This window comes from Pogona vitticeps, chromosome 2 (assembly GCF_051106095.1).
Source record: "Pogona vitticeps strain Pit_001003342236 chromosome 2, PviZW2.1, whole genome shotgun sequence".
In the NCBI taxonomy this organism is placed as follows: Eukaryota; Metazoa; Chordata; class Lepidosauria; order Squamata; family Agamidae; genus Pogona; species Pogona vitticeps.
Genome location: NC_135784.1, coordinates 78916952 through 79149596, shown reverse-complemented (window position 1 = coordinate 79149596; position 232645 = coordinate 78916952). Strand labels below are relative to the sequence as shown.

The 232645-nt window shown below is 43.5% G+C and overlaps 4 protein-coding genes and 1 long non-coding RNA gene across 6 annotated transcripts; 2 read left to right on the top strand and 3 right to left on the bottom strand.

Annotated features, from left to right (window-relative positions):
* Positions 1–1180: 1180 nt before the first annotated feature.
* Positions 1181–159351, top strand: GRM2 (glutamate metabotropic receptor 2). The gene is made up of 6 exons (XM_020803853.3): positions 1181–1858; positions 99599–100320; positions 131294–132131; positions 134087–135153; positions 151467–151641; positions 152808–159351. The coding sequence occupies exons 2-6, from the start codon at positions 99850–99852 to the stop codon at positions 152879–152881; spliced, it is 2625 nt and encodes an 874-aa protein (XP_020659512.1). The 5' UTR covers positions 1181–1858; positions 99599–99849; the 3' UTR covers positions 152882–159351.
* LOC144586737 (uncharacterized) lies at positions 14160–15815 on the bottom strand. The gene is made up of 2 exons (XR_013541749.1): positions 15676–15815; positions 14160–14193 (listed from the first exon to the last, which is right to left on the bottom strand). It is a non-coding gene; the product is annotated as an uncharacterized LOC144586737 (long non-coding RNA).
* LOC110084473 (IQ domain-containing protein F6) lies at positions 104697–112889 on the bottom strand. The gene is made up of 3 exons (XM_020803856.3): positions 112764–112889; positions 108918–109016; positions 104697–106147 (listed from the first exon to the last, which is right to left on the bottom strand). The coding sequence occupies exons 1-3, from the start codon at positions 112788–112790 to the stop codon at positions 105788–105790; spliced, it is 486 nt and encodes a 161-aa protein (XP_020659515.3). The 5' UTR covers positions 112791–112889; the 3' UTR covers positions 104697–105787.
* Positions 159352–159841: 490 nt separating the features above from the next.
* RRP9 (ribosomal RNA processing 9, U3 small nucleolar RNA binding protein) lies at positions 159842–177744 on the bottom strand. 2 transcript variants are annotated; one of them, XM_020803854.3, is made up of 15 exons: positions 177555–177744; positions 176733–176815; positions 176236–176342; positions 175377–175444; positions 173252–173293; positions 171810–171936; positions 169966–170090; positions 169625–169717; positions 168732–168832; positions 167097–167231; positions 165035–165097; positions 164797–164954; positions 163542–163621; positions 162655–162728; positions 159842–162024 (listed from the first exon to the last, which is right to left on the bottom strand). In XM_020803854.3, exons 1-15 carry the CDS (start codon positions 177639–177641, stop codon positions 161919–161921), a joined length of 1449 nt encoding a protein of 482 aa, XP_020659513.3. In that variant the 5' UTR covers positions 177642–177744; the 3' UTR covers positions 159842–161918. The 2 variants fall into 2 exon arrangements, with proteins under 2 accessions (XP_020659513.3, XP_020659514.3); XM_020803855.3 differs by having other exon boundaries at positions 164809–164954; positions 177555–177743.
* A 938-nt stretch (positions 177745–178682) lies between these two features.
* On the top strand, positions 178683–207227 carry PARP3 (poly(ADP-ribose) polymerase family member 3). Its single transcript, XM_020803883.3, has 11 exons — positions 178683–178820; positions 185225–185494; positions 187938–188063; positions 196829–197020; positions 197272–197407; positions 199855–200081; positions 201178–201330; positions 201543–201629; positions 203007–203184; positions 206453–206599; positions 206708–207227. Exons 2-11 carry the CDS (start codon positions 185306–185308, stop codon positions 206875–206877), a joined length of 1605 nt encoding a protein of 534 aa, XP_020659542.3. The 5' UTR covers positions 178683–178820; positions 185225–185305; the 3' UTR covers positions 206878–207227.
* The last annotated feature ends 25418 nt before the right edge of the window (positions 207228–232645 follow it).

Here is a 232645-nt window from a genome sequence, read left to right as displayed (position 1 = left end):
TTTAACTAGTAGATGAATAAGAATCTCTCTTCGAATCCTTTCCTCCAGGAGTCACTTCCATTAAGAAATGTGGGTGGGAGAAGGGATATTGCAGGAACCTGGGGTACACAAGAGACCTATGTTACCCTTCCGAAAGTGGATAATAAAAATATTTTTGTGCAGGCTCTGTAGTAAAGATACTCAATTAAAAAAACACTTATTTGGACAGTGAAAGATGGTCTGCTGACTGAATTGTTTCCCCATAGCACATAATTAGTGGTTGATTAAAGAGACTGTTAACATAAGGGAAAGGAGAAAACATGTCAGTCCTGAACACAAACTATCCTTAGATTGGAAGCAACTCATGAGAATAATTTGCTTTCCACACCATCAAGCTGATCTGCCCACTTACTGAATTAAGTTCACTCAAAACCACAGGCTTATTCACCAGTGGGATGTCATTAAACCATGGAAAATGACTCCCCCCGCCCAAATAATTAAATTGGTATTTTTCATTTTTGGTTAGGGATTGCTGTAAGGTCCAGTTACAAAATGCCTATCCTGCTTTACATCTTTTCTAAAATAAAGCTGTGTTTCTTGGGAAGACCTCCTTACCTGAGTTGTGTACTGGTGAATCCAATACAGTATAGACCATGTCTGAGGCCCAAAGAGAAGAGAATATGGATAGGGAAGAGCACAAACACAGGCTGTAATGAAATTAAGAGACAAAGAAAGCCCTTATACACCTAATCATCCTAGCCGCCTAGAGGGGTCATGGCACCAGACAGGCAGGGTATAAATTAAATAAATAAATAAAATAAATAAAATATTTGTTGAGAAATTCATGGTTGTTGTTGTTGTTGTTGCTGTTGTTTTGGAAGGGTTGCCACTGGAACCCTTCATATTGTAGGGTTGTGGTGACTTGCTTACAAAGATTGCCACAGAGTTTTGGGTTGAACATTGTTCCAAGTTATTTCCTCACCTTTGTATCTCCCATATGATCGTTATCTACTTTCTGTCCCCATAGCTGCTTAAAGCTACAAATTAAGATCATTTAACAAAGTCAGTTACAAATCTACTTCTGCAACACTAAATGGAAAAATCCACTTGTTTGAGGCATGTGTGGAGGCATCCCAAACCTACAAAAGGATGCTGCAGGCAGGTTCTTTTATTGAGATCCACATTCTAAATCTAAGTGCAGAAAGAGTTCTTTCCTTCCAAGGGTCAGGATTGGAAATGAAGAGGGCTCCTTGGCTGTAACCTTTTCCTGTGACATTGATTCGGTATCTCCGTGGTGGTAAGGAAGTATGTTACGAACGCTTTCAGGCGTCGATGCCTGCCTGCATAGTTCTGTCCTGAAGGGTCCTCACCCCACCACCTTGTCCCAGGAGGTTGTCTTCAGCACCATACCGTTTGGACAGCTCCCACTCCGGGGGGGGGAAGCTTTGCACTCCTCCAGCTCCCCGCGCGGGGAGTTTGATTTCAGCACCCTCGACCCGGACAGCTCCCCGCCGCGATATAAAAGCTTGGCAGAGCCGCTTGATACCCAACGTCTTTGGAGGAGTTTCCAGCGCGCATCAAATATGTGAGCATCGCGGTGAGCGAGCGACCCGCTTGTGCGCTAAGCAAATCAAGAGCTTTCAACACCAAGAGCTGTGGGCAGCTACTTATGCAAGAGAAGAGGATTCGGAGGCGCAGCACCTTCTGTACTTGACAGAGGCAGCATCTTTACAGCAAAGCAGTACGGTGTCCAGTCAGTCCTTCAGGAAAAAAGAAAAGTCCGAGGACCTTTGGTTAGCTCATTGGGGAAACCTCGAAAGAATCCAGCTTTGGAGAGACACGCGTCCCTGCCGCCTAACAGGTGTCTCTGCTTGGCAAGGTAAGCTTTGTTATTCAAATATGTTGACAAGGTGTGGAACGAGAAGCTTTACCTTATCTCCTATATTGTTACATTTTTCTCTCTCCTTAGGCATTCTATACCGCCTTTTGGCAGGGGGAGAGCGGAGGGGGGGTTGCTCTGAATGTTCTCTACAGTGTTAGCGGATTCTCTTATTTCATAGAAGCAGACGGCTGTTTTCGTTCCCCCGCCGCTTCTCCGTTCCTTCCCCCTCTCTGGCATTTAAATGTGGTGGGATGAATTAGCCCAACACATTGCTTTTTAATCCTATAGATATCCCTGGCATCTAATCCTATTCTTCCCAACAGATTTAGAAGCTAACAGAAGATTTCATTTGGAGCTAGGTTTCTGCCTTTCTGCCCAGGCACCCAATACCATTTCTGGTAATTAATTTTCCTTTAAAGTTTAATTTGGAAGACATATCAAGCCATTTCAGAGCTCATTGTAGGAGCTTGATGCAGGAAACTGGAAACAACTGTTTTGAGATCTCACAGGCAGCAAAAACATGAAGTTTTGTGACTGGTATTCCTTTTAAAAAAATTTAGAATTGGCTGCAGAGCTGTGGTGAGCCTGTTTGATGAGAGCTCCTGGAGTGTTGGACATTCACTGTGCCTTAGGGGGCATGATTGGGGGGAGTGTGTGGATTTGAAATCCCCTACCAGTATTCGATTTTCCACAGGTACATACTATAATGAAATAATGAGACAAAAGAAATACATGGGATGGGACAGACCTAGAGCCAGAAATTTATATCTTCTTCCCAGTGCCTCAAGCCTATTATTTCTCATTAGAATGTACAGGTCCATTTACTTCTTTATTGGTTTAATACCTTTAACATTTATTGCTGCCTTTATTGTTACAGAAATGCAAGAACAAAAAGTTAAACCCAAGCTTATTAGTTTTTGTTTCCATTGTGTTTTTCCATGTTTCTAGTCCATTAAAAAAGTCACAGAAAAATTATATATATAAAGAACCAGGACAGAAAAAGTTTCATTCTTTCCTTCCCCCTCCTTCTTTGAACATTGATTCCCAGCAGGAATATGCTTTATGATCTAAAGCCAGAGGCAGGCTAAGAAGTCAGTGCTAGAACATTGAACAAACTCATGGGGGAGAGGAGGCAAGGTAGACTGTGCCTCAGTTCAAAAGAACTAGCTAGGTGAAGTCCACATTGTAACACATGTGAAACAAAGACCAGGATTTATAGTTCACCATACCAAAAGCACAAATGACTTTGCAAAAAGTTGATTTGGTTTCACAAAGGAGAAAAGGCATAACTTGCTCTGTTGCTCCAAGTTTCCTGAAATACACTTATGCAAAAGAGTGGGGTGGGTTAGATTGGCATGTCTGTTTTCCCACTGGCGTCTTTGAAATGTTCTATTTGACCAGCCAGCTACTCTGGAAGACAGTCTGAATTAATCTATGTGAATTTAAAATCACCCTGAACTGCCATCAATCAGGCAACCACTGACAGATGATCGCCCTCTCAGAAAGCTGTCCCTGAACATCTCTTTTGGGTGATGCACTGAAGTGACTGATGGTGTCAATTAAGCAAGGAGGCTTAGGAGCCTGGTGCTTGCCCTCAGAATCTCCTTGCATATTTTAGGATGCAAAGGCTCTGATATTTTGTTGTTGAATGAGAACAAAGGCAGGCAGCCAGAGGTTAAAGCTCTGTGACAGCTTGCATGTTGCTGTTGCTTGGACATGGAAAACACACGAATGCCTGTTTCCTTTACAACAGATGCACCACTGATGCCTTTCTCGGCACTTGTAGATCTTAGAAAGCAGTTGCCAAATGCTTTGGCAGAGCTCTTTAGCCACAAACGAGCACAGGCAATGCTCATGAGGGAATGGCACTGCCCAATGAGGCATTTACTTATTGCATTTATCTGGTCTAAGAATACTTCTTAGGTATGCATTTACATGAAAGCTGCTGTAGCGACGGGATATACTTGATCTCATAGGACTGGAATTAAAACTCACTTATTGGGTAGGACTGAGCAAGACACTGATTCTGTGTCTAACCTCCCTCAGCAAGATTGTTGTGAAGATAGAATGGGGATGGAGCAATGCATGCTGCTGTAAACATCAGGGAAAGACAAATAATCAGTCAAACAAACATCTCTTTACTCCAGCTGGTGAGGATGCATGGTAATCTTTTTAAAAATCTGACTATAGATGGCCTATGCCGATTAACACAGAGTGAGGTACACTTTTGACATAAGAAGAGGTGATAAATTGAATAAACTGAGGCTGACCCTCTGTGAATGGAAAGGCTTTTCAATGGCCATGCTGGCTGAGGAACTGAGAGAGCTGTGGTCCTTCAGAAAGAATGGTTTGGCCAACAGTGACAGCAAGAAGCCAGACACAGGTGGATCCGGAGACTGGTTGGCATGGATCTTTGTGGAACTGGGTTGGTCCCTAGAACGCTCATTTTTTCTGCTTCCATGAGGGGATCTTAGAAACCTGGAAACATGTGCCCTAGTGCTGTTGTGTGCTCATCGCATGACGATTTGGTTCTTCAAAACAAACAATGAAAACAACACCCAAATGTATGTTAGCCTTTGCGAAGGAATGGTAGGATGATAATGGGATGAAACATTCAAGCCATTATATAAATCCATTAAACATCTACATATTCAATTTTCAATGGATGTTCTGGCCACATCAACCCACCAAAACAAAGATATGATAAAAAAAGAGAGAGAAATGTGTTGCATAGAAAATGACTAAATATGTATGAAAGAAATCACTAGGGATGCATATAACTGTGAACTGCCTGAGTAAAGATTAAAAGAAATATAAGCTCTTCCCCCTTCCATCTTTCTAGTATTGAAGGAGTCCCAGTTAACTTAACATGCAGTGAGGGAAATAAAAGTAATTATGTTTCTTATGCCTTAAAATCTTTCTTTCGAATACAGTGTCATAAGAAGTAATCTACGCATTGTTGGAAGATGAACAAGAGAGGAGGGGAGAAGCTCTCATGCCCTGCTTAGAGGCTTCCCAGAAATATTTGGCTAGACACATTCGGAGATAGGATACCAGAACAGTCGAGCTTTTCCCCCCAGCCTGGCATGACTTCCTCATTGCCACGACTGCAAGTGGGATTTAAAATAACAACAAGGCTAGTTCATAAACAAGATCAGTATTGACAAAGACTATTAATTAAGGCTAAAGCAGAAGATATTTCTAAACATAGAACTGCTGGAGGCGCAGAATGATTGATAGAGAAAAGGTAGTGCTTTCGTCCTTTTAGATATTTTATTTCAATCATGCAAAACTAGCCATCATTAAAAATAGGATGTTAGGCAAATATTCATTTGGTCTCATTCAGTTTTGATTTCCTTTTAGGGGAGGTGGTAGTAAAACTGCCTGAATGACCCTTCCTTAATTCTCAGTGGGACCACAAAGTGGAATGTGTGTTTGCAACATAAATGAATGAAGACTTTATGGCAGTTGTTCTGGCAAGGACAGCTATTAAAATATGAAATTATACAAATGTTTGAGCAGAAGGAGGCAGGGTGATTTTTAAAAAAAGTATCTAAAGAAACAACGGGAGCACCCTTTATACAATGAAGCACTTTCCATCTACCGAGATGGCACATGGTTAGATATCTTCCAATACCTACACTGCGCCAGGAAATTCACTTTTAAGGGGAAAAAAAGAATATAATTAAAAGCTTGACGCCTCCCATAACTCAGCAGGGTCCTGGAGCATCATCTCACCACTGCCCAACTATGTCCGTTCTTCCTAAGATTAAGTTTTCAAGCTCTTTTCTGGACTAAAGACAGTAGGGTAAATGATCAGTCTCTTGATCAAGGTTTACTAGTGCTGGTATAGTGAAAGGGGTTACATCCTCTGCTTCAGCCATTGTGAAATGGCTTCCGATTATCATAGTGATCTCTTGCCTCCCTCTGTGTCCCTTTCCCCAGGATGCCCTGATGATGCTCTGCTGCAGGAGCACTACTCATGGAAATGAACATGAAGCTAGCTCCAACATACCAACACAGGAAGCTGCTTTATACTGAGAAAAAATTATTGGTCCATACAGCCCAGTACAGTATTGTCATTTCTGACTGGTGACAGGTCTTCAAGGTTTTGGCAGGATTCACTGCCTGAAGTCCTACCAAGAGATTCCTAGTATGATCGGCTGATCTTCTCTCCAAGTACAACCCAGATACAGCCCTGCTTAGTTTCTTACAAGATTAGATGATGAGTATTCAGTCTGTGAAAAGCAACAAATTTGTTTTTGTAAGCTAAGAGGATGTAGTCATAGAGAAAAGGATTGATTGCGATCGGAGAACTAACGGATCTTGTCTCTGGGGGCCAGACTACATGCTACAGGTCAGTCAACCTAATAAAACCCTAATAGCTGGTTCTTTTTCTTCTTCTTAGCAAAGAAGAGCCAGCTAGTGGATGAGATGCTTAAACAACTGGGGGGGGGTGTCACTTTTTCCGACCATACTGGCCACACTGCCTGGAAAATTATTTATAGGCCAAACAATCACCTTTCTTAAGATCTGTTCCCTTCTTTTGTCCTTCCCCCACAACTTCAGCTAGTTTTTCTCCTAAGCTGTCCCAGTTACTAGGTGACCATGTGAACTTCATCCAAGTCCACCTAAAACCCTCAGAGGTGGGGAATGTAGCAGTTGGGAGGGAATTGCAGAAAAGGGTATCTGGGGATGTAGTGGATGTACTAAACACCCACTCCTCTTTTCCATGGCACACCAGTTCACCTCCCCAACTGCTTTGTCAACAAGGAAGAGGACTATCAGTGTTTTATTACATTTAAACATGAAACATGTTGTTTTGACCTCTGTGTTTCTTGGCTCTTGAATGGCTATCCATATACAGACCTGGACTCAGTTTTTAATCAGTGTCCAAAATACTGTGCTCTTTCTTTAAAACCTGATCATTTACTTCCTTCATGAGACTGGCATTTTTGTTGTTATTCTCCTGCATCAGAAATCAGTGATATTCTGATCATATGCTGGCTGGCTACTTGGGTGGCTGAGTTGCTGCAGGTCAGAAGGCCAGCAGCTGTTGTCTCAGGAGGAAGGCAGAGATATATAGCTTTAAACATTTGGAGAAGGGCCAGAGTTCAATATTAGAAAGTGAGTTTTCCATATTCTGTACTTGTTTCCCCATTTAAGGCTGTCAGGTGACAGGCCATGAAATGATTTTAGACTACATTAACAGAAGCATAGTCTCTAAATCCTGTGAGGTATTGTTCCCTCTCTATTTGGCACTGGTTAGTTCTCATATAGAGTACTGTGTCCAGTTCTGAACACTGCAGTTTGGGAAACTGGCAAACTGGAACAAGTTTAGAGGAGAGCAACAAGGATAATCAGTGTACAGTGGTGCCTCGCTTAACGACAATAATCCATTCCAGGAAAATCGCCGTTAAGCAAAAACATCGTAAAGCAAAAATAAAATAAAATAAAATAAACCATTGAAACGCATTGAAACCCATTCAGTGCATTCCAATGGGGTAAAAACTCACCGTCCAGCAAAGATCCTCCATACAGCGGCCATTTTCACTGCCTGTATAGCGAGGAATTCGTTCCTAAACACAGCGGGGAGCCATTTAATTACCCGGTGGGCATTTTGAAACTGCCAATCAGCTGTTAGAAAAACATCATTTTGTGAAGAATTGGTTCCCGAAGCAGGGAACCGATCAATGCAAAGCGAAATTCCCCCATTTAGACCATCGTTTTGCGATCACAATTGTGATCGAAGAAAGATCGTCATTAAGCGGATTTGTCGTAATGTGGGGCAATCGTAAAGCAAGGCACCACTGTACTGGAAACCAAGCCCTATCAAGAAAGACTGATAGGACTTGGTTTCTCAACCTTGAGAAGACTGAGGGGAGACATGATAGCACTTTTCCAATACTTGAAAGGTAGCCATATAAAGGACAGGCAGGATCTGTTCTGAGTCATTTCAGAATGCAGGACACTTAATAAAGGGCTCAGGTTACAGCACACCAGATTTCAGCTGAATAATAGGAAAAGCTTCCTGTAAGAGTAGTATGACAATGGATCCAATTAACTCAGAAGGCAGAGAGCACTCCAGTGCTGGAGGCATTCAAGAGGAAATTGGACCAGCCTCTGTTGGATCTGCTTTGATTTGGATTCCCGCACTGAGCAAGGGATTGGACTCGATGGCCTTATAGGCCCCTTCCGACTCCATTATTTTATGACTCTATTTTATGACATCTCATTCAGCTAATGCCAATCAGACTATATAATCCTGGGGTGGATATATACAGAAGAACTACTGTATATAATTTCAGTGCTGGCAGTGAAGAATTTGAAATTGTTGCAGATTTTGTATACCTCAGCCCAGTCATCAAATCAGATGGAGGCTGCAGCCAAGAAATCAGAAGACTGAGACTTGGGAGGGAAGCTATGAAAGAACTAGAGGCAATCACCAAATGTAAGAATGTGTAACTACAGATCAAGGCCAGGATAATCTATACTATTGTATTTCCAATTACTGTTAACAAATGTGAAAGTTGGAGAATGAAGACAGCTAACAGAAAAAAATATTGATTCATTTGAAATCTGGCGCTGGAGGAGAACCTTGTAGATACACTGGATTGACAGAAAGACAAACAAACAGGTCCTAGATCAAATCACTATCTCTAGAGGCAAACATTATGAAACTGACATTCTTGTACTTCAAGCACATTTTGAGAATACAAGACATGCTGGGAAAGACAATAATGCTAGGAAAAATTGAACGTAGCAGGAAAAAAGACCAAATGTGAGATAGATTGACTCTATAAAAGGAACTACAGCTTCAACAAAGATGAGCCAATTGTTTAATGCATGGTTAAGCAACTTTCTTTGCCCACAGCTCATGTATGCATTTCCTCAGAGATCACCAGGGATTCCTTGTATTTTATGGGGAGATTCAGACTTGGTGCTGATTGTATGTGTTTGTGTACAGTATATGTCACCAATTTTGCCCATAAACAAATGTATGCAAATATTGCTAATATGTTAGTATTCAAGGGATATGGATATGTGTAATATGATGTAAGCCATCTGTCAGGTATAAAAAGATAAAGATGGGGGCTGCCTCCTCAGTTGGCACCAGGTGCTATGGCTGAGTCCTGAATGCCTTCAGTGCATACTTTTAAAAACTCAAAAACAAAACCCAGCATGAAGCTTAGGAGCACGAGAAGAGTCCTGCTGGATCAGACCCAAGGGCTGTCTCACCTAGCATTCTGTTACCACAGAGTGAACACTGGCCTTTCAGATATGGCTGCTAAGCCCACAGGCAGGACTTGTGAAAAACAACAGCACCCCCCCCCCCCTTCATGGGCCCCAGCAGTGTTTCTTAGCAACTAGTATGCAGAGAGAGCCTGCGCAAAAGGAGAGGAAATGTATAACTCCGAACTTCAGGTATCTCCCAGCTCCCGCCAGCTTAGCGGTTCGAAAGCATGCAAATGCAAGTAGATAAAAAGGGACCACTTTGATGGACAATCATGCCTCTAAGAAATGAATACTTCATAACACTCTTTGACAAAAAATTGAAGCTGTCCACAAAAGTGCATGAGGCCAGATTGGATGGCGGCCCTTCCAGGAAAATAGAAAACGACCGAGTGGGGCATGATGAGTCTCTGTATGAAAATGGGCTGCAGACTGCTCACATGTAATGGCATCTGGTTGAGGCCTCAAATGCTTTCTAGCTCCATAGAGGTTGTGGAGCACCCTATAGAGTTGTGCCTGCTGGTTAGTCGCTTGATGTTAAATGCTTTCTTGGAGGCCTGAATGGAATTACAATACCTGCCCGACAACTTTGTTATCATTGCCCAACTAACATTCAAGGGAGCTTTTTCTTCAGATATGCTCTAGCCCCCTCACTTGTTTCATGGCTCACAACTCCACTGTAATCCAGGGAGAGGAGTGAGCCCTGAAATGCCATCAAGTACCCTTCAGCAACCTGGGTTTCAACACCCACGCCAATCAGATCCAATAGCCTCCATGGGCGGGCCATTCTACTAGGTCCCATCTCCCTAAGAGGGAGGGGGTTGTCTTTGCCAGGCCAAGTCTCAGCAGGTAGTGATCTGACCATGACACGGCAAGCAAAGTTAACCTGCTCACCCTCAGATCTTCTTTGTCTTGGCTGGCCAGAATACTAGTGTATGACTAGCTACATGTGTACAACCACTCACCTGTTGAGGCAGCCCCATGGATGTCATGAAACTATGAAGTCCATGAACTCCGAGGCGAGATTGATGACCAACGCCTCCACATGTATGTTGAAGTCACTCAGGAGCAAAAGTAACAACAAAGCAGTGGAGACAAAGTCCATCTGCCTCGGCAGGGCCAGCTCTGGGTCACCAGGAGAACATTACACCAGCGCTAGACCCAATCTGTCCCATTGGTCCACAGACAGGTGGAGGTTCTCTAACCCAGGGCAAGCCAAGCTGACAATCCTACTAACCTTGATAGAACTTTTAAATACAATGGCAACACCATCCTCAGCCTTCTGATCTGCCTTGATGGTGTAGGGAATGACCTGGAGGGCAAATCTGGAAGAGAGCTACCTCTCCCCCAGTGCCCACTCATCTGTTATACATGCCAGATCAGCCCTGTCATCCACAATCAGATTGGCAATCATTTGGGATTTATTCAAGACCAAACTAGCATTCAGCAACAAGAAGCTCAGAGTGGGAGGTGGTGAACTGGGCAGGTTACCTTGCATCTGACCATCGGGGGAAATGTTAGAGTCCAGAATCAATACAGGACATTGAACATGGGCTCGCCTCTAATGGCCAACATTAGTGGAGGAAACTGATGCCCTTGATCCATTCCAGTAGGGCTTCAGGCTGCAGCATGGTATGGAAACAGCATTGGTCGCCCCTGCAGGATGACCTCCTTAGGGAGGCTGATGGGGGCAATATGTCCTTGTTGGTCCTCCTCGATATCTCAACAGCCTTTGATACTGTCAATCATGGTATCTTCCTGGGGCGGGTCCCTGAGTTGGGAATCTGTGGCCTCACTTTGGCGTGGCTCTGTTCCTTCTTGGAGGAATGTCCCCAGAGATGCAGCTTGGTGAGATGACTTCTACCCCATGGATCCTCAATTGTGGGGTTCCGCAGGGTCAATCATCTTGTCAATGCTATTTAATATCTATATGAGGCTGCTGGGTGTGGTCATCCAGAGTTGTGGAGCTCGGTACCATCAGTACACTGATGACACCCAGCTCTACCTCTCCTTTTTTCCTACTGCAGTGGATGCTGTTCTGACCCTTGAACGCTGCTCGGGGACCGTTCTGGGGTGGATGAGGGCAAATGGACTGAGGTTGAATCCAGACAAGATGCAAATCTTGCACGTCGGCAGCCCTGGCATCAGTGGGTTGGGAAACTCCCTCTCCTTTGGAGTGAGGTTCGCAGCTTGGGCATCTGCCTGGACCCGGATCTCACCATGAAAACCCAGGTGGCATCTGTGGTCCAGGCAGCCCATTTCCATCTTTGGAGGATTGCCCAGCTGTGTCCCTACCTAGACGTGGCGGCACTCACGACACTGATTCATGCCCTCGTAATCTCAAGAATAGACTATTGCTGTGCTCTCTACGTGGGGCTACCCTTAAGGCTGACGCGGAGACTTCAGCTGGTACAGAATTTGGTGGCCAGATTAATAACTGGGGGGAAGAAATTACAGCACATCTCCCCCACTCTGGCTGCCCTTCATTGGCTACTGGTTTGTTTCTGCATCGACTTCAAGGTTATGATGATAACATTCAAAGCCTTAAACTGTTTAGGACCTCAGTACCTGTCAGAATGCCTGCTCCCAGCCAGATCTGTCCATAATACCTGTTCTTCACAGGCAGGGTGGTTGAGGACCCCAAAGGAGGTCCAGAGGGAAAGAACAAGAAACTGGGCCTTCTCAGCGGTTGCCCCCCCACTTGTGGAACAACCTGCCCATTGAGATCCGCATGGCACCCTCGCTGGATGGGTTCAAACGAGCATTGAAGACTTGGCTCTTCTGCCAGGCTTAACTGGAGTATTAAGATCTTGGCCTCCCTTTCATCATCCTTTTTGCCATCCTCTCCATCACCCTTTTTAACTACCATTACCATCTGTTTTAATTTACCCTATTTGGTTATGTATTAATTTATTTTTTAATTGTGTTTTTATATTGTTGCTGATATTGTTAGTCACCCAGAGTGGCCTGGTTGCCAGATGGAGTGGGAAATAAATAAATAAATAAATAAATAAATAAATAAATAAATAAATAAATAAATAAATAAATAAATAAATAAAATAAATAAATAAATAAATAAATAAATAAATAAATAAATAAATAAATAAATAAATAAATAAATAAATAAATACCCCAGCCCCAGCCCCCTATCTCACCCTGTCCTTCACCACCAGAATTATAGTGTGCCCCAGGACAGTAACCTCTCCTGACAACCACTACCAGGTCTTGTCCTTTCCTCCCCCCACCCCCTATAGGAGAAAAAAACCTCTCTTAGTTTCACAACTAAAGAAAACGTCCCTTGAGATGAAACATAAATTAAATTAAACAATACAACTGAAAACTCCTTTAAAAAGTCTAGCTAGAAATCAATAACTAATAAGTGTGAGATACAGCAACAACAAATACAACAAGAAAGGAAGTTTAAATAAACAAACATACAATAAATAAAACCAAAACATTAACATTGGGACGCTGATGCCAAGAAGCAGCAGGCACGCTCAAGGTGGAATTGTGAACTGAAAGACGAACAGCTTTGAGCAGCAGGAAAATGGCACCACCACCAGTGTTCCCAAAAAGGGTGAATGGTGTTCCCAGTCCCATTGGAGACAGCCAGGTATTACACCTTTCCCCTTCCTCAATGGAACACACACACACACACACACACACACACACACACACACACACACACACACACACACACACACCTAGAATTAAGCCATGAATGAGCGTACCTAATTTTATTCCAGAACTTCAGTTCACTACACACCCAAATACACTTACAAACAGAAGGCAAATATTAACTACAGATCAATAATTTTAAAAAGGCTTTTTGCATGGCTGAAATATTTATATTTGAATTTATTTATTTATTAGATTTTTATCCCGCCCTTCTAGACTATGTCTACTCAGGATGGCTCACAATAAAATTATTCATAAAACAATTAAAACCATGAATTGACAGCACATGGGATCTATTTATACTCAGTGAAGAATTCCAGTTTGAGCCATTGATCTTGCAACTGGAGGGTGGTGACTGCACCTGAGAACTGCATCTTTTGGTTCCTCATCCCTGCCATTGAGTTGAAAAGTGTGACACACAACTCAGAAAAGTGTGACATACTTCCTGAACCAAATGAAGGATCTCACACAGTAACTCTTTCCCCCACCAGTATTGTCCCAATTTTGGTAAAGGGGGTTGAGGTAAAACATAATTACCACAGCACAGAAATAAGAAAAAGTGGCAGATAATCACTAGCGATTAAACCAGACTTAACTAGGTGGTGCACTGACAGTATTTGCCACCTGGTGAACAGTTTCTAAGTCACAACCTAAATGTTGAAAGAATGTCAAAGGGTGGTTACGTAGAATCTTGGCCTGCACGGTTTTGTATTCCAGTTGAACCTCACAGTCTTGAAATCAGTTCCACCTGGAATGTGTACGGTGACCCTTTTTCTTGGTTGGATGCCTTGTGGCCACTTCATAACCTGAGAGAGTCGCCAGGTCAGCCAGAAGGTTTCGTTCCCCCCCCCCCCCCAGAATGTGTACAGACTGAGAACTGCAACAGGTGTGGCATATGGGTAGAAAAAATGTCAGGTAGGAGGAAAGGAGATCTCTCCATTCAGGCTTTGGCAGGGTGCAGCTTCTCATTTTAATCAAACGTCCTGTGGTTGTCTAATAACCGGGCAAGGTATCTTTCTCGTAGTTAAATTTAGCACATTTGAACAGTATGTTTCCGCTGTTGGTTTGAAGTTGCCATAGCTTGATAAGAATCTGCTTGTTACAGAGTATAGATTTTGACAACCTGCATCTATTTTGTCACTTCATGGTTCTTGTCATGACCAATGTGTTTCAAAGAAATCTATTTATGATCTAATGATACAAGAACAGTATTTATTCTGTTTTATTAAGACTTATAGACAACCCAATCAACTTTGCTTCTGTATTACATTGATGGGGTAATTTTTTTGGTATATACTATAAGTACATTGCTGGATTTTTATTTGTTGCTAGGACCATCTTCCAGCACGTGTTATGTTGCTGTTCCTTTTTTAAATGGTTTTTCATCTTTTCTTTTCTGTTATCCAACCAGTAGGCCATGACTGTCAAAGAAATCAAGAGAATCAGATTAGTATATACATAATACTTTTCACTCCATGCAGTAAATGTCAGAATATTTAAAAGGCAAACAACAGCTTATACCTAAGGGTAGGATATCTAGAGAGCAAATCCAGCAGCATTTCTTTAAAACTGGGCTCCGGAAATGGCTGAGGGCAAATTACCAGGTCTTGTCTTTATTATATCTGTCATGCAGTATTTCTCTTTGGCGAGAACAGAATTGTCAGATGGGATTGAGATGATCTTGTAAGGCAAGGTAGATTATACCTCCTGCTCCTGTCCTCACTAACTTTAAACGGTGTATACAAAAAGTCAGGATGCACTTGTTTCATGTCAGTCACTAGTAATAATTCAATGGCCCTTAGACCTCCTCTAGAAGTTAGTTGACTACATCTCCAAAGAGTCCTCTTCATTAGCTCTGCTGGCTCAGGCTGTGGAAGCTGCAGTCCAACTGCATTTGGAGGACCATATTTTGCTCATGGTAGTCTTTGAAATCTGCCTACAGGAAGTTACAAATTGCTTTGCTGGATCAAATCCTGGCAAATCTGGATGATCATGCTGATCACGCTGTTCCAATAGTGGCCAGCCAGATACGTCTGGCAGGCCACACGCAGTGTACAATGGTGATTGCATCTAATTTGTTTATCTCCTTCATCTGACTTATGCCTAATAAACAAAAGCTAGCAACTACTCATGGAAAAGCACTAGGGAAAGGTAAACTGTAGCCACAGGGCTGTACGGGCAATCAGTGACTTGCTGGAAGAAGGAGAGAGGAAGGGAGGGAGGTGCTAGAAGGAGAATGAATCTACACTACATAGATATATAACAATTTTGATATTGCTTTAATTGCCATGGCTGCGTCTTAAACAACACTGAGATCTGTAGTTTGTTGAGAGACTTGGAATTCTGTGCTACAGCTGAGAGGAAAGTCCAGAGCTCTCATGCAAACCACAAATTCTAGGAAATCCATTGGATGTTGGTGCTCATGACAGTTAGTGGTACTGACATGTGGTATATCCTCAGAGAAGAAAAAGAGGTGGCTCTGCCTACTTTGGGCTTCTGGACTCAACCACCACTGGCTTTAGCCCCACTTCCCACTGGCATGTGGTCTTCAACAGATTATCCCTGAGAGGGGAAGGCGGATAATCTTTACCTTCCCTTTCAATTTGCTTTGTCAGCCATCAAAGACAACAAGAAGAAAGAGATTTCCACACTTCACAACTTACTTGATTTAAGAGGAACAGACTAAGCAAAATGGAACCCATAGCAACTAGTCAACAGAGAAGGAGAGTTGACCCTTATTCAGCATTTTCCGTGACTGGAGGAGACAGAAGTCCAGTTACTTGGCCTTTCTGTCTCTGTTAACATCCATGGTTTGCAGTAGTGTCTTCCAATCATTGTTCAGAATAGTTACATTTTGGAATTCCAGCTTCCAAGTTTCCCTAGTCAGCATAGCTACTACTTACCTGAAAAGGCTGTCTTGCAGGCTTTGGTTCCAATTTTGTTATTTACAAGTTGAAGTCCTTCTGAGATCTTGCGGAAACCTGATTGTTGGAAAGTCAGCCAACAGGGGTACAGAAGCAATGTCAAGCGGTCAACTTGTGGAGTAAATCCTTTGAAACTCAGAAAGACCACCAGAGATCATTTCCCTCTTTGTAAAGGAATTACATCCCCATTTCTTTTTAAGAAAATAAGAGAAGCTGAGGTTAATAAAGAAATAAATATGGGATAGGAATGGTGATAGAAGTCCTAGTTCTAGCTAACTAAGTTGGAGGTGTCAGGAGCCATGGATGCCCCTTTTATCTCTAAAATGAAAAGACAAAGAGTTTTCTTCTTGGAGGGAGAAGAGATTGGTGTGAGATGGAAGGAAGTGACGCCAACAATTCTAAGAATGGGTTAGTAACCAAGTTTGTATATTTAGCAGAGCAACAAGGAGGGTTGTTCACATTAATTCATCTACCATGGTTCCCAATCTTGAGTCCCCAGATGTTCTTGGACTAAATTGTTTTTAAGTTGTTTATGCACAATATATTGTGAGCCGCCCTGAGTAGACTCCAGTCTAGAAGGGCGGGATGAAAATCCAATAATAAGCAAACAACAAATAAACTCGCAGAAGCAAAGCAAAAAAAGCAAAGCATGCTGCCCCATAGTGCTTCAAACACTCTATGGGCAGTTTACAAGTTGATTATGCAGGCTACACATTGCCCCCCCCCCCCCCGTGAGCTGGATACTCATTTTACTGACTTTGGAAGGACAGAAGGCTGAGTGAACCTTGAGCCGGCTACCTGGGATTGAACCCGGGGTCATGAGCAGAGTTTTGGCTGCAGTGCAGCAGTTCAACCACTGCACCAGAAGGCACCTCACCACTAGCTGTGCTGGCCAAGATTCCTGGAAGCTGTAGTCCAAGAACATCTGGGGAGCCAAGGTTGGGAACCATTGTTCTAATAGATAAACAAATCACACAACAATACATGCAAATGTTTTTGAAACAGTTTTAACATGATTAATAATAGGGAATAAAAGTCTTGGAAGATGATTCTTCACACAGTAAATGGCAGCTTTTATCCATAAATGGCACTTTCTATCCATATCCTGACAGGGACGAGGTGGCGCTGTGGGTTAAATCACAGAAGCCTCTGTGCTGCAAGGTCAGAAGACCTGCAGTCGTAAGATGGAATCCATGCGACAGAGTGAGCCCCCATCGCTTGTCCCAGCTCCCGCCAACCTAGCAGTTCAAAAGCATGCAAAATGCAAAAATGCAAGTAGATAAATAGGTACCACCTCGGTGGGAAGGTAAACGGCGTTCCATGTCTAGTCATGCTGGCCACATGACCACAGAGGATTGTCTGCAGACAAACAATAGCTCTATGGGTTGGAAACGGAGATAAGCACCGCCGCCAGACATGACTGGACAAAATTGTCAAGGGGAACCTTTACCTTCACCATTCATATCCTGGGACACACACCTATGCTCTGTCCTCAGTGCTATGCAAAGTTATTTGCATGCATTCGATTGATTACAAGACAGATGGTTAATGAGCTAAGACAAATCTCGACAACACTGCTAATAATATAAAAATCCCTTCATATATTTAATTATTGCCTTTATTGTAATATCTACAGTTTGCCAATGTACCAATTTATCCCTAGGAAATTAGGCACATATGTGTAAGAATATTCAGCAATAAAAAGCAACAACTTCTCTACTTATTTCCTAACCTACCACATGTATGGGAACAGTACCAATACTGCTATGCTGCGTGTGTAAAATTCTGATCCAGTTGGCATTGGGCAACAGCAGAATTCTAGTTTTTCAAGTAACAAAAAACTCACCTATAATGCTTGTGGGTCAGTTCCACTACTTCTAGGTACAATCACTGGCTCTTTCTACTATCTGTTTTCATCCTGAATACTCCCTACTATAGTTAGGTGGTGATCACACAAGCCATGTAGATAAATAAATTTAAAAATATACAAACTGATCACAACACTCTGAATAAATAACTAAAAATATACAAACAAAAGCAGCACGTCATATAAAAAGCAAACAGTTGAGCATGCAAATCACATGGAATAACATTCAAGCATCTGAATGGCCAAAAGCCTTTTGGAACAGGAACCATTATGGGATTGGGAGAGAAGGTCACCAGAGAGATAGCCCTAGGACTCTCTCCAGGGTGTCCAAAGCCTTGGGATAGGGCCAGAACATGATACCATCTAGATGATCATCAGGTATTTGCAGGACATGCAAGAGACCCTTTTCCACTGATGGCTGAGGGTGGGCAAGCTCATTTGGCAGAAAGCCATCTCAAGTCCTTTTGGGCCTTTGAGGAAAAGACCAGGTCTTATTAGTTGCACCTAGAAACAAACTAGAGGCTAGCCAAAGTAATGTAAGAAAGGAATGGCTTGTTCTCAACAAATGGACAGAGAGAGAAAGAAAATCTTTAACACTGTCCTATACAGAAAAGTTTGTATAGTAATAGGCATCTGCAGAGATCAGAAATTGCTGGTGTTGTCATTACGTCAGACTGCACAGGGAAGCCATTGAAATCCACAAGCATCAACAAAACTTCAACCGGAAGGAGGAAAGTATGAAGCTCAACAAAACCTGGCTCCCAGCTCTCAAAAACACAGAGTGCAAAAGGTCAACGAACTCCACCCAGCCACAAGGTCAGGGGATTACTACACACAAAAGACCAGCTAATGACACCCATCAACCACAGGGACAGATAATCTCCCCTCCTTATCAAAACAATACACCCACAACAAAACACACTAATCAACCATCTCCTGATTAGGACAATAGCCTATCTCACAAACTAGCTTTCTCACAGCCATAAATACTCCACTCTCAGCCTACCCAGAGCACAGTTTGCTGTCCTCTGAAGATGCCGGCCACAGAGACTGGCGAAGCGTTAGGAAGAACCACCTTCAGAACACGGCCAAGAAGCCCGAAAAACCCACAACAACCATTAGATCCATGGTTGTAGTAGTAGCCTTCACGAATACATTGAAACACCTTGCCTCTGGAAGAAACACAATTTAGTGGTCCCTGTAGTCATTGGGGCTTTGGAAACAATATGAAGAAATTTCACACAGTACTATAAGCAGTTGCAGATCTCAGAAATCACACCATTAGAGCTACAAAAAAAACAACAACGGCACTATTAGCATACATACTGTGACGATATTTAACAGATACTTAAGCTTTTGGTTAAAGCTTGTATCTATTATATAATACCAGCCAATGTTTTTATAATTTTGACTGTGCCTGGAGTTTTTTACTACTACTACTACTACTACTACTACTACTACTACTACTACTACTACTACTACTACTACTACTACTACTACTACTACTACTACTACTACTAATACTAATACTAATACTAATACTAATACTAATAATAATAATAATAATAATAATAATAATAATAATAATAATAATAATAATAATAATAATAATAATAATAATAATAATAATAATAATTTTGACTGTGCCTGGTGTTTTTGAACAACAACAACAACAACAACAACAACAACAACAACAACAACAACAACAACAACAACAACAACATATGTCTTCAAGACTATTCCAATGTATGGCGACCCTGGCCAGTATTTGTTGGGTACAAAGTACACAGAAGGGGTTTATAATTCCCTTTTTCTGGTGGCACCCTGGGAATATATAGCTTGTTAAGGCTATACAGACTGGCCTTTCTCCCGGGAGGCACAGTATGAAATCGAATTCCTAGCCAGCCAGCTTAGTCATTGAGTACTCAGCCAATGGTCAATGGTCACACTGACTGTAGGGTTCTGGAAGCTCAAGTCCAAAATCCTAACATTTCCCATCTTTAGGTGACTGTCAGTGAAACTCCTCAGTGCGGGGAAAAATGCAGTTCCACATGCTTTTACTGACTTAATGCTTTCAACAATCTCATGGCTTTGAGGAGCTGCACTATAATTTTCACATTAATATGAATGGTAAACAGGCTCTTGGGCAAGCCAACTGGCTGGATTAAACAGCTAATGAGACAGAACTTGTCATGCTTCCCAGAGTCTGTTTCATGAAACAGAAATGCTGCCCATACTACAGAGCCCTTGATGTCCACCTTCTTGGCCATCATACAAGACATCACAAACAATCCATTACCTACATTACAGTTCCATGCAGATTAAGTATGGACAAATTAAGTGTGCAAGTTAAGTGACAAGTTTAATCTTACAAACCTCTAATGAAATCCTAAGGCCTAAAAAAAGGATATTTCCATAATTTGGCTCAGTACATGATTTCCTACCCCTTCACGTAGGCGAAGGGGCATGAGTAATTAAGAGAAGCTATGAGCTATGCCGTGCAGGGACACCCAAGATGGACAGGTCATAGTGGAGAGTTTTGACTAAACTACTTAACTTGGAACAGGAACTGACAGACCATTCCAGTTTCTCTGCCAAGAAAACTCCATGAACAGAAACAAAAGGCTAAAAGATATGACGCTGGAAGATGGGCCGCTCAGGTCGGAAGGCGTCCAACATGCTACTGAGGAAGAGCGTAGGACAAGTACAAATAGCTCCAGAGCTAATGAAGTGGTCTGGCGAAAGCCGAAAGGACGCTCAGCTGCGGACGCACCTGTAAGTGAAAAGAAAGTCCGATGCTGCAAAGAAAAATACTGTATAGGAACCTGGAATGTAAGATCTATGAACCTTGGGAAGCTGGATGTGGTCAAACAGGAGATGGCAAGAATAAACATTGACATCCTGGGCGTCAGTAAACTCAAATGGATGGGAATGGGCAAATTCAATTCAGACTATTACCATATCTACTATTGTGGACAAGAATCCTGTAGAAGAAATGGAGTAGCCCTCATAGTCAACAAAAGAGTGGGAAAAGCTCTACTGGGATACAATCTCAAAAATGATAGAATGATGTCAAAACGAATCCAAGGCAGACCTTTCAACATCACAGTAATCCACATTTATGCACCAACCACTGATGCTGAAGATGCTGAAATTGACTAATTCTATGAAGACTTCCAACACCTTCTACAACTGACACCAAAGAAAGATGTTCTTCTCATTCTAGAGGATTGGAATGCTAAAGTAGGGAGTCAAGAGTTAAAAGGAACGACAGGTAAGTTTTGCCTTGGAGTTCAAAACGAAGCAGGGCAAAGGCTAATAGAGTTTTGTGAAGAGAACAAGCTGGTCATCACAAACACTCTTTTCCAACAACACAAGAGGCGACTCTACACACGGACATCACCAGATGGGGAATACCGAAATCAGATTTATTATGTTCTGTGCAGCCAAAGATGGAGAAGCTCTATACAGTCAGCAAAAACAAGACCTGGAGCTGATTGTGGCTCTGATCATCAGCTTCTCATAGCAAAAATCGAGCGTAAACTGAAGAAAGTAGGAAAAAAACACTGGGCTAGTCAGGTATAATCTAAACCAAATCCCTTATGAATACACAGTGGAAGTAAAGAACAGATTTAAGGAACTCGATTTGGTGGACAGAGTGCCTGAAGAACTATGGATGGAGGCTTGTAACATTGTACAGAAGGCAGCAACAAAAACCATCCCAAAGAAAAGGAAATGCAAGAAAGCAAAGTGGCTGTCCAACGAGGCCTTACAAATAGCAGAGAAGAGAAGGGAAACAAATGCAGAGGAGATAGGGAAAGTTACAGAAAATTGAATGCAGACTTCCAAAAAATAGCAAGGAGAGACAGGAGGGCCTTCTTAAATGAACAGTGCAAAGAAATAGAGGAAAATAACAGAAAAGGGAAAACCAGATATCTGTTCAAGAAAATTGGAGATATTAAAGGAACATTTTGTGCAGAGATGGATATGATAAAGGACAAAATTGGTAGGGACCTCACAGAAGCAGAAGATATCAAGAAGAGGTGGCAAGAATACACAGAGGAATTATACCAGAAAGATCTGGATGTCCCGGACAACCCAGTTAGTGTGGTTGCTAACGTTGAGCCAAACATCCTGGAGAGTGAAGTCAAGTGGGCCTTAGAAAGCATGGCTAACACAAGACCAGTAGAAGTGATGGCATTCCAGTTGAACTATTTAAAATCTTAAAAGATGACACTGTTAAGGTGCTGCACTCAATATGACAGCAAGATTGGAAAACTCAACAGTGGCCAGATGATTGGAAAAGATCAGTCTACATCCCAATCCCAAAGAAAGGCAGTGCCAAAGAATGCTCCAACTACCGTACAATTGCACTCATTCCACACGCTTAGCAAGGTTATGCTCAAAATCCTACAAGGTAGGCTTCAGCAGTATGTGGACTGGGAACTCCCAGAAGTACAAGCTGGATTTCAAAGGGGCAGAGGAACTGGAGACCAAATTGCTAACATGCACTGGTTTATGGAGAAAGCCAGAGAGTTCCAGAAAAATATCTACTTCTGCTTCATCGACTACGCAAAAGCCTTTGACTGTGTGGACCACAGCAAACTATGGCAAATTCTTAAAGAAATGGGAGTGCCTGATCACCTTATCCATCTCCTGAGAAATCTGTATATGGGACAGAAAGCAACAGTTAGAACTGGATATGGAACATCTGATTGGTTCAAAATTGGGAAAGGAGTATGACAGGGCTGTATATTGTCTCCCTGCTTATTTAACTTATATGCAGAATACATCAAACAAAAGGCAGGACTGGATGAATCCCAAAGCGAATTAAGATTCCTGGAAGAAATATCAATAACCTCAAATATGCAGACGATAACACTCTGATGGCAGAAAGTGAGGAGGAATTAAAGAACCTCTTAATGAGGGTGAAAGAGGAGAGAGCAAAAAATGGTCTGACGCTGAACATCAAAAAAACTAAGATCACGGCCACTGGTCCTATCACCTCCTGGCAAATAGAAGGGGAAGAGATGGAGGCAGTGACAGATTTTACCTTCCTGGGCTCCATGATCACTGCAGATGGTGACAGAAGCCACAAAATTAAAAGACGCCTGCTTCTTGGAAGCGATGAGAAACCTCAACAGCATCTTAAAAAGCAGAGACATCACCTTGCCAACAAAGGTCCGCTATGGTTTTTCCAGTAGCGATGTATGGAAGTGAGAGCTGGACCATAAAGAAGGCTGACTGCCGAAGAATTGATGCTTTGAATTGTGGTGCTGGAGGAGACTCTTGAGAGTCCCCTGGACTGCAAGGAGAACAAACCTATCCGTTCTGAAGGAAATCAACCCTGAGTGCTCACTGGAAGGACAGATCCTGAAGCTGAGGCTCCAATACTTTGGCCATCTTTTGAGAAGAGAAGACTCCCTGGAAAAGACCCTGATGTTGGGAAAGTGTGAAGGCAAAAGGAGAAGGGGACGACAGAGGACGAGATGGTTGGACAGTGTCATTGAAGCTACCAACATGAATTTGACCCAACTCCAGGAGGCAGTGGAAGTCAGGAGGGCCTGGCATGCTGTGGTTGGGGTCACGAAGAGCTGGACACGACTTAACGACTAAACAACAAGAAATGATTTCCCAAAGTATCTTTGCGCTGTAAGATTTGCAGTGGTTCCCATAACAGGAATCTTTCTGTTGACTAACAATAAGAGCAAGTCATTGACTCCCATCTCTGACTGACCAGTTTTCTTTGCTGTCTTAAAGGGCTTGGAATGTCCTTCCAGATGTTATCTTACCTACACAATGAACTTCCTTAATCAGAAGCAGTGTTACATAAGAACATAAGAAGAGCCCTGCAGGATCAGGCCAAAGGCCCATCTAGTCCAGCTTCCTGTATCTCACAGTGGCTCCACTAGATGCCTCTGGGAGCACATGAGACAATTAGGGACCTGTCTCCTGATATCCCTCCCCTGCATCTTATTGTTACGTTACATTATGTGCTGCCAAGTTGGAACTGTCTTATAGCAACCTTCATAGAGTTTTCAAGCCAAGAGAGATATTTTAGGAGTGGTTTTACCAGTTCCAAGACCAAAATACTCACTAAAAATATGAGAGAAGAAGAACGCCAGGAGTTAATAGAGAAGACGAGCTTTCAAGAGGAAAAGAAAATTCGATATCTAGGGATACAAATTACAAAGAAGACAAGCACACTGTTGAAAGATAACTACATGAAATGGATGAAGGAGATACAGAACAACTTGGAGAAATGGGATAAATTACAACTATCGATGCTGGGAAGAATTGCGACGATCAAAATGAACATTTTGCCAAAAATTTTATTTTTATTCCAATCGATTCCTATCATACTAAAACAGTCCTTCTTTAAAGAACTCAACAAGATAATTATGAAATTCATATGGCAAGGCAAAAAACCAAGAATTAAAATTAAGGCAATGCAGGATGCTAAACAGAGGGGTGGCTTTGGTCTCCCGGACTGGGTTCTGTATTATAGAGCTTGTATCCTAGATTGGATAAGAGAATGGATAACCCTAGAAAACACTAGACTACTTAACTTGGAAGGCCACGATTTGCAATTAGGATGGCATGCTTATCTATGGTATAAAAAGGATAAAGAACAAAAGAACTTCAACTCACATATGATAAGAAGAGTCTTATTGGGAATGTGGAGAAAGATTATACAACAAATTTATTACAAAATACCTGCATGGGTGTCACCGATAGAGGCCTTTACAAAACCTGGACTTATGACAAAAGCAAATTTTTTAAGATATCAAGATTTATTTAAAAAGGATGGTGAATTAAGGTCTAAGGAAGAACTAGAGTCACAGAATGTATATATAGATTGGTGGCCTAGAGCACAGTTAGAATCTAGATACGCAAAAGACCAAACAGAGGATTTCTATTCAGAGCAAACAACTTTTGATAAGCTGCTGTTGGGTACCAAAGAACAAATTGTTAGGAAAATGTATAACTATATGTTAGAATTTAAAATGCAGGATGAAATGGTTAAGGAATGTATGATAAAGTGGGCACAAAACATAGGGCATAATATTGATATTGATCAATGGCTGAAAATATGGCAAAGTAACATAAAATTTACAAAATTGGTTAACCTTAAAGAGAATATATATAAAATGTTTTATAGGTGGCACATGACCCCAGAAAAACTGTCAAAGATGTATACAGATGTATCAAATAAATGTTGGAAATGTGAAACACAAGTGGGAAGTTATTATCATATGTGGTGGTCATGTGGAATAGCGAAAAAATACTGGAAAAGAGTACATGCTATGTTACAACAAATAATGCTCTGTAATGTGCCATTAACTCCAGAATTGTTTCTATTGAGTGTGATACCTGATGACATAGATAAGTCAAAGCAACATATAGTTATGTACATTGTTATGGCAGCTAGAATTCCATATGCAAAAAATTGGAAAAGTCCGACGATACCGAAACAAGAAGACCTTATTGAAAAAATACGGGAAATAGCAGAAATGGACATTTTGTCAGAAATCATGAAGGACTACCCCCTACAAAAGGCAACAGAAAGATGGGACCTATTCAACAAATGGACCAAATTAACAGGCAACGTGTAAATAGCATATATTGAAATGAGAACTTGAGCTAAAAGGCAGAAAAGAGAAAACAGAACAATTTAAAACTATGATATGGCAATAAGTTCAGAATGGTTGTTAGCATGTTATGGTCTCTCCTCTTCCCCTTAAATTCCTAAGTCCCCTTTTCCTTTTTGTCACCCCTTATGTTAAAAAATAATTTTTTTTTTAAAAAAAGGAGTGGTTTTACCAGTTCCACATCTCCAGTGACTTTCCCTGGCTAGTTGTGTAGGCATCCTTCAGTCTCGAGAGACTATGGTAACATGCTTTGAAGAGAGGTCTTGAAACAGCATTTAGTGTGGCTGAGAAGGCCAATTCAAGAGTGACCATCCCTTCCACACTGAAGACAAATACAGTCTCTTCCCTGTCCAGCTCCCTGATTTTGCTGGTTTCCGGACTGCCTCTTTGCCTCAGTCTGCTGAACAAGTGCCTCTTCAAAATGGGAGAGGCCATGATGCACCGCCTGCCTCCAGGCTGAACGCACAGATGTTAAAGTTTCCCATCTGTTGAGGTCCATTTCCAAGGCCTTCAGATCCCGCTTGCAGATATCCTTGTATCACAGCTGTGGTCTCCCTCTGGGGTGATTTCCCTGCACTAATTCTCTATACAGGAGATCTTTTAGAATCCGACCATCAGCCATTCTCATGACATACCCAAGTCAATGTAGATATCACTGTTTTAGTAATGTATACATGCTAGAAATTTCAACTTGTTTTAGGACTACTCTATTTGGAACTTTGTCCTGCCAGGTGATACAAAAAATGCATCAGAGACAACACATATGGAATGTGTTCAACTTCCTCTTCTGCCATGCACAGAGTCCAGGACTCACTGCAGTACAGGAGTGTACTCAGCACATAGGCGCTATAGACACGGATCTTGGTATATGCCATCAGCTTCTGATTAAGCCATACCCTCTTTGTGAATCTAGAGAACATGGTAGCTGCTTTGCCAATGTGTTTATCCAGCTTGACATCTAGAGAGAGAGTGTCAGAGATCGTTGAGCCAAGGGACACAAAGTCATGAACAACCTCCAATTCTTGTATAGAGATGGTAATAGAGGGAGTTCATTCCCTGGCCCATGACTTGTGTTTTCTTCAGGCTGATCGTTAGTCCAAAATCTCGGCCGGCCTTACTAAAACAATTCGTAAGTTGTTGGAGGTCTTCAACAGAATTGACAACAACAGCTGCATCATTGGCAAAGAGGAAGTCCGGCATGCATTTCAGGTGGACTTTGGTCTTTGCTTTCAGTCTAGAGAGATTAAAGAGCTTTCCATCTGATCTAGTCCAGAGATAGACACCTTCTGTTGCAGTTCCAAAAGTGTGCTTCAGCATGACAGCAAAAAAGATCCTAAACAGGGTCGGCGCAAGGACACAGTCCTGTTTCACTCCACTTCAGATGTCAAAGGGATCTGATGTTGAGCCATCAAAAACTACAGTGCCCTCCATTTCCTCATGAAAGGACCTGATGATGTTAAGAAGTCGAGGTGGACATCCAATCTTGGGAAATATTTTAAAAAAGCCATCCCTGCTAACCAAATCAAAGGCCTTTGTAAGATCTATGAAGGCCACAAAGAGTGGCTGCTGTTGTTCCCTACATTTCTCTTGCAACTGTCTATGGGAAAATATCATATCAGTGGTGGATCTGTGAGCTCAAAATCCACACTGTGATTCTGGATAGACTCTGTCTGCAAGCACCTGGAGTCTCTTCAGCACAACATGGGCAAGCAGCTTTCCTACGATGCTGAGAAGAGAGATGCCATGGTAGTTATTGCAGTTGCACCTGTCACCTTCGACCTTGTACAATGTGACAGTGTTTGCATCCTTCATGTCCTTTGGTACTTCACCTTCCCTCCAGCAAAGACAAAAGATTTCATACAGCTCAGTGGTGATAGTCTCTTTACAGCACTTCAGCAGGGATATTATCCTTCCCAGGTGCCTTGCCAGACGCGAGGGAATACAACACCGCTTTTATTTTTGCTAAAGTTGGTTTGCTATCCATCTCTTCCAACGCAGGCAGACATTTGATGTTATTTAATGCCTCTTTGGTTACTATATTCTCTCTGGAATATAGCTCAGAGTATGCTGCATCCAGCGTTCCATCTGCTGTGGTCAGTCCTGGATGATCGCGCCTGTAGCAGTCTTCAAAGGAGCAGATTTCTTCTGTATTGGACCTAAAGCCTGCTCGTAGCGCAGTGGTTAAACTGCTATACTGCAGCCAAAACTGTGCTCATGACCTGGGGTTCAATCCCAGGTAGCCGGCTCATGGTTGACTCAGCTTTCTATCCTTCTGAGGTTGGTAAAATGAGTACCCAGCTTGCTGGGGGGGGGGGCAATGTGTAGCCTGCATAATTAACTTGTAAACCGCCCAGAGAGTGCTTGAATCACTATGCTTTGCTTTGCTTTTTGATATCATCATACATTCCCTTGATGTTACCTGTGTCTGTTGCTCTCTGTATCTGAGAGCAGAGCTGAAGCCAATAATCGTTAGAACATGTCCTGGCAGCCTGTTAGACTTTGCTATGAGCAACTCGAAGAACCTGCAATTTGTACTCACTAGGACAGGCTTTGTATGCGCTGGAGCTCTCCTCTTTTCCTCAATGGCTGGTATAAACTCTTCCGAATGGGCTTCAAACCAGTCTGCTGTCTTTTTGGTTTTCTTTCCAAATGTGGACAAGGTGGTGTTATAAACAGCGTTCTTGAAATGTTCCCATTGTTCAGGTGCATTTGCATCAGCCAGGCCTGGAAGAGTTTCCTCAAGCGCTTGGGCAAATTCCTCCACTTTTCTTTGATTGCGAGTCTTGCTGATGTCAATACGTGGTCTTCCATCCTTTTTCATGTGACACAATCTCTTTATTCACAGTTTTACTCTACTACACACCAGGGAGTGATCAGTATCGCAATCAGCACTCTGGTAACTGCGTGTGATTGTAATTCTAGGAATGTTAGACTATCTAGTGAGGATCAAATCAAGCCGATGCCAATGCTTCAATCTTGGATGTCTCCAAGAGACTCTGTGTTGAAGCTTCATATTAAAGAACATGTTGCTGACAGAAAGACCATAATGACAGCAAGCGTTGGCCATTTTCGTTCATCTTTCCAATGCCAAAACAGCCAAGACAAGTGGGCCAAGAATTGTGATCAGCACTAACTCTAGCATTAAAGTCTCGGAAAATGAACAGCTACTCTCTCCAAGATTTTTTTGATAGTACAGTGGACCCCTCGACTTACGGAATTAATCCATATTGGAATGGTGGCTGCAGGTCGAAAAGTCTGTAGGTCGAGGCTCCATTGGCCTACAATGCATTGAAAACTGATTAATCCGTAACCGGCTGTTTTTGTTCCATTTTGGTTTTTTTTCTGGTCTGTAGGTCGACTCTCCGGCTGCAAGTCAAACCTAAATTTTGCGGCCAGAGAAGTCTGCAACTCAAAAAGTCTGGAAGTGGAGCCGTCTGTAAATCGAGGGTCCACTGTAGCTGCCAGATTGTCATAAAATTTGTCTTTGACTTCTGCTACAGACGACAGTGTTGGTGCATATGCAGTAATAAGGGTGACCGGTCGTGCTGATGAGTGGAGCTGAAGAGACTTTCACTCCCCGCGGCAGGTGGAACAATGGATCTCAGCAGAGTATTTCTAGCCACAAAACCAATACCATATTCCCTGGTCTCATTCAATGGTTATCCCTACCAGAAGAATGAGATTTTTTTTTCTTTGACAGATCCTGAGTCTGGCAATCTCATTTCTTCCCTGGAGATTCAGACCCAGGTCTCCTGAAACGTAGCCTGTCTCTCTATGTACTACACCATACTGAGTACTGGTAGTGTTATTAGTAGTTATTTGATTTGTAGCCCTCTCCTCCCGACAGCCCAACAAAGAGTTGCTATTTATCTAGAATGCTATCTATTCAGTATGGACAGCCCAATATACTTTGCTGCCTGAGATGGAGCAGAATGTGGTACCTAGGTCAAGGCACTATTAAAGTCAACTACGTTATTTTTGCACCCGACGCTGAAAATTCTATGAGCACCTATTCCTACCTGTTGGCCCTGGCAGTATGCATGCAGTAATACAAATTAAATAAATAATAGTGTACTGCTCTTCTATGGCGTGCAAAATCCATTGCCTTAGGTGATTGTCTCATTCTGCCTAATGATTCTGATATTTGTTTATCTCACATCATGTTCCCCTCCCCCTGGAAATAAAAGAATATTGTTGATGTGCTGGATTAGTTTTCCCTGCAATATCTCAAAATCAGAGATAGCTCCCTCAGTGTCTGCAAAATGCCACCTCTGTCAGCAAGTGTTTAAATCTCGCTTCTACTGCTGTAACCAATGTGAGGTGTAGGGCAGAACCCACTGCTGTGAGCCTAATCAGGGCTAGAAGAAGCCAGGATTCCCTGCAATGAAGGTGGAAATAACCTCCTCGCTCCATTTATTATGTCTGTCGGTTCCCCTGAGTCCTCCCCATCCCCGTCTGAACGTATATGATTTTGAGCCACTTTGCCCTCTCCATTTCGCTCCAGGATATGTGTGTGAGTACATTCAATCTAGTCTCCTGTTCTTCCAGCATCGTGGTTCAGCCACATTTATGAGCTCTAAAAGACTAACAATTCTGCATGGATTGCCAAGGCATGCCCGACGTCATGCTATTAGCAAGGGAAAGGTCAGAAGGTGATTAGCAAATATTTCACTCAAGGAAGCTCTCTCCTATTTATACCTCCTTCCGTCTGCTATTGAATGACAGCTTTTGGATAGTTTATTGGAGTCACTATAGGAAAAACAGCAGGAGAGAGGAGAGCTAGGAAACGGTGGTGTGACTAGAATATGTGCTGGAGGCTGTTGAATGAAACAGATCCCTTTAGCAAACAACAATGGTTAAAAGATACCAGTAATTTCTTCTTTAAAAATTCAGCGCGTTTGAATTAAGGAGGGGAAGGGATTAATATTGGCTCACATTCCTAAGTGAACCAGTCTAATTTACAGTTTCTGGATTAACGTGCAAAGGAATATAAGAATCTCACCACATCAGTTTTCTTTCTTCAGAACCTACCTGCATTTTCTTCTCATCCTTATTGTGTATTGAATCGTGAGACTCTATGTTTTTTTCATCCCACATAGAAATTCAGGTGCATTTTAAACTTTTTCCCAATGCACTCATTTTTTAACACATTTTGCTTAATGTATATGCTTCCCTCTCACAGAAGGGTGCATATTTCCTCCAAAGGCACACATTTTTAGTCATTTGTATTTTCCGAAACAACTTTTGAGATTCACAAATATGCAAATCTTTTAGGCCTTGAAACTTTTTCTCCAAATGAATCTTGAGCAAGGGGGAAAGCCTGCTTTCATCAATACAGTCCTATCCAATGAAGTTGTTTTCCATCCCTAAATATGCTGACCAAATCAGAGATCCTTGAAATTATGCACTTTTAGTCTAGCAATGCAATTCTTGGCTCACAAATTGCATACAAGAAAGAAAAAGAAAGAAAAGAAGAAGTACAGAAAATGTCATGCAAAAATGGGACTATTATGAAACCACAAAATAGTGGAATCCACAGTCTGTTGTAAAAATCAAAGGGAACAGATTTATGACTGAATATGTGCATTGTGAATATTTGAGAATACTCACCATACGGACAGAGGGAATCCAGCCCTGCCCTCCTCTGTCTCGAGTCTCCTCACCCTGCATTTGTGAAGAACAACAAAGCTCAACAGGAAAGCCTCTGCTCTCCAGTTCAGACTTATCACCCTCCAAGCATCCAGTGTGATAAAAGTAACAAGAGAAAGGGAGGAGGGATAGAATGCTCTCCTTTCCCTATGCCGAGTATTCCTGAACATTAGTGACTCAAGGAGGTTTGAAATGGGTTGGAAATAGATTGATTTGTCCCTTCCTATAGTGAATTCTGTTCATGGGGTTTTCTTGGCAAAGATACTGGAGTGGCTTGCCAGTTCCTGCTCCAGATGGATCACGTTTATTCAGAACTCGCCACTATGACCTGTCTGTCTTGGTTGTCCCTGCACATAGCCCGTAGCTTCTCTGAGTTACTCAAGCCCCTTCGCCATGGCAAGGCAGAAATCCACTCAACCCTGAGTGCTCACTGGAAGGACAGACCCTGAAGCTGAGGCTCCAGTACTTTGGCCATCACATGAGAAGAGAAGATTCCCTGGAAAACACCCTGATGTTGGGAAAGTGTGAGGGCAAGGAGAGAAGGGGATGACAGAGGACGAGATGGTTGGACAGTGTCACCAAAGCTACCAAAATGAATTTGACCCAACTCCAGAAAGTAGTGGAAGACAGGAGGGCCTGGCGTGCTCTGGTCCATGGGGTCACGAAGAGGCGGACACCGTAATGACTAAACAACAACAACAAAATAGTGAATTGTTTGTAGGATTTTCTGCTGTAAAGAAGGCTTCATCCCAGGGCTGTAATCCAACAAGACTCTCAGGGATCCTGACCCCCTCAGGTGTTCCAAACATTTTTGCTCATTATCTGTCTCACATATAATTTTATAAAAGGACGTAAAGGCCAAACTAGGTGCGAAGCTAACATTATGAATGTAATAAACGTGCCCTGTTGTATATAGTAGGGCATATTTATTACATTCACAAAGTTAACTTTGAACCTAGTTTGGCCTCTCTCTCTCTCTCTCTCTCTCTCTCTCTCTCCTTAATAATTCAAGCACTAATCTGGGCAGTTTATAGGTTAAAACTTAAAACCCTCATGACTTCACATAAAAAACATACAGTCAAAAACAACAGAGTGATACAAAATAGTAATTAGATCATAAATACAAATGAGTCTATAGAATCTAGAATTAATTTTCCAAAAGGTAAGGGTATCCAGGAGATTCAGTTGTTAAAAGCAGTTTTAAAAAATCTGTCTTTACTAGTTTCCTGAACATCAGGAGGGAAGGAGCCTGGCATGCCTTTGTTGAATCACTTGTTCCAAAAACTGGGCTCCACCACTGAAAAGGCCTCATTCCTTGTTGTTGCCTTTTTGTCCCCCGTCAGTGTGATCACTTTTAATAACATGAATTGAGAGGAGTAAGTGGAACAAGGAGTAAGTGGAACAAGTCTCTTTGCAGAGACTCCGACTAATCCTGTTTCATCTGGAGGTAACTTAGAGGAGTTTCTGTGAACTGGGGACTAGAGACTGCTGCAGTAGGTCTGGACTGTATGCCTGGAAACTGTGGTTGCTGAGGGTGTCTGCGAGGAGCGTTGGAACGCTGCGCCATGTTTAACACCCGGAGAGTAACCCTTTCTTCAGCTTCCCTCTCCTCAATCTGTTTTTGGTGCCTCAATGACGAAGTTATCACAGCTGGCTCTCAAGGTTGGACAATGGCAGGCTTCCTTCCAGCTTCGGCAGTAGTGACTCTGATTCTGTCTATGAGTTTCTTTGTGAACGCTGTATCCACCATTAAGATCTGGGAGCCTTGCTCTTGCTCTAAGACTCGTATACCAGCGCCACCATTAATACCATCAGGACGATTAACATCAAAAAGGACAAGATTACATAGTAAAGGAGGACAGTTCAGAAATATATGTTGGGGGACAATCACTGTGGGATTTTTATAATTGTTTTTTCCCTTTTCCTTTTCCTTTTATTGTTAATATGTAATCTTTTAATTTAATTGGTATTAAGTTTATATTACAATTGGGCTATGTATTTTTATTATATGATTATTAAGTAATTTATATAATTTGATTGCATCATTTTCTCTTAATTTTGATATTTTGATTTTGTATTTATTTGTCAATTGTGTTTTTTTTCTCTTTTACTTTTTCTCCTTTTCCTCTTTTTCTTTGTTCCTTTCCCCTTCTCTCTCCCTGATATGGATTGGAAGGCCTGCCCCCCCAGCGAGGGGCCTTTTAAGATCTCTGTGACTACGGGTAATGGGAGGTATAGCGTTGGCGCAGTCCCTACTCGTGTTAGAAGAACAAGGAACAGATGTTTGAAGGCTGTTCATTGTTCTGAGACTGACCAACCCCCAATATCGAGGTAACCAGTTCAGCCAGCCTTCCACTCTATCCCTGCTGCTGTTGAATGCCAGGTCTGTGTCCAATAAATCCCAGGTAATTTGTGACCTTATCCTGGAGGAGGACGCAGACCTGGCATGCATAACCGAGACGTGGATTGGCGAGGAGGGGGATCCTCCCCTGGCTCTCATCTGTCCGCCTGGTTATGCCATCCAGCACCAGGGTGGACTGGAGGGGCGAGGGGGGGAGTAGCCATTGTGTATAAACCCAGCTTACAGGTTACCAGACGCTCCTCGGTGGTAAGGCCGGGTCTAGAGGCACTCCACGTGTCGATTGGGGCCAGGGATGGAATTGGGATTTTGCTGTGTTATCGCGCTCCTTGTAACCCAGCGATTTCCCTTTCGGAGCTGGCCGACTTTGTCTCCGCGGCACTGTTGGGATCCCCAAGGCTTCTGGTCTTGGGTGATTTCAACGTGCATGCAGGGGCAGAGGTTACCGGGCCAGCTCTTGAGTACCTGGAAACCATGGCTTCCTTGAACATGTCCCAACATGTCAACGGCCCCACCCACGTGGGTGGCCATACGTTGGACCTGGTCTTTTCCACCAACTGGAGCGAGTGTGGTCTGGTGGTGACCGACCTTGTGTCGCTCCCCTTGTCATGGTCAGATCACCATCTGCTAAAATGTAAGGTTTCCGTGGCTCTCCCCCCTTGCAGGGAGCAGGGACCTACCTTCATGGTCCACCCTCGAAGGCTACTGGATCCAGTTGGATTCCAGGATGCCATGAGAGGGGTCACGGTTGACCTGGCTAGCGGTCCTGTTGACGCTCTGGTTGACAGCTGGACCATGGCTGCCACCAGGGCCGTAGACAAGATCGCGCCTAAACGCCCTCTCCGTCGCAGAATGCACCCGGCGCCTTGGTTTAACCAGGAGCTCCGAGCTCTGAAGCAACATAGGAGAAGGCTAGAGCATAAGTGGAGGAAGGACCCGACGGATTATAATTGGATAGCTGTCAGGGTCGCAACTAACCTTTACCTGTCTAAGGTAAAGGCTGCTTGTCGAACTTACTTCGCTAACCGGATAAGCGAAGCGTCCAATCAGCAGGCGGAGTTATTCCGTATAGTGCGCGACCTATCCAGAACTGGTCTTGGTGATAGGCCTCTCCCTAGTTTCTCACCTGACCAGTTTGCAGCTTTTTTAAAATCTAAAGTGGAGGCCATCCGCCGCGACCTCTCTCCTTTTTTGAACACAGTGAGTCGAGCAGAGATATCCAGCGCTCCGTCTTGCCTGGTGATTTTTGACACCTTTCAGCCTGTCACGCTTGATTCGGTGGCCGAGGTGCTTGACCGCTGTTGAGCCACCACCTCCTCCCTTGACCCTTGCCCGGCCTGGCTAATCAAAGCAGCCAGGCCGATAACAACTGAATGGGCCACTGTAATAATAAATGGGTCTTTCCTTGAGGGCAGGTTTCCTTCTGCCCTCAAGGAAACACTCATTAGGCCCATAAGAAAGAAACCTAGTTTGGTGGCGGACGAAATTGGCAATTATACGCCCGTCGCCAACATTTCTTTCATGAGCAAAGTGGTGGAGAGGGTGGTGGCTGACCAGCTTCAAGCTCACTTGGAAGAAACGGATGCCCTGGATCCATTTCAGTCGGGCTTCAGGCCGCGCCACGGAACAGAGACGGCATTGGTCGCCCTGTACGATGACCTACTGAGGGATGCTGACAGGGGAAAAATTTCTCTGTTAGTCCTTCTCGACATCTCAGCGGCCTTCGATACCGTCGACCACGGTATCCTCCTGGGGAGGCTCTCCGAGCTGGGAATTGGTGGCCTGGTGCTTGCCTGGCTCCGTTCCTTCTTGGAGGACCATCCCCAGAGAGTACAGCTTGGGGAGAGTGTCTCGGCCCCGTGGAGCCTCAATTGTGGGGTTCCACAGGGGTCGATTATCTCCCCAATGCTGTTTAACATCTATATGAGGCCTCTGGGTGGGGTCATCAGGGGATGTGGAGCGTTGTGTCATCAGTATGCGGATGACACCCAGCTCTACATCTCCTTTACTGCAACTGCAGATGATGCCGTCCTGTCCCTCCAGCGCTGCCTGGGGACCGTACTGGAGTGGATGCAGGAGAACGGGCTGAGGCTGAACCCGGACAAGACGGAGGTCTTGAGGGTCGGTGCCCCCACTGTTGGCGGCTTGGGCAACTCCCTCTCGTTTGGGGGAGTGACTCTTGCCACAAAGAGTGGGGTTCACAGTCTGGGGATCCACCTGGACCCGGCGCTCTCCATGGAGACTCAGGTGGCGTCCGTGGTCCGCACCGCCTTTTTTCATCTCTGGCGGATAGCCCGGCTGCGACCCTATCTCGATGTGGGGGCGCTCACCACCCTTGTCCATGCACTCGTAATCTCAAGATTAGACCACTGTAACGCGCTCTACGTGGGGCTACCTTTGAGGCTGACGTGGAAACTCCAAGTGGTGCAGAATGCGGCCAGACTCCTAAGTGGAGCTCGAAGATACCATCACATTTCTCCTATTCTGGCCGCGCTGGATTGGCTGCCCATTCGGTTCTGCGTTGACTTCAAAGTTTTGACGCTTACGTTTAAAGCCCTAGACGGTTTAGGGCCTCGATACTTGACGGAACGCTTACTCCCACCCAGTTCTACCCGTGTCACCCGAGCGAGTCAGGAGGTGAGGCTGAGGAGCCTGACGCCGAGGGAGGCCTGGAAGGAAAAAACAAGAAACCGGGTCTTCTCGGCGGTGGCTCCTCGCCTCTGGAACAACTTACCTCCTGACATTCGCGCAACTCCCTCGCTGGGTATTTTCAAGAAACAACTGAAAACATGGATGTTCAGGCAGGCCTTTCCCCTTTCCACCTAATACCTAATTATTATTTTTCTGTTATAATATATCCTGTTTCTCGCCATCTTTGGTAAAAAATTTTATTCTATCTTTTAATTTATGTAAATTATTATTTGTGATGAGGTTTGTTATATGTTTATTTTTTAACTGTATGTTGTAAGCCGCCTAGAGTGGTCACAATTGACTAGATAGGCGGGGTATAAATGAAATAAACAAACAAACAAACAAACAAACAAACAAACAAACAAACAAACAAACAAACAAACAAACAAACAAACAAGTGGCTGATTTCTGAGAGAAGGGCATCCCAGAACTAGTGTGCTAAAGTCTGCAGCCCTCTCACAATGTTTCTAATTTCTAACATGCCCCTTTCAGTGGTAGCACAGAAAGGAGCACCTCCAAAATCTTAATAACTAGGCAGGTTATATGAGGACAAGGGCTGCCCCCAATATCTAGGTGCCAAGAAGTTTGGCGCTTTGAAAGTCCTCATTGACACCTTGAACTCAGACCAAAGCATCTTAGCAGCAATCATAGTTCTTTTAAAACCAGTGCCAAGTGGCTTCTCTACGGTGGCCTTCCATTAGATGAAGCCTCTGTGTTGGGCACATTAAAAGGACATTTTATGGGTGTTACATGTTTCATTCTGACTTATGGCAACCCTAGCAAGTGATGTGAGATAATTAAGAAGTCTTTTAACAGTGACCTCAAGTGAGTTTCCATGGCTAAGTAAGATTTCAAACTTAAGTCACCTGGGCCCTTGTCTGATACACTTTGCTGGCTCTCACAAGACACTTTATAATAACCTCAATTAGAAGTTACTACTGTGGCCACATTGCCCTTGTCCAGGAATATTCATAGTTGGTGGACCAACCAACGCTGGCCTTATACACTCCTTATACACTTTAAGCCACTGGATCTACCTAGACAGAGATAGATACAAGTGTATTAATAGGTGACATTTCTGCTCCTTAGTGAGGAACACAGTCTTATCTAGAAGAGGTTACTTAAATTTTCACTTAGTAAATGGGAGCTGCTGAATGACAAAGGCCCTCTCTTCTTGAGACTTGGCTTCAGTTCGTAGGCCCTCGTCCAGCGCACTGCATCATCAGTGCTCTAGGACTATCAAATGAGTAGTATCTCTGCTCAGTTTGTCTCCTGAAACAGTCATTCAACTAAGGAAAGTTTTATCTCAAAATTGAGACTGAAATAAACAGTGGTGCAGTGGTTAAATTGCTGTACTGCAGCTAAAACTGTGCTCATGACCCAGGGTTCAATCCCAGGTAGCCGGCTCAAGGTTGACTCAGCCTTCCATCCTTCTGAGGTCGGTAAAATGATTACCCAGCTTGCGGGGGGGGGCAATGTGTAGCCTGCAGAATTAATTTGTAAACCACCCAGAGAGTGCTTGAAGCACTATGGGGCGGTATATAAACAGCACGCTTTTTGCTTTGCTTTATATTGAGGTAGCAGCTTCCAAAAGTACAAGGGCTAAGAATACCTCCCCATGGACTGATGGTGGTGGGGCTCTTCCACCCCATTATCCTTGTTCAATAAATGAATAAATGAATAAATGAATAAGATGATGATGATGATGATGATGATGATGATGATGATGATGTGCTGTCAAATCAATTCTGACCCATTTCAGGGTTTTCAGGTAGAGAGTACTCAGAAGTGGTTGACCATTTCCTTGTTCTTTGGCATATGTGTGTGCGCCTTGGGACAGTGCAGCTTGCCCAAGACCACACAGCCTGACTCTACTCACAGGAGGCCCAGTGGGGAATCCAAACCTCTGGCCCCACAGCCAGATACCTAAACCACTGAGCTATCCAGCCAGTAGATGGTGCAAAGGGACATCTAAAATTAAAAGTAGGGGTCCTGTGGTCTGCACTTTGTGTGTGGTGTAGAAAATCAGCTTCCTCCAGGAGCTATCCGGCCACCCCATTTTCAAGTACCTTGCCCAGAAAACAGATTATGGGGGAGGGATTAGCAGGCAGGTGGACACAAAATGTACAGTTGGGGACAAAATGTACAGCTAGAAACAGGTGTACAGTTGAGAAACAGAGAAAAACTTAGTCAGGTTAGACATACCTTTTATTCAAAATTATCACGAAAGGCAGTGTTGTGCAACTCAATTTATGCAAGGGTTAGGAAGGACTTGGTTTCTAAAATCATCTGCCCAAACCGTATAAAAATCTCCTCTTCTTCACCTCCTTCAGTATTGGAAGTCTGCAGAAGCTCTAAACTGCAATGCAAAAGACATACAAGCAGCCTCTCAGCCTGAAGGTCTGTCTTTGGCTTTTCAAGGAACATCTGTGCAGTTGGAAAAACGGCCTTAAAGAGACCCTGACTGAACAAGGATACTTGCAATGGGCAGGAGAGTAGGTCTTATATAGCACTGGGTTCAGGAAGGTCCAAAGTGAAGGGAAGATGAGTCATGAAAGGAAAGGACATCTCCCCCCCCCACGTGCATCCTGTCAAAGGCAATAGGCACCATCTCCTGATACAGTGGTGCCCCGCATGACGACAACCCCGCAGAATGATGAAATCACATGACAATGACTTTTTGCAATCACTATAGCGATCGCAAAACGATGTTTCCTATGGGGGATTTTCGTTTGACGACGATTAGGTCCTGGCTTCGTGAACCGTTTGCTCGCAAAACGACAATTTTTCCAGCTCCGCAAAATGGCTGCCCTGTTTTTTCCAGACCCATGCTTTGCAGGGCAGCCATTTTAACAGCTGATTGGTGCTCGGAAAATGGGTTCCCCTATGGGCGATCTTCACTGGACAATGAGGTAATTTCCCCATTGGAACGCATTAAATGGGTTTCAGTGCATTCCAATGGGGAATTGTTTTTTGCGTGACGACGATTTTGTTTAACAGCGATTTTCCTGGAACGGATTATCATCTTCATGCGGGGCACCACGGGAAGTTTTTAACCACCCACCTAGACAGTCAATCTCTGCCAAGATGGGCAAAGGTGGAGATTACAAATGATGGGGGAGACTCAAGTACTCGTCTATGTCCGTGGCCTGCAACAAGTGAAACTGATCCCAAGAAGCTTGGCTACATAGCACACTTACTCTCCAGATTCTGCCATGACAACATCATTGAGTCCTAAGAGGACATAAACAAATTTCTGTATGAACTGCCTAGCAGAATTCTATCATAGGAGGTGACCAAGGATCCAGCTTTGTGCCTTAACTCTTGTCAGCTCAATTCCGCTAAGTTCTTCACTTCCCAAGGCATGAACTCAGCAGAACAACAGTTGAACAAAAATAAAAGCAAAAGCCAAATGGCCAACTAGGTAAAGAATTGGGGTTAGAATCTTTATTCCAACTGTTTTGTTTTTATTTCTTCCTGAGAGTTGTGTTTTTATAATAGACAGACAGACACTAATACACAAACACAAAGAGTGGGATAGAAAGGAGTACTGAAAACCTGTTTTCTTTCAGCTGTATTCAAACCAGTTGGTATTTCAGCATTCTGTGTCTCTCCCCCCCCCCCCCATTCTGTTACCTGTTGTATACTCTGCCACTTGGGTTGTTTTGTGCTCTATTTTTTAAAAAGTATTCCATAACAAGTATTCCAATATTAGCATGCTATAGGTGATGTTGACAGCTTAGAACTTTAATCATGGACACTTCTGTGCTTTTACCTCATGTGAGGCGGCAGGCTGAGGTCTAAAGAATCTCATCGGGTGATTCAGAATAATCAGCAAAATGAGAAAGGCAAAGAAATTTACTTAACAGGAGCACTGATGTGTGAGACCAACAGAGCAACGGTGCTTGTTACAGAGGCTTCTGTGACTATCAATGCCATGTTCATTGTAATAACCTGATTCCTTCTTTTGCCAGTTCAGTAACCTTGGCCTATGAACAGCACATGTTTACATAGACAGAATGGATTTGGCCCAGACTAGTATTCTTTAATATCTGGAGTGTAAATCTGAGCGTAGTTGCCCCTCAAAATATTGACTATCCAAATATGAAACAGATGTACTAAAAAAAAAACATACAGTATAGCCCAAAGCAATATGGTTTTAGGCAGTTTTCAGATGTAATATACTGGAGTGAGGGCTTTTATTCTTGTTGTTGTTGTTGTTGTTCTTGTTCTTGTTCTTGTTCTTGTTGTTAATTTGATTTATACTCTGCCTATCTGGGCGACTCATCCACTCTAGGCAGCTTACAATATAAAATCAAACAATAAAACCCAGAAAAGTACATAAGCGTACAATCATTACAATTATAATAAAATGGAGGGATAATAAAATAAGGGAAAATAAGAAAAGAGATCAGGTATTGACTGGAGGGAAGGCCTGGATGTATAACCATGTTTTAAATTGGGTTTTAAAGATTCCCAGCGTAGGGGCCCTGCAAATCTCTGGAGGGAGGTGATTCCACAGGCGAGGAGCCACCGCCGAGAAGGCCTGGTTTCGTGTTTTCTCCTTCCGGGCCTCTCTCAGCATCAGGCTCCTCAGCCTCACCTCCTCACTTGCACGGGTGATCTGGGTAGACCTTGGTGGGAGGAGGCGCTTCGCCAAATATCAAGCTCCTAAACCGTTTAGGGCCTTATAAGTAAGCATTAAAACTTTGAAGTCAAAGTGGAAACGAATGGGCAGCCAATGCAGTGCAGCCAGAGTTGGAGAAACATGTTGGTATTTTCTCACTCCAGTAAGGAGTCTGGCCACCGCATTCTGCACCACCTGAAGTTTCCACATCAGCCTCAAAAGCAGCCCCACATACAGCACGTTACAGTGGTCTAATCTTGAGATTACGAGTGCGTGCACCAAGGTGGTGAGTGCCCCCGTGTCTAAATAGGGCCGCAGCCAGGCAATCCGCCAAAGATGGAAAAAGGCAATACGTACAACCGACGGCACCTGCATTTCCATGGTGAGCGTCGGGTCCAAGTATATGCCCAAGCTGCGGACCCCACTCTTCGCGGCCAGGGTCCCCCCCCCAAATGTGAGAGAGTCACCCAAGCCGCCAGCCACGGGGCCACCCACCCTCAGAACTTCCATCTTGTCCGGGTTCACCTCAGCCCGTTCTCCTGCATCCATTGCAGTACACCCTCCAGGCAGTGCTGAAGGGACAGAACGGCATCTCCTGCGGTTGGTGAAAAGGAGATGTAGAGCTGGGTGTCATCCCTCCGTGGCCTCATATAGATATTAAACAGCACTGGGGAGATAATCAACCCCTGTGGGACCCCACAAGTGAGGCTCCATGGGGTTGAAATGCTCTCCCCAAGCTGAACTCTCTGGGGGCGGTCCTCCAAGAAGGAACGGAGCCAGGCTAGCACCAAGCCACCGATTCCCAACTCAGAGAGCCTCCCCAGGAGGATACCGTGGTAGACGGTGATAGGCCTCCCCCTAACCTTTACCTGTCTAAGGTAAAGGCAGTTCGTCAAACTTACTTTGCTAACCGGATAAGCGAAGCTTCCAACCAGCAGGCGGAGTTAGTCTGTATAGTGCGCGACCTATCCGGAACTGGTTCAGGTTGTTATCGGCCTGGCTGCTTTGATTAGCCAGGCCGGGTGTCACGTTCCCGGGAGTTACAACAGCCGAAGTCCGATAAACCAGTCCAGGGTCAAGGATACCAAGAATGCAAAGCCAATGTCCATAAATCAACTCACAGAATGAAGTCCAGTGTCAAAGTCCAGAGTCCGATACACAGCGTAGTCCAGGGTCAGAGTCCAAAGTCCAATACTGGCGTAGTCCAGGGGCAGAGTCCAGAGTTCAGGAACACGGTACAAGAAGCATGGATGCAAACCAAGGTTTTGACTCTTTGCTTCCACAGAATTTCTGGCTTTACTGGGAGCTGTTTTATAGTAAAACAGCTCCTTGAGGTGCTGGAAAGCTTTCTATCCTGTTAATACTCAGGACTAGATGATTGTAGGTTTCTGTGGACAGCCTTTGAGCGATCCTCTGATCTTCTTGTCCTAAGTCTTTCCCGAAGCCTGGCCCGAAGCTTGTCTGCTGTGGAAGGAGAATCTGGAGGCGGTTCAGGTGTTTCTGATCTCTCAGCATTCTCTTCAGCCTCAGTTAACCCTTCTGGGTCCAGGTCTTCGGATGCACTCATGACACCGGGCAAGGGTCCGAGGAGGAGGTGGTGGCTCGACAGCAGTCAAGCACCTTGGCTACAGAATCAGGCGTGACAGGCTGAAAGGAGTCAAGGGTTACTGGGCAAGACAGAGTGCTGGATATCTCTGCTCGACTCACTGTGTTCAAAAAAGGAGAGAGGTCCTGTCGGATGGCCTCCACTTTAGATTTTAAAAAGGCTGCAAACTGGTCAGGTGAAAAACTAGGTGGAAGCCTATCACCCAGACCAGATGAGAGCCAGGGGAGGACCCCCCTCTCCACCAATCCACGTCTCGGTTATGCATGCCAGGTCTGCATCCTCCTCCAGGATAAGATTGTGAATCACTTGGGTTTTGTTCGATACAGACCTGGCATTCAACAGTACCAGAGTTAGAGTGGAGGGCTGGCTGGGCTGGCTACCTCAATACTGGCGGTTGGTCACAGTCTGAGATCAATGAACAGCCATCAAACATCTGTTCATCGTTCTTCTGTCACGAGTGGGGACTGTGCCAACGCCATATCTCCCTCTACCCATGATCACCGGGATGTTCAGTGGTCCCTCGCTGGGCGGACAGGCCCTCCACTCCATATCAAAAGAAAAGAAAAGGGGGAAGGAGAAAGATAAAATGAAAAGAAGTACCCTAAATTAATCCAATAGATTAAATAACACAATACATACATAAATCAATTAAAGTGCTATCAATTAGACACCCAACTTATAAAATACATTATTTTAAAAAAAGGCTTTTAAAGGGACCCAGAAGTGATTATCCCCCTCATACAGTCCTGATTCATCTTCTTCTGCCACACAACAAAATAAGCCCAAGATTCTCCCCCCACCACCACAATTGGACCCGTCCCACCACGCACTGGCCGCAGATCTTCTTTTCCTCAAGGAGGCTGTCGGAGATGGAATTGAGTTTATGGGGGCGAAAGCCCCAAGCTTAGCAGTCAAAAAGCAGTCAAAAAGCAGAGGCAAAGCAAGCAGTAACATCTGAAGGAGGGGGAGCTGATGAAGAGCTGCTGGAAACATGGCAACGGGCGTACAATCAGAGAATTCCCCCTTCAACATACCAGGGTCCTCTGCTGGAAAGGCGGTTCCCCTGGCCATAGGTATTGATGACTCCCAGTTCCAAACAGCCCCCCAGAAAAGTTCCCAAAAAAGAGTCACCACCACAAGCTGGCACCAGCTTCACTAGTCCTCAACCAGCCTCTCGGCCCCCGACTCCAGGCTCACCACGCCTCCTCCAGCTGGCGTCGACGATCTCTTCAGGGCTTCAACATTGAAGAAGAGCTCCTCCACACCTCTCTGCACCAGGCTCGTCTCCGAGACCCCAGTGCCAGGCCACCAAGACTAAGAGGACCCTTCAGCTCTTCCAACCCTGCAGCACAAAAGGAAGCTCCCACAATGCCAAGCTCTGCCTCACTACAAACAAGTTGGCTGCCTCGGCCCTGATCTTCTGACTCACACCAGCAGCCTCCCACAGCGATATATATATAATTAAAGAAATTAAATTCCTTCAATTATTTTGGTGGAAACAATCCTTCTCTTTTCCGAGCAACTCACTGTACTCCAGTCTGCCTGCCTGTTTTCCAAACGGCAGCAGCAGCGGCGTTGTTGTTGTTCTTCTTACTCCCAGTAATAGTGGAAACAGCAATTGTAATGTTTGTTACTGTTGCAGCACAGATAAAATAAAAACAACTGCAAGAAAGAGGGAGGCAAGAAACCTAAAATAAACAAACCAAAGAAAGCAGAGAGAAAGAGACCAGAAAGAAAAGGAGAAACGCCGACCCAGCAGGAGGAAAAACACAGCCTCCTGCTATTGGGTCGCCATCTTTGAAAGTAGGCGACCCGATAGCAGGTATCTGATTCATTATATAAACAAACAAATGCTAACCATACCTATTAGGACATGGCTTACTGGACTCAATAGACCTTTGTTCAGAGTATAAACACGTCGGACAGTCCATGGTGGTGCTAGTTCTTATTATTCTTTTTGAGAAGCAACCAACTCTATAATAATGTTGGAGAATTCCCACAGCACCCAGTTAAGCTGGACGCTGCTGTACCTGCCGTACTTTTCAGACTGAGGAGAACGAAGTGATTTGCTGAACATCATTTGATGAGTGGGATCTAAATTTGGATTCACTTGGATTCAGTCTGGCCACACATTCTCTTCATGAAAGTCAAGCCTCCCTGGGATGAGGGAAGAATAAACAACCAATTATTTATCCCATTCCTATACAGAAACTTGTTTTCCTAATAATTTCTCAGAGACCTTTTTTTCTAAAACAGCAGAATTCTACTTGTGTATCCCATTTGTGAGTGCCATGTTGTTACATACTCTCGCTTGTTACTTACAGCAACGCTCTGAATTAGTGACCTCTAAAAAGCCCTGTAATGCCCTGCTCAGGTTTTGCAGGTTCAAGGCCATGGCTTCCTTTACTGAGTCAATTCATCTCATATTTGGTGTACTTGTTTCCTGCTGCCTTCAACTTCACCCAGCATTATTGTTTTTTTCTAATGAGTCTGATCTTCTAATGATATCCCCAAATATAATATTCTCAGTTTAGTCATTTGCCTTTCTAGAGAGCCTTCAGGCTTCATTTGATCAAGCACTCATTTGTTGGTTCTTCTGGTGGTTCATGAGCTCTGTAGTAACACTACACTTTGAAGGAATTCCCCTGCCAACCTTCTAATTTCTGTCTTCCAGTCCCATCTGGGAAGGCTGCTTTTCAGGAGTGGACAACCTTTTCTACAGCAGGTATAGGCCAGTTTAAGGTTTTCCTCCATCCATGGTTGTGATTCCCAGTGTCCGCAGCTGCCTGCACCCCCTGTGCAACCATAGTTCTTCTGCCCTCCTTCCACTGCTGCCATAGCCCACCCTCCTCCCCCTGGATAGTCAGAGGTATACAGGAGCAGGCTTCCCATTGGGCAGGGATCTCTGATACCATTCCCAATAGCAATGCTTCTTCTGCCTATCTTAGACCAGTCAAAGTAAATAGGAAGTGAATTGGACACCCATGGTCATCATTTGTGAGTGGGCTTCCAGTTACAGGAATGGGATAAAATATTTTATCCATAATTGAATGAGACCATGCCTGAGAATTGACAGCTGACCATACTGCAGTGTTTGTAAAATGACAGTAGAACAAGGAAGAAAAGTCCTCTCACAAGGTGCCTGCTGAACCAGTGTAGAACCACTCTTCTATCCCATTAGATGTCAAAGAACCATACCACACTGCTTATATGTTGTTAGTGGAAATATGCAGATCTGTGGTTTTGGACAACAACATCCAGAATTCACCAAGCTGCTAGGTTGCCTGGGGAATTCTGGGAGCTGTACACTTCTAGTTGCTTATATAATTGGGGAAGAGAATGAGGATAAAATTTGAATTATATTTGCCTAGTCCTGGCTCTAGCACCACTTGCCACTGGCTCCAGCTCTGTTTACTGTTTTGATTGTCCATGACTGAGATAAATGTCCATTGTTGTTTTGGCACGCGCGCGCGCGAGAGAGAGTATCCCAGTTCTAGAATGAGCCTCACATGCTGTTCTCTGGGCAAAACATTTGGTGTACTACACTCTTGATTTCTAAAGCAGCCACTGCCTCCAGCTTGAATTATTTTGAATGCAACTGAAGCTTTACATCCCAGTAGATGTCAACATTTGTTTCAGTAACTAGAACAGCTGAAGATACAATTAAACCTATCCTCCTTTGTGTGGGAGGGAATTTCCTCTGCACTAGATTCAACTCCAGTTGTCAAACTGTATTGGTAAGTTTTGCAGTATTTGGCATCTCTCCCACCTGGTGAGTTCTTTCAAACAAAACTAGCTCTTACCTGGCATTATCTGGTGGGAATTAAGTGCTTGACCTTGCTAAGCTGTAGTTACGAGAAAGAATCCAACATCTGTTGGACACATTGCTCCTTGTTAAGGTGCTGACGTGTCAGATAAAATTACACTCAGTCAAGTTGATTCTGACTTATGGCAACCCTTTCCAAGATTTTCTAGGCTTAGGGTACTCAGAAGTTATTTTTCTTGCCTTCTTCTTAAAGCAAAGCAAAGCAAAGCGTGCTGCTTATATACCGCGCCATAGTGCTTCAAGCACTCTTTGGGCGGTTTACAAGTTAATTATGCAGGCTACACATTGCCCCCCCCCAGCGAGCTGGGTACTCATTTTACCGACCTCGGAAGGATAGAAGGCTGAGTCAACCTTGAGCTGGCTACCTGGGATTTGAATCCCAGGTCGTGAGCACAGTTTTGGTTGCAGTACAGCGGTTTAACCACTGCGCCACGAGGCTCTTTTGTGATTGTGTAGATTCCCCAAGATAAGACAAGTTGATTCTTCCTCCTGGAAACATGGTGGGGAATCAAACTCCTGTTCCCTGACCATGCTGAAGTATAGGCTTAGTACTAGGCATCCTTCAGTCTTGAGAGACTATCGCAACCTGGTCTGAATAGAGGTCTTGGGAAAGCCTCTAGTGTGGCTGAGGAGGCCAATTCAAAAGTGACAATCCCTTCCACACTGAAGACAAATACAATCTGTCCCCTGTTCAGCTCCCTGATATTGCTGCTTTCGTGACTGCCTCTTTGCCTCGGCCTGCTGGACAAGGGTCTCTTCAAATTGGGAGAGGACATGATGCACCACCTGCCTCCAGGCCGAACGCTCAGATTTCAGGGTTTCCCATCTGTTGAAGTCCATTCCTAAGACCTTCAGATCCTGCTTGCAGATATCCTTGTATCACAGCTGTGGTCTCCCCCTCTGGGGCGATTTCCCTGCACTAATTCTCCATACAGGAGATCTTTTGGAATCCGACCGTCAGCCATTCTCACAACATGCCCAAGCCAACGTAGACATAGCTGTTTCAGTAATGTATACATGCTAAAAATTCCAGCTCGATCTAGGACTACACTATTTGAAAGTATACGATAGCAACTCAGATTTCAACACCCTCAAGCTGCAGCTCCTATAGACTTGTAAACACTACAGCACTTACAAGCCCACAGAAGTTGCAAATGTTGTAGCATCTATAAGTCTACAGGACTTTTAAATGCTACAGCTTAACTGATCTTGCTATATTTCCTAAGATCTCTTCATGCTAAGACAGTTTATCACTGTGGAGTAACTATGAAACTTGAGAGGACTGCTAAGTGCTTTTCTGAGCCTTTGAAGATGTGGTGAGTACATATCAGGCTGGGTTGCTAACAAGACCTGCTCAGTTTTTCTGCCTGAGGCAAAAAACAAAATCTGCCCTTTCCCTCCAATGCATAAATGGAAGCTGAGGGGACAAGCCATTGAAACTTACTTCGGCACTGCTACTGGAATGTATTCCATTAAGGTGAAGTGGCAGCAGGCCACTACAGGGTTGTAGGATAGGCCACCCACCATCCACAACTGTGTCTTCCAAGAGAGAGGAATAACTGGGGAATCCGGAAGTTAGGGAGCAGGGTATCTACAAAGCAACGTGACAGTGGTCTAAGCTAAGATACAACTTCACCACAGACAAACAAAATAGAAGGTGAAGTCAGAGCCAATAGTAGGTTGGCCAGGGCCAAGTAATTCTGATGGTGTCCCCATTTTTACTATTGGCCTATGATATTGGACCCAGTGTGGTGTAGCAGATACAGTAGTGCACTAAGTCTTAGGAGATCTGAGTTCAAATTCCTGCTCAGCCATGGAAACTCACTGGAATGGTGGCAATGGCAAAACCATTCCTAAAATATTTCATGTACATTAGAAACACTGCTAATGTCACCATTGTTTGAATGTGACCTGATGGCACATAACACATGTAGGATACAGTATATCACAGAAGTGAGTACACCCCCTCACATTTCATAAATATTTTAGTATAACCTTTCATGTGACAACACTAAAGAAATGACACTTGGCTACAATGTAAAGCGGTGAGTATACAGCTTGTATAACAGTGTAAATGTGCTGTCCCATCAAAATAACGCAACACACAGCCATTAATGTCTAAACTGCTGGCAACAAAAGTGAGTACACCCCTAAGTGACAATGTCCAAACTGGGCACAAAGTGTCAATATTTTGTGTGGCCACCAGTGTTTTCCAGCACTCCCTTAACCCTCTTGGGCATAGAGTTCACCAGAGCTTCACAGGCTGGAGTCCTCTTCCACTCCTCCATGATGGCATCACAGAGCTGGTGGATGTTAGAGAACTTGAACACCTCCACTTTCCGTTTCAGGATGCTCAACAGGGTTTCAGTCTGGAGACATGCTTGGCCAGTCCATCACCTTTACCCTCAGCTTCTGTGGCTGTGTGTTATTTTGAGGGGACAGCACATTTACACTGTTATACAAGCTGTATACTCACTGCTTTACATTGTAGCCAAGTGTCATTTCTTCAGTGTTGTCACACGAAAAGATATACTAAAATATATATGAAATGTGGGGGGATGTACCCACTTCCATGATATACCGTAGAACAGTCCAGTGGGAAGCCTGAACACCTCTGACCTACCAGAATGAAAAAGTGGACTTTGACCACGGTGAGACTGGAAAAAATTGAAGAAGGGTGGCTGCATATTAGAGGCAGCCATGGATGCTGGAAATCACTATAAGCCAGCCAATTGTTATTTTTGGGAAGGGGATAGGATTGCTTCTGACCATCTTGCTCTTGAAATGTTTATCTCACTCAGTAGTGATAGAGTTGTTAATAAATACTGCTTAATATGACTTAATAGGGTCTATTAGAATGGCTGCTATTGTTTAGACAGAACAAAAAGTTATAGTCCCAAAACTATCTGGGCTGTAGAGCAGAAGCCCCTGTCATGTGTAGGATCTTCCAAAGTATTTGACTGGCTGCTATTGGAAGCATGATACTCTGGTAAATGAATCTTGACTGGATTCAACCTGGTTCTTCTTATGGTCCCACATTATATTGTTGGCAAACAGCAAACAGCTAAACTAAGATTTGCTGCTGAGGAGGGTCTGCACAAGGACAGTGTCTCCAATCCTGGGTCAGATCTGCTATAACTCATTAGTGTGACTGCATTTCTCCTACAAGTCTGTGAGAGGACTGAGACAAAATGAAAGGCCAAACAGATGCTATGCGATCATCAGGGTTGGAGAACCACTGGCAGTTCCCCAAATGTTGATTAATTACAACTCCCATCATCCTTTTCCATTGACTATTGTCTTAGAACAATACCAAACCTAGTTTTACATAATGTTTCTGGTGTCCATGCTGTCTGGTTTGTTGAACCTTGCCTGTTGAATATGGGATACACAGCTAGTAGGCTGAACCATAGGTCCTAAAAGAGAAGGCAAGTGAATCTGAATCCTCTGATAAAGCTCAAGTTCTCCCCTGGACTAGGGAGGGACACAGTATTCGCGAAGGCTTTCACGGCTGGGATCTAATGGTCGTTGTGGGTTTTTCAGCCTCTTTGGCCGTGTTCTGAAGGTTGTTCTTCCTAATGTTTTGTCAGTCTCTGTGGCTGGCATCTGGTGTAATTTGCTTGGGAGTGGAGTATTTATGGATGTGAGATAGGCTTTTGTCCTATTCAGGCGATGGGTGATTTGTGTATCTTGTTGTGGGTGTATTGTTGTGATAAGGAGGAGAGATTATCTGTCACTGTGATTGATGGGTTTCATTAGCTGGTCTTTAGTGTGTAGTGATCCCCAGTCCTTGTGGCTGGGTAGAGGTCGTTGACCTTTTGCAGGAAATACAGGGAGGTCAGGAGGGGACAGCCTAAGAACCACCCCCTATCTTCTCATACAGTTTAGAATGCCTAAATAGGCATTGACCCGACCAAAATTATATAATTTAATTGCACAAAAGAGGGAAACCCACGGAAGACCCTCCATCAACTTTGAGATAATCCCTCCATGCTGAGGCCAGTCTGTCCGGCCCTATCCAGATCTCCCCAAAACTCTGCCCTGCCATCTCATTATGGTGAGGAGTTGACCTCTGGCTATGCCAGCATCGTACAGACTCAGCCAGATTCTATCAAGCTGGCAGTGCTTCAAGTACAGCACTGGAGACAGCCGTGTATTTGCCATCCAAGGACTGGCCTATGTAAGTAGAGAATCTCGTCAGTAGATGGTTGGCCAGCTGGTGTTGAATTGGCCACAACAACAATGAACACAAGTTTCTGGCAGCTGCCCTCTGCACTTGTGGAGAGGCTATATGCCCCAAGAGAAATACAGCTCTTCATTTAATGCAACGTCTGTCTAGGTTTGTTTATGCCAGTCAGAGCCATATTTAAAGTCAGTTCATGAGGACAGGAATCAATGTATACATGCATGTATTTAATACCCTGCCTTCCTCCCAACAGAAGGACCTCAGGCAACTTACAAAGAATTTTGAAATACATATCTTAAAACGATTCATAATACAATAAATTGCAATATTAAAAATCAAATACAGTGGTGCCTCGCACAGCGAGGTTAATCCGTCCTGAATTAACCCTCACTGTGTGAAACATCACTGAGCGGGGCAGAAAAGCCCATTGGAACGCATTAAACACTGTTTAATGCGTTCCAATCGACTGCTGTACTCACTGTTCAGCGATGTTTCTCCGATGGCCGGCAGCCATTTTCGCGTCCTCCCCTCGCTGAACGAGGGCGCGAAAATGGCTGTGATCAGCTGTCCGGCGGGTCCAAAATGGCCGCCGGAACAGCCGAAATGGCTGGCCACAGCGTTTTCGTGCCCTTGGTAAGCGAGGGGAGGGCGCAAAAATGCTGCGCGCAGCTATTTCGGCTGTTCCAGCAGCGTTTTTGCGCCCTCCCCTTGCTTACCAAGGACGCGAAAACGCTGCGGCCGGCCATTTCGGCTGTTCTGGTGGCCATTTTGAAGCCACGGAACAGCTGATCGGCGGGTCGCAAAGCGAAGGTCGGTAAGCGAACCGCTTACCGACCTTCACTCTGCGATTTTCACCCATTGGGGGCATCGCTCTGCGATCGCATTAGCGATCGCAAAAGCGTCACCGTAGAGCAAATTCATCGCTCTACAGGGCGCTCGTTGTGCGAGGCACCACTGTACACTCAAGTCATTAAATGTACTAAATAAAAATGCTTTAAAACAGTTTGAAAACACATCTAAGAGGATTAAAAAGACAACTTCCTCACTAAAACTCCTTCCTTGCAGTAATTTACTTATTAAAAGCTTACTTAAAAAGAAAAATCTTTACCTGCTTGCAGAAGGACAGCCGAGAAGGAGAAACCCTGGTATCCTGTGGTAGGGAGTTCCACAGCCTCAGAGCAACCACTGCTCTAAGGTTGTGGTTTTATGTTTGCACCAAATGTGACTATGAATGTGGTAAGATTGAACAAATGGACACACTTAAAGATGTTAAAACCTGGGGAGGCTTAAATGGGGATACAATATAAAGCCCCTGAGATAGCCTAGACTCGAGTTATTTATAGCTTTACAAGTTAAAATCAACACTTTGCCCAGATATGGACCAATAGCCAATGAAGCTGGTGCAATCAGGAATTTCTGTCTTCCCTGTAACTAGCTTAGGAGTCTTGCTGCAATATCTAGGACTCTCTGAAATTTTCAAGCACTTTTCAAAGGCAGCACCATGGAGAGTTCATTGTAGTGACCCAAATGAAATTTATGTAACTAAGGCACATGCCATCACCTGGAGCTGAGAAATCACTTCATGCTCTGGTATAGAGCTTGCCAAACTTGGGTAACCCAGGCGTTTTTGCACTGCAGCTTCCAGAAACCTTGGCCAGCACAGCTAGTGGTGAAGACTTCTGGGAGTTGCAGTCCGAGAACATCTGGGGACCCAAGGCTGGGAACCACTGCACCAGTACCTTGTCCAAAAATGGAATATTGGACAATGGGCAGTAATTATCCAGTACAGTTGGGTTCAGGGAGTATGATGGGATTTTTTTTTACACAGTTGTGTAATTGCCTCTTTTAAGCAGGCGGGAACACTATCTTGTTCTAGGGAAGCATCTACCACTGCCCTTACTAAAACAGCCTTCCCCCACCCCCAGCTGCTTTGATGAGCCATGAATGGCAAAGGTTCAGCATGTATGTAGTGGCTCTCAGTTTGCCAAGGATCTTGGAGAGAGATCCCACCTGTAATCTTTTAGCTTACTGCACTTAGGTGTGCAGGTGCAGGGAAATATTTCAGTTCCCTCACTGTTGACAAACACTTCTCAGCTTATCAGACCGACAGCATGGATTGCGTGCAGGTGTAGGAAACATTCTTCCTGTTACATTCTTAGATGAAGCTTAGTGACATAATGAGGGCTTTTTTATGTGTTTCCTCGGCAATGGAAAACTTAGAAACTGAGAGCTGAGATTTTACTATATGATGTTTCTGCTGTTAAGAAGAAATGCATGACTCAGAAGAAAAGAAGAAAAATAATACTTGCTCCAATGCTGACTCTAGGTTTTAGGAAGCATTGGGTTCGGTGCCGTCAGTGATGCCCCCTTTTCCTATGAGTGCCCTTCTTCTCCTTGAAACAACAAGGGACATGATTAAAAGCGGTAGGGAGAGAAAACTTCAACAAGCAGATGCAGCCATTGGCAGGTGCCCCAGAGCCCTATCTCTTGAAGAGCAGAAACGAACAGTTTTGTTCTGGGCCTCTGCATCACACACATTTCATGTTTAAGTCAGATACCTGGAAAATGAAATGTTTTTGTGTGAAAAAACAAGTCTTTGCTAGCATCTATATATCTCATACAGTTACAAGTGTCCTGTAGCCAGGACAGGCTCAGTGGCACACCCAGGCTTGCTATGGCGTGAAGCAGCCAACGAATCCCATGCGAAGCATCATTGTGCAAAGGGGAGAATGTGTAGCATTCTATACATATCATAGTGATTGACAGGGATCCCAACATGGCCACCACAGCCACTTCAGTATGTCAAACTGCAGTAGTACGTGTGCTAAGAGTTTGCCTTTTGATTCAGCAAACACTGGAAGATAGAGATCCAGAGAAGTACAGTACTTGGTTATCTACTATGAAATCAGCTCCTCTGAGGAGTCAGCTTCTCTGGAAATGGCCTACAAACATGGAGATCTGTGGATGCTATTAGCATTCCTTAACACAGCCCATGCTCCAGGTCAGATGAGCTGAGAAGGGTTTGTCAACAGCCAGGGAACTGCCTGCTTACAAGTTGTATGGATTTATAACTCATGCTTGGAGCATAAGAAGATATGTAAACTGTGAGCAGTGAGATGAAAGGTTGTGAAACAGGGCAGGTATTTGCCATGGAGAGGGCACAGAAAGAAGCAGCAGAACAAAATGTGCAAGTGTGAATCCTCAGGAAAAAGGCAGATGCTCTGATCCCATCTCAACAGCTCCCTCCCCAAAATCTTTAAATTCAATCAGCATTTGGGGAGTGAGTGTGCATGCTTTATACACATTATAAAATTGGTAGACATAAAGATACACATGAAGTGAAATATCTGCCACACATTCTTCAGTAGCTGCACATACTGATACTGGGTTTGCCCCACCTGGTCTCAAAACAAAGAGAGGCAGGTGGATAAAAAAGCCCAGGGACGTCTGTGATTTATCTTCGTCAAATATTTGCATATTAAAGAACTGCAAAGGGAGGTATTTCAGGGATGCTGAGATGTATCTGTTCCCAAACCCACCTTCAGGCTACCTTGTTTTTGTTGGCAACATTTTACTGAGAATTACTGAGTAAACTTTTTGCCCACTTTTGGCTGGGAGTGCTGGAGAAGAAGAGTGATTTGCTCCAGACTTGCAAAGGACTTCCACCCCTGTTTAAGAAAGTTGCCCAGGACGCCTGTGCAGCAATAGGTTATAGCAAGGATGTCTGATTGGCTTTCAGCGGGTCTCATTTGAACCCATTAAAAAGTTGGAAAGAACTTGTCCTAACCACGCAGTGGCAATCCAGTGGCTAACACAGACACAGAACTGCAAGCCAGACAGGCGTGCCGGTGGTTTCCTGCCAATGTCCATTCAGTTTCTCCGTACAATTGGAGCAGCTTCAGAAGTTAAGGTATTAGGAATATGCCAATGCTAGTAATAATGCCGCAAACACACCTCGTGCCAGCACAAAGACATGCCTTTGCTGAGCGGTCGTTAAGTGCTGCCAATGAAATCCTTCCTTTACGTTCATGCTCGGTTGTCCCTTGGGAGCCTGACGTTTTCTGCTGATGTCCTAGATGTACCTCTGTGACCCTGGATTCTCGAAGGGTGGTTGTGAGGAGGACAAGCTCTGACAGCTTGTACTGAGCTAGAAATACTCTGAGTACAGACCTGCAAGCAGACAGACTGGTTTTCTGCTGCCTGAAGACTAGTGTAGCTAAACCTGGAGAGGGCCATCACCAGAAACTTGGCCTCTGGGTGACAAATTGGCCAGACCAGTTGTGAGCACAGTGACAATGTGAAATAGTTATGATTGCCATCGGTGACGGTCTGCTCATACTGAAGAACTCAGAGGCCCTCAAGGCATCCTGTACGTAACAGGGCTGAGAGTTTATTATGGGCTTCAGTTGAATAGTCAGCTGTGACATCACAGGTGACGAGAAGTGCAGTCTTACCCCACCTCCAGCCAACCATGCCTGTATTCATCTTAGCATTATTTTTGAACTCTGATCTGTTATATTTTCCTTCCTGTCTAGTATTTTATATTTTCCTAGTCAGAACTTTCCTCTCCTATTCCACACAAGTATTTACAGTATGTGGTCTAAAGAAAAGAAACGCCAGTGATGATCTCTTACCAAATATTTTCTTTTCATTTTATTTCTGAAAGATAAAGGGACCCTTTCCCAGGACCAAAACACCCCCCCCCACATGCCCACCTTTCCCCTAAAACAAGAATGCAAACCAAAGAGAGAGAAAGAGAACACAGATGGCTTTTTTTATGCCCAAAGCAAAGCTCCCCCCCTCCCCGCTTGACTAGCAGGGCCGTCCTCCCTTACGTGGTTCTCCTTCTCTCTCAGGCTCCCAATGCCAGATCAAGCCCAGAGGGAGCACAGCAAGAAAGATGAAGTCAAGTTGCTCTCATTACTTTTATGCAAGCCCTAATGAAACGCAGATGTAGGATTCTGTCTGATTATCTCTACCCAAATTATAGCCTCCTCGGGGCAGTTCTGTCTTCAGAAGCTTTGATGCATCGGTATTAGATAATTGGGGCCAATTCCGTCTGGCAGCCTTCCAGAGAGCATTTAACACTAACAACTGCTGGATGTAGTGTGTAGGCTTTGGGTCCCTAGAGGGGAAACAATTAAAACTACTAATTAATGCTGCCTGTCACCTTTCACCCCTCCTCCTTCTCACCTCTTTCTCTTCCAGGTATGGAAAACTTGTGCAGTCCTAACCCTCTTCCTCACATCTATCAGTTCAGCCCCTTCCCTTGCCTGTCATGTCTGGGTTAAGGATTGTGCTCACGCACAGATGCACACGCATACACACACACACATTGCATCAGAGAAATATCATCACCCAAAATATTTGATTAGCAGGGACATCCTTCATGGAACATTTCAGTGCTTTCGGATCTAGCTTTGATTACAAGCTTTATTTTTCCATTGCCTTCAAATGAGAGAAAGAGGGAAAGGGTGTGTAAAGGTTAGAACCACTAATATGAAAAATTATTATAGAAGGTTTGCACACCATGGGAACCATCAGAAGGTTATTGTCATAATACTAAATATGTATACAGTTGTGCTTTCACAGTTTTAAAAATGCTTCATGCACATTGCTTCTGAAATCCCTATACTGTAGTGGTGCTGTAACATAAGCCAGTATTAAGGGTTTCGGTATCTGTTTTCTGAGCCAGGCTTTGGGAGTTTGATTCCTCACTGTGCCTCCTTGACAGGGGCTGAAGATGAACCATAGGGTCTCTTCCAGCTCTGCAGTTCCAAGATTATTATTATTATCACCCCCATATTGCACATATGAGGATCAAAAGGAGTGGTTTGCCTAAGTTTGTGAAGGATTGGTTTGAATCCTAAAAGAAAGGCAAGCACTGTGCCAATTGGGAGTGTATAAAAGACAAAGAATTATTGTTATGTGTTGTCAAACTGGACTGACTGATAGCAGCCCTAAAAGGGCTTTCACCCACTGTGGTGTAGTGAATAGAATGATGGACTAGGACTCTGGAATCCCCCCTCAATCATGGGGGGAGAGGAACTGATAAAGCCACTCACTTATTTATTTATCTCACTTACCTTGAAAGCCCCATTAGGGTCGCTATAAGTTGGTTCTGACTTGACAGCACATAAAACAACAATAGGGCTTTCAAGATAAGTGAGATATTTAAGGAGTGGCTTTACCAGTTCCACTCCATCAGTGAGTTTCCATGGCTGAGCAGGGATTTGAAACCAGGTCTCCTGAGTCCTAACCCATCACTATACCACACTGGTTATCATGGGAGTCAGAGAATACAGAAGACAAATATATGATGGTACAGTCTGAACTGAACTGAGACTGATATTGCCTAAACGAACAGAAGGCACAGCTAAGCCATAGCACAAGTCCAGAGTCTTGAAGAAACACCGGGCCAGGAAAAACTATCATTGCTTGGGCACATCTTAACATCTTTAAAGGCTTTATTGCCTTTAAAAGTTGAGGGACTCCAGTGGCTAATTGAGGTAGGCAGAGTTGTTGTTTAGTTTTTAAGTCATGTCTGACTCTTCTTGACCCCATGGATCAGAGCATGCCAGGTCCTCCTGTCTTCCACTGCCTCCTAGAGTTGGGTCAAATTCATGTTGGTAGCTTCAGTGATACTGTCCAACTATCTCGTCCTCTGTTGTCCCCTTCTCCTCTTGCCTTCACGTTTTCCCAACATCAGGGTCTTTTCCAGGGAGTCTTCTCTTCTCATGAGATGGCCAAAGTATTGTGTTAGTCTTCCTGCATCTGGGTATCCTCCAGTTATGACTCTCCAAATGCTGCTGAACTCAGTTCCTTACTGTATCCTTGCTGCTCTATCCTGTTAACTACAGATTTCAAAGTTTGTCTATGTTTATCTTATGTGAGACCTATCAGAAGAAGGAGCACTACTGATTGATTGATTGATTGATTGACTGAATGATTGATTTTGTATGCCATTCTGCTTCCTGAGGACACCCAGAACAGTGCACACCACAATACCATTACATATAATGAGTACAACAATAAAACACTTCACATAAATGGTTAAAATGTAATAAAAATTAGCAACAACCAAAATTTTTCCAGATGTATACTTTACCATATAATGAATGTTTGCCCTGTAATTGGTGGGATAGCTGTCTGATGACATCCAAAGGCCTGCCAGTACAATTCTGTCCTACAGTCCCTTCTGAATTCCTGCAGGGACGTCATACTTCTCAGGGGCTCAGGAAGAGAATTCCAAAGCATAGGGGCAGCAACAGGAAAGGATCTTTTCCTGATATGGTCAAACAAACATCTTTAACAGCAGATATCTTTGGAACAGCAATTCAAGATGATCTCAATTGCCATGAGGGCTCAAATGGGTAAAGCCAGTCCAGTAGGTAATGTGGGTGCCAAGCCATGTGGGACCTAAAAGTAATAACCAACACATTGACCAAAATCTTGTTACTTTGAATTCTAGTCTGTGTTGAGGAAGATTTTAATTTAACTTCATTAAATGAATGAGATATTAAACATGTGTTGGAGAAGTTGGGGCTCTGAAGGATCTTTGGCATGTATGTGGATCTTCTTTGAAGTCATAGACTGGATGAGCTATTTAATGTAGCAGAAGATAGTTCCTAATGAGACTTTGCTACCTTTCCCACTAGAGAGAATTAGAATTTATCTGATAAAGAGTTGGTGGTGATCCTTGTAGGGGCTACAAGAACCGAAATGGCTAATGTTCTGAAAAATATACAATAACTCTCTTTTCAGAGATATCTGGATGGGATATGGGCAGTAGCAATGATGGAGAAACTGATATAGACTGAAATAAAAGAAGATAATTTCATTAAGACTGTGCAGCCTTTGTTGGTGTTTCCTTTGGATTTAAACAGTGAGAATTAGGATTTGAAAAGTCAGCTGACCCAGAGGTAGTTATGAAACCTTGCCTGCCTCACTTTTGTGACATCACAGAGGCACCTCCCTGTTTTTACATTTTGGCTCTGGAATCTTAGGGAATGGAATGTGGCTGACTAGTAACCCTATTTCTGAGTCTTGTTCTCAACAGCTTTCAACAGGCAATCAGATAAAGCCAATTTCCCACTTTAAGGAAAGAAGCCAATGAGCAATGGGCTTCGGTTGGATTCACTAATCTAGTCAGATAGAAGCTTGTTGCCATTTTAAAGGAAGAAATAGAGAGAGAGATCACTTTCATTCTGCAAATGTCCCAGATATGAAGCACTCATCTGGGAAGATTTTGGCACAGATTTTCCCCACCAAGTCCAATTAGAAAAAGAAAAAGAAAAAAACCCAGCAGAATTGTCCGAAACTGTTGCCCTCATTGACAAGGCATGGAAGGCAGGAGTTTACCAGTGACTTGCTTGGAGGATGGCTAGAGCCAAAAATCAACCCCCCCCCAAAAAAAAACCCTTCCTGCAGAATGATTCCTTATGGTGAAGACTAAATTCTGGCTCATCAAAGTCAGTAGTCCAGGAACGAGGACAAAAAGACAATGAATTAATGGGCATTTTAACTTCTTGTTGCAGTGTGAATGTCTTAATATCTTCCCCGCTTCTACAGGTGGAAGGCTTGTATTTCTCCATTGACCTAATTTTCTCTATGCTTAAAGCTTTAGGACATTTGAGGGAGTTCACAAATGCCACCCAACTCAAATAAGCCCATATGACAATCCTTGTCTTATCATTTCTACATTGAGGGGTGGGGGCCAAAGCTGTAGGAATAGTAGTTTGCCTGTGGCCACTTACAGAGTTCACAGTTGAGGAGTGAATCAGAGTTTGCAATAGGTTGGCTCATAGAACTAGGGCCACTTTGGACCACTGGCACTGGCCTACCGTTGGGCCACATAAAGTGGCTACCTGAGGTAGCTGGTATTTGATGTAATATCGGAGCAACAAGTGGTTAGTTATTCTATTTTTACTACCAAAAACAAAGAAAGGCTACTTATAGGATTTTTAAAAAAAGTTTGTTTTGTGTAACGAAAGGCAAGGAATCATATGGAACTTTCATCTCCCAGATGCCTTATTTCAGACTCCGGGCCTCTCAGCCTTGAAAGAACAAGTCCTGTATAGCTTCACAATCACCTTTTTTTATTTAGAAACTGTTGATATGGCAGCGCTATCTGGCACACTGGAAAAGGACAAAGGAATCTATCTATACAATATACAGCAAGACAGTAAACTAGGCCAAGTGCTCCAAGTTAACAATAGGTGATCATTGTATGATTGTGACAGTGGGAGGAGCACACCAGGGAGCAGTAATTAGGTAGTGTTACATAACAGCACTGATGTTACCTGTCTGTCATGGGTTTGGAGGGAAAGTTCCATCCTATGGGGAGTGGAAGGCGGGACATCAGGAGGAGGGGCTGTACTGTATAAATATGTGATGCCTGTGTGGTGAAGAGTAGATGCTGAGACAGACTGTGAGACACTGGGTTGGGACGAAGCAGCAGCTGGGGAAGAAGAAGCTGTTGTGGGAGTCTGGGTGTCTGACAGGGTACTACTGTGTGTCAGAGTACCAACCTGATAAGTTCAGGTGTCTGTGGGTTAGCCAGAACTGATGGGTTCAGGGTCTGTGCTTTAAGTTAAAGGTTCTAGGTGAACCAAACTGTATGCTTGTGTGTGTGAGAATAAGCCACGTTACTTTATTTTATTCACCTGATTGTTTTATTTACCCTGTTTGTATTTAAAATAAACCTTATTCTTTTGTTGTTTAAAAATCCATCCCTGGTCTGTGTGACTTATTATAGGGAATGGTTGGTGGCAGCTTAGTAACTGTGTGATAGATCCCAGTAGGTCTGGGTTTGTCACATTGATTGGTGTCCAGCGTGTGGGATACGACTGGTCCAGTTGTCCAGCGGTCCAGCAAAGCCTTGGCAAGTGTGCCCAGAGCAAGGGGGGTCTAGTCAGGGACAGTCTGAGGCGCGTAGGTAATCTTCTAGGTGTACCTCACGGGGAGGTGCACTAGTAGAAGAACGTGCCAACTGGGGAGACTTAGATTAAGGTGCTCTGAGGCAGCCTGATTTTGGCGGGAAAACGCTGAGGCAAAACTGCGTAGCAACAGTGAGCTAGCTTGCCAGCTGAGAGGCCCAGCAGAGGGGGGTAGGCTCTGACTCGATACTGTTGCAAATTTAGTGCTGAAGAACAGCAGCAATCTCTGGGGAGAGCTGGTTCTGAGGCAAAAAGGGAAAAAGTGGTCGTTTTATTTTGAGGCTTGACTTTTTAAAGCAGCCTGTTCTGAGGGGGGGGTTATGCCCTTGACTCGAAGCCAAGTAGCAGAAATGAGTGAAGTGAAAGACCCCCAGATTGACCAAGGTTCTGAGGAGGAATTTGGCTCAGTGCAAGGTGACAGCACAGGAGAGCAGGACCCAGAACTCAGAAAAATACTCCTAGCCCAACAGCATGAGCTGAGGGTGAGGGAAATGGAGGAAAGATTAGAGAGAGAAAGAAGGGAGGAAAGGGAAAGGCAATTTGAAATGGAGCAAAGGGAAAGAGAGAAACAAAGGCAATTTGAAATAGAGAGATTGGAAAGAGAAGAAAGATTGGAGAGAGAGAAAATGGCGTTTGAATTAAGAAAACTGGAAATGATGAACCAGAACAATAATAATAATAGGGATTCTGAGGGAGGCCAACTGTCTAAGGCTGACCTGAAGAAATTCCCTGTGTACCACAAGGGAGATTGTCCTGAGGTGTTCTTTTCCTTAGTGGAAAGAGCGTTTGTGGACTTCTCAGTGAGGGAAACTGAGAAGATGACCATCATGCGTTCTTTAATCAGTGGTAGCCTGGCTGAGGTTTATGCCGAGATGCCTGAGGAACGGATGAAAGATTTTGCAGAGTTTAAAAAACTGGTGTTCGCAAGACATGGGATAAATGCAGAGCAGCTGAGACAAAGGTTCAGGTCCCTCACCAAGAAGCCAGAACAGACTTTTACCCAAGTGGGGGCCCAATTGGTGAGGCTGCTTGAGAAATGGCTGTCGCAGGAGGGAACAGAGACCTATGAACAGCTTAAAGACTTGATAGCCCTGGAACAGTTCTATTCAGTCCTGCATGGGGAATTGAAATTCCAGGTGAGGGAAAGGAAACCGAAATCTGTGGCAGCAGCCGCAGAGATCGCGGATTTTATCTCCCAAATAAGAAAGCCCTTGGGTGAGGGGAAATCTGTAGGTAAACCCAAAGAAACCTACAGCAAGTACTCTCAGGGACCAGGGAAAAGCCAGCAAGGGGGAGGGGCCCATGGTGAAGGGAAGCCCTCAGGCATGAAACCAAGCCCTCAGAATTTGGAGGGAAAACCCAAACAAGAGGAGAGAGAATCAAAATACACCAGAAAATGCTATTTCTGTCAGGGAAAGGGTCATCTGATCTCAGAGTGTGAGAAATTGAAGCAGCTAAAAGGAATGGTGCCTCAGAATTCTAGTGGGACCAAGCCAAAAGCTGTGTTCTGTGTCCAGAAAGAGCAAGGCTCAGTGTCACAGAGGGAGCCTGTTGCCATAGCTACTCAGTCTGGAACAGCTACCTCTGCTGATCAGGCTGAGGAAAATGGTCCTCTTATAGAGGTAAAGCGCTGCTTGCTGATAAAAACAGATTCTCAGTTGTTTGAGACAGCAGGGGTGGACGTAGGAATACTTGACCGTCAGTATAGGGGGCTGCGGGACACTTGTTCCCAGGTAACCCTGTGCCATCCAGATATTATTCCTCGGGAGTTTATAATCCCGAATGAGAGCATAAAGGTAGCAGGGATTGAGGGGCAGATAATCTCACTCCCAGTAGCAGAGGTACCTGTCAACTTTCAAGGCTGGAGGGGAGATTGGCGGCTAGCGATTTCATCGACTCTGCCAGCAGCCGTGCTCGTGGGAAATGACCTGGCTGAACATGTGAAACGGGTGCTAGTGATTACACGCTCACAAGCCACCACAGGGACAGTTCAGGGGGGTAATGATGAGCCAGAGACGGAAGCAGAGGGGAGTTCAGAAGCTGTGGTGGAAACCTTAACCACAGACAGCAGATTTGGACAGGAGCAAAAGGCAGACGCCACTCTCCAAAAGTGTTTTGAACAGGTGACTGACGCCCAGCTAACACCTGAAACCCCAGTGAGATTTCTGGAGAAAAAGGGGATTTTATATAGAGAAACCCTGAGGAATATCTCAAAAGGGGGAGATGGGATCAGAAGTCAGCTGGTGGTACCTGAAAAGTATCGCCCCATGATCTTACAAAGGGGTCACTCTGACATGTTTGCTGCACACTTAGGGGTGAAAGGGCCCCTTGATTTGATCAAACAAAATTGGGAGCAGATCACCCAGGATGACCCACAAGACGTTGTGACTTACATAGACACCTTGATGAATGACCTAAAGCGAAATCTAGAGCTGGCAGCAGAAAACCTGCAAGCGCAGAAGATCAAACAGAAAACATGGTATGACCGCAAAGCTAGAGAAAGGCACTTTGACCCAGGGGAGGAGGTGCTTTGGCTTAGGCCCTGCAGAGAGAATAAGCTGCAGCTCAAATGGGCAGGACCATATAGGGTCATTTCCAAGATGTCAGACCTGAACTACCTAATAGAGCAAGAGGAGAACCAAGCAAGGAGGGTGGTTCACGTGAATGCCCTAAAACCCTACTACAGAGGGGAACAGAGGGTTTTATTCGTGATAAAAGCAGCTGAGAGTGAGGAAGCTGAATTACCCTTCTGGGAGGGTAGAGGGGAAGTAAAATACAACCCAGAGGAGGTAAAGATCAGTCCTGCACTCACCCAAGACCAGCAGCAAGAACTAAAAATGCTGCTTAGTAAATATCAACAGGTGTTTTCCAACAAGCCGGGGATAGTGAAGGGAGTGATGCATCGGATCCATACAGGGGATGCACCCCCGCAGGCAGTATCCCCATACCGAGTAACGGGACCCTATAGGGACAAGGTGCGGAAGGAGCTGGACGAAATGCTGAGGGAGAACATAATCGTCCCCTCTTCTAGTCCTTGGTCCTCTCCGATAGTCCTTGTGGACAAGCCTGATGGGAGCATTAGGTTTTGTGTCGATTACAGGAAATTAAACCGTGTAACCACTCCTGATGCCTACCCAATGCCCAGGCTAGACAACCTGATTGAAACCATAGGGGGTTGTCGGTTCATCTCATCATTGGACCTGGTAAAGGGATATTGGCAATTAAGAATTGATCCCAGGGATCAAGAAAAGACTGCCTTTTGCAGCCCTTTTGGTCTCTATGAGTTTCAAGTCCTGAGCTTTGGTCTCAGAAATGCACCAGCCACATTCCAAAGGCTGATGGACCAGACCTTGGCAGGGCTCAGTGACTTTACAGTGGCCTACATTGACGACATAGGGATCTTCAGTAATACCTGGGAAGATCACCTGATACACCTGGAGTTAGTGCTGCAGAGGTTAAGTGCAGCAGGGCTAACAGTAAAGGCCAGCAAGTGTCAGCTGGGTAGCCCAGAAATAAAATACTTGGGTCACATGGTAGGGGGAGGAGTGATAAAACCCCTGGAGGCCAAAATAGAAGCTGTTCGTGATTGGCCTAGGCCCAACACCAAGAAAAAAGTCAAATCATTTCTTGGGTTGGTGGGCTACTACAGAAAGTTCATCCCGAGGTTTAGCGAGATTGCGGCTCCGCTGACCGATCTGACGAGGAAGAAGGCTGATGACAGCATCCCGTGGACCAGCGACTGTGAGGCGGCGTTCCAGAGGTTGAAGGAGGCGTTAATCAACTATCCAGTCCTGCGTGCTCCAGACTTCGACCGGGAGTTCATCATCTACACCGATGCGTCTAACAGCGGGGTAGGAGCAGTTCTGTGCCAGGAGGATGAGAATGGTGACCAGCATCCAGTGTCCTACCTGAGTAGGAAACTTCAAAAAGGTGAGAGACATTTGGCAACCGTGGAGAAGGAGTGTTTGGCCATAGTCTACGCGATCCAGAAGGCCAAGCCTTACATCTGGGGAAGACATTTTATTCTGTGTACTGACCATTCACCATTGCAATGGTTAAAGACAATGAAAACCCACAATAGCAAACTTATGAGGTGGGCTTTAAACTTACAGGACTATGACTTTGAAGTGAAGGTGGTCAGAGGGTCAGTGAACTGTGTTGCTGACGCCTTATCAAGAAGACCTGAAGACTGAAGACGGCGAAAGAACATGGACTATATGTATATAATGAAAACAAAAAGTTAAAATGTACCTGGTTTTAAATTGGTTTGTATTAATAAAGGTAAAATTGATGTAATGCATATGGTAAATGTTTGAAATGCCTATTTGCTATGTTTAACTTGGAGTGTAAGTATATGTAAGTATTATAGGGTATGTATAACTGTTGTTGTATGTTTTATACAGGTTGTTTTTTTGGTGAAAAGCACCTTAGCTTTCCCCCTACAAAACAACTTATAAAGAGGGGAGGTGTTACATAACAGCACTGATGTTACCTGTCTGTCATGGGTTTGGAGGGAAAGTTCCATCCTATGGGGAGTGGAAGGCGGGACATCAGGAGGAGGGGCTGTACTGTATAAATATGTGATGCCTGTGTGGTGAAGAGTAGATGCTGAGACAGACTGTGAGACACTGGGTTGGGACGAAGCAGCAGCTGGGGAAGAAGAAGCTGTTGTGGGAGTCTGGGTGTCTGACAGGGTACTACTGTGTGTCAGAGTACCAACCTGATAAGTTCAGGTGTCTGTGGGTTAGCCAGAACTGATGGGTTCAGGGTCTGTGCTTTAAGTTAAAGGTTCTAGGTGAACCAAACTGTATGCTTGTGTGTGTGAGAATAAGCCACGTTACTTTATTTTATTCACCTGATTGTTTTATTTACCCTGTTTGTATTTAAAATAAACCTTATTCTTTTGTTGTTTAAAAATCCATCCCTGGTCTGTGTGACTTATTATAGGGAATGGTTGGTGGCAGCTTAGTAACTGTGTGATAGATCCCAGTAGGTCTGGGTTTGTCACAGGTAGTTTTCCCAAAGCCAAGAAAGGTCAGCTCTTTATCATACCGGGAGTTTTTACTTCTCCTGTCTCCTGTTCACCTCTTTGTGCATTAGAATGTTTCATTGGTAATAACAGAAACCATAGCCATTTAGTGAGATCCAGAGGGTGCTATCAGCCGGTTCTGTGATCTGGAGGCTAAGACGAGGTCATTCTTATAAGGCAAAGCTGAAAAGTTTACAATCCTTTAGAAAACAACTAAATTCGCGATTGCCTTCATGACTTGTTTGGACAGCCAGCCTTCCATTCTCCAGGGATGCAACAGGAGAGGCTACATGGCTGGGTAGCCCAGCCCTTAGGTGGGATGAGGCAGGAGATCTGGTCACAAGCTGTTGAATGAGCAATGTGTTACTATAGCTATTTTATTAGCAGAGCTAGGAAGAGGTATTTGTGGGGTTTTCTGCCTTGTGTGCCAAAATAACTGGGTTGGGTTGATGTAGCATACACCTGGATAGAAGTGGGCGGGGAGCCTCATTTGATGCCCCAAGAATAATAGACTTGTAGAATCATGAAGTTGGAAGGGGCCCATAAGGCCATTGAGTCCAACTCCCTGCTCCGTGTAAGAATACAAATCAAAGGAGATCTGCCAGGTGGTTGTCTACATTTCGCTTCTCTTATCAGAGGCAATGGACTTGTCCACGAAAGCTCACATTAAAATAAAGCTATTAGTCTTTAAGGTGCAATAACATTTTTGTCTGTTTTGTCCATCCCCCCCCACCCCCGATATGCTAGCACAAACTAACATGCCTACTTCTTCTAAGACACACTCATGAAACTTGCTAAACCATAATCTAAAAGAGAATGTTCTTTGGGATCGCGGGTCTCTAATAGGAAATCATAGTTTTACTAGCCCAACACCTGAATGACTAAAAGCCAACTATGTTCTCTTCTTCATGGATTGCTGCCTTGTCGTGGCGAAGGGGCTTGAGTAACTCAGAGAAACTATGGGCTATGCCGTGCAGGGACACCCAAGACGGACAGGACATAGTGGAGAGTTCCGACTAAACGCAATCCACCTGGAGTAGGAAATGGCAAGCCACTCCAGTATCTTTGCCAAGAACGCCCCATGATCAGAAACAAAAGGCTAAAAGATATGACGCTGGAAGATGGGCCCCTCAGGTCGGAAGGCGTCCAACATGCTACTGAGGAAGAGCGGAGGACAAGTACAAGTAGCTCCAGAGCTAATGAAGTGGTTGGGCCAAAGCCAAAAGGACGCTCAGCTGTGGACGTGCCTGGAAGTGAAAGGAAAATCCAATGCTGCAAAGAAAAATACTGCATAGGAACCTGGAATGTAAGATCTATGAACATTGGGAAGCTGGAGGTGGTCAAACAGGAGATGGCAAGAATAAACATCGACATCCTGGGCATCAGTGAACTAAAATGGACAGGAATGGGCGAATTCAGCTCAGATGATTATCATATCTACTATTGTGGGCAAGAATCCCGTAGAAGGAATGGAGTAGCCCTCATAGTCAACAAAAGAGTGGGAAAAGCTGTAATGGGATACAATCTCAAAAATGATAGAATGATGTCAATACGAATCCAAGGCAGACCATTCAACATCACAATAATCCAAGTTTATGCACCAACCAGCATTGCTGAGGAGACTGAAATTGAACAATTCTATGAAGATTTACAACACCTTCTAGAACTGACACCAAAGAAAGATGTTCTTCTCATTCTAGGGGACTGGAATGCTAAAGTAGGGAGCCAAGAGATAAAAGGAACAACAGGGAAGTTTGGCCTTGGAGTTCAGAACGAAGCAGGACAAAGGCTAATAGAGTTTTGTCAAGAGAATAAGCTGGTCATCACAAACACTCTTTTCCAACAACACAAGAGGCGACTCTATACATGGAAATCACCAGATGGGCAATATCGAAATCAGATTGATTATATTCTCTGCAGCCAAAGATGGAGAAGCTCTATACAGTCAGCAAAAACAAGACCTGGAGCTGACTGCGGTTCTGATCATCAGCTTCTCATAGCAAAATTCAAGCTTAGACTGAAGAGATTAGGAAAAACCACTGGGCCACTCAGGTATAATCTAAACCAAATCCCTTATGAATACACAGTGGAAGTAAAGAACAGATTTAAGGAACTCGATTTGGTGGACAGAGTGCCTGAAGAACTTTGGATAGAGGCTCGTAACATTGTCCAGGAGGCAGCAACGAAAACCATCCCAAAGAAAAGGAAATGCAAGAAAGCAAAGTGGCTGTCCAACGAGGCCTTAGAAATAGCAGAGAGGAGAAGGGAAGCAAAATGCAAGGGAGATAGGGAAAGTTACAGAAACCTGAATTCAGACTTCCAAAGAATAGCAAGGAGAGACAAGAGGGCCTTCTTAAATGAACAATGCAAAGAAATAGAGGAAGATAACAGAAAAGGAAAGACCAGAGATCTGTTCAGGAAAATTGGAGATATTAGAGGAACATTTTGCGCAAAGATGAACATGATAAAAGACAAAAATGGGAGGGACCTAACAGAAGCAGAAGACGTCAAGAAGAGGTGGCAAGAATACACAGAGGAATTATATCAGAAAGATGTGGATATCCCGGACAACCCAGACAATGTAGTTGCTGACCTTGAGCCAGACATCCTGGAGAGCGAAGTCAAGTGGGCCTTAGAAAGCCTGGCTAACAACAAGGCCAGTGGAGGTGATGGCATTCCAGTTGAACTATTTAAAATCTTGAAAGATGATGCTGTTAAGGTGCTACATTCAATATGCCAGCAAGTATGGAAAACTCAACAGTGGCCAGAGGATTGGAAAAGATCAGTCTACATCCCAATCCCAAAGAAAGGCAGTGCCAAAGAATGCTCCAACTACCGTACAATTGCACTCATTTCGCACGCTAGCAAGGTTATGCTGAAAATCCTCCAAGGTAGGCTTCAGCAGTATGTGGACCGAGAACTCCCAGAAGTACAAGCTGGATTCCGAAGAGGCAGAGGAACTCGAGACCAAATTGCTAACTTGCGCTGGATTATGGAGAAAGCCAGAGAGTTCCAGAAAAATATCTACTTCTGCTTCATTGACTATGCGAAAGCCTTTGACTGTGTGGACCACAGCAAACTATGGCAAGTTCTTAAAGAAATGGGAGTGCCTGACCACTTTATCTGTCTCCTGAGAAACCTATATGTGGGACAGGAAGCAACAGTTAGAACGGGTCATGGAACAACTGAGTGGTTCAAAATTGGGAAAGGAGTACGGCAAGGCTGTATATTGTCCCCCAGCTTATTTAACTTATATGCAGAATACATCATGCGGAAGGCTGGACTGGAAGAAACCCAAGCCGGAATTAAGATTGCCGGAAGAAATATCAACAACCTCCGATATGCAGATGATACCACTCTGATGGCAGAAAGTGAGGAGGAATTAAAGAACCTCGTAATGAGAGTGAAAGAGGAGAGTGCAAAAAACGGTCTGAAACTCAACATCAAAAAAACTAAGATCATGGCCACTGGTCCCATCACCTCCTGGGAAATAGAAGGGGAAGATATGGAGGCAGTGTCAAATTTTATCTTCCTGGGCTCCATGATCACTGCAGATGGAGACAGCAGCCCTGAAATTAAAAGGCGCCTTCTTCTTGGGAGGAAAGCGATGACAAATATGGACAGCATCTTGAAAAGCAGAGACATCACCTTGCCAACAAAAGTCCGAATAGTCAAAGCTATGGTTTTTCCTGTCGTGATGTATGGAAGTGAGAGCTGGACCATAAAGAAAGCAGACCGCCGAAGAATTGATGCCTTTGAATTGTGGTGCTGGAGGAGGCTCTTGAGAATCCCCTGGACTGCAAGGAGAACAAACCTATCAGTTCTAAAGGAAATCAACCCTGAGTGCTCACTGGAAGGACAGATCCTGAAGCTGAGGCTCCAGTACTTTGGCCATCTAATGAGAAGAAAAGACTCCCTGGAAAAGACCCTGATGTTGGGAAAGTGTGATGGCAAGAGGAGAAGGGGACGACCGAGGATGAGATGGCTGGACAGTGTCTGCGAAGCAACCAACATGAACCTGACACAACTCCGGGAGGCAGTAGAAGACAGGAGGGCCTGGCGTGCTCTGGTCCATGGGGTCACGAAGAGTCGGACACGACTAAACGACTAAACACACACACAACTATGTTCTGAAGTTACTTAGGGCAACCCCCAGAAAAGCAGTTGCTGGTCCATTTGTGAAATCAAATTACAAGAAGTGCCAAATCAAAACACACTCTAACCTTTTAAAATATTGGATTTTATGCTCCTAGAATACAGCATGCCATTGCTGAGCATGTGGGTATTAAACAAGGATGACTGTTCCAGAGACTCTGTCATGGATTCTACAAGCTCTGGAGTTGGTGTGTGTTTTTGTGTGTTCGTTCAGCTTGTTTGTGTGTTTTATTGCTCAGTGATATTGTTGTACCATGCAGTCTGCTAGATCAGGGTGGACAATGTTAGTGGGCTTAGTGGCCAAATTCATGTCCCCTGGCCAAAAACAGACTTTTTAAAATGCAGTTTTCATTTTGGGATTTTATGTGGCGGGGTAGCTTTTAACTTTGAGGCTTTGAGTCGTGGAGGCCTTCAGGAGCAGAAACAGGCCCTTTTAAAAACCCTACTTTTTTGCATTTTCTACTGAGAAGGCTCTAGGGTTACCTCCCCCCCCCCAAAAAAATAACTGAGAATTATGCAGGGTGAAGAGTTTGCCCACCCCTGAATTAGAATATGAGGCACCTCCTAGTTGTATTATGAGGCTGAATGAAGAGAGATGTACTAAGAAAGGAACAACGAATCTCTCCTAACCTCCTGACATGCAGCCATAAAATATATACCATAACAATTAGCAGTGCTTTCTGACACTTGTGAACAGGCTATCCAGATATTTTTTTAAAGACCCTACACAGCACAAATTGACTTTAAAAACTGAATGTCATCCAAGGGACAACCTTGCCTCCGAATGCAATTCATTAACCCCTTGAACAGATAGATCTAGGGGCCACCTGCTGCCTCAAGCATAGGCCTACTTTATATGTAAATGGTATATTTGATGCTTGCTTGGAACGTAATAAAAAAGATCAATACATTCTGGGCATTGTTGCCCAACCACCCACGACCCCCTTCAGGGCAGTGAATCCTGAATTGTTTACAGTGTATTTTTCTATGCAGAAGAAACCCTACAGTACCTTGGATCTGGTGAACAGGTGGTTAGATTTATTTTGATAATTTATATCAATATACTCTGTTTCGTCTCTTTCACAATGTTTTATATCCACACTGTGTTTTTCATTCTTAATTGGCTTTTATGTTTTGTAGAGTAGAAGAATGAAGCCAAGCTTGGTCTCAGAGTCATCATCACTTTTTATTTATCTATCAGATTTTTAATAATTTGGTTTGTTAGTTTGCTTGTCTTATTTATAGGCCAGATTTCTCATGATAAAGGAACTCAAGGCACCTCACAGTATTAAAAAGCGTAGGATTAAAAACATAGTAAATTACTCATTAAAAAAACAATTGAACTAAAAACTGATGAAAATACCTTGAATGCTTTAACACATTTAAAATATTAACATCTATCTTAAGTAAGAAATGGCATTCAGGGACTCAGTCATATTAAAAGCCTGCCCCACCTGAGGGAGACCATTCCACAGCCTGGGAGCAGCCACGGAGGAGGCCCGCTCTTGTGTCCCCATCAACCATGCCTGTGCTTTCAATGGGGCTGAGAGGAGAGCCTCCTCTGATTACCTTAAGCACCAAGAAGGCCTATATGGGGGAGAGATGGTCATTCAAGTGGCCTGGACCCAACTCATATAGGGCTTTATAGGCAATGACCAGCACTTTGAATCAGGTCCAGAAACAGACTGGCAGTTGTTGTAGCAGGGGCATGATGTATGGTCCTTATGACTGGCCCTAGTCAGTAGTCTGGCTGCTGCATTTTGAGCCAGCTGAAGTTTCCGAACCATCTTTAAGGGCAGCCCCACATAGAGCATGTTACAGTAATCCAAGTGGGATAGAACTAAGGTATGTTTCACTGTAGCCAAGCCAGACATCTCAAGGGACAAGCACAGCTGATGCACCAGTTTTAACAGTGCAAATTCACTCCTGGCCACAGCTGAAACCTAGGCATTCAGACTCAGGGATGAATCCAGAATTATATCCAAATTATGAAGAGTTTTCAGGGGGAGTATAATGCCATCCAGCACAAGTTGTATCCCTCTTCCTTCATCTGTTTTCTAATTGACCAGGAGCACCTCTGTCTTGTCTCAATTAAGTTTCAGTTTGTTTGACCAAATCCAGCCCATTATCGATATCAGGCACTGGTTTAGAACCAAGACAGTAGAAATGGATGGAAAGGAGAAAGAGAGTTTAGTGTCATCAGGATACTGGCAACGCCAAACCCCAAAACTCTGGACAACCTCTCCTAGCAGTTTTATGTAGATGTTAAAATGCACAGGGGACAAAATCCCTGGGGGGATGCCAGAGGCCAATGACCATGGTGTCGAACAGAATTTCTCCAGCACCATTTCTAAATTATCCCTCCAGGAAGGATCGGCGCTGTCAGTGCCTCTGAAACCCATCCTAGAGACATGGTCCAGAAGGATACTATGGTCAATTATATTGAAAGCCACTGAAAAGTCCATCCCAACCAACAAGGACAATTTCCTCCCCCCCCCAATCCAGTTCACAGTATAGGTCACCCACCAAGGCTTGACCAAAGCTATCTCCAAAACCAGATTGAAATGAGTCTAGATAATCCACTTCCTACAGGAATCCTTGGAGCTGAAAAACCACCACATGCATGGTCCAATACCATGTCCAGTAATAGAATATTTGAGACTGGCCAATAATTGTCCAGTAAAGTGGGCTTTTTCAATAATCATCTTATTATTGCCTCCTTTAAACATGCTAGGATGCTACCCTGTTGCAAGGACACATTCCCCACTCCCATTAACCACTTGACCATTTTCCCTCTGGCTGCTTTTATAATACAGTGGTACCTTGACATCCAACCATAATCCGTTCCAGAAGATGGACATAACTCGAAATGGTCGTAAGTTGAAGCACCATTTCCCATAGAAATACATTGAAATGCAATTAATCCGTTCTGGCTGAAGAAAAAAAATCACCCAAAAATCACTGCAAGACTCATTGGAAACACAATTAATCCCTTCTGGCTGAAGTGGGGGGGGGAGAGAGAGAAGAAAAGTAATCAAGTGTTTAAGACCCATCGGAAATGCACAGAGAACAAAGGGACCAGGTTGGAAATGCAAAGAGAACAAATGAAAAAGCAAGGGAAGCATGCAAGACCATCGGAAATGAGGGAAAACACACAAAAAAGCAAACAAACCCCCCAAGACCCATTGGAAATGGGGGAAAACACTAAAAAAAGTAACCAACCCCCCAAGACCCATCAGAAATGGGGGAAATCCCCCCAAACAAACAAACCCCCCAAGACCCATCACAGCACAGAAACATAACCCCCCACCCCAAAACCACACTGCAAAAACACCCAAAACAGTTTTTAAAAAGCAAAAAACAGCACCTTACCTTCGCAGGCAGCCTTCTCTGATTGCACATTTTCTAACTGCTGGGGCAAAAGAGCTACAAAGAAGCACCCTTGTCGCCTACAGTTAGAAATTTGAATTTCCCGCCTTTTCCCCCTGCCTTTTTCTGTTCATAAGTGGAAGCTCTGGTCTCAAGTAGAAGCAAAATTTTGCGGCCAGAGCTGGTCGTAACTCGAAATGGTCGTAAGTAGGGACGTTAATAAGTCGAGGCACCACTGTAGCGTGTGCAGCCTGTACTTTCGTAAGAGCATCTGCAAGGCCTCATCAGTGTGTCACTTAGAAGAAAAGGGCCTGAGTATGCTCCTTTAAACATCCAGGCAAATACAGATGGCATTCATCCAAATGCTATAACCACCATGTTAAGGTGTGCACCCAGGAAGGAGGGAAGCCCTCACCCTGGGATGTAAACACTTGTCACAGCTCTTAATTAGGTAAAAATAGAAATCCTACATTTTTTACTTCCTTCAAAACAAAGGCCCTCTATCTGGCTACAGAAGCCTCTGAGTCTCCAATGTCTGCTTATTAGCAATTATGGAAAAGCCCTGTGGGTCTGCCTATTTCTAGCTAGGAGGCGGAAGAAGCAAGAAGCGACCTCCAATGCAGCAGCAGAAGAAAATGATCCCTAGAATAGCACTTTAATCATAGAGCTAGAAAAGACAAGGGAAGAAACATACCTGGCTATCTGTCTGCCTATTTTCCCTGCCCCTCTAATTCAGATCACTTTCTACAAGCTTGGGTGTTCCATTTCCAAAATAATCAATGCACCAGGTAGTCTGCCTATGCTAGTCCCACTTAAACGAACAGAAACGATGTCAAAGTCTTCGAAATCAGGTTTATGCAGATGAATTTCCCAGCAGATTGTGCCTTGCTTCCTAACAACACAAGAAGGTCATTACCTGCAAGTCTGACTTGAAGTTCAGGGACTACTGTTAAGTGCAACAATGATCCAGTAGGAGAAATGGTCTTAAGTCAGTTCTTCAGGGGTCAGCATATGACTGAGGAAAGCAACTTCAGCCTTCACCAGAGAGTGATGCTTTTGTGCTATATCCTTCAAAAGAACAGGGTAGAATCTTGTTTTAATCCCTTTTCCCTCCATCTGCCTGTCTTTCCTTCTTATGCTAATGAGGAGTAGAAACTCTACAGATGATAATGTGTGTTTGAAAATACCCATAGCATTTATTTTATAGGGAGAAAGAAAAACAGCATGTGTTTGAAAGGAAGTCTTTACTTTGTTTCAAAGGCCCGTTTAAATGAACAACAAAACATTCCCTTTTGTTTGGAAAAGACAGTTAATCTCTATGGAGACTTTACTGCCAGAGAGAGAGAGAGAGAGAGAGAGAGAGAGAGAGAGAGAGAGAGAGAGAGACTGAATGTGTTGAAAAAGCTTTGATTCCTAAGCCCCACACTCATTTGTATAGTATATTGTATGTTAAATCTGGCATCACTTACTTTGCAATGAATTTGTGCTTAAATGTAAAAGAAGGAATCAATACATCATCGGGGGACCCGTGGGACTGGGAAGAAGAGAGAAATGGCAAGAAACAATTTATTGGCTGAGAAAATAAAAACCATTAAAGAAACTCACAAGAGTCTCACTTTTGTTATTCTGAAATAATTATGTTTGAAACAAAGAATTAATTAACTGAGTAGAATGCATAACTTGTCTCATAAAGAGCTCACAGCAATCTACTTGGCATTGCGATTCTATCCAGAAACTGCATTGTTTGAGGTCTGAGCCACACAATGCAACGTGTGGGTATAGAAAATGGTGTTTGAAAACATCTATTATAGGCACATTTGTCAAAGAGCCCAAATCAGTTGTCGTTGTCCTGCTGAATTATACATCTGTTGCAAATCTGGATAGGCTGCTATGCAATGTGTGAAGTGAATGACCTTAAGACCTCCTTTTTAGATAGAGCTATGAACAAATGGCTAATATTAGATTTACAAGACAACAGAAGGCCTACTTAGAGTAAGCTAGCATGCTGTAATGGTTAGAAGGGGGAGTCTGGTCCACAATCTAGGGAAGCCCCTGCTCCAAACCACACCCACTGCCGCAGGGTCATTTTGCTGTGCATCACTAGCCTTCCTGTTGGGAATGAGCAAGCGAGGCACAGGCTGGGCTTATGTTGTTGTTCCCAATCACTGATCAGAGATAATAGCAGGTTTCCCCATGTTTCCAGTGCTGATTTCTTTCAGTTTTGAATGCCACTGGGATATAGGGCAATCTACAGCATTATCTGAGACCAGTGCTAGGTTAGGAGTCCCAAATCTGTGGGATGAAGCTGGGTCTCAGTGGTGGAGTCACTCCCTCAGTTTGATTTTCTTCACTAGAAAATTGTTGTCACAGCATAAAATGTTGGTGGGAGGAAGCATATTCACGGCTCCAAAATCCTTCCTAGAGGTTACATTAAATATAAATGTAATAAATAACTAAATTAACCTCTCTCCATTTGTCGTCTTGTTCCACCGGCACTAACTGAAGCACATTTTCCCCCATCTAAAATGTGACATCTCCTGAAGAGCACTTTTACTTCCAAATATATTCAGAGAAGAGACCTCATCTGTCATAATTTAAATGAAGCAGAGCATCAGCTTTATAACACGAGCATCATACATATTCCTGCTCCAAATTCACTCTGCATTCCTTCCTGGACTTGCAATCCATTCATCTAACTTGTATTGTTCCTGAAAACTGTTCAGCGTTCATCTGGCACAGACACATTCAAAATTAAGTGAGAACAAGGATGGGGAGAATTTGCCTCCGCTGAAGATAAGTGTACAGAAATCCATTTGTTTTCTCTGATGGACCAGCTGGATCAGACGAATATTTTAAGATCTGAACAATTTCATGCGGCTGCTTTTCTTCTCCTTGAGTATTGCCTTCAGCAGGCGGTGGCATCATGCTAGCAAGGGGAATTCTCCTTTGAAAACTTCCTTGTCTTTCAGTTTTTATGCTGGAGTGGGTGAAGTCACGGTTGGCATGTCGCAATAGTTTCCCTGCTTTATAAAAAGAGCCATCAAGAAAACCAAAATAGCATACAGTATTTCTGTGAGAGATCATCTTTAGTAAGGAAGGAACAGCACTCATTTTTACTCTGGGCTGTAATGATATCAGTCAAAATGTGTTGATAGTGCTGTAGGAAAGCTGTAAGACTCTTTGATCATGTCCAATCCTAATTTCCTAGTTTCTTTCTTCTAAAGCCCTGCACAGAGGTCAACAAACTATGTTTTTTGCCAATGCTGGTACAGTTCATGGCCTCCAATGGGTTTTATTTGTATCTTTCGTTGCTCTCAATATTAAAATTACTTACATGCAGCAGGAAAATGCAGCTGAGATAGTTTTTCCCATGGGGTGTGTATGTGATTTGTTTCTGGCTTTATACGAGTAATACCATAGATCTGTAGTGGCATTGCCCTGAATGGATTTTGCTGCTGATGAAATATCAACTCCAGCTCAGAGGAGGAAGCTGGGGGTTATTTCCATTCTGCACTGCTGCATTTCAGCTAAAACTCAGTTTTGATTCTATTACACACCTATTTCACACGGAGAGATTTACACTGGTACAGTTAGCACTGGGATGGCCAGTTAAGGATGTGTATGGAAACCATCCTGAGTCCTGTCCTCATCCTGTTTGTGACAATCTCTCTCTCTCTGTTTGTGTTTCAGCCACATAATTTCTTTGAAGAACGTCCTCAATATGCGCAGCAGACATGTAGGGTGCAGTCCCACAAACTATGACATCATATAACCATCCTGGGATCAGAGATGGAAGGTTAATCCCCCCCCAAATAAAACACACACACACACACACACACACACACACACACACACACACACACACACACACACACACACACACACACACACACACACACACACACAGAGAGAGAGAGAGAGAGAGAGAGAGAGAGAGAGAGAGAGAGAGAGAGAGAGAGAGAGAGAGAAAACACTTCTCATGTTGAACATCCTTGGTTAAAATCCCTGGCTTTTCTAGTTAGAATTATTTCAGATCAGCAGAAGCTGGGGAAACCTCTTTGTCTGAAACCTTAGAGAACTCTGCTGCTAGAAAAAGAGATGTGCTCTTTGCCTAGAAAGACCAATGACGTCACTCAGCTCCGCATGTTCCCCTGCAGGATGTACCTTGCTCAGTGAAGATCGGAGGCTCTGATTTTGTGAAGGTGATGAATCTGCTCCAGTTTTAGCTCTGAACTTTAAAGGAGTTATCTAGGGTACTGTACATGTTTGGGAAACAGACTTCAGTACCTTGGGCAGCTCCCATAAAACAAGCCCTATGCTTTATTTGCTTGGTCCTTTGTCAATTTCTACTGTTTGTGTCTGCAGAGGTGTGCTTGAGATCACACCCTTTGCTCCCGGCTGTCTGGAAAACCGCTAAGCAGAAGACTGGGATAGTGGTTATGGGAGCTGTGATGTAAAAAAATTATAACTAAGTGCTGATGCCTAAGGCATAATATTTGATAGAAACTTCAGTGGCATTTCTAGGTTTAAATGAGCAGGCTGGACAAGATGTTCCTGAATCCTGCAAACATTCTGCTGCACTGCTTTCTCTCCCTCTCTCCTCCCATTGATGGCAGGGATGGTAGAAAGGAGGAAAGGACATGGGCTTCCCCCTTCTTGTTCAGATGGAGTACAAGCAGGTGCCGTGGTCTGACGTTCTGCTCCCCAGCATTCTCCTTTTAAGGAAAAGTAAAAAAGTAAAAGGAAGTGGAGGAGAAATGGAAAGACATTGCAGTGACTGCTGGTGATGAGGTGCTGTTACTCCCAGGGAGGTGAAGACCCCCACCACCAGGACCATGGTTTGGTGCTCCTGGTATTTCTGGAAGGCTTTATATTTTGGAGGTCATTCTTGTGAACTTTCTACACAGTTTCAGTTTTCAGATCTATTCCAATCAAAGTTCACTGAGCCTGGATTTTAGTTCACTTTATATTACTAATTAGAATTATACATTATTCATTGACCACATCAGCCAAGTCTCAGGACAGGATGCTTTGGTGTTAAACTGACCAGGAGAAGAAACAGGGGAAATGAAAATGGTTCCTTTTAGATGTTGCTCTTCTTACTTAAGCTATTTCTATGAGAAGAGCAAGAAGTTAGCTGATTCTGTAACATTATTATGTGTGTTTATGATACATCCTGTTCTCGTAATAATTGTGTTTTGGGAAAACAGCTATGAATGTTATGGGAAGGAACCCAGTGTGATGTAGTGGATAGAGTGATGGACTAAGACTCTAAAGGCCAGGGTTTAAATATTTCACTTACTTATTTCATTTACGGAGTGGTCGCAATGACCAGATAGGCGAGGTATTAAATAAATAAATAAATAAATAAATAAATAAATAAATAAATAAATAAATAAATAAATAAATAAATAAATAAATAAATAAATAACTTAGAAAGCACTATTAGGACTTCTATAAACCAGTTTTGACTTGGCGGCACATTAACAAATAAATGTCACACTGGAAGCAAAAGGACAAAGAAGCATGCAGCATGCCAAAAATGTGAGGGACCATAATGGGAGAAGAAGGATGAGAGAAGAAGGCTATTTCCATTCTATTGAGCTCTTCCTTTTGTTTCTCCTCTCTATGTTATGCACCCAAGATTACAAGCCTGTCAGGCCTTGTCACATGACATCCTTCATGTTTTCAAGGCATGTCCTGAATGGATCAGTTGCCACCCACCTATTGTCAGTTTTGCCTTCCACAACTTTGATTGATCCTGACAATGAGGGCATGAAAAGAGAATATGTGGCTGTTGTAATTAGAAGTCATCCTCAAGCAACCATGGCTGTTTTGCTGCCACAGATGGGTCTGAATTGGGACTGGAATCCATCCAGGTAATCCATTCTATCCCACTTTCTTGAGCACCTTTCCTAAGAAGGAAGTTGGTTGTCATTGGCTGATAGTTGTTGCAGCTGCCAGCTTAGATTCAGTGGAAAGAGGAATGAAAATTGGTAGAAGAAACATCAATAATTTAAGATATGCTGATAATACCATATAACTAGTAGAAAACTGCAGTTCCTTGAAACAACTATTGAAGGAAGTTAAACAAGGAAGTGCAAGAGCAAGATTACAGTTGAACACTAAGAAGACAAGAATCATGACTATAGAAGAATTATACAACTTTAGTACTGATAATGAAGAAATCAAAATTATAGAAGATTTTGGTTCAATCATTAAACTAAATGGGTATTGCAGCCAAGAAATCAGAAGAAAACTGAAAATGGAAACGGCAACCATGAAGGAAAAGAAAAAATATTTTAAGAGTAAAGATATCATTGGAGACCAAGGCCAAGATAACCCATATTAGTATGTACTGATGTAAGAGCTGAATGAGGAAGAAACTGAGAAACCCATTTCACTCTGATATGGAAAGTCTTGTGTTGGAAAGGAGCTTTATAGATACCATGCGAAAGACACATAAATGATATCATGCTTGAACTCCCACAAGAATCAAGATTGAACTCTCACAATAATTAAAATAAGACTTTTTGACTTTGGACACACCATGGGGAGACAAAGCTCATAGGAAAAGACAATAATGCTAAGAAAAATCAAAGGCAGAAGGAAAAGAGGAAGTTGAACATGAGATGGATTGACTCAATAAAAGAAGCCATGGCCTTGAATTTGCAAAAGCTGGATTGTTAATGAAATGATTTTTGGAGGTCACTCATTTACAGAGTTGTCATATGTTGCAAATGACTTGATGACACATAACACAAACAATAAGTGTTGTAACAGTTTTGTGGATTGGATCAGAATGTCTTGAGAATTGGATGTGCAATTGCCCCTTTCAAGACATCTAGAACATTCTCTGAAGGAGGTGATCCTCCTCCACCACTACCACCAGCAGCAGCCAAGATTCAGACAGAAATAATGTGAGGCTTTCCTTTCTGATTCTAGTATTGTAGTTTAGTTCAACTGTTACAGTACCCGTGGTTTCACTTATCTGGTGCCTGAAATACTAAATTTTAAAAAATCCCTGAAATATGCATTTTCAAGGTGTATAATTAGAACTAGCTACAAGAGGGAACCTGAGACAGCTATGTATATAGGGCTTCTATATCCCTGCTTTCCAGCATCCGTGGGGGTGGAGGCTTGGAACCAATCTCCTGCAGATACTGTGGTTCTCCTGTACGTGTTTCAAATACCAAAAATCTTGTATGGGTTACAAATGTATGGTAATTATTTAAGTGTGACCTCATTATGAGCTCTTACATAAAAATCTAAAGAAAACATTGAAAGACTTCCATGAAATAAAGGATTTGGGGGCATGTTTTGTCATCTCTGTACAGTTTTGTATCAAAGTGGATTCTTGCCTACTAAGGGTGCTTCCAGAGTTCCCAGTGTGGCATAGTGGATAGAATGATGGACTAGGACTCTGGAGAACATGGTTTGAATCCCCACTCAGCCATGGAAACTGACTTGGGGGAGTAGAACTGGTGAAACCACTCCCTAAATATCTCACTTATCTTGAGAACCCTGTTAGGGTCTATAAGTTGGTTCCAACTTAACAGTACATAAAAACAACAAGGGTGGTGTGAGGGTTCAAATTTTACCTCCTCTGGTTTCAGCAGAGATACTGGAAAGACTCATGTTGGAAAATCATAACTATGCTTTATTGGAAGATGCAACAGGAAGTCCGTATGCTCGAATTCAACTCCTGCGTTTTCTCTCGTCGCCAACAGGTCTAATGAGGGCATCCAAATGTCTTTCTTAAAGAGATTATAGTTTGAGTCCTTCCAAGGCCCCTTCAAAAATGGGTTACTGCTTTCCATCTCAGCAGCCTCTGTCTCGGGGTTTAATAATGGGGTGGTCTCCTCATCTCGCCCCTCCGACTCGTAGGGGTCTTCCTCTCCTTGAAGAGGGGGCCATGGTCCATCAGGTATCCCCTCCTCTTTTCTTCCTCCAGACACCATAACCGACATTCTTTTCCCTCTCTTTCTACTTCCTCCTTTTCCTCCTTGAGCCGCCTGCGCCACTCCCTGGCTTCCGACTCACCCCAGTAGGAAGGATGCTGTGGCAGCCCTTTTCTCCATCTGTAATCAGCTTCTTCCCTAGGGACCTGCACCTTCTCCCATTTTCCAGTCCACGGGTTCTCAACCCATATCATTTCCCAACACCCCCCCCCCGGATATTATGTCGACCTCCCCTTTTATATCTCCCATTCCTGCCTCTACAACGGACCTCCCTCTTTCTTCTCTATCCACCAACTCACTCCTAGTCTGAATGGCTACTGTCATCTTTGACAGTTCCTGCTCTAATTCAGGGGTATCAACTCCCCAGTGTTTAGTCTCAATGGGTGGTGTAGGCGGGTCTGTCTGTGCCTCTTGTTCCTTTCTGAGGGAGGATGACACTCCAGCGAGAGCTTCCACCCTCTCACCTCACGTTTCACAGGTGCTTCCAGATAGCGACTGAAATCCTGTTGCACAGTTAGGCAAATGGCATAACCTTTGAAAGCAAATTGCCTTAAGTCAAGAAATCTGTGTAGAAACTATCTGTTGCATACTGAGTTGCAACTCAACATGCAACAAATAATGCCTATGGAAATTTCTTAACTAAAGTTATGCAGTTTGTACAACTGTGCAAAAGGATTTCAGCCTATACAGCATTAGCACTAACAACAAAAAATGCATTGCACAACTACTCTGTGAAAAGGGGGAAACATGGAAGAAGTTGAGGGAAGATGCGAGAGGGCTGCAAACGGATGACAATGATCTCTTCGAAAAGGCAATATTATTATTATTATTATTTATTTAATTTATATCCCGCCTATCTAGTCGTGGTGGACTACTCTAGGCGGCCAACAACAGAGATAAAATACAATAACATAAAACAGCATAATTACAACAACAATTAAAAATAGGGAAACAATAAAGGAGAGAAGAAAATCAAAAGTAATCTGGAGAGAAGGCCTGCCGAAACATCCAAGTCTTTAATAGGTTCTTAAAGGTGCCCAGCGATAGTGATTTCAAAAGGAAAATCTCCCTTGGAAGCATACAGAATCCATGCACATCAGTCCATTTGGGAAAGAATTCTTAGCTTTGTAACATGTAAGTCTGGCTGCATAGATGAAGACACAACTTATGTGCTTGATGCCTACCAGGAATGGTCAAAGGTGGCCCTCCAGATGTAGCTGGACTACAATTTCCATGAACTTTCCCCATCCCCCATACAGAAAGTTGCATCTGGAAGGTCACAATTGTCCATTCCCTGATTGATGTGCAAGATGAGGTGTTGTGTGTTCAGATACCTGTGTCTTTATGGGTCACCCCCATGTGAGGGTGATGGCTGTATCACTCTTATTCTCATCCTGCTGCCTGAAGAGGTAGGTACAGGTTGGTGCGCTTCTCACTGCCTGTGAGACAGAATCGTTTTGTCTTTTTGCCACGAATGGCATCAGTAGAAGAAAATTATATCATACTGTAGTTTCTATGGACGGAAAAGAGCAGATACGGATTAAATGGTTTTCAATGCATTCCTATGGGAAATGCAGATTCAACATAAGAACTTTTCAACTTGAGAACCACCTTCCAATACAGATTAAGTTCTTAAGTAGAGACCCCACTGTAATGGTTTAATTTTATAATTAAACCCATATTAAGAGGAAGGCAGCACAGTTTATAGCAATGGAGTGAATGCAGTTTGGCATCAGTTTGTCTTACCCTTTGGCAGGAGGAAGGCTATAGAGCCAGTCAAGAAAGACTGCGGAGCAACCTACGAAAACCTGAAAGTAGGGCCAGTTTTGCTCGTTGCAATTGCTCCTGCCAGTTGCCTAAGCAGAGATGGGGGAAGTTACTGCTTTGGTACCCAGCATATCTGAGCCAGAAAGACAACCATCTGTGATGCTGAGTGTTCTAGGACCTACAGTCCCAAAATGTACTTTGAACTGAGTTTGAATTCTTGGTCCGATGTTAAATTAAGATGAAATTCACGCTTTTTCACTGGGTTGTTTGCATGAGGGGGGGAATTCTGGGTGAACCTGGCCCCTGAATATCTGCTAGATAAGGAATTTGGCCTTGCAATCCACAGTACATTGATCTGATGCTCTTCAGACAGCAGATCTAGGGGAGGTGTCATAAAATCAGCTCCAGCGATGAGCGTTGGGCAGGCCTAACCACGAGCCCCAGCAAGATGGCCTCCACAAAGGCAGTGCACTGTTCATTATTTACTTTGCTGTTGGAATTTTATTGCTAGGGGTGGGGAGAAGAGGTAACAGGGTTTTCTGCTTTGTGTACTAAAATAATTTGGATAGCTCTGGGTCTTGTTTCGACAGTGTGGGCAGGCCCATTTGCTGCTGTGTCTTAAACAGAAAAAGGCTTCCCCTTCCCCTTCCCCCCCCCCCCAAAAAACCCCACCACCTCAGTTTAAGGACTCTTGCTTCAGAGAGATAAATACACAAATCTGGCCAGTGGAGGCAGAAGTAGATGGCTCTTTACATGGAAGATTGGACAGTGTTATTTTTACATGGTGCCATTTCACTTTCTAGTAGCTGGAAACTGCAATTGTTGAAGCACTAAAAAATTCTCATGCTGAGAATTGTTCTGCAATCCTTGTAACATATAAATTGCCATTTTTAATTGCAGGTTATCAGCTGGTGCTTCTAGAAGCTGCTGGCAGCACTTATTTAAAGCTCCCAATGTACACCTGGAGTGCTGCACTTAAACAGGTGCTTTGGTGCTTTTAAGCCTAAGCCTGAGGCAAACATTTTATTTTTGCTTTTTTCTTAAAGCATGCTCATTACATTTGGTACATGGACATACAGCTAATTTTGGCCTTGCTTGGTAGTATTACCCTGTGTCCAGGGAGAAGAAATGAAATTAATTAGTGTCACCCTAGGAACTCCTAAAGACTGACCAGCCTTAGCTAGAATATACTGTATGAAGTAACAAATTGGGGGAGGGGGGCTCCAAATGTATATTGTTGGCTGGATAACTCAGTGAGTTCAGCATCTGGCTCCAGAGGTTTGGAATGTAATGCTCCACTTCCTGGGAGTACAGGCAGCCTATGTAGCCCTGGGCAAGCAACAAAAGTCCCAGTACAACCCCAGAAGAAGAGTCTGGAAACTCTGAAAGGGGTTGCCATCATTCAGAACGGACTTGCCTGAAAATCCTGAAAAGAGTTGTCATCAGAATTGACTTGCCTGCACTTTCTTATTCCAGTTATTGTTAGTAGACATATGCAAACTGTATTTCAACCATTGAGGAATATCTGTACTCCATGTGCCTTGGTTAAGGAGGCAGGTTTTCTGTGCAGATTAGATAACCTAATGTGGCTTTATATTTCCAGATTCCTGTTTGCCTGAATTTATTTATTTGCTCGGTTTTTATACTGTTCATCTGGCTACAAGGCCGCTCTGGGCAGTTTACACTCGCAAATCTTCCTGTACTAGTTACGTCTGAACAGATATGAGACAGTTTACTGTAGTCTCTATGCAACTAAAGTCCCTCCCCCATTGTATTTGGACTATTGCTAATGTCCAGAAATAAGAACAGGTTTTCTTTTTCGACTACAAGTCCCAGAATCGCCAGCAAGAGGCCATCTCTCAGTGGTATGGCATATACTTTGCATACAGACGATTGCAGGTTTAATTTGCAGTACAGTAGTTCGTTCCACTTTGGCTTTGGAAGATTTCTGCCTGAAACCATGGAGAGCTGCTGCCAATCCCTGTTGATGATCTTGAGATACATGGAACAAAGGTTTGACCCAGTTTGGCTGAAATCCTGTTGCGTAGCATAAGAAAATTTATAATGTTCAGTCTGTTCCTAACTGTCAAATAAACGGTCCCCGGCACACTTTTGGGGCGTGTGTGAGCATGCTGGCTTGGAGCCTACATGCACGCCACCGAGAACAGCAGCAGGGACTTTCTGTTTTCCAGTTGGAATTGAGTGAAATATATTATTTTTCTTACACTAAACAACAAGATGCTGGCCTTTAAGTTACCTTCCGAGATTTCCAGAATCCCCCATCTGGCTGATCATGCTATATGGTGAATTCTGGGGAGTTGTATTTCAGAAAAGAATGCTTCAGACTAAAAACAAAACAAAACAAACAAAATAAAGAAAAGCAAAACCACACCAGCTTTCCCGTGCTCTCCTTTTGGTGTTCCTAGTCCTCTCATCGTTACCACTACCAATCCATGAACATCAAGGATCTGCCACCAACTAATTTAAACCAGTAAATATTTTTACATAGCTGAGTTAGGACAAACTATATCATGCTTTAAGAATCATTTCATTAAACAATGCTTATTGCTTGAAGAAGCATCCTGTCTGCTCTTCTCTGTAAATTTTGAACATAAAAGTGATTGTTGAGAAGGGGGGTTGAAAAAGCACCATTAAAACTAATTGCCGTTGAATCTGCTTTTGAACATCTGCATGTTTGGTTGACAAAATGATGAAAGCAAGAATGAAAACATACAGAAATGTTTACAACTCAGGGAGTGCACCCGAAGGTTGAAACTGATCCCTCTTAGTAACAAGAGGGAAATATTTGAAATCCTTCTTGGTATGCAGTGTGACTTATGGGGGTGAACTTGATTGTTCAGTTCCTCTACACAGATGCCAGGAATAATTTGTCATCCCCTGTGAGCTTATGCTATTAATCTTTAATCAAATACAATTATGATAAACACATGGGGACTGCAAGAAAAAATAGTAATAATTTTGTAGGCTAATTGTGGTATAAAGAGATTAAGAGACGTGATCTTGTACACGCCTACACTTAATTCACCACCAAAATTTATTCATTTGAAATGTGGTGCTGGAAGAGAGCTTTATGGGTACCTTGGGCTGCCAGAAAGATGAACAAGTGGGTCTTAGATCAAATTCTGGAGGCAAAAAATATTAAGGCTGAGGCTGTCCTACTTTGAGCATGTCATGAGGATTCTCTGGAAAAGACAATGATGCTGAGAAAGGTGGAAGCCAGCAGGAAAAGAGGAAGGCCAAACATGAGATGGTCTGACTCCTTAAAGGAAACCACAACCTTGAGTTTACAAGAGCTGAGCAGGGCTGTTGAGGACAGGACAATTCTGGAGGTCACTCATTTATAGGGCTAGCATAAGTTGGAAGTGACTTGACTGGCACATCACAACAAATGAAAGAGTACTGGGATTCTAATTATGCAGCATTATTCCAAATTGGCAGGGCAGAGTGAGGCAGTCACCTGGGGGTGACAGATGCCGGGGTCTGGCAGACACCTGCGAAATGCCTTTGTCCTCCACCCAGACTGAAACTTGATAGTCAAGGCAGAATGCTTGGCAGACATCAAAGTTCTGCTTTAGCAATCTGGACAAGCCTGAGCTGCTCAAGGATATAGGAGGAGACTTGGGCCAGTTCAGCTCTTACTCAAGGTGAGGCAAGTGCACCAGAGAGCAGATCTTGGGTGTTACAAAAAAAGGCGACAAATTGTTAGTTAGATATTTTCCATCTCGTAGGACAAAATAAGCTTAACAACTATTGCACCTTGACATGGTGTGTGTGTGTGTGTTTACTTTTCTGCCTTGGACATCAAAATGCTTGAGCTCCTTTTGTCAACAGAGTCTCATTACACCAGTAGAATTCAAGATATACCACCACTGTAAATAATATGCTAGTTGAACTCCTTATATATTCTGCTCAACATATTTCAGTCTAAAATGGGGTAGCGGGGTGGCCCTAACATGGGCGGTAAAGGGAGAGCACAGTTAAGCAGCTGTCTCCTACTTCTTCAGTCCCCAAATATGTATCCATGGATGATGCAACTTTACACCAGTCTTTCCAGCCTGGGTAGATTTGTGGTGGTGGTGGCCATTTTAAATAAAATAGCCAACTCTATCCCTCCATCAATGACTGTTCTGATCACATTCCCATGATGGGAGAGAAAGAGATGGAGTAAGTCTCCCAATCTACAGTACTCCCAGTGTGTAAACCACAGCTGCCAAGTAACTACTTGCATTGATTACTTAAAATTAATTCCTTTTCCCCTGTGACAAACATATAACTACATTTTGTGACCTTTAGAGAATGTCATTCCTTTTGTGCTGCATCAGTAACCTTTTACTAAACCTTTGTCATCAGAGTAACTGTTATAAAGAAAGAGAAGGATTTGAGAAAGTGTGTGTGTGAGAGAGAGAGAGAATGAGTGAGCAGCAAGGATAGCAACAGCTGAAGTGGGCTACATTCACAGATCTAGTGTACAGTATATTACAATGATTTAAATAAGGACACGGGATTCTTAACATATGTTTGTGTGTGTACATGTGCATGTGAATGCATGTGTGTGCACAAACAAACAAAAACACACATCCCAGATTCATCTGCAGTCTTGCATATGGCAGTTTAGGTATCTGGCTTTGGAGCCAGAGGTTGGGCATTGGACTCCCCACGGCGCCTCTTGAGAGTGTAGCCAGCCTGTGTGGCCACAGAAAAGTTGCATAGTTCCGAGCACCCCCAGAAGAAGGAGGGGGGGGTGAACTGCTTCTTAATATTCTCTACTTGGAAAACCCTGAAAAGAGTTGCCATAATGTGTGACCAGCATGTTAATTTCTCATTACTCGTCTCAACAATGCCACTGTGATTTCCAAGGCCCATTACCTATGCAACTGTGACTCTCTTTTTCCATCTCATTTGGCCTCTGCCACAGTGCCATGTCTTCTGTGTATATAAAGCTGTGCCCCAACTATTATGCTTCTGTGTATCTGAGGAAGTGGACTGGAATTCATATCAAACATGCACTGAAATAAATTAGTCTCAGTCTTTAAAGTGCCACAACTCTTTCGTTTTTCAATCCCCCTGCCCAGTGTGTGCCTACTACTTTGTCTCCTTTCTAGTGTTGTGCTCATACATAGTGTGGTCATAAAGAACATTGTTGTTGTTTAGTCATTTAATCTTGTCCAACTCTTCATGACCCCATGGACCAGAGCACGCCAGGCCCTCCTGTCTTCCACTGCTTCCCAGAGTTTGGTCAAATTCATGTTGATAGCTTCAATGACACTGCCCAGCCTTCTCACCCTCTGTCGTCCCCTTCTCCTCTTGCCATCACACTATCCTAACATCAAGATCTTTTCCAGGGAGTCTTCTCTTCTCATGAGATGGCCAAAGTATTGGAGCCTCAGCTTCAGGATCTGTCCTTCCAATGAGCACTCAGGGTTGATTTCCTTCAGAATGGATAGGTTTGTTCTCCTTTCAGTCCAGGGGACTCTCAAGAGTCTCCTCCAGCACCACAATTCAAAAGCATCAATTCTTCGGCGGTCAGCCTTCTTTTCTTTTAAGAGAACATAAGAGGACTCCTATTCCTACCTGAAGAGGTGTGTGGGGACTGGAGGCAGTAGTGAGGGTCTTGTGGGCTCTGCACATGCAGTTGATGCGTCCGGAGCAGCCAGATAGCAATGTGCATATCGCTCATGGTGTGTGCGTGCTGGGGGCACTGCTCTATCACCACAAGCTCATTGGTTGTTTTCTTCTGTGGGCAGCATTTCTGAGTGCTGTATACCTCGGAAAGCCTGGAAAGGGTCCCCTTAAGTTGGAATTGACTTGATGACACATATTATCATTACAGCAGCAGCAGCATATTTTGACATAATGTAAGCAAAGCATTCCTCCATCCATTGTTTCAAAAAAAGCACCTGATGTAGTTACTTTTATCCTTCATAATAACCAGGTATGTGCACACCTGATAAAGGAAGAAATGATCAGAAACACTGAGGGCAAAGTCTCCTTACAGTCCTGTGGTTAATTTCTGGTTCTCTCTTACTTCTCACATCAATTGGAGCACAACCTCAAAGGCTGGAAAAATAAACAAACTAAGGGACCTTGGGTGCTTCCAACCAGAGTGTTCCCATTTAATTTATCTGCCACTTGGAAAGCATTGCACAGCTATTCCTTCTTTTCTTTTCATTGATGGGTTTTCTCTTGTTACAAAAAAAGACAATAGACAAAAATTGAGTTTAATGAGTAGACCTCCCAGGAAAGGCAGTGGAATTGTGAGGAAAAAGTCTCATGTAGGAGAAGCCATTTTAAAAATAATTATTTGATGTGGCAGAATCAGAGTTTGTTTGATTTTTTGCATCGGGACTTGTAGGAAAAAGGCTGAAGTTACCTCCTAGAGTACTTTTACAGCTCCACTTTGTTCCCTTGCTCTTTGTGTTCAGAGTTTGTCACTACAAATCAGAGATAAGCAAACTTCAGGCTTGCACAGTCCACTTTGTGTTGGATCAGAACCTTAAGGTCTACCAAGTGCAGCCAGGTGCAAAACAGATCAGACAGGTAGAAATCGGCTAAGAATTTAGGAGCATGGTAGGTCAAACAGGATAATGTGTTTAGCACTTTTTCTTGTAGATGTACCCCTATGTGGTTTTCCTCACCTCTGCATCTTGCATTTAGTGTGCTTTGTTTTATGATTGGTCATTGGAAGGTAAACACAGACTTAACATGAAAAGCTTAATTTGCCATCTCCAAAGAAAGCTTGGAGTTGTCAGGAAAACAGAAGGAGAAAGGTACGTCTCTTGATGTTTAGTCTGACCCTGCTCAGGTCAGAAATATGTCACCATTGCCTGACCAAGGTCACACTTCCTTTCGTCACCATCGCCAGTGTTCTTTTGGAGCTCTTGTTATTAGACAATTGAGAGTCAGAAAGCCTTGCTAATCCATTGAAAGCTACAATTATATCAATCCATATAACCTGACATACCTTATGGCCACATCTGCTTTCCAGGAATTGGTTGTCTGATGCTGATTACCTGATTTGATGTCCCACTTTGCTTGCTTGGTAAAGATGAACAATAAGGTGGAAAACAGAAGGGGAAATGGAGGGGATTGATGATGATTCAAAGAGTAGGATGTGGTATGAATTTAACAGGTTTTTAAGAAAACAAAACTTGCCCTTTGGCCAAATCAGGCCAAACAGCAAGGCAGGTACATTGGCAGAGGGAGAACGAGAGCCATATGTTCCCAAATGGGTTAGGGTTCAAAGCTCAAACTGCCTCTCTTGAGGAAGAAAAGATTCAATCATCTTGGCACCTTTAACCAACTCACAGGGGGAAAAGCAGAAAAGGCAATATAAACCAAAAGACAGGAGGCAGACCTTTTTTCCTGAACGGATTCTACATTTAATATAATTACTTAATGGTACAGGCTGGCTCTAAAGGCACCAGTGTGTTCCTGTGCTTCTTCTCTTGGTCTGTCTATCTGTCTCCTAGTTACCATGTGTAGCATTCACCCTTATTATGAAGTAGTTATGCATATTCATGTTGCAGGCTAAGGTTGCTAAGAGGTGGAATCTAGAGATATGTAATAGAGAGGCGGAGTCAGAGTCAGTGAGAGTCAGAGTGAGAGAGTGGAGAAGGAGATAGAGTGTGGTATTTTGGGGGATCTGAGGTGTGATTAGAGTGAAAAGTGAATAAGAACTGTAATGACAAACAGAAGGTTGATGTTGAAGATAATAGAAGTTACCTATGATTAATAACATCTGTAATCAATAAACAAGTTTTTATTTAAAAGACAGTGAAGTTTGATGCAAGGACTTTTATAATAAACTGAAATGGACTATGGTTTACAGGTTAACTATTATTGTAAAAGTTTCCTGATTGCGATATTTCTGTAAGGTTGGTAATGTTAAATGTAAAAAAAGAGTGTCACTGATAAGGTAAAGTATATTACTGAATAGTAGTGAAATGTTTAGTGTATAAGGTATAGTACTTGTTATATTAAATTTGATATTGCCTATAGAATTGTGTTATATGGTAAGTAAAGTTTAATGCAATTGTGCCTGCTTGTTTAGGAGGAAAAATGTGTTTCCCCTCCCAAACAAACATATTAAAGGGGGAAATATGTAGCGTTCACCCCTATTATGAAGTAGTCATGCATATTCATGTTGCAGGCTAAGGTTGCTAAGAGGCGGAGCCGAGAGATATGTAATAAAGAGGTGGAGTCAGAATCAGTCAGAGTCAGTGAGAGAAGGAGAGTGAGAATCTGAGTGAGAGAGTGGAGAAGGAGATAGAGTGTATTTTGGGAGATCCGAGTTGTGATTAGAGTGAAAAGTGAATAAGAACTGTAATGACAAACAGAAGTTTGAGATTGAAGATAATAGAAGTTACCTGTGATTAGGAGGAGGAGCTTCGTCTTGGTGAAGCTAGCAGCTCTTGGGAATAGCTCCTGGGAAAAGCTAGAACCACTTCGGTCTGGGACCCTCCCAGAAACGGGGGAGCCAAGGAAGAGTCAGGAGAGACCCTTCTGCAGCAGTTGGTGAGCCACAGAAGTTAGAAGATTGGGCAGCAACTCGATTTTTCTTTCTTCTGGAAATTCACATCAGCACAGACGAAGACGGGCGCCATTTTTGGCAACTAGCCAAAGACAGCTCTGTTCGCCGAGAATAAGAAAACAGAAGCACGGCGAAAGTATACATCAAAGTAAGTGGAAGCCCTTGTTCTATGAAAAACTTCATTAAATAAAGAACAAGTGATTGTGTGCAAATTTATGACCAAATGAGATAAGGAGCGGCATTTCTAGCATACCAGCTTTTACTCAAGCTGAAGGTCGAGTCATTTCTAAAGGAACAGCCAGGCAGAAATAGCTCGTGTCTCCATTAAAGGAGGAAAAATAACTCTTGAAGAATCAGCTGACAGGCTTTGAAAAAATAAATTCTGTTGCAAGCTGTTCACTTTGGACCTTTTTCCTCTTTGGATATATATTTTTAGACTGTGTGGGACTCTGCTTTCCGTGGATAATATATTTGCCGGGATCCTGATTGCTGGACCTCCCTTTTTGGGGGAGGAGAAGGAAGTCTCTGGAAGTAAAAGGGAGAAGAACGGACTGTGAGCTGTGAACTGGGGGCTATGTGGTTTGAACTGAACTGGGATCTTGACAAATGACATTCTAATAAAAGAGTCTTGCCGGGTGAAGGTTAAAACAAACTTGGAGAAGAGAAAAGAAGGGAGAAGAAGAAGCAACCGGTCTGAAAGTTATCAGTGACGTGGAAAAGGACTGGACTACAAAGACACTTGAGAGATTCATGTTTTAGATTCCATCTCTTACTTGAATGTACCTGCTATCTTATTGCTAATATGGTATAGTTGCAAGGTGAAATATTAGAAATATTGGATGTGTATTGGGGTAAAGGGGAGAGGGAATTTTAAGTGAAAATAGTGGAAACAGAAAATGGAACCTCCCCTGAGAAAATTACAGATCGGTGGCTAGACTGGAAAACCTCTTTTCAGATGTCACTGTTGCAAAAATTCATGCAGGTAAATTATTATATTGATCAGATGGAAGACGTGATTGGAGGCTCTAGGGGAGGGAAGGTAGCGGAGGTTAAATTACACCAAAAAGAGATCTCAGAACCGGCTGTATTGATGAAGATATCAGATAATATACAAGGGATGGAGGGCCACCCAGTAAGCGATGTAGCGATAGCAGATAAGAAAATTGAGGTTGGAAAGCAAACTTTGAATGATATTGTTCCCCCTTTTAAAATATGGGAGAAAAAAGAGTCGCAGAAACAAAACAAGCACAGGGAGGAAAGGGGAGGGGAGAGCAGAGTTTATATTATTTTGGGTCTGTTGAGTGTATTCTCAAGAAAAAAGGAGGGTGAAAGAGGGGATATATTTCACAATTGGCCTTGGTGTTCTGATGCTGTGGGAATAACATAGATTTAAGCTGTATTACACGTATAAGTTGAAAGCTAAAGAGGTTAATACATAGACAAAATAGTCAAAAGAAGAAGAAGAAAAAGAAGAAAGATGAACCTTCATTGGAACATGAATAGATTAGATGTTTATATACTTGATATGAAAGATTGAATGATTATGCATTTGATGTTTTCTTATTCTCAAAACCCTTTTTCCATCCCCCCACTGCCCTTTGCCTTTTGTATTCCTTCTCCATTACCCAATAGTTTTGAAATTATTAAAAAAAAGAAGTTACCTGTGATTAATAATAACATCTATAATCAATAAACAAGTTTTATTTAAAAGACAGTGAAATTTGGACCTGTATCTTCATCCTTCCATAATTAATACTGATTTAGTGATCAACTGGTGGCAGCAGGTGAGAAGGAGTATAGTTTGCCCTCGTGTGCTCTGTGTTTGTAGAGTCAGGCAAGGGGCACGAGGGTGAATGCCAGTGAAGGAATTCTGGCTAAAATTGATCTTAAAAAATTTCCCCAATATAAGAAAGGGGACTGTCCTGAATCTTTTCTTATCACTTTTGAGAGCACGTGCTGGGACTTTAATATCCGAGATAGTGAAAGGATGATTGTTTTGAGGTCACAAATCAGTGGAGAATTGCTTGAGATTTATTCTCAGATTCCCCTAGAACAGGCTAGAAATTTTGAAGCCTATAGAAAAATGGTATTTTCCAGATATTGCATAAATGGAGAACATCTCAGGCGAAAATTTCGTACCCTTACTAAAGGACCTGAAGAATCATGTGCTCAGTTGGTGTCTAAGTTACACCAGTATCTGGACAAATGGATGACACATGAAAAAGTTACTTCTCTAGAAGAGATGAAAATTGTGATAGGCTTAGAACAATTTTACTCTATTTTACCTGGGGAATTGCGCTATCTAGTTAGGGACAAAAATCCTAAAGCTCTAATAGAAGCTGGTGAACAGGCAGATCATATTAGAGAGTACAAAGACCCCAGATTCTCTGAGGTAAAAATTAACAATCCAACCTGGGACAACCATAAAAAATCCTTCAACCAGTCTTTTAACAAACAATACCACAGTAAAACAACAGGGAATGAAGGCCAGGGTGGTGCCTCAGCTAAATTAGTACAGCCTAGTCCTCAGAACCAAATGAACTCTGAGAAAAAGTTTACCAAATCTCCTCAGAATGAGAGAAGGAATTATAGGTGTTACAATTGCTACCAGTCTGGACATTTACAGTTCCAATGTACAAGAAATAAACTTAATACTGGGAAGAATGATAATCAAACCAAAAAAGTGTACTGTTTGAAACAAGTTGAATCCTCTGAGGGAAGCAGTAATTACAGTCCTGTTTCCATGGCAATCACAGGTTCCACTGAACTTGAAGAGGATATTCCTGAAGCCCCTATAGTACATTGTTATTATATCCAAAATGGCAATACTCTTCTCAAAAACGCTGTGAAGAGATATTAGTGGGAGGAAAGAAATACATTGCTATAAGTGACACAGTATCTCAAATTTCTTTAGTACATTCTGATTTGATAGCCCAGGATGACGTAATTCCAGGAAGAACTATGGCCTTAAAAGGAATTGGGAAAGAATCTATAGTGCCGAAAGTGGCTGAGGTTCAGAAAAACTATGGGAATTGGTTTGGAAAGTGGCAGGTGGCAGTTTCAGATGAAATACCAGCTGCTTTTCTAATTGGTTGGGACTTAATAGAGCATGTCAAGAGTGCTTTTGTACTTACATGCTCAAAGGGAGGCCAAACATCACCCACTGTAGCAGAACTGGATACAGCAGCAGGGGAAGGCCTGGAGAAAGAGAGAGTCCCCAGATTAATAGTTTTGCTGAAGCTGATTTCATGCTTCTGAAGAATCCTAATAAACATTATTTTGCCCAGGAGCAGAGGGAGGACATTAGCTTGTAGGTTTGCTTTGAAGCAGCCAGAATGCCCGCTGTATTGTCTTCTGAATGCCCTGAGAGATTTTGCATGGATAAAGACCTTTTGTATAGGGAAACTTTAGCCACCCCATACAGAAGAAAAGGAGAACCCCAAAAGCAATTAGTGGTCCCAAGGGAGAAAATCATAAATCAAGCTCACAGTAGTTCGTTTGGGGCACACATGGGGATCACACGAACCAAAAGAAGGGTTGCCCAAAACTTCTTTTGGCCAGGTATGGGTAAATAGATTACTTATTATTGCAAAACTTGTGATGTCTGTCAGTGACGAGGGACAGAGCAGGACAGGACTAAAGCCAAATTATGTCCTTTGCCAGTCATCTCTACCCCATTCCAAAGGCTGGGAATCGATCTGGTGGGCCCTTTGCCTAAAGCCACCAGAAGGGGGAATAAGTACATTCTGACCATTATGGACTTTGTCACCAGATATCCTGAGGCAATTTCTTTACGTAACATGGAAACAGACACGGTAATCAATTACATGAGCCAAATGGGATTTGCTAGCGAAATAGGCAGTGATTTGGGAGCTATTTGTTTGTTTGTTTGTTTGTTTGCATGTTTATTTATTTATTTGTTTTATTTATTTATTTATTTATTTATTTATTTATTTATTTATTTATTTATTTAATAGCTAGCTTCACCTCCAGACTGATAAATCGATTATGGAAGGCCTGTATGATCACTCAAATCAACTCTACACCATATTATCACAACACTAATGGACTAATTGAAAAATTTAGTGGCACATTAGTGAGCATGATTAAGGCCTATGTAGCAGGAAAGAACCTAAAGGCTGCCCAGACTAAGCAGAAGACCTGGTATGACAGGTCTTCTGCTTAAAGGGGAAGTATGTAGCGTTCACCCCTGTTATGAAGTAGTCATGCATATTCATGTTGCAGGCTAAGGTTGCTAAGAGGCGGAGCTGAGAGATATGTAATAAAGAGGTGGAGTCAGAGTCAGTCAGAGTCAGTGAGAGAAAGAGAGTGAGAGTCCGAGTGAGAGAGTGGAGCAGGAGATAGAGTGTGGTATTTTGTGAGATCTGAGGTGTGATTAGAGTGAAAAGTGAATAAACTTTAATGACAAATAGAAGGTTGAGACTGAAGATAATAGAAGTTACCTATGATTAATAATAACATCTGTAATCAATAAACAAGTTTTATTTAAAAGACAGTGAAGTTTGGACCTGTATCTTCATCCTTCCATAATTAATATTGATTTAGTGATCAACTGGTGGCAGCAGGTGAAAAGGAGTAGTGGTTTGCCTTTGTGTGCTCTGTGTTTGGAGAGCCAGGCCAAGGGCACAAGGGCGAACACTACACCATGGTGACAAGGAGTCCTAAAAGTTCCAAATCAGGAATGTCTTTGAGTTAAAATGGAGAGGAGGACAGAAGTTCCACAGATATGGGAAAAGGCACTGCTGTGGTTTTCTTTTCTCTGGATATGCAATATTCCAAAATAAATATGTTACAGTTTATTAGAGTCTTAAAAAAACCACTGTTCTTTAAAATGAGTGATCCAATTTAGAGTAACACACTAAATTGTGTTAGCCTAGAGTAACACACTAAAACCACCCTGGGTATTTTTTTCCCCACCTTCTGGCCATCTTGTTCAATATCATCAACAGTGGATGGTAATAAGTGGTCCATCTCAGAGTTGCCTGCAAATAAGGGTCAACCTTTATTTATTTAAATGTTTTTTTGCCTCCCTCTCAGAAAGATGCAGACCCTTCCAGGGAGCAGTATGGCCTTGTTTGTGGAATACTCATAAAATAAAATAGCCTCCTTTAACAAAAAGAAAAAGAAAAAAAACAATCAGTTCTTATAAGGTCTTATGTGTCACAAAAATTGGCTGTAACATATAGACTGTTAACCTGCAGTCTTATATTCCAGATAATATTATTCAGCTGGCTGCAGATGCAGTAGTATTTATTCCAGAAAACAGGGCCATGTGGGTTTACAACCTTTTGACCCTGAAGACCACATGTGATATTGGCTTGGGACACACAAGCATCTTGTCTGCACACAAACAGTTGCCTATGAAAAGCAGGGTTTTGTAATATTTGTATTAGGACCACTGGGGGACATGGATGGGGCCTCCCTAATGAGTGTGAGGACTGTGACCATATTCCTGTGTCCCCTGAGCAATGGCAGCACCTGGTAGGGGTGTGAGGGGACGTTTTAATGATCTTGTGGCAGAAAAAAAAGCAACCTTGGAAATGGGATTTTTGTGGGAAGGAAGAGGGTTATTTTTTAAAATTATCTCCCTTGTCATCTAGCCAGAGTGGAGTAGAGTCCAGTCAGTTTTGCACGCTTGTGGTGGAAGTACCATGGCCTACATGTGACCCCCAGGTTGCACACCCTTGGTGTAAAGTGTTTGTTTCCTCAGAAGACTTGAAAATGATGATTTTTTTAAAAAAAGAGTTCAACTGCGGGAAGGTTCTGAGAGAAAGCAAGGAATAAAAGACTAGGGTAACTTTGTTATTATACTAGATATACAGTCATGGCCAAAAATATTGGCACCCTTGAAATTCTGTCAGAAAATGCAACCCTTCTCTCAGACAATGGTTGCAGTTGCAAATTGTTTTGGTACTCACATGTTCATTTCTTTGGTTTGTGTTGGAACAATACAAAAAAACAGAGAAGAAAAGTCAAATCTGATACAATCCCACACAGAAACCTAAAAATGCACTGGCCAAAATTATTGGCACCCTGTCTAAATTGTAAGAAATAATTGCTTTTCAAGCATGTGATGCTCCTTTAATTTGTATTTAGACACACCTGTCACAAGTAAGAGGTGTGGGCAACATAGTAATCACACTTGCAACCAGTTAAGATGGAGAGAAATTGACTCAACCTTTGTCTTGTGTTTGATACTGAGCATGGAGAAAAGAATAAAGTGTAAAGAGTTGTCTGTGGATTTGGGAGAAAAAAATTGTGGAAAAACACTGAGAATCTCAAGGCTATAAATCCATCTCCAGAGAGATCCTGTGTCCACTGTGTGCAATATCATCATGAGGTTTACAGCCCATGGCACTGGAGTTAATCTTCTTGGGTGTGGACAGAAGAGCAAAATGACTGAAAAATTACAATGAAGGGTTGTTCGTATGGTGGATACAGAACCCAGATTAACTTCCAAACAAATTCAAGCTGATCTGCAGACACAGGGTACAACAGTGTCAGCTCACACTATCCCTAGCCATCTGAATGAAAAGGAATACTATGGTAGGAGACCCAGGAGGACACCACTGCTGACACAAAGGCATAAAAAAAGCAAGACTGGAGTATGCCAAAACATATGTGACAAAACCACAATCCTTCTGGGAGGACATACTGTGGACAGATGAGACAAAAGCAGAGCTTTTGGGTAAAGGACATCATGGCACTGTTTACAGAAAAAGAAATGAGGCATTTAAAGAAAATAACACAGTCCCTGCAGACAAACTTGGTGGAGGTTCAAAGATGTTTTGGGGTTGTTTTGCTGCTTCTTGCACTGGATGCTTTGACTGTGTGAACAGTATCATGAAATCTGATGATTACCAAAGAATTGTGGGGTGCAACGTAGTGGCCAGTGTCAAAAACCTGCCTCTCCACCAGAGGTCATGGGTCTTCCAGCAGGACAATGACTTGAAACACTCAGAAATGGTTACAAACAAAGCGCTGGAGAGTTCTGAAATGGCCAGCAATGAGTCCAGATTTAAATCCCATAGAACACCTGTGGAGAGATCTCCAAACCCAGTTGGGAGAAGGCATCCTTCAAATCTGAAGGCCCTGGAGCAGTTTGCAAAAGAAGAGTGGTCCAAAATTCCAGTAGAGAGGTGTACGACACTCATTCATGGTTACAGGAAGCAATTGATTTCAGTTACTGTATTTTTTCCAAAGGGGCTGCTACCAAATATGAAGTTAAGGGTGCCGATAATTTTGGCTAGTGCATTTTTGGGTTTCTGTGTGGGATTGTTTCAGATTTGACTTCTCTCTCTCTCTCTCTCTCTCTCTCTCTCTCTCTCTGTGTGTGTGTGTGTGTGTGTGTGTGTGTGTGTGTGTGTGTGCGTGTTGTTCCAACACATACTAAAGAAATGAACATGTGAGTACCAAAACATTTGCAATCGCAACAATTTTCTGAGAGAAGGGTTGCATTTTCTGACAGAATTGCAAGGGTGCCAATATTTTTGGCCACAACTGTACCTAACGGATACCTTTTTTTTGCTTCTAGATGTAGCAGGAAATGAAGCAATCACTTCTTTGTCCATCACTTTCATGACTCTGTCATCCAACCTTTTCTCTCACTGGGGTTAGCAGGACTCCAGATAGCTCAGTGATTTAGGTCTCTGGCTTAGGTGGGAGCAGGTGATTGGACTGGGGAGAGGGAAGAATAGGGATGAGGAGCCAGATGCTTTCAATCCCAACTTCCATAGCTAGGGACTTTAGAGAGCATATTCATTGTGTGATGTGCTCAATGGGATTCTTTGAGGATTTTGCTTCCTTCCATGCAGTGGCACCAGTTTTGGAGGGTTAGATCAAAGTTGTGAAAATAGAGGGATTTTTTTGTGCTTTTCCTTTTTAGAGTTCTATGACGGCGTAAACTATATAACTCTGGTATGCTTGTTATGTTCTATCCCAGGGTTACATTTTTGAGCAAGAGTTATCATTTTAGCATGAATGTCATCTCTACGAAATAGTGGGCACTGATAGGAAATGACATGGAGGGAAAAGATGGTGATTTACAGATGAAATCTTGGAGAATGAAATCGTGAAGAAGGTTTTTAAATGTAGTGCAAGTTCATTTTTAACAAAAAAATAAAATAAAACCCACATCCTTCTTTTCTGGGGGAGTGAGCGCTGTGACTAAGACAGTTGTAAATATCTCCCTTTCTTCTTTGGCTTTGTAGATTTTGAGAAATTGTAAACAAAGATTAAAAAGAAAAAGGACATCTGGCATTTTTCTAAAAGTAGCCAATGTGTGGCAAGCAGGAAAAAAAAAGAGCAAGATATTACAGCCAAGTTGCTAAATGACGAAAAGGGCCAACTTTTCTGAACTGTGTAGGACAGCTTATGGATCTCTGTGTATCCATAGGCTATCCTATGTACTTTAGAAACAATGATCACAACATATTTTCAGCATATACCATTATTTTTTAGATGGCTGAGTAAACATTGTGGAACTACTAATTCAGCAATTCTCCAATAGAAGAGATGGCATTTGTTGTGGTCCCTTTTCTCATCAGAAACCAGAGAATGAAAACAAAAAGAATTTCTCCTCTGGAGTTTTTGTATTATCATAACTAATCACCTCCTCAATCTTTCTCTCTGTCTCTCTCCCCCTGCAGGTGTTCTTTCTTGCTCCAAAGTGGCTGGTAAAAGCACAGTTCCTCCTGCCAATGATTGCTTCCATTGTAGTCATGGGAGGCTGAAGCGTCTTCAAGGAGGGCATTGAATCCACCTTTTGGGTTGGTCTGATCTCTCCCCCAGTAACATCTTCGACTGCTCACGTCTGGTTCTGCAGCTGTCAGCAAATGATAGGCCACCTAAGATCTTTGCTTTGATTAGGGTGGCCTGGTGGTTCAGAGAAGGTACTACAATGGCCTTCTCTGCCACCCTATGGATTCTGCTGGTCTATCCTATGGTATGCCATGCCAGTATTCACCATCCCAGCTACAATGTGGCACCCAAGAAGGAGATCAGCTTGGAAGGTGACTTGGTTATTGGAGGCCTGTTCCCAGTTCATGAGAAAGGTGGACCTGCAGAGGATTGTGGCAAGATCAACGAACATCGTGGTATCCAACGCCTTGAGGCAATGCTGTTTGCCCTAGATGAGATCAACAAGGACCAACGTATTCTGCCGGGCATCAAGCTTGGGGCACATATTCTAGACACCTGTTCCAAGGACACCTATGCCTTAGAACAGTCTTTAGACTTTGTCCGTGCCTCCCTCACTAGAGTGGATGGTTCTGAGCACATCTGCCCTGATGGATCTTATGCCATTCATGATGATGTACCTACAGCTATTACAGGGGTCATTGGGGGCTCCTACAGTGATGTCTCCATCCAGGTACCGTGGGTGAAAAAAGAGAGTTGGTGGGGAAGCAAAGCATGGTGGTTGGAAACAATGAACCTTATATTTGGGGCACCGTAGAAAGGATAATGGGGTTAAAAAAAACACAAGAGTGTGACCAACACTCCTTTTCTGAACAATTACATAACATGTGTGTCATTGTAAATCAACCTGCCTGATGCATACCTACCTCACCTTTTTGGGTCCCTCTCAAGAGCTACCGGTTTGTTTTTGTTTTGTTTTGTTTTTTGAGTGAGGGCAGGATCACTCCATTTGGGTTTGGTGCCAGCATGTGCAATTGTGGGGGCTGAATCAAAACAGACAGCTTAAGCCGCTTGATGATACTGGGAATTTGAAAGCTTCCTCCCATACCTCTGTGGACAGGGAGAGACAGGGAGCAAGGGGTGTGGTATTTTTAAAGCTTTGTAATCCACCATGTGTGATGCATGGGGCCTTATATATATATAAAAGAAAATTGAAAGTTTCCTCTTGTTAGGAGGAGAAGACAAGAAAGGATAAGGAAGAGGAATTTTTGTCCCCCTTCCCCTCCCCCCCTTCAAAGGGAGAAAGGGTAAAATAATTTCACTTGAGATGCACTGTGGCTTCCTGACCAAAAAACACCTGATTTAAATGCAAGAACAGAACCAAAAAATGTACCACACCTCTATGCAACCATAAAGTGACCCTATTTAGCCCACCAGCTTGCTCCAATTTGGCTGTCTAGCTGCACCCTGCATAAGGAAAACAGGGGTGTAGGTACTTGTCCATTGGATAAAGGGCTTGGAAGATTGTTAGGCAGTTTGTGAAGCCTGTGGATATGGGAAAGCTCAAAGAGCAAGCAACGATGTAATGATGGGGGAGAAAGATTAGTTCCTTCCAAAAACCTTTGGAACACTTATCTCATCTCTAGGCTTATATAAATTTAACATGGGAATCTGAGCCCTACAGATTCCAAAGCCATGGCAGAAGGGGAACATGGTCAAAACAAGAGAGTGGAAGTAGCTTGAGTATATTCTTGGGATAGGATGGGTGAGGGTCACATGTGTGACAGCATTAGTTATGTAAACACCTCAGTAACATAAAAAACAGACAGAATATATGTAGAGTGTATTTGGAGTAATACACCAGGTAGTCATTAGGGAAAGTAATACAAGGTTATGGATATATTTGGAACAGAGACATTCAAATCTAAATGTGAGTAAGGCTTTGTGTACGCTGGATCGGTGGGTATTGTTTCCAAATGGCTTGACTTTGTTTTGTTGATGCTACCTGAGGTGAAGTGAAAACTATAATCACCGGCTGACTCACATACCTGTATATGGCACAGAGTTGCCTTTTAAAAGCCCGCGGTGGCCACCACCTGTTTCCAGATTCATCCCTCTCAACAAAAGCTCTGCCTGATTCTAGGCTTGTTAGCACAGGGACCATATCCCAGAACATTCTGATGACAAAGTAATTAGCTGCTGCTTCTGAGAAGCCCTAAGGATGTATTAATGCTATAATTAATGCAAATTAATATATCATTATCATGTACAGAGAGCCCATCGTACAGCGAGAGAAAGAGAAGCTTGACTGTTGCTAACTATCTCCTATGCAAAGTGCAGTTGCCAGGACTTTGCAATTAGATTTCTAGCTCACTTTCTCCGATATAGATGATGACAGAGAGAGGAACTGCTGCTGTCCTCTGTGGGGACTGATGGACTTCCACAATGGACTCCCTTTTTCAGGATAATTGCTGTTTGAGGAGGGGTGGCTTCAGCAGTTCTGATGCAAAATAATTCTTTCCCTTCCTCTTTTAGCCCCCTCTCTCACAGAGGTTTCACATCCCCCAGCTACAGCCTCATGCTTTGTTTGTCTCAGTCTCAGATTTGACCCCAATTCCTGTGGGGCTGGAAGACCACAGGATCCCTCTGAAGACACCTGAGACCATTGCCATCTGTTACTTCATTTCAGGAGTTTCCCTACAGATATGCCAGGACAGATTCCTCCTCCTTGCTCTTTTGCTAGTCTCATGCCACTCAAAGGTAGAGGGTACAGTCAGCCTTGGGGGATTGGAATCTAACAAGCAAGACATAAACACTTGCAGGTTTCCAATTCTGAAGAGACAATAGGTGAAGCCCAGGAATAATTCCTCACATGCTTTTGGGGGTGGTTGTGCACCATCTTTCCATCATATGCGACTGCCCTGTGCACCAAAACAGGCAGAATAATGTTGCACTAGCTGTTGTCATCGTTTTGTTGGTCTCTATAGGTGGGTTGGGTGTTTCAGTTCATGAGCTCTATGAGTTATGAGCAGCACCTTTGTCCTTCAAAGTTATACTCTTCCCACCACTGTTTTTCACGCGTGACTTGATGACTCACTTTCTTCTGCTCAAAAGTGGCTACAGTAGAAGTTGGCCTAAATTTGGATGCCTCCAAATGAAGATTTCCCCCTCCTTAGGGGAGGAAAAATCAAGAAACTACCCTGTTTTATGCATGGATTAGTCCTGCAGTCCAAATATTGTTGTTTTCAATTTGTACTCCTCTTCTGTTTCCCGCCTTTTCTATATTGTTTCCTTAGAAAATCCAATAAGGCAAACTGCTGTATGATATATATTTTTTACTTTGTTGTAATGCTTGTGTTCTACTAGATTCAGTGGTGCTCTCTGGCATCCCTTAAGAATCCTCCACAGGCCAGAATCATATTCCTATGTAAAAGAAACTGCATATGTCTTGGTAGCAAATTCATTAATGAGGTGCTTGCTGAGTTCCTGGGCAAGCGCCCAATACTACAATCACACTCTCAGGAACACATCCAGTAGCTCTTAATGAGGGGCAATTTGCCACCACAACTTACGCAATTTCCTTACATAAGCATAAATTAGTAATAGGATTTTGGCTATTCCCTCTTAGGAAGAACCCTAGCTGATTCTTTTACAAGGAAACACAACTGAGGTCTAGAGTTTGTAACTTTAACCAGCCATCTTAAAAGTAACAACAACAAACTTCTTGTTCTTTTGCTGCCTCTAGAACAGAGAGGCCGCCTCCCATAAATCTTCAATCTTCATTCTGCACAGTACTGTTGCATGTACTTTATCACAACTCAAAAGCAATAGGATCAGCGCCTGAGCATTATTTGAGAGGGCAGTACAACTTCATAATCCACATCACCCATCATGATAAGTCCATCATCCCATAACTATCAGGCATGAGCTATATAGTCCATTCTCATTTCCCCCCTCACAGTAGGGGAGCCTTCAGTATGAGCTGGATTGTCTAGATTTTGGGGCCAAGATCATGGTGGTGTATCATCTTCCCCTCCCCAACCCACTCATATGGAACCCCTGGCTGGAAGCCCTCCCTCTGGAAGCCCTTCAGACTTGGGCATGGTTCAATATTCTCTTTATGAGGACTTCTGTCTCCATCTAATGACTACGTGCAGTATTAGTTTTAGAAGCTCACCCTCTGAAGCCATCCAAAGAAGGAGGCTTTAGGGAAACAGTGGGGGAAGAGTAATGTAAGGTCATAGGAGTGTAAAGGGCAAAGGACTAAAACAATGGGATATAATAAGAAAAGAAAGCAGGATCTAGAAAGGCAGGGAGACAGAAGAAGAAGAAGAAGATGGGAAGAAAGAGAAAGAAGACACAGAGTAGAGAAGAATGGAGCTGATGTTCCCTCCCTGTGTCTGTCTTCTTGGATGGTACTGTGGGGCAGACAAGGTACGAAGGATGCCAAATGCAGAAGGATAAATGCCAAAGTAAAATTCAGCCATCTTAAGAAAGAAGTCATTAGCTAAACTGAGAAACCCAAAGTTGGGTAAATAACAAAAGCAGGGCAAAGATTTATACAAAGTGAGAGGGGATAGACGGCAAGATAATTAGGTAGCTTATTAAAAAGATAAGCAGATAAATTGGCTACAGTGGCGGTTGGTCCATCTCTGTCATGCTCTGCACTGGGGCTGCCGGTAACACAAAGCCATTTATTAATAAATCTGGGCTCTTCTCAGTGGCTGCTGTCCCCTGTGCTTTGAGTCCCTTCCAGGCAGGAGGAAACCAGAGTGTTTTCTGTCTCTGATTCTCTCCCACACGTCCCCTGGGGTTGACACAGAAAAGCTCCAGATTTGGTCCAGCTGAGGCACTGTAGGTTTAAAGCAGGCAGTGGATTAACACCTTCCATGCTTCTCTTTCAGTTTCCCTAAGAGTGGCTGGAAAAAGGCTTTTTTGAAAAGAAAAAAAAGATTGACTCATATCATAGCGGAGATCATTAAACTAGGGGTGAATGATCTTCAGGAGTCTGGGGGCCGTGTGCACCTGTCCTGGCAACTTGGAGTGGTGGATCATCTCTTGTGACCCACCCCCCCTCACCAAAAATTGTTCTTACACAAATGTGAAGAAGGGTAGTGAAAAAGCTTTATTTTATTTTTTTTAAAAGGACAGCTAATTTTTTAAATTTTGGGCAGAGGGGGAGTCAAGGGTGCAAAGAACATGGAAAAAACATACCCCCAAAGTGACTTTCCGAGCAAAACATTATAATTTGTACACTGTCCCCTTGAATTGTATGTCTGAATACCACAGCATTGGCTATACAGTACAGAGATTTTTTTTTCACCCAATGAATGAATGAATGAATGAATGCTGTTACCTTGCCCACCCAGAACCCCATGAGTTTAACGCTGAAGGTATCAAAGTGGTCTACTTGCACCTAAACACAATATCTTTAATACAGTCTCCAGATCAAGGGGTCATAGGGGCTTTTAAGGCTCATTACACACAGGATTGTCAATGCTATGGAAGAGAACCCCAATTGAGAAAACTGTTCTGCATGTGTGTGTGTGTGTTTTCTAATCAACTGTTTATGCATTGTAGTTGCATTTTGGGGAGACATAAGACCTATACACGAATTTTGGAGATCCAGCACCCCTAACCCCAGCATTGTTGAAGAGAGAAGTGTAATTTAAAAAAAAAATTGGGGTGTGCTAGGGCCCAAAGGATCATATGTTGCCCACTGCAAATTCAATTGATGAACTCGCCCCTAAACTACTGCAGCAGCTCTTCCCCTCAAATTGCAATATAAGGTAAGGATGATAGTTTAGGGTCAGAACAGATCAAGAGATCAGTTCCACACTTGGCTCCCACAGCAAGACTTCTGTTACAATCCTAGAGCGGGATCATAACTCAGGTCTTAGTGGCAAACCAAATGTATTCATGTAAAAGATCCCACGCTTGGTCTTTGGCTTCTCCGGTTAAAAGGACCAGGTGATGTAAAAGACCCCCGCCTGGCTGAGACTCCAGAGGGCTGCCATCCATGAAAGTAAATAGTTCAGACGATTGGATGTCACTTTGGTGTTCCTTCAGAGCAAAGGAACGAACAGCAATCTCCCAGTGGAGTTATAAAACATTTATTTCACCCATCAATGCCTGTCCCTGAGAAGTCTTCTCTGCTTCTTCCATGGAGTCTTTCTCTCTCTCCACCCCCACCCCCTTTCTTACCCAACGACAATCTCAATATTCAGGTCTATGCCATCATGTGCCAGGTTGTCAAGAGAACAGACATTGGACTCTCTCCTGAAGCTGTAGCGCCGCCAGTTGTTTTGGATGACCTGGGCTGCCTTCTGGTACTTCTTGTACCGGGTTTTCATAAGCCACATCCTGAACATGGACTGCAAGAGGACGGTCGACTTCTCAGGCCAAATATACATAACCAGCGCCCTGATTCTTCTTTCCTCCTGGGCTTTGTTGAAAGTGTGGCGCCACCACCTCTGGATCACCAAGGCACAAAGGGTAGCTTGGAGCAGGCTGCGTCGGACCAGCACGCCGCGCCACCATTTCTGGATGATGACAGCAGCCTAGAAACAACAACCGTTTTAGAAGACTGCCTTAAAAACAGGCAGGAGAGGGCTTTCTCCTGTGTGGCTCCTAGGCAATAGATCACACCCCCCTCCAGGCTGTGAGCTCTTTCCACTCTAATTGACTTTAAGAAGGGAGTAAAAACACTTTTTTTAAAAGACCAGCATATGGTATCTAAGCCACCCTGCTGTGTTTTTAATCTGTACATGTTGCAGATTTTATGGTTTTTCAATGTATTTGCTTAATTCTAATGGCTTTTATAATAGGGCGGGCTTATATAATTTTCTTTTTACCTGAAAGGGATCTTATCTGTGTTTTTTGTTTTAAGTTTGTAAGCCACCTTAAGTGCTAGCTTTTAGTGGAAAGGTGGGGTATAGATGTAAGTAAGTAAGTAATATAGGAAGATGAACCAGTTGATTACATAAGGAGAGGCCTAGAGAGACATCTTTTTAAATGCTCAGAAGAGGAAAGAGCTTGAAGAGCAAAACTACTCGCACCAGAGCGAGGAGCTGCTTCAGGCGAGAGAGCCTAAGTGCCATGAAAAGGGCAGTGCATCTACTGGTTGGTCGCTATCGTGTTTTTTCGTGAATGCAAAAATAACTCACCTCCCCTTAAATATTATGCAACCTGATGTGGGGATGGGCTTCATAGCAAATAGCACAATTTCATAAACCATCTGTGCCTTTGCTGTTAGTTTGGGACTGAGTAATTCTATCAACACACCAATAGTCAAAATGCAATTAAGCCATAACATATTTGAGGTAGTAATTACAAATCTCTTCTGAATGCTCCAGAGAGTCTAATGCATTTACAGCAGTCAGCTGGAGAGATTGAACGCTCTCCAGGTTAGTAAGTAGTCTTAGCTGATAGTCTTAACTGAGCCTACAGACCCAGCAGCTGCACATCAGGAGGAGACCCGAATACTGAATCCATTGATGGATTGCACTATCTTCAAATTTCAGCAACCAAGATATGTGGAATTAAAGGAACTGTGGAGAAAGATGTAGTGCCACAGACTGTCAAGGAAGTAATTCTGCAACAATGATACAAGAGCAACTGGATCTAGTGTCAAAAATAGAACCATGATTCCTAACCATAGATCAACTCAGAAGGCAGGATGAATTTGTGTTTCAAGAGTGGAGACCAGTGGTTCCACCTTCCTTGCAGGAAATGCAAAACACAGCTGAGCAAAGGGCTGTCTAAAGAGGACCCTCTAAGCCAGGGGTGTTCAACCTTTCACCTTCCCTGGGCCACATTAGAAGATGAAAATTTGGTTTGGGCTGCACATAAATTTGGTTTGGGCTGCATGGGGGGGCCAGCCCTAGCCATTCTCCATAGCCCCACTCCAAGCTGCGATCTCAGACAGCAGAGGCTGTCAGCTTTGACTCTGGTGGCTTTATGGGGCCGGGAGGGGGTCCACCTATTGACAGGGACGGCACAATCCAGTCACACAGCCCTCTCTCCCCTCCCCTGCCACTCCTTCCTTCCTTCCTCTCCCCCCCACACCATTGTGATGTGCCCCAGCCACATTCCAGCCGCTAACGCCGGCAGTGTAATTTTAAACTTTGGAATTTTTTTAAAAATAAAAAATTGCACTGGGCCGCATTATGAGCCAACCTGGGCTGCATGCGGCCCACGGGCCGCAGGTTGGACAAGCCTGCTCTAAGCCAAGAGTGTACACCTGGGGCCCTTCAGAAATTTTTGCACGTGCTGTAATATACTTTTAGTTATGCTGATGGAAGTTGTATACCAAAAACATCTGGAAGGTCATAGTTGCCCACCCTGCTCTAAGTATATTTGGAGGAGAAGGCCCATTCTCCAAGCAGTTATATGTGTAGATTAAACCAAATTAAGCAGAAGAGTTTCCAGAGCAGATGGCAGGTTCTTCAGATAGTTTTGCAATGTTGTGCCCTGGAGTTTCCCCTAGAAATCAAGCCCTGGTACATCCATCATTCCATTCCCGCATCGCAGAAAGGAAACCTCATGTACCACCAACAACAACAACAACAACAAGGAAAAAAGAATGGGAGAGAGGGGGAGGTGAATTTTTTTCAGAACACTTTTTACTAATCAGAAGACATGGGTTTTAACTTTGGAATGAAGAAGCTGGAAGGGACCTTATTGGTCATTGAGTCCAGCCCCTCTCAAGGGGTAAGGGTGATGCTGAGTGATCTGTCACAGTTGGTTGAAGGCCGACCTGGACATGGCTGCAATCTGGAAATCCCAGGAGAGAGCTGGGTCCAGGAATACGCACAGGTTCTGAATTTGATCCTTAAGGGGAAGGGTTACCCTGTCCAACATAGGGAGAGAATCCTCCAGCCTATCAGAAGGGCCCCCCAGAAGAAGGATTTCTGTCTTGTCCAGGTTGCGTTTCAGATTAACAACCTTGGTCCATTCCAGAGCCGAGGCCAGGCAGTCGCTAGTGAATGCTGAGAAAAGCAATTCTGAACAATACGGGGAGATTTCATTTCCCAAGAAAAAAGTACCCACCAAGCATGCCGTATTGAAACAGAGAGAAACACACCCACTTGTTTAATTTTTAAAAAATATTTTTATCCCACCTTTCTCCTTTAAAAAGGACCCAGGGCAGCTTATGTAAGTAAACCCACCCACTTGCTTACATTAATTCATTAGTATGTATAATAATTTGAAACTGTTGCCTGCCAGAGCAATTGAAATGCATGGATATAGTTTAAAAGACAGAAAGAGAGCAGAAAAGAATTTCCCAGATCACTTTAAAATTGGCTATTGAAAAAACTTGGTATATACCTGAATTTGTTTTGCCAGAACTAGGGAACTTCCTGCCTCTGTATCTTCTGACTGCTCTGAGGTCTCATCAGGTTTTGATAAACATGGACAGATCTTAGCCTGTCAAAAAGGAGGGTTGGTAAGTACAGAGAAGGGCCATAGCCAACAGTACAGTCCTATTGGGAACCTCTGCGCATTCAAGCTGCCATCAACCAGTAAAGGTTCAAAAAGGTCCAGAGAGAGAGAGATATGATTGACTGATGAGCAAGAGGTTACTAAAATATCTGACTAGGTTATACAATTTGCACTGAAGAAATGTACAATCCAAGTGTGTTAGAAAACCATCCCTATTTTCTTTCCTTCCTTCCGTCCTTCTCCTAGTTCCAGTTGTGTATTGTCCCTGAGGTATGTGACTATGGCTACTTAGCAACAGGAGAAATGTATATGGCTCTTGATCAGAAATCATCTTTTTATCTTTACTTAATGTTCTGCAGAAATGAGTTCTGCCTTTCAAAATGGACTTCAGCACTTGACTTTTGAGAACTTTTATCTCAATTTAACACAGGTGAATTTACTGACAAAGCCATTTGATCAACATGGTTACTTTACTGTCTTAAAAAAACCATGATAACAGGCAAAAAAGCATCTTAGTGGGCACCAGCAGCTGAGGCTACCACAGTGCGTAGAATGTGAAGGGTTTGGGTGACTAGCATGCGATACACAGTGTGGGAGAGCGGATAGAGCATTGAGCTCAATAGCCACAGAAACCCACTGGGAGGGGGAGGCAATGACAAACAGCTCTATGAACATCTTGCATATCTAAAAACCCTGTTAGGATCACTTTAAGTTGAAAGTCACTCAATGGAAAACATGCACGTAAATACCAATATGTTCTGCTTGGATGGGGGTGGGGGAGACAAAGAAACAACCCACCTTTGAATCAATAACTTGTCCCTGAAATGTTTGTATATTTCTAATACAGCCACACAGTTCCAAAAGATCTAACGTGCAAGTTCATTGCACACATTGAGTGCCTGCCGGCCTCAGCCTTTTGCAGCCCTTTCTTTATTTATTGAAGCCTGTGTCGATGCCTGGTGCCGCCAATGGAAATTCTGAAGCTGCTTGCTCCAAAGTATGTGAAATGCACCTGGTAATGATTTTCATTCCTCCCTAGGTCAAGTAGGATGGATCTGGTGAGGTTACATCAGCAAGAATCACGGCTACCTGATTGATGTATTGTTTACTTACGGTACCTGTAAAGCACAAATGTTATGGCAAAACAGGGAGGCCTGGGAGAGCAGCACAGCTCCCTTTCTAGGTCTGTCAAGGGACTCTGGGAGAGCTTTCTCTCATGGCAGGCACGGGTTCAAGGGAAAAATGTACCAGCAGTTTTAAGGAGGCGATGTTTCATGGTACATTGATGAAATGTCTGTTCTTCTGACTAGAAAATGCTACTTTTCCTTCAGAAAGGAAGGCATGTTGTTTCTTGTATATGCCTAAGTTTCTCACTCTGTGCTTATAGTTCCTCAAAGAAGGGCGCCTAACAGTTTGGGCTCCATTGCTGACTGTTAGGGTTGGGGATGCCTTCACATGTACCCGTTCCTATTACTGTACACCCATCAGCCACAACATTAAAACTACCTGCCTAATATCGTGTAAATCCCTCCTGTGCTCCCAAAACAGCAGTGATGAGCTGAGTCATAGATTCCACAAGGTCTCTGAATATGCCCTGTGGCATTTGGCACCAAGACATTAACAGCAGATCTTTTAAGTCCTGCAAGTCATGAGCTGGGGCTCCGTGGATCAGATCTGGCGTTCCAGCACATCCTGTAGATGCTCAATCAGACCGGGATCTAGGGAATTTGGAGGCCAAGGAAGCACCTCCAACTCTTTGTCATGTTCCTCCAATCATTCCTGAACAATTTTGGCAGCGTGCCAGGGTGCATTATCCTGCTGAAAGAGGCCACTGCCATCAGGGAACATGAAGTGGTATATGTGTTCTGCAACAATCTCTAGGTAGGTGTCAATGTAACAGCCATATGAATGCCATGACCCAAGGTTTCCCAGCAGAACACTGCCCAGAGCATAACACGGCCTCCGCTGGCCTGACATAGTGCATCCTGCTGCCATTTCTTCCCCAAGTAAAAAACATGCACGCACCTGACCATCCACCTGATCTAAAAGAAAATATGATTCATCTGACCAGGCAGCCTGCTTCCATTGCCCCATGGTCCATTTCTGACACTCATGTCCCCATTGTAGTCACTTTTGGTAGTGGGCAGGGGGTCATCATGAGCACTCTGACCGGTCTGTGCCTAAGCAACCCCATTCACAGCGAACGGCAATGCACGGTGTGGTCTGACACCTTTCTATCATTGCTGGTGTTATGTTTTTCAGCAATTTGAGCTACAGTACCTCTTCTGTGTGATCAGACCAGACACAGGCTAGCCTTTGCTCTCTGTATGCATCAATCACCCGTGGGCGCCAACGACCCTGACTCTGGTTCACTGGTTGTCCTTCCTTGCACCACTGTTGGTAGGCATTAACAACTGGGATACTGGGAACACCCCACAAGACTTGCCATTTTGGAGATGCTGTGCTCAGTCATCTAGCCATCACTGTCGGCTCTTGTCAAAGTCACAGATCTTTTCACTTGCCCATATTTCCTGCTTCTAATACATGAAATTCAAGAACTGACTGTTCACTGGCTGCCTATTATATCCCACCCCTTGACAGGTGCCATTGTAAGGTTATAATCAATGGTATTCACTTCATTTGTTAGCGATTTTAATGTTGTGGCTCATCAGCATAAATGGGAAAGCAGGACTCTTGGAAGTCGAGTCACTGGGGTTTCAGAGAATCTTAGGTCTCTCCCAGCAGTTTCAGAAGCAAGGGATGGCACACAGAACACCTGAGGAACTGGGCTGTAAGAGAGAGTAGCTGGGGCCCCACTGGTTTCCAGGGCTGCGCAGAGAGTAGCTGAGAGCTTCAGGGGCATGGGCTGGGCACCCTGGCCCTGCTCTGATCTATGGACTTCTTTCTTAAATGGCTCTGTATTGGGGATGGGGATATGTCTGCTCCCCCTCCACACACACACACACACACACACACACACACACACACACACACACACACACACACACACACACACACACACACACACACACACACACACACACACACACACACACACACACACACACACACACACACACACACACACACCACCTGCCGCTTTTTGGGGACCAAGTTCTTCTCCAAAAAAGGAATTGCAGCTCTTTGGAAGACTCCAGGAATGCAGATTCACCTGTTAAATAGCCTCCCTTGTACTATCTATCTCTCCACAATAACCATTCTTCCAAACAGAAAGTGGATTTTCCTGTCACATCTCTCTCTCTCTCTCTCTCTCTCTCTCTCTCTGTGTGTGTGTGTGTGTGTGTGTGTGTGTGTGTGTGAGAGAGAGAGAGAGAGAGAGAGAGAGAGAGAGAGAGAACACACACACATTTCTGGAGGGTCCTGGAAGGATTATTGTTCTCTGGACCTTCCAACATTGTCCGCCCCTCTACATTCCAGGGCCAAGCTATAGATGATGCTGAATGTGTCATTTGACATTACTGGTATCTAAGGGGAGGACCTGGTTGTTGCGGGGGAGTACCAGAGTGGGGGGTGCTCATCCTTTCCCCCTGCACCATGGTGCTGAGAAGAATACGTAGTCCCCTCCAGCTGCTTTCCGTTGGTGCCAATGATTATGTCAATACAAAAAAAGAGAGATCACTTCTAAACATAGGATTTCCACAATGAGCAGCTATAGCCTAGAACACTCGGTGAGTGCAGACTGTATTCAATGTGCAATTTTTTTTAACTCACGCGGACTTTTTTCCAGAAGTTTAACATTTCTGGTCCAGCAGGAGATCGCCTGCTCCCAGCAGATGCTGCTGCCTGGGAGGAAGAGCCTCCCCTTCCCTTGTAAACTCTGATGTCATAATGGGCAGGCCCGACACCCCTACCCTGACTCTCACTGAGAGAGGATTAGTTCAGGATGAGCCTGCCTGAACGGTGATTGGTTTCCTCTCTAACTGGCTGGGCAAGGAAAGTGTCGTTCCTAACTGTGCATGTACCATGGAAACAGAAGGAGGTTTTCCTTGGGGGCGGGGGTGGGCGATTTCTTAATTGGCATGGAGACAGCAAAAGCAGAGCTTAGAGGGATATTCACCCAAGCAAGCGAATGAATCTTCTGAGAGATAGCATATTAATCACCGTTTTCTTTTGTGTATCTGTCGGTGGCTATAGGCACACATGAGTTCAGACTAATGTTGTTTTTGCTTTCATATTCATGGCCAACTTGTCTTGTGGTTTACATTCTCCTCTTCCTCTTGATTTCAGATGTTGAGATTGATGAAGCCCAAAGAGAGCTCCCTCAACAGACTCCCTCTCTCTCTCTCTCTCTCTCTCTCTCACACACACACACACACACACACACAGAGACATGACAGTTTTTTTAAAAATTTGCAGAATCACAACATGTGTGTGTGTGTGTGTGTGTGTGTGTGTGTGTGTGTGTGTGTGTGTGTGTGTGTGTTTAGACCCCAAACAAGTTCTCTTCGTTAGATACAAGCAACATTATCCTAAATCTGCAACTTTGCATACTCAGGAGTATTGGAGAAAAATGTCAATATTTAAGTCAGAAGGAAATTAAACAGGGAAATTACAAACTGTGTGGATTATGCTGAAGTAAAAATAGTAAATGTAAAAAATGTAAAAATAACCACACCTGCAAAACAGTGTTGAGAATAACACTGGGCACTGCCAGCCTAATAAACACTGAGGTGAGATTTAAGTCAGAGGTGATAGAATTCAACTTTTTGGTCCATTACAATTCAGTATTTTTCACACAATTTATGTGTGTAACTTTGTAACTTCTTCATTCAAGAATGGCCATGTTACTGTAACTTCTTGGGAGAGCAAGGCCCCATGCATATGAAACCAAAGGATGTACAGTACACTAGTTATGCCTTAAGCAACTTGCTAGTCTTCATGAAACAAGGATGGCAAAGACGGCCATGCAGTTTGGGGGTATTCTGAGTACTTAAGAGTGGAAAAAGTAGCTTTCCCCCTTCACTGTTAAGGAAGAACAAAGGGCCTCCTCCTAGAAATTTTAGCTGCCACCAAGTCCTTACAGCCCCTGGCAGAGCCTCACCTGAACATCTACAGCGTTCTCTGACCATCATGCATGCCCCTCCCCCTGCCTTCTTCCGCTTGTCTTTTATAATATCTTACTTGGTGAAAAAAAAATCTGGAAGCTGTTGTGATCACTGAATCGGTCCAAACCAAGTATAATCAATAATAATGTGCTGTCTAGTGATTTCCAGCATATGACAACACCCCTGGGGCTTTCAGAAGTGGAACTAGATAGCAGGGCAGGTCCACCCCATCAGCCATACATCTCCAGATGACCTAAAGAGGCCCTTTCCTGCAAGAGGTATGGTGGGGATGCCAGGTCCCAGCCCTTGGCTCTTAGACTGACTCACCATCTGCTCCACTCCACTGACTTGCTTATAAGATTGTTATCTGCGTGCATGACCTCCTTTTGCTTCCAAACTGATAAGGTAACTCATCTGCCAGAGTTCTTTGTTAGAGAGAATAATGCCAACTCAAAGTACTTACGGAAGTTGCCTCCTCCAGAAGAACCCACCTGCTCTGGGCTTTTTCTCTGGATAAAAGCTGCTAATGAGCGGTTGAGGCTAAAAGATAAATGGTCCTCAGAAGCCTAACTGGCAACCAGCCTTGCTTGTCCCATCATTTTGCATGTAGTTCTACCCCAGCTGTTACAGAGACAATTTCCCTCATTATCATTGCTATTTAAGGAAAAAAACCAATCCATTAGCAAGAGATAAAGGGCTGCATTATTGCACATGTACCGAATAGGCTGGAGGTTTACATGGACAACTGTAAAGCTCCATTTGTTCAGACGTTGTAAATCACAGCCTCGCACTAGCAATTCAGAAATCAAGCCTGGCAAGCAGGAAAGATTTTTCCTGTCCCCCTTCTGTCTACTGCATTTAGTGGTTAAACATGAGGCTTAAGGGCAAATGTCCTTGACTTTGCCTGTAGCCTTTTGGGAGCTATGGAAGGGCAACTCACAGTCCCTGGGTGATTTTCTTGCTACCATAAAATGTAATTTCCTGCTTAAAATTTATTTGTGCATGTTAATTATGCAGCAAGGTTTTGACACATCCAGAGCTGTGAAGTGTGTTTCGACTCTCAAATCCAAAGAGCCTATCAGATGGCGAGCTTTTTCTCTAGCCTGCCTCTTTTGTAGTCTGTGTTTTTAACAACCTCATTAGTGAGGATTTTTCACTTTGAAGATAATGAGCATGACTGCAGAGCATCTGGAACAAGCAAAGAGTTGGAACTGGGCACTGCCCATTTTAGCTGCCGGTAGAATATTTCACTATTCTTCTGGTGTGTCCCCCCCCCCTTTCTGGAAGGGTCCTTGTTGCACAGAAAATCAACCGATTCAGCTTCCTCTCATTAAACCTTGCCTGTAGAATTGTTATCTGTGATAGAGCTCTTATTGTAGGCCCAGTAGGCTTTCTTAGCAGTTTTGGCCTCTGCAGCACACCTTTTCACATGGATTGCAGCAAGTTTACGACCTTTTTTTTTTACTTTTACTTTTATTAGACTTTTACCCCCCCCCCCAGACAAAGTCTACTCAGGGTGGCTTACATACATAATAAAAACACAACAGTATAACAAACATAATAAAAGCCTTCAAAAACTCAAAACTTAACACTTGTTTCTAAAAAACATTGCCAGGATGGAATAGGTAAAGAAACAGAAAATAAAAATCATTTAATTGACTGGAGGGAAGGCCTGCCTAAAGAGCCAGGTTTTTAAATGGCTTTTGAAAACGCCCAGCGAGGGAGCCAGACGGATTTCAGTATTCCATAGCCGAGGGGCCACTGGTGAGAAGGCCCAGTTTCTTGTTCTTTCCTTCCGGGCCTCTCTCAGCGTTAGGCCCCTCAGCTGTCCCTGCTGGCTATGTCGAGTGATTCAGGTAGATCTAGGTGGGAGAAGGCGATCTGCCAAGTATCGAGGTCCCAAACCGTTTAGGGCTTTGTATGTAATCATTAGCACTTTGAAATCAATGCGGAAACAGATGGACAGTGCAGAGCAGCCAGAGTGGGAGATATATGCTGATATTTTGCACCATTTGAAGTTTCCTCATCAATCTCAAAGGCAGCCCAACATAGAGTATGTTACAATGGTCTAATCTCGAGATTATGAGCACATGGACAAGAGTAGTGAGGGACCCCCCATAAAGGTAGGGTCACAGCTGGGCAATCCACCATAGATGAAAATAGGCAGAATGGGCCACAGACGCCACCTGGGTTTCCATGGTAAGTGCCGTGTCCAGATGTATCCCCAAGCTGCGAACCTCGCTCTTTGCGGTGAGGGTCGTCTCCCCAAAAGAAAGGGAGTCACCCAAACTGCTGATGGGAGGACCACCCATCCTCAAGACCTCCGTCTTCTCTGGGTTCAGCCACAACCCATTCATCTGCATCCATTTCAGTACAGTCTCCAGGCAGCGCTGAAGGGACAGATCGGCATCCAGTGAAGTCGGTGAGCAGGAGATGTAGAGCTGCGTGTCATCAGCATACAGATGGCACGATGGCCCACACCCCCTGATGACCTCACCCGGCGGACTTCAGAATGTGAATGAGTCAATCAGCGGATAGTGATCCCATGGATAGGGGGGTCCTGCAGTATACAAATATTAAAAAGACTCAAACGAATGCCACACTAAAATGGTAAACAAAATCAACACCAAAAACAGATTCAAAGCAAAGTGTGGCTTTTGTGTTGTAGAATTTGCTTTTCTTGGCTGATAGAGAACTCAGTGGTTTAGGTATCTGGCTGCAGAGCCAGAGTCTGGGTGTTGAACTCCCCACTGTGCCTGCTTGACAAGGGCTGAACTCGATGATCCATAGGGTCCCTTCCAGCTCTGCTTTCTAAGATTATTATTAATAGTAGCATTTTATTAGTTTCATTATTACTTTGGACAGAATAACGGTGCCAAACAGAACTGCCTTTCTGGCTAAGTGGAAGGTCAGGAGAAGAGGAAAGGCAAGAGAAGAGGTGAATGACTCCAGATCTAAATCTTCTTTGTGTTGCAAATAATTTTCAAGGTGAAAGAGAAGAGAGAGAGAGAGAGAGAGAAATCAAGGTTTCTCTCTGTAGGTGCAGTGTAGATACATGGGCAATCAGTCCCACAATAAAGCAGGAAAAGCCACTGAAAACCTTTATTGAGAAAGTTACATTCCAGATAGAAAAGTGTAAACCCTAAGCCTAACTAGATAAACACGTGCCCTCGGGGGGGCACAGTCGAAACAATTGCATGTCTGTTCCTTAGGAAAACAGCAAAGAAAGGAAATGAGACTGATAGGTAGGTTCCCTGAGGATATCACTCTAATAAAGATGCAGGAACACATGAGCTAGATGGGCGCTAAAAAGTGGTGCTTGAAGGCTGCCTGGGTAACACTTCACTCCAGGGAGACGACCAGATTGTTAGCACAAAGTTAGTGCTAGGCAAGGATGGTCCAAAGTAAAGTCCAGTTTCAGCACAGTGTCAGAGGGACTTAGCCTTAGCAAAGCTGACTCTTGGACATTTTGGCCAGTTAAGATTGGTTTCTAAACCTGGATCCATCCAATGCCTTTTAAAGTGTTTGGTATGCATCTGAAAAAATGACATTCAACAGAATGTGAATAAGGTTGGTGGAAAACCTGTGACCAGAGTGAAGGGGTGACTGAATCTGGAGCGTGAGTCTTCCTTCATTGGGGAGATGACTATTGAGCTGCAGGGGAAGCTAAAGAGAGACACATACAACTGAAAACAGAGCAGCCAAAATCTAAGGCCATCCATTTGGAAGTCATTCATTCATTCGTTTGGATTTTCCTTAGTATGCATACACGGACCGGCAGCTGCTCTTCACAGTCTCTGGTGTTTCCACTGGGGAGGCCAGGGATTCAGCATACAAAATATCTGCTTTGCTTCTGAGCAACAGCCAGACTTTGGAAATGTTTCTTTTTTGAGCCTGTGACTCCCAGAATTGGAGAATCATCAAACAAAAAGGTTGCCTATCCAGACTCCAGCAATTGTACCACCATCAAATCTATGTGCAGAAAACACATGATTTCAGTCACCCTCATATGATCACTTCAGCCAACAGAGCCTGCTTAGATTTCAATATGTTCCAATTAGTGCTTTTTAGCCGACAAGAGCTTTCTACAATTCATAGGCCGTGAACCTTTCAGCTGGGATTATTGGAAGGGTCTCAGGCCCAGGGGAGGTTTCGTCCCTGTAAATCCACTCAAAAAGAGATTCTTTGCTGTTTTAAAGGTTCTGCCTAACCCAGAAGTCCTGCAGTGATCTGTCTTCTGTCATGCACAGCTCTCCTCTGTGCAGAGAGCATGTCATCGTTCACCATGCTTTAACAGAGCCGGCAGCTGCTCCCCTCCCACATTAGCCAATGCAGCCAAGGGACAGGCGTCATTGCACAGCATTCCTGTGAGGCAGGGGTTATTTTGGGATGGTTTCTGAAGAATAAAAGCACACCACCATAAATCTGTAAGATATAGCTTCATAACAGCTTAGAAGATGACTTCAGATCACAAGGGAAATAATGACATTGAAAATAATATCCAACAGTAAAGTATTTCAGCCTCTGATCATTAATGCTCTAGAGAGACTCAGGTGGTGGCCATAACGTTGTGTTTCCACCAAGCTTTGCTGTGCTAGCTTGAATTTCTTTACACCAGGTTGTTCAAGAGAGATGAGGACTCTGAGAAGTGTAACAACTGTTTGACATTCCACAGGTGAAGATGCATGATTAGTCAAATTTCTGCCTAATGCATAGGTAGAAGTCATAGAACATTTTGGAGGAATGTACTAGCAGCTGCATTCATTGAGAGCCCTCTTAAGCATTTTGAATTAAAATGTAGGATTTGATGTTTTAAATGGACAGATGTGTTCAAGATTTTATATTTGGTGGGATATCTTATGGAATCTCTTATTTCTGAATATGAAGTCGTGTTTCATATCCATCAATCCTAATAATAATTCATTTAAAAACTGAAAGTTTGTTCCTAAATTTATAGGAAGAGCATTGCTACAGTTGTCTACATTTTCACAAGGCTACACCTGGTGCCCGCTTCACGGATTGCTGCCTTGTCGTGGTGAAGGGGCTTGAGTAACTCAGAAAAGCTATGGGCTATGCCGTGCAGGGACACCCAAGACGGACAAGTCATAGTGGAGAGTTCCGATTAAACGCAATCCACCTGGAGGAGGAACTGGCAAGCCACTCCAGTATCTTTGCCGAGAATGCCCCATGATCAGAAACAAAAGGCTAAAAGATATGATGCTGGAAGATGGGACCCTCAGGTCGGAAGGCATCCAACATACTACTGAGGAAGAGTGGACAACAAGTACAAGTAGCTCCAGAGCTAATGAAGTGGTTGGGCCAAAGCCGAAAGGACGCTCAGCTGTGGACGCGCCTGGAAGTAAAAGGAAAATCCAATGCTGCAAAGAAAAAAACTGCATAGGAACCTGGAATGTACGATTTATGAACTTTGGGAAGTTGGATGTGGTCAAACAGGAGATGGCAAGAATAAACATCGACATCCTGGGCATCAGTGAACTAAAATGGACAGGAATGGGCGAATTCAGCTCAGATGATTATCATATCTACTATTGTGGGCAAGAATCCCATAGGAGAAATGGAGTAGCCCTCATAGTCAACAAAAGAGTGAGAAAAGCTGTAATGGGATATAATCTCAAAAATGATAGAATGATGTCAATACAAATCCAAGGCAGACCTTTCAACATCACAGTAATCCAAGTTTATGCACCAACCACCAATGCTGAGGAGACTGAAATTGACCAGTTTTATGAAGATTTACAACACCTTCTAGAACTGACACCAAAGAAAGATGTTCTTCTCATTCTAGGGGATTGGAATGCCAAAGTAGGGAGTCAAGAGATAAAAGGAACAACAGGGAAGTTTGGCCTTGGAGTTCAAAACGAAGCAGGGCAAAGGCTAATAGAGTTTTGTGAAGAGAACAAGCTGGTCATCACAGACACTCTTTTCCAACAACACAAGAGGCGACTCTATACATGGAAATCACCAGATGGGCAATATCGAAATCAGATTGATTATATTCTCTGCAGCCAAAGATGGAGAAGCTCTATACAGTCAGCAAAAACAAGACCTGGAGCTGATTGTGGCTCTGATCAACAGCTTCTCACAGCAAAATTCAAGCTTAAACTGAAGAAAGTAGGAAAAACCACTGAGCTAGTCAGGTATAATCTAAACCACATCCCTTATGAATACACAGTGGAAGTGAAGAACAAATTTAAGGAACTCGATTTGGTGGACAGAGTGCCTGAAGAACTTTGGATAGAGGCTCGTAACATTGTACAGGAGGCAGCAACAAAAACCATCCCAAAGAAAAGGAAATGCAAGAAAGCAAAGTGGTTGTCTAACGAGGCCTTAGAAATAGCAGAGAGGAGAAGGGAAACAAAATGCAAGGGAGATAGGGAAAGTTACAGAAAATTGAATTCAAACTTCCAAAGAATAGCAAGGAGAGACAAGAGGGCCTTCTTAAATGAACAATGTAAAGAAATAGAGAAAAATAATAGAAAAGGAAAGACCAGAGATCTGTTCAGGAAAATTGGAGATGTTAAAGGAACATTTTGTGCAAAGATGGACATGATAAAAGACAAAAAATGGGAGGGACCTCACAGAAGCAGAAGACATCAAGAAGAGGTGGCAAGAATACACAGAGGAATTATACCACAATGATTTGGATATCCCGACAACCCAGATAATGTGGTTGCTGACCTTGAGCCAGACATCCTGCAGAGTGAAGTCAAGTGGGCCTTAGAAAGCTTGGCTAACAACAAGGCCAGTGGAGGTGATGGCATTCCAGTTGAACTATTTAAAGCTGGTCCCATCACCTCCTGGGAAATAGAAGGGGAAGATATGGAGGCAGTGACTGATTTTACTTTCTTGGGCTCCTTGATCACTGCAAATGGAGACAGCATCCACGAAATTAAAAGACGCCTGCTTCTTGGGAGGAAAGTGATGACAAACCTTGACAGCATCCTAAAAAGCAAAGACATCACCTTGCCAACAAAAGTCCGCATAGTCAAAGCTATGTTTTTTTCTGTAGTGATGTATGGAAGTGAGAGCTGGACCATAAAGAAAGCAGACCGCCAAAGAATTGATGCCTTTGAATTGTGGTGCTGGAGGAGGCTCTTGAGAGTCCCCTGGACTGCAAGGAGAACAAACCTATCAATTCTAAAGGAAATCAACCCTGAGTGCTCACTGGAAGGACAGATCCTGAAGCTGAGGCTCCAATACTTTGGCCATCTCATGAGAAGAGAAGATTCCTTGGAAAAGACCTTGAAGTTAGGAAAGTGTGAAGGCAAGAGGAGAAAGGGGATGACAGAGGATGAGATGGCTGGACAGTGTCATCAAAGCTACCAGAATGAATTTGACACAACTCTGGGAGGCAGTGGAAGATAGGAGGGCCTGGTGTGCTCTGGTCCATGGGGTCACGAAGAGTCGGAAACGACTAAACGACAATGACACCTGGTGCATTTTACAGATATTGCTTGATTTGCAGATATTGCTGTAACAGGCAACAAAAACATAAATTTGCCAATTTCTTCAGATCAGGCTTCTTATAATGGGGGAAGGTGGTCCAGAACACCTGGCAGTAGACCTCATTGTGATCTTCTCAGTCTCCTTAGATACATTTATTGCTGCTTGAACAATTCTTTTGAAGGGTTGCTTTAAAAGGGGTTTTCCTTTTCTTTGACCATATCCGTCAAGTAAACTAATTTTCAAAAAGCTGCATATACCTCTTCCTGGCCTATATCTGTACTAAACTGCTTGCCATTTTTTAAATAAGCCCTCATTTGAGCTTATTTTTGCTGTCAGGGTGAGCTATTCCTTCTAACGTCATTTAGGCCCACTGTTCAAATAGTCACCAGGGTCCTTTAAAGCCTGCTTCAGGCTGACTCATGTCAGGTACCAAGGACGGAGTTGTTATCTCTTAATATAAACAGTTTTAGTATTTGACAGACATTGTGCTGTACTAATTAGGAGGCCGGAGAGAAACTGGGGGTGCCCAGCTTCAAATCCACCTTATCTGTTTTGCTCCATTTTTTGGCTCAGTCAATATCCCTAAGCCCAGTTTACCTCATGAGTTAATTACAAGGCTATAAAAGGGAGGCTGTGTATTCTGAGGAAGGGCAGTATAAAAATAACAATTTAATATTTTTTAAAAAACACCCTCCAATACAGTGGTAGTTGCAGTGTTTAAATGATATCTTCCAGATTTCCAGCAGTTATGTTGGATTCTGCAAGCCATATTGTAAACCCTCACTTTTCCAAGGTGATGACCAAAAATGCCCTAGACAAGAAATGTGATAACTGGAGCCTTGGAAGAAAGCTTACAGGAGATAGTAGTGTGGGTGAAAAAGCATCTGAAGGCAACTGCACCTACATCAGCTTGTGTGGTTAGTTAACAAAATTCAAGCAAAAGTACTGCAGCCTGGATTGTGTCTTTGACTCACACAGTTTAATTCTTGTGCCTGGCTGGGATTTCAGACGGCTGGGATAATTCTCTTTTTCCTTCTTCCTTCCCAACCACAAATTGGACATCATCATAAACTATACTGGCTTTGGCGACATCTAGACAACGGTAGGTTGTATCTCAACTAGAGATGGGCTCATTCTTTGGCTGCCAGTCAGTTCAGTGGCTCATGTCCATCTCTAATCTCAAACAATCTTCAACAATAAAGAATTTATAGCCAGTAGATTCTTCTCCTTCCAGAGCTTCTTTTCCTGTTTATTAGACCCTAAAAGGTCAACTGATGGCTGGATAGTGAGTTAGGAATCCGGCTGCAGAGCCAGAGGTTGGGAGTTCTATTCCCCACTGTGCCTCCTGGGAGAAGAGCCAGCCTGTATGGACTTGGGCAAGCTGCATAGTTCCCAGGATGCCCCCAGAAGGGAATGGCAAACCACTTCTAAGTACTCTACCTAGAACCCCCCCCCCCAAGGATCACAGTAAGCCAGAACTGACTTGATGGCACAATTATTATTATAAAAGGTCAGCTGCAACAATCTGTACCTCTCATTTCTCAGTACACAACCAAAGTATTCTTTCAGTCTGCATTTTTTGAGTTTTTATGATTTCTTGGCCTCTATATCTTTGCTGAGTATATCTTTGCTGAGCATCTTCTCAGATGAAGAAATTGTGAGAATCCGGCAATATGAAGCGGTGCATAAGATACAACAACAAGAAAGTAAGAAAAGGATCGTAGCAGATTGATAGTAAAATAGCCTTGTCTTGTTTTTTTCCAGTAGCTGGCCCCAATGCAATAGTAAAGAAAATAAAGTTTAAAACAAATCTCTAGTGAGGTCAATTTTTTCCTGTCAGTTAGCAACTCTAATTGTTTTTGCTTTGAAGGTCTGAAATATTTTGAAATGGTTAAAGTTTGGACCTTGACTTAATGAAATCTAGAATACGATTATGATGATATCATGACTGATAATTATGCTTATTTATTTATTTATTTATTTATTTAATTTTATTTATATCCCGCCTATCTAATCGATTAAGATTACTCTAGGCGGCTTACAACAATAAAAACAACGACAATACAGTTAAAATCATAATACAAAGGAAAGTTGCGACAAGATGGGATCTAGGGAATAAAAGGAAAGGGGGATCAGGAGTTGATAAACGGGAAGGCCTGCCGATACATCAATGTTTTTAGTTGTTTTTTAAAAGTACCCAGCGAGGGAGCCGCGCGAATGTCAGGGGGAAGGTTATTCCAGAGGCTAGGAGCCACCGCCAAGAAGTCCCTGTTTCTTGTCTTTTCTTTCCGGGCCTCCCTCGGCGTTAGGCTCCTCAACCTCACCTCCTGACTATTGTAACCACCTGAAACATTCAGGTTTCTTCTCATGTCTGAACATTTTTATTTCACTGGACTGTACATTAGAATTATCCCCATAGCCAAAAGCCGACCTGGGTGAATGAAACATGTCAACCATGTTGCTGCCTACATTAGTTGGTATGCTTCACACCCATCAAACTGGTATGTTCCTCTCCAGTTTTACAGACCATTTCAGACCATCCCAGTTGGGGATGGTGGTGGTGGATGAGTATGACATTCCTAGCAAGAAAGTATTTCTGGCAGGCAACATGAAGGCTGGTGGAAGGGGTGTCCTTAGAAGTCCATGATCTGGGTTCTTGCCTTGGACACTGAGATGAAGGGGGTGCTGAGGTGTGTTTGATGGCTTAGTGGTTGCCAGTTATATTGCTAGCAGAGAGCAAGATGCAAGAAAAAGAAAAGCAGTGTGCATCATTAACTCTCTTCCACCATAGTTCTACAGGTTGTTTACTTTGTTACTAGCAACAAACGTGAAATTCCTAAAGAAATTAACTCCAATCTATTCGCTTTTAAGTATGGCTCTTTTTCAAGGTCTGATGTAGTTTGTTCTACAAACTAGATATTAAAAAAAGAAAGAGAACCGGTCTTTACTCTGAGGTAACATTATCGACCACAATAAGCTGTACAAATACTGTAATATAAACAACTTGGAAACACTGCAAATCTGATTAGCAAGGTGGCAAAAATGCTCTTTGCCCAGGGCACTGTTTCCTTTGCTTAAGGCAAAATCTGCTACGAGTGCAGTGATTAGGAATGGCAAAGAAGAGGACAAGGGCAAGATTCTGCACTTCCAGGGCTTTTATTTAGGTATATGAAAGACTAAATTGCAAAGTAGCTGTCTCTTTAGGAACAATTGTTGTTATAGCTCCATAAATAACAAGATATATACGCTTGTTCCTGAAGAGTAACTCCGTGGGGTCTGAAAAACAGCGTGGGAGACATCCTCACCCTAAATGGTTCCCCTGCCATAATTAAAATTGCAGACTGGCATTCCAAGATGGATGACCTTGAAGAGCCCTGTGTTAAGAAGCAGATTTCTGTCAATGTTTGTTTTGTTGCCAGACATTGTCTTTGGCTAATTCCCTGCAAATGTGATGGACATTTGTACCAATTATGTGTTTGGATAACAAGGGAGACAGCCGGGGGATGCTTTATGCATATATTTATTATGGACACTTGTACCGTCACAGTCAGAAGCACACCTGTGCCTGACAATCAATCCCAAGGATCTTCCGCTGGCTGGGCAAAGGGATTTTACAAGTAAAAAAAAAAAAAAGAGAGTGTGACATTCCAGAAAGGCTTGTTATTTTGCTCTTTCCAATTATGACGAGTCTGTAGCTTGAAACTAATAGCTCATGTGGTTCATGGAGTACAACCTATAATGATCCTGCTGTATTCTTCCATTGCAATGGCTTGAGATGATTTAGCCCAGTTAAAGGGCTACCAACACAGTTAAAGCATCAGATGTAGGTCAGGACATATAGTGGAACCATGTTAGGAAACCACTGTGAAGCTGTTGCTTAATGCACCATAATTTAATCTTGTCATGTTTAAAAAGTGCAGTTCAACTCCCATTGACTTCAGTGACAAAATACTTGTTCCTCTTGATTTGAACCAGATTATGCCCCAGGGAATTTAAGCTGCTACATGTGCTGAAAGTTAAAAAAAAAAAAATTCCCAACACAACAACAACAACAAAAATCCCAGCCAAGTATCCATGTTCACATCGGTCTCTGGAAGGCTGTTAGATTCTTGTAATAGTATACTTGTAATCGCCGCCATTAAATGCCCAGTTCATCTCAGTGAGAGGCTAATTTCAATATTCTGGGAAGATAATTTAAGGCTTTTCTACACCACGGGACTTTGGGGTCCAAAGTCCTAGTACCAACAGGACAAGGGGTGCTGCCGACATTTATAAGGTATTTAGCTTGTTAATAGTCTACTATTTAAAAAAAAACAGATCTAATTTTTAGTGAATAAAATCCAGTTGAATTGCATATGGCAGAAATCTCAGTGTTGCACTGATATGTGTGGTGTAAATGATTAACTCAGACAAGGCTAATGGAGATCAGCATTGCTCACCTCTCTTAACCTACTGTAATGCCTCATATAAGAAAGTAAAACAGGTTACACTTCCAGTTAAGAATATGCTGTCAACAATGAATAATCTCAAACATATGTTTTGAACATTTAATTGGCAGTTTGCTCCTTTATTTGTCTGAGTACTTCACAGAGTGGAGTGCCTGGCACAGAATGAGATTTCATCTAAATCCGGGTTGTAATTTTCTTTCTAAGTATTAGTTTTCTAGTCTTCACAATTACATAGAAGAAAATGTGTCTCAGGTACCTGTTGTAGAAACAGGTGCCAATCTCTTACGCCGTACACAGCTTGCTTTCCCTTCCCCATCTCATTAAAGCAGAGACATTTAAAGATTATGAGGAAATAAACATTTTAGACATCAAGCCACACTGTGAGTTGTGCTCATTGTTATCATGGGCTAACTGCTATATACACTAGACAAACCCTAGTTTAGAGCTGCAGTTCAGTTGATATTTATTTATTAAATTTATATTCCGCCCATCTAGACTACAGTATGTCTACTCTGGGCGGCTTACATTAAAAATCATAAAAACAATTTGAACAATGATTTAAATCAATAATATCGGTATCATTCAAGATGGAAAAAAAGAAAATCAAGTATTGACAGGAGGGAAGGCCTGCCTAAAGAGCCAGGTCTTTAGTTGGCTCTTAAAAACAACCAGTGAGGGTGCCAGGCGGATCTCTGACGGAAGATTGTTCCAGAGTCGAGGGGCCACTGCCAAGAAGGCCCGGTTTCTTGTTCTTTCTTTCTGGGCATCCCTCGGCGTTAGGCCCCTCAGCCGTCTTTCCTGGCTATAGCGAGTGATTCCGGTAGATCTAGGTGGGAGAAGGCGTTCCACCAGGTATCAAGGTCCTAAACCGTTTAGGGCTTTATAAGTCATCATTAACACTTTGAAATCAATGCGAAAATGAATGGACAGCCAAAGCAAGGCAGCCAGGGTGGGAGAAATATGCTGATGTTTTCTCGTCCCATTAAGGAGTCTGGCCACCACATTCTGCACCATTTGAAGCTTCCGCATCAATCTCAAAGGTAGCCCCACGTAGAGTGCATTACAGTGGTCTAATCTCGAGATTGCAAGCACATGTGCCAAGGTATTGAGCGCCCCAACATCAAGATAGGGACGCAGCTGGGCAATCAGCCACAGGTGGAAATAGGTGGAGCAGACAACTGATACCACCTGGGTTTCCATGGTGAGTGCCAGATCCAGATGGACCCCCAAGCTGTGAACCTCACTCTTTATGGTGATAGTCACCCCCCCAAAGAGAGGGAGTTTCCGAAATCACTAATGGAGGGGCCACCCACCCTTAGGACCTCCGTCTTGTCCGGGTTATTGTCTGTCTGCTCATCACTCAGCTTTAGGATTATTCCTTGGAATCACTCATCATCATGGTGCAACAAAATCTAAAGACCAAATGACGAACATAGTTATGGTATGACCATTCTAATACTTTGCCAAGCTACTGGAAGCTAAAACCCATGATTTACAAGCCTACTTCCAACCAAGGTTTCTGATTCTGGCTTTTTGGTTAGCTGAAAGCCAATAATTTAGACATTATACTAAATCAAGGATAGACTAAGCATGGCCATTTGGCTGAATGCAGCCTGATACAGCTCCCAGTGTGGTGCCAGCCACCTTGGATTTCCCCCAATATCCCCCACTCTAATCTCATCAGAGAGAAAAAAGTAGGATTGTCCGATCACATCTTTTTTCTAAGAAACAATAGCCAGGATGCCATTGGTGTTCATGCAAGGTTTGCATAACTTGATGTGGCTAATTACAGCTGATTGGAAAGGTGCCAAGGTATGTCTCAGATGCACCCCTGGTTACATAATTAATTGAACAACCAAGATATGCCCTGGCACTTTGTCAATTAGATGTAGCAAGTTGCACAAATCTTAGGTGAATGTTGATAGGATTCCGGCCCATAGCTGAAGTCTAAAACAAGCTTGCTGACCAACGAGGGGGTGGGATGACAAGCAACCCCGCTTGCTGCTGATAGGTCAGCAGCACAAGGGAGGTGGGGAAGCCCCAGCCGGGCTACGTCCGCAATTGGCGCAGCACGAAGGACAACAGCCGTGTGTGCCACACCACAAGTGGTAAGTGGATGCCTGGTGGGGGGAAGAGCAATCAGACTGGCTACCTGTGGTGATGAGCTCCGTATTTGTCTCCCCTGACAGCTGAATATGAAGCTCCCATCTCTAGTCCTGAGATAGCCTTTGCACATCAAATGATGCTCCCAAGGCATCTGGGCTGCTATTTTGCCCACAAATTAACCCCAACACCTTATAAGGTACAGAGAGACTGAAGCTTGCCAAGGTAAGAAGGATGATGAAAATGGACCCTGGAAAGCCAGATATTGCCCTTCCCTGTATTAAACCATGTGTAAATCTCTTTAACCATGGTTTGATGAGATGTCTGAACTGAACCTTAAGAATAACTCCAATGAGAGTCTAAAGTAGGAATGGGTAAATTCCAGAGATCTGGAAGTTGCACATTCCTGTCCTTCAATCAATCCTGCCCCCACGACCCACACACATATGCACTGCCATTTAAAAAATTTTTAAACAAAAATTGGAGATCGAAACAAAAATTAGAGGTAGAAAAGGAAAAAACAAAGGCAACTGTTTTATCATTAGACATTTAAGGCCTTTGATTGTGTGGAATGGCTGCTTATAAAGAGTTGGGGATTTGGTAGAAGATTTATAGGGGTTATAGATAAATTACATTCAGATAATGCTTCAGAAGTAATAGTTAATGATGGTTTAACAGAGCAGATTTTTCTAGGCTGAGGTACAAGACAAGACTGTCCACTTTCGGCAATATTGTTTTGTATGGTTATAAAACTGTTAGCGAATGCAATAAGAAATGATAAATTAATCAGAGGATTAGGTAAAAATGATACAATTGAGATTAATTTACAGTATTTGCGGATGACTCATTATTGACCATTAAAAACCCATTAGAAAGTATGGATAATATAAAAAATCATTTAGAAAAATTTGGGGAAATAACATGACTAACTATTAACTGGCAAAAAGCACAAATAATGATGTTTAATTATAATAAATATGAACAAGAAATATTTGTAAATAAATATGGTTTTAAAATTTATAATATTAAATATTTAGGTATCAATATAGTCAAAGTGACTCAAAAATCAAAGGAGCAAAATTTTAATAAATTAAAAAGTGGTATTAAAGATAAATTGCAGGAGTATTCTAAATTGAAACTATCATGGTTTGGGAGAATCGCTATGATCAAAATGAAAATATTATCAAAAATTACTTTTTTATTCAGAATGCTCCCAGTACAAGAAGAAGAAGATTTAAAGTATTGGCAGGGATTAATTAATGGATTTTGTAATCAAGGTAAAAAATCTAGAATAAATAAAAGATATTGGTATAAGGCTCAAAAAATGGAGGTTTGAGTATTCCTAATATAAAAAATTATTATATAGCGAATCAGTTAAGATTTATTGGAGATATTATATATACAACAAAGGACGGTAAATTTGGTGGGATATGGAATCCTCAGAAATAAATGGGAATGTTGAAAAATATTTGTTTAATGTAGTAAAAAGAAATACAATAAAGGTGAAAACCCCTTTTTAAAGAAACGTGCTAAATATATGGAACAGAAATAAAAAGATGTTATGTCCCTTTACTTCACCACTAAAATTAGTGACTGAAATAGAAAATTTCCCAGCAAACATGAAGGCTTTAGCTGATTTGTTTAAGGACAAAAAAGTTGCCAGATTGAAGGATTGGATGATTAAAATGAGATTGAAGGATCAGATTATAGTTAAAATTCAAACTAATAAACTATCATGGTATAATTATATTCAATTAGATAGTTGGACAAATAAATGCTTGAAAACTAATGGCAAATGTAGAGAATGTACTAAGTACAAATAATTTCTATAATCACATGAAGACATGCAGAAAGATGCTTTGAGGAAGGGAGTAGTAAGGAGAATTTATAACCTAATTTTGGAACAAGAGGAAAAAGAGACTGAAACAGAAGGTTTGAAATCAATTTGGGAAAATTATTTCAAGACAGAAATTAAAATAGGGGATTGGACAAACATTTCGAAGATGAGAGTTTTAAGATTAATGTCAGTAAGAATAAAGAAATTTTTAAAAAAATTAGTTTAAAGTGGTATATGACTCTGGTGAAACTGAATATAATAAATTCAGACTATTCTAAGGCCTGTTGGAAATGTGATGAAGAAATAGCATGTATTATCATATGTGGTGTGTGTATAAATGGATTCAGAAATTTTGGAAACTGGTTTTTAAAGAAATATGTGATATATTTGGAAAAGAGATTGAATTGAATTCTAAAATTGCTTTGTTGTCAATTTTTGATAAGATAGAACTTGATTATTGATCAAAGGAATTGATTTCCAATTTTATGACAAGTGCTAGAATATTAATAGCTAAATTCTGGAAAGATAAAAAAGATATTAAATTAGAAAATTGATATAATGAAGTATGGGACATTGCACTAAATGAGAAATTGACTACTGAACTTAAGATGAAAAGAGGGGAAATAAATTCAAATATTTTTATGCTATATGGGGTAGAATTATTTAATTCATATTAGTGAAAGGAAAGGGGAAAGCCTCTAAACAACAATCAATACAATTTTTGAAAGGAGGTTCGTATTAAAAATATTGCTCCAAAGGGTCCCATGGATATGGGGGTGCACTGTGGTTTAGATTGTACTAGTAAGTATTTTGTATCCTTGGATTTGTTTTGGAAATTTAAAAAATAAATTTTAAGAAATTGGATATCTTTTTTTAAAACTAGAAAAGCTCCTTACATCTTTTAGTGGCCAGACACTCATTCCTTTTTAAATCATTAAGAAGTGTGTGTGTGGGAGGGGGGAGGTTGGTGTAAAAATGGCAAAATTATCTCTGCAACCCCTGGAAGGCACAAAGGGAATTTTTGTGTCAGTTTTCTCCCCATAAAATGCATTGGACTCTACGGGGGTTACCAGGGGCCACAGATGATGGTTAGGTGCGAGCAGGAACCCCAGATGATGTTTGTAGTGAATGTGACCTATGCAGTATTGTCCACCCCAGTCTACACAGGACATTATTGTCCCCTCCTCCTTCTTCAGAGGCCAAACAGGTACCTATCATTTAAATGGTAACATTTTCAATCTGGATTAAACAGAATAGGCTTTCACCACCAGTATTGCTATGGTATGCACCGTCACAGTTGCTCATCAAGGCTCTTCCCTCCTCACTTTTCTTTCCCTTCAGGTGGCTAACTTACTGCGACTGTTCCAGATCCCTCAGATCAGCTATGCCTCCACCAGTGCCAAGCTCAGTGACAAGACTCGCTATGATTACTTTGCTCGCACCGTCCCACCAGACTTCTATCAGGCGAAGGCTATGTCTGAGATCCTGCGGTTCTTCAACTGGACCTACGTTTCCACAGTAGCCTCAGAAGGTGACTATGGAGAAACAGGCATCGAAGCTTTTGAACTGCAAGCCCGGGCCCGCAACATCTGCATTGCCACCTCGGAAAAAGTGGGCCGATCCATGAACAAGAAGACTTTTGATGGGGTGATTAAGGCACTCTTGCAGAAGCCCAGTGCAAGAGTGGTGGTTCTGTTCACCCGAAGTGAAGATGCCCGGGAACTTTTGGCAGCTGCTCAGAGGATCAATGTGTCCTTTACCTGGGTGGCCAGTGATGGCTGGGGTGCCCTTGAGAGCGTAGTGGCGGGTAGTGAGCCAGTAGCTGATGGGGCCATCACTATTGAACTGGCATCCTATCCGATACAAGAGTTCGCCGTCTATTTCCGGAACCTAGATCCTTACAACAACAGCCGAAATCCTTGGTTTCGGGAGTTCTGGGAACACAAGTTTCAGTGCAGCTTCCACCACCAAAACTGTAGCCACTTCTCCTTGAAGACAGGCAAGTTTGAGCAGGAATCTAAGATTATGTTTGTCGTCAACGCAGTCTATGCAATGGCACATGCCCTTCATAACATGTATCAAGCTCTCTGCCCCAACGCCACCAAGCTTTGTGACTCCATGAAGCCGGTAAATGGCAAGAAGTTCTACAAGGAGTTCATGCTCAATGTGACCTTTGATGGTAAGCCATGGGAGTGGTTTGGAAAGTGCAAAGACCTGGGATGTGATCAAAAGGAAATACTAGATGGGGGCAGATATAGGAGGCAAGGTTTTGGCCTCAGTTTAAGGTGGTTGACAAGACCCCAGCACTGCTTTTTATATCATGTGGGTAAAATAAATGTTTTCCAATGTAATTACAGTACATTCATGAGAAAAACTTCATTAGTTGAATTTCCCCCTTTTGTTCCTGGGCTACCTATGTTAGGGTGCGAATACACTGCAACGGAAATATGAACTCACTTGCATTCATCTTCTGTGGAGTTGCTCAGGGGAATATAGATTTCCCAGGTCTGTTTGCTTGAAGTGGCCGCACAGGGAGAGAGGGAGAAAGCCTTGTGTGCAGCTTGTTTGCAGATCTCTTGTAGTCCTCCAAGAGGAATAGTTACAAGGAAACTACCTAATCAGTTGTAAACATTGGTTTCCACCTTTCATTTTCTCCTCTTGTAATCGTTTTGCAGGGGGTATCTAGGTGGCCTAATACAATAGTAATAGTCCCAGGCTTTTAAAAAAAAGAAAAAGTGGGGGAAAGGAGAGAGAAAGAGATCTTGCTAACAGAGAGAAGTCCTCTAAATTGTTCTCATGTAAACAATGTTTCAGAGAAACATGTTCCCCCATGGTTAGCTTTGCTCACCATTCCTATGAGTGTGTGCTGGTGCGGCAGCTTTTCTGAATCAGTTCAAGCAATCACACTGCCTAAACACATGTGAATGCATCCGTTTTTCAAAATGTGGAAGCCCTAGTGGTGGAGGAAAAACTATGGGTTGGGGAGGGAAAACTCTGTGCTGATTCACATTTCCTTTTGTGCAATGTGGTCAACAGGAAAAAAAAATCAGCCCAACCCAATCCTGGAGTATTTCCCACATTTTTAACCAATTGTGCCACACCCTTAGATACATAGTTTTCAGAACAACAAAAACAAAATCATTACAGCATCTTTAATTCCATTGCTTCTTGTGCTAGTACAGAGCAAGCTGTAGTATTGCTAGGTGAGACTTATCTTGAGATTTGATGGCATACAGATCAACTCTTTCAAAAAAAGGTATAGAGGCTATATTGCACAGATACAAAGGCTCTGATGAGTGGCTGCAAGTGGCCCTCAACTTTTCTGGGTGCACCCCACACTTTTCTAATATAATGTGTGCATGGGCTGTGTTTATGCTGAGATGTGACTGAAGAGAAAGCAACTATGAATGCATGTGTGAACAGAGCACATATACCTATGGAGCCCTTCTCCCTTCACCTCTGCCATCAGATGCAGTCCTTGGAGTGGAAGACATTGTGAGCCAATGTTTTAGAGTGCTTCCTTTCCTGCTGCACACATCTAATTCACTCCTTAATTTGGTCCTGATCAATGAAAGGAGGTGCATGAGATGCTTATTTCAAAAACTTTCCTTTTACTAAAATGAAAATACAATTATATAGCTACAAGCTTGCTCTTATATTGTGGTTGTTCTCTGGTGAGTCCCTTGATGGCAAAATGACAGTACTGAAAGCAAAAGTAACAGAAAATACAGACCCATAAGGCATGCTGAAGCAATCATAACATTTGCAATTGACACCACAGAAAGGCAAAACATCTTAGTTTGCTCTGGTGCACTTATAAACTACTGACTTTACAATTCATTTTGATTTAATTAATGAAGCAAATACTTGCTTTAAATATGTATGCTAGTGAAATGTTTTCTACCCCAATATTTCTTTTTCTTGTTGATTTCTTTTGTCAGTGCGGGAAAGAAAAAAAAACAGTTTTCTTTTCAAAGCATGCTAACTCTTTGTAGCTAATTCTCTGTAGAGATGCCTCGGGAAGCAGATTGGCAGATATTTGCAGAGTCAGATTCAGTTAAGTGTGGATATCTGGTGTTGTAACCATGCATGCCTCTATAATTTTAATTGGGATTTCTGTATTCTGCTTCCCAGCTCCATTTCGACCATCCTTAGACACCAAAAGTACTGTCCGGTTTGATCTCTGTGGGGATGGCATCGGTCGCTACAATATCTTCAACTACCACAAAGCCAATGGGAGGTACCGTTATCAGAAAGTGGGCTACTGGGCCGAAGGGCTCATTCTAAACACAAGCCGCATCCCCTGGGTGAAGACCTCCATCCCGGTTTCCCAGTGCAGTGACCCCTGCAAGAAGAATGAAATGAAGAGCATGCAGCCTGGGGACATGTGCTGTTGGATATGCATTCCTTGCCAGCCTTACGAGTACTTGCTGGATGAGCTCACTTGCCGAGACTGTGGTCTTGGCTACTGGCCCAATGAGACACTCAACGGGTGCTATGAGCTACCCCAAGAATACATTCGCTGGAAGGATGTCTGGGCTATTGGGCCGGTCACTATTTCTTGCCTCGGTTTCCTCTCCACTCTGTTTGTCTTTGGGGTCTTTGTTAAGAATAATGACACCCCCATTGTGAAGGCCTCTGGTCGTGAACTGTGTTACATCCTGCTCACTGGAGTCTTGATGTGCTACAGCATGACTTTCATCTTCATTGCCAAGCCCTCTACAGTGGTGTGTACTTTGCGTCGGCTAGGCCTGGGCACCTCCTTCGCTGTCTGCTACTCTGCCCTCTTGACCAAGACAAACCGCATTGCTCGGATCTTCAGTGGGGTGAAAGAGGGGGTGCAGCGCCCACGATTCATAAGTCCCACCTCACAGGTGGTCATCTGCATGGCTCTTATTTCTTGCCAGCTAATTATTGTTGTCATCTGGCTCATGGTGGAGACTCCTGGCACACGAAAGGAGACGGAGCCTGACAAAAGATACATCGTCACCCTCAAGTGCAACAATCGGGACTCAAGTATGCTAATTTCGCTTACTTATAATGTTCTCTTGATCGTTTTATGTACGGTCTATGCCTTCAAGACTAGGAAATGCCCTGAAAACTTCAACGAGGCCAAGTTCATTGGGTTCACCATGTATACCACATGCATCATATGGTTAGCCTTCCTGCCCATCTTCTATGTCACCTCCAGTGATTATCGGGTGAGTAACCTCTTGCCCTTGATGAAAGGGGATCCTGTTTTATAGCAGATCAGTGTTGAGAAACCTGCTCCCACTGGTGAGGTAGAACAAGCACGAAAACAACAGGATGTGTCAGTAGAAGACCAGTATCTCAGAGCTTAATTGTTGCTGTATTGTTCACAGAAGGAGAGCGCAGACATCAGGTTTGTGGGATCTAGTTAATTGCCCGTTCTACCAACAAAAAGAGATATGCTTAGTGATAAGAAATCCTAAGGGATTCATTTTTAGTTGCAGCAAATAAATGCTGTCATTTCTTTACTAAAAACCAAGAGGAGGATTTCCTTGCCAAGCTAAAGTGAATCTACTTGTTGACCACTATCTAGCTACTGTTGACTTCCTAAATAGACAATATAAATATAAAGGAAAGGAAAGCTAGGTGTCCCTCTTTTTTTTCTGGTGAGCCTCTGTTCTCAGGAGAGACCTCCTCACCATTACCCCAGAAAGCATGAGGAACGTATTTTCCCACTTTTTCTGTCCTCCCTCCCCAGGATTTCACATCTCTATTTGATCGTGGTATCTGTTGTGAATTTACTGTAGCTGTTGTGAAACTGTAGTTGTTGTGAATTTAAATGCAGGTTTAGGGACCACTGTGGATATTAAGCAGTGCCTGCTGTGTCTTGCAGTAGGTAATTAAAGCATATGAAAATATCAGGGGGAAAAGAAGAATGACATAGGCATTTTCTCAGTTGCTTTTACTCCAGCATCAGTTAACTTCACTGGCAACTGTTTCTTCTTGATCAGCAATCTCACATTCCTATTCCATTACTGAATACCTCAGAGAAAGCTGGCACAGACATCTCAGAGTAGTACACTTGGACTTACTCCCTGCAGGCATGCACAGATGATCTGTGTATTCTATAAAATCTTGCTGTTTTGTGTATTATGCTTTGTATCCAGTGGTGTCTTTCCGGCTAACAGAGAGCTGTCAGATCCATTGGTGGCTAACATCAACAGAAAGGGGTGTGGGGCAATATTTGGCAATACCCACCTCTGCGCACTCATGCCCACTATGCTTGTGCCTTCTGCCATGTTGTTCCAAGGTAAAGGTAAAGGTTCCCCTTGACAATTTTTGTCCAGTCGTGTTCGACTCTAGGAGGCGGTGCTCATCCCCGTTTCCAAGCCATAGAGCCAGCGTTTGTCCGAAGACAATCTTCCGTGGTCACATGGCCAGTGCGACTTAGACACGGAACGCTGTTACCTTCCCACCAAGGTGGTCCCTATTTATCTACTTGCATTTGCATGCTGTCGAACCGCTAGGTTGGCGGGAGCTGGGACAAGCGACAGGAGCTCACTCCTTTGTGTGGATTCGATCTTACAACTGCTTGGTCTTCTGACCCTGCAGCACAGGCTTCTGCGGTTTAGCCCACAGCGCCACCATGTCCCTATATGTTGTTCCAAAGAGTTCCACAATTGTTTGAAGCCGATCAGGAAGAGTCAGCTACAGTGAAAAGAGGAATGGCCTCATTCCACTGGCTGAAGCCCACTCTGCCTGCTCCGCGGGTCTTCTGCTAGGGTCAGTGTGGTGATGCTGTTGAATACAACTTGCTGTATTTCTTGCCCTCCACACATATAGCTCTCTGTTAGCTAAGGGGGAGTTCACCGCTATTCCGGAGCAACTCATCAAGTGACTCATCTTTTTGATCCACAATTCAACTCTTATTTTTTTCCAGTGCTCTTAGGCCACTGCCACAGCATCTCTGATTTTAGTGAAACTGATTGTCCCTTCGGTCTCCCACACTCGGCACACCTCTGGCTTTTCCTCCTGCTGTCACTCCATTCCTCCCACAACACCTCAGACCCATCTTTCATCAAAAAGTTATACCTGCCCAGTCGCCTTTTCTGCTAGAATTGCTATCCTTTATTCAGTCAAGTTTTATGTTTCATCCACTGATAGGTAAATTACACTGATTCTGTTCCAGCTCAATCCAGACCTCCTTCAGAAGACTGGATTTGTGGCATTTTGCAAAGGAAAATCAATATAATCACAGCATTAGCCTGTCCATGAGATAAAGAGGAGTTTGAAAGGAATACATTAACGATAATGTCACTCTCTGCTTTAAAAAAAATAATAATGAGGACCAATGTCATTACTTTTAAATGCTGAAGAAAATCCAGGCAAACATCAGTGTTTGGGTATATTTTTATTTAGAATACTAAGTAACATTTATTCATTGCTGAGGAAACATTATTCTCAAAGGAAGAGGTTTTTTTTAAGTGGCTTTTAAAAAAAATTAAAAACATAATTGACAGGAAAGCATCTATGCAGTACAATTGCAATAATGAATAATGTGTCCCTTCTAAAACTTATTGACTAATGAGCGCTCCATTGCTTTTAAAGCAAATTGTTGAAGTAACAATTCCAAGATCTAAAGGAAAGTGTTGTTGAGTTATTTAAGGTCTCTTGTCATGTATCTTTAATTAAACACCTCCAGTATTTGTAGCTTTAGCTTATGTTATTGCTATCTCAGCAGGAGTTATGAGTACCTAATTAATTGTCCCTTTAATAATATTTTTAATTGCCTTGGATAAATTTCTGCCCCTGTCTCTTATGGTGATTATGGTAATGGCTTTTCGTTTTCTGTTCTGAAATGGTGCTATTTCAAGAAAAGGGGTGGGGGTGGGGAATCATAAATAGAAGATATTGATTGTAAAGCTTCTCCACACACTGTACCACCAGATACTGGTACATCTTAGAGAGACTAATCAAGCAGTTAGTTATCAGACCTAATTAATTAATTGCACACCATCATGCTGATTCCAACTTATGATGATCTTTTCTAGGGTTTCCTTGGTGTAAGAGTACTCAGAAATAGTTTCCCATTCCATTCTTCTGGGGCCAAGCTTGGACTGCAGCTTACCGAAAGCTTCACAAGCAAGCTCTCATGGTGGAGAACTGAACTCGCAGCCTCTAGTTCTGCAGTACCCAGTTCAGTGAGCTATCCACCCAGTTACTTTTAATCCAGTGACCATCAAGATTCAGTTATAATTTCCAGGACACTTTATTGAAGGGACCTACCAATGATTAAACAAATCTGGAAGTTGAGTCATGGCAACTTTTCAGATAACCTCACTTGGATGACTGAGAATGTTCACAGATATTATAGGAAAATCTTGGCTCAGGATATAGCCATTGCTGCATAATATAGCCCTTTATTAAAGGGCTATGTGGAACTTTAGTTTGAATTCTATTTTAAGTGAATTACCAAAAAAAAATGCTATATCAATGGGCTCTAGCATAGAAGCAAACCTAGTCTTCTGTCACATGTCCCCATTCTTGGCTCATCCCTGTTCAACAAAATTCGACTCCAGGACATCATCCAACTTCTGTTTCTTTCCTCTTTCTGGGAATATTTTTGAACACTAACTGACAGAGCATGATGCACAGCACCCACAATGTTGGTGTAACTGTGATAGCAGCAAACTTTTCATGACAAAATTAGGTGGAGTCAAACATATTTTTATTTGTTTTTCTTACCTGTTTTGGCCTGAATCTTCAGGACACTTCTTTCAGATTTGGCTATAGTCCTTTCCCCCCCCCCCCTTAAAACAGTGGTTCTCAACCTTTGGCCTTTCAACCATTTTGGACTCCAACTCTCAAAACCCCAAACAGCATGGCCAATTTTGAGGGATCCTCAAGTCTAAAACAGCTGGAAGACCAAAGGCTGAGAACCACTGTCCTAAAGTTTCTGGAAGTTGAGTCATGGCAACTGGACTTCTTTCTTGTTAGGTTGAAATATTTCATTACTCATCCAAGTAGCGTCTTCAGTCTGAGGAGAGTTGGTAGGATGAAATACTTGGATGAGTAGTAAAACATTTCAGCCTAACAAGAAAGAAGTCCAGTTGCCATGACTCACCTTCCAGATAACCTCACCTGGATGACTGAGTATCTTCATAAATACACTGGCCTAAAGGTTGATGCTCCACCTGATCCGGCTCATGTTTACATATGCCTGTGGACATGAATCATGGTCTCTGTTGTTGCTGGGGGTCAGATTTTTTTTAGTAGATGGTTTGCTGCCTGGGTTCTGAGAAATAGGTAATGTCCCTAAAATAGAAGATTTCAAATAGAAGATACCTGGATCATGTTTAACAAATACACAACAATGCAATGCCCAGCAGGATGAGATCACATGCTGCTTCTCCCCCTCCCTGTTTGATGAATAACTGAATATCTATTAACTTATCGTATTTTACATACATCCATACAGTACATACTGTTTTGCTTTATAACTGATCAGGCGGTATGCAAGAGCATAAATTAAACCAGTCTTAAAAATAATGTTTGAAATCTAATGTGAGTGTGTATAAACAAGCATTAAAATATAATAAGAGTAATAAAATATTAAAATAAGCATTCTCAATTTTTTTTAACAAGATGTGAAATTAACTTGAGGAACTTGTGAAGCAGGCAATAAGTTCCATCCTTCCATGGCTTGTTTAACAAATTTAGTGATCCTACTATAGGATATACAGTAGTGTGTGCCAGCTAGGAGGAATAAAACTATATATAAAGGGGAAGTGTTCTTCATCCCGATCGTTAAGTAAAATACTGACTTCAGTGTTCCATGGATAATTTTTCAAACATTCTTCTAGAAGTTTGAAGGTAGCACAAAATCAGTAGCCTCTATGAAAGAGGAAGTTGGTATGATTCAAGTGGTTCCCCACCCCACCCAGTATATCTGTAGTGTATCTCTATTTTGAACCAGAATAAGGAGGTTTTTGTTCTATTGCAGCAAGAACAGGCCTTCTGGCACTTTTAAAGACCAAGACAACTGTAACCTTGAAAGTTCATTTTATTTTATCTTGGTAGCACAATGTGCCCTGTCGTTTGTTCTAAAAGCCCAACGTGTTGAATATTAGACCACCTAAACTTCTTGCCAGTCCAGGGCCTGTTCCTCACTTTTCTGTGTAGAGACCATGTGGTTGGCAATGCATGGACCTTCTTTTCCCTGAGGTTGAGGAAATGAGTTCCACTTTCAAGGTAAAACCATTTCTTTCAACCTCTGTTTCATAGTTTTCAGACACATTTTGCCCCATCATCTGCCATTAACAACAGTATGGGATTTGTAGTTCAACAGTGCAAGACATGGGAAGATGATTATGAAGCAACAAGGCGAACATTTTAAGACTCTCATAACGAATGCGCCACTAAAGTTAGTTTTCAGAAGGAATGTTTGAATTAACATGTTCATGTTAATTTGAAAAATGAAGTGTTTTTAGTTTTAAACATTAACAGTAACAAATTAAACTTCTAATTCCACCATTTGACACTGATGAATTAATTTTCAAACCTAGCACTCCAAGCTTGGATCAGTCCATGTAATCATGGACTGTTTCAAGAGTTTCGTTGGAGGAATCTGCAGCATTTTAGTGGAGTTTTAAGTCAGTCCAGGCGGTCCAGTAGAATAACATACAAACACAGGCAGCTTCTTCCCAAAACACCATGTATATTTACAAGTATATACAGATGTTCTCACACTCATTAGGAAGAGATCCAACACCATCTCCACTGTCCCACACATTTATGTTCATGTACATTTAAACATGGCCTATCAGTAAGGACATTACATCACTCAGACATAACTTCATATTAAAATACACATCTTGTATGAATCAGCAGTTTGCCCACCTGTTCAACATGGCTGCTGATTACCATAGACCTGGTTCTGTCTCAGAATGGAAATTATCCTTGACAAGTTTGCCATTTGCAACTACGGTATTCTGGATTTTAAAACATTCCCAAAGATTTGTCCATTGCTTCAGAGTGCACTATAAAATGCTCATGTAAATTATCTATGGATACCATTAATATTTCTGTCTGCCTTGAAAAACTGAATCAGCCTCAATGTACATTCTGATACATCACACCTACCTAGTATTAGGACACATTCAATACATGGGGATGTTTAAGTAAAGACCAATGAAAATTTTTTCTGCACGCATGGCTTGGTGTGGGTCAAGGGGAAAATCTAGAACACTGCTTGTTTTTGTAAGCACTTGCCACTGAAATGAAGATTTTGCAATTCAGCTATTGTTTAGGGGCTGTGGGACCCAATTTTGTTTTTAGGTCTGCAGCTGTTTGAGCAAAACTTCACCAATTTGGTCAAAAATAGCACAATCTCATTAAATTTCAGAATTAGAGAATGTACTTTACTGACAATAACACAAATGATAATCTGCAGTTCAGTAATTAGGAGCCATGGCATAATTACTTTCTGGGCCTTTAGGCAATCTCAGAAACATTGCTATACCTTCCTTCCTCCCTTCCTCTTGCTCAGGTCTCTTTGTAGGTGGCCTTCTCTATGTTCCTTTCACTGGAGAAACAGCAGCCTCCGGTGGCTGTCCAAGAGTTATGCAGAATGTCCAGGTGTTTCCTGGCAGGAGAAAATGCTAAGGCAGAAAAACAGATTTGAGCGTTACAGATAGAATAATGTAAGAATGTATGATAAGGATACCATGCTTCTAGAATTCATTTTCTGAAGGGGAAGACTCAGAAATGACTCCCTTATGAAATGGGGTTTACAATCAAATGAAGACAATATCTTCTTTTGACTGTCCTGTTGGGCATAGAACCTCAGTGTAGGGTTTCCACAGCTCCACCACCACCCTTGCTTGGTCCTATCACACCCTTAATTGGACGATCTGAAGATGTGGTGCCACATTCTGGTTTTCCTTAGACGGCAAGCTTGGATTCTGCTGGGCTCCCTAGTCAGCTTTGAAACATCAGGTCACATCTTTTGAAGAGCAACCATTGTGGCCGTGGAACATGCTAAGGAAAGTTCCAAGCCTGGTTGGGTGCATTGCATCCATCCATCCATCCAACATCTGAACAAACTTCATTCCATAGCAGCAGCAGCAGCAGCAGCCTGACTTCAGAGGACTTAGACCAGAGGTTGGCAAAGTGCAGCCCTCCAAATATGGACCACAGCTCCCAACATTCTGCAGCACCGAGTATGTCAGCAAGAGCTCCAGGGAGTTGCTGTCCAATGACATCTAAACGGGTGCCCTTTTCCCACCCACAATGTAGGAAAGGCTTGCCCCCCCCATCAAGGGTACAATTCCCTAGAACCACAAAACTGCTGGGGTAGCAGTAACTTTTGGGTATGCAGAGAGAGATGCTCTGATCAGTTACTGGTGACAATCTGTTCCTTAGAGCCTTCAGTTTAAAGGGGGGAAAGCACGTGACATTTGAGGAAGGACTCAAAAGCCTTCGGGGAGGTTGTTAAATAAGGTATTGGGAGAAATGTTGACAAGAGGACTTTGCCCAAGAAAAAGAGGTGTGCTATTTGGGCATCGTGAACAGGAACGCTCCACTTGAAGTCTCACAGAAGCAAGGTTTTTGCTGGCATGAGATGTGGTAGCTCAAGCCTATAATTTGATTTGGCTAATGGAGAAATCCTGCTATGCAGTTACCTTCTGAAGTGCTGAGTGACAGGGTTGTCTGGGCCCCCAACTCCCAGGACTACTTTAGAACCAGGGCAAAATAAATCACAAAGCTGCATGGCTGGTTCTCCCTCTCCCCATCTCTAAGCTATAGGGCTGTCTCTAAGAGGCAGTAACTGGGGCTTGGCCCCAAGGCATCGAAATTTAGACGGCACCAAAATCTACAACTGAATCTGTTGGTGAGTATTAAGAAAATAAACAGCAATACCTCCCAGCAATGTACCCTCTAATTTCCCCCTTTCCCCAAAATGCATACACTTTTTCTTTTTCTCGGGGTGATACCATATTCTCCTCTGGCTTCACAGGAGGGGCAGGAGCAGGATTATTGCCCATGTTTCATGGCAGAGCTAACAGAAGATGGTGTTGCTTGCCCCAGTTGCCAAAATTGCTGGTTACATATGGCTCTGCTGAGCTTCCTGGTAGAGGCTAGATGCAAGCAACAACTTGGGTGTCTGCAGTGGGCTGCTCCAGACTGCCCAGTCTGGCCCACCTTCTGTCTCCATACTGCTAAACTAATATGAGAGGAAGTATGCATCCATTTATTTATTTATTTATTTTATTTTATTTATATCCCGCCTATCTGGTCTTTTGACCACTCTAGGCGGCTTCCAGATACATACATAAAAATGACAAATAAATATAACACAAGAAGTTATTACATTAAATGACAAATTCTACAAGATGGAAAAAATAAAAATAAATTTAAAAGGTAAATAAAGAAAAAAGATCAAATATTGACTGGAGGGAAGGCCTGCATGAACATTGATGTTTTTAATTGGGTTTTAAATATACCCAGCGTAGGGGCCGCACAAATCTCCGGAGGAAGATTGTTCCAGAGGCGAGGAGCTGCCGCCGAGAAGGCCCCGTTTCTTGTTTTTTCCTTCCGGGCCTCCCTCGGTGTCAAGCTTCTCAGCCTCAGTCCTGACTCGTTCGGGTGATCTGGGTAGAGCTTGGTGGGAGTAGGCGTTCCGCCAGATATCGAGGCCCTAAACCATTTAGGGCCTTATAAGTAAGCATTAAGACTTTGAAGTCAATGCGGAACCGAATGGGCAGCCAGTGCAATGGGGCCAGAATAGGAGAAATATGATGGTGTTCTCTCGCTCCACTAAGGAGTCTGGCCACCACATTCTGCACCACTTGGAGTTTCCGCATCAACCTCAAAGGCAGCCTCACGTAGAGCGCATTACAGTGGTCTAATCTTGAGATTGTGAGCACATGTATCAAGGTAGTGAGTGCTCCCATATCGAGATAGGGTCGTAGCCGGGCTATCCGCCAAAGATGGAAAAAGGCGGTCCGGACCACCAACACCACCTGCGTTTCCATGGTGAGCGCTAGGTCCAGATGTATCCCCAGGCTGCAGACCCCACTCTTGGCAGCAAGGGTCACCCCCCAAATGAGAGAGAGTCACCCAAGCTGCCGACAGTGGGGGCATCCACCCTCAGAACCTCTGTCTTGTCTGGGTTCAGCCTCAGCCCGTTCTCCTGCATCCATTGCAGTACAGTCCCCAAGCAGTGCTGGAGGGACAGAACGGCATCTCCTGGAGTAGGTGAAAAGGAGATGTAGAGCTGGCTGTCATCAGCATATTGATGACACAATGCCCCACACCCCCTGATGACCCAACCCAGTGACTTCATATAGATGTTGAACAGCATTGGGGAGATGATTGAGCCCTGCGGAACCCCACAACTGAGGGTCTGCAGGGTCGATAACCTCTCCCCAAGCTGTACTCTCTGAGGACGCTCCCCGAGGCAGGACTGCAGCCATGCAAATGCATGGCCACCAATTCCCAACCTGGCGAGCCTCCCCAGGAGGATCCCATGGTCAACGGTATCAAAAGCCGCCGAGATGTCGATAAGGACCAACAGAGATGTTTTACCCCGTCAGCCTCCCTCAACAGGTCATCATACAGGGCGACCAGTGCCGTCTATGTACTGTGGCGCGGCCTGAAGCCTGACTGAAATGGATCCAGGGCATCTGTTTCATCCAAATGACCCTGAAGCTGGTCAGCCACCACCCTCTCAACCACATTGCTAATGAATGAAAAGTTGGTGACGGGCCTATAATTGCCAATTTTGTCTGCCACCAAATTAGATTTCTTCCTTATGGGCCTAATGAGTGTCTCCTTGAGGGCAGGAGGAACCCTGCCCTCAAGGAAAGACCCATTTATTATTGCCGTGGCCCATTCTGTTGTTATCGGCCTGGCTGCTTTGATTAGCCAGGCCAGGCAAGGATCAAGGGAGGAGTTGGTGGCCCGACAGCGATCAAGCACCTTGTCCACAGTATCTGGCGTCACAGGCTGAAAAAGATTAAGAGTCACCGGGCAAGACGGAGCGTTGGACATCTCATCCAGAGCTCTCAATCCAGAAAAATGTAAGGAACTCCTGGGGAACATCTTGAAGTCTGTGGTCATTTAAGATAACAAGGGAAGAACAAATACAAACAGGCAGAAGAAGGATGGGCAAAGGGATGAGGAATGACAAAAACAAAATGTCTAGACCAGTGATGGTGAACCTTTTTAAGCCTGAGTGCCGAAACTACAACATAACCTTATTTATTTCAAAGTGCCAACACTGCAACTAAAACCCAAATACTGAGGTTTAATTTAGAAAAAACAACTGCTCCTGCACTGCAAGAGTTAAATGCTTGTGCCCCCCCCCCCGGCAGCATTAACAACAACAACAAAAAATTACCGGTCCTCCAATCCCCCATTGGGTAATGGTCGCCATTGCAGCCCTCTGCTGGACCACTGCACCAGCAGAGGGGAGTGCCAAAATCCGGGATCAGACAATGGGTAAGTAGTTCTATATGGCAACTTATGGCTCGCGTGCCCACAGAGAGGGCTCTGTGTGCCAGCCGTGGCACACGTGCCATAGGTTCGCTATCGCTGGTCTAGGCCGTGGGAGGATGGAGAAGACGGGCAAATTTGTGTTGAGAGCGAGATATCAAAGAGCAATTCCAGATGTGTGGGGGAAAACAATACAGGGGCAACCCAGTACATTCAGTCTCTGAAGGGCTAGTTTGCCCAGCCGTGGTGTAGATAGATTTGGTAACCAAGTTCTACCCGGACCACCCGCGCGACCCAGGAGGTGAGGCTGAGGAGCCTGACGCCGAGGGAGGCCCGGAGGGAGAAGACACGAAACCGGGCCTTCTCGGCGGTGGCTCCTCGCCTTTGGAACAATCTCCCTCCTGAGATTTGCGCGGCCCCTACGCTGGGTACATTCAAAACTCAACTAAAAACATGGCTCTATGTCCAGGCCTTCCCTCCTGCCAGCACCTAATCTAACTTAATTTATTTTTCTCTTCTTTATCTATTTATTATTTACGATTATTTATGATTTTTGTCATTTTCTGTTAATTGATATTTTTAATTTATTTTATTATAATTGTATATATGTTCCTGTTAGCCGCTCAGAGTGGTATAGATTTACCAGATGAGCGGGATATAAATCAAATAAATAAATAAATAAATAAATAAATAACTTAAGCTGCATGATTCTAACACTGTTATTTATTCTGAAATGTTTGAGAATTCCTGTTTTCTCTTTCCTTTTACTATCACTGGAGCATATTGTTTGATAGATAATATAGCTCCAAGATGTAGTCTTATACTTAAATATCAAAAGAAACATACTACTTTGTGTTCTCTGATCTGCAGCTTGAGACATTTTATTCTCTGTGGCCACAGTTACACTATTGAAATAATTGGGAAAGGGATTGGGGTTTTTGAATTTGAAGCCACATAGCAGTTGTGTGGTTTTTGGATCAGTGTTTGTCTCCTCTTGGGAAAAGTTTTAAACTCTTTTTAAACTCTGTTTTCTATTGATCAAGGGGACTATTTGGGCTTTTAGAATAATTGCATTTGAAGGTTTTCCCTCACACACTGGCTGCCTCTCACAGCCACTAAGTGCTGCTGTTGTCTTTCCCCCCCTTTTTTGTTCTTTCAATCTGGCATAGTGCTAGAACAGAATGGCAGATAGGGAAAAAATTAGAACAGAGGTTTCCCTGCAGAAAACAGAAACATGTGCACAGAAACAGATGGATGGAGGGACACACACACACACACACACACACACACACACACAGAGAGAGAGAGAGAGAGAGAGAGAGAGAGAGAGAGAGAGAGAGAGAGAGAGAGAGAGAGGATAGAAAAGTAGAGGGAGCACAAAAGGTACACCAGTGAGTGGCAAACCCCCAAAATGATTGAAAATAAATAAATTTCTCAAGTGATTTAAAATAAACAACCCTCTCACTGCTAAGTAAAATCCCTTACTTTCCAACAAAAGTAAGGCCAAATCTATTATATATCCATGCTTCCATGTGTGTTGATTTCAAACATGCTAAACCGAAACCAAATGCATGTTATTTTTCTACATATAATTGTGATATACTATATTGATGTAGCTGTTCCTCCTCACTCCTGTGTTGTGTATATTGACCTAGAGAAGCCGGAAAACTAAGGCACACAAAAATCCACCAGCCATTTTCTGGGAGCTCACCTCAACCCAGCCTCTAGTTTCCCATAGTTACAGTAGCAACAATGCTGGCTGGGAACCTCTAATCATTACTTATCCAGTCTAGGAATCGCAATCTTGGCTTCTGGCAGGAGCAGAGGGCAGCTCATGCTAGGAGGTACGGGTGCAAGGAGGTACTGAGAGATAAAACTATTTGCACAACTAGGAGCTCTGTTAGCACAAAGCACAGATATGACCCTGGCTAAGGTATGGGATCATTATTTGGAAGCTTCACACCTGAACTTGAATCTTGCACATTTGCATTTCTAAAAGTTTGTTTAGCAAAGCTTTCTGATACCCAGCAGTGAGAGCCTTCAGTTCCTGTAGGACTCTGACACCGTGCAGAGTTTCATCGTACTAAATTTAGGATGGGCACAGTAGGAACAGATCTTCACTCCTGATAGAACGTTGTCCAGACAGAAAAAAAATGAAAATGTTATTATAACTGCCTATTACTTGGTCTCAGAGGACTTTAAAGCCAGACACAGGTTTCATCTGAGTTTTGCTAAGGGACCAAATCAATGACTCATCAAGCCCTCTTCCACAGAAGCATTAAAATTTAAGAGCAGTTTCATAGCAGATATACAGTTGAAACTACCCCAATTGGTTTGAATTGGGTTTAATAGTAATATTTGTATATTTACTATTTTTATCTTTTAAATATTGTCCTTTTAATGTTGTAAGTCACCTTGGGTCCTTTTAAGGAGAAACGGGGGGTGGTAAAAACAAACAAAAGAACAAAGTGGCTTAAGATCTGCTTCCTAGTTTAGAGTCTGCATAAGGTTTCAGAGTTTGTATGGTGTTTCAGACATTCATAAAACACATTCATGTTGTTCCAGCTGGGAATGGTGCAAATGCATTTAAATTGCTGCTTTTCTTGAGGGCAGGACCACACAGTGGAGGGGAATTGAAGATTGCTGCATCTGGTTATTCTCCTGCTGAAATTACCTCTTTATAGACATCATTCACAAACAGCATGAGGGACATGTAAATAAACTTCAAGAAAAATATTCTACTGCCATAGTAGCTTAGTAAGTTAGGTATCTGACTGTGGAGCTAGAGGCTGGACGTGCGATTCTTCACGGTGCCTTCCAAGGAGAAGAGCCAGCCTGGGTGGCCATGGCCAAGCTGTACAGTTCCAGGGCACCCCCAGAAGAATGGAATGGTAAATCATATCTGAGTACTCTGTACCTAGAAAACCCCCAACAGGGTCACCATAAATCAAAATTGACTTGACAGCACATCATCATCATCACTTCCTTGAATGGTTAAGAGAAGTTGAAATTCTCAGTTTCTGTTGTCAGTCATAACATTGGACTTGATAGGATTATTGCAGCCAAAAGGTCTCAGTTTCCTAAGTTTCCCAACCACCCTGGGGAGGGGAGAGCAGGAGGTGATTCTATGTTTTAAATCCCTCACTTCATGTTCAGACTGTGTATGAGACTTTGACGTACAGTACACAGAACAATTCTGTCAGAAAGCTTCTCACCCCAGAAGGACGCCTTTAATAAGTAAAACAAAGGTGCTATGCATTTGTGAGCTAACGAGAAACTTAGCAGCTGAAATGTCCTCAATGAAAGCTATAAGTGGGAACACAGACGTTTGTAATTAGGTATTGACTTTGCTGAAGAGATCCTACTGCGCAAGCCCTAGGAACAAAATGGCAAGGCTTCCCAGATGTTATTTGAAACATCATTATTTTCAGTTTTTAAAATTTATTTGTTTAGTTATTATAAACAAATGTTCAGATCCCATCCCCGGTCTCCACATAAGATGCTCCCGCTAATGGAACACAGAGCAGATCTATTTGCAGTCTGTATGTGCTGGATTCCCCTCCAAGGCAGACAAGACTCTAGGGCAGGTACAAAGCTGGAAGTGAGAAGGGCAACGTTTGGCAAGAATTGTGGGCATAACTAGCATGAAGTTTTTTAAAAATGATTCAGTGGTTTGGATCCAGAAAATGATGCTTTGTTCAGACTCCGGGCTTCCCGAGTTTGGGCTGACTGATCAAGCATCATGAAGGCCAGGCGTCCATGCGGTAAATGTGTTGAGGCTCCCAAAATAGATGACTGTAAGAGACTGACTTAGGTAAATTTAGAGAAAATGTATACACACCCACAAACCAGACACAGTATTTTGGTATTTCAGGCAGAAAATCCCACAAGCACTTCTCTTATACTTGGCAGTAAAAATGCCATAATAAATTCAATAGCTAACAATTTGCTGCCTTGTCATGAGGCCCTAAATCCACCGGTTCACTCAGCCTCCTGGTAATGCCATCCCTGCTTTGAGGGCTAGAGAAGGGAGTGCTCTAACCTACTGTTCTATCTAAAGATGTGGTTGCCTCTGGACTGAACTCTTACTTCTTGCTGAAGCGATAGACCAGCCACTTTGTAGGTTTACCTTGTGGATGCCTTGATTACGGATGTGACCTAGAAGTGAGGAAAGCTTTTGAATTTATCCAGAGTTCCCATTGTGTTTCATCACACATTGCCAACTCTGACTGATTGAATTAACTACAGAGGACTCTGAGGTCCTCAACTTTGATTAGAATTAAGGCAGACAGCCTCCTGCCCTCTGAATCCTTTTAATCCTAGGTGTGTAAGGCTCTTGTCCATGCAGTCTTTCCAAGATAAAAAGCACATGAAACAGGGTGCTAGGCCGATGCCAACATAAATGGATATGGGAAAGCTATCATGACTGTTTTATCTGAACCTGGGTTTCTCTTTTACCTACTCAGTTTTGATAAAGTTTTGAAGATAAATCAGTTTCATAGTCTGTTGAAAGAGTTCTTTATTTTTAAAATAAGTATTGATATATTAATGAGGTGAGCTGAATCTCCTGAGAGTTACTGAGTTACGCTTTTTAAAACAATAATTTTCTCTCCATGTATTGCTCCTATTGCATTAAATACATTTATATGTTGTAGGAGTTGAGTCAATATGGAGAATGCACTGATTGATAGGCAAAATAATGGCATTGTTTTTCAATTGTGGTAATGCATTTGTTTCTTTCGTAATTCAAAGCATGGTCAGTCAACACACAAGATTTTCTCTTCCCATTTTGGAAATCAGTACGGTACTCTATGCTTTGTTCTGTCCACATTATACTTTTGTTTTGACTGTTACCTTTAAAGTATTTAGCCACTAATTTTAAAACTAACTTGTGTTGAACCTAAAGTGGTGATGATGTGATTCTTTAAGGAGAAACCATCATAGCAAAACCCTGCAAAGACACTGAGGTCAGCATAACCTTAAGGAATGAGAAGTGGGTCATTTTCTTCTCCCACCCTCACCCCAACAAAAGGAGGTGATTTACTATCCACAGCTGATGTAGTTTTAAGTCACTCAAATGCCACATTTCAAAACCCACTGCTGGTAGAACACTAGCAATGAGAGATCTTTCTGTTGCCACACCAAAGGGTGGGAGGGGGGAAGAAACTCCCACGGCAGAGGTGCCAGCCCACCAGCTGGCCTTCCTCTTGACATGCGCGACGCCACTCCTGCCTCTCAGCCACCCACTTGGGGAACACAAAATGGCCTCCTTGTGTTATACAGCTAGATATGCGCACTGTGAACTCTTCCATTTTTGTTTCATTATGCCTCTTTGGTTTTTGTATTTCATGTCTCAGCCCTTTCATTAAACACGAAAGGGGTCACCTATTTTGGGTTGTTTAATTTTGTTTTTCTCCATTTGTATTTCCTGTTGCTAATTCAAAAAAAGCCCTTTAAAAACCCATAAAAACTACCCCCAAGAGGCAAAGGCAGGGTAGCAGAAAATCAATCAATTACATGACACAGACACCTCTACCAAAAACAAAAGCCACTAAAGAAATTGTAAAAACCATTTGTGCAGCCTCAAAATCAAACAGAGCCAAAACTCTATGCATCTAAAGGAATCGGAAGTTTTTTTTTTAAAAGAAAACACCTTTATTTTTTTCTGAATTGGAACGTCTCATCCTTGTCCCAAAACATTTCTGCAGGAGTTCTTTGATAAAACCTGGGCATGTTGTCTGAATACTACAACTCCCATCAAGCCCAGGAAGCATAGTTAGAGGTTAAATATCATGAGAGCGGCAACTTAATATCTGGAGGGCCATAGATCTCCTTACCTGGCATGGCCTAATGGTGTACGCTACTTTAGGCTGTACACTTTGGCTGGCCTATGAGTTTCTGGAAAATGTATTCATAGAAGGTTGTATGTCTTATAATTGAGAATCACATGCTGCTTGAAACAAGACCTTCACTTGGAAAGTGAATATGCTTCTGCTCACTGATGTTTTCTTTGCTGCACTGGTGCTTTTTCTTCTTCTGTCCCCAGGTCCAGACCACCACCATGTGCATCTCAGTTAGTCTCAGTGGCACAGTGGTCCTTGGCTGCCTCTTTACACCGAAGCTACATATCATCCTTTTCCAGCCTCAGAAGAATGTAGCCAGCCATCGTGTTTCCACCAATCGTTTCAGTGTGACGGCTGCAGGGTCTAGCCACTCCCATGGTGAGTGACAAAGAATTCTTCTAAGCAACACCCAATGTGTTGGATCCATTTTCAAACTGATTGACAGTAAACACTATCCTGACTTTATCTGTTAAATGAGCTTGTTTAGAGAGGCATGATTAACACCGCTTGCTCTGGGTCACTGCTGAACTGAACTTTCTTTAACCAGCAAATTTATTTCACAGTGGCTCGACTAAACATCTGGGAATTGCTGTGTATGCAACTGGAAGTTATTCACAGGGATCAAGCAGTATTATTATGAAGTAGAGCTCATGTTCCCATTACCAGAAAAGCACCAGAATATATTATTGAGGGCACCTGTCACATCCAATTTAGTTTCTTCAGTACTGGCTCTATTTGCACACTGCACTAAATCATGGTAGATTGCTCCAGCATCCTAATGCAAGACATGTTGATACAATCCTAACTTAGACTGACCATTTTGGAGTGGTAATAAATGGAGAAAAAATTGACAGCCATGGGCAAGATTCTGTCCTGTCCTCTTTAGCAGTATCTTAAGGTTTCCCTTGCCTTTGCTGTCATTATCTGCGTCCATCTTGATAAATGCAAGATGCGATCAGGTTCTGACAGATTAGACCAAGGGTATATTTGGTAGTTCACCACCTGAAGCCCACTAAATATTTTTAACATAAATAGATCCTTGGCCCTGCTGGCTGGACCTTACTGGTATTTTATTGCAAAACACTTGGAGGGCATTCGGTTGCCTGTCCTCGCAGAGTCCCGCAGCCTCTCTGCAGCCTCCACCAGTGGCCATGCAGGGGCCCTGAGAAAAACACAAGCAATACAGGAGGTCAGGTTCTCATTTCATAAGACAATGAAGAGGAAAGGTAGTGGCACGCCTATTATGTGACTTAGAAATATCAAAGTGCTAAACAAACACAACTCATTTTCTTAAATCCATTTAGTATGAAAACACTAAATGTTTCATCTGGTGTTTGAATACTGACTTCCCTGATATGCAGAAGTTTGCACTGAAGCTTTGTGACAACTCTTAAAATAAGAGCTACTTGGCATTCTAGCTGTGATGAACAGTAACTCAAATACACATCCCAGGGCAAGTGGTTGTGGTTAGCGGGTATCAGCATTTCAGACGTGGCAAATCAATATTGTTCTTTGAAAACTCCTCTGCATTATCTATCTTTCAGGATCATCTTCCCAGTACGTCCCAACAGTGTGCAATGGCCGTGAAGTGGTGGACTCCACAACATCATCTTTGTGAACATCTACATTCTCTATCAGTGAATGTCTGTTGCCCCTGTGCTCACTCCTTAGGAACACATGCCTCCGACTTTCCAATTAGGCCTTTCTTTTCCTTTTACAGTTTCCTGAGACTGTCTGCTGGACAAATGTTGTCCAAGGGAAGGAAACAGGTTCATGAAACCTGAGATCAAACTTTTACCCCCAAGGTCCAGCATCAGCCCAGAAATTTGGACACCATTGGAGTTGAATATGTAAATAACCCATGTTGTTACCTTAACACTATGGATATAGGACTGGACAATGTTGATTTCCTATATAATTACTTGGGCAACAAGGTGATGCCCTATAAAACATCTAGATATGTATTAATCTTCCTCCTTTTCTCCAAACACTTGAAATGGAATGGTCAGTGGTTTTTGCCCTTCCACATCCTCTCAAAATTCTTCTCAACATACAACACTTCTGCTAATTGAGGAAGGGGAGGGTCTGACTAGGCAACCACTCTGAAAGAAGGAATACCAAGAAATCCATGGTGCTAACTACTGAAGAGGTGGGACAGAATCTCCTCCCTTTCAAAACCTGGTGACACACAGAGAGATATTTTCAATAACTTAAACTCAAATAATTGTGCTCTCACGTTTGCCTGACATTTTGCAAGCTTAGTCCAGGAAAAGATCTTCCTAAAATTGATGAACAAAACTCTGACCACATCCGTGAAGGAAAGCAAAAAGCACAATGGGTTTTTGGACCAAGCCTCTGGGTGTTCCCAGACCATCTGAGATGTAGAAAGAAGGGGGGGGACGTCAAGTGATGAGGAAGGTTTTTTTGAATGAGAGCTCTTTACAATACAAGCTACAATGGTAAATACAGTGATGGGGCTTCTTGACATTCTGAACCTGAATAGAGGGATGAGACATTGGTTGTTGTGGGTTTTTCGGGCTCTTTGGCCGTGTTCTGAAGGTTGTTCTTCCTGACATTTCGCCAGTCTCTGCGGCCGGCATCTTCAGAGGACTGGAGACATTTTACCAACATACGCTCATAGGGTCAAGTTCATCCTTTGCCCTATAGTTCTCTTGGATTCATTTGTGGAAATTACTAGAGCCTTCTTCTTCAGCCAGGAAGAAAAAATTATCCATTGGCTTCCTCAAACACAGGCCTTTTGGACAGACAGACTGCATCAGGGGAAGAAAAGAGTTCAAGAGAACTCCAGTGTACCTGAATGGAATGAAGTGCTTGGAAGCTGAATGTCTTTCGTTCAAAAAGGATGTGTATACTGCTCAGTTCTTATGTTGACATTTTTTGGAGGAGCTGCTAATTATCAATTTTCTCATATTTGCATATAACCACAGCAACCTAACATCTACACTTGCTTCTTTGGCCCCTAGAGCAGTACATGGCCAGATCCCTAATGGGGATGGGGTGGGGGGAGTCCAAGCCAGGCTCCTTGAAATCAGAGGAAACTACACAGAGCTAGAGAGGAAACTCACTTATCAATATGGGGCAGGAAAAAATATCAAGCAGGGAGGGTGCACCTACTTCTTTGCACTTTTATTTATGTATAGCCTGTTTTCAGCTGGTCTCCTCTGGCTACTGTTGAACATTCTTCTGAATGCTCTGTGTAGGCAGCTGGCCAAAACTGTTAATATTGTTTTGCTTAATGAAAAAGGCCGCTCTGCTGCCATCTGTCTTCCCCTGTGTTACTTCTGTTCCAGCCAACTTCTGCAGACAGGAGTATGCATAGAGAAGCTGTACTCCTCATGCCTGTAACTAGCTAGTGGGAAGCATGGTGACACACTACGTTGTTTCTGTGCTCTACATGAGATCTTCTTATGATTTCACTAGCAATAGTATCTCTGTGAGGACTTCCTACATCCGCAAGCAGGAGCTGTAAATTTTGCTATAACACATAAGATTTAGTGAGCAGCTAATCTAACAAACATCACCACATTTCTTTCGGTATATAAAGGTAAGTTGGCTTGACTCTGAAAGATTCCAGCTCAAATGGAATAATTCCAATTGAATAACAACTCTAGCATAACTATTATCACTGTAAATTTCAGTGGTGAATTGGTGCTAGTTAAGAAATTAGTGTTTGCATTCTTTTCCACATCTTAAGTCATACCTCTGGTGTTCGATTAAAAAAACACTTCTGGCTTCTTACCAAGCATCAGTTCACCTATGAATTTTATGGTGATGGATTTAATGTCAACAAGCATAAGTAATATGATTCTTGCCACAGCAACCATAAAATATGTAAGTATGGCCATACATCTGCTTTACAAATGGCACTAGAAGACTTCTGACTGGTCCAAGTATATTTGAGTCTGAGTCTTTGGGCTCCAGGCCCACTTTGCCCGTTATTATGCTCATAGTTACCATCAGATATTGTCTATCTCAAGCAGCTACCGGGGAGGCGGCCACGTGTAGCCTGCATAATCAAACTGTAAACCTCCCAGAGCCTGCTTTAAATGCTATGAGGCAGTATATAAGCAGCACACATTGCTGTATGTTACAATTGTTTAGAAATGAGTGAGGGTGGAATCTGTCCACAGCATGATCTTTTGCCTACCTTGAGAGCATGAGAAAAAAAATGCTATGTGGCTGATCCCCAAAATATGGTAACATAAATGGAAAAGTGTTAGGTGAAGGGTTGGCTGAGTGGGTTCAGCTTTGGGTGACCCAATGGCCTTGAGCATGGCAGGAGTCCTCTCTCAGGATGGTAAGTAGAAGTGTGGCTAACAACTTTTGCAAAAGCTTAGGAAGTATAAAGACACTTCTTGGTCTGATTAGGATTTGTGTTGGTTGAAAATGAAAATAGTAACACCAACTTGCTGGTGAGTGTATAGCACAAGGTCTAACTTTCAGCATCAGTCTCTACAATAAACAGAGACTGTTTTGGACATCATATCATTCTCTGTTTAATCTGGAGACTCGATATGCATCTTTTTGTTGGTGTGGGGAAGGAAAGGTTAATTAAAGAATAACGCAATGGAGATACTATTAATCAAGCTGCTTGAAACTTTGAGCTATTTTTGTTACACACCTCTGTTTAACTCCAATGCTCGACAATCACTTGAGAGGATATGTCTCTTTATTGATGGTTAGAACACCTATTTCCTGGCAGCCAATAGAAAATTGAGATCTCCCATGTAAGTCTGTCAGAAAAATCAGTCCAACATGACTGTGCCTGCAGCTGCATGTAGTCCTCAGATCAGATTGAGAGGAGCAAAGTACATGGATGGAGTTGAAAGACTTCAAGGCCTTAGTGTTCATTACAAGGGAAGCTGTAATAAGAATATCAGAAGCACAATTTTACTTCTCGGGAGCAAATCAGTTTAGAATTAATCACCACATAAGCATTCTCCACTACATGGCTTCTAAACCCATGAAGCTGGGAGGACAGTTTTTGCCCCTGTAAACAGACCTTAGGTCTCATTCTTGTCTGTGGAACGAACATCTCCCCCCATAGCTTGTGGGGGAAGACAGAACTACCTCACAATCTTAAGAAGACCAAGACTTTAAATAACAAAAAATTTAAAATAAGGAGCTCAGATTTGTATTCATCAACAGCCCACGTCTCAGACGTAACCTGCATAACTTCCTGCTGGACCCATCACTAGAATGGATGGCAAGCACAGTACTCGAAGTATTCAGTACGACAACACTGAAAACAGAGACTTGAGTGTCTAAAAGGTATTTGCAAACTGCAGTATTTCCTGTGTATTCATGTATGTGTTTGAGCCAGGCAATGTATTCTGATGAGTTGAATTAAAATGTTTTTTAGACAATTCTTAATGGATAACCATTTAAACTTTTGTGTCAGTGCCACTTTTAAAAACCACTATACCCATGGCATGTCTGTATTAGAGTATCTCCGCAAGTTAGTAACAATTTGAGGCACCTTCAGTATAACACGCATCTGCCTCAGTGGTCATCTATATTGACAAAACATGTGAACTATTGTTCGTGACATATATCATGGCTCAGTACACTGCAGCAGGATGAAAACAGGTGAACCTTCCCCTTGCCCTATAAAAATGAAATCTGCATAAATATTCCACTGATACAACAAGTGAGCTGCCACCCATGTGCTCTTCTTTCTTGTTTAATGGGAAAGAGTGGAAGGATTTGCTTCCTTTTTTCTGGATCAGAATTTAGATATAAATCTCTGCACCAGAGATTTACAATAGGCCATGATGTAAAGGGGCAGAAACAAATGTTTTTTTCTTTCTTTCTTCTGATTAACAAAACTGTACAAAAGCACTTGCAATACTCAACGGGTTATGTAAAAGACAAGAAAAATATTACTGCAAAAATTCTCCCATCTTTTTTCAAGTTAATGGAGCAGAATGGAAATCAGCTATGATCACAGCCAGACATCACCAAGGACAAACCAAGATTTAACCCACAGGCTAAAATCTAGTTCATTATAGAGAAGCTTGTGTATTAGTCAAACTATCATCAAACTACAGCAGCGAATACAAAACAGAGGCTAGTTAACAGTTGTGGGGCTGTTTCCTTCATCATCAGAATCAATCTGCCTGTATCCATTCCCCAAGCAATGATGGCACTTAATACCCTGTACTCTTGTTACTGCTCCCCTTACTCTAGCAGTTAAGTTCAAAACTTCTTTTTGTTTAGTAATCTCACCTAACATCTCATAACACCACTATTAAAACTGAACTGATTTGGAGGGCATCAAAAATGTTGACTCCAAAATATCTGTGGCTAAACGTTACATTTGTATTATAGTTAAGAATTGGTGTTGGGGGCAGATATTTTTCTCAATGACCATGTATGCCAAGGAAGGACTCCTAGGGGTAGTTGTGCATCTTGAACACAATTCAATACATACGTTCATTGGTGTTTAAGACGCCATGAAATGTAGAGCTGCCAATTGTTTTTCTCCCCGAGCCTTGCACTAGTGCCTTTAGTAACACAAATACACAAATTTAATAGGCTAAGATTTTTCCTTACTTCTCTCTCTCTTAAAAGGAAAAAAATGTCCCAAAAACGACTTTGGATGTTGGACTGCTATTGGAAAAAATTGCACACATTCAAGATCACAGAAATTCCCAAGTTGCTCTAATTCCAGCAGCTGACATAGCCAATCCGACTTCCATATGCCTCTTCAATTAAAGGTGTAACAAAAAGGTGGATTAAGGCTGTTATGTCCTTCAACATTATACCACAATTCAGCTATGCATAATTACACTCCAAAGGATGAAAGTGATGTCTTATCTAGTCTACAGATGTTAGAAATAGCACAATAGCTTTACCATAGACGGATGTGATTCTATATCCAGGTCTCTAACAGTCCCAAAATATATCCACAAGACTTTTCCTGTTAACTTTCCCCCATTTCTGGTCCTCTGTGACTCTGACACCAAACTGCTAGGATCTGAACAAGTGGAAGTGGACTTGCTCAAAGCAACCCCTGAGAAGAACAGAGATTTGCCAGAATTGTTCTGGTCAGTGAAGGTCTCAATAAAAGACCAACGTATTCTGGAGTATTTTGGTTTTAATGCATAGTTAGAAAACAACAACAAAACAAAGCCAAGAACAAAAGGTAAAGAGCATTCATGCATTGTAGACTATTATATGCAAAATGGCTAACCATACCTATCTGGAAGTGGAATAAACACACTACTTACGTGTATCAATTTATTCCATCTTAATTCCACTCTTTATTCAAGGAGCAGCTGGTGATGCGTGCAGGTGTTCCCTTTCCCGTTTTTATGTTCATAATCACTCTGCAACATATGTAACAGTGGCTGGCCCAAGGTAATTAAGTGATGATCTGGGCTGACTAACAATTTTAACTTTGTTCTTCTAGCACCAGCACTCTGTCCAAAGGGTGAGCAAAGAAACTAGGTCTTTTGGTGAACACATTTTTTCTCAAATGAGCCCTTTGATTGCCTATATGTCATTCCTCATAGGAGAAATACCATCACCAATCAGAGGATTCACAATTTGTAGCTAAGGAATAGGGACATAGGTTGCTTATAATGGGAACAGGCAATGGCACCTTATCCTAAAATATCAGGGTGAAGTGCTTTCTTCTCAGACCTTGAGCACCATGGATGAAAGGGAAATTTTAATGACAAGACTGATGGCAAAATTCAAAAGGGAGTAAAAAACCCACAATGACAAAATACTGCATTTTAATAAATTTGTTTTGAAGTGAGATTTCATGGATCAGAATCCACTTCTTCAGACAAAGACTGAATAACCCCTTGAGTGTTTTTATGTTTTAAGTTTCATGAAATATTTAAACAGTATTGAAAAAGTGGAAGGGGAAAGAGAGAAACAAAGTGCTGCTATACATAATGTTTGAAAACCAGAATGTGAGTTTTATCTGAACTAAACACGAAGTATTATTGTGACTCATATTGTTTTTTTAAAAAATGAAGAGTTTAAAGTAGATTTTTCTGTGACTTTGTGATTTTTTTGTAATTTATGTAAATAAAGTGCTTTTTTTATTATGGATTTGAAGTGAGTGAAGTTGAAACATTAAGGGATCCAGGGTTATGTGAGACAACTTCATCCCCCCCCCCTCACCCGCCCTGCCCCAGAAGCCTGGAGACTTATCCTCCCCTCAGATTTTCACCAGGTGGCCACAGCAGCAACTGGTAACCATCTTGTCACCTGAGAATTTTGCATCTTGAGAGGATTATAGGCAGGATTTAATTTACTGTACTTAGCCACAGAGAAGAGGCCTCTGTTCACCCACACAAAAAATATAGGATTTTGAAGGAAAATATAGGAGATTCACCCAATTAGATATTTAACTTAAGCTAGAAGAGAAGGCATTTGTAAAAGCAGCAAGCATTCACAACAGATCTCCCTCAAAGGAAGTCTTTTTTTATCTCCTTTTAAACAACTCATACTTCATAAAAACATTTTTTAACCACTACCATCTACTCCAGCAGAAAGACATTCTCAAGAATAGGGATGAAAAGAAAGTTCACTGCCTGGATTTTCAAAAGAAATGATTTTATGGTGTGTGAAATTATTAATGACAGTGTTTGCATACCTTACATTTCTTGTCACAGTAGATCACCTACTGGTTGTATTTCTGTCTTTCCTTCAATACGCTCATGAGTGTATTATGTCCTCACAAAAGCAATCCTGTGAGGCACGCTGATCTGAAAAATAGTGACTGAACCAAGATCACCACTGAGGCTCAGTGGCAACTTGACCACTGGTCCTACAAGTTCCAGTCCAACATACTTCATATCAGCATAAGAATCTCACACAGACACAAATGAGTATGTTTGAAAAATGAGGTAAGTGCATTTCTGTCAATGGGAAAATGTGTGAAAAGGCATATTTTTAAGGAAAATATGTGGGAAATGGACACACATTTCCATGTGAGAAGAAACACAAGGTGTCACATCACAACATAAAACAGAAGGAAAAGTAGAAAGGATTAGGGAAAATGTAAAAAAAAACTGTGTGTGAAAGATTTTCACTTCCTTATTCAAGACTGCAAATGAGAAATTCACCAAACTCTGAGAAATAATGCTGGAATTAGACAGTCTAAGATCTCAGCTGTGAACCACAGAGGCCAATGCAAACAGAATGAAGAAGAGATGAAAGCAGACGTGCTACACATATACACATTATTCTCTTTAACCTAATGTTTTTCAATCTTTGGTCCTCCAGTTGTTTTTGACGAACTCTCAAAATCTCTTACCACTGGACATACTGAGGCTTCTGGGAACTGAAGTCCAAAACAGCCAGAGGATCGAAGGCTGGGAAACGCAGCTTTAACCTCTGGTCAAAAAGATTATAGGCAGGAGGTCCTGCTGCCTACGATATAGGACTCCTGTTTCCAGGCTGAATAAATGGACCTTGAACTCTTACAGTCTGACTCCCATCTTCCCTCTTAAACTGACCACTATACACTCAAACAACAACAGTCTTTTGGGGCAGGATGGTTTCCACAAAGAGCATCCAGACTCTCTGAATGCATAAACCAGATTTCAGCAGCCCATTAACAGTACTCCCAAAGACAGCCTTAAGGGAACCAAAGGAAGGCAATTGGAGGAAAAGTGAGGTATCACAACCAATTTTAGTAATAATTTGTCAAAAAAGCTTCAATTATCTCTTTAACATGCAGTTACCCCTTCATAAGGGGTGAATATGTTAGTATGTTCATAGATAAAACGTGGCTGCCAGAATTCTGTAAGCATTCATGTAACATTTGTGTAACTAGCTGCAACTAATCGATGAGGTACTAGAGGAAAATCTTGGTTGTACTATCAGGCACATAATCTGGAATGTGACCAAGCTGTGCCCTGGCACCTCATCAATTAGCGATGGCAAGTTCTGAAACCTTAAGCAAATACCAATAGGATTATGGCCAGGAGATTTATGATAAGAGCAACATCTGGTTTTCTGTAAGGAAATATAAGTTTAAAATGGCAACATTCAGAAAACGGTGGGGGAGCTAAAGAAAAGCAATGACTGGGATGTAGCTACCCACCATATGTTGGGTGCTACCCGAGACTGAAGAGACCTGCAAAGAAACATGTCACCTGACTTAGTGAAGACCGAGAACTCAAGACAGATGGCTTGTCTCTTCTCTGGGATAAAACGGCAAGAGAAATCAGTGGGAATGGATGCACTACTTAAGAAATTAAATGTGACTGACAGAGAACTGCAGACCCAGTCTGTGAACCCCATTAGCTTTCTGAACTCTGGAAGATGTGTGGCTCTACAGACCACAACAGAGGACTATTCCTTTGTTTCCAGAAGCACAGCACACTTTTAAATCTTAGAACTGCAAGCTGGAAGGGATCCCGTGGATTGCTGAGTCTAGCCACCGTCAAGGAGGCACAGTGGGGGAACTGAACTGCCAGCCTCTGGCTCTGCAACCAGATGTCTAAACCACTGAAATATCCAGCAGTTTAAAGTCTGCTTGACAACTCTGTGGAATAACACCAAAAGGATTAAGGGATGGCGACTACTATTTTACAAATACAAAGGGCAGTTTTAATGTACAGATTAATTTGAAAGGATTCCTCCAAATTATTTGCAGAAAAATAGTATTAGGAGCCTTCGCCAGGTATCACTGTGTTGCTTGCTGTGGTCTTCTTTAGCGGGATAATGCAGATGCTGTTCTTGGCCTCCTTGATCCTCCACCAACGGCCCAACCTGCAACACATCCCAGAGGAAGTAAGTCACCTATCGCTGAAGCACTCCTCTTCAGAACTATGATCTAGCAACTCTGAATACAGACCCACACACCTGAAGTAAGCACTACACCGATTCCCACCTGGTGGGGATCCTATCAAAATGTATAAAGCTGATAAAACAGATACACAGATATATTTGCAGATATGCTTGTGAGCATCTGACATAGCTGGAACTGGAATTTCAGCTTCAAGGATGGTCTCAAATACATCTTCAGCACTTGAGGTGCTTACTTTAATTTCTAACCCAGATTAAACTCCAGATTCTTAGTGCAATTTCAAAGTAATCTCAAAGTAATCTTTGAAATGTCTGTCCCACAGAGTGTTATACCAAGACAATTTTCCCCCATGCATATCACTTACAAACTTTTCCGACAATTAAGGTTTTAAGGAATCTTATTAAATTTAATGAAAATACAATGGGTTCAATAGAAGAGTACTAACCTTGCATCAGAGTCACCATTCTCAAGAACAATTTTGGGAGTGGGAGGGGGGACATTTTAACATTTCACCATGAATTTGACAAGTGAATGTAATTGAATTAGAAATCATGTTCACATTGTAATAAAAAGAGAACTACAAGATTACAAACCTATGTTCTTGTCCAACTCCAGCAACCAAGAAGTTTCCAGAATTTGAGAATTTCAAGCTATTAACAAAGCCAACCTGAGGGGGGAAAAATACAGCCCCACATTAACTATCAAAAACGAAGAAGACTGTGTACCTACCTACGCATATGCTGCCATGCATGCCTGTAGCATGCAAATGCTCACACATACATATACATCCTTTTGACGTGTATATGGGGTAGACATCAGACAGGAACACCATGATGTGAGATGAAGCCAAGGTTCAAAGTCCCTTCAATTCAGCATAAACAAAGCAGCTATATGCTTGAGTTAGGCATGGCAGAAAACACTCAGGAGTGTTCTCCATACTTCAAAAAAAATTCTTGTAGCACCTTAAAAACTAACATATATATTATGACATTTCAAAGTGAACTCTAGCTTAGGACTATTCTTAAAGCAACATACACAATTTTAAATATGCTTTTAATATATTTGTTTAATTTTCTAAGTCTAATAATTTATGGTTTTTAGCCTTTAACATTGCTTCTTTTTAATAATGTAGGCCTCCTTGGATCCTTTTTAAGGAGAAAGGTGGGTTAAACATTTTAAATAAATAACACAGCCTTCTGAAAATAGCTACAAGGAATATCTTTGCCAGCTGAACTGTGAAATTTCATATTAACTCCCAATTATTATAATGTCTATTGAAGTAGACAGATCTATTCAAGTGTTTGGAAGAGTCCCTTAGATACAGTGAACCACGTTTCTCTGCAACAGTTCACCAGTACTGGTTATCCTGCTTCCCCACCCCCACCCCGCTTAGCTTTAAAGTTGTCTAGTTTGAAACACTACATAGGGAAAAATATGTAGAGTATGCAAGTAAACTTCTCCATCCAAGCACTTTCCTCACCAAGGGAATTTCAAAGAGTGGCTCCAGCCTTCGGAATCCTTCTCCACACTTCCACAGTTTCACACTGGCATTATGGGAACCTGCCAAGAACAAAGCATGTGAGCGCTTCCCTCCAGGGTCTAAAGGGGTTCCAAGCACTGACATTCTCCTATGTTAGCTGGCAGTTCTGGATCTCTCACTATTTGCCCCACGGGTAAAGAAAAGTATTTTTTAAAACTTAATCCTGGTCTACTACTGCTTCTGCTTTGGTGCATCCTGAGGCTTTTCTCCTTTCTGTATAACTAACAGGCTTACACGGGCTGGTTTATCAGTTGCTAATACCTTCAAAAATCTGAACCTATCAGAACTCTTCACTTGATCACATTATACATTAACAACTCATTCAGAAGAATACTAATCCTGTCTCAGAGCTACCATTCTCTAATCAACAAGTAAAATCTAAAATAAGGAACTGTTGTATATGTCGTTCTAAATCCAGTTGTTAGTTCCAACTAGAGTACACTGCTAAATCAATGGGAATTTAGGTAAGTCAACACCAAGTCAATGGTTGTGCTCCATGTCAGATAAAAAGAAAGTTGAATTTTCATCATTATCCTACATTAACAGCTAGAAAAAAATTCTCTTTCCACAAAAAGATAGCCCGCCCACTCAACTGAACAGCACTATGGAAGACCCCACACAAATAGAAGAAGAGAGTGTTCTACTCAGTTCATAGTCACGTGTTGATCTAAGTTACAAAATCATTTCCCTCCCAAAAGCACCCAGTTGTGTTCTCTGATATCACAGCCCAAGATATCAAAACACCCTAGCTAATGGCATCCAGGTGGAAAAAGACCAAACGCAATTCCGTGACAAGTGCAACAACAGAACCATCCAGCCATCAGAAAACATGAACTAGTTGGTTGCCTTTCGGAAGTCCACGTTGCAACAGTGATGGGATAATACAACTATTAATCCTTCTGAGATCCACTTTGACAAAGGTTTTAGAATACACTGGCAAAAGCAGCAACAAAGCCAAGAACTTGTTAAGCAAGCACTTCCAGTCAAAATTAGATGGAAACAGAAGATGGCTTTCTGCAAAGCTCTTCGAACAGGTGTGCACCCATTCAGACCGGGGCACCACTAAGTTGAACTTATTCTCAAGCACATACTAAGATTTTAGCCTAAGATACACCTAACCTGCCTGTTACAGCAGACCTCCTCTCTGCCTTACCCCACCCCTGAGGCAACAGAAGAAACAAGACGAGGGTCTCACAGCATGAGGCACCTGTGGCTATGAGGTCACTGTTCAGCAAGGCAGCAACAGAAGAGATCCAATAGGGCTGTTCTAGGCCCTGCATGCCATGCAGGCTATGGGCTTTCTTCACTGTGGCGAGTGGTTTCTTCTTCGAGAGACCCCAGAGGGCTACTGAGCTGAAGGACAGAAAAACCACAGATGATTTACCACACACAGTAGAAGCTTAGGAGAGATCAAGACTTCAAGAGGGACTCACCCATCATCTGCACCAGACACCATATGCTCCTCATTGATCAGCTGGACACAATCGATAGAGCCCCTAATCCAAAAGAGAAAACCGTGACTGTTTTTGATCTGCACTCTACTAGAGAAGAAAGCTGAAGAGTCCAAACTAGGAGCAATCAATACAGCAGGTGCTCTGTGACAAGTACATAAATGTCTGGGGAAATTAAACTGAAACTCAAAGACATAAATGCAGGGCAAGTACAGCAGACACACTCTGGGGCCATTTTTTTGTCAAAGACAAAAGATTTCAGCACCCAAACTGCTTAAAGACAAGACTGAACAAGGGAAGATAATCTAAGGATGAACATCATGGGAAGATTGTTTATCCCCCAAGCTGCCAAACGGAGGTGATGTGTCACTGGGTTGTAAGCCAGTCTACAACATGCACAACATTTTGGGATGAGGAATGGAACCCTGAAGTCATGCTGATCATGGCAAATGCCTTCTAGATTCTACTAAAATTAAGATCAGAGACAGGCATCAGCAAACAGAAACTCCAGAGAAAAAAATTAATTAAAACATGAAGAAATTCCATTTATCTGAGTAAGTCAATATTTAGCTTTAAAAAAACTGTCCCAGAGGGAATTGTTTATGTTCCAGTTGGGGCAACGAACTGTTTCACTACACTGCCCCCATCCTAAAGACAGCAAACTTCAAGAAAGACAACTACCTCCAAAGGTGCTCTTTCTTAGTCCTTCCCTTTGTCTTCGTTTCCTCCCTATAGTTTGCTAGAGCATGAACTGGCACAAAAACATAGTCCCCTTCATCTCCAGTCAATATTCCCTTTTGACTACAGGTCTCCTTAATATTCTTTGCACCTCTTCCTTTAATTTCTCTCTTTCTCCAGACTTCTACTAAGCCCTTTTCACTTCCACTTCAATTCCCCAGTGCTTCGGTACCTCACTTTACCAGATGAAGTTATATTTGTCTGCTGTTACCTCTTCCTGTCACTTCCGTTCTACATTAACTGTATAACATTTGGCGAGATGTGGGTGGAATGATAACTAACTGGTTTGGTCAGATGGCATTGTACTGGTTTGTTTGCATGTATTAATTGAGTTACTGGATATTCTTTTTATATTCTATTTTGCTACTATAAAACACAGTTATTCTAATTCTTCCCAACTGATATATCTACTTCTGATCAGACAACCACGTGTCACTGCTTCACCGCTTTCGATCCCTTAGCCTGGGCTTGGAGAGAAAGGACCAATCTTAGGAAGCTGCTCCCAGGGACTTCTACCCCCCCCCCCCTTATCCTGGGGCACCACTGCTACCAGGAAATCCAAACACATGAGTATCATCCTCGATGACAATCAGCCATACTTAGGTAGAATTCCAGCTATTTTGCCTGCATAAGATACCATTTGATGCTGGCAAGGAATAATCTTGCAATGGCGATTTCGTGTGTAACAGGCACCTTAGGTGATGTACTGTAAACCTCACCATGACAAGCCCACTTGAGCAAACAGATAGTTAGACTGTTGGTAAATTCCACCAGTGTTATGTTCATGCTGACAAAAATTGGGAAAGTACCCAGCTCAGACATCTTCGCTTTCCTAGCTTCAGCTTCCAGCCCAGACTCTGCTGCCAATCCAATGCAATAACCCAGACTAATTAGTGGGATTCCCTGTTTGGGTACATGTGCCCAAGGGGCTGCAGGAGGGGGAGAATCAGTAGAAATTAGTAAGAGAATTCCCCCTGGTTTTTGAGCACAGGAGTGCTATGAGGGGTTCCTTTGAGCCCAGCCACTACACCAGACAGTAGATGGAAATAATTCTTGGGAAGCCAGGCTCTAAAAAGAATCTCTTCCACTCAGTGAAGGGAGAACCCATTGCTTCTGCCCAAAAAGGAGTTTCAGAAATGGCCGAGTCAGTGTCATTAAAGCTTCAAGGTGACAGGAGAGACACAGCAACAATGGTGTGGTACCTTGTTTGATGTACAATGCGCTACACAACTATCACGAATCTCCCCTCCCACCACAGACACACTCATTATCAAGGAAACCCATGAGAGTAAGGGACCGTTCTTACTGGTGCCCATAGAAGACCAGCTGCGATTCTTCAGGGATCTTCCAGACTCTGACCGTGCCATCCCTCCCGCCGGATGTAACACAACACTCCCGGCTGAGGCTGTCTAGTCCCGTGATCACATCTTGATGTCCAAACCTGAGAAGGAAGAAACAGGTGAGAATTTGCTATGGACTGCATGCATTAGAGCACTGGTTCTTAACCTTGGATTACTCAGGAGTTTTGGACTGCAACTCCCAGAAGCCTTCACCACCAACTGTGCTGGCTGTGGTTTCTGGGAGTTGCAGTTCAAAAACATCCGAGTAACAAAGGTTAAGAACCACTGCATTAGAGGATCTGGCACTTTGTCTGACAATGTTTCGCCTTCTCACTATAAAGATTTGCCATAAAGATTTGCTTCACACATGGCCTAGTGAGTGACATTTAGAAAAATCTGGTCCCATTGGTATGCTGCTATTTAATGTTGCAATGGTTCCCTTACCTTTTAAATAACTTCATACGAAACAATAGTGTTGGCAGGGATGCCTTCATTTATCCCTCCTAACAATGGTTAAGAAAGCACAGAGATTCTTGCACACTTTGACTCCCTGAAACAGCTTTCCTTATCCTGGTTCTCTCCAAACATAAAAGACTACAACTCCCATTACAGTCGTGCCCCGCTGGACGATTACCCTGCTCTACGACAAATCTGCATTACGTCAACATTTTTGCGATCGCAAAATGATGTTTTAAATGGGTTTTTTTCATTTAACAATGATCGGTTCCCTGCTTCAGGAACCGATTTTTCGCTTTATGACCATCAATGAACAGCTGATTGTCGGGTTTCAAAATGGCTGCCGGCTTTCAAAATGGCCCCCCGCTGTTTTCTAGGACGGATTCCTCACTATACAGGGACCGAAAATGGCCCCCGTATGGAGGATCTTCGCTGGACGAGCAGGTATTCAGCCCATTGGAATGCATTAACCGGGTTTTAATGTGTTTCAATGGTTTTTTAAAATTTTGTTTGACGATGTTTTTGCTCTACAGAGATTTCGCTGGAACGAATTAACATCATCAAGTGAGGCACCACTGTACTGCCAGCCAATAATGGCCATCCCCTCTGGCCATTATTGCTGGAGAGGATGGCCATTATTGATGCAAGAGGCAGCCCAGCTCACTGGAGGACACCTGTCCGAATGGAACCAGTTAGAACTGTCGGAGGTAAAGAGCACATCCCAAGAATCAAGAGCACTCCAAGACTGCAAGAAGAGCCGTATAAAGAGCTCCTGCTATGATGTCGACAGACAAAAGATGAGAAGGCAAAATCGCTTCACACCTCCATCCACTAAGTGACTGTCAACCAGGCAGACTCCTTGCCTTCCATTTCAGATGCAGAAAATCATACTAAAGCAATGACCTGATTAATTAAGGTTTCTGATTAATGTATCAGCAAACTTAAGTTTCTTAGCTAGTTGTCTGTGCAACAGCTGTGAAAAAGAACCACTATGTTAACTGGTCACTGGGGCCAGCCTCTATCCTGTCCTCCATATCATCTCAGCCACACACACACACAGAGAACCAGGTGCCTTTACAGTCTGGATCTCTCCCACAACACTTCCTTAAATCTCACAAACACAGCAAAGAAAGGATGCTCCTTACAAGGTCTCCACATAGGCGTTCTCAGCCACGTTCCACACTTTGACTGAACGATCATGGGAAGCACTGTACAGCTGATGTGTGCCCTTCCGGAAAGATAAACCCTGCATGGGAAAATAGCGAGGGGGAGGGAGGGAGGGAGGGAGAGAAGGTGAGGATGGCGATACAAAAGGCAAGGTGGGCAGGGCGGCCTTGTCACTCACAACCACTTGAGCCCCTCTGCCAAACCTCCGGCTCATTCCACCCATTCCAAGAATCCAGGAGCTTTCAAAATTGCTGAAAAACGGAGGTAAGCTAGAGGTAGCAGCAAGAGGTAACGCCAGGAATGCCACAGCATCTTTTTTTTTAAAGTGTGGAAACAATCAGCCTTTCAAAAGGACTGAAAGATATTTTTTGTACACAATGAACTTTATGCATTAGCAGTACTTGATTTTCTAACTGCCATTATAGGAAACATGAGGACACATGAACAACTAAAGCATATCTCTCCTATTCTCTTTCTGAAAGCATCTACGTTGTTGTATTTAATGGCCATTTCTTGTATATACATTTTCCCCTCTGATAAGAGTTTAAGGCAGTTTGCAACAGAAAAACATTATCAATGTATATCATTGCAGAGAGCCAGGACAGCTGGTTGTAATTTTGATTTTATTTATTTTAATAAGTTTACCCTGCATTTCTCCTTAAAGGGGCCCAATTTTACAGGCTGAAAAGCAGTCAATGAAAGAATGTAGATTCTTTGTACAAAAATCTACTCTAAGACAATGTGAAATTCTTTATTCACATAATTGTTTCCTTATTTTAGGACAAACCATTAAATGCACCCATAAAAGTCCATTCTAGAGATGTGTATGACTTGACTGATAATGTCACTGCCTTCAAGCTGAGGAACTCACCGACACAGCATCACGATGGCCTGTGAACCTATACAGATGCTGGCATGTTGCAGCTTCCCAGATCATAATGAGCTTGTTTCTATCCCCTGTAGCCTAACAGAAAAAGACAAGGCAAGACAAGGTCAGTACTACAATTCTCTATAAAACTGCACATTTCAAACACTTCTAGTACCAGTAATAACCACAGAGACCCAGACAGCCAGGAAAAATCCATACAGGCCCATGACAGAGGCTTTAAGGCCTATGAATTTTTAGATCACATCTAGAGACCTCCAGCTATCTTATAGGCCAAAGTGTTTGCTTCCTCATAAGAGGAAGAAGGAAAGTACGTTTCTCTTTACCAGGTATTTGCCATCTGATGATATAGCCATTGAAAGAATGTGTGCTGAGTGGCTAACGTGACTGTCCTCTGTCCCCTTCTTTCCTCCATGGATCACATGCAACTTCTTTCCGCTCTCCACATCCCCTAAGAGACAATGACATCCAAGTCAATTGGATGACGATATCCAAATCACACAGGTCTTTTCAAAAACCCAAATTAACATTTTTGAGTTTTCTTCCACACAGTTTTGAAATCTTGAATTATTGTGATAAATGTATTCTCAAAGGCTTGTCTATTGTGATAACATTCCTAGTTAATTACCTAGAGAGCGTTCAGTAAGGAACAGATAATATTGCAAGTGGAGCACAATCCCAAATCTACAGAAATCTATGAGGGTGGGGAGACCGTGTAAGCAAGACTAACAAATGCACTTTGAACATAACACACTGTGCATTTATATTTGATAAACACACAAAAACCAGGAATCTGGGAGTACAGCTTTGTGCCTGAACTAACTGAAAAATAACACACATTTAAAATTGTAGTTTCACCTTACACACAGGCTTGTCAACAGAAGAACGTTCATCAAAGAGTGTATATCTACTCAGGTCTTGTTCACCCTCCAAATCAAAATGGATCAGTAGAGAACAACAAAATAGAGAATACAAAGAACTGAAACAATGATAGATCACCCAAATTTCTGCTCAAACTTTGAATGCTGCTTGATATATCCCATTCCACTGATTATCCCACCAAGATCCATATACTTCAACAAACAACTGAAAGGATAAAGACTAAGCACTAAATTACAAAATACCTTAATTCTGGCACTAGTTTACTTGGTGAATCTATTTTTGAAACGACAGAATTAGCACTCCACTCGGTTCTAACGGATGCAGTCCATACTTCACTGCTCAGTTTATGTCCTACAACATTCAGCTGTACTGACAGTTGTTTCCCATTACATTAGTAAAGCATCAGTATCTCTCCCAAGAGGTATGTTATGCAAAAGTGAAACCAAGCCAGTTAGTTCATACCAGTCATGAAGATGGAATGGCTGTGTTATTGAATTTAATGTTTTATTGTGATAAATTAGAGGTGGACTATATTATAGGGACCTGACACTCTAACCCTTTTGATCTTCACTTGACAGACCTGTACCTGAAGACAACTAAATCTCTCTCACCTTCAAAAAATATCAAGCTTCCTGTTAAAACAGGAAGCTAGGTTGGAGCTAGGCCATGAAACCCTTCAAGTTAAAGTATTTCAGGTGAGAGAAATGTAAGTGTATTCAGGTGTGGGTCTCTCAGGTGGAGTCCAAAAAATCTGAATACATTTCTAAAAATAACCCCCAATATGTTCATGAGGAGGCATCACAAATATCGTTTTCAACACTACTGTCCAGCAAATGGCCTTAAAGCCACTTATTCCTTCTCTGAAGCCAAGAAGAACGTGGGCAAGATTAGCTGAAATATCACTATAGTAAGATAAAACAAATGTGTGTAGAAATGGGAGTAGTCCAATAACATAAGAAATACTGGCTGCAATGTAAACATGAGTCATGTTTTAAAATAATCAGACAATATCCAAATCTAATTGTCAAGCCGAACCACTGCAAGGCCAACTTTGCAGATAACCCAGTCCAAATAAAATCACAAAAACTGAGAATACCAAGCTTTGCTATAAAGACAACCTTTTCATACTACAGAAAGATAAAACTAGTACTTCCAACATTTGGTGGGAGTACAGTGAGCCCAATTCTTCTCTGGATTAATTCTGTTATATTTCTTAAGAGCCACTCTTGAGCCTCTCACTTCCCTTCCATGCCTTTCCATTACCGCCACTGTAAAGAGTAAGACTCACATTTGATGATAGAACAGTCTTTGGCTGCAGAGAAAACATATTTATCGTCTGGTGAGATGACCAAACACGTAATAGGTAGCCGGTGACCTTGTAGCACTCTGATTTCAGATGCCTCTGGAGCCTGCAGCTGTTTAAAGAACAGACATGAAATTGGTATTGACCTCCCCAAGCAGCACAGTGGAAATTAATTGCAGCTTACAAGCTTCCTTAAAGATGAATTAGGAAGATATATTTAAAGTTAGTTTATGACACAGGAGCTGGAGCAGAATACACAACAAGCCAATCTTGTTGACTACATGGAGTTGTTACGATCTTACCAACTTGTTTTGATCACAAATCTTCTGGTAACAGTGGGTTCTGTAGATAATGCATCCAAATTAAAACAACTGAATTTACTAAGTACAAAATTGGCTATGGCCAACTTGCATTTTGGTTCACAGTAGCAATAAATGTTGCTATATCACGAGTCCTTTCATGGTGTTTTGCTATATCATGAGTCATTTCATTCCACCTCTAGTGCAGTGGTCCCCAACCTTTGTGACGCCGTGGACCGGTTGGGGGAGGATGGGATCCATGTGCAGGGAAGGCAGGGCACTCCATGCGCTCGTGCGTGAACGGGCAGGTCACACTCTTGCACACGCATGTGTGAAGGGCACTTGCACAAGGGCGCACACACTTGCACACATGTCCAAAGGGGGGGAGGGACATTCGCACGTGCAAAGGGGTGGGGGCACTCATGTGCATGCACAAAGGGGCTGTGGGGTGTGTGCGTGCAGGGTGGGTGGGTGAGATCTGTCTCCGCACCCAGTCCATGGACCAGCACTGGGCCGTGGACCGGGGTTGGGGATCCCTGGTGTAGTGGATAGAGTAACAGACTTGGGTTCAATTCCCCATCTCTGCCATGGAAACTTGCAGGGGGAAGTTGGAAGTGGTAAAACCAGTCCTTAAAAACCTCACTTATGTTGAAGGCCCTATTAGACTCACTATAACTCAATTCTGACTTGACAACACATAACAAATGCTCTTTACAATGCAATTAATCCCAAAGAAAACATACTGCCTTCAAGTGTAGATTGGGAGCCTCTCCTACTCTCAAAGAAGATAGGTAAGATGGAAGCAGTAACTATACTAAAAAGAAGCAGTTCTGAAACTGAAACATTCAGCCACAAACTCCAGCCCCCAACCAACATCTTTAAAACATCAACCGCTCACAATCAGGCAGTCCTTTCTGACAGAAACATGAGATATGGATGCCTACAGAGAAGAAAAACTATTACTTTTAAAAGTTGGTAAAATAAAACCACAATTACAAGTGACGGGGCAAAAAAGCCCTATGAGGTAATTTGCCAGGAGTAATGTGTCTCATTCACTTCAAGGAATATAGCAGCTTCTACTATAAAATTATGTGGGACAACTGCCCCATGGAAGCCGATTTCACTTACAGTTTTGGCAATTTGTCGCTGCAGTTTTCCTTTCTGTTCAAGCTACAGAAGAATAAAACAATATTAGTTTTTTCTTCCACCATCACAAAACCCAAGTAGCTCAGCACATGCAAAGAACGATGCATACTGACTGAATACATCTTAGAGATGACAACCTGTTTTTAAAAAACAATCATATGTTCCTGTCATTTTCCAGCATGGAGATGTTACATTTCTCAAACCCATGTTTTGACAATACAACAGACTTTAAATGATTACGAGCAAAGCAGTAATTAAAGCCACTTCCCAATTTATAATCTCAAAAATCAGAGCTTCTAAAGTTACATTTTGGGAGACTGCCATTTCCACAGTACCTCAGCCAGCAGATCTGGAAGTTATAATTAAAAACAGAATTTTCCAAAAGTTTGGTCAAAATATACTTATAATTCTACAGAAATAATACAGATGTGAAACAGTGTTTGGGATAGTTATTCCCTCAATAAATGGGCCACAAAATTTGGAGAGACAACAGCGATAAGACTTCAGTTTTGCTTTGCAGTGTGCACAAAGGACAGTGAAGTGTTCCCTGGCAATGAAATATGAAGAAACGTAGAGCAGAGAACACAATATAACAGCTCACAACTGACACAGGAATCTGTTTTGTGAAACTTAGTTACATATACATACAATATTCTAAAACCAGCCACATACTATAGTTTGAATCTAGAATCTGCACACATGAATTGAGTTTATTCGCTCAAACTTCATGTCCTTTTCCTAAAACCTATGCTGGAATGTCAGGCATATTTTCTTTTATCTCATCATGAGGCTGAAAGCAAACACCGAGTTGATTCCTTCTAGTAGCTAGGTGACTCCTACTGAAAACCTAGCTCGCAATTAAGTTCTAATTGAGAAACAATATATACAGCACTGAAGCATAAGGATTTGCACCGAACTACGTAGCCTTTCCTGTCTAAGCAGAAAACGTAGTGTCTGGAAAGTTTGACTCACTGAATGGTAACTATAAGAAATATGTCACTGCACTGCTTATAAAGAGGGGAAAGAACTTGTATACACATCTTGTATTTGCTAATGTATTTAGATGAGGACAAGCTCAAAAAGAGTACATCAACAATACAAGATGTAATAAATGTATACAGCTTTTCATCAATCAAATAAAGGCAAGTATGGGCTGTGCACTCTGGCTGGACACCTCATTGAGTTAGGAGAGACTGGGAGTTCTATTCCGTACCAGAAGAACAGTCAGCCTTTGTGGCCTTGGGCAAACTGCACAGTCCCGGAGCACTCTCATAAGAGGGGACTGTTAAACCACTCCTGAGTACTCTGTACTTAGAAAATCCTAAAAAGGATCACCTTAACTCAGAATTGACTTAATGGCACATTACAGTAATTATTATTATAATTACTATGGGATACGGACAAGAACTCAGTTTATTTATTTAAAATATTGATATGCCACCTTTCTCTTGAGGAGTCCCAGGCGACTTACAGTATTAAAAGAAGGTAAAAAACAAATAATATATTATTACAATATTTAAAAAGCATTAAACAAATATATTAAAAATCACAGTAAAATACTGTATTAAAAATAAAAGTAAAAAAGAATAAAATGCATCCTTTAGAAAAAAAAATCCCCTTGGCCAAAGTTTCTAAGCTATCAGACTATATAGCAGGACAGAACCATAGTTGGAGGGAAATGTGAAAATGAGATTACTTAATTCAAGAGAACAAAGAAAGTTGAACGTCTAAAATGCCAATGCCTTAAGATGGGCTGATCACTGCAATACTAGCTCCTGAAAGTAGTGACCTTCTAGTCTTCTGCCCTACTTAGAAGCCGAGCTTTGCCAAGGCAAACAAAACTATTTTTCCACTCACAAACCCAACTCTTACTGGTACGTGGAAGAAGAACTGTTGCCTTTAAAAGTCTTGTCCACACAGCACAGAGAGTGACACCCATTTGTGTCCTGTAATGTAGGAAACCCATCAATTCTTCCCCCCCCCCTTTAATGATGACACCCTGTACTCTGGAGGGAATGGGACTGTTTGCTTTTCCTCTACCCAGCTGATGTGACTGAAATGATGACAGCCCTCTAGTCTACCCAGCATTCCAAAATGTCCTACTCACCACATCTTCCTTCAATCGGCCAGCAACCAAATCCCTCTCAAAAGCTTCTTCTTCAGCCTTTTCTTCTTCTGTCCAAGGAAAAACAAATCACATCAAAATAACCATGAGATTTTCAGAATAAAGAAGGCAAACATAGAAAGAAAAACATACAACATATTTATTACTTCTTTAATCAGCTAGAATTCTAGCACTGGCATTCATCAAAGCACTAAGAATCCATCTGTACAGTCCCTCAAATAGAGGTCTATTTTATAAAATTGCTGGGAATGACAGCTTCTTGGGTACCACTGGATTGGCATGTGATTTGGTAGATTTGCCAGAAAAACATGGAAGTATCAAACGCTATCCATTGCAAGGTCTCTAGTGGCGAGCTCCGATAAATACACCCTGGAAATACATATAAATATGCATTTCTGTTTTTTTTTTTTATTTAGTATTTTCAATCACTGGATAAGAGAATAATTGGATACCGATATTGCAGATGGTGGGGGAGTTCCTACCATATTATCACAGGACAACCTCAACCACTGACTGTTTACCCTCAGATCATGAATTTTTCAATGGAACAAATACACAAGGCTAACCCTCATCTCTCCAATATACTTTTTCAAAAAGTACTTTAGAGAGCTTCCACGGCTAGAACAGTAGACCAATCCAAGAGACCTGGATCAATTTTCTCATTTCATAAGTCTGCTGAAGTCAAGTGAGAGCATAACATTTGAAAGAACCTCACTTCTTAGGAGCAGTTGAGAAATTCTCCCCTCATTCCACATGTGCCTTTTGTCAAGGTTTTGTAATATTTAAGTAGTCAACCTACTACAAATATTTAATTCCTTACAGATTAAATTAATTCTCTCACCTTGCTGTCGAAGCTGCTCCAGGTATAACTTTGCTAACCTTAGTTTCTTCTCTTGTGGCGTTTCCTCAATCTCATCTTCTGCTTCATTGTTCTTTTTCTTGGTTGGACTATTGACAGGAAAGACATGATCCACATGGATGGATGTCACTTCTCCCTGACAATCATTCATTAGCAAAAGTATTTTCTTCCTAGTCCCTCACAGAACCCAGGCCTCTATGGTAGTTTCTAAAGGTCAAAAAGCCTTTTGCTTCAGAAATCCCCTAGGGGGGCTTCCTCTGGACAAGTATATTGAATGGACAGGCCTAAGTGAGATGAAGGATCAATAATACTATTCTAAATTACTACAATTCTCTTACCAAACCGAGTCTTTGCAACTTTTCCCAAGGGAATGTATACAAAGTTCACTTCTCATAGTATTTTTTTGAATATTACCAAAGATTTCATGATTTTCTTTCCAGGGTAGGGAAGGATACCGTAACAGTGCAACATATCCTCACCTATCTGGTTCAGAATCACTGGAGATCTCCTCATTCAGCTTGGAGCCAGCTTTCTGCCAAGCTTTCTCCTCTGTAACCTGAAGCTAAGAAATGAAATACATATTTCAGATGAGAACATCACATCTGTTAGGATGTGTTAGTGTAAGGTCCTTCCCCAGGTATTAAAGCACTGAGTGGCAAGCAAAGAAGATAGCAAACAAAGAGAAACTAGACAATTGAAGCATTACAACCGATGCCCATTTTACAGATAAAATGTGCTCTACCAAAGGGGGGGGGATCACCAGCAACCTGCAGAGTATGCGTAACAAGTCACAAGACTCACAGAGAAAACTGATTTGGAGGCACTGGTACACATGAACATATAGTGGGACGCCCTTTGAAAGACACAACGAAAACATTCCAAAATGTAAGATTGCAGCAGAATTTATTGGGCAGTAATTCCCACTGAATAAACTTTAACGAGGCCCAGTTTTTTTTTTTAAAAAAGGCCACGACTCTGACCCCTTTCAACAGCGGCGTGAAAGAGGAAAAATTCCAGATACTGCAATTGTGTCCTCGTGCATTTGACCATACAATAAATTGGCCCCAAATCTTACCGCACCCTTAAGAGCTCCCTGCCCCCCAGCAAACGATCCTACAATGCCCTCCCCTGATTCTTTTCCATCGACGCAGCCCCCCCAACTTCCCTCTGCGCCCATAAAAAGGGGCTGGAGTGGCTTCTTTCCATCGACTGACAATAACGTGATGGGGAAGCCAGTGGGTTAACACCAGAGTCAAGCTCTCTCGGGCGGGTGCCGTTACTCGCCCCCCCCCCCCGCTGACCTTTCGCTTCTTCCTCCCAGCACTCGCGGCCGCGGCTGAAGCCCCTCTCGGCTTCGGCTGCTTCCTCTTCCCTCCTGCAGCCGCCATCCCGTTACCGGGTCTCCAACCCCGCCAGGGAACAGTCCTTACACGTGGCTGTAAGACCCACCCCTCGGGCACCTTCCCATAGGCCGGCCACACCTCCTCCCTTTCTTCATTGGCTGAAATTCCGCCTGAAGCCCCGCCTCCTCCTTAGCTTCCAGAGGAAGTTAAGGAAGCAGACCGGGAAAAGTCACGCCTTCTTTGTAGAGTTCTCGTGACTGTCAAGAAAGCTATTCTCTTATTGGTCTGTTAAGCCGCTCGTCTTGCCTCCTTAGTGAGACTTCCGTATTGGGCGAAAGCAGTAGTAGGGCGCGTGGACCGGGAAGGTTGCCTTTCGGCTTGGGCAGCTTGCCTCGTTTAAGGACTAGGTTCTGATCCGTGTCTTCGGGAAGGGAGAAGGAATGGATCAGTGATGTGCGAGACAAAAATCGTCGGGACGCGTGGAGTGTGGTGATGGTGGGGGACTGTGCCCTGGAGCTCAGGGACTGCGCCAGTAACAGAATGGATAAAAGGCAGAAGGATAGAAAGCGTGGGAGGAAGGGGATCTCGGAGACCGAGGATTTCTTGGATCCCGGTTGATCGACATGAAGGATCCCACGTGGGTCTGTCTTGATTCAGGAAAAGGCGCGACCGCGGCGGCGTCCCACTTAAAAGAGCCCCCCGGGCGCCCTGCTGCGTCGGTTCTCCGGGCTTCTCTCATGTTTCTCCCTCCGGAGCGAAGGGGACACGGCGGCGGTGGTGGTGGAGGTGGAAATGGTGTCCCACCTCATGCCCTCGGCCGCGTCGCCTCCCATCTCTGTCTGGCGCTGGAGCCCAAAAGGGAACCCCCTGGGTCTCCCCCCCTCCCAACCCCGCCGCCCTCGGTGCTTTTTGGGGGCCTGAATTGCTGCCGCCCGGCTCCGATCCTTGCCCTGCAGCCGGGGCTGGCCGGCCCTGCCCTCCCCTCGGTCTCCGGGGCGCGGCTAGTTTGGCTCTTTTCCCAGACGGGCGTGTGGATGATGATGATGATGATGATGCCGCCGAGAGGCGGAGGTCGGCGCCGGGCCACAACGGAAGGGGCGCTGCAGCGCCGAAAGCCCGGCCAGCGGATCCCGGCGTGCCCAAACTTGCCCGGCTCAGTTTCTGCCGGGCCCTCCGGTGGGATCGCTCGGGGCTGCTTGCGGGGAAATCGCCCTCCCTGGCCCGGTGAGTAAGGAAGGCCCCTTCAGGCAGGCAAGGGCGGATGATGGGCTGGAAACGAGGCGGCGGGGCTTGCTCTTTACTCCGATTTATTTTCTGGTTGTATTTGCAACGGCGGATAAGCAATCCTAAGACGCCACCCACACCTGGCCCTGAGGCAGATCTCTAAACGAAGAGAGATGTTGGAGGCCTTGGTAGCCCAACAAGTGTGTTTTACTATGTTCTAATAATCTCTAATTCCCCATCAGGTTAGGTACTTGTTGGGGAGGATTTTCTTTAACTACTTTTTTGTTGTTGCTGCAATATCTGACTTGTTTGAGTACCTGCTCAGTCGGCAGTCTCTTTTCTTACTTACAAATAAAGGACAATAACTGTACATTTTTTAAAAAAAAACATATAATAAGATTAAACGTGATCATGCAAACACTTTCTAGAGTAGATTATGGGTCCAGAATCATTTCAGTTTTAGTGCATTGATTTATGGAGGAGGGAAAAGTTAGTAATGGAAGAGACCAGTCTGGTACTGGGGAGATGGGATACTTTGCCTTTAAAATATTATGGTACTAAGCAACAACTTTGAAATCACTTTTTCCCTCTTCCCTTGGTGGAGTATGTGAGAGAAAGGAAGTTGCTTTCCTTTAATTTGGTTTAGAAAGTAAAACACTGAGTCAGGTTCTTTTTTTTTTATGTCACTAAGACATTTGCTGGGTTTGGGGAGACTGGTCTCCTGGCTCCTGAAATGCAATATGATGTCAGTTCTGCAATAAAAGCGGAGAAAACATACTTGTTTATGCTTTAGCAAACTTTCCACAAAACACACAGGTATACTGGCCAGGTAGGCCGAGTCAGGTGCTTTGTAAAGTTTAAATAGTTAACTGTGATAATTAGACACTGTATCCAAAGGTCATTGACATGTCCATCTTGCGTTATTTTTATGCTGATCATACATTCTCCTGTTGTCAGGGGCATGAGTCATCTTTGCAATGAGCAGACCTTTTATTGATACACCAAGCTCAGGATAAAATGGCTATATTGTGAAAGCAGATGTAGATCCTGCCTATTGGTTCACTTCAAAACCTAATATTATATCTGATTTGACAACTCTTTGTTTCCTGCTTATGGCTGGACTCTACATGTACCTTTCTGTCCTTTTAAAGCCACTTACAAGCTCTCTGGTTGTCATCTGTTCTGTTACCTTCTTCATCAGGTTGCCATCAGCTCCCTCCCTGGCTACTTGCCTGTTGTGTTCAGGCAGGGCAGTTGTCTTTGCTGTTCTCAAGGAGCCATTAAAAAAAACCATCTCCTCTATGCCACTTACTCCATGTGTAAAACAAATATATTTTAGACAAGTGTTCCATTCCTTGTTCTGGTTTGAAACAGTGACACATGTGCATCATTAAATACAGCATTCATAACTTACATGTAGTTAGTACAGGCTGCCTCTAAAAGTAAGGTGATGAGTAGAAAGGGGGATATTTGTATATGAATACCCCTACACAGGTGTTCTTAACGAGGGTTAACACCTACTCATTGATCTGACGGTGCAATTCTACCAACAGATCCGCGGTGTGCAATCCACTCGCCAATCTTCGACCTTGCAGCGAGGCTTGTCATCCCACCTCCTGTCAGGAGTAGCGAGTCGATCACGCATGGCGGATCTATTGGTAGAATTGCACGGTCTGCGTCCGTGGTGGATCGCTGAGTGGACCGTCCGGCCCAATGGGGCTGGATCCTCATTAATGCCACCTGTGTGGAGAGATAGAAGGAGCTATTATACTGAATATTTTTACAGACTGTGAATAGGTGCTGTAATAACTGGACTGGATTTGACATTAAATGCTTACCGTGTATGACTATTGGACTGGACTAAGACAACTCTGTATGTATGATTCAACTGCTACTTACAAAACAATACAGTTTTTCCTTACCTTGACGGGGCTCTCATTCCACTACTTACCTGCATACTGATTCCTGATTTGGATAAAACTCTGCCAGGGCTAAGGAAAAGGCATTGCTCTGTCCTAAAGTTCCTGTCAAATACCCCCATCTCTACTGGTGAGTCAGAAGTTAAAGCCATTTCAGTTTTGAACCAACAGGTTGCAGTTTAGCTGACAGTAAAAGGAGCTTTGACAGATTCCTGATATTTAGATAGATCAGTGAGATGGAGCATCTGGCTGAGGAGCCAGGGATCAGGAGTTTGATTCCTCACTATGGCTTGTAGGAGGAGATCCAGCTGGTATGATTTTGGGCAGACTCTGTTATTCTTGGATGCCCCCGGAAGAAGGGAGTGGTAAACACTTCTGAATACTTCATATACAGTCAACCCTCGACTTACGAACGTCCCTACATATGAACATTTTGATTTACAAATGGTTCTGTTGGCAAAAATTGGCATCGACTTCTCAATGGAGGCTTGACCTACGAACGAGGTCGAGGCTCCATTCTCAAGTCAATGCCATTTTTTGTGAACGGAGCAATTCGTCGCCTTCGGAGGTTTTGAAGGGCTTTCCCCCTGACATCGGAGGAAGCCCTTTGAGAGCTCTGAAGGTGTCGATCACGGCAGCAGGGACCCCCAGTGAGGTCTCCCATGGGGGTGGGCGAGCCCTGGGAGACCTCCCTGGGGGTCCCTGCCACCGCGATTGGTACCTTTGGAGGTCTCAAAGGGCTTTCGGAGGAAGCCCTTTGAGAGCTCCGAAGACAAAAAGGCAGGGAGAAAGGACGGGAAATTCGAATTTCCCATCCTTTCTTCCTGCCTTTTTGCCTTTGGAGCTCTCAAAGGGCTTCCTCCGATGTCGGGGGGAAAGCCCTTTGAGACCCCCGAAGGTAATTTTTTGAAATGCTGGAACGGATTAATTCCGTTCCCATGCATTTCAATGGAAAAATGGTACTTTGACTTACAAACTTTTCGACGTACGAACGCTGTTCCAAAATGGATTAAGTTCGTAAGTCGAGGCACCACTCTATAGAAAACCCTATAAGCCAAAACTGACTTAGTTAAAGGTAAAGGTTCCCCTTGACATTTAGTCAGTCGTGTCAGACTCTAAGGGGCGGTGCTCATCCCTGTTTCCAAGCCATAGAGCCAGCGTTTATCTGAAGTTTCCGTTGTCACGCGGAACACTTTTTTTTGTTTACCTTCCCACCAAGGTGGTCCCTATTAATCTACTCATATTTGCGTGCTTTCGAACTGTTAGGTTGGCGGGAGCTGGGACAAGCAACGGGAGCTCACTCCGTCACGTGGATTCGATCTTACGACTGCTGGTCTTCTGACCCTGCAGCACAGGCTTCTGCAGTTTAGCCCACAGCTTAATGGCATATAATTATTAACTACGCAAATTCTAAGGAGAGAGGCTAGCAATGAGTACTAGTCATGATGGCTACATAATACTATCCTATATTAGAGGCAGTAAACTGCCTCTTAGTGCCAACTGTAAGGGACCAAGAGGAGAAAAGTAGAGGGTTTTTTTTTTATTTGCTCCTTGAGGGCTTCCTTTTGGCATCTGGCTGGCTACTCTAAACACAATGATCGAAAACCCAGATGGGCTGCTGGTCTGATCCAGCATGGCTCACCTTCTAGCCTTACGTTCTGGTTGTTGGCAGAGAGAGCAACATAAACAGGTGTCTTGAAAGCTTCTGCCAAAGGTTCAAGATTTCCTGAGGGTCATTTGGTCAACTTATCCAAGTTGAAAGAGATAAAATGTGGAAAGACTCCAAAAGCCATCTGCAGTAGAAAAATCAGGAGGGATGCTTTCCAGGTAATAAAAAAGGGGAGCAGAATGACTGCAAAGGAAGATGTCTGGGAATGATCGGTGGTTTGAAGCTATAACTGTGAGTCAGCTATGAAGTAGGCATTTGGCTCTGAATATTGCAGTGGTTACAGAATGATTGCCTAGGGTGTGGTTTAGGAGCTTCAGTTTTCTCTAGCCTGGGATTACATTAAAGAAAGCATGTTTGAATAAACACATAGCAAAAGCGATTCCCAGCAGGAGCTGTCAGATTGTATTGAAATTTCATATAAACACAGCTGTGGTGTGTTTGAAGCTGAACTGCCTTGCAGGAGGAGGAAGAACAGTTAGGACAGAAGCTGTTTTAATCAGTAAGGCTATAGTTTTCACATATTGTCCCTAAGGCAGGCTATCTTCTGATGAGTTTGTGTGATAAGGACTGGTTTCCCTTCAGAAACATTACTTCAGTTATTTACCACAGATTTGACCAAACAACTGCTTCCGTGTTTGGAGCAATAAGGCTTAGCTACTACTATGCCACACGTACTCAGACCCAGTTAAAAAAACCAAAAACAAGCCCACCATTCATATAACTGTGGAACCCGAACCCCGGGTCGAGAAGTGTTGTTGGGAGTGCCGTCTCGCCCAAAGCGAACGTAGGCACGCAAACGGCTCCTCTACCTTTTCCACCCAGATTGATTCACCAAGCTGTGGACACCTTGGACTTAGAACTGGGCTTGAAAGGGTTATCCGTGGCTACCCAGACACCTCCGGTTTGGGCGGGAAAAGGGAGAGAGAGGAGAGAGCCTGAGGAGGCAGCAGCAGGGGAGGGGGTCAGTACCCTGGGAGATGTAATCCCAGGTGGATGGGAATGGGTGCCTATGCAGGATCCATGGACCGGTAACTGGGAGCGGGTCCGGATACCTAAGAAGGAGGCTGAGGAGAGGAGAAAGAGGGGAATGACCCCACACCCGTCCTACTGGGGTGAAACCGAGACCCGTGAGTGGCGGCGTAAGATGAGGGAGGAAAAGGAAAGAATAGAGAAAGAAAGAGAGGAGAAGAAAGCATGGCATATGGAAGAACTGAGAAAGATGGGGTGCTACCTGGACCCTGGGAATCCCCGGGTGATGGGAGATATGTCCCCTGGGGATATGCAGGGGATGAAGAGATCACTCCGTTATTGATGCCTGACCCAGATGACTTCGAACCCGGAGAACCCTCACAGGTTCAGGCTGGTCCATGGGCTTCGAAGACAAGTAACCCATTTATAGAAGATTGGTTGCCCCTGTCAGAGCCGTTGCTCCCACAGGAGAATTTTGTTCCCCATCTATTGGACACTTCTATACCCATTCCCCAGTTAATAAAAGAAGACAAGTTGTTTGATCATAAAATGTCTCCTGGTTTATTTGGTTCGGGGGAGGTAAAGAATAGCGGACCTTCACAATAACCCAAGCCTTGAAAGAGCTTTATTGTCTTCCTAATTCTTTTGGGGGCCAATTCAGGGTGCTGGTTCTTTTTTATAAAGCCTAAATGTCTTGGGGGCAGTGTATTGAAGGACTCCTTTGTCCTGTATGAACCTATCTGGACTAGACCGTTCCCAAAAAGTAGAGGGCCTTCTGTGGAGTAGCATTCCGCTGTGTCAGCCTCCCTCTTTAGGTAGGATCTGCTTTTGATTGGCTAGTAAGATACTACACTGTTCTTCCCAATTTTTACATATTAGTGCTGCTTTTTTATTTTGGATAATTCTTCTCCTTGCAATGCAGGTATTTTCTTAATTCAGAATTTTACATATGCACAAGAGGAATCATGAAAGTTGCCACAGTTAATTGTAGCTCATGGCTGAAGGGCAGAGTGCATAACCAGGCATGCAACTGCCTTGAAACTGGGACTTTGTTAGCAGCTGTGGTTTCCAGAGTTCGGATAGAATCCTGCCCTTCCTGGGTTTCTTTTGTTTAGAGTTGATGCATTGTTTTTCCAGCTTTCTTGGTGATCTCTTCCAGCTATGGAAGGGAGCAGTGATTCATAAAGACATTCGCCAAAATCCTAGCTGCAAGTTACAAAATTAGTGTGGATATTCTCTGTTGAGTAGCAATTTGCACAATTTAGCATGCAGTAAATAGTGTCTACAGTGCCATTGTAGATAACAACAGTTCATTGCCAAAGGTTACGTTATTTGTGCTATGCAGACAATAGGATTTTGGCCATTAGACACATAAAGATCTTCTAGCCAACAAAATGTTGGCTTGGTTGGGAGCCCACTTTGCAGATGGCTCTTAATCATTTGCTTCCCTGTGTATTCTTCCAGCAGACATTTTGAATAGATTTCTCTTTAATGCTGTCAGAAAAAGGTGAAGACTTTTCTCTTCAGGCAAGTGTTCCCTTAGTGGCTAGTTGCTTGAGTGGGTTTTTTTAACTGATGGTTGTGCCTTACTGTTTTGAATGGGTTTTGGTGTTGCTTTTGTTGCATCTTTTAATATGGTATTGGTTTTATCCTTTTTAATATTTGTATATTTACTGTTGTTAGCTTTAAATATTGTCTTCTAAGGAGAAAAGTGTGGTAAAAATATTTTAAGTAAATAGGGCAACAATTCACCAAGTACAATACATCATTTGGGAACTGGACTGGTGGTTTTAGAAAGCTATTCCTTCTGCTGAGAGTTAAGTCTGTCACTTGTTTGTCTTTTGGAGGTGGGATTTTTAGCTGCTTGAAGAAGTTAAATTTCCTTAGAGTTCCTGACTCTGGAAAACAGATTGGCTCCTGAAAGAAACATGCCTCCCAAACGCAAGTCTTCTACCCGGGCCCAGGCACCCGTCAAGGAGAAGAAGGTTAAAGAAGAACCGGAGCCGGAGGGAGATAGTTTCCACTCCACTGTGGCAGCACTTAAAGCTGCTCCCAAGGAGAAGCTGAAGAGCAAAATTGACTCTGCCTGTCAGCTGAGCAATGTGGATGATGCCAAGGTGAGAGTGAACTGTCTCTGATTGTAGTGTTCATCCAGGTCTAATCTCCATTGGATGGTATACCCTGCAGATTTCTGGAGCATCAATTCTCATAATCCCTGGCTAGTGCTGTGTTCTCTGTGGCCAATGGGAGTTGTAGTACAAAACATTTGGAGTTCATCATGTGGAAGGCAGCTGCTGTAGAGGAAAGAGTCTATTTCCCAATTTGCCCAATTGCATCCATGAAAATAAGCCTCAGACTTTAGATCTGTGGTTTGTTGATAGTGATATCTGAGCCCATTAGTGTGGCCTTGTCTGTCTTTCAGAAAGGCAGAGGAATAATCCACAGATTATATTGGATGTGTTCCTCAGATTTCTTGGGAGGAGATGCAAACTAGTATGCCAGCTTTGAGGGTCACAAACACATCATGGTTTGTTAAGCAACTTTCACTTGCACTAGGAACAGTCAGGTAATATGACCTAGCATGCTTCTTGCCAAAAATAAATTACGGTTCACACTTGGCGTATCAGGATGCATGAACCTAGCCAGAGAATTTCCAGGTTTCTGTTCCTCTTTGTGAAGATTGTTTTGATGGAGTGTGTTTGCCTTTGCTTAGTAGATCTGTTGATTGGTACCTAAAGAAGGAAACTGAACAAGCCTCAAATATGATTCCCCCCCCCCTCCTGCCAGAGCCTCATTAGCTAATACAGATTTCCTGGCACAGGGCCAGGCAGTATTCCTTCTTCCAAGATACTTTCTGCTAATCAGACCTCAGTATAAATCCTATTAGTTAATGTAGTATTCAGTGAGTGGGTGTACTGGAGAATGCAACCTGAGTGTGAGATTATCCTAGCATACTCTGTCCTGAATACCATTACAGTGGTGCCTCGTTTAACGAGTTCCCCGGTTAACGATGAATTCGCATAGCGATGGCAAAAAAAGCAATCTCTTTTGCCATCGCTTTGCGATGTTGCCTATGGGGAAAAATCGCTTTGCGATGTTTTCCCCATAGGCCCCATTTTCCCCCAGCTGAGTGGCGGGAGCCTCCAAAGGACCGCTCCCGCTGCTCAGCTGGGGGAAAATGCCGGTGGTAGCCTCGGAAGGACCCTTCCGAAGGGTCGTTCCAAGGCCACCGCCGGGATTCCCCTTCGGAGGGGGCATTTTCCCCTAGCTGACCGGGAGCCCCGCTGCTCAGCTGGGGGAAAATGCCGGCGGTAGCCTCGGAAGGACCCTTCCGAAGGGTCCTTCCGAGGCCATCGCCGGGATTCCCCTTCGGATGCCTGAAAGGCATCCGGACCCCTGCCGCCGCCGCCGCCGCTTGTATCCGCCCCGCGGCCAGCTACCCCCGCCATGGTCGGACTCTCAGGAGTCCATGGATGGTGTAGCCGGCCGCGACGCGGATCCAAGCCGCGGCGGCAGGGGTCCGGATGCCTATCAGGCATCCGGGGCTAGGATCCGCCCCCCGGCCGGTTCCCCTTCCATGGTCGGACTCTCAGGAGTCCGGGCATGAATGGGGTAACCGGCCGGGAGGCGGATCCAAGCCCCATCGCCGCTGCCGCTGCTTGGAACCGCCCCCCGGCCGGTTCCCCTTGCATGGTCGGATCCGACCATGCAAGGGGAACCAGCCGGGGGCCGTATCCAAGCAGTGGCAGCGGCGGTAGGGGCTTGGCTCCGCCCCCCGGCCGGTTACCCCCTACCCTGTCCCCGCCGCCGCTGAGAGCCTTCCGAGCTCTCAAAGGGCTTTCTCCAATGTGTGGCGGGGAAGCCCTTTGAGAGCTCGGAAGGCAAATGTTGGCGGTCGGCGGGGGCTTTGGGGTCCATCCAAAGCCACCGCCGACTGCCAATATTTTCCCCCAGCTGAGTGGCGGGAGCTTCAAAGCCCCGCCGCCAAAGCCCCGCCGCCAAAATGCCAAAGGCCCCATTTTCGGTCAGCTGGTCGGCGGTTCTAAAATGGCCGACCGGCTGTGCTGCCTCGCTTTAGAGGCACCGAAAATGGCCGCCCCTATGGAGGAACATCGCTGAACGGTGAGTTTATCCTCCATAGGAACACATTAAACAAAGTTTAATGTGTTCCTATGGCTTTTTTTATTCCGTTCAGCGATGTTTTCGCATAGCGACAATTAATCCGGAACGGATTAACGTCGCTATGCGAGGCACCACTGTAGTTGCCTAGCTGACAAAAAGCTAAGGGGTCCTCTTTTAAGGCAATTCATGATAAAAATATACTTATGTTCTATATCATGCCTAGTTCTTACAATATCCCCATTGCTGTGGAATGCCCATTTTACACATCTCAGGCAGAGTCTGAAATACAGTGGTTTGCTCACTGCCATCCATTGAATGCACGTGTGTGGTTCCTGGTCAAAACACACCCTTCTGTTTATTGGGCCAACACGACATACCTGTATAAGGGCAGAGATTCATGTTTCCTCTGTATAATTGTCTGATCTGTTACAATTTTAGATTTATGAAGACTACGACTGCATGCTGAACCAAACTAACATTGGCCACAACAACAACAAGTTTTATATCATTCAACTCATTGAACACAATGGGAGTTATAGCTGTTGGAATCGGTGGGGCCGTGTGGTGAGTATCTTGCTTGGAGGGTGGCCGCTCTGGTTGAAGAAGTGGTGCTTCTTTCCCCAGCAGTCCAGGGGGTGGGTCAGCCTCTTTCTAAGCTGACAGTTGGCAAGACCTTTGTGGCCAGTCAGGCCTAACCTTGCAACAAAGACATCGAGTTGCTAAAATTGGGATCACTTTAAGATAAATCATTGTCCTACAGTAGTGTTTCTGAGGTTACAGTTTCTGTAACATATGTGAGCCTTGAGCTGCTGACAAACAATGTCTCCTTACCTATATTGCTAAATATTTCCTCACTTAACTAAAAAGAATGGGATGATAGGCCCAGCACCAAAAACAGCTGAAAAATTGTTCTTGGTGGCAGAAGTGATGAGCGAGGAAGTCTGTGAATCAGATTGGAGGTAGAGGAAATCTAATGAGAAGGCACTGAAGCTAAAGAAAGGTGTTGGTTCATATAGAGGTATAAACTGCCATAATCTGTGATCCAGATTCTATTGAAGTAGCACAGTAATGCTTGGGATTTGGCAGAACTGAGACCATTAGGTTCTTGTATTTCACCAAAATGATTAGGGTTACAATACCAAAATCATTTGTAACCACTTAGTAAACCTGACTGGGAGTGTTGCGACTCCTTGCTTTGCTTAGCTCACATCTGTCAAGCGCAGAGTGCCACTAAAAGCAGAGAATCTTGTTGGTGCAACAGAGAATGTTTTAATATACTATCACCAACCTATTGCCCTGAATATCTGTGAAGATTCTCAGTCATCCAGGTGAGGCTATGTGGAAGCTGAATCATGGCAACTGGCAACCTAAAAAGAAAGAAGTCCAGTTGCCATGGCTTAGCTTCCACATATCACCCTGAATGTGCCTGACTTTATTTGATCTCAGTATTTACATGAGAGACAAAGAAAATACTAAAGATCTGGGGCAGGGAAGGTATCCTACCTGAAATTCCAGAGAGCTGCTGTTGCTGCTGCTGCCGCCACCACCAGTCAGAATTAAAAGCCCTGGGAAAACCAGTGTTCTGAATGAGTATGAAACAACATTCTATACTCCTTATTACTGGACCTGAACAGCATATTCCTGTTTTAAGAAAACAAGATTGATGTCCCCTACTCTGTGTAGGGGGCAGAGTAGGGGGCACCCTTCTTGGGGGCATATATAATCACGTGTCATCAGGTCAGTTCTAACTTAACATCTGGAAATTTCTGTAAGATTTCCAGATGTTAAGTACTCAGAAATGGTTTACCAAACCTTCCTTCTGGTCACACCCTGGGGCCCTTGAAGCCTGCCCAAGGCTGCACAAGTGGTAGGACACATAACCACATCAGCCCCACCCACTCTAGGTGATCTTGGCCCTCCCCTCTCCCGGGAGAAACAGGGATTTGAACTCCTAGCTCTGCAGCCAAGCTCTGCAGATCCCTGAGCTTTACGAGCTCTTTGGTCGTATAGATTTTGGAGACAGTACTTTCTGGGATTGCAAGTCTCAAGATCCCACCAGCCATTCTGGCCTTGGAGTTATAGAAAGTATAGTCCAAAGAAGTAATTTTTCCAAGCTTTTCTCTTTCCAAAGATAGAGACATTTTGTGACTTTAATCTTCTTCCCCTGAACTCTTCTTGTGTTCTTAGGTTGCCTCCAGTTAGCTGTCTGAGATAATACAATACATTTGTCCCAGTTTTTTATGATGCCAAAGACTGAGAAAGCAGAATAGATTCTATTCTTTTCTGTTCTAGAGACTGTACAATAGTTCTTTGGTACACACGTATCAAGAAAGGAAGCATGTCTTTGCAACTACTGAGTCCACAGCTATAGGGCTGCCCCCCCCCCCCGCACAGAAGATCACAGGGTGCTTCCAGCCAATAAGGTTCTAGCATTACCAGCCAAAAGCCCTGGGGAGCTATTTCACCTTTCCTTCTTTAGTGGATTTTCCAGGTAGGGGGAAAAAGAGGAAGTTATAAGGAAACAATGGAGGTTTACCAGTGATAGACAACAATGACTGAAGCTCCCAAACAATGTATTGAATGAGATGGGTTAACAACATACTGACAGCCTTGCCATAGATGTAGGTTTCAGATGGTACACATAATAAAGATTAGTTTATTCAGTGGACTTTATATCAGAGAATCAGGATGAGGTGAGTATTGGCAATGTCCAACATTATCTAATTCAAATATTCAGTTTTGTTACTAAAATTACTGCCATGAGCTTGCAGTAAACAAAAGCCTTTAGGGAACAATTAGGAGTAAATGCTATTAATGTTCCTTACTGTTGAGGCAAAGAACATACATGCAAATTAAACCACTGTTCCCAACTTGAGAAGCATTTTTCCTAACAGACCTAATTAATATTCTCAGCAGCCATCTCTAGGGTTCAGTGACTTCCGAAGTAATGCCCCAGTTTCTCAGGCAATAATTTCATCCCATCTAGCTTGGAGAGTTATAGGAGAATCTCTTTTAACAAAATATATTTGGGCTCAATTCAAAGTGCTTGCTTTAAGTTTTAGTTTTTAAACAGCTTGAAGGCACATTTTGCCCCCCCCCCCTTTACCTAATTAATATATAATTACATGCCGTCAAGTTAATTCTGACTTACGGCAACCGTGCCAGGTTTTTCTGGGTATAGAATACTCAGGAGAGGTTTAGTTTTCTTTGCTCTGGAGGTACTGTGCAAAGTTCCTCCAGGCTACACAGACTGGCTTTTCTCCCTTGAGGCACAGTAGGGAATCGAACTCTCAGCCAGTGATTCTGCAGCCAGATACCAAATTCACTGAGCTAGCCAGTCAACCTTCCTTTTATCTACCCTGAGCTTGGAAAATGTTTGATTCCACTCTTCAGTACCTTTTCAGTGGTAGCACACCCTGTGGAAGGATGGCCGCTTGAAGGAGGCTCACTTCGTGTGTACATGGCAATCTTTTAAACATTTGGTGAAGAGCTTATGTTCTCCCAGGCATCTGTAACAATGGTTTGAGTGCTTTTAGAGTTGTTGCACTCTTTTTTTTTTTCCTGGCGGCTCTTACTTCGATTTTAGTATATTCTGTGTAGTTTTTAGCCCTTGCTGTCGGCTTTTATTCTGTGGGTGGATTTTTAAATTATCAGTGTTCATTTGGGAAAAGTCCTATTAGTGTTTGCATGAGGTTTGCTTAACTCATTGGGGCCAGTGGCTGAAGTGCTTGGATGCATCCTTCTTGTGTAGTTGAATGCATGACCAGGCAATTAGCCATGACAGGCTAAGCAAAACCTTACACAGAGACCAATAGGATTCTGAGTGTTGGGATTTTGTATTATGTTTTTAATTCACCTCTGTTTCACCTACAGAAATGTGATTATTGGGCAATATAGAAGCATAATAATAGTGTAATTCTGTACTGAAACTCTGTAAACTTTTTCCCATAGCTTTTGTGCTTTCCTATCAAACTCACAGGAGACAATGGGACTTGAGCATCAAACGTAACCTGAGTACAGGGCAGTGGAACAAGAGGGATGAGTGCATTTTTGTTTCTGAATGTTTAAGTACAGTTGGCATCCCCGTGCTGCCACTATGCTGTTTTGTCCTATCAAAAAAGTACACTTGAATTGGGGATTCTCTAGTTTCAGGTGCTGGTTTTCCTGTTATTACATCTGTAAATTATTTTTATGCTTCTTAGTGTACCCCAGGAATCCAAATGGTTGTATCCCTGGAACTGGAGCTGTGAAACACTGATAGGATCATACAATGTTCTAAACACAGGCCCTGGATGCAGCCTTCTCTCCCCCCCCCCCCGCCCCCATACACAGTTCCAGAGTTTCTTGCATAAATACTCCTTTAAGCCCCTTTGTTTGGTGGCAGACAGTTCTAGCTTGGCAAAAGTTTGCCATTTGCTTGTGTTTTCACTGCCTGTTTGGCATGAGCATGCGCGCACAGACACACACACGGGGGGGGGGAGAGATTACGAGAGAGAGAGAGAGAAATATGAAATGGCTTTCAGGCGTACAGATGCAAAGGGATCCTTCTCTCCCTCCCTCTCAGGGCCCTGTTTGAGACTGGAGTGGCATGCCTGCCAGTTGTCTTCCTTCTCCAAGGGGTCCAGTTTCACAAGGCTTTTATTTCCCGGAATACTTTGTCATCCTTTGGCAGAGACTCTCTGCTGGAGAAGCTGCAATCCAAGATGTACTGAGTCATCCGTCTGTTGCACTTGGCCCTTATTTGCTTTTCCTTTTCACTAACTATGGGTAGGATTTCTTCCCAGTCCCCCCTCTTTGTGCTTTGCTTGCCTACCAAACAAGGTTTGCAGGTGGGCACACTTTTTCTCCCTCTCCTTAACCTTCAAGGAGTAACTGCCCTCACCTAACAATCCGTGTGTGTGTGTTTAGTCGTGTCCAACTCTTTGTGACCCCATGGACCAGAGCACGCCAGGCCCTCCTATCTTCCACTGCCTCCCGGAGTTGGGTCAGATTCATGTTGGTTGCTTCGGTGACACTGTCCATCCATCTCATCCTCTGTCATCCCCTTCTCCTCTTGCCGTCACACTTTCCTAACATCAAGGTCTTTTCCAGGGAGTCCTCTCTTCTCATGAGATGGCCAAAGTACTGGAGCCTAGGGGCTGTACGTGGCAGTTTTGTCATAATGAAGGATCTCAGTTCCTCTGTCCTCCCGCTCAGTGTATATACAGACCTCAGGCTCTCTCTCTTTGTGTGTGTAGATAGATAGAGATGGGGGTATTCAAATATGAATATGAATATCCCCGCACAGGTGCAAAACTCATGATTTTGCTGCTGCTGCCGGCTCTGCAGAAGCTTCCTATCGCGCTGTTCTCCACAATGGATTAGCCACTCTCTGACATAGCAGAGAGGCTTGTCGTCCCGCCTCCTCCCAGGACTGGGTAATCGATTGCAGACAATGGCGTTATTTTCACCTGTGCTGGGATAACACACACACACACACACACACACACACACACAGAGAGAGAGAGAGAGAGAGAGAGAGAGAGACACACACACACACACACACACACACACACACACACACACACACAGAGAGAGAGAGAGAGAGAGAGAGAGAGAGAGAGAGAGAGCTGGTTTTCTGTATTATGGGATCCTAACTAGGACTAAAGAGTACTTCAAAATTAGCTTGCTAGTATTTTAGAGAATAGCTTTTAATCTTAGTTGGAAGAGCATACACTTTGATAACAAGGGCTCTTCTGAAGAGTGTTTTGGCCATTGGATACCTCACAAGAATGTAGAACAGTGCTTACAACAGCGGAAGAAAGTTCAATTAACTTCCTAGCTCAAAAACTGGGTAATAAGTTATCTCTGGAATATGCTAAGCAGGGCCAGGGCTAAAAGTTCGCCAGCACTAAATAGCTGTTTAATTTTCTGGCTCTTTCTTACCTACACTAAGAGCTACAATTTCACATCTCTGGCAGCCTTTGGCATGGGATTGATTGATTGATTGATTGGATTTTTACCCTGCCCCTCTAGACCATGTCTACTCGGGGCGGCTTACAAAATAAAAAAGAGCAGTATAAAAAAAAATCATAAAAAATTTCGATTACAATTTCAGTTAGAACAATTAATTTAAAGAATAGATTACCAAAATGGAATAGCATAAGAAGGAAAAAATTATTTTGCTCTGTGAATGTGTTTTCTTCTGTGCTTGTAACCCTTGCATTATTCTTCATGTGTAATTTAGCATGAAAAAGGGTAAAACAGAAGGTGGCCGTATGCCCCGAAAGTAAGGATATCTTTAATATGTATAGACAGCTATGCTGGAGGAAAATAAGGTGTGCACAGATTTTACAGAGGGACACCATTTATTGCTGCTTTATGTACATGTAATAAAAATCTCAAAACCGTGATTGAATTGGATGGTTGCATACAAAAAGAGTATGTGCCACAAACATTGTTATATAGTGCAGAAGGGTGGGATAGTTTTCTTTTTCCTTTGAATGTAATGAATGAAGAGGGTTGATTTCAGCTACCTATGGCATCAATTGTTTCATATCTTTAGCAGTACAATGCTGTCTCTCCTCAGAAGCAAGCTCCGCTGAACTCAATGGGCTCATACCCAAGGAAGTACAGTGGTGCCTCGCACAGCGATTGCATCGTATAACGATGAAATCGCTTTGCGATGAAGATTTTACGATCGCTTTTGCGATCGCTTTCCGATGTTCCCTATGGGGAAATTCCGCTTTGCGATGATCGGTTCCCTGCTTGGGGAATGGATCATGGCAAAGCAAACAGCTGATCGGCGCCTCGGGAGGAGGGAGGGAAGGAGGCGTGAGGGGCCTGGCCCCATTCCCGGCGCGCAGCAACCCCTGGGGCGCCAAGCCAGAGAGCAGTTGCGGCGGGCGGCGCTGCAAAAGAGGAGGCGCCCGCCGGGGACCAGGATCAGGGTGCCAGTGGCTGGACGGGGGCGTCGGTGCACCAGAGACCCCCTCATCGCCCGCCAAGGAGACCGGGAGTGCGGGGTTGGCTCACTGACGGTGGCTGGCGCGCCCCTTCCCTCTCCTCCTCCCCACCCACGCCTTCTTCCAGCCCGCTGCTCGCCTGCCTTAGCCGGGTGTCTCCTGGGCTAGCTGGCGAGCGAGGGGTGGCCGGCGCGTCCCTTCCCCACCTCCACCCCCCCGGCGGCTGCATCGCTTTAACCCCTCGCTCGCCTGCCTTAGCCGGGTGTCTCCTGGGCTAGCTGGCGAGCGAGGGGTGGCCGGCGCGTCCCTTCCCCACCTCCACCCCCCGGCGGCTGCATCGCTTTAACCCCTCGCTCGCCTGCCTTAGCCGGGTGTCTCCTCGGCTAGCTGGCGAGCGAGGGGTGGCCGGCGCGTCCCTTCCCCACCTCCACCCCCCCGGCGGCTGCATCGCTTTAACCCCTCGCTCACCTGCCTTAGCCAGGTGTCTCCTGGGCTAGCTGGCGAGCGAGGGGTGGCCGGCGCATCCCTTCCCCACCTCCACCCCCCCCCGGCGGCTGCATCGCTTTAACCCCTCGCTCGCCTGCCTTAGCCGGGTGTCTCCTGGGCTAGCTGGCGAGCGAGGGGTGGCCGGCGCGTCCCTTCCCCACCTCCACCCCCGCCGGCGGCTGCATCGCTTTAACCCCTCGCTCGCCTGCCTTAGCCGGGTGTCTCCTGGGCTAGCTGGCGAGCGAGGGGTGGCCGGCACGTCCCTTCCCCACCTCCACCCCCCGGCGGCTGCATCGCTTTAACCCCTCGCTCGCCTGCCTTAGCCGGGTGTCTCCTGGGCTAGCTGGCGAGCGAGGGGTGCCCGGCGCGTCCCTTCCCACCCACCCCTTCCCCACCCCCAGCGGCTGCATCCCTCCAGCCCGCTTCTCACTGGAGAAAGACCCTCCGGCCCACCTGTTTGTGCCCCGGGACAGCCCTGGCAAGGAGGCCGGGCGTCCTCCAGGGCTGGCTGGCAGTGGAACTTGGCTTTGCTATGATCGGTTCAGATCATAGCAGTGCTTTTATAACAGCTGACTGGCGGTTTCAAAATGGCCGCCCCCTGTTTCTGGGACATATTCCTCCCTTAACGAACAGTGAAAATGGCCGCGCTATGGAGGATCTTCGCTGAACGGTGAGTTTCAAGCCCATAGGAACACATTAATTACGTTTTAATGTGTTTCTATGGGCTTTTTTGCCCCGTATAGCGACGAATCCGTATAGCAATGATTTTTACGGAACGGATTATCGTCGCTATGCGGGGCACTACTGTATAGGTTGAAGTCCTAAAACTATTTTTGGTAATACAGTATATATATGGTAATGTATATATTTTGGTGTTTTTATATATATGCATTACCATATATATACTGTATTACCAAAAATAGTTTTAGGACTTCAACCTATACTTCCTTGGGTGTGAGCCCATTGAGGTAATATCTATATTTTATATATATATATATATATATATATATATATATATATATATATATATATATATATATATATATATATATATATATATATATATATATATATATATATATAAAACTACTAAGCTCTTTCTTTTTAGGCATGTTTTCACCAGCAAATTGGGCAGCCAGAAGAGGAGTTTTGGATGCTGTATGTTTCATTCATTTTAAAAGTGTTTTTGTATTAGCAGTCTTTTAATAATAATATGCTTTTAGTTATGTATTTGGTTTTTTTTATCATTTGTGAGCAGCCTTGCATCCCTTCCTTAGCAGGGCGGCAGCATAGTAAACAAACAAACAAATAGTGACCTGCTCATCACTTCCCTTAATGGTCGCCCACTGCCACCTTACATGTTTTCATGACTGATATATAAATGATTCCAAAATGTTGCAAAATAAAGTTATGTTGTTTTTGAACTACAGATCTCCTTCTTCTGCACCATGAAAAGCTATCTTATGGAATGTAATGGATGTTATGGAAAGATAGTCTAGGTGCAATGTTTTAAAATTATATTGTTTCTTTTATTGTAAGCCGCCTAGAGTGGGCTAATATGTCCAGATAGGCGGGATAGAAATAAAATAAATAAATAAATAAATAAATAAATAAATAAATAAATAAATAAATAAATAAATAAATAAATAAATAAATAAATAAATAACATGTACTTTGTTAGGGTGATGGAACCTCTAATGATATATTTCATCTCTAAGCCAGCCAGGAGTGTGGTAAATCCCTGTCTGGTTTGACTTTTTGTGTTTCAGAGGGTGTTCAACAGCCTGATTTTGCGCATCAAAGCATCAGACAGAGGTTTAAATATATATTGTGCCATATCTTTGGCACAATATATATTTTAAACTGGCTCACCTTTAGCTTTTGTGTTCTTGCTTCCAGGGTGAAGTGGGACAGTCAAAACTCAGCAGCTTTCCTTCCCTGGAAGCTGCCAAGAAAGATTTTGAGAAGAAATTTCGGGATAAGACAAAAAACAGCTGGGCTGACCGGGAGAACTTTGTAGCTTATGATGGCAAGTACACCCTGATTGAGGTGCATCATGGAGATGAGGAAGAGCAAGAGGTGTCAGTGAAGGTAAATGGCCAAAGAACATGGAAAGAGCAAAGCATGCTGGGACGTAAGTGGGAAGAAGATAGATCTGGATCTACATAGTAGATCTCTGGGTGCCCTTTAATTTGAGATTCTACTTGTTGAATCACAGTTTCCAGAACCCCACAGCTGGTATAACCACTTGCTGAAGGATTTTGGGAATTGTTGTCAAAAGAATCCCCCCCCCCCAAAAAAACCCGGTTTCAGATCAAAATGGATGTTGTCTTTCATCTAAGGTGGACACTGTAGATGGAGTGAAGTTGTCCAAGCAGAGGATACGACCCTGCACTTTGGACAAGCCTACCCAGGAGCTGGTCTCCCTCATTTTCAGCAATGACATGTTTAAAGATGCCATGCAGACCATGAATATAGGTAAGGGGCTCTTCTTTGTAGAATTAAACATAAGCATCAACCCTCCTCCCACTTAGACTAATTGCTCACTCTCAGTTGTGAATGCAGAACCAAGGAATCAATACAGATTGCCCTCCGCTGTTACATTATCTGAATCTACCAGTCCTCCAGTGTTTGATTGTGTGAAAACACAGAGCTTCCTTTGGGAATACACACACACACAAAAACCATTCCAGACTTTGATAAGGACATTTTACCGTATTTTTCGCACCATAAGACGCACTTTTTCCCCACAAAACAGGGGGGTGGAAAGTTTGTGCATCTTATGGAGCGAAGAAAACAGATTATATTTTCCTGTTTTCTTCTCCTAAAAAATTGGTACGTCTTATGGAAAGGTGCGTCTTATGGGAAAGTTTGACTTCAGGTAGCTAGATGGTACAAGCAACTATACAAGGTAATATAACTCAAAGTATAGTATTGAAATAATAATTTAAAATTAAGAATACTGTATATCTGAAGCCGCAGGAATTATCTCAACATGAAAATCAAGAAAAATATTCCTGTTGCATTTAGCAGAAAATTGTAGCTACATGTTTCGCCTGTTAGACCTTGCTGGAGCAAGGATGACACCAGATTTCTCTGGGTCATATGATTGCTCCCTCTCCCATCAGTGATCATTTAGGATGTGCTATTGGTTTTTAGAGAATGTCTTTCCTTTGTGGCAATTCAGCAAACTCTTCTTTCTGTTCCACCTCTATTTTTGGGAGAGAAAGGGGATGGTCATTAGGAGTATGCCTTTTGAATTTATTTATTTATTCATTTATTCATGCATGCATGCATGCATGCATGCATACATACATACATACATACATACATACATACATACATACATACATACATACATTTATATTCCCAGCATCCAAAATTCCCTAAGACTTTCCCAGACAGAATTGTGAGCGTTTCAGCTCAAAAGATCCACATCTGGAGATACCTTCATTTCACTCACCTGGAAAAAATTGTCCAGTGTTCTGTCAGATTCTAGGCCTTATTTTGTTGCAATACTTCGTAAGAGGAAACTGTTGCCATGCTTCTTGGACGTGGTAGTTCTTCAGGAGTCACCTTCTATGGAGCATAAAGGGCAGTGAAACTACCATGTCCAGGAAGCTTGTAGCATCTTCCTCTCAGGCAGCACTGTAGCAGGGAAAAAAGACCTAGAATCTGATGAAGCCTTAGAGGACTAGGCATTTTTCTGGTGTCTGTGGGTTTCAGCCTCTGGGCTAAAACTTCCAGAATTCTGCCTGGGGAATTCTTGGAGAATTCTGGGAGTTGGGGTCCAAACAAAAAAGAATCAATTAGCACCTGAAGTTCATCTCCTTTCCCTCCAAAAGCCAGAGTTAAAACTGGAAAAGAGTTTGTTGCATCACCAAAAAAGGAAAGACATTCACTAAGCCACTGCTTCTAGAATCTTGTAAGATCATCTTTATTACCTTAACCTCTTGTATGAAGTAAGCACAGATTAGATTTGGGAACCTTGTCCAGTATCCATGTACGTGGAACTCCAACTCCAGAAACTGCCATGGCAGTCTTACAAAGTTCCAGCTGTGTCGCATGATTAAGCACATGACTGTCTGACCCTTCAGTTGGAGCTCTGGACACATAAATACAGAACAGGATACTGGCCAGAGTGATTAAAAGTAGTGTTGACTTCCCTTATTTCACTTAGGGCTGGGAAAAGCTACTATTTTGGAGCACCAACTCTTCAAATTTCCCAGATAGCATTGTGTTCAGTCTCTGATTTTTAGCCTGATTTTGGTGTTGGACATGGTCCTATTTTATGGGCACTGAAAAGGAATCTCTTTAATGTGATTATAAACCCGTGGGTGATTTTTAAAAGTGGATGTGTCTGGCTGTCGTGGTAGTGTTGATGGTGAGACTTGGGAGATAAGAAGTTCAAAGCACCAGTAGTGATGATAATTTGTTCTTCAGTCTTCTGTGTCATGAAGACCAACCGGGGAGTAGCAGATAATGCTGCAATGGAAGGCTGGAGAGTGGTAGCTTGATTGCATTCCAATCCTGTTTGGCTTCAACCCTTGTCAGGTCCAGATGTGGACAACTGACCACCTCTCCCCCCCCAGGAGTCCTAAAAGATTTACAGACCTCCCAGGCAAAGAGAAGAGATTCTATGATTCATCATAGCTGACATTATCCCAGTAAAGGGCTAATACCAGAACAAAACCAAATAATCAGTCATAAGCTGTTTGTAAACTCATCTGGGTATCTCCTTATAAGTGTCTTCATTGTTGCAAATAATTCCAGTCACTCCATTCAAATACCTTATATTTTTCCTGCCATATATTTCTATTAAAAATCCATAATTGACACTCTGATCGGCAGAATCCTTAGAAGTCTAAAGCAACCAGATTGACCTCTGTCAAGCTTTCTCTTGTTTTGCCTTGCCACTCCTTCAGATGTGAAGAAGATGCCCCTGGGGAAGCTCAGCAAGCAACAGATCGCCAAAGGCTTTGAAGCTCTGGAGGCCATTGAGACGGCGCTGCAGAAGCAGCCACCCTCCCAGAAACAGCTGGAGGAGCTTTCCTCTCACTTTTATACCATCATCCCTCACAACTTTGGCCGTAACCGGCCTCCACCAATTGATACACAGGAGGTCATCCAAGCTAAGAAGGACATGTTGTTGGTGAGAACCTCTAAGGATTTGATCAGTCTTGCCATTAAAAGAGAGAGAGAGAGAGAGAAATCGCAAGGCAGATAACCTGCCATAACAAGAGGGACATCCTTGTTTGTGAGCCTTAGGCGTGAGCAGATTTGTGTTTTTGGACTTCAGTCCCCAGAGTTCCCTAGTCAATGCCTCCCAAAAATTTGACTGCAACTCTCAGAATTTTGCCTGGGTAATTCATGTGGAATTCTGGGAGTTCCAGCCTAAAAACATGAATCTGCACTCACCTGTTGGGCATGACAATAGAAGCTTCTTTCATCTCTTAGAATTTACAAATAAGCTTGCTTGCTTTGTGATTGGTCTGATTTCTCAAACAGGAAATGCTGCCTGAATTCTATCTCTCCAACATAAATTGCTTTTAGCCCTCATGACAGTTAATATCTGTTAATATCTGTTTGTAGTCTCACTGCTAAAGCGAGAGTTTACTGTGTAAGCTCTCACTGTGTCAAAGTTTCATCTGCACTGGCAAGCCACAAGTTCTGTGTCAGTAGATGTATCTGTGGGTAGAGGGGTTAAAGTAGTGATTCCCAACTTTTTTAGCCCTGTGGACTGGCTGGGGAAGGCGGGGTGCCCCCTGCGCTCATACGCATGCGTGAAGGAGCATGCACACTCACTCACGTGCATGTGCAAAGGGGAGTGCAGCGCTCATGCAGGCCCTTGCATGCAGGCGCAAACAGGATGTGTGGGGGGAACGCGTGCGGGGGTGGGGGGAGTTCTTTCTCCTTGGCCCAGTCCAGCTCAGGCCACGGACCGGTACTGGGCCACGGACTGGGGGTTGGGGACCTCTGGGTTAAAGTATGCTTCCAGACGAACCATTAAAACTGACAGTGGCACTATTTCCAGCAATTGCATTGGCTCTGTTGAGAGCTATGTGGATGGGAGGGCTTGTTGTCTTCTGTAGTGGAACTACACCAAGGAGAAAAGGCTCTGTCGACTTGAGATTTGTAGCTTGAGACTCATAATGCAAAGCCAGTTCAGATTTTGCACCTCTGTGGTGATAGCACTACAGCCCAGAGTATCCAGCCTACTCATGCAGACTGGTTTCCTTCCTTGATAGGTACTGGCAGATATTGAACTGGCCCAGAGCTTACAGGCCCAGAAGGAGGAGGAAGAGGAAATTGAGATAGAAGTTCCACATCCTCTGGACAAAGACTATGACCTCCTGAAGTGTGTTCTTACCCTGGTGGATCCATCTTCAGAGGATTATAAGGTGTGGCGGCCCAGCAGAAAATGTCTTGTTCTCTGTGACAGTATGACTGGTCATCATACCACTGGCTTGAGAGTGTAAGACCAGTGGAGGAAGCTCGTGGGTTGCCTCTCCCTAGATAAAAAATGCTGAATTTCTATGTTTCAATTGATCTTTTAAATTTGGCGGCTTAATCTGCATTTTCTTCCCTTTTTTCTCTTCCCTCACCCCATTAGCTGATTGAAACATATGTGGAAAACACTGGCAGGGATTACCAAAAGCTCACGGTGCTGAATATCTGGAAGGTGAACAGGGAAGGTGAGGTAGGTCAGCCAGCAATGGGCTTTCTTTCTTGTTCTAGTCCTTGGTTTGTGTAAGCACCTCACCACCTACTCAATGCTTACTTCTGTCCTGGGGCAACAACGTTAAGAACAGATCACTTCACAGCTGTTTCAAGAGCCCACCAGAATGCACTCCAGGTGCTTGGTGAAAAGAAATGCCCCCCACAAAAAGCAATCCTTGGATTCATTCATCTTTGGTTTCGGCCACGGATGCCTTCGGATATGTGTTCCGTAGCAAGAAGTTATTAGAAGCCTCCGTGAGGGTTGGGAAATGCCAGGTCCTCCAGGACTGTGGCTCATCTTTCCTTCCCTGTTGGTTGTGCTGGCCAAGACTATTGTGAATTGCAGTCCAATGACATAAGAAGACCCAGATGTTCCTCATTATTGACCTGATTGATCAATAATGTTAAGAGTTATTGCCCTGGGGTTGGTCTCCTGAGCATTACAGTGTTACACACAACTGTGCCAGCCCAAGCAGAAGGACACCTGATAAGTTATTTGTGATGTGACTAGGACAAGTCACTCTGAACATGCAAAACGCATGTCCTGTGGAACTCTATGAGTACAAGGAATGGAGGGAATCAGAGGCTGTAGTGAAGCTGCATCCCAAAGGTGGATTGTTTATATCTCTGGGCTCATGGCGACCATTCCTGTCACCAGGGATCATCTTGTACGGTTAAACTCTCGGTGTGCCACAAGCAAATAAAGTGAGCAGGTGTACTTGCAGAACCAATGTCCCAGGGAGGTTCTACAAGAGAAAACCCAATCCAGTCACATCCCCCCCAGCTCCCTGCTCTACCCACCTGAGGAGTGAAGTGAGGGACAGGATGACAACAGCGACGACAGTGATGAACAGTTATTCTTCAGACTGTGAAGCACCCAAATGGGCCCTTTAGGTGTATAAGGACAGAGCCAGTGATAAAAAGGAAAAGGTTTCTTTTTCCTCTAGAGATAACAGCCAGAATCTGATTATTTATACCCGCCAGCATTAGGTCCATTGGCATAAATCTCAACAGCAAATTGCTGCAAGTCCCAAAGTTGCTACCGGCATTTGCTGTTGCATGCAAATTATCCTGCAACAGCAAATATCTTTGTTCACTTCTTCAACTGTGGCAATGGGCTGCTGAAAATTTTCAGCTGGATTCTAGCTATTATCTCTGGGTATGCAGTCTGAGGAGGAGGAGGGTGCGTTGTGGTGCTTGTGTTTCACAGCTGTCAGTGGCTGATGAGTTGCTGTTCAAAGTGCTCAGTCTGTGCTTAGCACCAAAAGAAGACTTGTGCCTGATGGCGCCTAAGCATAATCTCGCACCATTTGTGGGCTGATGCTGCCGTCTTCCCTGCCTCCACCTGTGTTTACAGGCTGCCCGTTTCAAGTCTCATGACCACCTGGAAAACAGGCGGTTGCTGTGGCACGGCACCAGTGTGGCTGTCATTGCTGCCATCTTGAAGAGCGGCCTGCGCATCATGCCACACTCAGGCGGCCGTGTGGGCAGGGGCCTTTACTTCGCATCGGAGAACAGCAAATCAGCCGGATATGGTGAGGCAGCTTTTTTCCTCCCTTTTCCAGCAAGGATCTTATTTCTTCTTATTCTTCTGTAACCATTTCCCCCTTTTCAATTTTCTCCTGCCTCCCTTTGCCAACTGGGTTTCTGTTAGCCATTGGGTAGCGCAGGAGAGTGAGAGGCCATCAAGGCCTTTTCTTTCCTTCCCTGCCTCACATGACCATGTCTGTGTGAGGATACTTCGAAAAACTACCGTCACTGCCCTATATTTGTTGATTTATTTCAGAAGGGAAAGCTAAGCGGGTCTTTAAGTAATTGAGACCATGGTTCTTCTTTGTGGCACCTGTGAATCACACTATGGGTAATCCGCACATGCACGGAGCCTCGTCGGAATATTCTAGAGCTTCTGCGATAGCAAAGGAAAATACATAGACCCCTCCCCCCCCCAGTATATATATCTTGGCGCTGAGGCTCTCCTTTCAGTTCATTTCAACTGCCGCGTTGAGAGCCTTGATCATTGCTTCTGTGAGAAATCTGAAAATGAAAGTAGGAAAATTATTGAACTTTATTTATTATTATTATTATTATTATCCTTATTATTTTCAAAACATATAGCCAGTCAAGACAACAATCTGGCAGATTTGCTCAGTCAAAAAAAATTGCAAGCCCACAAATGGGAACTAGATCAATCTGTTTTTCTCTTCCTAATCAAATGATGGGGCACACCCACCATCAACTTCTTTGCCTCCCGGGTAAACTGGAAATACAAGCGTTACTGCTCCCTCCATGCATGGAGATGCGTTCATTGGCCGTTGGCCCAAGTCACTCATTTACCTGTTTCCACTGTTCCAGCTCCTCCACAAAGCTGTAGTCCGGTTTCAGCAGGACACGCCCAATACTATCCTGATAGCTCCATGGTCGCTGCGGCAGCCATGGTTTCCAATTCTCCACCAGCTGTCGTCCAACATTTATCACCTACTCCGTCTGTCTCACCTGCTCATACAGAACAAAAATTAAATTCTACACCCAGATCTCCCTGCTTTTTACCTCGCAGTGTGGAGGATTCAGCCTCACTGATAAATATCATTCATCATGCAAAGAAACCTTCAACCAGGAAGGCCTATATGTATAAATGGAAAAAAATATTTTACTGCAGAGTCATCATTTTCCTCAACCAACTCCTCTTTTACCACTGTCTTACTTTTTTTTAATTGCAGTTAAAAACTAAGGGTGTTTCTCGTCCCTCAAGGTCTGCCTTTCTGCATTGTGGCTTATCAACCACCAACCTCTCAGGCAACTAAGTTTTTCAGACACCCTGCTCTGAAACATTTCCTCAAGGGGCTATCACACGTCTACCACAGATATCCACCTTCCACTACCTCAGTGGTCACTGACATTGGTCCTTTGACAACTTACAAGGGCCCTGTTTGAGCCCCTGGCATCAACTGACCTCAGGTTACTTATCTTCAAAACGATATTTCTTGTGGCCATCACGTCAGCGCGACATCCTAGTGAACTTGCGGCCTTAAGATCTGATTACCCTTATCTCCAGTTTTACCCAGATAAGGTTAAACTTTTTGTAGCTATTTCTTTTCTACCCAAGGTTGTTTCCCAGTTCCACCTATTCTAACCTTTAGTTCTTCCTTTTTTTCCGTCTCCTTCTACTCATCAAAAAAGGATCCTCCATACTCTGGATGTAAGACAAGCTCTGGCTTTTTACATAACCCGCACTCAACCCTTGAGATGCTCAGCTAGACTTTTTGTCAGCTACCAACTTCCTGCCAAGGGTCTTCAAGTTACCTTGCAGTGAATATCTAACTGGGTTGCGTCTACCATCCAGCTTGCTTATCAGCTTGCTCGAGTTCCAGCACCACAGAGTATCTACCCTCATTCTAGGGCATTGGCGACATCTATGGCATTTCTTCAGGGCGTCCCCGTATCAGACATCTGCACCTATGCCACATGGTCACAGCCATCCACGTTTATCAATCACTACAGATTGGACGTTCGGCAGTAATCTGATGCTGCTTTTGGGCGTGGTGTGTAATCATCTACCTTGGCTTGACACCCTTCTCCGAGTACGGTAGCTTTTTAGTCACCTATAGTGTGATTCACAGAGGCCATGAAGAAGAACGACAGATTACCTACCTGTAATTGTAGTTCTTTGAGTGGACCTCTGTGATTCACATGTACTGATCCGGCCTCCCCACTGTCATGCTCTTTTCTTTATGCGGCAGTTGACCTAACTGGAAAGAGAGCCTCGGCGCCAAGGTACATATACCGGTGGAAGGGGTCTATGCTAATGTATTTTCTTTGCTACTGCAGAAGCTCTAGAATATTCCCACAAGGCTCCGCGCATGCACGGATTACCCATAGTGTGAATCACAGAGGTCCACTCGAAGAACTACAATTACAAGTAGGTAACCTATTGTTCCCTTTCTGGTGCTTCTTTTCATCACTTCAGTTTTTGTGGCCTTGAAGAATATGAGAGGGAATATGTCTCGCATTCATCCACAGACCTTGATCAGTGAGCCAGAAGTGGGGTGTCTCTATTTCTAATTATTTTTGTGGCTGGTTTCCAATAGTTGTTGCCTAAAGGAGACCCGACGTAGTGCAGTAGTTAACCGAGAGAGAGAGAGGTCTCCCTAGGTTACCAAGTGCATCTGTGACCCTTGGGGTAGAATCTCATTCCCCTACAAGTGTTTGACCATTTCAGTTGTAACGGAATACTGTAACCATTTTACAGGAACTGAGCCTTAGGCAATATCAACAGGGACCACAAGTAACAAAATTCTGACTTTCTGGGGTTTTTAAACCCACCTTTTATAGGTAGTTGTTATTGTGGTTGTCGTGTCAATTTGCAGTGAAAACTGTTTTCAAGCAGAAAGAGGTTGCTAGGATTGGAAGCTTTTTTTAGAGTTAATGCACAAATACTAGGCGTTAGAGCTTTTTTCTTTCTCCTGACCCCCTTTCTGCCTGTTGGTGTTACGAATTGTCAAGTCACATTCGACTTCTGGCAACTCCAGTAGGTTTTCCGAGGTACGCGAGTGTGGTTTGAATAGTGCCACACAGACATCCATTGGGTTTTCATGGCAAGGCAGGGATTTGAACTCATGTCTCCTGAATCCTACTCCATCAGTCTGTCCACTACTGTCTCCTCCTTTCTACACCTGCTTTTAATCTTTGTGCTCTTTTTTGTCTTCACACGTTACATTACATTCAATACATGCAAATGTATAAAGAGTGCTAAGTTACAGGCTTACATAATTCTTCATACATTCCTTTTGTTTTTTCTTTGCATAGTGGGCCCCACTTCCAAGCGAGTAGGAATCATGTTCCTGAATGAGGTGGTCCTCGGCAAAGAGTATCGCATTGTCCGTGATGACCCTTCACTGCGAAAGCCTCCAGATGGTTATGATAGTGTCCTCGCATGTGGCATGACTGAACCAGGTAGGTATGAAGGCAGCAAGTCTGAAGAGCTGTTACAATAGCTGCAGCCTTTTAACTCTGTGCTATTCTGCCTCATTCTTGGCTTCTGACTTGCTTTGTTATTTCTAGACCCTGCACATGATAAAGAGATAATCCTGGATGGAAAAAAGGTGCTGGTATCCCAAGGAAAGCCCATTCCTGTGGCCAAGTATAAGGACTCCAACTTCAGCCAAAGCGAGTACTTGATTTATCAGGAGAGTCAATGTCGCATTCGCTACCTTGTTCAGCTTCTCTTCTGAAGCCTTCCTTTAGAGGCTGTCTTGCTGGGACTCACGCTCTCCACCATGAAGATCCTTGTCTTTCTAGTGTTGAGTAGACAGGTGTGAGTGGCCACAATGACAATCTGACTGCCTTGACTTTTCCACATTCCCTGCTCTCCATCAATGGAAAATACTTTCCGTAATTTGTTTTCAGTTCTGTTGTGGGTCTCATAAGAGACGAGAATGCTATTTTGTGACCTCCATCCAAACAAAGATTATTTTGTGGCCTCGGGTGTATTCCAAAGAGGCCATTGCCAAAGACACACTTCTTTTGAAGGCAGATTGGATGCGTGTATCCTGTAAAATAAAGTGTGTGTGATGATTCTGCACGGAAGAATGTCTTATTGGCAGCTAAGATATATCTGTATTTAGTTCACTCACCCATTATGAAAGTCAAGGTACAAGGCTGCTAAATGAATTACTATGGGCGGATTGTGCATGAAGACTGCTGTTTAACTGGAAGTGTAATTTCTCAGATCTTTTGTGTATCTGTGTAAAGCAGGAGTGGTCCACTGTGGCCATCCTTATAGTTTTGGACTGCAACTCCTGTAATTCCTGAGACTAAGGCTGATGGGAGTTGTGGGACCCCCCCCCAAGACATCCTTAAGGCCACAGTTGCTACCTTTTTGTTGTAAAGTGTCCTAACCCTACTTTATCTCCCACTTCTTTGTTCACCAAGTTACAGTGGTGCCTCGCATAGCGATCGCTCTGTTTTATGGCGAAATCGCTTAGCGACGCATTTTTTGCGATCGTAAAAGCGATCGCTTTGTGATGGTCCCTATGGAGGAATTTCGTTTTGCGATGATCTCAGGGAAGCCCCCATTTTCGGCCAGCTAATCGGCGGTTTCAGAATGGCCACCGGGTAAACAAAATGGCCGCTCGCTGTTTTCAGGCACAGATTCCTCGCTTAAGAGGCACTGAAAATGGCTTCGCTATGGAGGATCTTCGCTTAAAGGTGAGTTTTAAGCCCATAGGAACGCATTAATCGCGTTTTAATGCGTTTCTGTGGGCTTTTTTATTTCGCTTACCCATGTTTTCGTTTAGCAGCGATTTTTTGGAACGAATTAACATCGCTAAGCGAGGCATCACTGTATTCCTAAATCCAAACTTCAAGTACAGTAGCACCTATGTACAATATTGGTTAAACCAAATTCATCAAATCATAAAGTTGGAAGGGACCTGAAGAGTCATCCTTTGTAGCCTTCCCCTAAAGCAGGGAGTCTACAGCTAAAATGTCCCTGACAGAGCTGACTGATATTTAAAAATCTCCAGTGAAGGAGAGCCCACCACCCTCCAACCTAGTCTGTTCCATTTGTTAAGAAGATCTTATTGGCAGGAAGTCCTTCATTTTCATTCTAATCTAAATATCAGGAAGGAGGCTACTCAAGCCTTTTAACAGCATTGACTGTTCTTGGTGGACTCACCAAGATACAGTGGTGCCCCGCATAGCGAGGTTAATCCGTTCCGGATTAACCGTTACTATGGGGAAACATCGCTAAACGGGGCGCAAAATGCCATTGGAACTTGTACAGTGGCTTCTGTACTCACTGTTTATTGAAGTTTCCCCCATCTGGCAGCCATTTTCGTGCCGCCGATCAGCTGATTTCCTGACATCGCAATGCGAAGATTGGTAAGCGAAACGCTTACCGATCTTCGCAATGCGAGTTTTGCCCATTGGGGCTGCCGGCATGCCTTCGCATTAGCGATCCCAAAAAAGGGATCACTATGCGAATTCGTCGTTGTACGGTGCGCTCGTTATGTGAGGCACCACTGTATTTATAAAATGTTGAAAATGGAAGCCATGGTGTCAGCTTCAAAGATTGGATGAAGAAAAAAATTAATAATAGGGAATGTGGAATGGAATAGCATTTTCTATAAAATACCATTATATAAGTCTCAAGAAAAAAAACACATGAAGATGTCCTGCAGGTTATTCATGATTATATCATTCTGATCACTCATAGGCATATAGACACATCTGTATTACCAAAAGGCTGGAGGAGTTGAAGTCCAAGGGATTTCCATATGTGTTAGGAACAGTCAACATATACAAGGATATTTATTCTTCATAAATGTGACTATGCAGTAAAAAACAAACAAAAAACAGGTTGATCAAAAATTGGCCCCATTATACTAATGTTTAGTAGTCAGACTGGCTGAATTCCACATACAAAATGCTTTCTTTTCTGTTTCTAACAGTCTGATTATTAGTCGCAAAAGGTTGAAAGGATTTTTCAATGAAAGTACAGTTGAGTAACTTATGGACAATTATTTAGAGTCAATGAAAATAAGGAAATGTGCATGCACGCAGGCATGTGCACTATGCTTTTATTGTTAATAAGCAGGACGAAAGAACAAACCCAGCAAATGAATGTCTACCTTTGATAACCTCAAAAAGACCGATCACAGAAATCCATTTTTTTTCTTACGTCTAGTCGCACTATTCAAAGGTGGTGGGATTTCTGAGTTGCTGAATTTAGTAAGTATGCATTGAGACATTTATTCAAAACTGTTGTGGCTGGCACATATAGTTTAATGCAAAAATTGAAGAACTTGTACAGAAGGCTGAGGAGACTCTAAAGGCAGACGCATTTTAACACCCATAGGTGCTTCACTCCTTTTGGAAAATGAGGGACAGGGAGGGCATGAGCTGCTCCAACAAACCCTCCTGTTGGTTGTTGTGGGTTTTTGGAAGAGTTGCTGAACAACAATCCATAGAGTAAGGAGAGGGGCAGAATGCAGCCTATAGGTCTAATATATATGACCCAGGGTTTCCAGGACGTTGCCCCAACACCCCCTGCCATTTCTTTGAAAAGAGCATCCGCTGCAACTTCTCCTAAGGAGTCTGGGGATGTTTCACTGGGTATCAGGGAAAGAGGGCGGGGGGAAGGATGAGAGCACATCTGGACATTACTTTCAGGTCTGAGAAGAAAATAGCAAAATTATCTTCTTCTAGAAAGTCCAAGGAGCCTTTTTTGTTTGAAAGAAGAACAGAGGGAAGCAAGGGGCAGGAGGTATATATGAACCCTAAACTTCTGGACGGAATGTAAATGGAAACAAATAAATAATGATTGCCCATTTCTGCCCTGTGGCAAAGCTGTTTTTGTATGTGTGTGTGTGTTGTTTTTTAAAAGCAAAACCTATAGCATCATCACCATGGTCAAAATGGCATCCCTTTATCTACTGTTTCTTTTATTTCTTGTTTCCGTAGCAAACTTAAAATAAAAAGCTGACAGAATGAAATAATATGCTATTTAAATTTAGATGTTTTTTTTTAAAAATAAATATGATATTGGAGAGCCAGTGCAGTTGCTAGAGTGTCAGACAAGGACTCAGGAGACCTTGGCCTGTAGAAGCTACCTCTTAAATATATCTCGCATACACTGGAAACCCTGTTTAGGTCACTGCTGATGACACATCATACACAATACAATTTTAGATTTTGGGAAGATACTTGTAGAATCTTGGCTGTGCTCCTTATGCACATCCCCCTACCCAAGAAAGTCCAACATCATTAGCAGACACGAGTGTAGTAACGATCTTGCCTGAGAGAAATGGGCATCTGGGGTTTTTTCAAGGATCACCATAAGAATATGATACATCAATGGATTCAGATGAGGCTGGAGAAGGAAATTTTTGTCTCTTCCTTTTGCTTCCATTTGCTTGTCATGGAATATGAAGCAATAATAGGATATAGGTATTCTTAATTGTCCTTAAACAAGTCAATGTAGGCCCTTTTTAAAAATAGGTTAATGAGTTTTATTTTGTGAATGTGCTGCAGTCTCCTCATCCAGTATATAGTTATAGCTGACACCACCTTCGTATTCCTGTTCTTTTTACATATTTAAAGAAGGAATGTTACAATAATAGCTCAACTTTCTTTTCTTTTTTAACTGTATGTCAGCTCCCACCCTGAAGGAGCAACACTAGGTTGCTTTGTAGGGCTGCTTGTTATTTATGTGAGTAGGTCTGTTAAGAATTGGAGAATGAAGTCTCATTCTCCATGCTTGGGCTTTTCTTTTTGCTTCATGAGGCCTGTAGTCTGAGCTTCCTGGAGGGAACCCTTCATGAAATGTGGAGCTGCCATATATTGCAAAGAGTGAGGCCACTGGTCCATTTAGCCCAACACTCGCTGGTCCAGTTGGTGGTTCCTCTCCAATGTTCTGGCCAGTGGTGTCTCGCCAAGGACGAGCTTCCTCACACCTTCCATGCAGAGCAGAGATTAGTTCACTTCAGCAAGGCTGGTTCTGTTTTGATAAGACACACCATGAACTCTTCTGACAGGTTGCATCTTTAACATGGTAAAATCTTGGTCATAGCTGTCATTCAGTTATTTATTTATTTATTATTTATTTATTTATTTATTTATTTATTTATTTATTATCCCACCCATTTAGACCACGTCTACTCTGGGCGGCTTACAATAGGAATATCATAAAACAATTAAAAACTACAATTTGTCATTTGTAATGAAATGCCAGCAACAGCTTCCCTGAATTTTGCACTAGCATCTGGGAAACAGATGGGAAAAATTACATTTTTGTTCTAATTATGAAATGCGTATTCTGGGAATTGTAGTAAAACACACACAGCTTTCCCCCCCCCCCCGGTCTCTGTCCTGACTTCCATTTAGAAAGGGCTGTTGTGCAACGAGGCATGTATGATGCAGAGGTCAGGGCTGAAATAAAAACAAGCAGATCTTCCCTGGATGCCCACCTCAGTACCACAACAGAGAACAATGCTGCTTTCTCAGAAAGGGAGTGTGGCAACAGCAAATGGTCTCTAGCCGTCAGTTGCTTTGCTCCTGCTAGAACATGACGTCACTTGTCAATCAAAGCAACAGCCTCTTGAGCCAGAAGAAGCCCAATCAAGTATCAGCATCTGCCTTTTGCTAGCTAGGAAAAAGTCCTACAGTTCCAAAACAGTTGTGGACAGAGGGGGGAAGAGGGAGTGAAAGATGCCATCAGCAGAAAAACCCCTGTACTTTTTTGTTTTGGTATTTGCTTTTCCAAAATTCTACAGCCAAAAAGATTCAAGCTCAGAAAGACAATGCTCTCGATGGTCTGTGCAGATGAGGACATGGACATACGTCTCCAGTACATGAGCTTTCAGATTCAAGAGTTGAACTTGCAGCACTTTCACTAAAATACTCCTGCTTTGGTTTTTTTTTTCTCTACCATCTTGTTTTGAGCAGTGAAGTTGCATTTTCTTCTTAATTAAATCCCAATGAAATTTTGGAAGGAAAGGATGGCAAGCTTTTTTAAAAAAACATAAACAAAAATGTAGAAGGTTAAAGTGAACAAAGAAGGCTACACTTTTAAATAAGAGACTTAGTAGATATTGCTATGGCTTGGGTCCTTTGGCAGGTTGAGTTTCCAGCATTAAGAGAAACAAGGGAGGAAAAAGGATAGCATGAGACAAGGGTTAGGCTTTCCCCCTCCTCCACCATGTTCAGTGGAGCTTATGTGATGGGAGTATATGAGAATTGCAGCTTCAAGTGCTAATACCATTTTGCAGTGACACTTTCTCTCTTCTTTTTTTGGAAAAGTCTTTCAAGTGATAATTGTGTGTCTGCCTCCAGACCCTGGTTGCTAAGGGGGTAGATGAAGTTTTCTTTCTGGAAGGATTTGAGATTTAGAATATTTGGTCAGGCATTGAGAGAGCCTACACTTTTATAAGTACATTAGGCCAAAAAGGGGTGTGTGTGTGAGAAAGGCAAATAAGATGTTCCACCTTAAAGACGAACTGCTCTGTCTTAACAGGAGCTTTTGTAGATCAAGTCTACTTCCTCTGACATTTCGGGTTGTAGAAATGAATGAATCTGAGTGAAGGAGAACCTTCCTTCTATACTTTTATAGAATTATAAAAGTTCTATACTATAAAAGTATAGAACTATAAAAGTTTTATACTTTTAAAGAAAGTATCTATACTTTCTATACTTCTATACTTTTTAGGCTGCAATCTAAAGCAAACGTTAACATGTCTAACGAAGGATGCATAGGACTGCTAATGTATTGAAGGTTAGGTGGCAGTGTTGACCATTGTCCTAATATTCTAAAGATCTAGCAGATAATATCACTAACTGCTAGCCACTTTTAAAATAATAAACCAGATAACAATGGGAAGAGAGATGTGTGTGATTTGAGACTCACAAAGGTGTCATCAAGGAGTCAGTTGCACTCAAGAAAAACATGCCACTTCTTTTGTTGAACCCTTTACTAATGGAGTGTTATGTTTTGAAAATACAATTAAAATATTTATTTTTCAAAGCTTCTCAGTAGGCATGACAAAAAAGAACCTACGGTATCTAGTCATTGTAGACCTCCAGTCTTGATGCTTCCAGAGTGAAGCACATTCATCAAAACCCCACAGCTTTCCACATTTGGAAGCTATGAGTCAAGAAGCATTCTGAGAAGACATCTTTGGAGAAGGCAAGAGCTGGGCTTTGTTCCTCATGATGGCAAGTGCAACCTGGTTGGTGGGCAACACAGAGAGGAAGATGGCAGTGAAGGGAAGTTCCCATGTGAGCCGAAAACAAGCATGTCATGTTGGGCCAGAGCAGATCTCCATCTCCTGGTAGATCTCTCCATATGAGCAAGAGCACAGACTTCCCAGAGATAGGTGTGCTCCATGTGGAGAAAGTGAGGATGGATCAGGAGAGGCTAGGTGCACCTCTTGAAGCATATTGAAGAAAAAGAGGTAAGTATTTATTTATTTATTTGATTTACATTATCACCCCATTAGTGCACAGAATAATCTAGGCAGTTTATGAATCCCAGAAACCTCACACATGGCAATATTCATAACAATATGGCAATTTTTTAAAAAAATCATTAAAAAAAGAAAAGAGGAAACAAGGGGGAAAATACTATTAACAGCATCTGAGAGACTCCATTGTTAAAGGAAGCTTTGAATAGTTATGTTGTTAACACTTTCCTGGACATAAGGAGGGAATAAGCCTGTCATATCTTCACTGGTATCTATTCCAGAGAATGGGGACCACCACTGAGAAAAACGGATTCTTTGCCTTCGTTTTCTGTCCTCCCTGAGTGTGGCCACACTTAGCGCCATGGATTGAGAAGAGTGAGTGAAATTGGTAGCTGATTTCTGAGAGAGATGTTCCAACAAATATCAAGGTCTTAAACTGTTACAGGCTTATGGGTCATAATCAGCACCTTGAATTCAGCATGGGCAACTGACAGGGAACCAATGAAGGCACAAAAGACTGAAGATGTATGAACAATTTCCTAATCCCAGATACCAGTCTGGCCACCACATTTTGGATTTGCTGAAGTTTCCATACTATTTTCAAGGGCAGCCCTGCATAGAGAGCATTACAGTAATCTGTTTTTGAGATTACCTATGCATGAACCGCTGTTACTGGGCAGTTCTTATCTAAGTAGGGGCACAAGTGGGCAATCAACTAAAACTGATAAAAGCATTCCTGGCCATGGACGATACTTGAATCTCCAAAGAAAGTGCTGGGTTTAAGAGTACCCCAAGCTGCAGACGGAATCCTAAATAGAGATTTGGTGCTGTATTCAGGTTCACTTATTCAGCTAGAAGGATTTGTGTGTGTGTGTGTGTGTGTGTGTGTGTGTGTGTGTGTGTGTGCGCGCACACTGTATATATTCACATTCACATCATCTTCATTTCCTTCTGCTTTCAGCTTTAGTTGCATGTATGTGCACACCCCTTTTCAGTACATTACATACATCTGCTAATGTGGGTTGTTACCAAAGGTCACAATAAATCAGTAAACTGCACCACACATTGTAAGCATTTTAAACTGAAGCCAGAGCTCACCTCACAAAGTATTTTAAATTCTGCAAAAATTAGGACATGGGGTTTTATGCTGAATAGAAATGTTACATTACAATTAATTTATGCAAGCTCTTTAAGATTTTGAAGTTTTATCCTGGCCCCACTATTTCTTTTATGCCCCAAACTAAAAACTTAAAGTTTGTTTGCTTGAAGTAACTTATACCTAGATGATTCCTTCCCCTCAGTCTCTGGGAACAGTATAGCCTACTTTTATTGGCTAGTGGGAGGCAGATCCTGATACTTGATTGGCCAAACACAGCACCACAGGTTTGTTTGGGCTCAAGAGAATGTTGCTCTGACTGACAAATGATGTCATGTTCCAGTAGGAACAAAACAATTGATGGCAAGAGACAATCTGCCGTTATCAGATGTCCATTCTTCTTGTTGCAAAAGAGAAATAGAGCAGTATTGTTCTATATTGTGACACTGCTGTGGACCTTGTGAGACAGGGGGCGAGAGTAGTGGCCCTCTTGCCAGAGTGCTATCCCTCCCCCACACTTTTGAGAGACAAATACTGACCCTACCCACTTTACCTCTTAAGAAAACAGAACAACGGGGAACAGACACTTGAGGTTTGGAAAGAGAGATACAGGGGTCAACGGTCGAGGGAACACGAGAGATTAGTGGGAATAGAACAGAGAAAGAGGGTGGAGATAGAGGCGGGAACAGCAGAGATAAAAAGGAAGGAGGGACAGTTGCCTCCAGGTTGGGAATGAGTCTGGATGGAGGATCTATGGACTGGTGCTTGGGAAAGGGTAAGAGTACCAGAGGAAGAGGCTGATGAGGAGAGGGATTCCCCCGAGACCTTCTTATTGGGGAGAAGCCGGGGAATGGCAAAGGAAGTCAAGGGAAGAAAAGGAAAGAATGGAAAGAGAGAGGAGGAAGAGAGTGAGCAAGATGAGGAGGACAGAATACAGGGAGGACCCTGGGCGACCCCCACTTCGACTGGACGTGTTGGGTGGAATGAAGTCCAAGATGATGACACCATACCCTTCCTGGAGGGAGAAGATGGACCGATGGTAAAGCCCGATGCATCAACAGACTGGCCGGGTCCATGAAGTGCAACAGAAGGGAACCCGTTTCTAGTTGAAGTCTGGAAGCCCCTGTTTGACCCGTTATCGACGGGAGAAAAGTTATGGGACAATTTCGTTGATACCGGTCACCTGTTAAGTACTCCAGTAAACCTCACCCCTGTTCCAAAGTTACACAGATCTCCTGATTTATTTGAAAGAAAAGGAACCAAAAGATGAACCCTCACAGACTTCAAGTGAAGGACTACTTTCATTTTTGCCCTGATCTCTGTGCTGCTTATGCCCTATCGCACAGCAGTGCTCCCTAATTTAAGAAAGGTCAGAGCAAAGCATGGCTGCTGGCCATGTTAGCTGAAGTATTCTGAGAGTAATCATCTCAAGAAGGTACCTTCCCCATCTATGAGTTAGAGCTACAGTAATTCAGGGAAATCATCTACTTAGTCCCTGTCCTTTCTGTTTGCTACGAAAGATTGGGAAGGGATGGCTCCTTTTCTGTAGTCTATGATGAAGACTGCTGTTAAGGAGGTGACATCTTTCAAGGCTTCCTGCTGTCTGTGTAGGAGTGGAAACAACCTTTCTGAAGTAAACCAGATTCAGCAGTGGAACACATGCTTTGCATAATCAAGGTTTCAGGCTGTCATGGCCTTAGCCGAGGAGTCCTCAAGGAAGGACAAGCCAGAGCAACCACACAAGCCAAAGCCTGATGGGGTGGAGGACCTGCTTGACCCTGGAGATGCTGGATTCACAGGGAACCTAGATCCTCAGGAGCCTGAGCCTACAGATGATGAGGACTCAGAAACGAAGAGCAGCTCCTGAACCTCTCAGCTCTTGGGAGGAAAGAAAGCTGAAGACACCAGTCCAGTATGAAGCCCTATGGTGGATAGCTCATATTTATTTATTTATTTATTTATTTATTTATTTATTTATTTATTTATTTATTTATTTATTTATTTATTTATTTATTTATTTATTTATTTATTTATTTATTTATTTATTTATATACTGCCCATCTGGCAGCCAAGGCCACTCTGGGCAGTTTACAACAAGTAACATAAAACACCAAAGTAATAGATGCAGGGGAAGTCTCCTCATGAGTGGGCCATTTCTCCCAGGAAGACTCAGGAGCCAACCCCTGCAGCTTGATACTTTCCTTGCCACCCGCTGCTATAAGCTAGGTGCATGGATAGGAAACAGCCTTCAGCAGACTATGTAGTCTTCTGGAAGCAACTCATCTAACAGCCTCTGTATTGTTCCTGAGTGCCTGAATCTCTTGCTCTGGATTGCCTGGACCTTTGACCATTTAGACTGCCTCTGGGACAATGACTTCTGATTGCTCTGCCTGGGCGTCTGCTACAGTGAACTTTCTATTTCCTACTTCTCCTGTTCCACCTTTTCCCTGGTTTAGGTCTAGGACTTTGCAAGCCAGCTACTGCACTTGTCTTGTCCAGCATGGAACAGAACCCAGGCCTTCAGTGGGTCCAACTAAACACATGGTTGCAGGTCACTGCTTGATGCTGGGGAAGTGACTGCTCTCCAGTACCTTGGACAGCATCTACCAGACACAGCAGAAGATAGTGGCCTACATGGAGGCATCGTTTTACAATTTACAGTATCAGGAAATGCTTCTCATTACCTGGACTCCATTCCTCCAGGGAGCCTGGAGAGCAGATCTCATTAGCCAAAGTGAAAAGTCCAAGTTTAAAGACTCAGCAGTTCTTGACAGATCCACTCACATAAATTAAAACTAGCCTTATTAAAACAATCCAGCTGTTTCAGCTTCAGGCTTGGAGCAGGCACAGGGTAAGAAAGGGGAAGCCTGTAATTGTTAGTTTCCTCTGTAAATGCATGAGAGGCAAGGGGATACTAGGGTTATGAGAACTATAAATATAGATCTTAGATAAGGAGGTTGTAACTGTGATACATTTGCAATAATAAACACATTGACTCTTTTTTTTTAAGAGGTGTTACACTGAGTTGTCTGAGGTAAGAGGAAGACATACCCTTGCCTTTTTATTTCCTTTGCTTCCTTGTAAATAGACGGAAGGCAAAGATTTTCATTTCTTCAGGCCCAGCTAAATCCACTGATATATGAGGAATGGCACATAAGGTCACAGGAGCGGCATTGTAGCAAGGAGGGAGGGAGGGGACAGACCATTTTCCAGGCCATTAAGATATAATAACAATGTAAGCTTTTGAGTCCTGCAAGCTTCTTCCTCAGGACAGGAACTGCACAGCTTAGACTCAGGGGAAAACACAGTGAAGTCCAAAAATCTTCCTGACTAGATGTTGATGCTGCCAAATTGATAGTTAAAATGCCAAGTTAGAGACTGCAAACCTGAAGAAGCTGTGGCAGTATTAGGCTTCACTCTGAGGGATGTAATATCAGTTGTCTTTCTCCATCTCTACAAATGAATGACTGCCAGTCACTCTGTGAATTTCCCATTGCTTTTCCTGAAGGATATGGCTTTTATTTTAGCAGAAAATAGAAGCATACCAAAACATGACAATCTTTGGATCAGAAAAACTAGAAGTGTCAGAACAGGCAGAAATGGTCCATTGAAGCCAGATTAAAAGTATGACCTAGTAGTGGGCAGAAGATGATGGATTCCTCCATGTAACAGAACCCATTTTGAATGCTAGTAAATCTCCCTGTTTTGGTGGTAGATCCTGCCATGAGTAGCTGTTTCTGGTATTTTCTGTACAGACCTGGAAGCTTCAAAATCTAAGCAGAATAATTGGTGGACCTTTCTGTTGATGCAATGCCCAGCCCAATGAAGAGTCTCTGCAGAAATCTGAAGCTCACCTACTTGTGATAGTTTAGTGACCCAGTAATTGTAGTACTCTTATGTCGTAGCACCCCTTATTTTGGATGGAAGAAAAGTTAGGGGCTTTGCCATAGGCATTGCTAGTTGTTATTGGATAGCTTTTAACCCCCATAGGGAGGCTACTTTACTCCAGGGGTGGCAAACTCTAGATGTTTTGGGCTACAACTCCCACAAGCCTTGATGGTTGGCAACACAGGCTGTGGATTCTGGGAGTTGAAGTCCAAAACATCTGGAGTGGCTAAGGTTCGCCACCCCTGCCTTACGCAGTCTAATTTCTTTCAAGGGATAAAGAGTATGTGCTCCTTTTGAATTCAAGTCTCCCTCCCTCTTTAAAGCAGGTATACCTCTTATTCTTCTTTTTGCCTTCGGGTCCATGTGGCAGCAGTTCCTAGGCTGCATGGAATGAGGTGGAAGAACCATCAGATAAGCCTTTTGTTTGGGCAAGGAAGAAGGCAACAACACACAAAAGGAACGTGTGACTAGTATGTCATGCAGAGGCTGCTGGGTCACTTAGGGTGTGGAAAGGGGGCATATGCCTCATTGCTTCCACTGGCTCTTCCCTCTATCCTGCCTGCTGCCCCCTTCTTTTAAAATCACCTCCTTCACACCAGCATGTAGGAACACAAGCTTTAATTCCTGATAAAGATTTATAATTCAGAGAGGCACAGGCAATCTTTTCTCTCCTCTCCTGTTTCCAACCAGCAGCATAGCTTTTGCTCTTGCTAACAGTCCCTGTCTTGGAAAGCAGCCAGCCCCTGCAGTGTCCAAATCCCCTCCCCAGCAGTGGGTCTACCAAGTCAAGGGGTACAGATCATCCTCTTTCCAGAATGGAGCTATATGTGAGGTTCATGCAAGTGTTCCCTCCCAAGACGTTTCCTTCCTTCTCACATCTGCAGTCAGAGATTCAGATTTTATATAAACGGATTTATTCATGTTAGCAAACGCAGTGGCTCCTTCGTTCTTTACCAGAGTTGAACTTGACTCTTTTTGCTCTGAGTCACCATTCCAGTTCTTAACATTGTCCAAACTTGAAACTTTTTCTTGAACTGAACTAACAACCGGGCATTAACAAGTCCTCTGTAACAGAAGAAGAGGAGACATTCCAACTAGAAAATGGAATCACTTGTGGAAAACTCACCTCATACTGGGCTCCCATACTCTTTGGCTCGGGTCCCTCAGAATTCCGGGAGGTAACTGGGTCTTCCCATGGCTTTGGTTCTCTTTCCTTCCTACGAGCCTCTGCTTCCCCAGTATGGGGGGGGGAAAATCCTCACTGGTTTCTCTCCCTAATTCCTGTTGTGCTTCTTCTTTTATTACTTCCAGAGTTACCCCTTCCCCAGTCCAAGGAGGGTCTTCCTTAACAATTTCTACCCAATCCTCCTTGTCTTTTGGCTCTTCCCCTACTGCCCAGCATTCCTCCACAGCTACTACTGCTCCCTCCTCCACATCTTCTTCCTCTTATTTCCCCCTCTTATCCCACCAAAACTGCACCCTCCTCTGGTGGTTTGCTTCCCAGGCTTTCTGTTTCTTCTATGGTTACATTCCAATCACTTGTCATTCTGTTTACTATTTCAGGTGCAGTTATCCACTATCTTCGGAGAAGGAGACAGCGCACCACCAGTTTCTATTTCTGTCTCACAATCTACCTGCTCCATTTAGTGATGTGGGAGTAAATATATTGTGGCAATCCAGATCGCTGCTGCCACTGGGAGCATAAGGAGAGTCCCAACACGCAGGCTACTCGCTCAGTGCATGTCCATTGAGAAATAGTTTTTTTGTAAACTTAATGGATCGTAATCTTCTCAAATAGTTGTAGTACAAAAGGAATAACTTGCTACAATACACAGTTCCTGCGGACATCCCATTTCTGTCCATGCTAGAGAGGACTGCAATTTCACCTGGGGGAATGGGGGAAACTGGAGATAGGTTGTTCTTCTTTGTGGCCTCTGTGAATCACACTGTGGTGATCTGCGCCTGCATGGAGCCTCTTCGGAATATTCTAGAGCTTCTGCGTTAGCGAAAAACACATTAGAATAGGGTCCAATTGAAGAACTACAATTACAGGTGAGTAACCTGCTGGTATCACAATCCCTGCTACTTAGAAAGTGCTAGTGCTTTGACTCTGTGAGCCCTGACTCCACTGCACCTCTGTCTATTAAAGAAACTTTGCTCTGAACTGGCAAAAAAAAAAAAATGGGGGGATGCTCAGGATTCACTTCAGTTTTCCAGACTGACTCTCCTTTTTTCCCCCTGAAGTTAGGTTGAAGGGAGTGATCATTACTAGAGAAATATATATCCTTTTGTGTGAGAGACCTTGTGAGCAACTGTATTATGATATTTTATTTTATTTTCTCTTTTATACTTACCCACTTAGTGAAAATCCACTACTGTGGGCAGTCATGTACAAAACCAAACAATCAATGAACAAACCCAAAAGCAAACCCCACCTCCATCCCAAATAAAAGGAGGTGAACATACGCAACAAGCTCAGACTGGGATAACTACATAACTGAATAAATCATAAGTAGTGGCGACCCTCTCTGTCAGAGAATGAAAATCATGGGTCAGATCTGCTACCTGAGGGAGAGAATGTCCCTGAAGGCCCTTTCAAATAACACTGTTTTAAACCATTGATTTAAAGTCTGGAGGGAACAGGCCTGACATTCCAAAGTGAGGCGGCCACAACCAAGGCGGCCCAAGACGTCCTCATCTCTCTCGGCCTGGCCACCCACAATAACAAGGCCCAAGATGGACAATGAGCAGTCAGTCTTCAGGAGGGACACTCCAGCAGGTATTCAGGTCCCAAATCAAGTTATCAGTCTTAACAAAACCAAATACATCATATTTGCTGTAACCCATAAAAATGAGTTCTCCTATTTACTTTTTGCGGTCTGTAAATCTGTTGCTAAGTACACAACACACCATATTCAGGCTAATACATTTTAGCTGCCCAGGCAAGACACATCCCGCTATCAATGGCATTATTTCCACAGTTATTCTGGGTGGTCCTGCAGAGATCATTTCAAAAGGGAACCACCACAGGTCTAAGCACAGCCAGCAAGCCAATGAGTCAGCCCTAGGCTTTGGGAGAGGACATCTCCCAAAATCACAGCGAAGATGGAGGAGAGAAGGGGAAGGGACCAGGACCAGGAGCGGATTGCACAGGGAGTTAACAGGGAGCAGCACAAGGAGAACATTTTCCGTGTTGTTTTTAAGGGGAGGAGGGACAATGAGAAAATTGGTGAGGGTCTGGAGACTTATAGAGAAGTGGGGAAAGGCAATAGAAGAGATATGATTTGGGATGGTGGTGGAAAATGTAGGCAAAGGATTGGAAGCAAGCAGCAGAGGAATTAATTTGAACCTGAATTAAATAAAGAAAAATTAATGGGAAAGTATATGAAATATAGTAAAAAATGCTATGGGACAATACTTAGTTCATATTCTCCAAAATGGCCCTGTGATACAACTTCATGTGCCGTCAGAGTTGTTTGAGAGTTCACACACACACACACACACACACACACACACACACACACACACACACACACACACACACACACAGAGAGAGAGAGAGAGAGAGAGAGAGAGAGAGAGACAGAGACAGAGACAGAGACAGAGACAGAGACAGAGAGAGAGAGAGAGAGAGAGAGAGAGAGAGAGAGAGAGAGAGAGAGAGAGAGAGATGGTCTATTGAGGCTGCCCATGGCAGGTAGGACAATTCCTACAGTCTCCATCCCAAGAATATTTTTCTTTTAAATGTTTTAATGGAAAAAGCCATTTGTACCCTCTCATGTAACAATAACAATAACAATAACAATAACAATAACAGTAACAGTAACAATAACAATAACAACAACAACAACAACAACAATAATACTGTAATCACATTTTGAATTTTTTAAAAAAGGGGTATGTGTGGGGTAACTAGGAGGGTGGGATGAATGTGTTACACAGGGTGCACATGGCCATATCTGCTCTAAGGGAGCCACGGCACCATACTTGCTTCCATGAAAGGTGGAAACTGGTCGTCAGGGTGTCAGACCAGGACAGGATTGCTTTTCCTTGAAACCTTGCTTGAAATCTCTGCTCCCTCACAGCCTCTCACAGCTCACTTCACAGGTGGGTAAAGCAAGGCTGCAGGAGATACTTCAGCAGTTTGCCCAAAAATATGGGTGAGAGTGACCAATATCTGATCTGTGAAAGCTGAAGCAATGATACATGCTGGGAGGAGGAAGAAATGCATATGTGGCTAGAGTAGGAGCAGTCAATTTGTGCCCTTCCCATCGTCTGGACTACAACACACAGAAAACCCAGCCAGTGTGGGATTTGTCCACCCATCTATCTGCGTTACGACTTTCATAATGATATAATTGGGCAGTTTTTACCGCCCAAGGCCTGTGCTGCTTCAGAAAGGGAATGAAGACTTACCTGTCCTGCCAAATGAACTCTCTCTCTTTCTCTCTCTCTCTCTCTCTCTCTCTCTCTCTCTCTCTGTGTGTGTGTGTGTGTGTGAGTGTTGCATGACTGTGTGCACACATTCATTTTCGCTAAGTTGTTTTGTTTTGTTTTCAGTGGGTGAGAGCGATTATACACTGCCAAGAGACAGCAACACCTGTGGCATAGCAGCAATTACTGCAAAGCTTTGAGGATGTGTACATGGTTCCTCCAGAGCTTGGAAGACAATTGAATGTTTGTTTCCTGAAATTGTCAGATTGCACTTCTGCGGAGAAACTCTGACATTTTACAGAACCAATTATGATAGTTACTAGTTTCCAGCCAAACCAATCATACAGAATTAAAAGGCAGTGCCAAAACCTCAGTGCTTGCCCTGGCTGCCTGGCACCTAATGCCCCCCTAAGGCAGAGATGTCTTGGATCTCTTCTGTGAGAGCCTGAACTAGAGTGGGCCAACTGGGGCTTTACCCCAAAGCAGCAAATTTAAGAGGGTGTAGCAGGTACCCTGTCCTATACCTGTCCTCCAGTGTGATAAAGGGAGGAACAACCACATGACAGGAAGAAAAGTACTGCCCCCATTCTTCAGCCACACCAAGTACACCACCCTGCGTGCCTGAAACCAGCCAGCCAACAATGTCTCAGGTGACACTGCCAGAGAAACATTGGGAAACAGCCACCATGTTGTTTGAATAAAGGAGCTCCCTCTCTGCACTGTGTAATTCCCTTTCTGAACTGATGTTGCAGCAGTTGCACAAATGAACTCCCAAGTACTGAAAGGTTGGGCATGCAAAGGGGAGGCTGCCAGCTGGAGTGGGCAGGTGGGTGGAGATGTCTATACTATTGCCCTTCCACAATAGCATGATGCCATGGGACACTGGCTAATGGCAGTATCTTATCCCAATTGCCAGACACACACAGGGGGAATCGTGGAAATGGTTATCTTGTGAAGTCTGTTCTTACATGACTAGGCATGAAGCCAGGCCTCATCTCATCACTGTAGCTGTTTTCACAATTTCATTAGCATATATGCCAATTTGAACAGGGTAATGGCTGACTCCAGAATTTTTTTTTCAAAAAATTAAGTGAAAATTCTATGTGATAGATCCATCTGTTCTGAGCATGGAAAGGACATGGTTATGGTAACTGCCTGCTATATTGGTGCTGAAGATTAAACATATGTCAGATTTGGTTTCTTCTGCATTCAATATTTTTATTTATTTATTTGATTTATTTGATTTATATCCTGCCCATCTGGTATATTCTACCACTCTGGGTGGTGGAAAGATTTTTAAATCTTTCAATCTCAAATATAACTAATTTGTGAATTTTGGACAGCCAGTCAGAACTGAATGGAACAGAACTGAACTGAACTATTTAGTCATCTCTACTTAAGGCACTGTGATTGGGGGAAAAGAGAGGGCTGTGTAAACAGTATAAAGAGATCATGGTGGATATCTCCTACACCCAAATTCCCAGCCCAGAAACACAGTTAGTCCCTGATTGGAAGAGGGAACTCCTTAATTAGTTTGTGCATCTGCGTGTCAGAGCATGAGCTTCTTGCCCCTCTGAGATCATAGAGATCAGTTTGCTTTGTCTGGTGTGTTCAGCTTAAAAGCACAGAACTCCTCTGAACTCTGACTTCACCAACTCAGAAAGGCTGCCTCAGTACCTTCTCTGCACCATTAGCCTGTGTACAGCTCTCACTATGGGGTAGATTTTACATCTGTTTCTTGCCTGACATGAACCGATAGAGAAATGTATCGCCCAAGGCTCTCAGAAAGATGACTGAGGGGCAGTGGGCAACAAGGTGTCTTCCTAGGCTAATCCTGAATGGGCCACTCATAACTCGGTGGGCTTTATGCGTGTGTGCGCACGTGTGTGCACGCACGCACGCACGCACACACACACACACACACACACACACACACACATCCTTAGTGCTTTTTGTAGGTCCCATAGTCTGCCACTGAACAACAGTCAATCATCCCACAACTAAATAGCATTATGGTAATATACCACAATATACAATGGACAGGTCCTGTGACACTTGCCCCTCCCCTGAAGTTAACCTCTCCTGCTTTAAACACAGCATTAATGGTGCTCTGTAGATAATGCAAGTGCACCTGAAGTAGTTGGAGGGGTTACATTCTATATAAATGTTGCCACCGGCTTCTGGAGGCTGTGCATGGCCAATGGGTGGGAGCTCTGGGCCTGCCTTCTTACCCTGACCAACAAGGCTTATTTATTTATTTTATTTGTTTGTTTGATTGATTGATATCCCGCCCAGCGTTCTGTCTTGCCCGGTAATTCTTGACTCCTTTCAGCCGATAACGCCTGACTCTGTGGCCAGGCCGCTTGACCGCTGTCGAGCCACCACCTCCTCCCTTGACCCTTGCCTGGCCTGGCTAATCAAAGCGGCCAGGCCTACAACAACGGAATGGGCCACAGCAATAATAAATGGGTCTTTCCTTGAGGGCAGGTTTCCACCTGCCCTCAAGGAGACACTCATTAGGCCCATAAGAAAGAAACCTAGTTTGGCGGCGGACGAAATTGGCAATTACAGGCCCGTCGCCAATGTTTCTTTCATGAGCAAAGTGGTTGAGAGGGTGGTGGCTGACCAGCTTCAGGCGCCTCTGGATGAAACAGATGCCCTGGATCCATTCCAGTCGGTGTGAGGGTCCGTTATTCTTCGCCTCCCCCTTCCCCAATAAAGCCTCAGACGCATTTAAACCAACCAACTTGTCTTCTTTATTTAACTGTGGTAACGGAATAGAAACGTCAATTAGGTGGGGGATAAACTTCTCCTGTTGAAGTAACGGTTCATACAGGGGCACCCAATCTTCGTCAAAAGGGTTACTGGACTTCGATGCCCATGGACCGGCCTGAACCTGGGAGGGTTCTTCGGGATCGAAGTCGTCTCGCTCCATCGTCAATAATGGGGTCGTCTCCTCGAGCCCTGCATATCCCCAGGGTGAAGCTGCTGTTGCCCCGAGAGTTTCCCAGGGTCCGGGTGATACCCCAGCCTCCTCAGCTCCTCCAGATGCCATCGGGTCTTTTCCTCTCTTTCTCTCTCTACCCGTTTCTTTTCCTCAGCTAGCTTTCGCCTCCACTCACGGGTCTCTCTTTCTCCCCAGTAAGAGGGACGGACCCGAGCCTCATTCCTCCTTCTCTCCTCCGCTTCTTGCCGGGTCATACACACCTGTTCCCACTTGCCTGACCAGGGATCCTGGATTGAGACCCATTCCCATTCGCCTTCTTTCCCCGCCTGCCTCAGACTGACCTCCCCCTCAGCTCCCTCTTCTGGAACATTCGTTCCCCTCCCTGCCCAGACTAGAGGAGTCTGGGTCGCTATGCTTAACCCTTTCATACCCTTTTCTAAATCAAAGGTATCCACTGCTTGGTGCAGCATCCGTGGTGGAAAAGGCTTGGGTGCGGTTTGAGTGCCCACGGAGGCTCTAGGGCGAGACGGCACTCCTAACATCACTTCACGACCCGGGGAACGGGTGTCACACATCCCCCCCTCCAAGAGTGCCGTCCGCTCTTCCTCGCTGCGCGCCCACGGACCCTGCCGAGAAAAATAGTCGACATTAGTATGCTCTTTGCCTTTTCTATACCTTACTTGAAAAGAGAACGGTTGTAGAGCTAAATACCACCGAGTTAAGCGTGGGTTGGTCTCTTTCATTCGTTCCAACCACTGTAGAGGGGCATGGTCGGTGACCAGGTCAAAGGGAGCTCCTAGCAAATAGTATTTAAGACTATGTGTGGCCCACTTGATGGCCAAAGCTTCTCTCTCGATTACGGCATATCTTTGTTCTCGGGGTGACAGCTTACGACTCAAATACAGCACCGGGTATTCTACTCCGTCTTTAACCTGTGATAAGACAGCCCCTATACCCCGATCTGATGCATCTGTAAAAAGGGTGAAGGGTATATCAAAATCGGGTGCAAATCTAACTGGTAACTCACAAATTATTTCTTTTAACGTCTCAAATGCTTTCTTTTGGGAAGGACCCCATATTACTTTTACCGGGGCTTTCTTCCTAGTTAAATCAGTTAGCGGCGCCGCTATAGAAGCAAAGTTAGGCACAAACTGGCGGTAATAACCTACTAAACCTAAAAATTGTTGGACTTCCTTTTTTGTCCTGGGTTGGTACCATTTGGATATTTTAGTCACTTTCTCTTCCTGGGGTTGGATTTCTCCTTGCCCAACTTTGTATCCCAGGTAATCTACTTTGGGCAGCCCAATTTTGCACTTCTTGGGATTAACCGTCAAACCTGCTTCGTGTAGCCTTTCCAGTACCCTCCTAAGGTGGGCTAGGTGTTCTTCCCAGGAGCTGCTAAAAATTATAATGTCGTCAATATACGCAGCTGCACAGTCTTGTAAGGGTTCTAACACCCGGTCCATTAATCGTTGGAATGTAGCAGCTGCCCCATGTAGCCCAAATGGCATCTTCTTGAACTGGAATAAACCCTTAGGGGTACAGAAAGCCGTTTTCTCCTTATCTTGGGGTCTCAAGGGGATCTGCCAATATCCCTTTGTTAAATCGATCGAACTGAGATATTTGGCCCCCCCTAGTTTATCTAACAAGTCCCCTACCTTGGGCATAGGGTAAGCATCGAACCGGGATATGGCATTAACCTTCCTGAAGTCGATGCAGAACCTAAGCGACCCATCAGGTTTTGGAACCATTACAGGGAAGCTTCTCCAAGGTCCATTGGATGGTTCTATGACCCCCAGTTTAAGCATCTCATCAACTTCATGGTTAATTACCCCAGTTATGTGTCTGGGCCAAGACCTTCCACTCACCCTTACAACATTGCCAGGAGGTGTTTCTATAGGGTGTTCCACCAACTGGGTGCACCCAGGTACTGAGGAGAATACTTGGGGAAAGTCTTCCTTCAACTGCCCTGCTTGTAATTTTTGCTCCTCTGACAAGAGGTCCCCTATCACTATCTCCCCTCCGGAGGTCAAGTCTTCCCTTTCGGGGCCTAACTCGTCATCGACCTCGGTCCCAAACAACACTTCTCTGTCTATCCATTCTTTTAACAAATTTACGTGGAACACTTGAGTTTTCTTTTTCCTATCAGGGGTCTCTATTTCATAGTCTACTTCATTTAATTTTCTTAGTACTTTGTAAGGCCCGTGCCACTTAGCCAAGAACTTGGACGCCTCAGTGGGGAGGAGCACTAGTACCTTTTGTTGGGGTTCGAATTTCCTAGGACGTACCTTCTTATTATAGTAACCCCTTTGCTTACTCTGCGTTTGCCCCAGGTTCTCTTTAGCCATCTCCCACGCCAATTGTAAGTTATTCCTCATCTCAACTATCTGTTGGAGGGCCCCCTGTGAACGATCTTCCCCTTCTTCCCATTTCTCTCGTATTAAATCTAGTATCCCCCTGGGTCTCCGGCCATATAACAACTCGAAGGGGGAGAAACCTGTGGAAGCTTGAGGGGCCTCCCTAACTGCGAACATTAATGGGGCGAGAAAGGTATGCCACATCTTGGGTTTTTCCATTGATAATTTCCTGAGCATACCCTTCAAAGTCCGGTTAAATCTTTCGACTAGCCCGTTGGCTTGAGGATGATAAACCGAGGTTCGTAAAGGCTTAACCCCCAATAGGTCCCACATCTGCTTGAAGGTCAGGCTCATAAAATTAGAGCCCTGATCGGTTAAGACCTCTTTTGGAAAACCCACCCGGGAGAACATTTCTAACAATTCTTTGGCTAAGACTTTAGCTGTAGTGGATCTCAGGGCCACTGCCTCTGGGTACCGAGTGGCATAATCAATGACAACCAGGATGTACTGATGCCCCCCCGCTGACTTGGTTAGCGGACCTACAATATCCAAAGCAATTCTGTCAAATGGCCTATCTACCAGAGGCATAGGTATGAGCTCTGCCCCTGGTCCCGACTTGGGTTGAGTTATCTGGCACTTGGCACAGGACCTACAGAACTCTTCTACGTCGTGGGCCATCCTGGGCCACCAGAATCGCTGTTTCACTCTATCCAGAGTCTTTTGGGTGGCTAGGTGTCCTGCCACCGGTAAGTCATGAGCCCAATGCATTACCCAGAACTGCAGGCCCTCTGGGATTACCAGTTGTGATTCTTCATCGTTGCCCGCCTTGGTTACACGATACAGCAAACCTCCCCTCAATTCAAAGCCTTGCCCCCCTTCTGGGGTGGTCCCTTCAGTCATCGCTTGTTGCAAACAGCTGTTAAGTCCCGCATCATCTTGTTGGAGGCATCGTATCTGGTCTCTAGACAAATTCATCACTTCTAACTCCCTGGCCTCAGTTTCTTCCTGAGCCCAGCCTATTTCCCCGGGCTCCTTAGCCAAATTGCTCAGTCCAGGCCAGTCTCTCCCTAGTAGCATTTCCCTGGTCATTCCGGGCACTATTCCCACTTCCATGTCCCTTTTAAGGCCATCTACCTCGACCTCTGCCATGGTAGTCGCATATTCTTTCACATCCCCATGGATACACCGGATTACAGTGATCTCAGGTAAAAGTTCTCCCTCTAGCTCCTTTACCAGCGTTTTGCTGCATCCTGTGTCCACTAAAGCCTTCTTAGGATGTCCATTTACTCTCGCTTCTACTACCCAACCCGGGTGATTCTCCTCACCCACCTTGGTCATCCTGGTGCAAGCCTCTGCCCACGCACACTCAGTCACTGGGCAATACTTCCGAATATGTCCGAACTGGCCGCAGCCGAAGCAAGCGGTCATCTTCTCCTTCCCTAGGTTCCAGGTCGCCGCTTGTTTGGAGGCTGCCGGGTCGTTTGTCACCGTTGGTCTTGGTACCCTCGTTCCGACTGGGTTTGCATATTCAATGCGGTCGGGTCTATTCTTTTTGGCCCCCGTCTGCGCCGCTCCGCGAAAATCCGCCTGTTTGTTAGCGTCCGCCATTTTCTCTCTCAGTCTGGCTCCTTCTCCTTGTGGCGCACTTCTAGTTTGCCACGTGTCCTCTGCTTCTAAGTAATCTTCCAGCAGTGTCACAGCGCCCTCTAGGCTGGAGGGTTTGTTCTTGATGACCCAGTTCCTAGCTCCGCTGTTGAGCGTGGATATTAACTGTTCCATAATCACGATTTCTACGACCTGCTCTGCTGTCTTCCCCTTGGGTTGTATCCACCTCGTGGCGTTTACCCTCAACTTTTGTGCTAGTGTCCTGGGGTGTAACCCGGGCTTCAATTTTAGTCCCCGAAATTTCCTCCGGTATGCCTCCTCGTTTAAGTTGAGGGTATTCAAAATGGCCGTCCTTACCACGTCGTAATCTCCCGCGTCTTCTGGGTCTAGTGTATCTACTATTTCTTGAGGTAACCCCGTGAGGTATGGGGTCAGTATTAGCGCCCACTGATCCTTTGGCCACTGCGCGGAGATGGCGATCCTCTCAAACGTGTGTAAGAACGCTGCCGGGTCATCCTGGGGACCCATTTTCTGTAACTTAACCGGGGGCCGTGTTGCTATGGGTTGTTTCAGTCCTATGCTCTCTGCAGGCTGATTTCCCTGAGGTGTTTTTAACTGTTCGATTATCATCCGCTGCTGATCTGCTAATTGTTTCAACAAGACCTCCTGCCCTTCTGTTATACGTTGCATCCATTTTTCTGCGTCTGTGGGTTGCGGGGGAGGCCCCACGTGCTGGGCGCCAGTATGTGAGGGTCCGTTATTCTTCGCCTCCCCCTTCCCCAATAAAGCCTCAGACGCATTTAAACCAACCAACTTGTCTTCTTTATTTAACTGTGGTAACGGAATAGAAACGTCAATTAGGTGGGGGATAAACTTCTCCTGTTGAAGTAACGGTTCATACAGGGGCACCCAATCTTCGTCAAAAGGGTTACTGGACTTCGATGCCCATGGACCGGCCTGAACCTGGGAGGGTTCTTCGGGATCGAAGTCGTCTCGCTCCATCGTCAATAATGGGGTCGTCTCCTCGAGCCCTGCATATCCCCAGGGTGAAGCTGCTGTTGCCCCGAGAGTTTCCCAGGGTCCGGGTGATACCCCAGCCTCCTCAGCTCCTCCAGATGCCATCGGGTCTTTTCCTCTCTTTCTCTCTCTACCCGTTTCTTTTCCTCAGCTAGCTTTCGCCTCCACTCACGGGTCTCTCTTTCTCCCCAGTAAGAGGGACGGACCCGAGCCTCATTCCTCCTTCTCTCCTCCGCTTCTTGCCGGGTCATACACACCTGTTCCCACTTGCCTGACCAGGGATCCTGGATTGAGACCCATTCCCATTCGCCTTCTTTCCCCGCCTGCCTCAGACTGACCTCCCCCTCAGCTCCCTCTTCTGGAACATTCGTTCCCCTCCCTGCCCAGACTAGAGGAGTCTGGGTCGCTATGCTTAACCCTTTCATACCCTTTTCTAAATCAAAGGTATCCACTGCTTGGTGCAGCATCCGTGGTGGAAAAGGCTTGGGTGCGGTTTGAGTGCCCACGGAGGCTCTAGGGCGAGACGGCACTCCTAACATCACTTCACGACCCGGGGAACGGGTGTCACAGTCGGGCTTCAGGCCGCGGCATGGTACAGAGACGGCATTGGTCGCCCTGCATGATGACTTGTTGAGGGAGGCTGACAGGGGCAAAACGTGTCTGTTGGTCCTCCTCGACATCTCGGCGGCCTTTGATACCGTCGACCACGGTATCCTCCTGGGGAGGCTCTCCGAGTTGGGAATTGGTGGCTTGGCGTTAGCCTGGCTCCGTTCCTCCTTGGAGGACCGTCCCCAGAGAGTTCAGCTTGGGGAGAGTGTCTCAGCCCCGTGGAACTCCAATTGCGGGGTTCCACAGGGGTCGATTATCTCCCCAATGCTGTTTAACATCTATATGAGGCCGCTGGCTGGTGTCATCAGGGGGTGTGGAGCCGTCCTGTCCCTCCAGCGCTGCCTGGGGACTGTACTGGAATGGATGCAGGAGAACGGGCTGCGGCTGAACCCGGACAAGACGGAAGTACTGAGGGTGGGAGCCCCTGTGGTAGGTGGCCTGGGTGGCTCCCTCTCATTTGGGGGGGTGGCCCTGGCCCCAACAAGTGGGGTCCGCAGTTTGGGCGTACACCTGGACCCGACGCTTACTATGGAAATGCAGGTGGCGTCGGTTGTCCGCACCGCCTTTTTCCATCTTTGGCGGATTGCTCGGCTGCAGCCCTACCTCGACAGGGGGGTGCTCACTACCTTGGTGCATGCGCTCGTAATCTCAAGATTAGACTACTGCAACGCGATCTACGTGGGGCTGCCTTTGAGGTTGTTGCAGAAACTTCAGATGGTGCAGAATGCAGCGGCCAGACTCCTCACTGGAGTGAGAAAGCACCATCACATTTCTCCTGTTCTGGCTAAATTGCATTGGCTGCCCATCCGTTTCCGCATCGACTTCAAAGCGTTGATGTTTGCTTATAAGGCCCTAAATGGTTTGGGACCTCGATACTTGGCGGAACGCCTGCTCCCACCAAGATTTACCCGTACCACCCGCGCGAGCCAGGAGGTGAAGCTGAGGAGCCTAACGCCGAGGGAGGCCCAGAGGGAAAAGACTCGAAACCGGGCCTTCTCGGCGGTGGCTCCTCGCCTGTGGAATAATCTCCCTCCTGAGATTCGCGCGGCCCCTACGCTGGGTACATTTAAAACCCAATTAAAAACA

What these genes read in the sequence shown, in the direction of transcription:
- GRM2 (XM_020803853.3), top strand. Translation starts at nt 99,850, where the DNA reads ATGGCCTTCTCTGCCACCCTATGGATTCTGCTGGTCTATCCTATGGTA. An exon ending in GCTCAATGTGACCTTTGATG is followed by an intron (nt 132,132 to 134,086) that starts GTAAGCCATGGG and finishes TCTGCTTCCCAG; the next exon opens with CTCCATTTCGACCATCCTTA. An exon ending in AGGGTCTAGCCACTCCCATG is followed by an intron (nt 151,642 to 152,807) that starts GTGAGTGACAAA and finishes TCTATCTTTCAG; the next exon opens with GATCATCTTCCCAGTACGTC.
- RRP9 (XM_020803854.3), bottom strand. Translation starts at nt 177,641, where the DNA reads ATGGCGGCTGCAGGAGGGAAGAGGAAGCAGCCGAAGCCGAGAGGGGCT. An exon ending in GCCGATTGAAGGAAGATGTG is followed by an intron (nt 173,294 to 175,376) that starts GTGAGTAGGACA and finishes ATTCTTCTGTAG; the next exon opens with CTTGAACAGAAAGGAAAACT. An exon ending in CACTCTTTGAAATTCCCTTG is followed by an intron (nt 162,729 to 163,541) that starts GTGAGGAAAGTG and finishes TTCCCCCCTCAG; the next exon opens with GTTGGCTTTGTTAATAGCTT.
- PARP3 (XM_020803883.3), top strand. Translation starts at nt 185,306, where the DNA reads ATGCCTCCCAAACGCAAGTCTTCTACCCGGGCCCAGGCACCCGTCAAG. An exon ending in CATGCAGACCATGAATATAG is followed by an intron (nt 197,408 to 199,854) that starts GTAAGGGGCTCT and finishes CCACTCCTTCAG; the next exon opens with ATGTGAAGAAGATGCCCCTG. An exon ending in CATCTTCAGAGGATTATAAG is followed by an intron (nt 201,331 to 201,542) that starts GTGTGGCGGCCC and finishes TCACCCCATTAG; the next exon opens with CTGATTGAAACATATGTGGA.
- LOC110084473 (XM_020803856.3), bottom strand. Translation starts at nt 112,790, where the DNA reads ATGTTAAACTTCTGGAAAAAAGTCCGC. An exon ending in ACTTCTGGAAAAAAGTCCGC is followed by an intron (nt 109,017 to 112,763) that starts GTGAGTTAAAAA and finishes CCTTTTTGACAG; the next exon opens with GCTAAGATCTGTCCATGTTT. An exon ending in TTCTGGCAAAACAAATTCAG is followed by an intron (nt 106,148 to 108,917) that starts GTATATACCAAG and finishes TGTTGTTTCTAG; the next exon opens with GCTGCTGTCATCATCCAGAA.